We start from the raw sequence: 226,079 nt of genomic DNA on the forward strand, positions 1-226,079 counted from the left end.
ACTTATTGATTATTTGTCAATTTAATCATAAACCTTTTAACGAATTGCTAATTTAGTCCTTCCGGCTAATTTTGGCCGGAAATCGTTGACGTGGCGGTCTAGTCTGCACGGCCGTCCTACGTGGCGCTGACATGGATAATTTTCTATTTTAAAAAAAATCGAATTTTTTTATTTATTTTTATTGATTATTTTACTTTTATTCTTTTCTTTTCTTTTCTTTCTTTTCTCTTTTTTTTTCCGTTCTTCTTCTTCTTCATTGAGCTCACCGGTCGAGGGCTGACGGAGGTGGCCGGCCATTGGGTGAGGGCCTGCAACCCACGTCTGTCACGCCCCGTACCCTACGAAGCGCTAACATCCCTACCTTGGTCGATTGCAGTGCGACGTCCCAGGAAGCGTCGCCGACCCAACGCCCAACAGAGAACAAGCACAAACGGAAGTAATTAAAAACAACCCTGACAATTATAAAATACGAGCCAAGGATAACCAACAAGCAACCAACGCGGGAACATACTTGCACTTTACATTGCTATAGAAAACTTCTTTACAGACATCTATACACAACTGGGAAAAGATATAAGTCCTCGCCTACACGATCTACAAGCCACGGGGTCAAAAAGGGAAGTGGCTAGGGAGGTCAGACTAACTCAAAGAGAGGGCTACAGTCAAAAAGTTACCAGCCCTCACTACTAGCTATGGCTCCGGATACCTAGGGTTCCCACTCGTGGTCGGAAGATCCAGTAGTTTCGTCCGACGGCTCCTCGAAGGATTCTCCGAAGACTCGGACGGTTCGAATCCATATCTTCGACTTGGGCTCGCTCATCTTCGTAGTCCGGCTCCAACTCTGGATCTAGGTAGCGACCTAACTCGTCGTCTACTCCCAGCTCTTCGTCAGATCCTACCTCGGCGACTTCTCCGTCTTCGCTTGAGTCTTGATCCATCGGCTCGGGTTCCGGCTGCTCTTCGGCATCTCGGTCCTGATCTTCAGCTATCACCTGTGGCTCATGTGGCTCCTCATCCATAGGCTCGTCAACGCCATCTACATCGTAAACATCCTGAGGATTGATCACTTCGCCATTCGCATATATGGGTTCCATCAATCCATTTTGACCGATTGGCGCATCAAACGTTCTCAGGGGTTGCCCTAGGTTTCCGTCTGCATCTCGCAAGCACCAGGCTATGTACTCCTGGGTCTGATGAAAGTACTCTCCCACGTGTACAAATACCACGGATCTATATCTCACATAGGATTCCCCATTTCCTGCGGGGTATGTACTGGTATACTGGTGTATCTGTACAGGTATTCCAAAAAGCGGCGGGTTCGGCATCCTTACGGCTGGGGGTCTGAAAAGTTTCGGTTTACACAACCGTGAGACGAATCTCAGTGAGTTCAACCCCTAAACCTAGGCTAGGCTAGCATGCAATCTCCTGACCGGAAAATAAATAAGTGAAACCATAGTGCAACAACAATCAAATAATCCTCCGACCCTGCAGGTTAGGCAGTTCAATATATAATAATCACGGCACGTACGTGGCACACATTATCACACGTACGCCAATCACATGCTCATGCACCGAGGTTCACACACTCGCATGCCAGTCCATGCATGTTCATGCATGCAAATGTCGTCGACATGTCACGTGTATTTCCCGGCCCACTGGCCCATACTGGCACACTGGCAATCGCCCAATTTATTATTTATTACGACTCGAGTCATCAATTTTTCACGGCCCGGTGCGTCTAGCCTGCTTCAAAGTGCATGAGGCGCAAGAACCGATCTCGGCCCAGTGTCTCTAGCTCGCTTCAAAGTGCATGAGGCGCAACACCGATCTCCTTGCGAACCAGAGCCTGCTTCAAAGTGCATGAGGATGGTCGCCTTCCGGACGTACCGGGCATCGTCCTGCTTCAAAGTGCATGAGGACGGTATCGACCCGAAGGTCATGACCCAAAGGTCCTTAGGTGATCACACAACTCATTATTATCTGAACCCAGCGTATAACGCTTCAGGGTATTTTAGGTGATCACATGCTCATGGCAGACACGCATTCTCGCGCAATTTCATCACATGCCTCACTCTTGGCATACGCAATGCGTGTCCATGTTATGCAATGCAATGCACCACGAGCACCAATATAATTCAGACACCCAATGTCACAACACGTGCTTAATTGGCCCAATTAATACCGTGTGGCCTAACGTGCGATTCACAAATCAGTAAATCATTGTAAACCAAACAATGGCCAATCGCACTCCATAAAATCAGCCACACCACATACGACATAGCGATGCGAAATCAACCACAATTAAGCACAATTGACGTACAATCAGTCAACCCGGACATACCCGGTAATTTTCCAACGGGCTCCTAAATTGGTCATTTAATCCAATTAATCTCCCCAAATAATTCTCATTAATCCACTAAATTTCCAAATGATAATTTTTACCAATCCGTCCTCAACCCACCGAAATACACACCGATACTATCTAAGCCACCCAAATTGTACCGATAATACCTAAACCAGTCCAGAAAAACGCACTAACGGTCTAATCCGGGTTTAGGAATTTTACTCACTTAATTTCGGACCACGGCGACGGGGAACGGCGGCCGATCACTGATGAACAGTGAAACCGGCGGCGGAATTCCCGGGTGGGGAGGGCGCGCATCGTTCACGCGGCACCGTTCACGCGATCGTTCACAGGGGGTACTGCTCACGGCATACTGTTCACTGTGGGGTACTGTACGGAACTGTACGGATGGGACAGAACGGTGGTCGGCGAGACGGCGGTGACGACCGCGCGGCCATACGGACGCGCCGTACGGCCGGCGACGAACGGCGACGTACCGAATAGCTGGACGGCTGGGTGGCGACGGAACGGCGATCGGAGCTCCGGCGAAGATCCGGCGAGGCTCGGACGCGGCGGCGGTGCTTTACCGGGAGAGAAAAAGAGAGAAAAATAGAGGGAAAGGGAGAGAGAAAGGGCTGGACAGAGGCGAGGCTCGGGCTGGGGGGCTGTGGTGGTCGACGGCGGGGCACGGCGGTCGGCGGCAGCGCTCCGGTGGCCGGCGGTGGCTCCGGCGAAGCTCGGCCGGGAGAGAAAATGAGAGAAAAAAATTAAAGAGAGAGCTGTTCTGGTGGGGGCTGGCCGAGAATGAGGGAGAGAGGAGAGAGAGAGGGTCTTAACCAGTCAAACTTTAGGGGCTAGGGGCGACACGTGTCGCCGATCCGCGCGATTTGACAAAAACGCCCCTAATCTAACGGTTTCTGTTCGACCTTATCCAAAAAGGGAGGGGCAAAAAGGTCAATGGCCCCCAATAATGCAGCTGATAACCTCTGATAGTTATCCCAAAATTATCCCAAAAATTCGGACCAAAATTTAGCCCAGGGGCAAAACCGTCATTTTTTCGGTCCCGGGGCGAAATTCCAATTTTCACACATACGCGTTCCATATGTGCGTGGCCAATATAATATGGCGTCGAAATCGCGAAATTCACTTTTTAAGCCCTCGGAAATCGACTGCAAAGTTTCGGGAATAAAATAATATTATTTTTCCAATTTTTGTCGAAATTCCAGTTTTTGTCCAAAACGACTCCTGGTATGCGTGGCCACCCAAAAATGGCGTCGACCTCGAAAAATAACCTAATTTGGCCTCGAAAAGCAACGCTGGCGTCCCGAGGGGCAAAATCGTAATTTTTCACCCCCGGACCGAAATTCCAATTTTTACTCATACTAACTCCAAACGTGTGTGGCCAGCGTAATATGACGTCAAATTCCCAAAAATAGTCTCTTAAGCCTTTGAAAATCGACATCGTAATCCGGGCCCAATTCCGTGAACAATACTCGCTAAACTTTCAATTTCAGGGTCTCTCACTAACGGGCGGCTGTTTAGAGGTTACGCGTATCGACCTAGGGCTATCCGTATCGTAATGGTCCCGATCATTGAGAGAATGAGAAATTATTACTAGTTCCAGAGGTCACGATCGTTCGGTTTAAGTTCAGGACTGGTTGGCCACGTGTACTTTCGGTCTTGCAGAATCACCTGCGTCCCTATTGTACATCGTAGGCCTTGGCCAAACCCAATCTATTACCCTTTCTTACAATCGGCCCAGTTTGGCCCAAAATATTCCCTCAACGTCTCTCGTGATCGGTGTCCGTTTCACGATAGGGTCCCCGGTCCACGTACCGGTTTCTAGTTAGCCATACCCCATTGGTTAGTATCCCAAGAGTGATCAGCTTTGGGCGAGACTTACTAAAATGAAATGCGAAATAATATCAGTATTATTGATCTCGGAATTGCATCGAAATTCGGGCTGTTACAACGTCGGCCGTGGGCAAGGGCCGCGAAGCCCTTGCCGGCCGTGGGCAAGGGCGTCACAGCCCTCGCCAGATCTGGGTGAGGGCTCGCGAGCCCTCATTGCGGCCGGTGAGGGCATCACGAGCCCTCGCCCGCCCTCACTGTGGTCGGCGACGGCCTGGGCGAGGGCCGCGAAGCCCTCGCTGCGATCGGCGAGGGCGTCGAGAGCCCTCGCCCCCAGGCTGGCGAGCTCAACGAATAAGAAGAAGAAGAATAACGGAAAAAAAAAAAAAAAGAAAAAAAGTAAAATAATCAATAAAAAATTCAATTTTAAAAAAATAGAAAATTATCCACGTCAGCGCCACGTAGGATGGCCGCGCCAATTGGACTGTTATGTCAGCGATTTCCAGCCAAAATTAGCTGGAATGACTAAATTGGCAAATAGTCAACAGGTTTAGGACTAAATTGGCACGATTGAAAGGTTTAGGACTGAATTGGCAACTTTTAAAAAGGTTTAGGATTGAATTGGTAAAATTGAAAGGTTTAGGACTGAATTGGCCGCCGTACAATAGGTTTAGGACTTTTTGGACAATTTTATCCGCTTCTATGAATTTACCAAATCTTTTTTTAGATTGCAAATTATCGATTTTTGTACCAATTTATCAATTTTTACTTGCATAGCTTACCAATTTATGATACTACATGCATGACGTTCGTCTAAATTATATGAGTAGAAAATCCATCTTACGGATTTAGGATGAACCCTTGCCAGCGTGCTTACGCATGCCTGGCGCAGTGGGAACTTCCCTAGCTTGATTGCTACTGGCTTGCTTCCTTGATCGACGGACTCCTTCAAATGCCTTATTGACCAATGAATAGAACTTACAATTTTTTATTTGGTCAAGTAAATGACGTGTTGGTTTTTCTTGCCAAAGAAGCATGCAGCATACTTTTCAGCTGAGGAAATACAAAGAAGAATACTGAAGTGTGAAATGAAAAACTAGTATAAGATCTACCAAAACAACCTTTCCCGATCGATGAGGAGGGTCAAATAGTAAAAGAGAATCGGTAAATAGATACTAAATAGACAAGGGATGTTGTCTCCACAGGCCTCAGGATTTTTAAATTCAACTGCTCCGCGCGATGACATCGAGACAGAGAAAGCACTGAAAATGCAGAAGGCTTGTCGATTTAAGTAATGTTTAGATAGGTGATGGAGTCACAAACATTTCCACAGCTCCCCCACATATCACTGCGTTTTCTGCTCTTCATGATCACAGTCAGACAAACAAAGAACCTTCTCAGATGGCTTTGGAAAATAAACTTCAGCGAATCTCGGTCGATTTATTTTGTTACGACATATGTGAACAATGGATAGAATCAATCACAACACGAGATTCACACAGGATTAATGTAATTTCTCGTTTCTTTCTCTTTTACTTAATCAAAGTGTGGTTTTTTCGCTTGTACTTTTAACATGCAATGGATGCCGTTCAATGTGTCAATCAATTGCCTATAAATGACATTGATCAAATGTTTCTGTCATACAAGACATTTTTTTACTGGCATATAGTAGATGAAATTGTACTTTATAGATGGATGCAAGCTGGTGAGCAAACGGTATTCACAAAAGGTCAACCTCTTCTATATCGGTACAAGTGGGTAGAGATATTCGTTTCCTGTCCGTATCTCCATTCTTTTTCGCATCCAGCCAAATAATTAACTTTTCATGTAAATAAGGGTAGTCGTTGAATTGATAATTAAATATGTTAACGATTGAGATTCGGTGAGATACCAATATGTGTAGATACAACTAACCCTTAAGGAAAGCTTACAAAAATTTATGTGGGCACAGCTTAAAAACAACCGTTAAAGCATATGGGAAATTGACTATCCAATTATATATGTTATTTGACCATGTTTATGCTCGCTTAGCCTCTTAAAAATCTAAGGATTAAACTCTTAAGGTGATCCTTCCTCAATATTGGCCATTACCTTAAAACAATTTTTCTCACGGAAAAGATAGGCCTCACACATGAAAACAAGATGCTCAAACTGAGGGTTAATATCACAAATTGGAGAAATTGTCGATATTTGAACTTTATTGATCTATGATTTGACATATATTAGGCATGTACTTCTCTTAGAAATTGAAGTCACAAAAATAAAATGCGTACACGGCTCTTAAGTTTGAAGGAATGTGAGTTGCGAAAAGCTGTACTTTGACCCGGTTAGAAGTCAACTTCGATTTCCCAACCCCACGAATAATTACTATCGTTTCATGTGCAGACCACGAGAAATTGTCAGAAGACCTTCGACAAACAATCCACCAACTCCATTTAGACAAGATTATCACATCCTTTGGAGGGTTATCATCATCATCGGTGCCTAATCCCTCATATTATATTCTCGTCTGAATTTGTCTATCTCGATTATCTTGTCTGTTTTTTATCTTTCTGAACCTAGAATCGCCATGCACTTTTGTTGACACCTATTTTTGATTTGCCCAAAATTAATTACACAAAATTTAGGAGTTAATTTTCTTTAATTCCTAAAACAAAAAATATTTCTATTTAAATGCATTGCATATAGAATTTAGACACATTTGTATTAATAGGGTCTGTTAGAGTAAATTTTAAAAAAAAAAATTGAGTCGGGTCGGGCTGACCCGGCCCGTTTCTCTTTTCCCCCTGCACGGGCCCCCGGCCCGCTCCCGTTCCTTTTCTTTTCTTTCTTTTTCTCCCCCACGCGGGCCCAGCCCACTTCCTTTTCTTTTTTTCTCTCCTGGTGGATCGGCCCGGCCCGCCCACCCCTTCCTTTCTTCTTCCCCCTCGTCGGTCGCTCTCTCGCCCCTGTTCTCCCCTGCTCGAGACGTCACGCCGACGCACGGCGGCACCGCTCCTCGGCGTCGCTATCCGGCCAGAGCAGGGCCGGGTGAGCACGCCGACGGGACTGGCATTAATTGCCAGTCCCGTCCTCCCCGTTGTCCCGGCTTCCCTTATCCCCTCCGCCCTCTCTTCTCCCTGTTCTTCTCTGCGCCTCACTGAACTGACCCCCCTGCTCTGCACCGGCCTAAATGGCCGCGAAAGTCGCGCGCCAGAGTAGGCCGGTGCAGGCCGTCGTCATTGCAGACGTAACGGAGCAGGGGGGCACCGTCGTCGCCTGCTATAAATAGCCAGAGAGAGAGAGAGAGGCCGGTCGGCCGTTTGACGAAAGAAACAGAGCAGAGAGAAGCCGAGAGAGACTGAGCAAGACAGAGAGACTGAGAGCTCTTTCGACGACCGCCGAGCTCGTACCAAGACCATAAAAGACCAGAGAAAGAGAGGAGAGAGGTCGGCCGACGATTTTAAAAAAACAGAGCGAGAGGCCGAGAGAGAGAAAAAGAGCACCGAGAGAAAACAGGGAGAGAGAGAGAGAGAGCGAACCGAGAGCTCGCCAGAGCAGGAAGGAGAACCAGCAACGTCACCGTCGCCTACGGAGCAGCCGGAGACCCCCCAGAACGCGCCGTCGACCGGTGAGTCTCTCCCGGCTGAGAACCGCCTCTGTTTTCCTCTGTTTTCCGGCGTGGTTGGGCCGGGACTCGCGCCGGCCGTTTAGTGCGAATCCCGGCCCATACCGATGTCGGTCCCAGTCCCCACTCGCCGTCGGAAGTGAGCCACAGTCGCTGGAGCCGATCGAGTCGCCGGAGGAGGTCAAAATGCCTCTATTATTGTCATGCCCGCCAACCGTTTGTCAAAATGTCTCACAAAGCCCGGTTTGTGTTTGAGCTTCGTCGGAGAGTAGGGGGCCGAACGGTGACTCAACCGACTCAGGTAAGTGTTGAGGAGATCATCAAGGACCAGAGGGAGCCCGAATCGTGGTCTGGGTACGTCGGCCAAGTTCCGATCGGCGTCCGGTTTGACGAATTCCGATCGAGGCTTGGCCGGCGATTATTCAGGCCGGTTCTCCGGCGACCGGGCATCAAACACTCCTCAGCTCGATGAACTGAGGAGAATGATGCCACTGGCCGGACGAAACATCCGGCGATCGCCGGATTTTCGTCCGGTCAGTGGCCTCCGGCGTTTGAGGCTTGGACACCGGCTGAACCGGTCCGGTTCTGTTCAAAAACCGGTTCAAGGCCGGTTCATCGATTCGGGTCAGTCAAACCCGACCCGAATCCAATTATCCGACCTGAATTAATCAATTGGGGTCGGTTTCGTGGATCGGGGTCGGTTCCGATCGGACCTGAATCCGATCACCTGACCCGGATCCGGAGATCTGACCCGGTCAACGTTTTGGATCGGATCCGTTGACTCGGGTCGGATCCGACCCGACCCGACCCGGATCCGCCGACCCGACCCGGTTACAATATTATATTGTTTTCTTTATTTATTTTACTTTTATTTTTTTTTGAAAAAAAAATTTAAATTAAAAAAATTTAATTTTTTTTAATTTTTTTTTCTTTTCTGTGTTATTATTTTTTTTTCCAAAAAAAAAAATCAAATTTTTTTTTAAAAAAAAATTTTATGATTATGTGATATATTTGTCATGGTATTATTATGAAAGTTTTTGTCTTATTTAAATTAGACAAGCCTAGGATTGCGCGGTAGTATTTTGCATGTTATTTTTATTATCGCAGTATTATTATGCATGTTTTTAATACAATCGCATGAGTTGTGTTTTGAATGTCATCTAACTTAATTAAGGTTAGAACCTTAGGCTGCATGAATTGTTGTGTTCTTGACTGCTGATCGTTTCTGATTATGCACTCGCTTGATCACCTCACATGTTAGGAGAAAGGTCCTAAAATCAATCTAAATTGCCTGACAAATGTTTTCATGAAATGAACAGGGTAAAAAGGTACCGAAAGGGCATTAGTTATCCAACTAGTGTAACCAAGTCCCCGAATTCAGTTAATCTCTGGTTCGCAGGAATAGGGTGATTCTCCCATCACCCTATTTGGGTTTCTAATCGGCCCACCCCAGATCGATTAGTGGCGACTCCTTGGTATAAACCACTTGCATGTTAAATACTTAAACCCTAAGTCGCGATATGGTATGGGCTTGGGAGGGCCCGAGTTAAGTCCTAAACCTAGACTTAGCACGTACTAGGCGAGCCCCCCTTCTTTTTGCATGTTCGATAAAAAAGGGAGCTCGGGAGTTCGATCGCGACAGACTGGCGACTCCGCTGGGGACTTGCATTTTTAAAGTGAACTTAGGCCAAAAATTTTATCCTATTCAAAAATGATTTTTGTTTGGCAGCAAGAACTCCAGGTACGATACTGACATTAAGGTGTTATTTGTTCTTGCAGGTTCGAATTGATTGTTTATAATTTGTTGTGCATGCTTTAATAATTTAGCACTACACCGTTGCACACACAACCACGCTGCCGGACCTGGGCCGCAATAGGGCATTTTAGGATGGTGTTAAGAAAGATACGACCTCGAACGCGAGCCCGCGATGTAGAGGTTGCCTTCTTTTCCCCGAAATTTATTTCTAAAAATCGTAAAGAAGTATCTTTAGCCGCTATTCGCGTGACTATAAGATATTCCTTTCGATTTGGCCGAGGTTAAAAGGACTTGACACCAACGCGAGACTGCGACGGTCAGGCACCCTTTTAACTTCATTTTGCTGAGCCAGTCTAGATAGAAATCGAACCTCACTCCTCATGTGTATGTCGTTGTGATTGCCATGGTTCAAGGAAAGGTATATATTCTGTCCCTTCTCATTTTATTATTCAGCCTACTTATTTATTTGATTTGTTAATGTTAGGCCACCCGTTGATTGCATTCTACATACGATGGGAGGAGCTGATATCCAATCCGTCCCTGCTCCTAAGAAAGAGTTTCTGGCATGGTGGGACCAGGGAGACGAGGGATACGCTTATTGCGGAGCTTATCCGTGAAAATAAGCGACTCCGAGAGACTGTAGCTTCCCCATCGTTTATAGAATGAGCATCCGGGAATGGCCCCATTTTTGTTAAAAGCCCTGTCTTTTATATTTCCCTATATTTATGTTTAGGGGTTTTGGTTATCTCCTGTAAAAATGTTTATGGGTTGTACAAATGTTAATATAACTCGGGCCGTTTTTTATGCTTTAAATAAAATTTTTTGCCCCTTAATGACACCATCGCGACCTTCGGCCCAATGGTATCCGGGGATGTAGCGTCACGGTCCGAGGCGACCGGGGTTCGAACTCCGGGGACGCCGCCTGTAATGTTGATATTAATAAAAACCCTTTTTTCTCATTTTTTTCTTTGCAAATAAAGAAATTATGCAAAAATAATATGACTAAGTCATAGAATGATTCTTTATTGGGCATTATACTCATTCATATGCGCGTTTTCGCAGGTAGTTACAAAAAATGGCTGAAGAAAACGTCCGCCTCAATAACATGGAAGATGAGATGAAAATGGTCCTCAATGCGATCCAAAATCTCACAAAGCAGGTGGAATCCATTCATGGCAAGCTCACACCTACGCCTGCAGCAGTTGAGGTGGTGTTATCACCACCATCTACCGGAAAAGACAAAGCCTCCGCCAGCGACAATAAAATGCCCCCGCTAGAGGACGATCCGCTTCCCCTTGCTGTCAGGAAGCCTGAATTCGAAGCTGTACCAATGACAGAACAGGACAAACGCCTTGCAAAGGTCGAGGAGATGCTGAAACAGCTACAAGGCCCGCAGAATGCTGTACCACTTGACCTGTCTATATACAAATGGGTCAAAATACCATAAAAGTTCAAGATGCCGGATTTCGAGAAGTATGATGGTACCTCGTGCCCTAGACACCATTTGCACATGTATCATGTGCGGATGACCCAGTACGTTGATAATGAACCTCTCATGATTCAGACCTTTCAAGCGAGTTTGACAGGGCCAGCCTTGACATGGTATATGTAAAAAGATGTGGATGCTTTTAAGTCTTGGGATGATGCCGCTAATGCATTCCTCAAGCAATATCAATTCAACCTCGACGTCACCTTTACTCGTGACGATCTGGAACGCACTGAAAAGAAGAAGAGTGAGTCCTTCAAGGAGTATGCCACCAGATGGAGAAACTTGGCCGCTCAGGTTACCCCACAACTCATTGATCATGAACAAGTGAAGTTGTTCATAAAGTCGCTTCCGTATGAATACAGACACCGCCTGGTTGGTGTCACTGCTGAATCCCTTAATCGTCTTGTTCCTGTGGGTGAACGAATTGAAGTGGGACTGCGTGATGGATGGCTCACAGACCCCGCTTCCACAAGTAAGAGGCTCAACACGCAAAAGGAGAAGGAGCCCCTGACGGATGGGAACATTGCATATACCCAGACTGTTCATCCTTCCCGGATGGTCCAAATGAATAGTGAGCAGCAGCCGACTTCAAGTCGCCAGCTTCCGAAGCAATATAAGAAAAGGCAATTCACTCCGTTGCCGGATCCCCTTCTCAAATCCCGGCCATACTCCGGAAGAAAAACCCGCTTTCTACCGAGCCAAAACGTCCCAACTCAGAAAGCTTTTCGAATTATGATCCGTCCAAAAAATGTGACTATTACATGGGCGAGATAGGACATTTAACGGACGACTGCTATACCCTCAAACACAGAATCCAAAACTTGCTTGACACCAAAGTATTTTCGTTCCAGACATCCAAGCCAAATGTCCAAAACAACCCCCTACCCGAACATGAAAACAGAATCAATGCCATATCCGCTTTTGACGCTGATCTAGGGTATCGCAGAGGAAACCCGCAGGCCAACAAGAGCCACGTGAAAGGACGATCCGGTGAGGGGTTTAAGCATCCTACCGAATGTTCAAGTCAGCCGAGCTCCTCGATGCCTCCCGTAAATGTTGCTGTTGACCGACATCGGAACCCAGACGAGCTACCGATTGAGAAAGATTGTGGACGAGAAGAAACGCTGGATAGTGTGGTCACCCTATTTGACGACATCTTTATAGGGGCCATACACGAAGACTCGACCTCAGAAGCCAGTCCAAACCCGTCTGATTTGCTTGCACGTTTGCAATATCAGTTAGACGAGCTATAGGATTTGCTTACGTCCTTAATGGATACCATTGGCCAAATCTCGGATGTGTCACTACCGTTTCCCGATCAGAAGCAAGTGACCCAAGTAAATCGTCCCAAAGAAAACCCGCTGTCGGGAGCCCTTCCCGACATGACTTGGCGAGACGTCCAACTCTTACAGTGGCAGGGCAATGTACGACGATACTCGCCGGTTCCCAAATCCATGGATGTGATATTCCCTATCCTTTTGCAGAAGGGGCTGATCACAAGGAGGCCAAAACACCCTACTCCTGAGTACTTCATTAACTATGATCCCTCCAGCTCTTGTGACTTTCACTCAGGAGAGGTCGGGCACTCGCTGGATGATTGCGACGCTCTGAAGAATAGAATTCAAGACCTACTGGACGCTAGGGCATTCACTTTTCGTGCCCCATGGTTGTGTCATGGTGAAGACGACCTCTTGGTGGTACCTAGCCTTCGTGACGCTACCCCTGAGTTTGCTGATAAGGTACACAAGGGGAAGGCAATTATGGATACCCTGGGCCAGCCCAGTGGTAAGTTCGACTATTACGTTGACTACCAGATGCCATCAAGTTTTTATGAAGACCAGCAGAATAGCATTCCTAGTGGATGAAACGACATGGAAAAGCTGACACCAGTGAAGAGAAGAGCCGATGAGCTAGATTCCTGGAACGATGATTTCGAAGATTTCTTCGTCGGCGCAATAGACGAAGGACCGGCGGGGGGGAATGGGCGCAAGCCCGCTTGAGTAGAATTCCTCTTCTGCATTCTGCATGAATCCCTAGAAAGGGGGCTATCCTTGTATTTTGTTTTTTGTCATCATTTCTGCTGGAAGAAATGTCTTTTTGAACTCCTCCTCTTTTGAGGTTGCAAATCCATGTATTGTAAATAAATAATGTTTTGAGGGCCTGAGGAAGTATCCCAAACCGGCCCGTTGATGATATCCAGCCATGTAAAGAAAAGTGTTCTGAGGCCCGGGCTTCCTCATGCTTCCTCGTTTCTAAACTTTTGAAAATAAAACAAACGTTTTATCATTTTTCAAAAGGGCCGAAAAAAGAACGGTGATGGAAAAGCGTGCATGCTTTTAGCCCTGTTTGTTTTTCTAACTCGCTCACTTCGTGTCTCAGAGCATACTTCTTTTTGATTTGTTATTACGAAGGGGACATTTGAAAATGACACAAGCTGAAGAGCACACCAGACCTTGATGATGCTAGCGGACCAACTCATCTGATAGGGGCAGTCCGAGCGAAGATCATCCAACCTTCAATGAAACATGGGGCAAATCTCACTACTACCAGTGGGTGATATCAACCCCAGAAAGTCAAAGAGAATGCTGACCATTCCTTGACCCCATGATGAGCGAAACATCATTTCGTACAAAAGTCGGGGGCAGATCAAGAAAAGATTATCCTTGTTGAAAGAAAAAGGTATGTCTTATTCCTAAACAAATTTTCGAAATGACATTCCATCCCTTTTCTTTTGCAGATAATGACCCTGGGGAACATGTTAGACCCTGACGTGCTAGCGAGCCGGATAGAGCACCAATGTCGGGACCTATCGAATGAAGCATGACGAAGGAGTGCTTAATTGGGAGAGCAGACTATGGGGCATGCAATCCCCCAGTCCATCAAAAAGGGTGTATTTCGTTCCTAAAGTTCATCCACTTTAGCATAGAAATGACACATTCTTTCCTATTATGTAGGACAAATTTGAGTAAAGATCTGTGCAGCAAGCTGGAAAAGACTTCGCACATGACAAAATGGCGTCAAGGCCGATCCTGACAATCATGAAAGTTTCGATGTTAGTCATGCCCACATCAGTCAAAGACCTTTAGAGCAGAGATTAACTTTGCTGCGAAGATCCCCATGCAAGCAATTGTATGTGCCGGTGCAGTCAGGAATCAGAGCATTTACAAGAAACTCCTCAACATGCCGGGACCGCATTGACACAGCATGCGCTGACAATAGAACCCTCTGTTTGGAAGCACCCCTAACTATAGAGGATTTCATTCGAGCTTCGAGACCAAGAGTATGGAGAAGCGATCGAGACGAGAAAAAGCTGAACAAAGTAAAGAGGAGAAAAGACTCGCTTAGCTTTGAAGGCAAAATGGAAGAAGGGTAATTTGTATCGTTCTCAATTTACCCCCAATCCTCTCATTTCTAACATAAGCTTCTGATTTTTGTCAGAAGGGAATTATCGACATCTGAGAGAACTCAAGGAGCTGTCAATCTAATCTCAAATGAAGGGAATTAGGAAGAGTAATGTTGTATCGTTCCCAATTCCTGTTTTTCAAAGAACTGTTCATTAACATGGTCTTTCTTATTATCTTGCAGGTTTGCTTCACTGTTACGACACAGGTAAGTATTTCTTTTCCTTAAAAGCTTTAAGAGTTGAAAGAATCAAAAGAAAGATGAAACATGTTAAAGCAGATGAATGCTTAACCCTCCTCCAAGTGCATCACATGTCTTTTGGAAAGAATTTCTCATGGTAATTTTACCTGTTTAATTCACCAATTCCTTATGAAAATCTTGACAATTAGACGAATGGTGTCGAACTGCTCCGATGTATTGAACGAGGTGTCTCAGGATGATGAGAGGCAATCCTTAATCTATACACATTCTCACATACCAAACTCTTGCAAGATGAGCGAAAAGGTTTCACTTCTACAAGGTAAAGGGGTTTCTCGCATAAGGTACGATAGTCAAAATGACGAGAGGCAGTTCATTTCTCTGCCCCATACACTACCATTAATCCTTTGCTTGACCATTTTTTAGCCCATACACTGGGAGGTTCCTTTCAAATTACCCCTGTCAAGAACCACCCCACATTTGGGTAGCTTGAGGTAAACTAGCATCACAGGGAGGATTCAAATTCAGAGGGAGCAAGAAGAGCGTCCCTCCCTTTCGATTACCGCCCCCTTGGCTTCGACCTCGTCATCGTCATTTTCACGGATCCTGTGGTCCTCGACAGAGTCCTCCAAGACAAGCACACCATCGATGGCAGGACGGTCAAGGCTAAGAAGGCTTTGTCAAGAGAGAAGCAGCAAACTAAAGCCTGTTCAAAATGCCAACATCTTATTGATAACAGTGATGTTTTCACCAAGGAACTGAGCAAGACAAGAAGGATGAGGAGTTTGTAATATCTAAAATTTTCTATGATCATCAGCTGCAACAGCTCGCACAAGGTGAAAAGATGAATAGAAATTTTCTTGCTCTCATTTGCATTAATCTTTGAGTGTTTTTATTGCAGATGAACTCTCACAATAATTTAAGTGCCCTAGGATGACGAAGAGCGGTTCTTCTTCTATCCCATACACTCATATCCTTTGCTAGCCCAATTGAGCCGGCGATTTCATTTCGTACCAACCCAGTTGGTGATCATCCCCTACACCGGGCCAAGGCAAAAGTCACCACAGCTTGAACATCAGGGTCCAAAGTACCGAATCAAGATGAAGACCCCAAGAGCAAAACAATATTGTTCTGTTCAAACTTGTTTAGGCTAGTCCTGACAACACCAAAAAGAACAAAAAAAATGTTGAAAACTAGGGGCATGAAAAAGCAAAGTGTGCCTGGTAAAAGCAATGCCAATGCCCATGAATAAAAAAACAAAGAAAAAGAAAAAGGAGAAGAAGAAAAACGATGAAAAGACAACCCCAAAGGGTTAAACTTGAGTTCTTCTTCGATACAAATTCCTACTTTAGGAACTCTGTCTTGACAAAAATCGTCGCATGATAGATGAAGACGAACCTATTCTTGAGAAAGCAATTGGAGCAGAGATAGAATGGTATCCAGGAAAATGCTTGACGCAGAAGCTCCTCAAGAAAAAGTTGTCAAAGAAGCTAAAACACGGGATTACCCAGGGAGTTTTCCAAAAGAGTCCCGACGGTGGAGAAGAAGGCTGGTGACAACGCTAAGATGATCACCAATTTTCACCTTTACACACATTTTTTAGCCTAACGATCCTTTCGTTTCTCAACCTGTGAACTGAGCCCACGTTACATCCCTCATGAAGTCTCTTCTGATTAGGGCACTTGATTTAACGTGGAATTTCAAATGTTTATAAACAACGCTCAAGGAAGTGCGAGCAAGACTATTTCTATCTCGTTTTGCAAGGTTCTTGACTTGTAAACCCGGAGATAATTGCAGAATATTTTCTTTCATGGCCTTGACTCAGACGGTCTCCTTCGTTAAGCCATTGACCAAGCCTACATTACGACCCTGAAGAAGACCTCTCAGATTGGCAGTGTCGTACCGCTTGCGAGAAAACTCAGACCCTTGTGGATGTGATAATGGTCAGATCGAGTGTTTTCGATGTTCCCACATTAATGGACGGGACAAACAACCCTTTTCAATGAGAGTGAGTGAAAAGTCCTTTCTGACTGAACATTCCTCGTTCAGCATCTCGAGAAGACCACCTTGCGAGCGAATATTGTCTTGATTGATCATTACCCTCGGTGGATGTTTGGTGATGCAAACATAGCAAAATCATCATGCATGAACTTTTAAATGCGCATTCTGGAATAGCTTAGCTTGTTTATCCTTGATGAATGCATGCATGTTTGCGCTAACCCTCTTTGACAGGAAAAATATCCTCAAAGACTCAAAGAACATATGACCTTTGGAGCGTCTCCAAAGATGTCACAAACAATTTCTTCCGTTCCCCAAGTGGAATTGACACAGCATGCTTTTGCAGCCCAGAGTTCTAATCCCCAGTGATAGAACACGAAAATTCGGGCGCTGGAGAAGCCCTCATTATCATCACAAAAGAGATGCCCTGAAAAAGGTTGGGTATTCAGCAAATGATACATCAAACCTCCGGGTAAGAAATCCCAAGTATTTCATCAGATTTCTTTTCAAACTACCCAGAAGGTGAACAGGGTGTTTCTTTGAAAAAGAAAAGCATCTTGACTAGCTGGTCAAGATATTTCATACGATATTCAAGAATAGCCTCAGTTGTCTATTTCTCCGATGAATACGTATGTCTTTGCACAAAAAAACTTGTCTGACAGGAGACACGCCCTTAAGAGGCAGGAACGTGCCCAGGTAAGTACATTTTACCCATGCCTGATTCCAAAAATCTATGTACCTACGATTGTTATGGTACCCTCTGAACATCGGATTGACCCCGTTGTTCACCCTCTGAACATCGGAGTGACCCCGTTGTTCACCAACTGAACATCAGAGTAACCCCGTTGTTCACCAATTGAACATCGGATTGACCCCGTTGTTTACCCTCTGAACATCAGATTGACCCCGTTGTTCACCAATTGAACATCGAATCGACCCCGTTGTTCACCCTCTGAACATTGGATTAACCCCGTTGTTCACCAATTGAATATTGGATTGACCCCTTTGTTCACTCTCTGAACATCGGATTGACCCCTTTGTTCACCCTCTCAACATCGGATTGACCCCGTTGTTCACCCTCTGAACATCGGATTGACCCCGTTGTTCACTCTCCTGAGCATGGGACTGACCCCCATGTTCACATCAAATCCTCGGGCGAGGACCCCCAGGTGCTCATCGTTTGAGCTTTTTCAAGACCTGCTGGCGAGGACCCACCAGGCAAACCATCAAATCCTTGGGCGAGGACCCCCAGGTACTTTGTCAAAGCAATCCCCAGTCAAGGCGACCGAAGAAAGGTTCGGGTCCTAGACAAACCATTTCCCCCAGTCAAGGCAACCGAAGAAAGGTTCGGGTCCTAGACAAACAAAATCCAGTCAAGGCGACCGAAGAAAGGTTCGGGTCCTAGACAAAAGCAATCCCAGTCAAGGCGACCGAAGAAAAGTTCGGGTCCTAGACAAAACCAATCCCCGTCAAGGCGACCGAAGAAAGGTTCGGGTCCTAGACAAACCATTTCCCCGGTCAAGGCGACCGAAGAACGGTTCGGGTCCTAGACAAGCAAAATCCAGTCAAGGCGACCGAAGAAAGGTTCGGGTCCTAGACAAAACCAATCCCCGTCAAGGCGACCGAAGAAAGGTTCGGGTCCTAGACAAATCATTTTCCCCCGTCAAGGCGACCGAAGATAGGTTCGGGTCCTCGACACACAATATCAACTATCTGGAATTACTCTACCCTTCGGCAAGGTAAGTAACCCCAGGTATGTTTTTATTTGCTTTAGCATGCATCATCTTATATCACATCATAAAAATGGGACTCCAGTCTCGCCAAAAATAGCATTCATTGAGCATGCATGGGCCAAATTTAGGTGTCATTTTATCTTTGAGCGTAACCTCTGCGAGCTCAATCTCTGTGAGCTCACCTTCAAAGAGAGGCAGCTGTTGACACCTATTTTTGATTTGCCCAAAATTAATTACACAAAATTTAGGAGTTAATTTTCTTTAATTCCTAAAACAAAAAATATTTCTATTTAAATGCATTGCATATAGAATTTAGACACATTTGTATTAATAGGGTCTGTTAGAGTAAAATTAAAAAAAAAAAAAAAAGAAATCGAGTCGGGCCGGGCCGACCCGGCCCGTTTCTCTTTTCCCCCGCGCGGGCCCCCGGCCCGCTCCCTTTCCTTTTCTTTTCTTTCTTTTTCTCCCCCACGCGGGCCCAGCCCACTTCCTTTTCTTTTTTTTCTCTCCCCGCGCGGACTGGGCCTGGCCCGGCCCAGCCCCTTCCTTTCTTCTTCCACCTCGCCGGTCGCTCTCTCGCCCCTGTTCTCCCCTGCTCGAGACGTCACGCCCACGCACGGCGGCACCGCTCCTCGACGTCGCTATCCGGCCAGAGCAGGGCTGGGTGAGCACGCCGACGAGACTAGCATTAATTGCCAGTCCCGTCCTCCCCGTTGTCCCGGCTCCCCTTATCCCCTCCGCCCTCTCTTCTCCCTGTTCTTCTATGCGCCTCACTGAACTGACCCCCCCTGCTATGCACCGGCCTAAATGGCCGCGAAAGTCGCGCGCCAGAGTAGGCCGGTGCAGGCCGTCGTCATTGCAGACGTAACGGAGCAGGGAGGCACCGTCGTCGCCGGCTATAAATAGCCAGAGAGAGAGAGAGAGGCCGGTCGGCCGTTTGACGAAAGAAACAGAGCAGAGAGAAGCCGAGAGAGAAAGAGAGAGACTGAGCAAGACAGAGAGACTGAGAGCTCTTCCGGCGACCGCCGAGCTCGTACCGAGACCATAAAAGACCAGAGAAAGAGAGGAGAGAGGTTGGCTGGCGGTTTTAAAAAAATAGAGCGAGAGGCCGAGAGAGAGAAAAAGAGCACCGAGAGAAAACAGGGAGAGAGAGGGCGAACCGAGAGCTCGCCAGAGCAAGAAGGAGAACCAGCAGCGTCACCGTCGCCTACGGAGCAGCCGGAGACCCCCCAGAACGCGCCATCGACCGGTGAGTCTCTCCCGGCCGAGAACCGCCTCTGTTTTCCCCTGTTTTCCAGCGTGGTTGGGCCGGGACTCGCGCCGGCCGTTTCGTGCGAATCCCGGCCCATACCGATGTCGGTCCCGGTCCCCACTCGCCGTCGGAAGTGAGCCACAGTCGCCGGAGCCGACCGAGTCGCCGGAGGAGGTCAAAATGCCTCTATTATTGTCATGCCCGCCAACCGTTTGTCAAAATGTCTCACAAAGCCCGGTTTGTGTTTGAGCTTCGTCGGAGAGTAGGGGGCCGAACGGTGACTCAACCGACTCAGGTAAGTGTTGAGGAGATCATCAAAGACCAGAGGGAGCCCGAATTGTGGTCTGGGTACGTCGGCCAAGTTCCGATCGGCGTCCGATTTGACGAATTCCGATCGGGGCTTGGCCGGCGATTATTCAGGCCGGTTCTCCGGCGACCGGGCATCAAACACTCCTCAGCTCGATGAGCTGAGGAGAATGATGCCACTGGCCGGACGAAACATCCGGCGAATCGCCGGATTTTCGTCCGGTCAGTGGCCTCCGGCGTTTGAGGCTTGGACACCGGCTGAACCGGTCCGATTCTGTTCAAAAATCGGTTCAAGGCCGGTTCATCGATTCAGGTCAATCAGACCCGACCCGGATCCAATTATCCGACCCGAATTAATCAATTGGGGTCGGTTTCGTGGATCCGGGTCGGTTCCGATCGGACCCGAATCCGATCACCTGACCCGGATCCGGAGATCCGACCCGGTCAACGTTTTAGATCGGATCCGTTGACTCGGGTCGGATCCGACCCGACCCGGATCCGCCGACCCGACCTGGTTACAATATTATATTGTTTTCTTTATTTATTTTATTTTTATTTTTTTTGAAAAAAAAATTTTAATTAAAAAAATTTAATTTTTTAAAATTTTTTTTTCTTTTCTGTGTTATTATTTTTTTTTTCCGAAAAAAAAAATCAAAATTTTTTTTAAAAAAAAAGTTTTATGATTATGTGATATATTTGTCATGGTATTATTATGAAAGTTTTTGTCTTGTTTAAATTAGACAAGCCTAGGATTGCGCGGTAGTATTTTGCATGTTATTTTTATTATCGCTGTATTATTATGCATGTTTTTAATACAATCGCATGAGTTGTGTTTTGAATGTCATCTGACTTAGTTAAGGTTAGAACCTTAGGCTGCATGAATTGTTGTGTTCTTGACTGCTGATCGTTTCTGATTATGCACTCGCTTGATCACCTCACATGTTAGGAAAAAGGTCCTAAAATCAATCTAAATTGCCTGACAAATGTTTTCATGAAATGAACAGGGTAAAAAGGTACCGAAAGGGCATTAGTTATCCAACTAATGTAACCAAGTCCCCGAATTCAGTTGATCTCTGGTTCGCAGGAATAGGGTGATTCTCCCATCACCCTATTTGGGTTTCTAATCGGCCCACCCCAAATCGATTAGTGACGACTCCTTGGTATAAACCACTTGCATATTAAATACTTAAACCCTAAGTCGCGATATGGTATGGGCTTGGGAGGGCCCGAGTTAAGTCCTAAACCTAGACTTAGCACATACCAGGCGAGCCCCCCTTCTTTTTGCATGTTCGATAAAAAAGGGAGCTTGGGAGTTCGGTCGCGACAACTTTTAACGAGTCTACGTGTCAGATCACTTGCTGCACCGCTTGTCACCTCGAGAACCGCTCTCTATATAATCCCACTCGTATCGAGTCCTTTCTTCATCACACCCACAACGCAGTTCGTTAATAGCATGCAAAAAATGGCCTCGCCTTCTTCACTTTCAAAGGCTGTTTTGACTTTGGCTTGCGTTGTGCTCCTTATTGGCGGCACGAGTGCTCAACTTTCGATTTCCTATTACGCAGAAAGTTGCCCCAAACTCTTCCCGACGGTGAAGTCGATCGTGCAAGAAGCGATTGCCGAAGAGGCCCGTATGGGCGCCTCGCTCCTCCGCTTGTTCTTCCACGATTGCTTCGTCAACGTAACTTCTCTTTCTCATCCACTTTAACTTGTCATCATTCTTCCCCAATACTTAAGACCAACCCATACTCATGGTTTATTTACCAGGGTTGCGACGGATCGAACCTCTTGGACGACAAGCCTACTTTCACCGGAGAGAAGAACGCAATCCCAAACAAAAATTCCTTGCGAGGGTTCGATGTGGTGGACAAGATTAAGTCCGCCGTGGAGGAAGTGTGCCCCGGCATCGTCTCGTGTGCTGATCTGCTGGCGATTATCTCCAGAGACTCCGTTGAGATAGTAAGTCATCGGAACTCGACTAGCGATGGAACAGTAGAGATGAAAGCTTCTGATTGTTTTGCATGAGTAATAACTTGTTGCGAATGAATTGGGACAGCTGGGAGGGCCAGGGTGGGATGTGAAGCTGGGAAGGAGAGATGCGACAACTACGAGCCAGGCAGCAGCTAACAATAACCTTGCTCCTCCAACTGATAACCTCAACGCTCTCATTTCCAACTTCCAGAATCACGGCCTTTGTCTAAAGGACCTCGTCGCTCTATACGGTGAACTCTCTCTCTCTCTCTCTCTCTCTCTCTCTCTCTCTCTCTCTCTCTCTCTCTCTCTCTCTCTCTCTCTCTCTATACCATATGATATGTAGCTTAGCTTGCATTTTATGATTTTTGCTGAGGCGTGCTTTGCGGCAGTTGTTAAGCAATCTTCACTGTATTGAATTTTAAAACCCTTGAAAAGCATACAAACTCTTTGTAATATTGATTCCATGTTTCACAAGGAAAACCGGCACATACAAAAAAACACAGCATTTCTTTATTTGCAAAAATCCAGCAAGATATGATTTTTTTTACAAGCAAGTACCACGCAAACTAAATCGATTAGGTATAATCAATCAAGTTTCAAGAATTCATGAGATCCACACTAAATCCTACTAAAGAACAGAAGTTTTCATGCAAATTCTGCATTTTAATTGGTTTTTCCCCCCTCATCTCCCATAGACCGAGTCTATACAATATTCTCGATATTTTTATAAGATCCAAATTGCTCGATTGAATTCTTATTTGTGTGTCCCCTTAAATACTCAGGAGCGCACACAGTTGGGCAAGCGAGATGCATTAACTTCCGGGCCAGGATCTACAACGAGAGCAACATCGACAGCTCATTTGCCCACGTGATGCAGAGCAACTGCCCAAGCGTCACCGGCAACGGCGACAACAACACGGACGGGCTCGACTATCAGAGCGCTACATCGTTCGACAACACCTACTTCCTCAACCTCATGAAGAAAAGAGGCCTCCTCCACTCCGACCAACAGCTCTTCAACGGCGCCGGGTACACCGACTCCCTCATCAGGACTTACGCCAAAAGCCAAGACACCTTCTTCAAGGACTTTGCGGCCGCCATGATCAATATGGGCGACATGAAGCCCCTCACCGGATCCAACGGTCAGATCAGGAAGAACTGTAGGAGGGTTAATAATTATTGATAAAATTAGGGGCCATTTATACTCCTTAATATGGAATTTATGTAATGTAAATTCTCTTTGATCGAGTTCTATTTAGCTGGTATTCATTTTGTCGTTTGCATTTGAAGTTTTTGCTATTGTGTGAGTGTCGAGATGGAATTGTAAGAGTCGAATATTGTAATAACAGTCCTGTCGAGATTCCGTCAACTGTTTTGAGTTTGGATATTCTGAGTTTCCATGCTCTTGAGCAATTCTGACTTAAAGGTTGTTGCGAAAAGCAAGCAATCGAAGAATGAAATAACAAAAAAAGGAAATAAATTGAACACCAAATTTACATGGTTTGATTAATGTGACTTACGTGGATGAGGAGAGCAGCCAAGAATTTCACTATTGATTAAGCGACATTGTTGTAAAATTAACGCGGAAAAAATCGAATTTTGTGATTTAAGTCAATGCGAAATCACCACAAAAATGAACGAGGACTAATAAAGAACACCAAAGATTTAAGTGGTCGGTTCGAGTGTCGATACTTACTCCACGAGGAGAGCCGTGGCAAATAATCCCCTATAATTGGATAATCGAAGTCAAAATCACTCACACACTCAAATGTTTTCCACACCTGGATTACACCCAAGCCCAAAATGTTTACAAATATTTAACTCAATTGGATATAAAACTCTGGACACAAATCTCCCGATGTTGTGCAGCCTAAAAGAAAGAGCTTTGTTGACATCTAAATTTTAATTATTACACCTAGTCATTTATCGCATGAAAAATTAGGAATCGAATTCGATCCCTAATTTTCAAAGCAAACACGAGTATTTCCATGAGTATTTAGAGTTTACTTTCCGCTACTAAAGACAGACGGTGCACTTTTTACTAATAAAAGCGAACAGAATTGAGAATGGATTACCACAAGTATTTCGCCACGCGGATTCCATTCAAAATACCTCCTAATGGCTTCCTAATGCGGATGGGGATTTTTGACCGCGAGTTGTGTGTACAAAGTGAAGTGCTAAGACAATCAAAGCATACATTGTATTGAGAGCAAACACCGCCTCTATATAATCTCCACATATATTCCATACATCTTAACATCACCTCCAAACCAAGGGGTTGACATTCACTTCACCCCTTATAACTCCCAACCTACAAAAACACTTAATACATTGTTACTGAACTAACCTCGTTTTTCACTCGACTTTGACATGTGTAATCAAGGTAAACCAAGTTAGTAATCAACCAACCAATTTTTATGGCCTAAGTCCACTAATGTTTATAACCAAGTCCCCAACGGAATTAGGGGTGAGCAACACGGACCGACCGAACTGGGAACCGACCAGTCCAACAACCGCCCAGACCAGACCAGACTGGTCAGTTTTGGCGATTCCCGAGAGTGCCAATCTGATTCCCGGTTCCATAAAATTGAAACTAGACCTATTTATTTTTTAAATTTTTTTATTTCTTAAAGAAAAGCAGTGTTTGGTTGTTTGTATGTGTAGCCCCCACCTCCCAAATTGACGAAAATTTGGAAAATCCTTAATAATCTTCATCATCTTCTTCTTGCATCTGTGCCTACGACTTTCAAAGCAGCTCCTCCACAAATTTTCTCCTCCGCCTTCTTCATTTCGTCCCTCCGCCATTTTATTTCGATTGCACATCGGCCTCGCAAGGTGAACTGTCAAAACGAACCCTCCCAAGCTCCCTATTTTCTCGATCATCATCATCACCTATCGAGCTCTTGATTTGCCGAAACTGCACCGTCAAGTCAATTTCCCCGCTTCCTGCGATTTTCGATGGTGGATTGCGATGCTAATTTTGATTCTCCGCCAAGCAGGAATCGTCTCTGTTCAATCCGTCGTTCACCATGCACGCGGAGCTCGCGAAGAAGCCCTGCAGCAATAAGCCCTCTTTCGAGATCATATCGTTCATGCCCACCAACAATTAGGCGAGTCCAGCGATTCCACTAGCAATATTTTAATATTGACCTCGTATGCCCTCGCCTCTGGCCGATAGGTCCGGCAACCGACTGGAGGAAGAAGGAAGGGAAGAAGAAAAAGAAAAAAGAAACAAAAAGAAAAAAGAAGGGAAAATAAATAAATAAATCGAAAAATATTAAAATATTATTTAAAAGATTTTGCATCGACACTGCCGCGCCATGTAAGACAACTGCCAAAATTGGTCAAAATAGACTGAATTAGCACAAGTGCAAAAGGTCTAGGATTCAATTATCAAAAAAATTGTTTAGGGCTAAATTGGCACAATTTAAATAGGATTGAGATTTGTTTGGTAATTGTCACCTTTAAAATCTCGCTCACGTCCAACCCTCCAACACACACTTCGAAAAATTTCAAACTTCTTCCCTACCCCCCCCCCAGAGAGTATTTTTCGGGGGCTCTAGGAGGCCTTCTCTATCTCCATTTGGGACGTACGACCTATGGTTGGAAATATCTTCAAGTGTACTTTTGCTCTCAAGTTGAAGGTTTTGGCTAGCTTTGGCTGGAAGTTTGTGAAAATCGCGTTTTCTCTCAATGGGTCCGTCTGAAATTTCTGAGTTGAAGTTGTTTTTTTCAGTAGTTTTTGGGGGTAGCGGAGACCTCTGCCAAGTGCCTCTTGTCTCCAACCTTTAATGCCTTTAAAGAACGTGCTTCAGAGAGCTTAAGCCAGCTTTTAGTCGTTACTTGCCCACACACCAAGGATGCCAACTGAGTTGCTTCACCAACTCTTTAACTTGTACCGCTGCTGTGCTAGCCAATTTAGTTGAGAATTTCGCGCCCCTTCATCAGCTTATCCATAGCCAATTTTAGTCAATTTGCACACCTGGTGATTTTTCTTCCACCTCAACCAGATATAATGCTGATTGGGCAGCCGAGTAGGATGTGGTGGGGCCACAAATTTGCTTGCTCAGCAGCTTCAAATTGTTACCAAATCGTGGATTGGAGGTCTGGCAGCTGGTTTGAGTGCCTTAATCCATCACTTAGCTCGATTTTGCAAGAAAGTCTGTCAAAGTTGGCCATCTTCTTACCCGAAATGACCAATTTGATTCAATTTGGTCCTTTTGGCTTTATTTGATCAATGCGACCTGGCCTAATCTCAATTTCAACCTTAATTAGGGGTCAAAATGATAAAAATTATTATTCACGGGTTTGAGCAATTTTTGTAAAATTTGCAAATTGGTCGCCCAACTTATGAGAATTACATTTTGGCCCACACTGGCTGGTTCAATTGCAATCCGACCCCCAGGGCTTGGCTAGTCACATTCATATCCTCGGCCCCAACTCTCTCTTTTTTGGAAAGTAGAAATCAAGAAAAATAATTATATTTAAAAACTATATTAAATGCCTAGGTAATCTATATGCGAGAATTTGACATGAAATATTTTTATGGAAAACTAAGTTCTAGTTTTTTCGAAAATACGTAGAAACGATCTTTGTGCAAAAATTTAGGTGACAACATGGTGGCACCACCACTGGAGTAGAACCGCAATGCACCTAGAGATCGTCGGGAGGACTGGAACCTTTGTGGAGATTCGCCTGAATTGTAGTGCTCATCAGAGGAGTCACGGGCACGAGAGTGGCGCGCGATTTGGCACGGTAGAGTCTTAGTCGAAGCTACTGAGCTTTGCCGAGGCTGCTGCGGTAGTGCAGGCGGAGGAGCGGCAACAAGCGCAGCGGCGCGTCGAACTTCGAACACTCGTTGTTTCTTTTTCTCTAAACGTTGCACCCCTTTTACGATCGCCTCCCCTCCTTTTCGTGAGTTGCCCGGTTCTCTATCTATAGAGACGGAGGTTTTCATCAACAAAAACTTATTCCCAATATAATAGCAGATTTTGCTCTACCGATGCTGATCATCCGAAGAAAGGGGAATCGTCTAATCCATGCAGAATTTCAAACGGAAATGGCTCCGCTTTCAAATTCAAAATTCAATTTTTTTTATTTATTTTTTTTTAAATTCCTAACCCAAATCCACCGAATTCCGCTCACACTTTGAATTTTTGTTAAGCCTCATCTGTCCCCTTCACGGCCAGGTTATTTTTTTATTTTTTTAAGAAAAATTTGAAATGGGATAAGTTTAGTCCTAAATGCAATGTTATAGAGTGCATAATGCCTAATGTAATTTTAATATGTGTGTGTCTATATATATTATAAGGGATCGAGGTCGATCTCTAAATTTTTTATACGATATATAACTAAATGGGTTGCCAATTAGGTTTCAACGATCAAGTCATAGTGTTCATCATCCATACCAGCTTCCCCAACGCCCCAACAAGTGCTCACTCTACAAACACTAATTGAGCCCCAACAAAGCTTGAGCTTTGCCAAAAGAAGGAGCTTAGTCATCATGTCTGCCGGATTCTTTGCTGTCACGATCTTCTTCACAACAACCTTACCCTTCGCTAAGACATCTTGAATGAAATTGTACCTAGTATCAATATGCTTCGCTCGCTCGTAATAAACCGGACTAGCATATCGCATCTTGGTTGTCATGGTATATATCAACAATATATATCGTTTCTCTTGTGTTTTCGCGTTGATTTAATTGCAAGATCCCGTTAGCGTTTTTGCATTAATTTTACAACACATGATATTAGAGCCAATGATAGATTGGTGGAGCCCTAATTTGTTCCGGTGCTTGGTGAACATCTCAAAAAAGGAATCTAGTGACCAAAATGATTTCCGAGTGATAGGTGTTATGGTGTAGCAACATGGGCCCAGGAATGAAGAAGCGCTTTGGAGATTCAAGTTGAGATAAATTAATGCAGAAGGATACCTGAAGTAAGGAAAAGCAAAACCTAACACACATGAAGGGGAAATTGTTTATATCTACGGGTGATTTGTGTAAGAGAGTTTCCATATTAGAAAATTGGTGTGGTGCGAAACAATTAATATATCCTAATTGACCCATAACTCATTAACTTAAGCTTTTTAGTGAAAATGGATTCGACTGGATATATTAAGAGGCTTGGACTTGGGCTACCTCTTGGCGATCTCTCCGAGTGAAGGTATTGGACTTTTATTGCGCGCTCCCAACAGACATAACGGATATTACAATCACACTCGAGTCACTCAAATACTATTTGTATTTAGCCCTCATAATTCCTAACGAAATAATCTATCAATCTCACAAAGGAATTACAATAAATCTTAACACAAGAATTTAACAGCTTCAAACTCGTGATGTAATTTACAAGCATAAGCTCCTCTTAGATTTCTCTTCACAAATAAGGCCCACTTCTTATATAGACAAGAATGTGAATCCAAAACAGGAAACCTTTTCAAACTAGATAACCACTCAAATATTATACACATTAAAGTTAAGAAACTTCTTTTTTGAGTGCAAACTCAAGACATATTTTCAACAATGCTCCATTACTTATTACACACATCTTTGTACGAAAAATTATAGCTGCTAGTATGGTTGCAATAGTAATATGAACTTCTCTATCATTTAGCCAGCTGAGAAAACTAGGAAGTTATTGCCTTCCTTTCTGAGCCGAACATTGATTTGCACTATGTCCATTGTTATGAATGTAGGTGGACTATTAGCTACATCAGTAACAGCCATCTCTATCTTAGGTACATAGTCTTGTATCCACTTTTATAATCTTTGGAATTAATGTTGCTCGAATTAGGAACTTATTTTTGGGCCCCATCTTACGTTGCTAGAGCATCTTGTTGCTGTAGAGAATAAAGATTCGCCTATAACAAGTAAAATCTACATCCACTAATTGCAGAGGGTAGATGGCTTTCGAGGGGTTCTCCAAATTGAATTCGAGGTGGTAAAAAAAGAGCCGCAAGTTTCCTCAAGTTTAGAAGTAAATTTCTGCCTCCGATTTACCTATCCCATGAATAATCTCTTCTTATGTGTAGTTGATGCGACATTATTGTGGAGGTCTCATTAAATTACTAGGTCCCCTCACAGAGACGGCTATCGAAGTATCTACCAACTCCATATAATTGTGGCCTCATTTGGCCATACTTCACCAAAAGTTTTGCTTAAACGATCTACCATCCAAATTCCTTTCTCAATGATCTATCTCTTAATTCATTCATTTATTAAAAGAAGGAAATGGGCATGCACTATCATGAATCTAGAGTACTCAAATGTCCTGAAGATCATCTCTTCCTCGCTATAAAATCCCAAGCCCACCAAGCTCACCTCGCACCCGGTTCATCAGTTTGGTATCTCTTCAAGTGTTACCGAATGGCTTCTTCTACCACTAGTGCTTCATTTTCAATGGCCGTTTTGACTTCGGCTTGCGTTTGGGTCTTGATCGGTGCAAGCGCGAGTGCGCAACTTTCCTTCGACTATTACACCAGATCTTGCCCCGTCCTCTTCCCCACGGTGAGGCTAACCGTGGGAGCAGCTATAGCGAGGGAGGCTCAGATGGGTGCCTCACTGCTTCGCTTGTTCTTCCACGATTGCTTCGTCAATGTAAATTTTCAATCCCTTCCAGACTTTGTTGCGTTTCAGAATCTTTCGACATGCATTATTCTAACTCTGCACTCGTCGTTCTCGTATGTGTGATACATCGTGCGTGCATGCATCATGCAGTATGGTTTATAACCAGTTCACTTGGTGTAACTCTTTTCATGATCCAGTGCTGTGCAGTATGGTCATTATGAATCAAATAGCATAAGGCAATGTTTGTTGGTACCATCTCATATCTCTATGCAACCATTTAGCTAGCCGGCTTCAATAGGTAAATTCGCTTGTTATACGTGAACCCCACCTTCTAAGGCACTCCGGATTTAAGTTGGCTAAATGGTTGTTCATCGTTCAAAGTGGCAAGAGCTCAACGTCTAGTACATTGTCCCAAGATCATAAGGAACTAAATATGAAAGCCTGAGCTACAATAAGTCATAATGTAACGCCCTTCAGCAAACAGACTGCACACCTATAGCTGACAGAATACATATTACTGTTAAAACGCATTTGATGTTGCGCTGTATCATGGCTGCGACGGATCAATTCTTACGGACGATACACCTACTTTCACCGGAGAGAAAAATGCTGCTCCGAACGTCCATTCAGTGCAAGGGTTCGAAGTGGTCGACCAAGTTAAGTCTGCCGTGGAGGGTGTGTGCCCAGGCATCATCTCATGCGCCGATTTGTTGGCAATTATCGCGCGAGACTCCGTCGTGATAGTCAATTGTCTGAACTCAACTAGCAGTTAGTATGGCATTAGTAGAGGTTTGCGATGTTCTAAATTAGTTCCCTTGGATTATCATGAAAGCTTGGAGGGCCGTGGTGGCCAGTGAAGCTGGGAAGAAGAGATGCAAGAAGTGCAAGCCAAGCTGCTGCTAATGAGAGCATCCCCCCACCAACTTCGGACCTCAAGAAATTAATCTCCTCCTTCCAAAATGTCGGTCTCAATATCAGGGACCTTGTGGCTTTCGCTGGTAATTTTAGTGTAATTAATCTTGCATGATTGATGCATAAGAGTACGATTAAGATCTACTTTCTCGAATCGGAAACATAAGATTAAGAGCTCGTTCGATGCAATACGTGTTTTTTGCGCCATTTCAAGGAGCCCACACGGTTGGACTATCGAGATGCACAAACTTCAGGGACTGGGTCTACAACCTTGTCCAGAGACGAGGCCTTCTTCACTCGGACCAACAGCTCTTCAACGGCGGGCCCGCCGACTCGCTCGTGAAGCTCTACAGCAGAAGCCCGGTCGCCTTCGACAAGGACTTCGTGGTCTCCATCACAAGGATGGGCGACGTCAAGTCCCTCACCGGATCCAATGGTGAGATTCGGAGGAACTGTAGGAGGGTCAATTGAGGCCCTTTGATTTGGAGAGAGGCCCAATGTCTTGCCTGATGAAGACTCTTTCTCTTCTTGCTGTTTTTTTTTTTTTTGCTTTTTCTCTCTCTTTTTTGGGGCTTTTTGGTTGGTGTGGTGCCTGCATTTGAAGCTGCTTTCTTGTGGTAGTAATTACATTCTTGATGCAATTTCAAATTTGACAATCACTTCTAGGGCTCAACAAATCTGCATAAATACCATTGATCTCATGACACGCGTATAAATTTCAAGACATGCCGAGTGCTCGTGAGTGAAGAAAAGGCCCAATGTTGAAATCATGACCAAGTAAGCCCATTATTATGAAGAAAAGGCCAGTTGACCCAATGAATTGGCCCAGTCTGCCTTTGCATCTCATCTGGTATAGTAGCACAATCTTTTCTTGTCAATAAATATTTGAGCAACAATTTGATTTAGGCATTTAAACTTACATCAAAGCGAACAACAAACCAAGTCAAAAACTAGCCAATAAGGCAATTTACATCAACGAAGCCCTTTCTCTCAAATTGAACGATCATAATTACACCTTGAAATCCACTATCGTAACTTTCCAAATATCGCTCGACGTTCATAATTTCATATGATACTATCATCGTGCCATGATATGGTTGAAATTGAGACGTCTTTTTGTCATATTCTTTGGAGAGGAAGCTAGGGTTTTAGTGATGACGCTAGGAAGTGTCCATCAGTGTGTAAAAACTCGAACATCATGCTGATGTGCTCCATATGTAAGCATTGAAATCAATCAAGCTAAGGCAATAAATTACATGGATTTCTAAACAAGGACGGCCTGCAGAGATGGACGGATGGATGCTACCCCAGATGGCCTAGGGAGTAAGATTGTATAACAACACGCAGGCCCTTAGCTTATATATTGCCTCGACCTCGAGTTAACACTTATCATTTGATAGGAAAATAGATAAATACTTATGGAATCTCCTACGTGTAAACCCTTAATTGAGGAGCCAATCTGGGGTCCTCATCTAAACAATCTGGGTTAGCAATTTAAGCGCCGCATGAAAATCCCAAACCCTAATTCTATTTTATTTTTTTTAACATATAGTATGAGGTGACATAATGATCTATCAGAGATTCTCTGAAGTTGTCAACCCACATAATGCCAGCAGTCAAGAACTTTACTATATTCTCCAAAGGTTTTCCTCAGGTCACTTCTGCTTTGTATCATTGTTTAATGTCGTCTCTCAGCAAGAGGAAGCCTTCAAGCATGTCCATCATTCCCCAGAAGAATTTTTAATATGCAAATGGATGCTCTCCGAAGTAACTTGGAAAGATGGAGACCTTTCTCTCTGCTCATCAGCGACATCATACACTGAATTTTAATAATAGTTAGCAGAAAGAAAAATAAATGTTTCTTCAAAACCATGATCTTATGCCATTTGGGAGGTAAAGATAGAAGGAAAGGGTGACACAAATTAAGGAAAGTTATTTTAGATGGGTCATTGTAACCTTCACTTGCGGTGTTAATATCTAATCGTGTATGCATTCGAGAACGAATTGTTCCATAAATAGATTTTGAACCGCACATAGATAACTAAATTCGATGGCATTATTTGCGGAGATAGATTTTTCACTGGCGATGGTCATGAAAATGTTCCACATCTTAAGTTTTATAACCAGTCCATCTACAAAATGCACTTTTTACTCGAGTGACAGTACTCTAGCGACATGTTTAGATTGAGAAAATTACGCATCATCCACAAGTGCACATGGATCATAATCAAATGTTTTGTGAATTAAACTAATTTCCATCGTTAATGTATGATATGATATTTTATAAACATCATAATCTATATATATATATATATAGAGAGAGAGAGAGAGAGAGAGAGAGAGAGAGAGAGAGAGAGAGAGAGAGAGAGAGTGTGTGTGTGTGTGTTACAAATGTGTGGAATTCAAGGAGGGTTGTACCCGGACTAGAAGATGCCACTAACTCAAGCAACCACGACTTAAGACCAAATACCATCACATCTCATTTGGATTCGAGAAACTTTGGCACGATGGAGACCATATGTGATATTCAATACGCTAGTCATATTAATAATTGATTTGAATGACTCCATGTAATGAACCGAACGAGAAAGAAATGGTGAAGAAAATCAAAAAGAAAAAAATAAGGAAAATATGATACCACACGGATCTTTAATTGCTTCACTCCTTCCCGCTAAGCTGGTTGATGTCCACACGCCAAGGAAACCACACCCATCATCATCAGAACACAATGTGTATATCATCCACCTTTTAGCTGGCACGACCATTGACTATTCAACCGTAGATCCATCACATGTAGTACTATATATGTGTAGGTGACTTAAAGTGTTTATGAATCAAGTGTAGGCAATATTTCCCCCCTTCCTAGCTAGAAATATCCAGATTTTCATTGTTCTTTTTGGTTAATACGATGATAGTAGGTAGTCTTGAGTTTTTATTCGTGCTAAATTGTGTGCTGTGTACACATGAATGGTTCATGCTATTTGTGTCCTTTCGTACATATCTATATGGTTTGCCGGTCATTTAATTTGATTTGTCTAAACAACTAGACTTTTTTTAAGTTGTCGCATTAAGAATTTCACGTCTAAAGAATATGAAAGATCAACTAAGACAGTTTTTATGTTGGCCATGTTAAACCATCATGTGACTTAATTGGTAGACTTCAAAAAGTAGAGTATCGAAAAACTCTATATATTCAAGCGTGCGTGTCAACATTCAAATTTTCATGAAGCGTATACTTCAGAATGAGACATAAACATGAATATCTACACTATTCATCGACCTTGAATTGTGTCAGATTTATTCACCACAGCTCCTCTACCAAACTCACTTGGGTGGAGCTAAACCTAAAGAAAAATTAAATCACTGTGAATTGTCATTTAGCAAACCTATGAACAGTGACCTCATATCAGTCTTTGACATAAACAAGGCCCCTATACTAGGTTCTTGATAGAGAGAGTTAGTGAAATAGTCAAATTAAGAATTTAGAATGAAATGGAAAAATGACCCCACTTCCTAAAGTAACATATGTTTGCCAACTTTTTTATTTGAGGGAAAAAATTGGAAAAAACTTTGGGAACAAATTCACTATCTAGCTCATCTAATACTTAAACCAATAATAGTATTCCACTAAGTCATCAAAACATGATTTGGAGTAAAAGAGATGATCTGTAAATAAAAAAAATGGTCAAGGAAAGGGGAAGGGCAGATTAAATAAAGTGAAAACATAGCTATAAGAATCTCTGTATCAGAAAAGTAAGAAAGATCAAGGCAACATATGTGAAAGAAGAAAAATTAGGAAGGAGATGGTTAATTTACCCAGCTAACGCACAGTTGTGTGAAAGCAATTAGTAAGTTGACAAAGTGCAAAAAATTAGATGGCCTAAGTTTCAGAAGCTGCCTTGAATCACAATACCTTTTGTCTCCCTCAACTTGAAGTAATGTTCAGAGTCACTTCCGTGGGGCACAGAAGAGCACGTTGCAAAGACTGCATGTGGTCAACTACTACCACACGTGCAACGTCTAGACATTTGAGCCAAAACTCTTGCTCTCTCCTCTAGAGGATCTAACTACTAAACTAGGATTTTGATCCAAAAAAAAAACTACTAAACTGGGTTACGCCATTTCTTTTTCTCTTTTCTCAACTTTTTATCTTCAGCTCTTTTTTACACATTTCTTTTAGCTTCTTTAACCAGAAGAACACGCAGATGTGGAAGATGCTTGACAAATATTCATGGTGCAGTGAGAACTGAAATTTTTTCATATGCAAAGCAACACATAAGAGGATTCTCAGTATATAAGATAAGAAAGTGAGAAATGACATATATGTTTAGAAGCAAATTACATACATGGCTAGAGATGGACCAGCAAACCAAGTATATAATAAACCTTAACTCGAAACACAGTGATAACTCTATGGATGTCTTGAATCGTGAAGAAGACTAAAGTTGCCTATCCCAACCAAATCAGCTAACAATATAATCATGCTCTCGATTTTATTCCAAATAATTCGTGGGAAAGAAAAATAAAATCAGATCTTTCAGTAACAAGTTTAGAAGTTTTAACCAAAATAAGAGACATTCTCGCTGGAAATACCGCCATAGTCAGTTGTGCCACTTGGCTGTGTAAACAAGGAAGGAGGCGAGGAGGCAGGCGGGAGAGGAGGCGGCAGTGAAGGAGGAGCAGGATGCGGCGGCGGAGTGGGAGGCGGCGCGGCAATCGAGACCGTGCCCGGTGAAAGCAAAGTCACGTGAGAAGTGGGATTGATGATGCCTGCTTCTCTATACTTGTACTTGAGGATTTCAGCCCTCACCGCGTTTAGCTCAGCTTGCAAGGACTGAATTTGCTGTTGTAAAGCCGAAATCGCACCCATGCACCCGTAAACTGGGTCTCGCAGCCTCACATTCGCTTCGTAGACAAGACTGTTCGCAGCGTCAGCTCTTTGGCTCTCGGGTACCTCCTAAATATACATAAGCGAAAAGATTATTAGACTTCAATCTATAAAAAGGAACAAGAAGGCACACACACATGAGATGCTTCAATTAATCACAAATTAGCAATTAGGGTTTCATAAATACCGTGAGCATCTTGGAGACATTGCTGGCGCCGAAGACTTTATGAACAGAAGCGAATTTCTGGGGTTCATGGGGAGAGAAATAAGGAGAGAAAGGACATTCTTGAGCACACCTCCTTCTCAAGAGCTTGCAGGCTGCACAGGGAGTGATGGTGTTTAGGGTTCCTGGAGGACCCAGCATGTGTCTCCTTCCCATAATCTGATGATGAGAAGCATCTCCGTCTCTTTTGATCTTCTTGCCTATCTCATCAAATCTCTCCCTACTAAAATCAAAACAACCCAGTGAAAGATCGTTCCAAAGAGGAAGTAGCACTTGCTAGTCCTTACACATTATAAAACATGTGCCGTAGTGTAAATGCTTATTGAATTGACGCTACTATATTATTGATTGACCCAAGAAAAAAGAGTGCTGCTTTTCCTGACAAGAAGCTGATTAGGGTTCTTAAACAAGCTCCTAAAAGCCTCATAGATGCCAAGAAATATGTTTTAGTCACACGTCTTGACATGATTGCTAGAGAGAGAGTTGTGAAGTCATACCTTTCTCTGGACATTCAGGCATGCTCTCTCTGGGTATGGAGGTGGAGTTTTTGAGAGAGAGAGACAGAGAGAGAGAAAAGGAAGGAAGAAGAAAGTAATATAAAGAGGGGAAGCGAAAAAAGAGAGAACTTTAAAGGCAAGATAGAGCAGGGAAGGTGGTCCAGTGCTTAAAATGGAAAGAGGCAAAAGGAATAAGAGTAGGAGGCTGAAACAAGAAGGGGGTTTTTAACGAGTTTGGTGATCTGGTTGACCTCACCTTGCTCTTCTGGTTGAAAATACTGTACGTTGAGTTTCAGAAACTGCGGTGGTTGCAGAGCTGTGAGCAAAAACTCAAATCTCTGCTGCGATGAGATTGGAGAGAGATCACAGCAGAGAAAGGGCATCAATGGAGAGAGAGAGAGAAAGAGAGAGAAAGAGAAAGAGAGAGAGATGTATAAATGCCAGCTCTTTCACTGAATTGCTCACGTGTGAATCCTTAAATGTTTTTGACTTTTTAGAATCAGCCGGCTGTTGGGCTTTGTATTGCTTCCATTTCTTGCATTTGCTTTTTGCTTCTTGCATGTGGTCTTGCTTCTTCTCTTTGCACAGAGACTATATTTAAACCTTCTGCGACGTAGCTAAAATACAACAGCAATATTAAAGTTGGGTTTCTCTAAATTGAGAATTTTGAAATAAGTGTTTTTGTCTTCAAACAAGGAAAATTCGCGAGCAATTCGGTCCACTTAAGTAATTTTGAGATGCCTCGTAGTAACTAATCTTTAGTAAAATTCTACACTAACTACAGCACCGTATTTATGAATCTCTATTTTATATACTGCCTACATAAAATTTATTTTACACAAATTGTTCTCGATGTATGTCTATGTGCATCGTGCAATCTACCTTTAAAAGTGAGATTGATTATTTTCAATACAAATGCATATATTGCATCCATCTTATAGCGTCCATTCGAAATCTAAAACACATATGCTGTATTTTGCGACAATCGTGTCATATATAGTTATGATAAGGCAGAAGCTGACCTAATCACACACATGCTTTTGTTATGAATAAAGAAGTGATCATCTCTTTGGAGGTTAATCCTAAGAAATGTGTACGCCTCTTTAGACAAAAGACTTGCTAGAAACAGAGGTGAAAAATTAACTCGATATGCATTACATAATGGGAAAAATCAGTCAAGACCTACCACAAAAAAAATGTCTTTTTACTGCACATTAGACTTCACTTTTTTCCTAAAATGAGATTGATTTCTTTTGATCGAGTAAAATTTTTAGTCCAAACAATGATGACCTTGGTTAAGTGGTGAGACAGAAGAAAAATGAGGAAGTACAAATAAATAAAAAAAGGACAAAAAAGAATTATTAGTATCTCCCTTGACGTTATTGTACGCTTTAAGCCCTGATCATACAAAAAAGCTGTACTTTCCAGGGGGGGAAGAGGCCCAGGGCACGTTAGTTTCTTGTCAAAATCAGGAACCCACCACTCTTTCATTGAAATGACCATATCTGGGGATCAAGTCCCGAAAACGAAATTTATTTCTACATCACCGTGTAGAAACCGCAATCGTGTTTATATTTTGAAAGGTCGGCTCAGTTTATTTGTAGACACCATCTATTCTATCTATTAGACCATCAGTCAGAGAAACCAAACATATGGAGAGAGAGAGAGAGAGAGATCATTAATAAAATATTACCTTTACAAGCACTCATTCCTTTGCTCTAACGTCAGTAAATAGACAGCTTAGTAAGTGTCATTAGCTTTGGTAATTACTTCTCTTTAACTGTAATCTAACTGTTACAGTTGATCGGTTTCATTGCCACTTGATCTTGTTCTGACTTCTGAGCAAGAGCTCGCAATTCTGAGAAGTCCGCAGAAAAAGATTGGACACCTTTCAAGATAAGGGTGAGTTTTCTTTTCTTGTTAAGTAACACCACACACCACAGCCTCATAAAGGAATGCCTCATAGGTAAATGTGACAGTACTTGAGACATCTCACCTACAATATTATCATATGAGGAAAGCTCTGAGGTAAGGGGAATGGCTGTCGGTGTCGCTTTAACAGTGTTTAAGCCAGCTTAATTAGGTTTTCTGCTTACATGTATAGATTGGGTGTTGTCTTTAACAGATTAACTGTTCAGAGCTTAGAGGAACACCAAATTTCTTCTGGATTGTGTGCTGGTAACAATATGCACCAGCAGGTTCAACATGGTGCAGACTATTTTGCATCAAACCTAGATAATTTTTGCATAACCATTCAGCCCTAAATATGATGGAATGTGAATTAGAGAGTACTATATTATAATGATCACGTCAAGTATTGAATTGATGGAATGCATGAATACCGTCCACTCCTCAAATCTCTATCTGATCACGTAGAATCTAACCAACCTGAATTTCAAACAAACCCTACAATTAATTTGGCGAACATGTGTTCTTGCACGCCCATTGTGTGGTCCAACTGCAATAAGCATAAGACCGCGATGAAGTTTGACATTGATTCATTATACTAGATCAAACCAATCGTACTTCAACACTCTACAAAACCCACACTATATGCCCAGCTCAAAAAGTCCAGTTTTTTAAGTGCGATTAGTTCTATCGACCACATCACTTATAAAATAAGTGATCTGTAGATGAAATTTTCTAATACGATAGCATATTTGTCAAGCGCATTCAGAAAATTGAGAGCTATGACATGGAAATAGTTATCTTTCAAGAGTGTGTCATATATCTTTATCAAACTATCATTAAGGATTGTTCATGATCGCTAACATCCTTAAAGTAAACATAACCACACTAAGACGATCTTTAAACAAGATGAGTATCGAATCATCCGCGATGCCGACAAAACAGGATAGAGATGGGGAATTGTCTTGGCAGGGATATGTGAAGGATGTTTATATCAAGAGTGGGTGGTGAAAGGGAGGGAAAAGGGAAAGAAAAAGGAGGGAACTGGGTTTGATGACATTAAATTATGAGTTAAATTTTTCTTCATCTTTCTTCCTTTTTTTTTTCTTTTTTTGCTTAGATTGCAAGAAATTGCCCACCACCTGTTCTTGTTTGACCCGTATTTTAAGCCTAACAAGTCGCCCCATTGTTCTCTCATCTCCAACCAAAGATTTCTTACCATTTCTTGATCTCTCTCTCTGTCTCTCTCTCCCTCTCTCTGTCACACACGCATACACACGCACCACCATCAGTCCTTTGCACCCGAACCCAGAACCCAAAAAGAAACGGAAACGACAACTGTAAAGAGGCATCGCATGGCAGTCAATAGCTTGACCTCCCCCATGATTTTCAATTCAACACTTTCTCAATCTAACCAGAAGGGTCATGGTCACCCGATGAGATCGCCAGTCTTGGATCCACAAGTCATGTCTCCCCCTCCTCTCGCCCTCTTTTTCAACTTTATAATACCAAACAAACATTCGTTTCAAACCCCTCTCCTAATTTTGGTCAACACATATACATGGGGAGAGCAAGGCACACATCTATGAATAAGAAAGCATGTGTTGCCACACACCCCCCCCCCTCGTTCATGAACTTGGCCGTGCGGTGTAGCTATCATCGACACCATGTGGTTACTTAAACCATCTCTTCTTTCAGAATCACATGTTCGTGTTTTTGTTTTTTTTGGTCAACAAGAAAAAGGAATCAGGTTTTCTGTTGAAGGCTGAATGTCAATGGTTAGATGGTGGTCGAGTCAGGAATTCCTATCTAATAACATCTCCACCCATGACTTTTTCTTCTTTAAGAATATTACTGCCACACGTTACTAGGTTATTATTATACCGTCTCTGATGAGGCCATCTCGTAACTTTTTCTTCTTGTCTATATATAAATATGTAAATTATTACTCGTTTATGCTGCTCACTCTTGTCTTCAGAAAAATTACTAAAAAAGTCATAAATTTTTTGCATTTATGCCGATTCAATCCATCTGGCCAATTTTGATCGAAAATCACTGATATAAACATCAGCTGTCTTTCATGGCGCAACCAGGCACTAACATGGACAATTTTTAATATTATTTTTTATTCTTTTTCTTTTTATCTTTTCTTTCTCTTCCTTTTTTTTTTCTTTCCTTCTTCCTCTAGCTAGTCACTAGGCCTGGCGACCGGCTAGAAGCAAGGATCGGCGAGGTCGACTAGCAAGGACGAGCCTTGCCCGCCCATGATGAGGCTCGACCTCATCGTCACTAGGCGAGAGCGAGCTTGCCCTACCACTGGCGAGGCTAACCTCACCCAACGATGGCAAGATCGAGGCTCACCCTCACCGGTCACTGGCGAGGTCGTCAATGAATTAATCAAAAGCACAAAAAAAAATTTCCCAACCTTTCCAACAGTATCTGTGATGCAATCAATGCAGGGCTCGGGAAATGCAGTCATGTTGTCCCAATGAGTTTATCGCTCACAGGCACCTAAAACAAATCAACAATCGGAAATGATTTCAGAAAATGCCAGGAATGATCGCATCAACTGCATTTCACTCACACAGCATCTCCAAGATGCAGATACGAGAACGAAGATGGTGGATTAGGGTTTCTATGAGTGAGATGAAATCACTCATGGGCTCGTCGGGGACGATGTGCTTGCCGACGGGGAGGCGCATGCCGGAGCGGAGGTGGTGAGAGGAAGAGACAGAGCACGCGACGACGCCATTGCCACCCATGATCCTCAAAGCTATGTGGCTCAATCTCACAGCCACTTTCTTGCACTTTCTCTCACTTTCTCAACCTCGCTAGTGGCTAAGCGAATCTCGCCCTCGCCAGCTAGAGGAAGAAAGAAAGGAAAAAAAAAATAGAAAGAGAATGAAAGAAAGAAAATAAAAGAAAAAAATATTATTAAAAATTGTCAATGTCAGCGCCAGCTGGCCCACGTAGGTCTATGTCAACGATTTTAGGCCAAACTTGGCCGGATAGACTGAATTAGCACAACGCAAAAGGTTTAGAACTCAATTGGCAAAAAAAAAATTTAGACTAAATTGGCACAATTGTAATACGTTTCAAACTTTTTTGGTAATTCTTCTTTTATTTATCTCTATTGAATTAGTTGTGTTAGATTGAGAATTCAGCGATGCGGTTAATAACAAATAATCGAAAGTACGATGCTATACTCATGTTAGAAAACTAAACCTTAGTAGAAATTTAGTATTATCATAAGAAAGTTCTCCACAGCATGTTTCCAATCAAATTGAAAGTGCTATAGTTGATGAAATCGTCCGACATGGTCGTCCTCTATGACGACCATTGCCGTGTTCAGTTAATGACCGTAACTAGCTTACTGTAACCTATAAAAATTGCTGTAATAATACTTAACAGAAAATATGACCTCAATAGATTTTTCTCATCATGCAATCCTTACAATTGAAGAGTTCAGATATAAACAAATGTAGCTACCAAGATCGAAGCAAACCCTACTCGCGGAGCTATTGGACTAATTAAACTTCTAAAATACTGCAGGTTAAAAGTACAAAAAAAAAATACATCGAAGAATACAAGTTGCCTTTGCTGTCTTTCTATTGGGCTTTCAGGCCTTAAGTGGGCCCGGCCGTCTCCTTAATTGGGTCGTCTAATTTCGGAAAATCGTGAATATTCTTTGGGCCTAGGCCCTAAGCTTTCTTGATTCAACCTCTAACAAAGTCAATATGACCAATCAAAACATTGCGCTCCATTCATATTCGATATGTACGGGTACGCTATTGCCCCAGTGGTGGACCATACAAAATCCAATATTATAATGCTATTAAATTTTTCCTAGAGGATACAGTTTAGATCCGCGTGTTTATAAAAATGATACCTACCTTAAAATTTGTTCGAAAATCTAGCATACGAAGTAAATTTCTCGGTCTAATGAGTTCGACCAACAACAAGGAGCAAAATGTTTGATGCGCGTCTAGTATTATGAACAAGAGAAATTAGACCTATCTTACATCAACTTAAGCACACAAAAGTTAGGATTGATTCATGAAGCCCAGGACCACGGAACTATTAGAACTAGATTATGGAAAGAAAATGAAATGAAAGTGATTTGGACTTCCAAATCGATCACTGGGAAACCGTCGGTGATTTGCCGACCGCAACTAGTTACAAAGGCCGTTATATAGATATTCTTGTCTAAAAGCCTAAAAGGTCATAAGCAAAACTTTGTGTCTATTGTTGATCGCACAGCATTCATAAACAAAATCGAAAAGGGTCTGAAAAGGTTTGTAGATATTCTTGTCTCGATATATGAATTTTATTATTATGTTGCCCATATGAGCAAAATGATTGTATAAGTTTACATAATTTAATCCCTTCGAGGTTCGCCTTCCAAGAATGGCGTCCATCTGATATTTGGTAGCCACTCCCGCCATTGCGGTTGACTGAAGATTTGCTCATTCAATCATCAACAATTTATACAATATCTTCTCCAACGAATGACTTGTATGCACAATATACAAATTAGCAACATTGTCCTTGTATGTTCGAACAAAAAAACAAAACATTGTCCTTGTATGTCTTGAATGGTATCCATAATCATAATTTTGGGGTTCCGTTTGTTTAGCATAAAATATTTTCCAGAACATTTTTCTCATTTTCAGATATTTGGATCGCTTAGAAAAATGAGTCAACAGAAAACCTTTGCTTAAATTCAGAACAATGAAATCCTCTTTAAAAAATCGAAAAACATTTTTCAAAATATGACTAGTAGCAACACTTGAACCACAAACTCTGTACTTTGGCACAAAAACTTTAATGCTCATTTTCGGGTCCTCAGAGTCCAAGACCGGGTCCCCGGTACCTAGGCCCAGGTCTATCAAGGCCGGCCCCACAACCCTAGTGCTTGTGCACGGGTCCTTGCCACCTGTGCCTGGTTCTATCGAGGCTGGGCCCGGGCCTTAGGTGCCAATGCTCGGTTCCTCGGTGCCCGAGCCTAGGTCCATCAAGGCCAGCCTTGAGGCCCTAGTTTCGGTGCCCGATGCCCCACCTGAGCCCCGATCCACAAAAGTAGAATGCGGGACCCCATTACTTGTGCCCAGATTCCCGACACTAAAACCTTGATCGATAAAAGGCAGTGCCCCAGTGCCCATGCCTGTGCCCAAGTCCATCGAGGCCAAGCCTAGGTCTACAGAGGCTGGGGCTAAGACCCTTGTGCCAGTGCCAGGATCCCCTGTGTCAAGCCTAGGTCCATCGACGTCAAGGCCCAAGACCTCGATGCCAGTACCCGGGTCCCCAACACCTACACCCTGGTCCATCGAGGTCGGGCCTGGACTCGAGCCACCAAGTTCTCACACTTGGCTTTTTGTGGACCCAAGCCTGGGTGTCGAGGATCCAAGCACCGGCACCGAGGCCTCTGCGGAACTAGGCTAAGGCGCCAAGAAGCCTTGCATGGGCATCGGGTTTTTGGTTCCGACTTTTGTGGATGCAGGACCAGTGCCTGTGCTCTTGCTTGGGACCTAGTGCCTGTTCCGGGTCCTTGGCGCCTAGGTCAGGGTCCATCAAGGCTGGACCTAGGATTCTAGTGCCCATGCCTAATTCCCCGAATATTCATGCGCAAGTCACTAGAGCCCAAATAATGCATGTGCATTTAGAAAATCAAATCAGATTTTACTTTCCAAAACGACGGAAATATTTGCCCGTTCTTTTTCAGATTTTAGCCAAGCACCGGAAAATGGTGCCATTTTCCTGGAAAATTACTTCTTGAAAAACATTTTCCAGAAATATAACTTTTTCATGAAATAAACGGAGCCTAGGTTCGCTTGTGCTTATATTATGTTGATACACAGATAACTATAACCTCTACCTCGCCTTTTATAAGTGATTGTCTTTTTTATGTTCGTTTTGATCGGGGACAAACCTTCTTTTCTGTTCAAGTGAGATGATTAGTCAATTTAAGATGGTTTTCCAGGATTGTCGAGCTGCGACGTAATTAAATGAGAGTATTCGCTAATTGATAGTTAAAGAAAAACATAAAATAATATATAATGTACATAAGTCAAAATCCTCAATTGACTCACTTTTTTTCCTTTTTTGCAATATCATGCCCTACAAATCAAAGAATGTGGATCTCAAGTTACCTTCACATGCAACGATTCTACAAATTTGTCATAGTATTAACTGCTCCCACACTCTTCCAAAATCTTTTTTTTTTTTTACAATATCATTTCATGGCATATTCTAAAGTTACGCTTGCTATTTCAATCGTTTTAAGTTTAGCAAAGATTACAATTCAAATCACTTTAAAAAAAGGGTCGGAGTCCAGAGATACACAAATTAGTGGGCTATATAAGTATCGCTTTCTATGTAAGTCTCGTGTGATTAGCATTATTCAATTTGAATATTGAAAACCAAAAAATATCATCCAACGCAATACTGCTAAGCAGTTCTTACATACTTATAGTTTACCACATTCGAGCTATAAATTCGGAAGTTTCCACTTGCCTCCTCCAAGATTAGCCGTTGACCCCGTTGCACTCAAAGCAATAAGATGCAAACTGCTTATTTTGTATTCAGCCTCTTGGCCACGACTTGTCTGTTTGGCCATGGGTGTGCAAACAAGTAGAGAAGTGCCCGACAAGATTGCTAACTATAGGGACTGCAACAACCTTACGTCGAATGGCAAATTTCCGTCTTTTCTTTTCCTTTTCTTTCTTTTATTTTTCTTCTTTTAGGATAAACGCTGAATGACAGAGTGTTTGAGATTGATGGGATCATATCAAGGGGATAATAAGGGCGTCGGTGCACTAGCTTCATCACCTTGCTCGTGGGGAAACTGTTTCTGAGTATAGATACAAATAAAATAAATTATTTTGGATTTAGCATGAAGTTCAGATTCCGATGGAAGTGGACCCAATTAATGCGCCCATGTTCTGAAAACCACCCCGAATATCGACCGAGTAAAGGAAAGGAAGAGAAGAAGATGAATATGGTAAAATAGACATGTTGGCACGGTATGTAGAAAGGACACAACGTATTCAATCACTTATTACAAAACACTGTCGATTGACATCGTACATATTTGCTGATTTGCAGCTGTCATGAAGAAGAAGAAGAGGAGGAGGAGGAGGCGAAGATTCATTGCAGAAAATGCAAAGAAAAGAAAGGGAACAAGACGTTCCATGAGTTCCAACGTCCATACCATCGTCAAATACCTAAGAAAATCCAAGAAGACAATGCACAAACTTGAACTCGCTCCAATGAACACCGATACAGGACGATATAAACAGCTTGCGACGACATACAGAAAATCCTACGACCTCAATAAGTACCTCTTTTTTGCCCTAAAATGGACATGAACCTCTTCTTCACGTTCCCCATCGAATAGCAGCCCCTAAACTTGTTTGAATACTTCCTCCTCTCCCCGAAGCTCAGCGTCGAGTCCGGAGATCCATAGCCATCTTCTTTCTCGTCACCAATGTCTTCATTGTCGTCGTACGACCCATAATGCATAGAAGATCCTGAACAAGAGAAGAACTGGCGATGGATACGGAACCTCGAAGTGGATGGGGAAGAATTATAAGACGACCCCGACGACGACGATGTCGACCCGGAAGAAACCGACGATGACGGCGATGCGCGATGGGATCTTTTCGGGGTGAGCCTTGAGAACACGGCGCTCATGGACACGTTCCGCTTGCGACGACGGCCCTGCGAGGAGGAGCCGGAGCAGGTGAGTGCAGGGGTGGAGCTGGAAGGAGGGGGCGTGAGGGGACGGAGGGAGGTGCCAGAGAAGGCGTGCTTCGGCGTCCCTGGCTGGGACTCCCACGTGAAGGGCACCGAGCGGGCGGCCCCGCCGTAGTAGAGGAGGCGGGAGGAGGTGTTCGTGGCGGAGCTTTCCCTAGACAAGAGCCTGGAGAAGAACTTGCCATCTTGCTTGATTTGGAAGGAGGTCTCTTGATGGTTCCTAGGGTTAGGGCTACGATTCATCGTTTTCTTGTTTTCCTTTTTGAGGGTGAAGAAGAGGCTCTTCTTCTCAGCTCTCTGGGGGTGGCTCTCAGGCTCTCTTGCAAGATCTGAAAGATTCAAGATCCGAAGAAGAAGCTGATCGTGAGAGAGAGAATGGAATAGAATAGGATAAATCTTGATGAGAGCGTGGTCGAGGGTCGTGGGAATTAAGTAATTTGCGCAATAATTTAAGCTGCTTCTCTCCCCTCAAAGGCTAATCTCATTAATCGCATCCCCTTTTTGTGTGGCAATTAAATAAGGCATTTTCATTGACTTTTGTACGTATTCACATGAGATTTTTTTTTCTCAAGTTGGAAAGTGACAAAGTTTAGTGTTGATGCAGTACATCCTTGCTCGATGAATATTTATTTGTGGACCGATTGATTATGTCATCACGAACGGTTAGAAAAAGACTATTTTGTAGTCTTGCTATGTGAATCGAGATATATAGATTGTTGTGGCCATTAGTGCTGAAGAATTCTTATGGAAGGCGAGCATAGAATCTGGACTACTGATGGGAGATGAATGATTGATGTGTAGCATTGAACCGTCGAATTTAATTTTCTAATGGAGGAAGGAAATAAAGCAGATAAATGAGAAGGCTATATATTATCTCTAGGTTGGGGCTACGTATATCTAGCATAATCACAAAAGTATGCAATCTCTCTTGGAAACTTCTACCTATTTAATATGGTAAAGGAAAAGCGATATATACCAAGCTTTAATTTGTCTCGTATTTTGAATTTTTTGATGATGTTATGACAAGGTAATTCCGCTATCGTAGCATGTTCGAGTAAAATTAAGATTCAAAAATAGATGGGTTCAACACTATCATACAAACCCTCCTCGTAATTATGTGGTTGCTCAAAAAAGCAAAATCAAAATTATGCAATAGTCCCATAGTAACTAGATACATTAGTGAACATGAAGGGTTTAATTTTTCCTCCTGATTAATAGAACTCGCGATGCGTACTAATCAACGTGCAGCCTCAAAATAGAATATAAGAAAGTGGGATAGTAGTCCAAATGAGATGAATAAAACTTTGAGAAGAATACTAGTCTTATAAGTTGCAAAATATTTTAAAAGATCGATATCCACTTTTTTTCTCATTTATTTTGATCATTTTATAAAAGAACATTTGTTTTGATTTGATTGAAGTATAGTTTATTCGTGCTATCAGTCTTAACATTTTCCCCTGCCCTTCCGGGTGGATCGACGTGATATGGACGATTACATTGGTCCCATGTCTTCCCCAGTGCATCGTCATCTCTGTCTGTGATGTCCTTTCTCAATGGTTTCCATACTAAGACAACAACTAAAACATCAACCATAAGAGTCCAAAGGAGTCGATACAAGGCTCAAATTTTAAAAATATTTTTTCAAAAATGTTTATTTATATCGCTCAAAAAATTGAATGAACGATTTTCATCGTTTACAAAAAAGTTTGGGTATAAATTATTGTTTGAAATAAAAATATTTTCCGTTGCGTAATTATTTCAAGTGATACGAGCAATCTTTCTTAAGAAAATATTGTCAAAATCATTCATTTTTTGCGAAACAAATGGAGCCTAAATGTGCAAGATTTCCAATTAAAACCAGGAAAAATTAAAATCACTCACTCACCAATAACAAAAAGATTTAACTCTCATGTTTCAAGTTCCACGTTCGACCAATCCTCTCATCTTATTGATAATCACATTCCACAGGGAAATTGTCCAATCAATTATGAACTTTTGTATGTATGCCAATTCAGTTATATAATCTTTTCAGTTTTGCCAATTCGATCCTAAATTTTTGCCCGGAATTCCAATGTAGTCCTGTTCAATTTTCGCCGGAAAATCGCTGGCACACCGGTGTGGCACGTAAGATGGCTAGCAATGACTAGACCGCTAAGTCAGAGATTTCCGGCGGAAATTGACCAAAATGGCTAAATTGAAATTTCGCGCGAAGATTTGGGACTAAATTGAGAAAATTAAAAAGTTTATGATTGAATTGACATCCGTACAATAAGTGTATGGCTGATTGGATAATTTTCTCAACTTTCCACTCACTCACTTTGGCTATTTGGTGGGGAATGAAAAGTTTAGTAACACAAAAATAATTCTAATTAATAATATGATCCCTTCTTTTAAATGTGAGCGTTGATGGAGGAATATCACTAGCAGCTCTCACTTTCCGAGCATTAATGCTGCAATGAGGATCTGCATTCAAGACAAATTCGTGACCCAACTTTTTCGTACACGAAGAATGGTCAATGAAGGGTCCAACTAATCAAATCAAATTGCACCAGTTCCTGGGGGCACAAATTGGTACCATGCGGTGGACCTAAGTTTTAAATGCTTTCTGACTCTTTTACGGCTGAATTATTTGTCCCTTTACTTTATTCCTCTCGCGTTAAATCACGCTAATAGGTTAATGCATGGTAGGTAGCCGCACGATTCTAGATCTCATTGGTGGTTGCATTCAATGCAGCTCCACGCTGAATTTCAGAAACAAAAAGATTGAGAGAGGGTCCTTCATAATTCTCTTCTTTTTTGATAAAACAGTCATTTTCTAGTTATATATATGTGTGTTATATAAATATAGTAGAGTCCCGTTGTTCAGTGTCGAAAAATAAGAAATTCTTTTGCATGATGATAAGTTCTCTGAGTTTTTTTTATAAGTGTCACGAAACTATTGACAAGAAAAGATGAACCCTCGCTTTTTTTTCAATTAATTTGTCGGTAACTTACCAATATTTTTACGAAATTATCATCTCTTTTTTTATAGCTCATAAATTGCCAACTTCCCAACTAAATTACCAACTTTTATCTGCGTAACTCAGCCAGCAAATTAAATCCCCGCCAAACAGGGTATATGATACTTAATTACCCATATAAGTTAATCACAATGTCTGTATTTGATCAGTAAGGTATTCCAATCAAAAGCTCAAAGTCATCAAATGATTCATTAGGATTGATTTTAGACTAAACATGATCATCGAACTCATCAAACACTTCCAAGATGCCTAACACGTTACTAAATGAAGATATAAGCAAAGTATGATAAATCATTTGGTGTTCAAGTCCTCGAGCATCGCAATACAGTCTACTCTAAAGTCTAAATCATTAATTAAAGCATGCACGTAAAGTACGTACGTTTCAATAATGCTTTAGCCAGGATATAAGCCAAGGCGTTGATTAAAGTCGTGGAGAGTGTTGAGCATTTAATGTTTGAGTAGGAAGCAATTTAGTGGCCGGGTCTGAGTGCGGATTAGACGGGGCAACATGACTGCAAATCACGTGCGAGCTCCTCAAATCTCGATATCTACTTCCCGTTAACTTAATTAATCACAATTATGGTACCTGATCCCATATTTACTTGCGCACGCTTGTACTTCCACAATTGTAAAAGCATTCCCGAGGAAAAATAATATTAGGAATGATGGGGAAGGCTCATCTATCTTTCTGCCCCGCTACTATTTGTTATGATCCCACGTAAGGGTGAGCAGTGGTTTAGGGTATATCCTGAGACTGGACCGGATCCAATTTTGGTTAGGCACGTGGTTCCAAATTTTTGGAACCGACTATCACCAGTCTAGTTCCCGATTCCGGGTGCAGAACTGGTGTTGACACATAAATTTTGGCGTATTATTTAGTCGTAATTTGTATAGAAAATTAGGGATTAATTTTTAACCCCTAAACAAAAATATTTAGGTTGCATAACATATAGTTTAAATTCATTTTAGATTAATTGCATTTTGCATCGGACCGGCAGTGACGAACGAGCTTAAATTTCATCGAATGGGACTCGGCTCGCTTGGAATGCAAGGTCCGGGAATTACAAGTCAAACGGGCTCGGTTGTTTTAATTTGAGTTTAATTCAGCCCATTATCCTTAATTAATTCAGCCCATTTAAATTAACTTAAAATCTAAGCCCAAGCCTAAGCCCATTAGGACTAGAGAGCCCATCTAATTGACCTAGATTAGTGTTATATATACATCATTAGGTCAGGATTTTAGGGAGGACACACAATTTCGGACACAGTTTTTCAGATCAGAATTTTCAGAGAGAAAAAGTGAGAGAAGAAAAAAAAAGAAGAAGAAGAAGAGAGAGAGAGCGCCGCTCCCCGCGCGGCCGCACGTCGTTGCCGGAGCCCCGCCGCACCATCTCACCGCGCCGCCGCTGCCTCGTGATTCTGTTCCCTGCGCGCCGCGCACGCCCGACGCGCATCATCTCCGTCTGCTGCGTCAACCGCCGCCGCTTGCCCCTGCTCACAGCCATACTTCTGGCTGTGAATCACTTCTGCCCCGAAGTCAACACTGCCATGCCCACGTTGACCACTCCAACGTCGGTCCACGGAAGTCTCACGTAGAATTCACGTCTACAAATTGGGGAGAAGGAGGAGAGTTGCACAGGGACTCTCTAAAGACAATGAGAATATACAAAAGAAGCAATGTGGCGGTATAGTCTTGAAGAGCAAACAGGAAGTGAAGATTGAGTAAAGCAAGTGAAGAGCAAACAAGACATTGTCTAAGATTCATCTTCTTGTTCTGCGACGTGGGGACACCAACATTGACGATGCTCCCTGCGGTAAACGAGTCTTGATCAGTGGAGGTTCTTTCACTCCTCCGGTGCTCATTCTTCACGTGTTCCGAGACTTTGCTGCGACGATCCCCACACGCAAGCCACCGAACACCCCCACCGAACTGAAAGTCCACACGATCCAGCAAGTTCGTGAACTGTACCACCGTGCCGGACGCCACCGTGAGCTGCCGCGCCGACGCCGCATCGCCCGTCGTCCGAGTCCGATCCCGATCCACAATTCGAATTTGGGAATTATCTGCAAATTAGGTAATTCAACATTATCCGATATTTTCAAAATATTTAATTTCCTAATATGGGTGTTTGAATATTTCGTGAATATCATGTGGATATTTAGATATCTTAGGATAATGTTCGATATATCCGCAATATTTTTAAATATTCAAAATTAGGAAAACTTCCTAATTTAGCAACGTATCTGGACGACTATCCGACCTTATCCCTAAGGTTCGATACGCGGCGATACGGAAAATTATTATCCTATCCATAACCACTTGGGTACGATAATGATTTTTATCCGCTTTCTAAATTTGAATAATCGGCTTTCCGTCGATATCTATAACCCTATAGATATGACCGATAGTTTGATTTTTGTGCCTAATCCGAGTTTGAAACAAATATGGCGGATCGCGTGGACGTTTTGAATGTGGTTGCTATCATTGTTTATTTAATTGCTTTCCTTTTTCAAATAAACAGAAAATTCAAAAAAATATTAATTAGATTTGAATTAGAGTTTTCACATGTCTAGGAATCCTAAATATATCTAGAAGATAGAGTAGTTATTTAATTTAAATTAGGACTTGAGATGATCTATTTCCTAGTTTAAATTAAGTAATATTCTAATCTCAATAGATTATTCAGGTTATTTTATTATTTCGAATTTTAACAAAAATCCTAAAAAGAAATCATGCTAGGGTAGATTAAGTCATCATAGTTTGCATGTTAATTTAGGCATTTTTATTATTCCGAATTTAAATTGAGAAAATACCAAAAATAATCATTCGTCCTGTCATTAGAAATAGGTCACGTCGTCGCACGACATATAGTTTGCATGCTAGGTTGCATTAATCGCATGTCATTTTCGCATGTCATTGCATATAGGCTAGATTTCATTTAAATAAGTGAAAATCCAAAAAAAAAGAAATTGAGTGAATTGCTTGTTAATTAGAAATCATATTAGGGTGTCAATGTGATTTTCTAGCTAACAATGCAGATGCTTACGTTGCTTCTAGGTAAGTAATTCTTCCAAACTTGCAATTTATTTAATGCTTTCTGGGTGTTAAATTGGTGGTTTGCGCACTCGCATGAACACCTCACATGTTAGTAACTAAGTTGAAATGGATCCAAACTGCCTGCCAAAACATTTTTGAAAAGAAAAGGTACCGAAAGGGCGTTAGACCAGATCTAGCGTAATCAAGTCCCCGGGCTTAGAATCTCTGGTTCGTAGGAATAAAACATACATCCCTATGTTTTATTTAGGTTTCTAATCAACCTACCATAAATTGAGTAGTGGCGACTCCGAGCATAAAAATTTTTGCATGTTAAAAACTTAAACTCTAAGTTGCGAATTGGTAGGGCTTGGGAGGGCCCGAGTTAGGCTTAGTCTTAACAATCCATTAGCCTGAGAGAAATTTTAGGTCGCGACAGCTTGGCGACTCCGCTGGGGATGTGAGTTAAAACTCTTAGTGGACTTAGGCCAGTTTTTCTTTTCAAAAAATATTTTTGTTTGGCAGCGAGGATCCCAGGTACGTCCCTAACATTTTAGGTGTTAAATGTTTTTGCAGAATGGGAGGTATAAGGGGAGGCGTGATTGTTAACCCTTGTTTTGCAGGGAAGTGTTTGGATGTATGGTTTATTTTATGCACGAAGCGCTGTTTGATATAACATGTTGTGCATGCCTTGCATTTACACTACACCGCACACACTACCCGCTGCCGGACCTGGGCGGCACAGGTTTAGGATGGTACTGAGACAGCGGACACCCCGACCACACCCGCGTGGTACGGGTCGCCCTCCTTGGTCCCGAAAGTTCTTTCACGGTGTCATTGAGTTCCCACCACGGTTGCACCCTTTGCAACCCGGGTCGGCTCCTTGACTAAGCCGGAGTAAGGGGAACCCCGGCCTAACCACAACCATGACTAGTTTAGCCCAGTAATCCTCGCGTCTCCATTTTGCAAGCCAGAGTCTAGATAGAAATCGAACCTCACATTTCATGCGCATGTCTATGTGATTGCCATGGTCCTATCGGGTAAAGTAAGTTTTCTGAACCTTTATTTCGCAATTTATTTATGTTCCGTATTTTCTTTGGTCGGTCCATGACATTAGGTCGGTCGTGAGTCTTGGTCTATACACTATGGGAGGGGCAGACATCCGGATTCTTGATGCTCCTAAGGACGAGCTCCGTGCCTGGTGGAATCTACTCAGTCCGACCAACCGCAAGCTAGTTGAGGGCCACATCGGGAGGCTGCTCCCCCTACTGGAGGTCAAAGTCCGTACTGGCCTCGTTCGAGCATTAGCGCACTTCTGGTGTCCCGAGACCTCTACCTTTATATTCGGTAAGCACGAGCTCACCCCGACATTGGAAGAATATAGCGTGCTCATTGGAAAACCATTGGAGTCGGAGTTAGTCACACCACCTTTGGGAATTGATTCTACTTTAATGTTGGCTGAATATTTGAATGTTGGAAAAGATGAATTGGGAAAAGTTTTAAAAGCAAATCGCGGCACATATCCTTTTTCATTCCTGAGTCAGTGTTTTGAAAAAGCCACATCTTTTCAAAAGGGCAAAATCTTTTTGTTAGCATTTTTCGGGTTCGTGATTTTTCCTCACTGTAAAAATGCATGTAGTCCGTCAATCGCATGGTTGGTCCAACAAGTCTGTCTTGAAAAGAATTTTGGCAACACCATTTTAGCCGAGACTTTCATTTCCCTCACTAAATTTAAGCAACATGTTGACAAAACGTTTCATGCCCCCCTCGAACTTTTGCAAATTTGGTTTTTGTCTCATATAAAAGGGTGTGGCGATTTACTCACAATATCCGAGCTTAGTGATTCTAGCCATCCCATTTTAAGCTATAAAGAAAAACAAGGAAATGCACCTGATTATCATTACTCCGAATGGATCATTTTCATGAAAAACGCTAGACCCCAAGGTTTCCATTGGCATGCTAATTGGTTCAAGGTCGAGGAAGCTCGGCTTACGTGTAATGGTGTTGGACCGGTGCCACTTTTGGGCTTCACTGGCGCAATCGAGTACTACCCTGCAGAGTGTCCCGACAGTACCAGATTCTCCAGGGACTCCCTCCGGCGTTACAACCGGAACTCCTCCGGGTCGACTTCGCTGATGATGATAAAGACCACGAAGGGACCGTAGCTCAGCTCAATAAGATGTGGAAGAAGTGCCGTGTGTTAAAGATAGCTCGGCCCGAAGGAGAACTAAAGGGAGAGCAGAAGTCCTATTTCGCGATGACCCAGTACATTCGACGGCACAGAATCCCGCAGGATTTGCTCCCGAAGATACCCAGGGTGCCTCTCAAGTCCGCCAATCGCTCAGAGAACAATCGCCTCAAAAGGAAGGCCGAAGAAGCTAAAGAAAAAGCATCCAAGATAGCTCGAGCTTATGAGCGATTGAAGAAGGAAGTCACCTCCCATATGTCTATAGATCAAGCTAAATAATAAGCTCGAAGTTCTTTTCTCATTTCAGTTTCAGTTTTTAAATTTGTTTAAAAATTGAGTCATTTGTCTTTATATTCAGTTCAATTTCAAGTCATTAATTGGTGTAAAAATTTTCACCATTTCAATAAAGGGGTCTTTTCAATTCAAAGCGTTTAGACCAATGTCATGGATCGGCGTATGATTTTGCTTGGCATTTATGTATGCCTGTTTCGTTCCGAAATTAGGTAACTACGGACCGATCACGATCGCCCATTCGTACACGGTCGAGAGCCAGAATGGCCGATCAAACCGACTTGCAAGAGCGTGTTGTTGGTATGGAAGACCAGATGAAGCAACTTGTCATCGCGATGCAACAAATGTCCGCTGAGATCAAAGCTCTTCGGTCGATCCCTGTTCCGGCATCCCTCGAAACATCAGTCCCAAAGCAGAAAGTTAGAAAAAGTGTCAATGTTCACGGAGATGACGATATTCCTGATTTAGAAGATGACCCCGTCTAGATTATCGTCAACAAAGACAAACCTGACGAACGAGTCAACAAGCTTGAAGAAAGAGTGAAGCAGCTGGAAGGTTCGCAGGATTCACCTTCGATCGATCTGTCCCTGTACTCACAGATCAAAATCCCAAAGAAGTTCAAAATGCCAGATTTTGACAAGTACAATGGCACCACATGTCCAAAAGCCCACCTGCAGCTCTATCACGTACAGATGACTTCGTATGTTGACAACGAACTCCTGATGATCCATGCCTTTCAAGCAAGTTTGACGGGTCCTGCTTTGAACTGTTATCTCATGAAGAAGATAAATGGCCTCAAAACTTGGAAAGAAGCCAGTAAAGCATTCTTAAAGCAGTACAGATTCGTAACGGACATCATTCCTACCCGTGATGATCTCGAACGTGCTCAAATGAAAAGACTCGAGTCCTTCAAAGACTATGCTATCGGATGGAGGAATTTAGCTGCTCAGTTGTCCCGTAACCCATAGACAAGTGAGTTGAAGAGGATGTTCGTAAAAACTCTCCCGTTCGAATACCGTAATCGGATGGTTGCCATTCTGGCTGACAACTTCAACCAACTCATCCCCATAGGCGAACAGATTGAGATAGGGCTGAAAGATGGATGGTTTGTCGAGCCATCCTCCTCGACCAGAAGATTTGGTGCGAGAAAAGAGAAAGAACCGGCAGCTAAAGTGAATGTGGCTTATAGCCAACCGAGCCGGCGGAATACTAACTCCGCCCCAGCAATCCAAGTAGCGGAAGCTCAGCAACAAAACTCGGGTCGTCAACCTTTTCAAAGGAGGAACAACAAGAGGCAATTCACCTCCCTCCCCGGATCGTTGTCTCAAGTATTGGCAGTACTTCAGAAGAAAGGCTTTCTTACTACTGAGCCAAAGCGGCCCAATCCTAAGCGGTTCTATAACTTCGACCCGTCAAAGAAATGTGATTATTACATGGGTGAGCTGGGACACTCAACCGATGATTGCTATGTCCTCAAGCACCGAATCCAGAACCTCCTGGACACGAGGGCTTTCTCATTCCAACCCGCTAAGCCGAATGTTCAGAATAACCCACTCCCCGATCACGCGGGCAATGTGAATGCCATTTTTAGCTTCGATGCTGGTCGAATTAAGAACGTCAAGGTGTATACTACGGACGTCTATGGCGAGTTGGTGAAAGCCGGTTATTACCCGAGTAACGAGACCCTTCCCCTGGCTGTCATGAAAGAAAGAATCTCAAGGATGGTAGAAGCTGGGATGATTGTTTATGCTGACCACACTGGCATTGTTTCCACTATTTCTGAAGTGGTTATTAATTGGGAAGAAGAGTTTGCTACATTGAACACCGGGAAGGACAAGTTCGACCCTTTGCTTGAAGACATGCCTCCGCTCGAAGACGCGTCCGATGATGAAGAGATCGTAGTAAGCACGCCTACAGCTGATGAAGGGATAGTGATCGAGATACCTCAACCACATGAGTACAGTGATAATAAGGCGGTCCCTTGGTCTTACAGCCTCGATGTCGACTTGGTTACCAGATCTGGGCGTACCTATAGCCAAGCTAATGCCCAACCTGCAAAACCTGTTACTGATGAAGAAGCCAAAGAGTTTCTAGCTGTGATTAAGGCTAGCGAATACAACATAGTTGAACAATTGCGCAAGATGCCCGCACAAATCTCTCTCCTTGAACTACTCCAGACATCTGTCAAGCATCAGAAGGCCCTAATGAAGGTGTTAAGTGAAGTCCACGTGCCAGAAACGATCGATCATGATAAATTGAAGGAATTTGTCGGTTCTATACTCCTCAAGGACCTCATAGCCTTTTCAGATGAAGAGTTTCCCTCTGGAAGGGAGGGGGCATACCAAGGCACTTTACATTTCTGTCAAATATAAGGCCTCGCATGTAGCCTGGGTACTCATTGATAACGGACCAGCCTTGAATATCTGTCCTTTGGCGACTTTACACCGCCTCAAGATAGACCCTTCTAGGATAAATTCTGCAAAGACCTCTCGTGCGAGCCTTTGATGGAACGAAGAAAGAAGTAATGGGAGAAATCCACCTTGACATACGAGATAGGACCAACGATGTTCAACATCCTATTTCAAGTTATGGACATTCCCACTGCATTTAATTTTCTGTTGGGTCGTCCATGGATTCATCTTGGGAGTGTGCCATCCGATCTACATCGGAGGGTGAAGTTCGTTGTGGAGAGAAAATTAGTCACAGTCCACGGTGAAGAGGAGCACCCAATCTACCACGCAACGGCTATCCCCTATGTTGAGCCGGATTGCAAAATAGAATCAAGCTATCAGTCGCTCGAGCTCGTATCAACCATACATGCATCAAGAGGATCATCACCACCCATTCCTGAGGTGTCAAATGCTGCAGTCATGGTTGGAAGAGTAATGGTGTCCCATGGCTTTATTCCGGGTGAAGGTCTTGGTAGGAATGGTCAAGGTATCCGCCAACCGGTGGAAGTCTCTCGAAGGCCCCACATTACTGGGTTGGGATACCAGGGGTCAAGCGGGCCAAATAATGGGGGATGTGGACATGAACGTGGACGCGGCCGAGGTCGAGGTCGAGGAGATGGATATAATAGACAGCGATCCGAAGAAGAGCCGAATGGAATTACCCACAACAATGGAGAGCTTGGGCATGGTAGGTTGCTTCCACATATCCGCACCACATTTCCGGGCCCTGCAAGAATGATGCATGAAGAGAAAGAGGTGATCGACACTTTGGGGCAACCGAGCGGCAAGTTCGATTTTTATGTGAAATACTCAGCGCCCCCGAGCTTCTATGTTAACCCCTGTGACATTGTCCCGGATGGATGGGGAGGTATGGATGATCCAACACCTCTAATGACAGAAGATCCTGATGATGCAATAGATGGAATCACTACCTTGTTCGATGATCTCTTCATTGGAACTATCGAAGAAGGACCGCTGGAGGGAATGGGCACTGGCCCGCAAGAGTAACACCTTTACTTTTTTTTCGCACACTCCCCTGCGTGGGAATTTTTACTGCTTTCTAGGACTTGCCTAATCTCGGGAGCTGCTTTTTAGGACTTTTCATTTCTAGGTCTCACCGTTGCAATTTCCATTCAATAAATGTAATTCATTTTGAAATAATCAATGAAATTACAAGTTATTTTCATTTTGAGGACATGTTGAGGTACATCAAACCAGCCCGGTGATGATATCCAACCAATAAAAGAAAAATACAGTCCAAGGACAATTCTGAGGCCTGGGCTTCTTCATGCTTCCTCGTGTTAAAACTTTTTTGAAAAGAATTTTAAAAAAAAAGTCAAAAAAAAAATACACTGTTTAGCCATGTTTGTCCTTCTGAACCCCCTACTTTATGTTTCAAGGGCAATCGTGTGACACGTGAGGGTATGAAAACGGTCCAATCTGATGAATCATGTGCAGCCGAGCTTGATCCCAATGACACCGACGAACTCGACGATTCCTCAGATATTCAGCGCGATCTAGAGCGGCATGAAAGGCCCAAAGTCCTCACATCAGACCAAACTATCACTATTAACCTGAGTGATTCTGGAGAACCCAGAAAAGTGCAGAGAGGGGCAAATCCCCCTGAGAGTGAGACGAAACGCCCCGATCCAGTTGCCGCATGAGTAGGTAAGTCTTTCAACAAAAAAGTGCGTCAAAGACACTTCGAGGTAAATGATCTAGTCCTAAGGAAGATACTGTCAGTTTTCCTGTTCCTGGGGGCAAATTTGCCCCAAACTACATTGGTCCATATGTGGTTAAAAAGGTACTTCCCGGAGGTGCCCTGATTATCGCAGAAATGGATGGTCGTGAGTTCTCCAATCCTGTTAATTCTGATGCTGTAAAGATGTATTATCCTTGATAAAACCTGACATTCTGCAGCAAAAGTTTCCAGTGTTTGGCTTTATACCTTTGAATTGCAAACATTTCACTGATGAATAAATGGTTTCAACCAATTTCAAGTTAAGATGTTTGCATTGGCTTTAATTTCTGCATGGTTATTTTGTCGATCAGTATCATTGACTTAAAAGGAGAAGTCTATTTGGACAATCTGATAACTCATGTGGAATGACTTGAATGTGTCGAATGAGGTACATCGGGATGACGGAAGGCAAGCCCTATCCTATACATAGTCCCATGCACTAATCCCCAGTGAGTTGAGCGGAAAAATTTCATGTCTGTAAGGTAAAGGGTTATCTCGCAAAAGGTACGGCAACCGAAATGACGAGAGGCGGTTCATTTCTCTATCCCAAACACTACAGGTTATCCATTGTTTTGCCACTTTGAGCCTAAACACTTTGAGAAATTCTTTCAAATTACCCCTGTCAAGAATTACCCTACATTGGGGCAAACTGGAGGTAAGTCAGAATTATAAGGTGAAAAATGAGTAGAAATTTTCTTGCTCTCACTTGCATCAATCTTCGAGTGTTGCTTTTTTCAGATGAATTTACACGAAATTCAAGTGCCTTAGGATGACGAAGAGCATTTCTTTCTCTATCCTATACACACTTTATCCTTTACTAAGCCCAATTGAACCTGCAAATTCGTTTCTTAAAACCAGTTGGTGATCATCCCCCACATTGGGGCAAGGTAAAAGTTGTCACCGCCGAGCAGCATATTCAGAATGTCAATCGAAGGCAATTACCCCTGGAAGTCTAATGTTGAATCATTCAGTCAGAGTATAGTTGGCCAACATATGCATTGTAAACAGCGTATGTCAAGTGTAAAAAAAAAAAAGAGTTCAGTGGGCAAGAAAGAGCAGTGTGCCTGGTAAAAGCAAGGCCAATGCCCAAGGATGAAAGATAAGTGTATCAAAATCATCCCCAGTGGGATAGTCATAGTCCTACAAATTTAAAGAAGTGGTGAATTCGAGGCCAATGGAGCATCTACCGAGAAGACAATCCCTGGCGGAAAAGAGGACCGGTGATAATGCCGAGATGATCACCAACTCTCACCCCAATTATACACATTTTGAGCCTAATGATCCATTCATTTCTCAACTCATGAGCCTAGCCTACGTTACGTCCCTTGTAAAGTCTCTTCAGATTAGGGCACTTGAACTAACGAAGGATTCAGATGTTTATAAGCTTAGCTCGAAGAAGTGCGAGCAAGTCCATTTCTATCTCGTTTTGCAGGGTTCTTGACTTGTAAACCCTGAGACGATTGCGGAGTATTGTTCTTTCAATAGCCTTGACTCAAAGAGTCCCCTTTTGCTAAGCCATTGACCAAGCCCATGTTACGGTCCTGACAAAGATCTCTCAGATTGGTAAAGTCGTACCGCTTGCGAGAATACTCGGACCCTTGTCCACATGATGAAGGTGAGATGGAGTGATTCTCATAAATCAGCCTTTTTCAATGAGAATGAGAGAAAGCCCTTTTAGATCGGAAGTCCCTCATTCGGCATTTTCAAGACACTCACTTGTAAGTTCGGATTGTCTTGTCATGATTGTTCCCCAGCGGAGTTTATAATACCGATTTGACAAAATCATCGTGCATGAAAATCAGTTGAAAATCATAGTGCATGTGTATATGTGCTCTTGACAGTGTGCGAATGCATATTACATGTTACTTAAGACCGTGTCTAACAGGAGACACACCTTCAGAGTTGGAGATATCGCCAGGTAAGTATATCTCTATCCCTAGGATGTCTATGACTATCTAGGTGTCCGTAACCTGTTCGAGCAATCGTCAGGACCCACATTTGATCATTTTTGTGATCTCTAGATGCCTTTGATGATGTTTAGGTGTCTATTGATCAAGCTTTTTCAGGTACCTCTAATGATATCCAGGTACTTTGTCAAGGAACCCTTGAATACTTGGGCTAGCCCCTTTGTTCACCAAATCACAGATTTTCATACAATCTCGAGAAGATTCCCCCGTTACTCACCTATGAGCAGGTATAGGTGAGGCGGCCAAATCTTTGCATATGAGCAGGTATATGTAAAGGTCGGAATTCTCCCCAAATCTCAGGTATTCCCCCGCTACTCGCCTATGAGCAGGTATAGGTGAAGTGGCCAAATCCTTGCATATGAGCAGGTATATGTAAAGGTCGGAATATTCTTTCAACCCCAGGTGTTCCCCCCGCTACTCGCTTATGAGCAGGTATAAGTGAGGCGGCCAAATCTTTGCATATGAGCAGGTATATGTAAAGGTCGGAATATCCTCTTGACTTCAAAAGTTCTCCCCGCAATTCACTTATGAGCAGGTATAAGTGAAGCGGCCAAATCTTTGCAAACACCTATGGAGATGTATAGGTAGTTGGTAAAGATCGGAACTGTTCTCACGAATCCAGATGATGATTGGATACGTCGAGCTTTCTTCGTGTGTTTTGACTTAACTGCAGATCACCGAAGTTCATCAACGTATATCAGGCAATACCTATGGGACTGAGCCCATACATTTGCCAAACAACATACAAAATCAGAGTCGTGCCCCGAATTGCATTATCTCGCTCCTGTCAGGTAAGTAATTCCAGGTATGTTTTCCACTCATGTTAGCATACATCATTTCTTAATGCATTTTAAAATGGGACTCATAATCCCGACAAAAACAACATTCATTGCATTTGCATGGTTGAAATTTAGGTATCATTTAGTCTTTGAATGTAACCTCTGCGAGCTCACCTTCAAAGAGGGGCAGCTGTTGACACATAAATTTTGGCGTATCATTTAATCGTAATTTGTATAGAAAATTAGGGATTAAATTTTTAACCCCTAAACAAAAATATTTAGGTTGCATAACATATAGTTTAAATTCATTTTAGATTAATTGCATTTTGCATCGGACCGGCGGTGACGAACGAGCTTAAATTTCATCGAATGGGACTCGGCTCGCTTGGAATGCAAGGGCCGGGAATTACAAGTCAAACGGGCTCGGTTGTTTTAATTTGAGTTTAATTCAGCCCATTATCCTTAATTAATTCAGCCCATTTAAATTAAATTAAAATCTAAGCCCAAGCCTAAACCCATTAGGACTAGAGAGCCCATCTAATTGACCTAGATTAGTGTTATATATACATCATTAGGTCAGGATTTTAGGGAGGACACACAATTTCGGACACAGTTTTTCAGATCAGAATTTTCAGAGAGAAAAAGTGAGAGAAGAAAAAAAAAGAAGAAGAAGAAGAGAGAGAGAGCGCCGCTCCCCGCGCGGCCGCACGTCGCCGCTCGGAGCCCCGCCGCACCATCTCACCGCGCCGCTGCTGCCTCGTGATTCTGTTCCCTGCGCCGCCGCACGCCCGACGTCGCATCATCTCCGTCTGCTGCGTCAACCGCCGCCGCTTGCCCCTGCTCACAGCCATACTTCTGGCTGTGAATCACTTCTGCCCCGAAGTCAACACTGCCATGCCCACGTTGACCACTCCAACGTCGGTCCACGGAAGTCTCACGTAGAATTCACGTCTACAAATTGGGGAGAAGGAGGAGAGTTGCACAGGGACTCTCTAAAGACAATGAGAATATACAAAAGAAGCAATGTGGCGGTGTAGTCTTGAAGAGCAAACAGGAAGTGAAGATTGAGTAAAGCAAGTGAAGAGCAAACAAGACATTGTCTAAGATTCATCTTCTTGTTCTGCGACGTGGGGACACCAACATTGACGATGCTCCCTGCGGTAAACGAGTCTTGATCAGTGGAGGTTCTTTCACTCCTCCGGTGCTCATTCTTCACGTGTTCCGAGACTTTGCTGCGACGATCCCCACACGCAAGCCACCGAACACCCCCACCGAACTGAAAGTCCACACGATCCAGCAAGTTCGTGAACTGTACCACCGTGCCGGACACCACCGTGAGCTGCCGCGCCGACGCCGCGTCGCCCGTCGTCCGAGTTCGATCCCGATCCACAATTCGAATTTGGGAATTATCTGCAAATTAGGTAATTCAACATTATCCGATATTTTCAGAATATTTAATTTCCTAATATGGGTGTTTGAATATTTCGTGAATATCATGTGGATATTTAGATATCTTAGGATAATGTTCGATATATCCGCAATATTTTTAAATATTCAAAATTAGGAAAACTTCCTAATTTAGCAACGTATCTGGACGACTATCCGACCTTATCCCTAAGGTTCGATACGCGGCGATACGGAAAATTATTATCCTATCCATAACCACTTGGGTACGATAATGATTTTTATCCGCTTTCTAAATTTGAATAATCGGCTTTCCGTCGATATCTATAACCCTATAGATATGACCGATAGTTTGATTTTTGTGCCTAATCCGAGTTTGAAACAAATATGGCGGATCGCGTGGACGTTTTGAATGTGGTTGCTATCATTGTTTATTTAATTGCTTTCCTTTTTCAAATAAACAGAAAATTCAAAAAAATATTAATTAGATTTGAATTAGAGTTTTCACATGTCTAGGAATCCTAAATATATCTAGAAGATAGAGTAGTTATTTAATTTAAATTAGGACTTGAGATGATCTATTTCCTAGTTTAAATTAAGTAATATTCTAATCTCAATAGATTATTCAGGTTATTTTATTATTTCGAATTTTAACAAAAATCCTAAAAAGAAATCATGCTAGGGTAGATTAAGTCATCATAGTTTGCATGTTAATTTAGGCATTTTTATTATTCCGAATTTAAATTGAGAAAATACCAAAAATAATCATTCGTCCTGTCATTAGAAATAGGTCACGTCGTCGCACGACATATAGTTTGCATGCTAGGTTGCATTAATCGCATGTCATTTTCGCATGTCATTGCATATAGGCTAGATTTCATTTAAATAAGTGAAAATCCAAAAAAAAAAAGAAATTGAGTGAATTGCTTGTTAATTAGAAATCATATTAGGGTGTCAATGTGATTTTCTAGCTAACAATGCAGATGCTTACGTTGCTTACAGGTAAGTAATTCTTCCAAACTTGCAATTTATTTAATGCTTTCTGGGTGTTAAATTGGTAGTTTGCGCACTCGCATGAACACCTCACATGTTAGTAACTAAGTTGAAATGGATCCAAACTGCCTGCCAAAACATTTTTGAAAAGAAAAGGTACCGAAAGGGCGTTAGACCAGATCTAGCGTAATCAAGTCCCCGAGCTTAGAATCTCTGGTTCGTAGGAATAAAACATATCTCCCTATGTTTTATTTAGGTTTCTAATCAACCTACCATAAATTGAGTAGTGGCGACTCCGAGTATAAAAACTTTTGCATGTTAAAAACTTAAAGGGTTAATACCACGAAAAATCCCAAACTGGTGCACTTGTGACAGATTTACCCCAAACTATTTTTTGACCATAAAAACCCCAAGTGGTACATACGTGACAATTTTACCCGAACTATTTTTTGACCACTAAAAACCCCAAACTGGTACACTTGTGACAATTTTACGAACTATTTTTGACTACCAAAATCCCCGGTACACATGTGACAATTTTACCCGAACTAATTTTTTAATATTATTTTTTTTATTTTTCGAATTTTTTTAGTTTTTCTTTTCTTTTCTTTTTCCTTTCCTTTTTTTTTTTTTTCCTTCGTCTTCATTGGACCAACAATGGATTGTTATATTGTAATTGATACCACAATAACGTGACACGTAACATAAATGCTACATTTTGACCCAAAAAAAAACATAAACGCTAAATGAAAGACTTTCTTTTATATGCATGAATTTTCATGACAACCACTTTTTTCTGCATTTAATTTAACAGATTAATTTACAAAATTAGTATATTTTATATATAAGATGAGAGATATTATATGTGCATGGCGATTCATAAATCAATATGATCACTTGAAATATATAATAAATAAAACATGAGACATTTAAATGTAGAAAAAAGTGGTTGGCATGAAAATTCATGCATATAAAAGAAAGTATTTCATTTAGCGTTTATATTTTTTTTTTGGATCAAAATGTAGCATTTATGTTACGTGTCACGTTATTGTGGTATCAATTACAATATAACAATCCATTGTTGGTCCAATGAAGATGAAGGAAAAAAAAAAAGAAAAGGAAAGGAAAAAGAAAAGAAAAGAAAAACTAAAAAAATTCGAAAAATAAAAAAATAATATTAAAAAATTAGTTCGGGGTAAAATTGTCACAGGTGTACCAGTTTGGGGTTTTTGGTGGTCAAAAAACTAGTTCGGGTAAAATTGTCACAGGTGTACCAGTTTGGGATTTTTAGTGGTCAAAAAAATAGTTCGGGGTAAAATTATCACAGATGTACCAGTTTGGGGTTTTTTATGGTCAAAAAAATAGTTTGGGGTAAATCTGTCACAAGTGTACTAGTTCAGGGTTTTTCGTAGTATTAACCCAAACTTAAACTCTAAGTTGCGAATTGGTAGGGCTTGGGAGGGCCCGAGTTAGGCTTAGTCTTAACAATCCATTAGCCTAAGAGAAATTTTAGGTCGCGACAACTGGATCGAACTAGAGAACTGGATCGAGAAACTCTTATTCCCTCATTTTAATTTTACCATGATGGAGCTAGCAATATCACATAGAAGATGGTGAATAGGTGATTTTAACTAATCCTGACAAATTTAAAGCGGAAATAAAGTAATCAAAATTAGAGTCTGAACAACAACAATAGAATGATGATATTGAATAATGCGTAAAGGTCAGAGTCTGAATATCAACGAAGAATCAATGCAATTTATCGTGCAAAAATAATTAGTAAGAATTTTGAAATGAGAGAACTTGCACATAGAATTTATAATAGTTCGGTTTAGATCAAGCATACGTTCACTCTCCCATACTGATAACTTATTGGCTGGATTTTGTTAGTAGATCAATAAGAGGTTACAAAGTATAAGTATTCACTTCTCAAGGGTGTGTGATTGATTTCTCTAGCTCACACTGTCACTCTTACACTTTCCCTTAAGGATAACAATTCAGCACTCAAAAGACAAGTATGAAGTTCTTTTGCTTTGGAATTTTTCATTCTAATCTCGTCTCTATTCTCCTCGTCACCTTATTCTCCTTTTATACTCCTCCACTTCCAATCTTTTCGTTGGACAGCTTTCAAAGGATTGTCTTCCAATCTACCCATAGGATAGAACTGTATGAAGAAGATTGAGTAGCCATTGAGGAACAAAATGAATCTTCATTGATTATGATCGCCCATACAACCAAAATCTCCATTTTTCATAAGTAGAGCTCTTCATTTTAGAACGTTATTTGTTTCGAGATTGATTGCCAATCAATCAGAAGTCTTACATATTATACCGTTGCAAAACAATCTTTAGAAATGGGAGTCAATCAAACCATTCTATGAAGGAAATCCGAGCCGGATTACTAGTTGTTGTGGGTCTTAAATTTGTGTATGAATAAGATTAAACAGAGTTCTAGAGTCTGAAGTTTCTCTTTAGTATAAATTTTGGGTAGGTTCTTCAAATTGATGAAACTAAGTTTATAGACTTAGAGTCTGAATACGTTTGAAGATATCCATGCATAGCTCTTTCGATATTCATCCGTTACTTGATGATGTTCATATAATAACTTTGATGACATCCACGAAGTAATAGTCCATAAATCACAATATCTGGATAGACTTAGAGTTGAGTCTGAAAGTTTCTTACTTCCCGTATCACCAAAACACTAAGGCATTTGTCGGACTTAACAACAAATAGATACTTTTGTCAACTTTAAAACTTGTTAAGAGGTTTTCTCAACATACCTTGCATCTTGCATTCTTGTTGTTGCCGTCTCTTTTTGGTTGTAATTGCTATTTGTCTGGATTGTAGATAAGGGGATGTTTTACTATAGTTTGTCATTTCAAAGAATAAAAAGAATGAAACCAAAAAGAAAGGAATTGGCTAGTTCCTAGGTATACCCCAAAACCAAACCGGACCAACAAGGTCGGTTTTTATGGTATATTGGGTGGATCCACCTTCCCAAAAATGGGAACAAGTCTCAAAATAGTATGTTCTAGGTTCCAAATTAAGAAACTACCCACTCTAAAATCGGTCACCCCTGGTCCCATGTCGAGTCAAATGACCCAAACGAAATACAAAACTTACGTACATGAAGATGGACTACAAACATATGAGTATTTATATACTAAATGAATGCTTAACGGCTTTTCTTTTTCTTTTTGGTCTAAGTAGCATGCTTAATTGACTTCATTATGAATAAAAATAATAAACTACGGTCCATTTGGCAGGGCTTCCAGCGGTGTAATCAGATGGAAGAGAAAGACACTAACCACGGAGGTCTTGTTGCATTAGCTTGAGAGGATTGATTCTATCGATCACATGAGACTTTTGCTACATGTTCGGAATACTCTTGTAACAGGAAAAATTATCTAAAAAGTCATAAATTTATTGCACTTATGCCGATTCAGTCATCAATCTCTTAATTTTGCTAATTGAGTCCTAAACATTTTCACATTTGGCCAATTGAGTTCATCCAACTAATTTTGGCCAAAAATCGCTGACGTAGACTAGCCGTCTTACATGGCACGGCCAGCACTGACGTAGATAATTTTTAATGATATTTTAATATTTTATTGAATATTTTCTTTTTCCTTTCTTTTCTTTGCAATAGGTTTATAACTTTTTGGACAATTTTTCTCACGTAGCAATCAGTTGACTCTCGACTCAATTCACATTGATCGAAAGATATAGTTCACGCAGACATTTTTCTATCCTAAATTAGTAGAGTGTGGACTTCGGAGTAGTCAATTTGGTTCGGATTTACATTAAGAAAAGTCAAACCCAAATTGTATTGCTTTTTCCCTCTTGATCATACGCTTTTTGGTGAATCCACCTCTATTGAATTCAGAGTATAATGGTCTACAAAGTAAAATGAGATTCGAAACCAACGAATATGGAGTCCTCAATTATGTAAGAAGAGGCAATACTATCCTATACAACATATAATAGTCTCTCCATTTTATGACCTAATAACGTGAAAAAAAAATAGGATATTTAAATACGTGTCACGTAGATAATGTGGAAAATAACATCAACTACATTACAGCAATCGAGACAAAGATCCTTTGTCTTAAAAATTTCAATTCGTGCTAGGTTTTGATATTCAATTGGATAGAGTTGATATAAGATGAGATGGACACACGTCAGAATTCGTAGTGAAAGAGATGGGAGATGGAATCGGAAAATTATCAAAAAAGTCTTAAACTTATTGCATTTCTACCAATTCAATCTTACACCTTTCAATCGTGTCAATTAAGTTCTAAACATTTTGACAATTTGCCAAATTAATCCTTCTGGCCAAATTGCTAACATGGACGTCAATTGTCTTATATGGTATGGCTAGCGTTGACATGGACAATTTTTACAATTTTTTTAAATTGATTTTTAATATTTTTTCATTTTTTTCTTTTTCTTTTTCCCCGCCATTCGCTGAGCCTTGGCGAGGGTCGGCAACTGGCCACAGGCAAGAGATGACCACAAGCGAGGGCGAGTTCGCTAGATCTTGACGGCTTGAGCCTCGCTAGCCTCGGGCGAGGCTCCACCTCGCTAGATCAAGCGAGGTCGAGATTCAGGCGAGGTCGAGTCTCGCCCAAAGCCGGAGAGATTAGCCCTTGTCAAATTCGGCGAGAATGGCCCTCGCCAGTGGCTAGTTGCTAGCTACCGCCAAGCCAGGCGACCAGATGAGGAAGAAGGAAAAAAATAAAAAATAAAATAAAAAAATACTAAAATGTTGACAAAAAAATTGCAAATATTGTCCACCTCAGCACCATAGGATAGTCGGCGCCCACGTCAACAATTTTCGGCCAAAATTAGCTGGAAAGACTAAAATGGCAAATCATCAAATGGTTTAGGACTCAATTAATAGGTTTAGGATTTTTTTGCTAATTTCTCCGGATGGAATCATACAGACAAGAACGAAAACAGAGGTCCTCATCCTGGACAACTATAGAAAGCTTTTGTTTTTAGTTGGCATCATTATGGATCCAATAGATTCTTGATATGTGAGCGACTCGTTATTATTAAATCGACTAATTATTTTCTTTGGCATTTTAAAGAGCAAAATGCAATTCAAGGAGTTTGTATTTTTTTAGTTGGCATCATTAAGGATCTAATGGATTCTCGATATGTAGGCAACTCGTTGTTCTTGAACTCACTAATCATTCTCTTTCGAATTTAAAAGCTCTAAAATGCAATTCAAAGTGTAAATTCCTCTCTCTCAACCAAGCTAAAATGTCCACCCTGGGCAAGGCATTATACTGTGCTCGTCTGGACCTCTTGCGGACCTTGGCATCCCCAGATGTTAAGCCACAAAGGGGTAGAGGTAACTCCCATGCCTCAAGAAAGATACTGGCTAGAGTTTACACTCCATAAGATAAATGACCTAAGCAAGTCACCAAAAGATTTCATCTTTATCCTCAGTTAGACCTCAAGGTCACCAGGATATAAAACTTACAAAGGGTATTTCTTGTCTTTGGGAAAGACAAAGATACAAGGGGAATTGGAGGTGAGGTATGCGGGTATCGACACGTTAAAATAAGGAACGCATCCATGGAGCCCGCCTCATAGGATGTGGACAATCCGCGGAGGCCCTCTTAAGAATGAAAGCTCCCTTCCTTTGACGATGTTATCTCTTAATCTAACACCAAGGATTCAAGGAAAGTTTATAGTTAAGTGTTAAGAGGTTAAAATGTCAATCGATGGACATGAGAGATTCGGACTCTGATTGAAAGCCCGGCCCATCATCATCGGGAAAACAAAAAGGCGATAAAGTTCAAGCCAAAAGCTCCGGAATTTCTTACCGCAATCACCGTTGAAACGAAAAAAGAGAGAAAAAGGAAAAGACTCGTCAACAACCTCCAACAACCAAAAGCAAAGAGAAGAAAGAACCCACGATCTCTGTCTCTCTCTCTGGCCCTCTCTCTCTCTCTCTCTCGCTCTGTCGCTGGCACATTTCAAGAAACCGATTCTTGGAACATTCTCTTCGTTGACTTCTTGACCGTCACCAACCAATCCGAAACCCCATTACCCACGACGCCCCTCCAAGCTCACCATCCTCGCAGACCCTTCAAATCATTCCCCCCGCAGGACCATGGTCACACCTCAGAGCTTTTAATAAATGAAACCCGAAAAAAGCTCCCTCCTTTTACTATCTTTCCTTTTGCTCTGTTCCTCTCTTTAATCAGTGCACTCGTCCCGTGTGGACCATCATCTCTTCTTTTGCCTCGTCGACGTTTTCACTCCCCCACTCTGATTTTCACCTTTTCCTTCTCACTCTCTCTCTCTCTCTCTGCCTGCAGCGCCAGCAGCGGCATAATCATGACGGTCCATTATTAATTCTTGGTAATTCAAAAGTTGCTCCGCCAGAAATCGCTTTTCTGGCTTCTTGTTTCCATGATGGGTCCTTTTTCTTCGGGTTCTTTAAAGGATCTTGATCCTGCGCGAGAAGATCCACCTCTGCTGCTTCGGCAATGGCGGAGAACCCAGATGGTGTTTCGGACAAGCGTTGCTCCAAGGAGTACTGCCCGAGCCCGGAAGGCGATTTCGGGCCCGGCGGCACCGAAATGTCGGGTGCGAAGAAGGTGAATTTGAGGGTCGAGATCGATACTTCGCCGCCGTTTGGGTCGGTGAAGGAGGCGGTGACCCATTTTGAAGGAAGTGGATCTTGGTTCTCGCTCCACGGCCTTGGCCTTGGACTCAGACATTCTTATGTAAGTTCGCTTTAAGCGTGCTGTTTTTGTGTGATGATTGATCAAATCTTTTGTTAAGTACGCATTTAGTCTGTAGAGTGCTTTGCTCAGTTCGGGTTTAATCAGTCGATTGTTGTTGTTGTTTCTTTTTTGTGGGAAGTGTTTGCTTTGTTTCGAATTGGCATTAATGCTAAAGAAGCTTCTCCGCTAAAGTTCCAAAAAAATATTGGGCAATTGTTTCATACGAAACATAACCAGTGAGTTGCAGGTCCTGTAGTTGCTGGATACTTCAATTTCATGCATGGTCTGGTCGGTCATCTTTCTTAGGGAGTTGATAAGCAATGAGAACTTAATGCATAGTGTGGACTCGTAAGTAAGTTGTGGTCTTTCCCTCTTACAGATTAGTTCCATTAACTTACGCTATTATGGACGTGGATAATGTGCTGTAGATGCATTATCGGAAGCGGTTTGTTGTTTCATTTAATCAGATTCGCAATGCACAATTGTTTACGAGCAATTTCTTATGCACATTTTGTTTTATTACTAAGCAGTAGCTTCATTGAGCAGAACTGGAATTCCTAAAATGACATATTAATCCACGCACGTTGATCATATTTATCTGTACTGGTCCATGCATATGGAGTTCGCAGGGAAAGCCAAGCCAAGCGAAGTGCACATCATGTCCCCATATATTGGATTTCTTCAATGATTGCCAATACCTCTGAGCATTTTGTTGGCTCTTAAGTGGGAGTGCTAGCTGTAGCCATACATTAGTTGCTTTTATGCTGATAGTGTGCCGCAAATGCTATCGGTGTTCTTACTACAAAACAAGATAATGACGAGACAACTTGAATTTAACGAGAAGATTTAGGACACAGACTGTAGTTTCCCCACTTATAGTTAAGGACCCTGAATAAGAGCTAACTAGTTACTTAATTTGCATGTGAAGAGCTATATGGATCACTCGCTCCCTGCATTCTCGTATGTGAGAATTTTTTGCTAATGATATGAGCCTAAAGGACAGACTCAGCACCAAGATGAATTCAGTTGTTTCAGTTTTCAACCCAAGAAACAGACTGCTATATAAGCAATATAGCTGAGGGAACCTCAGCATGTTGAGGCCTCTTATAAGCTAAAATCTGCTTTTGGATAAAAAATCCATGTTTCTTTTCCTGCTGCCTGCAAGAGACGAAGCCTCTAATCTTTCATTTTATCGACGCACGAACACCCTTAACATGAAAATCTATCATAAGTATATACACCAGTGAGTTGGAGGTCTCACCTTCTAGAGCTATTTGCATTAAAGACTTTTACATATTGGACTCACTTCTACCATTTAAAATCATTTTTAGGCATAATGGAGATCATGATTGAAGTGCTTATGCCTGAAGTTGGTTGCTTATTGTGAAATCGTTCGTCACGGTGCTGAGATGGTGTGTGCCTGACACTTTCAAATAAGTTTCTTTTTGTGTTAATTTTATAATTATCTTCTCATATTATTTTGAAATGACCAACACTGTGGATCTCCATTAAGTCGTAATAAAGAGTTGCATGATGACACTAAAAGGTTATCACCATGGAAGTGAGCAGTGATTTTTTGGATCCTCTTGATGCAGTATGCCTTTTGCTATCTCCATGTTCTGTATGAAAAAGAACCCATTACAAGCAAGAATATAATGTTGACAATGCACTCTTTTTTTTTTTCTTGTGAACATACATAATCCATTCAATTTTCACCTTATAGAAGGAAATCCAGTTCTCTTTGCCAACCCTGCCTACTGCACGTGCTTTGCCTACACACAGTTGTGCAGCGAAACGACGATACTGGATCTTTATGACTTTTCATTTTGTATTGCCTGTTCTTAGCTTCAGGGAGTTGGAGAAGTTGACTTAAAGAAAGTGGAAGAACAGACACTAGAATTGGAGAAGAATCTGATTGTGAAAGAACTGGAAACACTTGATGTATTAGAAGAACTGGGAACAACCAAAAGGATTGTGGAAGATTTGAAGTGGCAGCTCCAGCATGAAGCGCTGAAATCCATGACAGTCCCTGAACCGCAAGAACGGATGCCAACTCCTATAAGTGAGGATATGAATAAGGAAAATCATAAGTATATTCTGAGCAATTGCGAGCAAGCCATGGGAACTTCCAGCCTGTGCCCTTCTCCATCTCCTGATTTAATCCTGATGGAGTTGAATCAAGCGAAGTTGAATCTGGGCAAAACCATACACGAGCTTGGGCTGATTCAAACATCCGTTGAATGTCTCAATAAGAAAATAAAGAAAGAGAAAGCCTTGCTCGAGAAAACCCGCCAGAGGCTGACATCAAAGCCGGCAGGGGCATCGTCTTTGAAGGAAGAACCAGAACGGCAAAGGATGAAGCCGCTATTGGTGGACGATGCTGACCTCTTTGGGAACTACAAAAATGTCATGGAATTACTTCCAGATGGGAATTACAGGCCTGAGCAATATAGCGAGGTGGATGAAGCTAGAGACTTTGGAGTATCAAGAGCTGTTCCGTCAGTCCAGCAGATGAATGCTAGCAAGAAGACCGCTGAGATGAGATTAATTGCAGCCAGAAAGATGGAGGAAGCAGCTAGGGCTGCAGAGGCGGTTGCACTTGCCGAGATAAAGGCTTTATCAAACAATGAAGGGTCGTTTAACTTCCTCCTTCCTGAGCCAGACAATGCAATCTCGTTCTTGGAAAGGCCATCTCCTTTCAACTCTAAGACTCAGAACGGAGTGAAGGCACAAACGAAATATATGGGAGAGGCCCTGTCCCAAAATGATGGGGCCAATACTCCCAAGGTTGCTATTCTAAAGAAGTTAGAGGACGCAACAGAAGAAGTCAAATTCAGTCAGCAGGCCCTGGAAGAGGCTCTAAACAGAGTGGAGATTGCAAACAAAAAGCAACTCGCAGCTGGTGAGGCTCTGCGGAAATGGACACCAAAGCATGATCAGAGGGGAGCGGGACCTGCTAAGAGAGTGAATCTCTCCAATCCGTCTGATCATCCACGAAATTCACCGCTCGTAGACATGCGCAGGCCGGATCTTGCTGATGAGGAACCAAAACCTGTTTTGAGGCCCACAGTTTCGATGCGGGACGTTCTGAGCAGGAAGCAAGTGCTGCCAGAAGAATATGTGGCAAGAAGACAGAGCGAAGGCCAAAGGGTTGCTTTAAGTCAAATGCTTAATGAACTGAGAGAAGATCTAACATTCCCATCCAAGGCTGAAGGGAACCGTCAAAAGCAGTTCCTAGCGCAGCGCAAGAAGTTCGGTTTCATACATATCTCGCTGCCCTTGACAAAACATAACAAGAAAAATGTGCAACCTTCGGACTTACGTTGATGTCCTTAGTTGGTCCGTAGATTCTGCTCTGCTCTGTGTGTTCTAGTGTGTGGTTGTCCTCCTTTGCGACTCATGGTTTTTTGCTATGTTTGTTAGTGTTGATTGTGTGAATCCAGGGTCTTATTTCGTCATCCATATTCATGAATGAGTTGTGATGATTTTTCGTTGATGTGTTGGGCTGTCAGACAGGACTATATATAGTGTAATCTTAATATCAGATTCAGTATAGTGAAGATTTAAGCTTTATTAATTCGGTGTAGTGTTGTAGCTGCTTGAGAAGATGCCTAGTGCCAGTTTTAACTGATATAAAACTGTGGCTCTGTTTTTCCCAAAACAAAGGGTCATCTCATAATGTTTCCTGTGGCATCAATCCACAAAATGGATGAACCAGAGTCATTTTTTAACCGAAACTCACCATCAAAAAAAGCAAAAGGAGATAGAACAAATCCAAACAAATTGGTTAGGGTTAATATTACGAAAAATCCCAAATTGATGTACTTTCGATAAATTTACCTCAAACTAAAATTCAATCCGGTACACATGCGACAAATTTACTCCAAACTAATTTTTGGGTCACAAAAAATTCTAAAATGGTACACGAGTGACACATTTACTCTTATTTAGCTTTCGTCAAATTTACTGTGAAATTGTTACACCGAATAACACATGACAATAACTCAGTTGATTTAGCAAGTTCACGTGGAATTTCATAACTCTCTTTTTTTGTTTCTTCAATTAGCCATAATTTGAAAACAAATAGGGTTCATCCACTCTCTTCCTTAGAGCACTGTGATTCTTTGTCTTCCTCTTCATCGAGCATTGTCCTTCATTGTCCTCTTCGTCTTCGTATTTAGCATCGGAACTAATTTGAGCACAATTTTATTTGTGATAATCTTCTTGTCTTCGATTTGTTTTTTTGGGCTTGTTTGGCTAACTCATCCAAATCACCAAAGTGGCTGTTTAACGGCTTTCAATTGGAAGTGGTTCGAAGAGAAGCGCGTCATCTTCCAATTCTATCTACGACGTTCGTCGGAAGACGTTCTAGGGTTTTTCGTGCTCGGAGAAAAATAGAGAATAATCCCTATTTGTTTTCAAATCGGGCCAATTAAAATAAACAAACAGAAAGAGTTATGAATTTCCTTGTGTACTTTACCACATTAAATGAGTTATTACTATGTGTCATCCAGTTTAACAATTTTACATTAAAATTTGACAGAGACTAATTGAAGGGTAAATGTGTCATACGTGTACCGGTTTGAGATTTTTGGTGATCTAAAAATCAATTTAAGATAAATTTATTACAAGAGTATCGTTTTGGGTTTTTCGTTGTATTAATCCGTACGGTTATTTTTCCTCAAAACTCTTGATGTGCCATTTTCCTTGCAAAGCAAGCGCCACGCATCGAACGTTTGCTTCCCTGGCGCTGTCGTGTCCCATGCTGGTTAGCCAGGTGGAACTTCGCCAAAAGAAAGAAAGAGAGAACATGTCACCGCGCGAAAAGCTTTTCGCTCTTTCAAATTAACTTTTTGCGGTCCCGCGCAAGACTGTAGTTCGCGAGTTTCAATTCTTGGGGCATTTTCTTTGGACTTGCCCATTCGGCTCGCCTGGTTGGAGAACAGAGATTTTGTCCGTGGCCCACGGAATGATCTAAGTAATTAATTTGATCATTCTTTCGTTTGGATCATCAATTCGTCGAGACCCATTTGTTGGGATAAGCGCGAAGTGCCACCACTGATCGAAAAGAAAAGCCGAAGTTGGAAAGCTTTTTTGGAGAGGAGCACCAAGAAGCTCGAACTGAGCACGTCAATGGCGAGAACCAGGAAAAGGGTTCACGCGACTCGTCGTGGTGCTGATGGTAGCGCATTCGAGAAATGGTATGCGCAGAGCCCGAGTCATTTTGGACGTACATTGATTCTTTCTCTCTCTTTTTTCTTTGGGTGTTGTTTGAATGTTTGTGTGTTGATGCAGCGACAATTGTGGGGCGTCGGTGGCAATCGCTCTTGCCGACATGCATGAGTGCGAGGAACCCAAGAAGGAAGTGAAGAGATTCAGAGGGTTCTGTGGCATTCTAAAGAGTAACTATGTTGGGGAAGAGAGCACCGCCGATCAGCCCAGATCGGCATTTTGCTTCTTCATGTAATGTCTCGAGCCTCTGTTTGCTTTCATACTCTTGTGTTCTTAATACAATGTCTGTGCTCTTTCGTTTGGGCTATCAAATTTTATGCTTTGAGCGTCTTCTTACCTTGCCGAAGTTATTCAGAACGATGGGAGAGGGCATGGGCATTTATGATCTTGCCATTTGCTATATTTGCACGTGGATACCAGGCATATTTGCTTGCAATTTATTAGGGCCAGACACAGATGTTCCTCCATGATTGTCCTCTTTCGTCGAACGAATAAAGTCGTATTTATCAGGTGTGATGGTTCGTCAGGGAAAGCTTTCTTAGGAACAGAGAGGGTGTACATTCAATCGACATCGAAAGAGAGGGATTCGAAACATGGAAGAACATGTCCGTGGAGGTAGCTGCAAGCCTGCAAATGATACCTTCTTTTAGTCCTGTCAGTCTATCCGTGTGTCAATCAACTGGGTTCATGGTTTTAATTCAGGAGAGGCAACCATACATCATTCAGGAGCGAAAGGTAAACTCAGTTTACCAGGAAGCTTTGCTTCGAGAGATAAATGATGCATCTGAGGTAATGTATACTTCTTGATAGATTCTGTTCATCGCTACATCATTTGGCCTCCGCTTTGCTAGTCGACATTTTCTATCTTCCATGTGGTTTTGCACCTATCGGCGATAAGTCGTCATATTCAGTCGAAAGATTAAGCAGCTTAGTTCTCGGAGTAAATGGTATTGTGGAGGAAAAAGTACGGTGTAGTTCCGAGAAAGACTGCGCGATTTTGAGGCGACTTGATTTTCGCAAAGTTTAGTGAACTGTCATCTTACTTTACAACTCTGACAAATGCGAGGGAGTGTTATCACGACTGGTATGTCGTGCTTTTCAGTATCGGTGGACTTTCCTGATCCTGAAGATGATGAGACATTGTGACTGTTTTCTCTAGAATCTCCACCTCGATGATTGATATATACTTTTGAGGCTACTACGAGCTCCAAAATGCTGCTTGAATGTTCTGCAGATGGACGATGAGGCGGACTCTGCTATGGTTGGGAAGTTCGATCTGGTTCGTGAATTTTCTTATGCTCACTTAAGCACAGAACTCATCTTCTTTCCCAAGCATATGCCTTTACAACATCCTTTTCGTAATCAGTCACAGTTCTATGAAGACTTTGAAGACGACGACGACGACGACTCTGGTAGCTTCGAAGCACTCCCTAGCTTCACCACCTATGAATGGTAATTCTTCACTATATTCACTGGCATGAAGCCAACACATGTGAATCTCCGGACTTCCCGTTCGCGTACTGCTTTTACCTACATTCTCTTTAATCAGCTACTAATTTCGCGAAACTCTCTTTGACAGCAGGCGAATGGTCCGCTCGTGGGTCGTTAAGAAACCCGAATCTGAAGATTGACAGCTGCTTCGAAGGTTATCGATCTGGTCGACTTACTAATGACGGTGTTCTTAAATGAGGATACTGCAGAATTTTGGCGAACTCACCGTGTTCAGTGAAGGCGAGTCATTTTGGCTATTGTAAAGAAACATAGTTGTCCATAGTGTTATCAGTCAGGAAGTTTTTCCACTCAAACATGGACTCGCTGATCTAACCCATGAATGATCAAACTCAGTGCTAAATCGGTGCTCCATTTCCTACTGTCAAAGTTTGCAGATAAATGCATCTTAGTGGGAAGGGTTCATTGTGTTTCCAGTTCGGGTTACAAGCCCGAATTGAATCGTAACAACACCCAATGTTTTCAGCTATTACCTGAACTGAAATGGAGCCCGACGCGAAAAATTCCAAAATTTTCGGTTCGGATAGGACCGGTTCGTTTCGGACCGGCCGTTTTTTGACACCCCCACATATTACCAAAAAGAGGACACGTTCATGCATCTTCCCAACTAGTCCATGAAAATTAATCTGCGTAATCATCGGTCAAATGATTCGCATGACAGGATGAGTCTTAGCCCAATGACATGGATATTCAATTACGTGCTCATTTTCCTTCTTTCCTTTGTCCATCACGTTACGTGTCAAAAAAAAAAGAAAACAAAAAGAAGAAGCAGCATTTTAATGCACCGATCGAGGATGTATAACGCTTTAATCACGATGCCCACGTGACATGCATCCCCCCGTTCGATTTTGCGTGCAATGTCAAAGAAATTAACGTTTCATAATTAACACGTGTCCTCACCTAATGTAATTATCGCTATAATCTAATCACGTGCTCTTGTGGCGCACCATCTAGGGGTGTGCAACCGGACCGAGTTTACCCGGGAACCGGACCGGCCCACCCGAAAAATAGGTCCGGGAACCGGTTCTTGTTTGAACCGGTCCGGGAACCAGTTCTATATTTTTGGAACCGGTCCGGTTTCCGAGTCTAGGTGAAAACCCACCCGGACCGGTTTTTAGAACCGGTTTGAAGTTACAGTAAAAACCCTAAATCAGACTCTCAATTCTCAGCCTCACTTCTCAGTCTCGAGTCTTGACTCTCTTCTTGCCCTTTTTAGTAAAAACCCACCCGCAAGAGCTCGTCGCCGCGGCTTGGCTCATCGCCGCGGCTACTCGCCGCTCGTCGCCCACGGGGTGCTCGCCGCTCGTCGCCCGCGGGGTGCTCGCCGCTCGTCGCCGCGGCTTGGCTCGTCGCCGCAGCTGCTCGCCGCTCGTCACCACGGGGTGCTCGCAGCTCGTCGCCGCGGGGTGCTCGCCGCTCGTCGCCCGCGGGGGGCTCGCCGCTCGTCGCCGCAGTTTATAGTCTTATGCTTGCAAACGGGTTTATAGTCTTATGCTTGCAATTTCGCAATGCTGTTGCTCAATACACCCGGTGAGAGCTGAGTTCAAGAAAAGTTCTAATTTTTTGCACAAAGCAAGTCCCTTTTTCATGTTAATGAAAAGTAGGAAGGATCGGTGATGTGGTCAAGTTCAAACCTCAGGGACCCGCATTCTCCTTTCCTTATGATGAAGACTTGAAATCTTTTACCTTTAAACTGAAAGATGACATCTTTTAGCGTTTGCCGGTGGCATAAAGTCAACGTTTGTAGATAGGCAACACCTGCGTTTTACATTTTCTTCACAGTAGACATGTATGCTTTATGGGAGTAGCTGTTGGAGGATGCAGTCTGAAAGTTGGAGTCAACTTTTCAGATTTCCTACTTATTGTTTGAGCCATTGTTCTTTCATCCTGATTATCTATTTTGTTTTACTCTTGCTATGATGTGAGAAAAGTTAAGATAGATAAGAAAAGATTATTGAAGCTGGAGTTTTGATTATGGGTATTTGCTTAGCTTGATTGCCTATTTAGCGCGACATCAAACATAACTTCTGCAAACAGTACAAGTTGTGTTGTGAGCAAATTACCAGGTCAAGTTTCAAATGGTTGACTTAATTTTTGAAGATCTTTGGAATAACTGATTCTTCTCATGCAATCGTCTTAGTGGTCAGCTAAATGAGATGTAATTAGGTCGCTCTGTGCCACTTGGTTTTGGACATCCGCATGATTTTGGAAATAAAATAGAGTTAATCATTTTTCTTGTGCCCATTTACTGTTTTTCATTTGCTGCTATGATTAAACAAGGGTAATAGTGAAGTCATTCAAACTTGATACTGGTCATCGTTAATAAATTTAGACTTTAAGCTTGGATGGAATTGTAATATGAAGCAGATTATGTTATGGTTAATGTGGATGTCCATATAGCCGTAGAGTTCTTAGCACATGTCAATCTCAGCGAGCGGATCTTCTCTTTTTTAACTTTGTCACGATGCTGATGAAAGTGAGGAGCCCACGCAGTCCACTAGTGCAATTGCTCATGGTGAGGACTTTTTTGTTCTGATGACATCATTATTATATCTTTTGATAGTTTTTCGAAATTTTGAGCTTGGTTATACCATGCCCATGGTGGTTGATTGGTGTATATAATTTTTCTGAATAGTTATTTTTGTTGAGAGGGTGGAATAATTATTGGCACTAATGCTTATATTGCATCACTGAAGTGGCTTACTGCCAAATTTTGTGCGCTTGTGTACTTAGAGCGTCTTATGCTTTTACCTAATCTTTAACACTGTCGATTTGATGCTGGAGGACAAGTGTGATATACTTTGGGACCTCTTTGTGGATTGTTTATTTTGCTTCGAATTTCTGTAACCAAGAAAAGAAAAAAAAACAGGTTACTAGGTAGACTCTGAAACCGAACCGGAAAAACAGGGTAGGTTCCAAAACAGGTTCTAGGGAAAATAGGGTAGGTTCCAGGTCTGGACCCTACCCACCCTAGAACCGATCACCCCTAGCTAGTCATGGCCACGGTTCAGGAACCGGCGGTTCCGGTTCATGACCACGTATGAACTGGAACCGGAACCGCAAGGGGGCGGTTCCGATTCCGGTTCCGATTCGAAACCGGCGGTTCCGGGCCGGTTTCGGTTCCGGCCGGTTCCTTATTTAAAAATTAATAAAATAATTATAAAATAAAAATTGCAGGCCTGGTCCTCTGTCGATCGTCGCTCGGGCTTCGCGGCCTTGGCCACGGTGGCGAAGGCGGCGTTCAAGGCTGCGAGGAGATGAAGCGGGAGACGGGGGTGGCGGCGAGGGGGAGAAGGAGGGGGCCGGGAGGGGGACGGGGACGGGGATGGGGATGGGGACAGGGAGGAGGAGCGGGGGCTCCTCCTCCTCCGGGGTCGGGAGGAGGGGAGGAGGAGGGGGCGTCGGCGTCGGTAGCTGCGGCCATGGGGGGGCGGCGGCGGCGGGGGTTAGATCTGGGGAGACGGGGGGCGGGCGGAGGAGAAAAGGGGAGGAGGCGCAGGGTAGCGAGGGGGAAGGAGGAGGCGGCGTCGGCGTCGGCGTCGGCGTCGGCGGCTGCGGCCATGGGTGGGGGCGACGGCGGCGGGGGTTAGATCTGGGAAAACAGGGGCGAGCCGCGAGCGGAGGAGAAGAAGAAGAAGAAGAAGAAGAAGAAGAAGGAGAAGGAGAAGAAGAAGATGCAGAGCAACAGAGCACGTGAGAGAGAGAGAGGGGGGACTAAAAAGTCTAAAATGATTTTCTCACCACACACGACAGCAGCAAATTTTTTTTTTTTTTGAACCGGGCCCGGAACCGCCGGTTCTGGGCCAGTTCCAAAATTATTGGAACTGGAACCGGGCCCGTAGGTCACGGGCCGGTTCGGAACCGCGGGCCCGGTCAACGGGCCGGTCCCGGGTTTGACCGGGCCGGTTCCGGGCCAAAACCGGCCCGTGGCCGTGACTACCCCTAGCGCCATCGTTACACAAGATATCGGAAGAAGGAAAAGCTTTTTCCCTTTTTTTTCCTCACGTCACGTGTTTATCCACATGTACGGTCCGTGACCCGGCATGACGTGGCGAGCTCCTCCTATATTTTTCTTTTTCCTTTTCCTTCTCGCGCGGCGAAAAAATAATCGAAACTATTTTCTCGTGAAAAGCTCGAAGCATCGCGGAGCACAGAGAGAGCGCGTCATCGTCTTCTTCGATGAAATCCTGAGCTCCATCGTCTCTGCGAGAATCGCTCCGATGGAGTCCTCCTGCAATTTCGCGAGCTCCTCTTCCCTGCTGCTCCCTCCGAAGCCGATCTCGAAGCTATCGCAACACAAGTCCCCCTTCGAGCTCAATTTCTCCGTGCGTTCGCCTCGCCCCCTTTCTTCTGGCGTCCCGTCGAGTCCGGTTCTCACTTTTCCCGTCTATTGGCGATTCGTTTATTAGCTTCCTTCTTGCTTTTTTGTTGTGGCAGAAATGGAAGCCGAAGGGGGGCCGGTGCCGGCATCGCTCGGTGGTTCGAAGCGCCTGCGGCGGCGGCGGCGGCGGCGGCTACGGCGGCGGCTCCGAAGATAGCGCCTCCGTTAATGGCTTCGCGGTTGCGCCTAACAGGCTCTTCATGCAGGAGGTAAGCTAGTCCGTTGCTTTGAATTTGAGGCCTTTTTTTAGGTTAATTTTTGGGGTGCATCTGTTCCTAAGTTACGGGATTTTTAATAGAGAAGCTGAGCTCGTTCTAGTTATCTGCAAAGAGAGAAAGAAACTGAGTTCGTTCTGTGCTGTGCTTGTAGTTATGGTATATTCTTCTCCTAATTATGAGGAAGAAATAGAAAAAAAGATTCTGAGCTCCTTCTGTGTTGTGCTTATGATACTGCTGTATTTCTTTGTTTGGGAAAATTCACATAAATGGGTCGTCGTCTTATGTGCTTGTATTAGCTTGTAATGAATTGAAAGTTAACTCGAACAATCTTCTGTTGTTCTTTTTCTGATGCTCGCGGGCTTGTTTTGCATATTTGTTTGGCCAAAATTGTTGGATTTTTGGGGGCCTAGAGCAATTTTATTGGTCAGCACAAAGTTGGTGGATTGTTTGGGTGCCTAGAGCACTGTTCTTGATTTTTTCGGTGTGTAGGCGCAAGTACGCCGGTAAGTGTGTTTTGATTTGTTTGTTTGATTTTGTGGTTATCAGGCAATCGGAGCGGAGTATGGGGAGGGTTTTGAGACGTTTAGAACGGATGGCCCTCTGAAGATGGATGTGGTAGCATTCTCTTGCTTATTTTGTCAACCTGTGTCTCTATTTTGTGACTGTTTTGGGTTTTGATGAGCTTTCTCTATGTTTCATGGGCTGCCTTCCTGTGGTAGGATTTTCTAAATGACAGACTACAAGAAGGGTTTCTTCAACGTATACGATATGCGATGAAACCAGATGAAGCTTACGGGCTTATTTTCTCCTGGGACAATGTGGTGGTAACGCTTTTTGACTCCAGCCTTGTACATCTATTATATTTTTAAGATGCTGAATTGATTTGCTTTGGGGTGTGATTGGTCAGAATCAGATATGTGGAGCTTTTCGGTTCACCATTGATTTCTGAATGAATGCTTTCTGGTAACTTGCAAACTGATTAATTTTCTATTGCCAATTCTTCTTTATGATAAAAAGTCCCAAAAGTGAAGGTAAACAAATGGACTCCATATATCAAACACTAAAAACTGACGATTTCATACAGTTGCGTACCTTAGGTGATTAATATCTCAGTAGTTAAAGTTGTAAGTTATAACTTTCTCCAATACTTATTCAAGTTCTTATGTATTGCACTCCAATATCAGGTAGATACCCAGTCTCTGAAGTTGAAAGCATGGAAGCAGCTGGCCATCGAAGAGGGTATGTGTTACTTTCCCACCAGTATGCCCTAAAAACTGTCAGTAGAATAACTTGAGTGTAGGCATGAAGTATCTCTTGGTCATAAATTTGGAATACCATTGGTTAATCATGAGGACTTATCTTCGTGCCTGAAATGGAAGTTCTTAACAAGTTTAAGCAGCAAAGTTTGGGGTTCATGCTCTAACTTCATGGTTCTTCTCTTTCCTTATATGTATATCGAGAAATATGCTTAAGTAAGGCTTTTGGATTGATTCTGTTAGATTGTCAACCTGTCAATGAGAACTTTCACTACTCCTAGAATCACAGGATTGGTAGTGATAGGATTTAATGCAAAATCTGAGTGAGAAATTTTTGTGGTATCTTTTACTTCTACAAGCCATCGACAGAAATCAAAATCTTTGATTGATGATCAAAATGAAAAACAATTATTCTAGAACACAGGATGCTGCTTTTAAGAATCTTATGAAGCAGGTGAAATGAAAATTTCAAAACGTAGTTCATTGGTTTTCGTTTTTCAGGCAAGGAATTACCTGAGGACATCCGATTACAAAAGCTCATGCTTCATGCAGGTGCTGATCACGTTCTACATAAGGTTTGCAATCACGGTCTCTTTTGGTATTCTTTATCTTCTTGTTGCCTTGGATGAGATGCATCTTTGCCCTCTACTTATCTACATTAGTATGGGAATGAAGAAGGGGAAAAGAGATTCGATATATCTTACGTGCTTGTGCTTGAAGAAATTGCTGAACTGTGCTCTTTTCTCCTTGTACACCTTTGTAGCAAAATGGGGCACCTATTCATCTAGCTAAAATAGGTTGAAACTTTAAAGGGTCAGTGTTGCAATAGTCTGTTGAATTTTTTTATCATACGAGACTAGTGATTGAACATTTTCAAATATATCAGCTCCCCTTACAAATGGGATGCCCATTTGGATTTGAAATTTTTTACCCTTTAGTTACCGGAATCTTTGATTCAAATCATGATTACCTTTGACAACTCCTGTGCAAAGTCCTTTTTTGCCTTTGAAGCTGTTGTTTCTAGAGGATTTTTATGTTTCATATTCCAAGATGGCGGTTCGTAACAAGTGTTGACAAATTCTCAGGTTTTGCTGTGGGATGAAGAAAGTGAGGAAGATAGATTAAAGTCGAGGCTTGCCCAGTTATATTATGATAATCTTCTTGAAGTGAGAGCAAGTTATTGATTTTATTGACACATTTGTCTCCATGACCATGAGTTAATCGCGATATGATTGACATGTTTTGGCATCCAGCTAAGAGAACCTATGGAGGGACTTAAAGAATGGATGGATGCAGTCCATACGGCTCGCGTCCCTTGTGCTATTGTTTCTAGTCTGGATCGGAAAACTATGATTGAGGCACTCGACCGCATGAAGCTAGCCAAGTATTTTCAGGTAGGCAATGGCCTTGTAGCATTTGTTTCTTTTGATGGCGCCATTAAGTGTGATAATCACGAACTTGAGCTTTAACAGCAAATTTGTCATTTTTCTCGTGAGCTCCAAAGGCTGTGTGACATTCTATGGCTTTCGCTAGTTTCATTATTATCTGTCCACTTAAAGCCCCAGTACAGGAGCACTGTAGAAAAGGTCCCAAAAAAAAAAAAAATGCAGAAAGAGCAGCATTCTCAATACAAAGCAGGAAAACTCAATACTGAATTTATCATTCTTACAGCAGTTATTCTCTCTATCATCTACAGGCAGTAGTTACAGAAGAAGATGGCATGGAGTCGATAGCTCATAGATTTCTTTCAGCTGCTTTGAAGGTGCGTTAAGACATCCCCAGTCTACTTTTACAGCATTTGGTTGATTCTAGGTATGGAACTCACGGTATTTTTTGCTTTGGGTGAGCTGTTATGAGATTGTTACATTACTCATGAGAATTGTTAGAAAGCCAACTCAAAAATTTAAATTAATAGAATGAGGGAGAGTACACGAATATAAGGTCCCACCCCTTTGAGGTGCAAGCCAGATAAGGAGCTGTGCAAATGGGGAGCCGCACATGCAATGTAAATTGTTGAGGAATCTGATTCCGAAACGTAATCTAAATGTTTAAACCGACAGGTGGAAGGAGACTACATGAATGTAAGGCCCATCGAAACACTATAAACAAACAGTATGGGATATTTTAACAAATATGATGGACTTCTTAAGGGGTTTCGGTGGAACTTTAGGAAGTCGATCTTCTTATAATCCATTCTATTTGTTGCAGCTGGACCGCAAACCATCAAAGTGTATAGTATTCGAAGGTGACCCCAGAGGCGTAACTGCTGCTCACAACTGTACGATGATGGCCATTGCCTTAATAGGTGCTCACCCAGCGTATGTATCCATTCGATTTCATAGCCATTTCTCCGCCTCCTCCATTTCTCTTCCTGCTTCTATCTTTGGATTGGAAAGAGCATAAACATAAGACAATGAGTTTCGGAAGTTGATCGCTGTGAGGCTGTGCAGGTATGATTTGGAGCAGGCAGATCTTGCTGTCGCCAGCTTCAATGAGCTTTCAGTGATTAACCTCCGCAGATTATTCGCCAACAAGGGATCCACTTTCATGGACTTACAAAAGCAGTTTGCAGAGAGAGAACATCCCAAAAGGAAACTCACTGTGGAGGATCCAATTTTTTGATTCGTTTGTCTAGATATCATTCTGTAATTAAGCAAACCATCCTCTATGTACCCATTTCTACGTTAAATTTTCTTTATATTTTCTTTGTCAGATGGAAAAAATATGTCAGTCTTTACTCTTTCTGGCTCGTGTATCTCAAAGTTCAGCTAACAGTTACAGCGCATTTGCTTCTGTAACAATATAGGGAATAGGGATTGTCATCAGTCTATCTAGATCAAAATTGGGTTACGATTCCTCTTTGTTGATTCGAACTCAACCATAGACGTGACGAGCATACTTGATATCATAGTGCTGGTGCGGTTGACTTTCTTCAGATCGAGGATTTCATATTCGCTGATAATCCTCTAGTAAGCCGCATTAAGAGATAAGTTCGATTGTCTTCTGGAGAGGCAGATATAGACGAAAGCTTGAAAATGAGCACAAGGTTGTCCTGTTTTGCTTTACAAAATCAATTGGTAAATCAATGTGACTAGGCACTGAAAAGTTCAAGTGGCCCGTGTCTTCCTTGACAAAAATGATACGGGAGTAGTTTACTTACCCATGTGGGTTTTTCATCGACAGAAAAAAAAGATGAGAAGGTAAACGGTGCTGGCAATCCCCTCTGAGCGTTACTATAAGGATGTTATATCCGCTATAGAAGGTTCAATTAAAATGATAATTATTCTGCACCATCTTCGGTCTGCAGAGGGCTGAGATTGGCGAGCCCGACTTCATAGCTTCAACAAGAAAATGCGGCTTTAGTTGATAAACTTAAAAGGATGCTATTTTCCTCAGATGATTTCATCATGTGGAGACGCGTTCGATGCTCATTGTGAGCGAGCCTATAAATGACTCATGTTGCGTTGCCTAGTTGGACATATCTCGTGTGGAGAGATTTCCTAATTGCTAAATCTTGATAAGGTTGTGGCAACGGGCTTGCCAGCTATAAACCTTTGGGAGTAGCAAGTGTAGGATCTTAACAGCAAGAGGGAATCGCGAGCACTGATTGCCTCTCCCCGTACCGTATTTTCAAGCTAAACAACTTATCATTATTTTACACATATTTAAATGTCTATAATTGAAAGTTATTTATTTTTTCTCATGTGACAATCGAAGAAACTAACATGATTAGGAGGACCATGTAAAGTATCTCTCTTTCGTTTCACATACTAAGCATTCGAAACTCGGATTATTAAGAACTTGCCATAAAAATCTATGGATGCTGCAGAAACAATGGATCATGCCTGATTAGTATTTAACAGATATTTTGGCAATTTAACTCATAGGTCCTCGGGGTTAACTTCATCTCTATAAGGGATAATGACACAGACAGTCTCTGAACTTTAGTTCAATGTGCAATGTGGTTCATGAGCTTTTAATTTGTTCGATATAGTCCATAAACTTTAGCTTAATATTCAATGTGGTCCCTGAACTTTTACTTTGTACAATGTGGTATCTAGACTTTTGGTATATATTCAATATAGTCTTTGAACCATATGAAAATGTTCAATATAATCCTTCAATTAATTCAAGTTTAGGTACTACATTGAACATTTTCATATAGTTCATGGGCTAAATTAAACATGTACCGAAAGTTCAGAAACCACATTGAACATTAAGCTAAAGTTTAGAAACTACATTACATAAATTAAAAGTTCATTGACTATATTACGGATTAGGCCAAAATTTATGGACTATTCGTGCCATTTCTTTCTTTTTTTTCGAACAAAAAAAAAACTCTTGCAGTTTTTCGAGGCGAGGAAGCTAGTGGGACCAACCCCGAGATGTTCGAAAGCTGACATGGCAAGAACGAGGATGCTTGCTGGATCTGTCGAAATTACGCTTCTGGATATGGAGCCCCCCCTTCCCCTTATCTTATCGTCCTCAAATCCCTCCATTCCATTTACGATGAAGCTGATGATGATGATGGTGGTGATGGCGATGGCGGCAATGAACTGCGCACTCGGGTCCTGCTGATTCTTGTACGCGGTCAACCAACATGTCTTGCTTCCATTGCTACAGCTCCTCGACAATGGCTTCTTCGTCACCTGTCTACACCACCCAAACAAGATCCTCGCCCTCTTCCTTCGTTCTCGTCCCCAATTCAAGACCCAAGAGCAGAGTCGCCTGCGCTCTCGGAGGTAACACCCATTTGATTTCCTTCTCTCTCTCCGTAATTGCACTGTGATTCAGATGGAACTCTTCTTTTGGTTTGATGGCTGAAACCTATGTATGAGAAATATACAGAAGAAGCGAAATTTCAAGTCTTTTTGTCTGTCCCGAGAGCCCCAGCTCTGATCTTGGTGACTGAAATCTAAAACCTCCATTTGGGTTACCGGGCAGCTGATAAATATTGATTTTTGGCAATGTAATGTCAATGCCATAAGTGGTACGCTTTCAAGAAAGTCAATGGATGCCTATTCGGATAATTCAGCTGCTTGTTGTACTTTTTTCTCGGGTATTCTCTTCGAAATGTAAATTGTATCCGTTTAATCTGAGGGATTTTGCATTTCGTGGCACCTGCGGATGTAATTTGACATGAACGGGATTTATGGATTGCATTTTAGTACACCGGTAGGTTCTTCTAGGGTGGGATAGATATGCTAGATGCCTGATCATTTTATTGATTCTTGGAAATAGTTATGTCTGATGCACAATGATACGAAATTACTTGCAGGGATTGTGGCAGAACCAATGGCAGCTACATGCGTTTCCGAGCCGTTATTGCTTAATGCTGTTCGTGGAAAAGAGGTAGAAAGACCTCCGGTTTGGCTCATGAGACAAGCGGGGAGGTACATGAAGGCAGGTCTATCTTTACTCGAATCTCTGTTTCTGCAGCAGTTTTGTTTTTTGCAGTCTACTGATTCTGTCTCCGTTTGTGACTTTCGGGGGTTGCTCGAGTTCCCATTTCTTGGTATTTCCTGTCTTTACTTAGTGAAATTTGCTTGAGCAGCGTCTGGCAGTAGCAACCTAAATTTTATGCAAACTCCTGACCAGGAAATGCTGATAAATTCTCGAGGGAAAATGAGATAATCATAAACTCGTTTGTGTGCTTCGACCGAGTGAAAATTATGATCAACTCTGCTGAGAGTTGTAATGTACTTCCACATCTCTTTCTCCTGCTCAGACTTGCATTACCGGTTGTGTTATCGAGAGCACTTTACTCTGAAATGGTTTTCTCTGTCACTGTTGCCAATTCTCTTGTATTGCTGGTTCTCTTGTATGCATCGGATATTTGCTTCTACCGATTCTATATTCTTTCCCAGTGTCTAACTTGTTTCACTTTGCTGAAAATTACTTGTTACAGAGTTACCAAAATATCTGTGAGAGGTATCCCTCCTTTCGTGAAAGATCTGAGAATGTTGACCTTGTAGTGGAAATATCCTTGCAGCCATGGAATGTCTTTAAGCCTGACGGGGTAAGTATCTCCGAAGAATGTTTCCCTACATTTTCTGCATAGAATTTGTCGGGTCGTAAGTGTGTGCGCTACGTTTCTCCTCTGGTGAGAATATCCTTCTTAAATACTGTTCTGCTGTTAAGCTTAGATGAGCTCTATCAGAAAGGGATACTTTCATGCTTGGCCATGCTAGTAAAATTTAAGCCAAATATTTGTAATTTGGTCAATATAACCTTGAAAATGAGATGCAACCACATTGAACTGTAAATTACAATATTTTCAGTGAATCACAACCGTTCAACTCAAAAGGAAAAGTTGTGACGCGCTTAAGTTGACTGCTTAGTTTAATGCAAAGCTAACTTTCAGCTTTACAATTGACTAGATTTTTTCTGTGAAAGAGTGCAGTGTTCATAACTAGAATCTATACCGTCTTGTGATGTGTCATTTCTCTATCTTCCTATACTTACATACTGATATATATTCATTCGTGTAGGTTATTTTGTTCTCGGACATTCTCACCCCTCTTACAGGGATGAATATACCATTTGACATTGTCAAAGGTAAGGGTCCTATCATCTTCAATCCGGTACAGACAATTGCTGATGTCGATCAAGTAAGAGAATTTACTCCTGAAGATTCAGTGCCGTATGTGAGAGAAGCATTGAAGATTTTGCGAAAAGAGGTCTCTGTCTGCATTTCTTAGAATTTATCCGCATCTTTGTGATCTATCTTTGTGCTTGTTTACCTATTTGAAACTTGTCACTGCATTGCGGTGCTATGCATTTGATATAGTTGCCCCATGTTTTATGCATGAGACCAAATTGTTTGACAATAATGCAAGAGTTAGTTTTAAAAAGGTCAATCTTTAACAAAGACTTTGCTATGCTTGCCATGAATACTTAGTCATACTATTTACTACCAAAATGATCGCAGTAACCAAGGAGATATTCCAAACTTCGTACACATATATCGATGGGAAAAAGGCTTCAGCGAAAAACCAGTAGAATTATTGGTGTTGGCTGTTAAGTTCGCTTCAACTGTTTCATTCACGATACCACTTCTCTTCATGATAACTTCTATGTGCATGACACAACCAAAATACAGACTATAATATAACAAAATATATGTGTTAGACTTAACTGATTTTGAGGAAACCAATCCGCATTGGAATTGTTGGGCTATGGTAACCAAGTGTATGATTTGCAGGTGGACAATGAAGCAGCTGTCTTGGGTTTTGTCGGTGCTCCTTTTACTTTAGCATCTTATGTAATAGAAGGTGGTTCATCAAAGAACTTCACAAAGATAAAGAAATTAGCTTTCTCGCAACCCAAGGTAGTCATGGGATATTTCTTTTACCTTTATAATTTACTTGAGCTCAGTGCTTTGCGAGACGGCTGCATTTGCAATTCCACCACACTCAGTTTAATGAGATTTTTGGCACTAGTGATCAGATTGACAGAATTTTGTGTCAGGTACTACATGCATTACTTGAGAAATTTGCAACCTCCATGGAGAAGTACATCAAGTTCCAAGCTGACAGTGGAGCTCAGGCTGTTCAGATCTTTGATTCATGGGCCACAGAGCTCAGTCCCGTAGATTTTGAGGAGTTCAGCTTGCCTTACTTGAAGCAAATTGTGGATTCTGTGAAGCAAAGCCATCCAAATCTCCCTCTAATTCTTTATGCTAGTGGATCTGGCGGCTTGCTCGAGAGGCTAGCCTTGACAGGCGTTGACGTTGTCAGCTTGGATTGGACAGTCGACATGGCAGAAGGTAGGAGGCGACTGGGAGCTGACGTGGCCGTCCAGGGAAACGTGGACCCGGGGGTCCTCTTTGGATCAAAGGAGTTCATTACCAAGCGGATACATGATACTGTGAGGAAAGCTGGTAAAGGGAAACATATCTTGAATCTTGGTCATGGCATTAAAGTAGGTACACCGGAGGAAAATGTTGCTCACTTTTTTGAAGTTGCGAAAGATATTCGATATTAGCAGCCAATGTGAGATAGCAACCCTTCTTACTGATCATGGTGCTGTTCTGCTCTTCATTTTCAATCTTCTTTGTTTCTTTGGATGTAGTCTGTAATCTCTAGCTGTCCATTTGGGGAAGTGATAATCATATCGAGGACAAATGCAATTTGTACAATTCTTTTTGGGGGAGAAAGTAGATGAATCGCATAAGTAAGATCCCATCTACCACGAAAATTTATGTTTGCAAGCAATTGATTTAACGCTTTAGTTTTGAGAGAGCTTTCCAAAGACGTTCAAGTCTGTTGAATAGTTGTATGAAGATTGCCTTCTTGCCTTCTTGTATGAAAATATGTTTTGCCTTAGATTTCCTCCTGAAAGTGAGTGTGCATACTTACAGTCCAAAAATCTCCTATGTTGTGTCTTTCTGGATTAGTACAGTCCAAAAGCTCTCCTCTATATACATATATAAACTCGCCTGCCATAGATTTGAGAACACGTGTACTAACGTGTTAACCACTGGCCGTTTCTTTAACTCTCTGTTGAGAATGTTTCCTAGTATGTATTAGTCCGTACGAGAAACTGCTCAAGTTGATTAGTCTATTACAGAGGGTATTTCTTACACAACATATACCATCCCAACCTCAAGGAGAGACGCTGGAGGCACTTTCAGTGCCACATCTTGTCCCCTACAATTTCTCCTCAGAAAATTGTAGCCAAAATTGATGGCCAATCTTTTCAGAACAGATGATCCTTGTTTTGCTCGAACGTGCGACTGTCCAAGTATGAATGCAGTCCCTGATTGCTGAGCTGCTAACAGATCACCCAGTTCTTCTCGCATCTGCTTCTCTATCTCGGTCCTTGAATCGGACTCGGATACATCATCAAGGGCAAATCTCACGTTCTTTTTCACAACAACCACGGGCTCCATTTCTATGACATCAGCTGAACTTTCTATGCTTGGAATGCCAAGAGATACACTTGCAGGCCCCGGGCTTTCTCCAAGGTCGTAAGCTGGGGCTCCAGTGATCGAAACTTTCCCTATCACTGCCCATCTACACTCGCTTGACACAGATCCACTGGAACTGGGACAATCATCCTTGACGCAAGAACCGATTGTGTTTCTCTCAGTCCAGTCCAAGTGTATGAACTCAGCAAGTCTGTCGACTAGCTCAGCTTCAAAAGAATCCACGTCCTGGTGGACATCTCGGTAGCCATACCGAACGATGCATCGGTAGGAACGGTGTGATGAAGGCCCCACACGGCCCACAAGATACCGCTCGGCAGGTGGCACATGAGGCACAGGCACTGACTTTAGACACACAAAGACGAGAATGCGGTGGAATGCCGGGAGGTTGGTGACAAAGCGGGAGAAGTTAGCGGGAATTCCTGAGATGAGATCAGTGAAAACTACGCCTATTCCGGGGACTCGAGCGATTCCCAAGCTTGGACCCAAGGCTAGAAGCCACTCTAGTGAAACCTTGTTGTGGAGGTCAAACTCATACTTTTTAATGGAGGCATAATGCCAAACAAACATTATGGTCATGAGGAAGAGCGCTAGGAGGATGGGAAGCCATGCGCCCTCGGCAAACTTGGTCAGTGATGCTGAGAAGTAGAGCAGCTCGATTGAGCCGAAAAAGAGTAGAAAGCAGAGAGACAAAATGGGAGGTTTGTGCCAACAGAGAATTATGACCAGGGATGTGAGGCATGTGGTTACCAGCATTACTGTCATTACTGCCAGACCTGCATCGTGGAGAAAGTAGTTCAACCAAATTTAGACCAACGAGTTAGCTCGTGTCAGGTTTAGTTTTGCCAGGGCCTAAACAATTTGATGAAGCGATTTTCAGTAGGGATGGAGGCATACAAGCCATGATTTACCTGAAGCATTTCCCATGTGTTTTATGTCTCTGAATCCAATGGTCACAGCAATGCAGAGGATCATGAGCATCCAGTTGATCTCAGGGATATAAATCTGCCCATGGATCTTGTCCGATGTGTGGACGACTTTGACCCTCGGAAAACAACCGAGCGATTGACTTTGGTTTATTATGGAGAACGTCCCACTGATGATCGCTTGGCTTCCCACCACAGAGGCAAGAATGGCTAATACAAGAACAGGCCATCTCACACTTTCTGCAGATAAAATTGTGTCATTTAATCTATACATCTTTTAACAGTAGAATGGATGGTCTATATAGGTCAATTCAATGAGCATTCATGCCACTTTCTTAACAGAATCATGACTAGTTCAAAAGAAAGTGAAAATTATGTTTGTTCAAATCAAGTATCTGTATACAAACTCTAGTTCAGAAGAAGAGGGAGGGCTATACCTGGAACTGAGTGGTAGAAACTGATTTGGTTTCGGATGTGATGATGCTTGGAGAGGTAAGCAGCCTGACCCATGTACGCCAATATGAGAGCTGGATAAACTAGAAAGGTGAAAGCAATCTGCAACCAGAATAAACATGAACTGTGACTCCATTGGCAAATTGAACATTTCCCAAGCAAAAGATTGATGCGGACTGATAGTAGCTGAGGAGAACCTGAATTGCTGTGTATGAGAAGTGGCCAAGATCAGCAAACATAGCTTCAGATCCTGCATAAATTGAACCAATTTCTGTCATCTGATGGTTATAAACATGAAGTGAATTGAGCTTTTTAGTCCCTAGATACTAGATAACTAGGAGTTCAATGTCAGCAACAGGGAACATCAAATCATACTGTCAGAAGATCGACAACCGAGGGTACCAATGCATGAAATAAATTAAAGGATCGAAATCGTTTCATTACCACTAGAAACACATGTTCTATCTGGCCCAAAAAAATATACCTGTTATGCACAGTAAGACTCCTCCCAGAGACATCCACCCGCCCATCCTGGTCTTCCTCAAGAACTTGAACATATAATAAGGAGAAAGCGCCTGATAGACGTGTGGGTTCCAGTGCAGAATGTTGTACAAGCCAAGGGCACTAATGCACAGCAACCAGGTCAATACGACAGGTGCAAATAAGAATCCAATTCGATGCGTGCCATAGTGTTGAAGAGCAAATAGACAGACCAGTATGAAACAAGTAATGGGAACGACAGCATCTGCAATAAAGGGAATTGAATTACAAAATTTAGACAGAAAAATGTAGCCAATAAATCCTCTTTCTAAGGCGTGCAACATCAGCTGACGATGAAAAGAGGAGAGAGAATGGAACGATTAAGAATTATCTGCAGATGCTTGCTCCGCTAATAGAATTTTTTGTGAGGGAAGTTTTCTCCGATCAGAATCCAGAATATGAAAACTGTAGAAGACCTTACCATGGAATCAGTGAGAAACAACTTCCGAGGTAAATGGTCACACAATTGCCTTTCCATGAAAAGAGGTTTCATTGATTTTAAGCGGGGAACACATGTAGACGTAGCCAAGAGCATGCATCGTCGAAACAATGCCGGGGGTGTTCATATCATAAAAACTACAAGTATACTTATACAAATTTCCCGAAAGATGTAAGTTCTGTTTAATTAATGTTTGAGGAAGATGTTGTATTCTGATGCTTGCACATGTTATATAGCTTGTAATATGCATATATATTTGATTATGGCATAGCATAAGTTTAAATTTTCTTTGGCCTCCTATTAGAGACGAAAATTCATTAAGAATCTTCTGGACTGAGGATTAAGACAGATGGCTAAACAGAGGAGAGAATATGAGCAGTTTGGTCCCCAACTTGGGAATGGTCCCTACTGTTCATACCAGATAGCCCTTTTTCCCCACACCATCTAGGATAGAGCAACATGATCCAGTCATTACTTTCAAGAATCAGAGATACAAACTCTACTGCTTACCAAAAAAAAAAAAAACTCTACTGCTTATAATATATTATCCACGAAAGCCATGGAGAGATGCGATGAAAATACATTGACTCAAATTAGATGACTTGACCCCAATCAAACACTCAATTTTCAGCAACTGACATCGAGCCGGCTTTTGCTCATTACAAACAATTAATCAGACAAACTCGGTAAAGAAAAAGCAAGCTGATAATGCCTTACACTGATGGTGCTCCTTGGACATGGATAACTCAAGGCCAGAAACAGCAGAGAAGACTACACCGAAAAACAAAAAGGTAAGAAAAGAGAAAAGGATTCAAGTCTTGTTTATGTGTCAAGCAAGAATTTTTTTCAACAGAAAAAAGAAAAGCTTACCGGAGATGGCCGGAGTGAGTAGCCCGTCTCCGATGACCATACAAGTTCCAAGGAGGACCAAGATCAACAAAGCCGTGTGTAAGCGTTTGTGCCTCTCTAGCAAAGTTTTAAATTTCGAGGTGTTCTTATTCTCCGGAGGATGCTCTAGTTTATAAGTGGAGAGCTCTTCATCAGCAACCTGTCTGTTTGGCAGAAGGCTCACCTTGACATGTCTACATATCAATGAATACAGTGCAAAAGTACCACCTGGAAGACATACCGTTGCCGACACAACATATAAGAAATCCAGAAAGATTAGCTGATCGAGAATTATTGCAATGTCCTAAGTGCTTACCCTCGCCATTATCGTCGGCTCGAAGAACTATGAACACATACTTGAACAAGGGAACTAAAGTGAGCGTCCAGAAGACGAATGAAAGAACGCCGTATATCTCTTCATTGGTTTCCGAGTGTTGAATGTCTTCTGCAAACGTGCTCTCATAAACATACAATGGGGATATGCTCAGGTCACCATACACCACACCAAGGCTTTGATAAGCTAATAGCATTATTGTCTTCCAGGACTCCTGAATTTCACTCAGAAAGCAGCGATATCAGAACTCTCCAACCAATATTCATGATAAACTAAAGAGCTGTTATTGTACTTTGTAAGTTTTACTGAATCAACATGGCATTACAGCAGTCGAAATTAATAGTCGACCTCCCATGTCATTTGCAAGAAAAAAGTAAACTGACCAACCTTAGAAGATTTCCAGCATCTCCCACAATCAAGATCCATGCTTTTCAAGCTCAAGCTCTTCAATCTTCAGTATGCAATGCTTTGTGGGGACTGAGACACTTAGCAGCAGATCTGCACTAGATCTTCCTGGAGGATGATGCACTCATCCAGAATAAGAGCTTCTCAGAGTAAGACTCTGTGGATGAAATTGAGAAGCCATTCATCTCTCACCCATCTTTCTTCTCACAGCTGGAGGCCAAAAATGCATAAGCAGATCAAATTCGTTCACCTATCAAGAAGCCCACACGAAGCTCATAAAGAATGCAAATAAAAACCAAGCCACCCACCAGTCACTGAACACTGTTAAACTCAAAAACAAATAAAAATAAACAAAAGAATCGAAACTCAACTGCCTTAGAAACACTCCAGTGCAAGTCTCATAAATGCAATAGGGCCCTCATTCAAATCCTGTTTCAGTACTTGTCGAAATTCTTGCTCTTATCTCTCAAGGCTCATAGAAACCGACGTGACACATCTAGACCCATCCACATAAGTGACCATTTGAGGGACAAGAAAGGCGAAGGTGAGAAGAAAAACGGGAGGAAGCTTCGAATTTTGACAGTCCAATGTAATCTTTCTTTTCTTTTTCTTTTCTCTTTTGCCCTTTCTGCAGAGTTAAAATGCTCACGGGCAGAACAGGACGATTTGGATGAAACTGAAGGAATGAGACTAGAAACGCAGTACCATCATGTGATCTGATTTTGAACAACAGTTCCATTTTTAAGAAGTATAATCAATCACCGCCAACCAGCGGCCAGGCACGCAAATAAAGCTGAATTTAGGGGGACAAACTAAAGACCGCCCACTTTCAGACTCCGTGCACGTATTACTTTTGCTTATTTGGTTTCATTATTATTTTACTGACCTTTCGTATATTCTTGCTGACCAATTATCAAGATCTTCCTCTTTTTTATATGCAAGAATGATCTTTCAAATCTCACCAACCGAGAGGCCTTTTTCAATTCATTTTCGCTTGCCAAAAACGGGTTAAATGACTGATGACTGGTGGTTTTTGGTGGTGGTGGTAGGTCAATTACACTTGCTCAAGAGCAGAGCAAACATAGCCAAAAAAAAAAAAAGAAGAAGACGAAAGTGGAGTGCAAATTTTGATTTCAGGCAATGCAAAAGATCGAGATCACAGCTTTGAGGACATAGCAAGACTAGTATTCGAAGAAAATCAGACCCAGTACGGATCGAAGCTCCTAAAGCAAAGAATTGAGAAGAACTATTTGAAAATTTTCAACTTGTGGGTACTGTTATATGGACAGAACCATGTGATTTGGAATGCAATACAGAAAGCCCGTGACCGCAGAACATGATGCTTCTGCCAAAAGTTGTAGGCAGCAGTTTTCTTTCAAGTCCTTTGGACGTGGACATTGCTTCTGTTTCTTGCCACCTTGTCCTTTCTCCATTATCGATATGTTGTCTTTTCATCGCCTCATCTTCCATCACATGGCCTTGATCTCCAAGATAGCGACATTCATTCTGATCCCACTAAGGAAAAGCCAAATTTGCCAACTTTTTGCAGGAATCCCAATACCATGATGAGCCAAAAAGACTAAATGAAGAAGGATTTCAAGTTCCATCCATCTTATAGTAAGTCAACAAGTGATGTTGAGGTGTCAAATACTAGCTGTGCCATTTTTCAGCCGCTCAAGAGTTAGCTCCGCACCGCGGTGACGACTTTCGCCGAGTTCATCAAGCTAGTATACTCGAACCAATTCCACAATCTTATGCATAGTGCATACTACTAACCTCTTGAATTTAATAGTATATGCTCTCTTTTTTAACAATGGGACCGTGAGAACGACGACTCAGGAGGATGTCGTGCCGACAAGCGTCTTGTTCCTTCTACTTCCATTTGTGCAAGATATACAAAGCGAGGGCTAGGCATTTTATTGAGATCCAAAAGATTCTAAGAGCTGGTCGCATATTTTTACGCGACATGTGTCAGCCTGTGCTCTCTTCTCAAAGAGACAGACAGAAATTGAGTCATTATACTATAATAGTGCCCCCCTAAAAAATCGAGCAAAAAGAAAAAGGGAGACTTTGCTGGATGAACTTCAAGATGAAAAGAATGAATGAGAAGCCCACGAGACACGCATATCATATGTTATTAACTTGTGGGTGGTACACCTCTCTCTTTGAAAAAAGAAAAGCTGAGAATCTGTAGCGCAGAGAGAACGTGGGGAAGATGCTGATTTGGATTCGAGCGGAGGAGGGATTCAGACAGAGTGATGGAGTTTGATATAGCAAGATGTCCGAGCAAGCCTTTTAGCCCTTTCTTTAGTCATATTAGATGATAGATTCTGGTTAAGCGGATGCAGATGAATAAAGGAATGATCAAGAGAGGCACTTAGGTGCAGTGTAGCTTTCTGATTCGAGCATCCATTTCCTGTCAACCATACATGTCATCATCTTCTCCCTCTTGAAAGGGGGAATATGGGGTTTGACCTCTATTGATAGATGACCAATAAACTTTGAGCTGCATCCTTTCTACATCAAATAATCATTTTGTGGACCGGAATTTGATATGCTTAGCATATTACTCTGCATCTTACTGCTGGATCATTGCAAACAACCGAGCACACGGTAATCAAGCATGGGCTTTTTAATATTTGATCCGATAAGAAAGCCTGATTTTTCGCTTTTTTACAATCAAAGGATGCAGGTGATCCAAACAGATCCATATACCTGTCAACCAACCGAGGTGTATGTGTTAGCCTATCCCGAACCACCGACTGAGATTGGGAGAGCGCCGTGACAGGGAATCGAACCTTGCACCCGATATATCAATGTTAGAGCAACTTTTGTACCGCTCACAATAGCTTTTTATATATGAAAATGCCTTTTGTCCAAAATGCCTCTGTACATGGAAATTAGCCCCCATCAAATGAGGGCTAAAATGGACACAGATTAGGTGGGCCTTTTATATTGGGCCCGATCCAATTAAGTCGCGGCCCATGATTTTGGGAAGTCTGTCTAAGACCTTCGTATGTTGGGTGAACTACGAGAACCGGCTGAGTGGTGTGAGTGACAGTGTGACGTCAGTGAATATGAGTCCCTCCATTGATGAAAATTGGAATAGGGTTTCCAAATTCAAGCATTATTTCCTCTTGTTTGTAAAGTTTGGGATACCTATGAAATTTACATAGAAACAAGAAATTGCTAATGTACGCGGTGTTTAATGTGGTTACGCCGCGGTGGTAACATAAATTCAAGTATCTATTATTTGAATGTTGGTAAGGTATGAACTGATTTTTAGCGCCCAATTGAATCACTCTTCTCGATTGCTTGTTTTATCCATTTACAAAATTCTTTACTCCTATATAAAGGAAGGTTTCGATGTACACACGTAGCAACATGTGTCGATAGAATGAACAATCTTTCAGGGACTTTTTGATCCTTCGAATACATACTCCAATGGGGTAAAAATGGTTTTCCATTTGGAAGGGGGGCAATATGGTATTGATATTTCTAACCACTCTCTTCTCGGACAACATCCGAAAAAATAAAAATTGGCCAAGAAATCCTTTTTGATTTATAGAAGTTTTAAAATTTCGGTTGTCTATTTTTTTAAAATTTTAGATTGCATCTTTGACATTTTATATTTCAACTAACCCAACTTCTCTTCTCTTTACTCCTAAAACCACATTCTTCTCGAGGCCAATCATTACTCTTTCCTAACTTACTAAATCCTCCATTTAATCATAATTTGCAATTTTACTGTGGCACGGTTATTTCACTTTCTTGATCTTGCTTTCTCACCCAAAATTAGAGCAAAATTTTCCTTCCTAGTTAAGATTCAACTTTGCTTGCAAGAACCACATATGACCTCACCCTCAATATGTCCATCCTTCCATATTACGTAAGGACTTTGTTCCATCATTTCATGCAAATGTAAACGTGACATCATCGTAGCGTAAGATCCGTTCATCATTCACTAAGAAATCGATATTTAAATCTTATAAATCAAATTACACTGAAGTAATAAGAACATGGCATTTTGTTTAAGAGGGCTCTTTTCACTATGGCAATAAACAGAACGTACTCGTTCTATTTTACTAATAAGAGAATAAATTAACCTATAAAAATAAACAAATAGAATGAATGGGGGACCAGTCAATGGTAATAAGTTTCATCTTGTTTGGTAGTGATTAAGAACAGCAAGGAAATGAGGGGCCATGTTCTCCTTTTAGTCCGGGTTTGAATCCCAATTACTCCACCTTCTCCGAGAAAACTTCATTCATTCGCGAAATGTTCGGCCTCAACGAGACTCCAGCTTCGAGTATACATTAACATCGGGGAACGGCTGCAGCGGAAATCGCTAACATAGACGTCAGTCATCCTACGTGGTGCGATCAGTGCTAATATGGATAATTTTTAATATGTTTTCTAATTTATATGTTCTCTCTCGTTCTTTTTTTTTCCTTCCCTTTTTTCCTCTAGGTGGCTAGAGGCGAGGGCTTGTGAGGCTCGACCTCGTCGAATCTAGCAAGTTCGAGCCTCGTCCTCGCCAGTGGCCGGCCGTGTCATATAGGACGACCGGCATCTATGTCAGCAATTTCTAGCCAATGAACTAAAATGGCACAATGCAAAATGTTTATGGCTCAATTAACAAAAAAGAAAGGCTTTGAACCGAATTGATATAATAATTGCAACAAGTCTAAGACTTTTTTGGTAATTTCCCCTGAGATTAAAGGGTTGATCGTCATTGCAGCTTCCTCGACCATAAATGTTCATTCGCGACGTGATTTGAATTTGTGATTTTAAGGAAAACAAAGAAAAAACAAAGAAAAAAATGAGTGAATTTTCTTGCGATCGCTAATATCCCGGGCGAGTGGACATGTTGTTGAGGCATGAATGGTGGTGGGTTGTGTGGACTTGTGGTGGCTTGACCTGGCTCAGTGGACGAGTCCAAGGTGTGGGGGGCCCCCCCAATCTGTCCCACTCCCAACGGCATAAGAGTCAAATTTCTCGACGTCTTACGTTTCCCTTTCTTCGTTCCCCTCCCGCCCTCCTAAGTCCTTCCCCCAAGCGCGTCCTCTTCTTTTCCACCTTCTTGACCAATTTACATTTTTTTCTCGAAATAATTTTGAAAAACAATGCAATTAAAAGTTTTAAGTCAAGTAATAAGTGGTAAGTTCTTCAAAAGGTCGGTTATGTTTTACGACTTTCGATGCTTTGTAATGATTCGTGGAAACGTACTTTACTCATCCCCCGTTTCTTGCAAATACATGTTTATAAAATGCCTTTATATTAATAGGGATTTGTTTTAACTAGACCCATCAGAATAGATCATAGGTCCATTTCTTAATCAATATTTGATGGGATTGTTTTTTATATGGGTTAGTTATATTCAGTAACGGATCATAAATGGGTTTAGTATGGTAATGCCCAAAATAATATGGGCGTTGAATGGGTTTACAATTTACTTAGACCCAATCTATCTCTACGACTCTCTCTCCACTCTCTCGTTCTCACTCGATCTCGCACTTATTCACTAAATGCTCTCATCTTAGTTTGGGTACGAGTTTTTCTATATTACATTAACAATATGGGTCGGACACGCCTAACTAAATTTGTATTGCATAGAAATTGGTCAAAATGGATTAAATGTGTCAATTCGAATCGAACCATTTTCGACCTGATCCGATCCACTCGTTTGACGAGTTTAATTTTAACAACATTTAACAAAATAATGACTTGAAACTATACATATATATGTGCGTGTGTAAGTGAATCGCTCTGCAAATGCTCAAAGGATGATTGGTTATCTTGAAGCCAAAATAAAACTGTCGAAGGCATCAATTTTGAAGTACCTGCCAAAATCAAGAGATGAATAACGGGCTGTTTGGTAACCTGTCAAACAGTACCCGATTCTATTCTTCTGTTTCTCAAAACAAAAAAATAACATAAATTTATTCGGTAAATTTTTTGTTCCAGGGCACAAATTTGTTCTCAGAATCAAGAATAAAAAAAAAGTTGATTATTGATTCTGGGAACAAGAATCAGAAATGGAAAAGATTTTTTTTTCTTCTTCTTCTTGGTTGGTCTTCTTTATTTTTCCTGGCATGTGGCCAATCGTCAACGACCGGCCACAGGCCACCAACAACCGGCCACAAGCTAGGGCTGGCAAGGGCAAGGGTTGGACCCTCGCCACCATCGTGAGGGTGGCGGCGAGGGTCCAGCCCTCGCTCTCGCTGGCCCTAGCCTGTGGCCGGTCGCTGACAACCTGGCCATGGGCGAAGGAAGGGGAAGAAGAAAAAAAGAAAAGAAAAAAAAAGAGAAAAAAAAGAAAGAAATATTAAAAAATTTAAAATATTATTAATAAAAAGAAATTTTGTGCGGTTACCAAATGAATTTATGTTCTTTTTCTATTCCAGGAATATAAATTTTGGGCAGTTACCAAACGCGTTCAAATGTTTAAAAATCATTTTCGGGAGTGGAATAAAAACAATTATTTTTTAGCAGAAATTACTTTCAGGAACAAAATGGTTACCAAGCGCACTCTAAAAATATGAAATGTAATTCTTTTTTTATTGGTTCAGGGCACGGACGCGGGGATTCACACACACAATAATAATAAAACAAACTTGAGGCTTTAATGCATAATAAGAACTCGAATATCAAAATTAAAAGTTAAAAAAAAAAAAGTCTTTGAAATAAATTAGACCAAACGCAGCATTAAATATCGACGAAATCACACGCACATCTCTATCGGTCCCTGGTCCTACACGCAAGTTGCTTAGCTCACCGCGCCACCGGCAAGAGGGCGTGAGCTTCCCCGCAGGTGTCAACCGTTGTCTTCTTCCATCTTCCCGAGCTCGAATAGAACTGTTTCTCCACTCTCTTCTCCTTTAAAGAAAGACCAAAACCTTCATCCTCACAGCAATCCCTCCCCCATCTTCAGATCTCTCTCTTTCTCTCTCTCTCTCTCTCTCTCTCTCTCTCTCTCAGATTCTGCTCCTTCGTGTATATGCGAACACAGAGCTTTACAATGGCGGCCTCATGCAAATCCCACGTCCTTCTCATGATCATACTCGCCGTGTGGCAAGCTCTTTCCCTCGCATCCGCCGCCAGGCCTTTGAACCGCGTCGTTCCGCTGCCGACTCCATCCGATCACGAGCCGGCCCCTGCCTTGAATCTCGCTCTTCCCGGCCACGACGACGCGGTCGGTGTCGCCGTGATCCCTGCCCTCCGCGTGACTGAGCTCAGCGCAATCGTCTCTGGTGAGGAGGCGGGTTCGAGGCCGAGCTCCGGTTCGACGGCTTCGAGTCGTTCGAGAAGAAGAGGACGGTCGAGAACATTCGGACCCTTGTTCTTGAATTTCCTTCCTAAAGGGTCTGCAACGCCTTCCGGACCCAGCAAAGGAACCAACAGTCTCAACAACTAGCGCTCTTCTGTCACCAAAAACCACCCCTCGATAAATTGATATTTCTTCTCTCTTTTTGTCTTTCTTGCTTTCCATTTGAGCTGTACATAATGACCCGAGCAGAGACAGATGGTTTTGCTGATAGAGAGGTTGACTTTTGTGTCTTGATCGATGCAGCTTATTCAGACGATTATCAGTTTTTAGTGCAGTGTTCTTCTCAGTACTGATTCTTTCCTTGTTCCTTCTATGATCCTGTTCTTCTCTCCCTCTGGAGAGTAGACATGACAACTTTAGTTCTGGAAGACTAACGAGGCAATGGTGTGTTGTTTTCTTGCGAGGACTTCTGCTTCTGCATGTCACTGTTTTCAGACATTTCCGGTTTCGCAGTTAATGTCCTTGCAATTACTCCGACATGTTAAGAAGGCAAATCGACCCGGCATATCCGGAGGATGGTCTTATTTTCCTACTGGAGGGCCCTTTTCTTTTCTTGGATCTATATCTGAAAATGATCGAGAAGTTATTGCATGGTCTATATATGTCATGTAGATTAATATAGATTGAACCACGTAGGACTTAATTACATGATCAATCGTCTGTATGGACTTGGTCTAAATGATCAATGGATCACTATGAAATCTATAGACACGTTCATACTGAGTTAGAAGTAATTTGAAAATTTAATGTCCCCGATGGAAATTACCAATTGCAGTCGCTCTTAAGTCCAAGATTCAGATTGCGAGTTATATGGTTTTGCTTAATCGGTCAATTTGAATAAAAACGCGTACATTGATGACAGTTTGGATAATTCCAAAAACAGAAACTTTTTTCAATTGTCTCGTCTGTTAAAGGGCTCTCCGAAGTCCAAAATTCAGGTCAGCAAGTTTTACGGTTTTGCTAAGTCGATCTATTGAAGAAGAAAAAAAACACATACGTTGATGACAATTTGGATAACGCTGAAACCACGAACTTTTTAACTGTCGTATCTGATAAATGAGGTTAGCGCAATAGCTCTCAAGTTTAGAGCTTATGTCGTAAAATTAGCAATTCAAACGAGTAATAGTAAGATAACCGAAGCATATTCAATCAGCAATAACAAGACAAACGTAGGGGCTAATGACATGAAATATTTTGATATATGATACATTATGCAGTATGCGTGATGAAGTGATCTTGGTTATTATTCTACAAGCGAGTATATTCTAAACACAATCTAGACCGTCAGGAGACTCACATGAATTCCACTATCATGAACGGTCCAGATTTAATTTAATATACATGCTACGCTCATATAATAATTCCGCATGCATTATCCTATGGCAATGTACATTAAGTAGCTCTCCCGATTCTCTTCGATTAGTCAGTCAGTCAAGTTGTAGAAAAATCACCTTCGTTGACTCTATGGCGGGCTCAGATCTTTTTTTCTCCCCAAGTGGCGTGCCGGTCCAGAACGAGAGAGACATGATTGGTAGCATCTGTTCTGGCCTTCAATGTTTTCTAGCTCGTGAAGGTTGAGAAATCCATCCCATTCCATCTTATCTCAGCCGCCGGACTCTTGACTTTTGAGTCTTGACTTGAGCGTGAGATCAACTTCTCCTGTACACACAAGCAACAAGCTTGAGAGAGTCTTTATTTTGGAAAAAAACTTCGTGACAGAGGAAAATGCTTTTAAAAAATTCATTTTCCCAACTTTAAGTATGTGTAATTTCTTTGACCATTCTATTGCCCGATCATTTTAGGCAAACCAAACACGTGAAAGTTTAGAATAATAATTTGCGAAAAAAAATTTCGATCAGACAAACTAATTTTAAATCTAACTACCAATGTAAGCATCTCGGCAATAGCAAATAATTTTGAACGGAGGTAGGTCGTTTAGGGTGCGAATGATAATCATTCTCTTCCTTAACCCTATTTATGGCTAGAAATAGAAAAATTCATTTCTATTCCCTGGACAAGTTTATGAACTAAAAGCAGTGTTTAATAACGATACAACATTTTTGTTCCCGGAATAAAAATTCGTTCAATAGGTTATTCATAAATTTCTATTCCCGGCGGCTAGCGAGCGTTGGCGGCTGGTGGCGAGCAAAGGCGAGCAGCGGGAGGGGGCAGGCGGTGATTGGCGGACAATCGGTGGGAGGCGGTTGACACGGTGGGGGCCGAGAGCGGGCAACGAGGGCGAGCAATAAAGATAGTTATTCCTTTTGTTTCAGAACTCGAAAAGTAAAAAAAAAATCTACTTTTCACTTCAGTTTCAAACCTATTTCTAGGTTAAAAATTTGTTTCGGAAACAAAAAAATGAAATTGTATTACCAAACGAAATTTTATTCCAAACTTATTACCGGGACTAGAAAAATAGAAAAATAGAGAAATAGGACGGTTATCATTTGCATCTTTAAAAAGATTCAATAAGGCCTTATTGCTTCCGTATTTTAACAAACTTTTCGCCTAATTCTCTTTCTGCGTCGATAAAATCCAAGTTCCAATACTAGTAATAATGCCTTCAATCTGCTCGGCACATTGCACATCTAATCGCCAAACCTACATTGAACATTCATGTGGTTATTCCTTCTAGACGGTAATTGCACTTCTCATTTGAGGAAAATGATACAAATGGTCCATAAACTTTATCTCAATGTTCAATATAGCCCATGAACTTTTAATCTGTTCAATGTAATCCATGAACTTTTAATGTATGTTCAATTTAGTTCCTGAACTATATGATTTAATGATGTCCTTCAATTAATTCAAGTTCATGGGCAACATTTAATGTTGTCATATAGTTCAAGAACTAAATTGAACATATAATAAAAATTTAAAAATCACATTAAATAAATTAAAAATTTATGAATCATACTGTATATTGGATAAAATTCAAGGACCGATTCTGTCATCATCCCTATCGTCTTCACGAAGTTTGGAAAAGTGAGAAGTAGAAATGGGAAGCAGAGGTAGTAATCAAAAGCAAAAATCGAGATATAATTAATGATTAACCACAAATCTCGCACGTGTTTATGGTAGGTTCTGGAGAATGGGTCACCTTTTCTGCTTTCGGTGTTTATCCTTGAGTTTGGATTATGCTTTGTTGTCTTTGTCCCATTGGTGAGGGGGCCCGTTCTTAACCTTGTCGACCTGGCGTACCCATCATAGCCCTAATCTCAACAATTAATAAATTGTTTCTTTCCCAAAAAGTAAATATTATAAAAATATTTTCCTAAAAATAATCGTTTATAGCACTTATAAAAATAAATAAACAAAAATTATTATACGTATTGATATCAATAATGAAAATATTTTTTATTTACTATTATTAAAATGATAATTTCAAAAAAATAAATTTTCAATTATTCATTTTTTGTAAAATAAACCGAGCCTTGGTTGGCATAATTCCCTCCCCTTTTTGTATCATCCTTCTCGAACTGAGTGCAAATTGCAAATCCTAGTCCTCCTAAATGCCCTCGTTATGTCACTCAAATGGACTTTCCTTGCATAGGCAGAAATTCTTTCGATCTCACCGTCAATCACTTTCAACAGTAATGGCCATTGCTATCAAACCTATTATCCCTCTTTTCTATAATAAAAAAAAAGAAAAAGGGTGAATGCTTACTGGTTACACCACCGTAAAAAAGAATAAAAGTAAAGAAGTGCAAGATCGAATCATTTGACAAAAGTGAGGCTCCACCGCTAATGGCTTACCTAACCTTTGGAATTTAGTCCAAGCACCTCATTTTTCTTAAGGGTAAAAAACCCACCAGTCAAAAGATAAAAAGATAGCGTGTGGCCAAAAGATACATAAAGAAATAGAAAAAGAAAAAGAAACAATAGCTTGCACTAAATTCAGAAATTTCACTAATACCCCCATAAAGTATTTATGTAATTTGGTTGAACCACAATTATCGGGCTTAATTCCCCACTATATATATGTATGTATTTTCGCGAAATGAACTATCTTTGTCCCTTTTGATAAAATTTATGATGTTTCACCTCGAATACTTTTGACATTCTTCATACTAATCTTACATTTCTTTTGTTCAATACAAAACTTAATTATGTGTGTACTCTCTAATAATACCAAATATCTTGCGATATCCTTCGGATGCTAGTTTCCAAATCTAAAACAAATCTTGAATTTATCATGCGTTGTATCCCGAGAGGTTTCACCATATCTCGAGTAAACCTCAATTTTATGACGTTTTATTACGAGAGGTTTTACCGACCTGTTAAATTCATTCCAATCAACCAAAAAAGACGAAGAACTTATCATAAATGAGTATGCTAATAGTAAACTCCAAATCCAAAGCATGTCGATACAAGAGATACGTGCACCGTTGCATAATATGTGAAAATTGTGTTTTTTTAATAAATAAATAAATAAATAATACAGCGTCCTACTAATTTCAGGGGCATGTTTGCAAATCTCCGAAATTACAATCAAGGAGATTAAATTAATAATTGGGACTGCAACCGTGCCCTCGGATTAACTTGATCCCGGCCATTTAAGACAAATGGCAAGAAAACACCGGATTTGCTGACGTGTCAACTAGGAAAAACCGGATAAAGAGATGCCTTGCAAACAAAACTTTGCTTTTATCGTCTTCTTTACACGGCACTTGCTCTGCTTATATAAGTCAAGCGATCGTCGTTTACGAAAACAGTAAAAAAAGCTTTCAGGAGCTCGAGCACAGAGCATCAATGGCGATGAGCGGCGTCCTCTCCGTACACCTCCTCCTGGCGATCTCTCTGTCGGCGATCTCCGTCGCGGCCGGCGGGAGGCTCCTGCCTCCGCTGCGGGACTTCGAGGAAGCGGGGTTCGGCGGGTCGTTTCGCCGGATTTACGATACCTCCAAGTATGGGATTTTCCAGCTCAACAATGGCTTGGCTCGGACTCCTCAGATGGGGCAAGTCTCTTTCACCCTTTGGTCTTTTCTATCCTAAGATCCATCGATCGGGTGTTCTGCAAGATTCATTGATATGTGCACGTATTTTGTTTTTTGGGCCAGTGTAAGATTCGTCGATATCGATGGAAGGATACGTAAAGTAATTGAAATTTATGTATTCGCTAGCGCAGAAGAAAAGATATCGTAACTTCCATCGAAAATAAGCTGAGATGGGTCGGCTTTATTTACAGAGTAGGAGGACTCTGTATTCTGAGAATGGCTGTTCTCTGTTTAGATTGTTTGCTGATGAGTGGAAATTGTTGCGCTTTGGCAGATGGAACAGCTGGAATTTTTTCGGCTGCGACATCAATGAAACGGTCATCAAGGAAACAGGTATTCCTCGCCGTTCTCGTGTGCGATCATCGAAGAATTACATGTGATGATTGGCAGTTTTACCAAGAAAGAACAAGGAAAAAACATTTTTGAGGAATAGAGGTTTGTGAAATATTTCGAGTATATTTGAGAAAAGGCAGGAATTGGATTTACATATTTGATGGACTTAGAAGTGACTAGTTTATCTGAATTTCTCGAGCTTACTTGCCGAATGAGTCAACCGCCAGATTGAGAATAGAAGTAGGAACATATGATCTGGCGAAGTGCATACAGAGATATACCTTTAAGTCAGGGGGATAGGCACATATTATTCATGAGGATCGTATTCGCAATGTTCTGGTCGATGGGCATAATAGTTATGGTGTCATTCGAGTGACGACTGTGGAATGGACTGACTAGTTTGCATATATTAGATTGTTAAGAGAGGTGAAGTTCTCATTTAACTCACTCTCCTGTCAATTGGGTACTGATCATTGTTTCTCCCATGTGCAGCTGACGCACTTGTTTCAACTGGACTGGCTACTTTAGGTTATGTGTACGTCAATATCGGTATGCTTCTACGATGTTTTAAATCTCAGAATAGCATTTCACATTACTGGTTTATGTACTTATTTATTCAAATGGACTGCAGATGACTGCTGGTCTACTCCCAAACGAAATGCTAAGGTCAGTTTTAGTTCCTTTGGTTTTGCTCAGTTCCCAATACCATCTTAAGTTTTCAGAGTGCGGAACCTTACTTTTACAATCTTTAGATTTTGAAGTGAGCATGACACAATTAGTTAACAGGCTCAACTTTTCTCCTTTCTAATTCTTTCTGTCATCTTTTGGTGAGTTGCTTTTAATGGGAACATTAACATTATGTCTCAGTCGCACACTTTTCCGCTAGACATCTGTGGTATTTTGAGCAATTATTATCATGCCATTCATCTTGGGGAGACAGATTTTATAATGTTCTAGTAAGCCATACAGTTCTTGCACTGTTGCTTCTCTCTTCTTGATTTTGCTTTAATGGCTGTGCAGGGCGAACTGGTACCTGATCCGAAAACCTTTCCCTCAGGAATTAAAGCCCTCGCAGACTACGTCCACAGGAAAGGCCTCAAGCTTGGTATATATTCTGATGCTGGGTAGGATGTTCATCCTCTGAAAGCTGTACCACTAATAACATTCTTTCTATACTTTGACTGCATACTAACTCCATTGGTTCCTTGCCCACTTGACCATCTCTTTCAGATTATTTACATGTCAAGTTCGACCGGGATCACTTTACCATGAAGAAAATGATGCAAAACAGTTCGCTTCTTGGGTGAGTCCTTTATTTCTTCAAGGGAAGTTACTAGTGTTTTCCCACGAGTCACTAAGTTGGTATGCTAGCATTGATAAGAATATTTGTTCCTCTTTGGTGCTTCTCATGGCATACGAACAGTTGGTTTTAGCTTGACCCAAAACAGCTGAAACCCTATTGATCGTTCATTCATGTTAAACGTTTCAACATTAACGTGCTGCAATCTCATAACGACATAGTCTAGGCAATTATCCATTGTAATGTTATCCAGTAGATGAAGTGTTTATGTAGTGCTCTCAGAATTTTTATTCCATCACTAAGATTAGTCTGGTAATTCTCCGTTTGTAGTTGCAGAAGCCTTTCTCCTGGCTAGACTTTCCTCTAATAGTTTCATCTGTTGGTGTCTCAGGGTGTCGATTATTTGAAATACGACAACTGCTATAATCTGGGCATCAATCCAAAAGACAGGTCTTGCTCTCTCTGAATTTTGTTTAAGCTGTGAAGAGACTTATTTAGACATTTAATCTGACCTCGATTGGTTCCATTATAGGTATCCACCAATGCTCAAGGCGCTAAATGCAACGGGACGTCAAATTCTGTACTCTATGTGTGAATGGTAGTTCACCTTTTCTTGATCATCTCTGTCGATTTCCAATACTCATCTGTTTGCTGAGACTCGAGAATGATGCTTAATCTTCTGGTTTTGTGGGCAGGGGGGTTGATGATCCTGCCTTGTGGGCAGGCAAGATTGGGAATAGTTGGCGTACCACTGATGATATTAACGATACATGGGCAAGGTAACCTTCTTTTCTTTATTGGTCAATTGAACACAATACTATGCTACTAGAGAAAGAGAGCAAAGCAAATATCTCTCTCTGCAAAATCCTGGATCTTACAGTCTTCAAGTGCATAGCAGGAATCCTTCTCCCTCTAGACCTTATCCTGGAAGGTGTTTATTTAATACGACCCTCATCCTCACTACAACCGTTGCAGCATATGTAAAATTCATCTATGCAATGAAGTTCACGCCTTAGGTTAACCAGAAAACTTTACCAGTAGAAGTTACATTTGTTGGTGGGACATTCAGTTTGCCATTAGTACGAGTGCAATCGTGAGCATGCCTTGTCTCAACGGTGAGTTTGGGTTTGGATGGACAGCAGCGTAACCTGACTTGGACAGGAGCCATGACATAAGGAGCGCTCTATGTGGCATGACCTGCCTCTAATTCGATTATTTTTTCTTTTGGTGACTTGTAGCATCGGAAGCATTGGCTAGCTTCATTTATTTGCATCTGAATCAAATCAGTTTGAATGCAAGTATTGATCCGCATAGAGCATAAAACATCTATATTTACATCTCCCGTAGTTTATCTGACTCAGATCTCCTTCGTTTTGCTTCAGCATGACTACAATTGCAGATCTGAATGACAAGTGGGCAGCCTATGCAGGACCTGGAGGATGGAACGGTAGCAATCAAACTCATGCATTGTTTCTATTGGTGCATTAGTGCTTCTTACACTTCTGACACTCAACTTTATGTCTCTGACAGATCCAGACATGTTGGAAGTTGGGAACGGAGGCATGACTTACCAAGAATATCGTGCACATTTCAGCATCTGGGCTTTGATGAAGGTTTGCCTCTCAGTTTGAATAGCTCGTTACTCTTTAGCAATTTCTCTCTCTCTCTCTCTCTCTCTTCTTGTTTAAAAGATAGTAGTTACATTTTGCTAATATATTCAAAAAGTAGTTCCAATGACAAGGATTCTGAGAGCTATGGGACGTAGCTTCTTATATGTTTTTAAAGTTTTAGAAGTTTTAGCCATGAAAGTACATCACATTGGCTCAAAATTAAATGCAACTTAAAATGTGAGGACATATAATTGCCACTCCATGTTTGCTGTCCCCTGCAAACCATTCGGTACGGTTCCTTACTGCATCATCTGCTTGAATTATGCCTCAGCAGTTCTGAGCTTGGCAAAAAGTCTCCACTGGTTTTTTTTGGGTTCCTTTTTAATTCTTTTACTCACCTATTCCCACTTCTTTGCCCTGCCAGATTTGAGTTGGAAATTCACAGCTCATGTTTATGATCTCTATCCAACATCAATCATTAAAGCCAAGCAGAGATACCATTGGTTCTTGTCGAAAGGATAGGGGGGAAATGTTGGCTGTACCTTTAAGCTTTGTGACATTTGACATTTAGAGTTATTAGCATACATCCTGAAATCACATTGATACTCCTTACTAACCTGCTTAATCATGCAGGCTCCTCTTTTAGTTGGTTGTGATGTTAGAAATATGAATGCGGAAACATTCCAGCTAGTGAGCAATGAGGAGGTCATTGCTGTCAACCAAGGTAATCCCTGACATGGATGGACGTATAGTATTTGCTTTTACATGTTTGTTGGTAGTCGAAATCTTTGTTGATTACATTCTTTGATGCACTAAATATGCAAGCTTTTCTGTCTGTTCAGATTCCCTTGGGGTTCAGGGAAGGAAGGTTAATGTCTCAGGATCTGATGGTTGCTCTCAGGTTTATACCTCGCTGCAGCATCGTATACTTTACCTAGTCTTTTTGTGCTAATCATTACTCTTGAGCTTTATTATACTGCCTCCGAGGTTATTGCTTTAACCTCTGGTGTTCACCTACCTGCAAGGGTTTTAGGCTCCTGATGGGGCCAATTTTCACGACATACTTACAATTCATCTTTTATCTCATTTTCATATAAAACCTGGAAATAAAAAAACCAATCTTCTGCAGTTAAAGCAACAAATTTGTGAAGTCACTTAGCTTGTGGTGCGTGCTGAGCAAACGAGTTTATTAACTGGTTGAAGTTTAAGTGAAAAAGATCAAGTACGGTGGTACTTGATCAAAACTCGTTTGCTTTCATGTCTTATTATGATTTTAACAATGGTACTTTTTTTTTTGGTCGAAATTAACAATGGTACTGGCAGTTGCTTGGTTATGACAAAGTATGTGTTGAAAAGTAAACGTGTTTAGAGTGTATAACGTTTATGCTTTTAAATCAGAGAACCTGATTCTTTACTGTTTTCAGAACCTGGTATATTAATTTGGCATGGTTCTCTCTCACATCGTTGGAGTTTAAGAGATTGTTTAGTCACATCAAATATTAAAATATTCTGCTAATTTGGGTAGTTGTGGATGCTTTCCAGGTTTGGGCTGGACCATTGTCACGGCGACGCCTGGTTGTTGCTCTCTGGAATCGATGCTCAGAAGCTGTGAATATAACAGCCGCGTGGGAAGCACTGGGGCTCGACTCCAGCACAAGCGTGTCTGTAAGAGACTTGTGGCAGGTAAGAATGTAAGATTAAGAATTCGTAATGCACTTTCACACCAATAAAGTCGGCACGCTACCATCTTACGACTGTTTTTTATGTTACATGCAACATCAATCTAACTTTATGAAGCTATGAAGCTATAGTTGAATATTCTGCGAGTTTCGACGATGCATATACAATAGAGTACCTGAGATGAAGGTTGAAAATGATCGGATTCTCTTGGCGAGCAACATATTCTGATGTCAGAGTCCACAGAACAAATTCATATAGCTAACCTCTGTTGGATATAGTCCCTGATTGTTGTCCTTCCTTCTTGCAGCACAAGGATGTCGCAGAAGATGTCACGTCCTCATTTGCTGCACAGGTAGATGCGCATGACTGTCATATGTATGTATTCACGCCTCAGACGGGGTCTCGCGCCGAGATATAGCTCCAACGCGACATCTCGCCGCTCGCTCCTTCCACTGGAATGCTTGCCTTTTACGCAACTGGTTGGATCCCCTGGAGATATCGAAGTTGTCGCATACATTTCTCGAGGCATGGCCTTCAACGTCCAGGAATTGTATGACTGCTGCTTTATCTTTCCGTGGGTGTAATGTATATAGTTATATGAGATGGACTGTACGAGGGCGTGCGGTAGAACTGGAGAATAAAGCACCATATTCTGTGTCGCTGGCAATGGATTGCGACCGTAGTGTCGAGGAATATATGCGTGAAAATGGCTGATCTATCGTGATCGTAGTTCATATAATATCCAAATAATTATCGCGTAATAAATAAAGACGGGTGAGCATTGTAATATAATCTGTTTTTAATGAAGGTTCTATTTTTTTATAAGAAATTATTTATACACCGTCAAAAAATTGGATTATATAAAAACACGAATTGGGTTTGAGACCAACAAATACCTGCCATGTTAATCGGGGTAGTCAGAGGCTTACCTTGGATCATTGGTGGTGGTTGTTCAGGATATCTCACCAAAGTATGGAAAGCCGAAGTCTCTGAAAGAGCCGCCCTGCTTGTCCACTTGTACTTGGCGAGTTGATAGGATTACGTTTTTTATTTTACTCATTTATTTTAGCGTGTCAGTGTCAGCATGCCCGGTCCTTTAATTGGGAAGTGAAGTTTTTCTTCCCTCTCTTCAGGGAATACCCTTGAGTTTAATGTCCTAGAGTTCAATCCGCGTCGATCAGTAGGCAAGGGCCGTAGTTTAAGATAGGGGTGTGCAAAATGGACCACTCGGATCAAGAGCTGCTCAGACCATATCGGATTGGCTAGTTTGGTTCGGTTCCCGGTTCCTAAAAGTGGAACCTGTGTTCGGGCGGTCTCGTTTCCTCGGTTCCAATGGGGAACCGGACTGCATCGACTAATATATATATTTTTATTTTTTATTTCTTCAAAAAAATTAATAAAATGTGAATTAAACCCACATACAATGCTCTTCCTTTATTATCTCACCACAATGACTTTTCACTTGTCATTGCTTCCGTCGATATGTTGAGATTTGTCGATCTCTCTCTCTGTTGTGGTGGGAGAAAAATAAAAAATTGACCGGTTCCATTGGACCAGTCCAGTTCACGATCCTAGGACCAACCAGCCGGTCCCCGGTTCTCAAAATTGGGAACCGGTCTTCCTGGTTTCACCTTGGAACCGAACCGGACCGGAAATCAATCATCCATAATTTAAGGACATATTTAGGTCCTATTATAAGAAATTATTTATAAACCGTGAAAAAATTCGATTATATAAAAGGACAGAATTGAGTTCGAGACCAACAAATTCCCGCCATGTTAATCCTATCCTGTCCTCCTCCTCCTCCTCTCTCCAATCTCTCTCCAAACCCTAGAATCGCATCCCCTGCCTCCCGCCGTCTCTCGCCGTCGAGCTCCGTCCTCCTCCCCCGGCACTGCGCCTCCCACTCCCAGCGCCCGGCCACCGAGCGCGGCCACGAGTTCGAGACCGGCGGCACCTTCTACCGCCGCGAGAGCGCCGTCGGTCGCGACCTCGGCGTCCTCGCGGCCGCCCTGCACCGGCGGTCCGGCCCCCAGCTGCGCGTCCTCGACGCCATGTGCGGCTGCGGGATCCGATCCCTCCGGTACCTCCTCGAGGCCGGGGCCGATTTCGTGCTGGCGAACGACGCGAACGACGATAACAGGGGCGTGGTCGCGAGGAACTTGGCGAGGGTGAGCGGGGAGGGGAGGTGGGCGGTCTCCAGCAACGAAGCGAATCGGGTCATGACGGAGTGTTACCTTAAGAGGGATTTCTACGACTTGGTGGATGTGGACTCCTTTGGGAGCGAATCGTCGTACTTGAGGTCGGCGATGAACTGTTTGAAGCTGGGAGGGTTGCTCTATGTCACGTCGACGGATGGTTACACCTCCGGTGGTCATAGGCCTCATCAGTGAGTTCCTTCTCTGGTTTTTCTTCGATTCTCTCTTTCGTTCGTGATCATGATTGCTGAAGAATGGGAATCAATTTTCTCCTCTTTGTATGTGCGAAATGACTTCAGTTTCCTCGTTTCAATAACCTGATGAAAGGAAAAAAGTGTCTTTTAAGATGTAGTACTACTGCTGACTAGTGCTAGTTCTTTTGGGCAAAACCGCTTGATTTAGTCATTTAGTCTTCTTTCTCGAGTTTTGATACCATGTCTCCTTGCATTGAATGCTTTGCGTTGCCCGTTATATTTGATTGCATCAGAAGTCTTGGTTTTTTTAAAGTTGGTTAGACTTTACTTAGCCGATGGTCTTTCATAGATACGTTTTTGTGCACCCAGTGAGACGTACTTGTTGCTGATTCTTTCTCTAGTTCGTTAGCTGCATATGGAGCATATGTGCGCCCTTTGCCATATTCAAATGAGGTTGGTTTGCGGATGCTTATAGGTGGTGCAGTGCGTGAAGCTTCTGTTTTGGGATATCGTGTTACTCCATTATTTTCTTATTATTCATACCATGGACCTGTCTTCCGCATTATGCTACGGCTAATCAGAGGAAAACTTCTTAGTAATAGGTAAGTTTATTTTAGACTGCTCAGTTGTTTTTCCCATAAGATGAAGCTTTCTTTCCGGGTTGCTATTTATTGTCACTGTTATCTTTTTGCACTGCAGGCATTATGAATTTATCAGTTACTGCACCAAGTGTGGACATTCCCAGTCATATTCGTGGGATGAACTTAGTAAATTAAGCTGCACCTGCAATAAGGTGAAGCCGTTGTTTTATTCTTTTTAACAAGATTCTGTTGGTATGGTCATTCATGTTGCTACAGTTAAGGAATGGCTATGTGGGCTAAAACAGCATCACGCTTTTCATCTGGATAGAATTGTGTGAAACTCATTTCCACATAAACCATTTTTTATTGATGCCATAATTGAAGCCCCATTATGCGAATGTTTATTGTTCCTTAAGTGCGGTAGTGATTAGCAGTTTCTGAGTAGAAGTCCCACAGCTAACCACACTGTTCTCTATGAGAAAGGGGAGGTGAGGGGTTCAAACCTTAACTTGGGTGTGTTTCGGGGTAGGGACATTCTTCAGTTTACCCAACCAAAGAAAAGAAAAGAACGAAAATGTCCCCCAGCCTAAGGAAGCTACTCCTTCATCTCAACTGTCTTATACAAATGTTACTACTCTGGTTCAAAAAGCGGATTACATCAGATTGCACCAAATCTCTTTTTTTTCAATGCTTGTGGTTAAGACAGCTTGAGTTATCGTCCATCTCGTGACCAGTTTCTATCCAGTTTCTTGTCTTGTAAGTACATTTTCTATTTTTACCTCTCGATTATTTCTCATATTAGGACTTTTCCTTGGAAGTGTGACTATCTCTGTCTGTAGGGGGAACTGCCAATTGTGTTTTTGGGGCCATCAACAGTGCTTTTGGCCATTCCTATGCGCTGAACATGAAATATAACTTATCGTTGTGCTCTATTTTCTTCAATGGTATATTCTGGTTAACATCTTCATTCTCTGTCGGTTTTGGACTAACTCTGTGTGGATGTGTGATATCTGTGTGCACACGTGCCCGCGCGTTTACATGATAAGTTTGGATGTAACATTAGGATTATGGTATCTTAAATTGCATACAGCATGTCTTGCTCGGCGATTATTTGGGATTTGTTAAGACCTATTATTTGCAAAAATTAGTTAGAAAAAATACCAACCAGTGTATAAACAAATTGAGTTGGGACTTGTTAAGACCTATTATTTGCAAAATTAGTCAGAAAAAATACCGACCAGTATATGAACAAATCGACTTGGTAATAAGTATAAGCTGACTGAAATGGGTTAAATATATGAGCTTAGTTTAATGCTGCGTGGTAGTGGCCAACATGGTTAAATGACTATTGCAACCATATTGAAATGCCCATGCCTACATATTTGCCTCCTCAGTGGAGTTGAGGAACAATTCACTTTTGTATGCATTTGGGATGTCAAACAAATATCCTGTACTTCTTTTCAGGAGGGAGGGTCGCTTGTTGTGTCTGGGCCTCTCTGGACTGGACCTCTGCACAGCGTCTCCTACCTCACAGAAATGTCAAATATGGCCAAGCAATTGGGATGGATGGGCAATGGCGTGGGAACGGACCTTCAAAAACTTTTGCAGCTGATGGTGGACGAGAGTGACCCTAGACTACCATTTGGTTACATCAAATTGGATGAGGTCTCTTTCATTATGTTCTTCACATATCATTTTTTATTCCTTTGGTCTGTGGTAGATGTTTGAATCATCAAATATTAGAATGCAAGGTGCCTCGGAGATAACTATATGCTCTTGGGAATATCTTAGGTTGCCAGCCGTGCCAAAATCAACTCCCCTCCACTTAGGACCATGATGAGTGCCTTGCAGAAGGTAACTTTGATCCTCTTGAACATAGCATTTAAGTCTTGCATGTTACCTATCAGGTAAATTTCCCGTCAATTATATGTAAGGTTATTTAGAGGAAAGGGCTTCTTGCTTCTATGAGCAACGAAAATGGTTAGTAGTAAATTTACAAAAGCAAGGCAAGGCAGTTTTGTGATTCAGAATATTCTCGTTCCATATGCACACTTTTCTGGAGAAGATACTGCTGTGAATGAAGAGTCTTTTTTTTCTTTCTTTAATTTCTCTATTGGGAATTCATTGAGCTGTATCCTTGAGCGGGGCATTCTTTATTTGCTGGATTTAAAATGTAGCTGGAAGTAGGGCAATATTTGGTAGCTTCTCATTCTTTCCCATATGAATGAAAACTCTCTGGGCTTTTTGTTTGGTTTCAGAGGGGATATGCAGTTAGTAGGTCACACATTGCAACCAATGCCATTAAGACAGACTGTCCTATGGCTACATGCATTAGAATTGCCAAGGAGGTTTAGCACTGTTAACCAATCATGGTGCAAAGTTGCAGTGCCAGCGATGCTTAAGAGTGCACCCATTTCGGATGCATCAGTGGAGAAGCAACCTGTACTTCAGGGTAAAGCGAATTTTTTATATGAAAGCTGAAATATGCATTACGTGTTTGGCAAGTGAGATTTTTTTATGAATGCAGATCGAACTTGGGCTGTGGAAAGCAGACCCTCAAATGCATACGAGCAGTCCCTGATTTAGCAGCTGGTAAACATTAATTTGGAGCCATCACACGAGAAACCCTGCCCAAAATTTAGTGATCACATGAGCCATCTCGTGTCTTTCGTAGTACCAACTTAGAGAAATTTAGCTGTTGCGGAGCAATGATAATTTTCCATGCCCGATCTTTGCATATGGGGCTACTGTTTCGTTCTAGTAATTGACTAGAAATGTGTTTGGACTGCTTCAATGATAATTTCCATGCCCGATCCTTGCATATGGGGCTACTGTTTTGTTCGAGTAATTGACTAGAAACGTGTTTGTGGACTGCTTCAATGATAATTTCCATGCCCGATCCTTGCATATGGGGCTACTGTTTTGTTCGAGTAATTGACTAGAAATGTGTTTGGACTGCTTCAATGATAATTTTCCATGCCCGATCCTTCCATATCAGCCTTTTCTATTCTACCATCACTTAATTGAGAAGTGCATACGAGCAATCCAACGTTTGCGGTTTTGATGGAGGAATCTTGAATTGACGAGTAAATAGTATAACTTAGGTGAAGAGCCTAGCAGATTGATATCTATTACAATTCAGCCTCAATACTGGTAGAAGTAGCATGTGTACAAAACCTATGTGGGTGCAGCTAAACGGTGGGTGATCTTTGTGTGGCTCCGGCGCCAGTGCTGCTGCATGGCTGCAGTGAAAATGCCGCAACCCGGATTGGGTTGATAGCCTGTTGTTTGGGAATTTAGGGCCTTGACCAATGAAACCAGAAGTAGGCCATGACCCCAAGATATTGGTCCACGGAGAGCCAATAGCTGGCCCATGAGCTTGACCTTTACTGGGCCTTTAGAGGCCCTGGACCTATCTATTCGGCAGTAGATCTTAATAGGTAAAGGCCCACGTAGAACGCCCATGGGATGGTTATTTGGGTCCCATCCTAAATGGGCCAGAAAGGCACATCATTTAAGGTTATTTTGAGGCCCATTTGTCGGTTGATTTAGGTTTAAATTGGGCCCATTAAGGCCAAAATTGGGCCCATCCATGATGGGTCGAAAGGGAACACCATTCAAGTCCATAACCAGGCTATTTTAGGCCAAAGGGATCCATGAAGTCCAAAACGGGCCCATCTTATCGAGCGAAAAGGTATTATTTAAGCCCAGGCCGAGGCCCGTTTTAGGCCCATGGACCAATAACTTTTGGGCCCAAATTGGCCCAACATAGGCCAAACAGGGCCTATTCATATTGAGAAGATAAGGTTTTTTTCTCATGGGCCGGAATAGGGCCGCGAAGTCCAAAACAGGGCCCTTTTATGGGTCGCAAAGGTACATTGTGTAAGCCCACGTTGAGGCCCATGGGCCGATTATTTTAATTTAGGCCCAAACAGGGACCATCCTTAATGGGCCAAAAAGGCCATTAGTTAAGTCCAGTTAAAGACCCATTTAAGGCCCATGGGTCGAATTTGGCCTAAATTGGGTCAATGTGGACCCAATCAGGGGAAATCCTTAATGTCTACGATACCTTACTTGCGCGATTGCGACAGTGAGCGAGCTTGAGCGTGGGAGAAAGAGATGGAGTGGATTTGTACCGAGATGAGAGAAGTAATCTGGCTAAAGTTCGTGAGGCGTGAAGACATGGAACAGATTAAACCATTTTTAGAAGGGCATTATTTATGTCGAAAGTCAAAGCCACACGTTTGGCTCCACGAATAAATCTAATAATTTCCCTAGTTGTAATGACCAGATTTCACATCCCTTGTGATGCCTGAGAGGGGTCCCTTATCCAATCAACGTCGCCCTGTCAACTACTACTTCGAGAGAGCGTCGAATGCCGTGAGACGGCCCATGAGCCCGGGGCAATCTCCGGGGCATGTCGACTACTACTCCGAGAGAGCGTCGAACGCCGTGAGACGGCCCATGAGCCCGGGGCAATCTCCTGCCTTCACGTGTCGCTGACCCAGCGCACTGCAAGAACCCAAGACATGATCCTACGGAGACAGCTTTGTCTAATGGGCCGAACAGTTTAGGGGAAGGGGCAACATCTAGTTGACTCCTTGTCATACGCATTATTGTATAGGGTTACACTTACGGGACTCTTGCCACCCGGACAGGGGTCCGGAGATCCCGCACCCTGCCGATGTGGCCTCGCCGGCTCATCATCAGAGAGCAGTAGAACAAGCCGGTCTAAGATTTGTCACGACACGCTAGAACCCGTGGTATCGTGAAAGACAATTTAAGAACGTGATCACTGGATCAATGGTGCTTGGCGATTGCTGTCGAGGATGGTTACCACAACATCCCTTGCACTATGTTGCGTTCTTCTCGCCTTCGGGCCTGTTTGGTTCGGCTTGGGGGGAATGCCTTTGGCAAAATGCAAAGGCCTTTGAGCTAAAAGGGTTTTTCAAAATGCAAGTAGTGTTTGGTAATGTGTATTTAAAATCACAGTTGAAAGCAACTTTGGTCAAAATACAGTTTGATAATAATTATTTGTAAAAGACTTTTGTTGATATTTAAAAAAAAAAAAAAAAAACTGGCCAACCGACCACCACCGCCACCGGCCAGATCTGGTCGCTAGCAAGCATCGCCTGACCTCAGGCGAGGCAGCCTGAAGTCGCGTGACCTCAGGCGAGTCGGCCAATGGTCCGAGGACTCCAGGCGGCGTCGCACGACCTTAGCGACCACCGCTTAGGGTCACGCGACCTCAGGCGGTGGTCGCCTGGGGGTCACGTGACCCCCAAGCAACTGCCGCCTGGGGGTCGCGCGACCCAAGCGACGCCTGAGGTCCGGCAACCCTAGGCGATGGTCGCCGGGGTCGCGCAACCCCTAGGCGGCAGTCGCCGAGGCGCTAGCTCTCAGGCGGCGGTGGCCGGCCGCCGGACCAGTTGCTTGGAAGATGATGAACAGTGCTCGATTGCATTCTGAAAATGCAACTTCCCAAGGCTCCTCATAGACTCCATTCAGCAAAAAGCCATTGGAAAGCTTTGCATATTGTCAAAGCTTATCAAAAAATTTGCCGAACAACTTTACATTTGCTTAAGGGACTTTAGAGCCCCAAAGCAGCTTTGAAATGCTGATCATTTTTATCTTTACGTGCTTGTTGTGGCAACACCCAAAAAAGGAACAAAAAGAAAGAGCCCACTTAAAGCCCAGTCACTTAACTTTTGGAAAGACATGTATTGGCCCAGCCCAGCCAAAAACTAACTCGTTTAATCTTATCTGTAAGGCCTCGGCAACGCAATCGCCCAGACCGACTATATGGCCCCTGTTTGACTTCATCGGATGGTAATCGAGCACCGAATGGCGACGATTTTATGAATGTGACGCGGGCTTACCCGATTCAAGGCTGGCCATGCATGCCCCCAATTCAGATGCATCTCAAATTCCCTTGTAGGGCAAAGGTATAGTCGCCTACACTATGTATTTTAGACTAATTCCCTGGTCTAGATGCTCACATTGATTAAAAAAGGTATCTAGAATCCGAACAAGGACTTGGAAGAAGAGGAATATAATCCTCATGCAGTACAGACGGGTAGCCCCAATCCAACATCAAAACTTTCAAACAAAGAAAAAAGAATTTGTCCTAAAAAGTCATGCAAGCAATCAAGAGCACATGGCATTCTGCAAGAGTAGGTTCGGTTTTTGCCTCAGGCCCGAGGGGGAGGGGCGCCTCCAACACGAGGTGCCTGACCAGGCTGACCAGGTTTTGGCGCATCGTCCTGCGTAAGACAATCTCATTATGAAAAAACCCAGCATACCAGAGGCATTACTATAGGCAAACACAACAAAACACCAAATCAGTCCAATAGGCCTATTATATTTGCCAAAAAAAAAAAATCAAGCAAGAAAGAGAAAATTATCGAGCAAACAAATTTTCATTTACATTTTTGGCCAAAAAGACTGTTGGTGTACAGAAAATCATGTACAATTGAAGAATTGATGGAGATGTCAAGTTATCAAAACAGAAACGTACTATAATATCATCTTGCCATAAAGGCCTATTATCTACCAAGCTTAAAACTAAAGAACACTCCATAGGATAAATATTACCAAAGACAACTTTTATATAGCAGCATAAGCACCGGAGAAGATCGTCAATAATCAAGAGTATTGATAAATGGCGCGTATAAACCAATCAAATGCTGTAAAACCTTCCTTCAGACACAAAATACATTGTCCCCAATATATAATACATATGGAATAGGTATTTCCAAGGAAAAAGCTATGGGCTAGGCAAACAATAAGATAATAGAATTTGGATTTCATGACCCTTGGAGACTAGTTTTTAGAAAAAATAAAAGAATCATTTGAACGATAAACAAAAGGTCCATGTTGAAATATTTCATGTTTTGATGAAGAAGGGCAAGAGAAAAATCTATTAGCACCTCATAGATTATTCAAGGACAAGATCATATCCTCCTACCAGCCAACAGACTAAGCTCTGTTCGGTGTTGTTCCAATTTTATCGGACGTCTCCGAAGAGACTAGTCTAAACTATCAGTCAACAGACTAGACTAAACAACAGAAAGGCAAAAATAAAAGCTAGCAGTACTTGCAAGGTACAGGAAAGAAACAATGCAAGAGATGAAGGCGAAGCGAATGACATTCAAACTAAAACTAGGAAAACAGCACGAGATACACAATGCATCAGAAAAAGAAAAGATCAATGCGAATAGCAGTAAACAGTATTGGAGAGCATACACGACGTCTGATGAAGCGCTGCGGAGGCTGACGGTTTCTCCTATTCGTGCGAGATCGAACCCTCACAACATGGGAGTGGATGGCACACGACACACAATACTGCATCTTCGCATACAGCTTCGGAAGAGTATAATCTACAAGAGAATGCCGCATTTCGTTTAGAGAAAACCATGCATAAAAAAGGCAAATCCCAACAGAATTTCAATAAGAAGTAGCAAGAGGAGCAAGCGATTACTGTCATAGACACAAGCTTCTTGGACATCCCTGACAGCAGCTTGCTCGACAATGTTCCTCACGAGAAACCTCTTGATTGCCTTATCCTAGATTCACAACAAATCCACAACACAAGTGAATAACAAACAAAATCGAGAAACAAACACATCCTTCATACCTCATTATCTAAACCACCTACGGATCTAAGCGAAACCATCCAAAACGATAGTACGAGAAACACCGGATACAAATTCCGCAAACAGAAACACAATCGAACTATGACCGAGCTATATCCAGCTCACAGGATTCAGCTATGAACTTATACGAAATCGCACGGATTCAGCTACTCGAATAAACAAAAACTAGCGAGCGAATGGATAGTTCATGTTATCCGATGCAGAAAGCAGAAGCAGCAGCAGCAGCGGAGACAGATCGAACGCATCGCAGTCGATGGAGCGTCGATTACCTTAGGGCAGCACTTGCCGCAGTTGGAGCAGCGGATGAACTTGACGTGGCCGCGGCCGTGCTTGTTGCGGCCTCCGTTCCTGCGCTTGAAAGTCTGCGTTCACACAGAGAGAGAGAGGGAATCGTCAGCAAAAAGCGCGCACGGCGAATGCAGACGCCTCTCCGAGATGTAGGAGACGGCGACGGACTCTGCGAATCGTACCATTTCGCGAGCTGCGGCCGCCTGGACGGAGGATCTCGAAGCTCTGGCTTCGCCGGCTCGTTCTCCCTAGGGTTTGGGGTTTGTTTATCTCAGCGGAGCGTTTGTGCCGAGGGGAGCCCTTTCGCTTTTATATGCACGCGAGTGCAAAACCCTAACGCCGTTGCGAATTGTCAGATTTGCCCTCCGTGGAAAGAAAGAAGGGAAAAACCGAAAAAGAGAGAGAAAACCGAAGCTAGTAAAAATTCTGGAATAAAAAGAAAGAGGGAAAAACCCTAAAGGTGCGCATGGAATGCATTCCGGAATAAAAATTCTGTTCCGGAATGCATTCTGGAACAGAATGGCGTTTGTTAAAAAATTTCCGGAATACATTCTGGAGCAATTTTTGCATTCTAGAATAAAAATGCGTTTGTTAAAAATACTTGATTTCAGAATGCATTTTTTATTCCGGAATGAGTTTTTGGCAAGAAAAAGAGAAGCTACTTTTTGTATTTTCTTGATTCCGGAACGCATTCTCCCTATTTTCTCACAATTTTTTTTTTCAGAAAATGCATAAAAATTGAAAAATTCTAGAAAAATTCATAAAAATTTCCATAAAATAAAAAAAAGTCAGATTTCGGGAAAATATGAAATTTGGTGAATTTTTTTTAAAAAATCAAAAATCAAAAATTTCAAAACTTCACAGAATAGCTTAAAACACACGGTAGCACCACTTTGAGTGAAATTTAAATTTTTGAGGTGCCAAAAAAATCAAAAATTTCAAAACTTCACAAAATGGCTTAAAATACGTGCACCTACTTTGAGTGAAATTTAAATTTTTTGAGGTGCCAAAAAAAAATAAAAATAATAATAAAATAAAAATTTTCAAAACTTCACAAAATAGCTTAAAATACATTTGGCCACATACTTTGAGTGAAATTTAAATTTTTTGAGGTGCCCAAAAAAATAAATAAAAAATAAAAAATTTCAAAACTTCACAGAATGGCTTAGAATATCTGTAGCCACCCACTTTGAGTAAAATTTAAATTTTTTGAGGTGCCCAAAAATATAAAAAAAAATATAAAAATTCACAAAATGGCTTAGAATACATGTGGCCACTCACTTTGAGTGAAATTTAAATTTTTTTAGGTGCCCAAAAAAAATTTTAAAAAAATCAAAAATTTCAAAACTTTATAAAATGGCTTATAATACATGTGGCCACCCACTTTGAGTAAAATTTAAATTTTTTTAGGTGCAAAAAAAATCAACAAATCAAAACAGATTTCTGTTCCAGAAATCAATTTCTAGAGCAGAATTAGTCATGTTTTACCAAACAGATTTCTCCTCCATAAATCAATTTCTGGCAAGAATTTAATTTCTGGAGCAAAATGGTTACCATTCGCACCCTAATTCCCCCCAAAAAATGAAGTAAAATGTAGAATAGAGAGAATAAGGGAAAATATATATGCTCACAATTGGAGATTTTTGGCGATATTAACATAATAATTGGCCTTTAACCAAATCCCCCATTGAAATATCTCATAATTATCCGTTTCGAATGCTTTTTCTTTTGGGGTAATGACACAAATGATCTTTAAACTTTGACCGAATGTGCAATATGGTCTATGAACTTTAAATTTGTTCAATGTAGTCCCTGAACTTTAACTCAATTTGCAATATCGTCTCTAAATTTTTAATTGTTCATGTGGTTCTTGAACTTTTGATACGTGTTAACCATTTTTATACAGTCGAGGAACTAAATAAAACATGTACCGAAAGTCCATAGATCATATTGAGCAAATTAAAAGTTCGGAGACGACATTGCACATTAAGTTGAAGTTCAGGGACCACATTGAACAAATTTAAAGTTCAGAAACCATATTGCACATTCGACTAAAATTCAAAGGCTATTTGTGTCATTTACCCTTTTATTTTTTAAACTTTTAAATTGACTTTTTATTCAATGCAAAATACACAAAAACTTCCTAAAACATCCAAACATGGATATACAAATTCACATGTAATTTTCCATTATTTTCCGAAAGTTATATGATATTTCAGATTTGTCGTAATAATTGACAATTCCATTTCTTTTTGGGGGAAATTAACGGATAGTCTGGAGTTTGTTTTTCACCAACAAGTAAGACGTTATGCAATTGCCCTACTGAAGACATATGGAAGAGCCAAAATGATGCAATCCGCATTGGAGATCAGCTCACTCGACCAAGAAGAATAGCTCGCATTCAAGCTCATCGAAAGTTGCCGATTCGATGAACCCGCATTCAAGAGCCTCTTGTCGAAAGTTGCCAATTCGATGAATTTGCATCGAAGAACACAAAACGCTTGAGGAGACACCTTGGGATAACCATGAAGATGCTGGAAAATGCTTCGCTCTTAATAGCTTCTAGTTTCTATGATCTTTAATGTTTTCTAGTTTCGATGATTTTTAATATTTTCTAGTTTCTATGTTCTTTAATGCTTTCTAGTTTCTAGGTTTGGACTTTAGTATTTTCCCATGCGTTTGCTTTTCTTTCTTTGGCTAAAAGGCCATCAAATTTCTGTAAATGGTAGACGAATTTGATTAATGAAAATTTTGCATCAAGCAATTATCTTGAACTTTGAAGAGTTCATACCCCCTTGAAAACCTAAAAGAGTTTTCATTCCGTCCTTGAAGAGTCGGAGGTTTTCAAATATGCATCCTTAAAGAGTTGCAGTAATCGATCTAGAAGAATCGGTGCCCTATCCACACTTCCTTGGAGGCTCGGAAGAGCAACCAACGAAGTTCTATCTTTTCCTCTGTTCTGTCCATTTACATCCATCCACTTTGACCCCGATTCCGTCCTTCCTACAGTGCTTATTTGAGAAAACTCAAAACAGAGAAATTGTTAATCCAGAAGTCTTTGTTCATTTGGCTTTAGAATCAGGTCATTCCGATCTGTATAGACGAAGTTGCATCCATTTTCCAGAGTTTGCGCAGGACTGTAATTACTGTTCGTCCTGTTCCACGTGTGCAAGTCACTCTCCCGATCCTAACGTTCGAGTAGCCTACACCAAGCTGCATCACAAAACTTCTTCATAATTCATGAGACCTGATGAACACAAAGGTTTACGGTCACCCATTTTAAGAACAGGGCAGAAATACAAGGTTCCAAAACAGAGAAACCGTGAGAATTCACATCAGTTCAACTTATTCCATGGTCAAGGATACATATTTGCAAATGAAAACATCTTCCGGGACCCAACATTGCGTCATACTATTTTTTTTTGGCCGAATCGACGGGACAACTCAGTGAGCTCCCTCCCAGATTTCCATCAACGATTTTGGGAATGGAAGAAGAGTTCAAGGGCATTCTTTCTCATACACTTCACTGGCATATTTCCAGTTAATGACTTTCCATATGTTCTTCAGGTAATCTGGTCTCACATTCTTGTACTGCAGAAAGAAACAAAGGAGGCATCAAGAATGTCTAAATAATGCCACTGGTCGAATCGAGTACGAGTACCATAAAAGAGTAGACCCCCAAGAAAAAGTGAACAAGTACTGGCACGAACGAGTACCATAAAAGAGGAGATCCCCAAGAAAAAGTGAACTAGTACCGGCACGAACAAGCATCAGAGATACAATTGCAATAACTGAATTTGCCATTTCCAACACAATAGGGTCCGAAAAGTTCCATATGACTACAGGTGACATGTAATTACAATGTTTCATCTCGCCACTATAACTGCTATTAAGCATGCTTTCACCCACTTCTCATTCCTTGTATATCAGGTCACATACTAAGACCCGGCTGTCCAATAAGCTGAAAACCTTCAACACACCACCACACCCCCACCCCCCTCCCTCCCTCCCTCCTCTTCCCCTTTCCCTCTCCATGTCCTTAACATATAACTCCATCAGAAATACGTGTAGATATTTCACTTGCTACAGTCATTAGTCATAAACAACTTAGTGAATCCCTCATACGGTCATGCACACGTAACTATCCAAAAAAATTCGCAACTTCAGCTTTCTCATGCTCAATAAATGCTTACAACATATCACAAGTCACAATAAAGTTCGATATTTCATGGAAGTATGAAGAGTAGCAGGATAATTAAACAGACTACAATGTCCAAACAAATGAAAGAGTTCCATGGTAATGATATGTGTCAAATCCAGAGCACCTAGAAGTGAAGACATACCTGCAAATAATATGCATGCTCCCACACATCTATGCCAATCAAAGGAATTAAACTTGGTCCCTTGGTCACCAACGGATCCTGTTAAAACATAGCAAATTGTTTAACCCATTGTTATCAATAGAACAGATTTCACTCAAAACAGCACCCCCAGGGGGGCCTACCTGCATACACTGTTATATACACAAGATGGAGTACTAATCCAGTAATTCATCTACATCAAGACTTGGGTGTCTAGACCGCCACAATTTCATAACAGAATCCAAGTGATTTCCCTTTAAAAAAAAATTTCATATTTTCTCCCTCCTAGTAAGCCAACAAGTTGCTTGAGGGATCATATTCAACTTCCTCTCAACTTGTTATTAGACGTTTGCAATCATAGCAGTATTAGATAAATCGTAGCGAGTAAGTGAATGCCTGCAAATCTAACAAAGTTGAGCATCTTAGTGGGCAATTGTGTGACTATAATGTCATGTTACAGAGTTCAGGAAGGAAAACAAATCATCATTCTCCATGGAAATCTAGTAGTAGAAGAATAGAAGTTCATGTTAATTAAAGATTCAACCTATTATAGCGCATTCCCTGTTTTAACAGTATTAAGAACATGGCTTGCACAGAAATCAAATAATTGTCTACAAGCCTGTAATGTTGTTACAGAGGCCATTGCTCCTTAGTCTGCAAAAGGCATACATTCATAGTGAACCTCATCTTCCAAGACCTCAGTGATGAGAAAACAACCACAGATATCTGGGACCCACACAAATCTTACAATGCTAGGGAGAATGAAGATGAATCCATAAAAATCAAGTAGCTTCCAATAAAGTTAACGAAACATTTGGGAATTAAAAAGTGATGGAGATAACCTGATTGGATGTGGTTTCAACCACCAACTTCTTCAGCTCTTTGTCCACACCAAGCCACTGCATAGTTAAGAAAGTGCCAAAGAAGTGAATTAGCTTGGCAAACGGGACATCAATTGGATTAGTAAGTACTAAAAGAACATGCAAAGCAAATAAAGCAGGATTTACAACTACAAAATGAGAACTTTACCACCCATCCAGAGCCCTGTAAAGCAGCACCTTCTGCATTCATTTTCTGAACGAGCGCGTCTAAAGATTGAAAATGATCGTCGATGGCCCAACCGAGGGACCCTTTTGGTGGCTCACCACCTCCTTCCTACATTACCCAACATATGAGGTCAGAGAGTCATAAAGCAACCGCATGGATCAAAATTTGTCAAACATGCATTTACCTGAATTGGAGCAAGATTTTTCCAGAATATTGAGTGATTAACATGACCTGAACATAGGTTACATCCACAAAATCGTAAGAGGAGTAAAATCAAACGGATAATAACGGGCTAAGCAGCAAAAGCTAATCTTTAAAAGTTTAATATGCACATAGAGAGTAAAAAGAAAATTTAAGATTGTTGGATGATTTATAAAACAAGAAGAGGTAACAGAAGGGCCGGTGTGGCCATCAGTGCTCTTAAAAGAAACAAAAAATTTCTGCAAATTGTTTTCAAACAATAAACCTAAGCGAAGCATGTTTCAAATGTGATGAAGTTCTGTAAGAAAGTTCAATCACAGGCGTGGTTCAACATGCCATTGCAAAACTGCGTGAACTACCACCACAATGCCTATGAAGCTTACTTAAAAATGAATTGATAATATCTGATACAACATTTCACACTTGTTCATCACATGCTGTAAATTATTCATATGAAACAAAACAAAACTCAGAAACCCTAATTCCACCTCTTTTCCCCTTTCATTTAGTTGGTAGCAACTGCAATAAGAATATGATAACAAATGAAACCTACCGATACAGTGACTAATCCAAGCAACTGTCTTCAGGATGGAAAGACAACCCTCAACAAAATTTTCCTTCTAGTTAGTAGGCACGACACAATCTGAATGTGGTCACATTTGAATGCCACCCATCCTCACTAGTGCCATATAGATCCAAAACTTGTCACTCTGTACATTCTATAGTACTATGGTTTATCAGGAGCACCAACGCACCATTCACATCAATATGGAAAAAGCTATCGACAACCAATCAGACATTGGCGAGCTATGGCAGACAAATACTAAAAAACCAGGAACTTTGGCTCTAGAGGGCAGCTAACCCATCAAGGACTTGACACGAGCCACAACTGCAGACAGTAGATTTATCTCACTGAGTGCTGGCAAAGCCAGATTAGTCACTTTATATACACTACAAGTTTCCTCACAACGAATAGCTGATCTTTGACATGTACCGCTTACTATATTCAATTGTCCATGAGTTGAATTCTCGACCACCTTTCATTCTCAATTTCATTGAATCACAAGAAGCTTTGATCACAAATAACGCCTTCCTTCAGTCCATTAACCTTAAATAGAACAAAGTGGAAAGCATTTTTCCTTGTTCATATGTTTCGCTGACAAATAAGACTATAAGCTAATTGCGTTCCGTTACCGTGACTGCAACCTTAACAGCTCTGCCTAGCCCTCATCATTGCTCCAGTAAACCCTTTGAATCACCAAGGATTGTTGACTCCAAATGAGAAGTGAAGCACCTCCTCAACAAATTTGCCTCTGAAAATTCATTAAGGTCCTTTTTCTATGCAACGGCAGGCAACATATAAGAACAATCTGAACACTCGTCGTCGAGTCCGTGTTAGACAAGAGAATGCTCGATCGAATTTCACGCTCACTTCCACATCGTGTCGAAGTTCCACTCTTAGAGAAAGCAAACAACAAAAACTAAATCCCAGACGGAACAGGGCAAAACAGAAGAGAACCGAACCTCCGCCATTGAACTTGATGGCGCTCTGCAGCTTGACGACGGCCGGCGCGTCGCCCTTGCCCATGGCGTCGTGGAGCTGCTCGAGCGCCTTGTTGTAGTTGGTGACGTAGGCCTGGTGGTGCTTCTGGTGGTGCAGCTGCATGATCTCGCCGCTGATGGCCGGCTGGAGCGCGCCGTAGTCGTAGGGGAGGTCGGGGAGGGAGGAGGTCTGGAGGCCGCGGAAGCTCGCCGCGGCGGCGGCGCCGCCGAGGCGCGGGGCGGAGGCTAGGGTTTTTCTGGTCAGCAGCGCGCGGAGAGCCATCGGAGCTTCCTCTTTCTGTGGAGAGCTGATCTTCAGGAGCGAGAATGAAATGAGGGGGGCAGCAGCGGCAGACTCGGAGAGGGTTGGGCCGCGGCAGCGAGTCAACCCGTGGCCACTCAGCGAGTTGACTCAGCGAGTATGACACGTGTCACCTAAGACAAGACAAAATGTGAAATGGGTTTTGTGGTTTTGTTTACGAGAGATTCGAGTATATACTTGTTGAGCAATCCGTTGAGAAGAACTTGTAGTTTGTGTAGGCAGATTAGTACATGTGAAGTCAATGTTTTGAAGCTTTGATTATTGCGAATTTAAGTTCACGAGAGACCCTTATTAACACGACTAACGTGAAATTTGATTTCATAAATGAGAGAGCTATCCAGCTGTCATGCACTACCATCTTCTATAGAAGAGTATTCATGTTGAAAAAAAAAACGGTTACCTAGCTGGAACCAAGGTGGTATATCGAATTAATGATATACCATCGATGTTATTAGTTACGAAATGGGTTTTATCTCTATCCATTAAGGGGAGATTAGAATTACTAACTTATCCAATATCACGCGTTGGAGGAGTAGGGTTTGCTCGAGAAATAGTGTACTTTTTACCAACCTGAGACCATAATATAGACTTGGTGGTGCGCAGAACAAAGGAACTCATCTTGGCGGCTCAGGAAGAACCATGTATTTTGTCCATCAGATTAACAATCAAGAATCCACAAAATAAGAAGAAACAATCTTAACCCATTTCCTCGAGCGGGATATTTCGGCGTGTGTGACGCTCTCACGTTAACTTGGATAATCCAATTTGAAGAGACTTTAAGACGGGGTGTGATATAAGCTAAATTAAAAGATCTAAGAAGCGAAAGGATTCGTACTAGAAAAGTTCGTCATCGAGAGGTGCACGAAATTGGTGATTCTCTTGACGCCAAGATTATATATTGGTTGTCCAGAGGCGGTGGTCAGACTTTGCGAGACAGAGCGGAGAGATAGGCTTGAGGTGATTAGAGCGAAATTTGAAATAAAAAGACAGAAAGAGAGAGCAGGGAGAAGATGCAAAAAGGAGAGAGAGGACATGCCGACAAGCCTGCAGGGTTTTCATCTTTTCGTCTTTTAATTTTCATGTCACTTGAACATGTGTCACATTTTTTATATATCCAAATAGGATTATATATATACCACGTATGTCAATAACATGGTGATTTGAAGCCACCGAATATTTTTCCGTTCAGTCAGGACACTTCACTTGTTTCGAGAGTCGAGCCTGCACCGACTCCTTCATTTCACCATTTTCTCCGCACAAATCTTTTGGCGTAATTCTGGGCTAAAGAAAGGAAGAGCAGGAGCAGGATGGCCATAGTAAATGAAGATTTCCATCTTTACCCAGAAACAACAATCAAATCAATCATCAATCCCAAGTAGATATTATAAAAAAAAGTTGTCCAAGTCCAAAAACCAACTTGGGGGAATTACAATCAGCAGACCCTCACAATGATGTCCATGGATCTTTCTTTACTCAGTCCCCAAAGGGCAACCGAGAATGCCACTCTGTTCTTTTCTTGATTTTGATCCCTGGTCTCTACAAGTACAAACTCACAAGCACTTCTTCTATATATCTATTATGTATACATATATCATGTGATATATATAATTAAATGCCTAGCGGGTGCTCGAAAGCCACCTCAGCAATAGACGGCCCAAATTGGCCCAAAACATTCAATTTCCTTTCTCCTAACCCTGCTCCGTTCCACCCAACTTCCCATTTTGGATACCAAGGTTCTTGGTTTTTCAGAATTGGCCCCCTTCAAAAGTCTGGCCGAATTGCCAGTTGGAGGGCACGACGTTGTTGCTGGTGATGGTCTTGCCGTCGCTGGTGGTGACTTGGAAGGAGAGGGACTGGCCGTCGAGGTAGGAATTGCTCTGCCAGTTCTGGCCCCAGTTCCTGGACATGGTTTGCCACCCGGTCTTCGAGCCCTTGATCGACACCGAGCGCACGTCTCCCGCTCCGGCCACGTTCGAGATCAGCACCAGATTGAAGTAGGAGTGGCCGTTGATCGTGAACCTTACGCCTCCTTTCTTCGCACATGGGACCCTGCAGCATCAACGCCCATGACCATACGTATAAGTCAGCATATTTTCAACTTCTGAATGTTTTGCGATTGGTTGATTGATTTCGAAGGGTAGGGAAGTGCTCGGTTCGAGTTGCGTTACCGTCTGAAGGAAATGGGGACGATCCCGGCTCGGTACTGGGCGATCTGGAGGAATGCGGGCTCGGCCATATCGAAGTGCTGGAGCGGGGGGTTGCACCAGCCACCGTTGTTGTTGGCGAGGGCATTGTTCGGGGGGCAGAAGTTGGTGGCGGTGACGGTGATGGTCCCGGGGAGGCACCACTGCGGGTCGTCGTTGCACTTCATCTCGTAGCAGGACCCGCAGCTCAGGCCGTCGTTGAACAGAGCGGTGCTGAGGGCCGCAGTGTTGGTCCCGTAGCCTTGGCTATACAAGTTGCCATACCCACAAGCACCGCCTGCATAAACAGAAGAAAAAATGAATTTACTACAGTGGACTAAGATGCAACTATCATCACACTTTGATGAAAGTTTTCCCATGCACAAGTCGATTTAGGAGGAGGCGCGGGTGCAATCGTAAATTCATCATAACCACCCTTAGGACAAGACAATTTATCTTCCTTGATTAGTTGATTTAAATAGCGAAGATAAGTGAGGGGCGGGTGAACTTGTAAAACAGACGTACCCATCGTGCCGGACGCATCACCACCCCCGTAGAAGGTGGCGTGAGCGTTTTGCCACCCGCCATAGTCAGCATAAGCGACTCGGAGGCACAAACCGATGACCACTGATGCGAGGAGGGAGAATGCCGAGGGCGTCGCGACCGCCATTGCCTCTCTTCGCTACTTCAAACTAGAATTGCAAAGAGGGAGGGAAAGAGAGGGATTAGAGGGGTCTTTGTTGCTCGGAGGCTTGGTGGGTGTGCTCTGTTACACAAAGCTCTCTTCCTTTATATAGGACTTTGACGTGGGGTGCGCGACTGTTTGCAGAATCGATAATTAAATAAAAAGAACATGGATTGCCCCAAAATTCCAAAGAAAGAGAAAAGGAAAAACATGCAAGTAAACCAAACGAAGAAGGAGGAGGAGAAGAGACAAATGGGGGGTCGTTTTTAAGGTGGTTTACAGAGGTTGGAAGAGCACATGCAAATGTTCCAAACTGCCGAACCCTAACCGGACCCACCTGCACATGCGCTCCTCCCCCTTCGACCGTTTCCATTCCTTCGTCATCCTCCTCTTCTGCCCCTTCTTCTTCTTTCTCTTTGTATTTTCCTTTTGAATATTCTCGCGACATTCACGTTAAGATGGCTCCTGCTCCTCCTGCGTGTTGTCGTGAAGTCAAATCGTTTTGTTTATTGACCTTCGTTGAGTCTTTGGGTTTTTTGGTCTGGGACTTGCTGCAAATGAGCAGCGATTTGAGGCGTCCATTTGGGGCGGTTTGTCTTCTCTTGAAGTCCAACTTTTGGGCTATGTGCGGAGCAGACAAATGGCGACAGCAAGAAATTATGTGCATGGCACAACCCATGCTCCAAGGTAGATCGAGGAAAAACTTCATCCTGTGCATTGACATTGGAGCATGTAGAAACTCGGCTCGATGGTAAAGATTAAACGAGTCCTGGCGCGGCTATTGGCAATCGGTATGTTCTTGAGAATTCCGTATCTAGCGAACGAAATTTGAGACGGCGCTAGCTAGTCGATGGATCGCCAATAGGAAAGACAATGCTTGTCCTTTTGTTTTTTTCCGAAAGGGTTCGTGAATCACTAACGCTGATCAGGCTTGATAGATTGCCATTTGAGAAATTAACGATTTTCTTTCTTAGATCCAAATACCCAGTGGGTTACCATCCTTTCTGGTGCGTAAAACAGAAAGTTCTGTGCAAATCTACCGGGACTCGGTTTCACATTTGGGGGAGACTCGAGACTCCGAATGCTACAAAGTCCAATGCTCACAACGGCTAAAGTCAAATTGAGCCTACCAACGTACGTACCGGGAAGTGGGAACCAGGTAAATTGGTAATCAAACGACCCTGCTCTAGATTTTGTCGTGTTACTTTTCGAAGAATTCGTTGATTCGATGTATGAACAGCTACGGTAATGTCCTTCCTATTGCGAGTCAAAAGTGAAGAAAATGAGAAAATCCCAAGTCAAATTCATTGAAATTCCCACACCCCCTTTTCTTTCTTTTCTTTTTTCTGCCCTGGGTTCCATTTGTGTGAAAAAATTCAAAACATGGCAAGATCAAGATCAGCTTGATGTGCCCACCATAACTGTTAGTGGAACCAACCCCCAACGTCGACATCGATATAAAAAATATTCAAAAATCTCTCGTTCACCAACCATATTTCGGAATTAAAGATGAGACACACACACACCCCACAAAGACAAAAAAAAAAAAGAGCAAAAAAGAAGAAGAAGAAGGGACAAGAGCCTCGGACACTGTTGATCGCGACGTCAAGAACCGATCCATAATTTTATTCTGATAAAATCTTGCTTTCGTCGAGCTCATTTGATGATCGTTCTTGATGTCTTAATGACCAACCCCATGCGTAGAGAACAAACCCTAATTAACCTCCAAATCCACGCAAAATCCGTTCGCGTCACGGCATGTAATTTAAAAAGAATCGCAAGAGGGATACGTGGCTGATTTCGAGAGCACACCCAATAATAGATTTTAATTCTGATTTTAAAAGGAGATTAGTAGTCATGATTGGCTTCGTGCGGGTGCTCTCATCTTACAAGACCCGAGGCTAAACATTTCTTGGAATTATTTAGTCAACTTTCTTGTTCTTGTTCTGGGCGTCTTGTGCATAAAATAGATGATCCGAGGGTCCACTCGAAAACAAAAGGAGATTTGGGTGATGGTCCTACCACGTTCATGAGCACATGCACGTCCCGGTCTTTGCGGTTCCTCAATTTTCATGCATCGTTTTCATATATACGTATAAGAGGCTCTCCACTTTTCGGCCTGACAAGTACAAATGAGAAAGATACACGTATAAACTAGTTAAGAATACGCTAAGAAATCGACTTGATGCAATAATAAATATCAGAATCAACGGCTGAAACCGCTTTGGGCTAAGCTCTTCTTTGGTTTGTTCTGTAGTCATTTGTCTTTTCTTATTGTATAGACTTGTACGTTCTTTAGTTCGTATAAGATCGTAGAAATGGGTTTCCACTAAATACAGGGGAAATCAAAAGCTTTATACTCTCCAAAATTATTTTTCTTTTTTCTTTTATTTGCCCTTTTGTTTGGTCTTCCAAGAAACGTTTAACTTTAATTATTTTCCAAGGAGGGTGTCTTTCTTCAAGTGAATTTGACGTTTTGAGCTGAATGTCTTTCTATGCTTTTGATTAGTCCATGCACGTCTTATAGATTTGTGCCGACCAACGTGATCAGGATGCACCGAACCGAAATGGCATCCTAAGTCAGAAGTGGTGGCTCTACGTTAACCTCTCCATGTTTCTTTTTTCCTTCCTTTTTTGCACTCGGGACAAGGAAATGCTCGCGGTAAATAGTTACTTAGCTTATAGAATTCTTCACTCGTGAAAAAGCCCAGCTTTGACTCTTGCCTTCAGAAAGAACTTGGGGAGAATATAAGGTTATAGGAAGGCTGAAAGTTGTAAATAGAATCGTTTGATTTGTATAAATGTGTCAAGGATTACAAGTATGGGAGAAAGAAAGGGAGAGAAGTGCGCTATTTCTCTCGGATCGTGAAACAGAGCGACATTTGCGAGCACCCTGTTCATGCGAACTTAACGGCATGCGAGCTATCAGATCGTTGTAGGCGTCTTGTGAGGCCCACCGGATGTCATGATTCGCATGCATTTGGCTCGCATGAGTCCCGAGTTGCACTCACTTATTATTGTTGTCGATCACTGGAAATTAAGTTGGGGGATGGGGTATCATGCAAAAATGTGCATTGCAGGATGATGTGACTTGAAAGTAACAAGAAGAATTTTCCCTTGCAAGATGATAAATGATGCGATATCTGAAGAGGGCATATTCCATCCGAACCCACATGGGAGCTTTTTGGTAGTAGTCGTGACCAACAGCCATCAGCTGTCGGCTCGTTGATGGGGGCAGATACCATCCTCTCTGAAAGTAAGCGCGGTTGTCTCGGCCCTTTTTGTTCCTGGCTCCCGTTTTTCCTCGCCAAAAACGAACAAAAGTCCAAGATGTCATACCTAAATAGCCAAAAAGAACCTTATCCGTGACGGCAAAAGGTGTTTCAGACCAGAGACCAGATCCACAAAAGGGCATGTGGGTTCTATCCGAATCGTTGCTCGGTCTTCAACTGGCGGGTGTAAAAGTGTGAAAGCGCCCTCCGGACTTTGCCTGGCGGTAGCCCCACATCTCGTTCGCAGAAGGAGCAGACACCCAACATGGGAGTGGACCCTCACCTCTGGAACAGGGCCTCATTGGTGAGGTCACTCTCTCAAGTCTGCAGCTTTTTGGTGGATAACATGGCTATGTACCATCAGCTTGAAACAGCCTCGCATGAGTTCTTGAACTGAGGTGAGCATGCACCGGGGTAATTATCAAATCAGTCCTAAACCTATTGTACGGCGGCCAATTCAGTCCTAAACCTTTTAATTTTGCCAATTCAGTCATAAACCTTTCTAATTCTTGCCAATTCAGTCCTTCCGGCCAATTTTGACCGGCCAGCGCCGGCCGTCCAGTCAACGCTGACGTGGCAATTTTTTTATTTTTTTTTTCAATTTTTTAATCTTTTTTTTCAATTTTTTTTAGTCGAGATTGAAAATTGCCCGACACCTTTGGTTTTGTTCGGTGACTCGGATAATCGAATTTTTCTATTCGACAAATTTCCACGAATACACATAAGTTATCTCGCTCACGTATGTATCGAATAGGGAATGCATACATAAGATTGCACGCTCAACTCTCGTGAATTGAGCCTATGAAATCATTTCCTTATTGAAATTCATTGGGAGAAATCAAGGGCCATGACTAGAAATGTGACTAATCATAAGAACGCGACTGGGGGGTGGTCTGAAACATCAAATCACTGAGCCAGAAAATTAAGAGAAGAAAATAAAAGAATAATGCAATCGCATAGCACCAAAACGATGCTTTATAAGATATTCAAAGAAAAGGGAAAGAAATTAAAGAAATGAGAGAGGGGTCAATGGCGACGAGACACTAAAAATGGCAAAAACATCATCTCTGTTGCGGAAGCCAAGCGATCGAACAATAAAATTGACAGAATAAGAAAATAAATCGGACACCAGATTTACGTGGTTCGGTCATAGTGACCTACGTCCACGGGGAGAAGCAGAACGGAATTTTACTATAGATCAAGCGATACAACGGAGATTACAACCACACTCGAGTCACTCAAACATCTCGGTGTTTCCCAAGCCCCAATTACACCCAATAACTCACACAGTGTTTAGCCCCACAATTCCTCACGAAATAATCTCTCAATCTCGCGGAAGAATTATACACAAATCTTATCACAAGATTTACGCTTGAACACTAATTCTTCTTGGATGTAATTCACGAATGAGAATCTATGGAAACACCCACCGCCAAGCACTCACGAATGTCTTCACGTCAACCACGGCGCTTCGAGACTTCTTTATCAACAATGGCGCATCAAGACTTGTTCTTCTTGCGGCCAAGTTCAAGAATATATATATGTATGCCCAAGAAGTAAACGTACAGTGGCCGACTCAAGCTTGGAAAGGGATTCCATGCGGTCAACAAGTCCAAGTTTGGACTTTCCTATTTCGTCTTTCTTTGCCAGACTGTGACTCCCACTAAAATTAGGAAAGAATAAAATATTCATTCTATTTTCCTTTTCTTTTGTTTGCTGGCAACTCTTGCATATTAGGAAAGCAAATTTCCAATATTTCCTTTTGCTCGATTTCGGACGTCCGCAAATTATCAATTCGGAATATTTAAATTTTCGCTTCGGACTTAAACTCGAGACATATATTCAACAATCTCCACCACCACGCCTCTCCTCCTTCCAAATGGTTGGCCTGTAAGTGGTCTTTTTGCGAGCCAAATCCGGAATCAAGAACCAACCCTCTGCTCTTTGAATCTCTCTCTTGTCCCGAACGCAACCCTTCAAGAAATATTTCAAGAAAACACAAAGAAAAGAGAAGAGAGAGAGAGAAGAAGAAGAAAAGAAAACAAATTTCTCGGAAGAACAGAGGAAAAGCCAGACATACGTAGGTGGGTCATGGTACAATCCGAACTTTTGCTTTGCCGTCGTCACTCCGACATTTTCATCGTTTTGTTGTTCAAATCTCACAGCTTCGTTCCAGAAGGGCAATAAAACAGATATCTTCTTTTTTCTTTCGCGTCTTGTCCTCTTTCCCTTCCCCTGCCCGCGACGTCGATCTTGTTCAAGATTGCCGTCCCCCTGTTCCGAGCTCGTTCTTGAAATGGTTTCTCGGTCTTGAATAGCGACGACAGGGGAGAGAGAGCTTGATCTTGATCTGGGTGCCGATGGGTGGGGGCGACGGGGAAGAAAGAACGTGAAACGGAGAGTGCCTTTCCTCTCTCTTGCTGGATAGACAAGAGAAATGAGCAAAGAATATGTTGGCATTGTCAAGGCCTGGGAATTAACGGTGCGCAAATCACAAGCTGCTGCTGCTAACAAAAGAAGGGCAAACAGCATTTTTGCCGTGATGTCCGCGGCGCACGTCGACGAGGAGGAGGAGGAGGACGGCGACAATGCCGGCTCCGGCGAGGTCTATCATGCCGAGAAACTCCTCTCCAACGGCGACTTCTACACTGGCCAGTGGGCCGATAACCTCCCCCACGGTCACGGGAAGTACCTATGGACTGACGGGTGTATGTATGTTGGCGAGTGGCACAAAGGCAACACCAATGGGAAAGGGAAATTTTGTTGGCCTAGTGGAGCCACTTATGAGGGTGATTTCAAGAATGGGTATATGGATGGTAAAGGGACTTACACAGGTCCCTCAGGGGATACTTATAGAGGTTCTTGGACCATGAACTTGAAACATGGACAAGGGACCAAGAGTTATGCCAATGGGGATGGTTATGAAGGAGAATGGCACCGCGGGTTGCAGCATGGTCATGGGAGGTACCGATGGATGAATGGTAACCATTTTGTTGGACAATGGAAAAATGGGGTGATCAGTGGAACTGGCACGATGATTTGGAGTAATGGAAACCGGTATGATGGGTTATGGGAAGACGGTTTGCCTAGAGGAAATGGGACTTGTAGATGGGCAGATGGGAGTTTCTACGTGGGCGTTTGGAGTAAAGACCCGAAGGAGCAGAGTGGAACGTACTATCCGTCCGGCTCAACGGCGGGTAATGTTGATTTCGATCCACAAAAGGTTTTTGCAGTGGATTTAAACGATTGTAAAGTATCAACTGGTGAAAAGGTGCCGGTTTTGCCTTCACAGAAGATGCTAAACTGTCCTGTTGTTGAGGGGGTTTTCAAGCCCTCAAAGGGCAATGATGGAAAGTCAAGGCGTCGGCGAGGTCGGCCTCGCCGCTGCTGGGCGAGGCGAGGCCCAGCAGCGGCGAGGCCGACCTCGCCGTCGCCTGGGTCGCGATGGCGAGGTCGAGCCTCGCCCAGATCGCCGTCGCGAACCAGGCGACGGCGAGGTCGGCCTCGCCTCAGCAGCAGCGAGGCCGGCGAGGTCGACCTCGCCGGCCCTCCCCTTTGGCCGGCCGCCGGTCGCCGGACCGGCCAGAGAAAGAAATCAGAAAAAAAAAAGATTAAAAAAGATTAAAAAAATTGAAAAAAAATAATAAAAAATTGCCACGTCAGCGTTGGCCGGACGGCCGGCGCCGGCCGGCCAAAATTGGTCGTAAGGACTGAATTGGCAAGAATTAGAAAGGTTTAGGACTGAATTGACAAAATTAAAAGGTTTAGGACTGAATTGGCCGCCGTACAATAGGTTTATGACTGATTTGACAATTTTCCCAGCATGCACCTGAAGCGGTAAAGGATCCAAAACAAAAGCCCTTCTTCTTCTCATGTGCATTAAATGTTGTGGGGGGTGTTGGAGAAAATGGGCGATTCTTGATCTTTCTATAAGGTGACAAGCGAGGCATGTTTTGGAGAGCTTACGTTGTTCGGGTTTGATATAACCGGTTAAACCATGGGTGTTCACGAGGTCGAGAGGGTCACCCTTCGGCAAGCATAAGGCTGTTTTAGCAATCTCTGCAGATATGAAGCCAAGTGCTCCAACACGACTTCTTGCATTTGAGTAGGTGTTGCAGGTTAATATGATTGACAAACAAGGTTTCTTGTAACTAGAATATTAGGTTTAGGTTTCATTTTCCATAAAAGGATCGACAAATTTTTGTTGAATGGACAAGAAAAATAATGGCATTAAAGTAGCAAAACACATAGAAGACTTTTGAAAAGACTTTTTGGAAAGACCATGTCAAAAGATTCAGGGAGAACGCATCACCGTGATAAATTTGCATATTTGGGCTTTAACTAGCACTTAATTATAGTTTTAAGTCTAATTTTTATGTATATGATTCTATTCTTTTCGATTGCACAGCCCTATTTTCATTCAATTTGCTCAACATCGTCTTTCGATCATTTGGTGTTACTTTCTCTTCCGAGATTTTGACATGGCATTCCCCTGCATAGTGCATATGTGGCCATTCATGTATTTTTTGGGGTATATTACTTAAAAACTCCACCAAATTTTGTGGGGTAGTATACATTTGCCTCTAAACTTTCGACTGTCATACACTACATTTTCGCTATAGCCACTAATCCTCTATTATATTTTTCGTCAGCATGTACCAAAGCAAATATTTTCAAGATGTAAAGGTGTACTTTCATCTCATCTTTTGAAGGAAATATCTCTCCTACCCTTTTATTTCTTAAAAAAATTTGAAAAGGTTGTTTGCATCTTAATTCTAGAAGAGGTTGCTTGAAGCTGCTAGTGACTTTCTTCTCATATGCACTTGATGCTGAACATTGAAGCAACTATAACTTATTCTAGATCCATGCTCTGTTTGATAGTAGATGCAATAAGGAAAATGAAGAGAGAGAAGAATGAATGCAATGCAATTTCAAAACCATCATTTGTATAAGAATGCAAAAGCAGCCTGACTACAAGATGAACTGATTTGCTGCTACGCAAGTTCCATCGATGTCTAACAGGCAGTGCAATGATCACAAACTAAAACTTTTGAATGTTCCCAATTATACAGGACAGAGAGAGCTAGTGTTAGAACAGCGTAAGAAAAGTCATTGATACCAGTAAAGGGATGTTCTGCAGTGAAATGAGTAAATATAGCAACCCAACATATCGAATGTTGGAAGTATTGGCATATCTACATAAAGGGATTGGGGAAGAATTTGTGTATGACACTTGAAGAGCGAAAAGAAAGGTAAGAGACAGTCAATTGGAAGCTCTTAAGCGGTGAAGAAGATCACTGTTGCATTGCCTCGGAGAAAAGAGAGAGAGGAGACAGCAAGTACAATTAAAATTAAACATGGAGCCTTTCTTTTCCACCCAACAGATATAATTAAAAAAAAAAAAATACTTGAGTCATAAGTTAGTACACGGAGGGAAGACACCAATAACCTAGCTTTTGAACAAAGTTTCTTCCTTTGACCAAAAAAAAAAAAAACAAAGTTTCTTCCGAAAGCATCATCAGTTCCTAAACATAAATCTAGGCTGAAAATAGACAAGTCACAAAAAATTACAGCAATGGAACAGATGAAGCTACATGAAACCAAAAACTCCAATCAAATCGAAAGAATTGGATAACAACAAACAATACCTTCGGGCAGTCAACAAGTTAGTCTATTAACAATCCAACAAAAGTGGGGTAGTCATTAGTGGGTTGGCAGAGATTGCATTAAAATGTGCTGCTGCTTGCACTGGCTGAAATGGAGGGGGCTTCGGATTTTACTATTTGAGAGCCTTTGTTATTTATATCCAATCCTTGGAATCGACCGAGAGAATCTTGCTGCATCATTTCAGAAAAGGCATTAGAATGGGCTGCAGCAACAAGAGGTTGATGAGCCATATTCGGCTGAAACATATGGAACTGCGACATCTGCAAGTTCTGGGGATCCATGTGGCCAGATTGTGGCTGGTGTGGGAAGTAGGAAGGTTTGGCGTATGGAATATGGTGCAGCCCCAGATTGTAGGCATCTGATGGGGTGATTGCTTCTCCGGTAGCAACTTTGAGCCTCTCTACTTCCTTCTTAAGTGCTTCATTCAGAGCTAACAAACAATCAGGACACAAAGATTAGCTAAAAATCAATTGATACAAACACACACCCAAATGAAAAATGATGTGAGGTTACACATGTTTGAGTGGCTTAACTGATGAACTGGTAGACCAGAAAAGTGGTTCCCAATGACATAGTACCCTAATGTGACATTACGGTTACCCAAATACATCCATAGTTTGGGGAACACTCCAAATGAAATGTTATGCTTTCCAGAATGGCTCCCAAAGATAGGTTCTTTGTGACAATTAAGACGGGAGAGGGCTTGATAATGAATACTCATATACCATGAACTGAAGATTATGAAACTTCACTCATTCTTTTTTTCTTTGTGGGCTAAATGAATACGGGAAAGTACTTAATGTACTTCCACTAGCCCAAACAAATAAGGGGAGCTGAGCTTGTTGTGGTATCCAGTGTTTGTTCTCTATATACATAGATTAAGACATACCATCACGTAGCTGAGCTTGTTGTTCCATAGCCTGTAACCGCAGCTTAAGCTCCGTATTTTCAGCCGTCAGACCTGTTGTATCTCTCTGAAGTAAAACAAAAGTAAATGCCAGTGTCACAGACTAACAGTATGAACTAGGTATAAATGAAAAGAAACAAAAATGCTCATGCTATTCTTAATGAAAACAAAACAAGCATGTACCAGCGAATGTTGAACGCAAAATTGTTATAAAGAAAGAACACGGAACTACTAAATTCTCCGAACCAAAAGTTCGTATTGGACCACAACACGGAATCTAAAGCGGTAGTGCATACCGAAATGCTTAATGTTTGATTGCGGACCTTGTCCAGTTCTTTCCTTCAAAGCAAAAAATCAAAAGATGAAAATCTTATTTTGTCATCAACTTGGCGGTGGGATCAGAAAGAAAAAAATAAGGTGAGGACTGCATTTTCTTGAGATTATTAGATAATCTTGGATCGTAAGTAGTGGCATGATCTAATTTTTTATTAGGCATAGATTAACATCTCCAAATGTCTTTCTCCTTGCTATTCAGAAGTTGCAGAACTAAAAGGCTCATCAAATATGTATCATGCTAGAAACTTACAAAGTTAGTTAAAACCGAGCTCTTGGTAAGTGAAGAGGCCATGTGACAAGCTATTAAGTAATAAAGTGGCAAGAATACGATGAAATAAGAAGACAGATATAAAGTCCGCAAAGAATCAACACTAATATCTTAGGAAGACATAACACAAGTGCTTCAGTTATAGAGGAGCGAAGTTCACTGATAAGGGCCCTCAGCAATTAAAAGAACGGAAACAGAAGAAAAGAACAGCAAAATTATATCCCAGCCAGGATTGGTAGCCTATAAAACACAATCTACTCGTGAGCTGCTAATGTGGGTAAAGACTCATCCAGAACTGGTTCTGGCCTTGGAATTGGGAACCTAATCTGTCTTAGGTCAAGTCCAAGTTCCCGGAACCGGGAATCGGACCAACCGGGCCGCTTCATTGGTCGAACCGACCGGATAGCACACCCATACATCATATATAAGAAAAGGAAGTGGAGAATGCAATTCGTAAAAACATATGCAAAGGCAACTTTAATTTTTGTTACATTGGATGGGTGGGATGAACAGGATCCCCACAGCCTTGGTGATTGTAAATGTTGGAACAATTCTAGCACACAAGATAACATCCAAATTCTCTCTCCGCTTTTTGGATTCTACAATTCCAAGATTCGGAATATGGCTTCTATGTTCATGTTTCAAAGCTCTCATTAGGTGGTCAAGATAGCAAACTCCAATTAGAGTGGGACCTCCACTAACTGCTCATGCTATGAAGGATCATTCATACCAAGAAGATCAAACGGACAGGTAAGTCCGAAACTCTTCGAATGAAGCATGCTTTCCCATAAGTACAGATTAGGTTTTTTGCTTTGTTCTATGTTCATGTTTCAAAGCTCTCATTAGGTGGTCAAGATAGCAAGCTCCAATTAGAGTGGGACCTACACTAACTGCTCATGCTATGAAGGATCATTCATACCAAGAAGATCAAATGGACAGGTATGTCCGAAGCTCTTCGAATGAAAACGACGTCGCAGAAGTGGAGTTTGGGTTTTTTGTTTTGTTCTCTGTTCATGTTTCAAAGCTCTCATTAGGTGGAAAAAATAGCAAGCTCCAATTAGAGTGGGACCTACACTAACTGCTGGTGGTATGAAGGATCATTCATACCAAGAAGATCAAATGGACAGGTAAGTCTGAAGCTCTTCGAACGAAGCATGCTTTCCCATACGTGCATGTGCTATTACTGTCCATACCTGGAAAAGTGTGAGCTGAGCAGAGAGTGTAGTTGCTTCTGTTTGAAGGGTCTGCACTTTTCTCTCAAGTTCTGAAATATATCGGGCTTTTCTCTCTTTTGATCGCGCAGCAGACTGCCGGTTCGCAAGAATCCTGTATGAAGAATAAATTGTGAGGTACGAAGATAGGAAGAGCCAAGGCCATCACTTGTACGTTTGCAAAAGCAATTTAGAAGTGTCCATTTATCGAAGCACGTATAGAGAGATGCAGCCAATAAAAGCCCTCAAATCAGTCATTAGAAACTGAGATGAGCAAAAGCATGAATCTAGCGAGGAGAAAATAATTAATTAATAAATGAAGCAACTTTTAGGCAGATTATACAAGAATACGATGATACCCAACTAATTCGTCAAGAGCTCAAAGAAATCTCCAAACATTTTGATAAGGAATAGAAAGTTGGTCAAACACAAAAATGGAAGTGGCAGCGATTTACAATCCATCTCTAGCTCTCTCAATTGGAAGAAATCCGATGGATGGAACTTATTGATCACAGCTTCATGCATAAATAAACTGTTCGCATGTTGAAACCCCTTCAAGGACAATAAAGTCAGAAATGCTAAGTTTACAAAGTCTTATTTGGTATACGACCGTTGCATGGGCAGGCACAGACAATTTCATGTGGAAGATGGTCTTTTGGGATGAAGCTAGTCTTGATACAATGTCAAAGTCAGTTACAAGGTCAACATATGAAGGTAGCAGTGATGATGCTTAACTGGTAATTCCACCAAGTGACCCAAAGCTTTGTGTCTCATCTGGTCACGCCCCTAAAGGGAGAATGTTATGTTGACAATGAAGTAGAGCTTGATTAATAAATCACATAATATTCATTGGCTAACTGATTTCCAACCTAAAAATGAAGCCGACATGTACTCGCTTCCAATTCTCAAGACCACTCAAGGGGAGCGTGACCATGCGTGCAAAGTCATGACAGCTACTACCTACATGAAGACCACACATGCACATTCCTCGTGCCCCTGGTTCAAGAATGCAATGCTCACGAGCCCTTCGCAGAGCAGCATCTCGAGGCCTGTGAATTACAATCTCTCTTTTGCAAAATGCAAAAGCAACGGCACAGTCACCTCGTGAAACTCCCCTAGTTTTTACACCTTGCAAGTTGCAACTTGAGCACGAACTGATATTAGCACATCCGTGGCAGCCAACGCCATGTCGAAATCAAAATGTAAAACCTCTCCAGAGCACATCCCGAATATGCCCTCGAATATCAATTGACTCACGCATCACTCCATTGCCAAAACATCTCACGATCGAGATCACCAAGCAACCTAACAACTCTTGGAAGCACAACCTCAAACGTGTAATACGCTGAATCTTAGCCTAGATGGAAGCAACCCAACAAATAACTCTGTCTAGCGAACGTCCATTTGCATAGACCAAATCACAACACTTAGCCACGAGAACTAACAGGAAAAAAAAACCAGACCGGCACACTACATTTCGCACTAAGCAACACCAGCTAGCAAATCAATAGCTAAATCTCGCACATCAAATGCAGACACAACGCGTGACCAGAAAAAAAAAAAAAAAAAAAAAAAAAGAAAAGAACCTCTTAGCTCTCTTGGGATCAATCGTCCACAGCTCCGCCAGCTTATCAGGAGCCATGGCCTTCTTCGCCTCTATACTCTCCAGAATCGAAGAACTGTCCATCGAGTTGCTGTACCGGTGCCTCGGCCTCGCGCTCTTCTCCCCCGCGTCGCCTCCGCCGCCCGCGTCGTCGGGCTTCGGATCGGACGGCGGCCCCTGCCCGTCGTCGAGCTTGGATCCGAACTTCTCGATGTCCATGTAGGTGCTGAGCAGATCATCCTCCGATCCGAAGTCCTCGAAGCTGCCGGAAGGACCGTTGTCGAACGGATCGGGCCCCAGATCCAGGTCCTCCGGGATCCGGAAATTGACCTCGGAGTGGGCCCGCCGGTGGTGACCGCCGCGGGGCGGGGCGGCGGCGGCGAGGTGGGGGGCGCGGGGGTTCTGGGGGGAGGGAATGTGGGGGCTGTGGTTAGGGTTCGGGGGCGGATCTTGCATCTCCATGGCTGGTTCTTCGGGCGCGAGCTTCCTCTCTGGGCGTGGAGGTGGTGGTTTTTCGGTTTTCGTTCGTTATTGGAGATGGTGATCGGGAGTGTCTTAATCTGTTTGGTTTTTTTAGTTTTTTTATTTATTTATTTTTTTGTCTTGGTAGAGGTTTTTGTGAGGTTGCGGAGAAGCATGAAAACGACGTCGTAGTAGTGGAGTGTTCGGCTTTTTTTTTTTGTTTTGGTTACAATGGGATAAGCACAAAAAGAGTCATAAATCTATTGTATTGGTACCAATTTAATACTAAACATTTCAAAATGACCAATTTAGTCATAAACTTTCTCACATTGGTAAGTCCATCTAGTCAATTTAGATCGGAAATCGCTGATGTGGATGCCGGCTGTCTTACGTGGCACGACCGGCACTTATATTGATATATAATAATAAATTATTTTCTTTTCTTATTTTTTTCTTTCTTTTTTTCCTTCATTTTGGCCGGCGAGGGTTTGTGAGGACCTTCGTGGCCTAGCCAGCCATAGGCAAAGGCGCGAAGGCCCTTACCTAGGGCCTTCGCAGCGGTGTGCAAGCCCTCACCAAGAGGGCGAGAGCCGCCTCGCCAGCCAAAATGAAGGAAAAAAAAGGAAGAAATATAAAAACAAAAAAATTATTAAAATATTATTTAAAAAATATCCATATTAACGTCAGCCTAGCTACGTAAGTTGGCCGGCGTCCACGTTAGCAATTTTCTACATAAATTCGCTGCAATGGACCGAATGAGTACCAATGCGAAAAGATTTGAAACTAAATTGGTTCAATTGAAAGATTTAGGATTGAATTAATACAATAAATTTATGACTTTTTTTTGTACTTTTTCCTTATTATGATTAGCTCCCTTTATTGCACGTAAAATTAGTTAATTTCAAGTAATATCTTCTATACTATGATCTTTTTATTGCTCAAAAAAATGAAACGCAAAATTTTTTAATCATCAACAACAATTTTGAACCAAATACTTTGATCAGTACAGTTGACTATTGAGTTTCTTAAAATAAGAAAAATCTATTAAACTATGGCCCCGTTTGTTTCGCGGAAAATAAATGATTTGAAAAATATTTTCCTGAAAATGATCACTTATATTACTCGAAAGATATTTTCATTATTGATTTTCGTGAACGATGAAAATATTTTTCATTCATTCATTCATTTTCATAAACAATATAAGCAATCGTTCTTACAGAAAATATTTCCCAAATCATTTTTATTCCGCGAAACAAAAACGAAACCTGTATATCAATTGAACACGCGAATGTTAAGTAAAATATGTTTCTTAAGGTAATAAATGTATGTATGTGGTATTTTTTTTTTTTTTTTTTGCTTATAGGTTACCCAAACTGCTTTTAATTGTGCAATGTCGTTAGATATCTACCAAAGGTTTCCCGATTTTAAAGAGAAGAGAGGGCCAATCCAAGCTCAATGGCACGACGTGCGCGTGCACCGTCAATCCACGTCTGTCCCGACACGACCAGTAACCGTCGCCGCCCGTCTCCGAAAGACAGTTAAGCAAACTTCTCTTTTGCCATGAATTGCAATTGGTGCTTCTTAGATTTTCCACGAAAACGGGGATGATGTTCGTCACGCACAAAAGACCAGCTTTCCGTTGGAGCGCTTGACCACGAAGGCACGTCACGTCACCTTGGAAAAAGCATGGCTTTTAAGAATTAAGGTAGAACCTGCATTGCACACGCGTGTGTATCGGTGTGTATGGTCGGATTTTTTCTGGTTTCCTCTTACATTTGGATGTGTAGCCAACCAAAACCTTCGACGCTTTCATGATGCGCTCCTGAAGTTCTTCGAAAGCTGCTGCTGCTGCCGTTCTTGTTTGCTCTAGGCACTCTCTGTAGGGATCCAACGCCCGACATGGCGAGGGCCGATCAGGAGTTGTTCTCCACCGAAATCACGAACCGGGCCGTCGAGGGCTCGGGCCCTTACGCCGGTTCCGTGGACTTCTCCGTGAGGGTTAGGAGAGCACTGCCGGATTTTCTCAGCTCCGTTGACTTGAAGTATGTGAAACTGGGATACCATTACCTTATCAGCAGCAGCGGCTTTTATTATGTAGCAGCTCCTGTTATGTGTGGCATTCTGGGCGTAGAGATTGGAAAGGCGATAGCATGGAAGGATCCGAGTCCCGAAAGTAGCTTGTTCGACATGGTTTCGGTCGGGGTTCTGTTGGGACTAGTCTTATATGTATATCTCAGTCTCATACCCCGTTCGACCTACCTGGTCGATTTCGCTTGTTTTCGTCCCCCGGATGAGTTCAAGGTACGCATTTTATTCCTGCCGTTCATCGATCTAATTCTCCATTAACATTGATTCGGCAATGATTAGGTACTCGATTGAATGTACTGTTACTGTGCAGATATCGAAAGAAGAATTCATAGAGCTCGCCAGAAAATCAGGTAAGTACAGCGACGGAGCAATCGTTTTTCAGGAGGGGGTTCTGAAGAGATCAGGCATTGGAGACGAGACATACTTGCCAAGAGCGGTGTTTCGTCCTGAGCATAAAATAACACTCAAGGATGGGCGAGAAGAGGCTTCCATGGTGATTTTTGGTGTCGTGAGTGAACTGCTCAAAGCTACCAAAGTGCGACTGCAGGACATTGGTGTCCTTGTCGTGAATTGTGGGTTCCTAAGTACAACTCCGTCGCTCTCCGCCATGCTCATCAACCATTACAAGCTTGGGCATGACATCCACAGCTTTAACCTGGGTGGGATGGGCTGTGCTGCAGGAGTCATAGCGGTGGATCTGGCTAGGGACCTTCTGGCTGCCCGTCCTGGCAGCTACGCACTTGTGGTCAGTACCGAAGCAGTGAGCTACACCTGGTACGACGGCAATGACTTTGACATGCTCCTTCCGAATTGCTTCTTTCGGATGGGTGCTGCTGCCATCTTGCTTTCGAGCCGCCACCTCGACAGGTGGCGCTCCAAGTATGAACTCAAGCAGGTCTTCACTACTTCTCCATTAGTATTCACAAATGGATTGTTTAAGAGCTGATCTTTTTCTCTTGCAACAAAAAGGAGTTCTTTATTCAGTTTTTCACTTGTTTGCAGCTTGTTCGTACTCATAAAGGCGCGGAAGAAAGGAGCTTCGGGTGCACACATATGAAGGAAGATGCCCAAGGTACCCGAGGACTTTCCGTGAGCAAGGACGTGATTGGAATAGGAGGGAACGCGCTCAAGGACAACATCACTACCCTCGGCCCCCTCGTGCTCCCAGTTTCCGAACAGCTTCACTTCTTCAACAACTTCCTCTTCAAAAAGGAGACGTCCAAGCCTTATCTTCCCAATTATAAGCTCGCCTTCGAGCATGTCTGCATCCTGGCGACCAGCAAGAAGGTCCTCGACGAGATACAGAAGAACCTCGACCTCACCGATGAATACATGGAAGCATCGCGGAGGACGTTGGAGCGGTTCGGCAACACCTCGAGCAGCAGCGTTTGGTATGAACTGGCTTACCTGGAAGCGACCTCCAGGATAAGGAAAGGCGACCGGGTTTGGCAGATAGCCTTTGGCTCTGGATTCAAGTGTAATAGCGTTGTTTGGAAGGCTCTCAAGAGCATGAGGCAGCACCCCCATAACCCTTGGATTGACCCTCTTTGTGCAGAGGCTCAAATCTAAACAGTGGGATTAACAATAAGACGCCTCCGAAGATACACATAACGACCCTTCTATACTATTAACAAACCGAGGTTGTTGTTGTCGCTCCTTCGCGGAATAAACTGATTTGGGCATGAGATTCCTAATTGATATGTTAATGAATTGTTTCCTTGCTATAATGGCATACAAACTTGTTGATAAATACCTCAGCACATGAGGAGGATACAATCAATTCTCAGAATTCGAAGTGTGATGTCTACAAAGCAAATCAAGGCAGGTACTTAACCTTGTATGATTTGCGTGAACGGCCTGGTAGGCCCACGATCGAGTGTCCTGCAAAGAGAAGCTTGTGGGAATCCTTCTACAGATCCATTGATTCCCTAACACATGCAAAATGTCATCATGAAATGGTGCAATCCGTTCACCGATAATGGATCTGTAGAATTTCCAAGCTTCCACAGTGGAGAAATATGAGCTGAACTGGCCTAAAGGAATTATAGGCCGAGGCAAAAACAGGGGAAGCAAAGACGGCACGATTCAAACTCGAAATCTCACTTCAATTTTTCAGCAGGAGCATCGTCACTTATTACATAAACCCATTGCCAATACAAACACAGCAAATCTCTCTCTCTCTCTCTCATTTGGACAACTTCTCAGAGAGGGTGTTGGCAAGACTGGTGATGGTGGTCGGAGACACTCCGCTTGTCCCTCCCAAGTACCACTTCTTGATCATCTTGGTCACGTTCCCATTCTCCAGCACCATCTTTGAGTCCTCCTTCCCTTCGGTGCTGAAGGCAATCTGTTCATAAGCACGCGTGCACCACAAAAGCGCTTATCAGTCAGCCAAGCACGAATGGTTATGGAGATAGGCTAATGAGTCAATTTCATCAGTGTGTACCTCAGCAGTATTGGAAGTTGCTGGGAAGTGGAATGTGATGACCGATTTAGTCTTGCAGTACTTGGACTGGAAGAACTCGACTACTTTCTCGAGGGCCGCTTCCTCCTCCTCCTCGTACAGGTCTTCAGCCGCGAGCCTGTCCCTGACAGAACTCTCCAAAAGCCCCCCGTACTGAGAGCCTTTGATCTCTTTGATCACTACGATTCTGAAGAATTTCTCCACAGGGGCTGCATAGTTTGATGGTCAACAAATCAGCGAGAAATGTGAACAATAGTCAAGTTCATGTAACTTGGGCTTTGCTTCGGCAGGAAGCAATCACAACATCAATGACCAAATTCTCATGCGGGGTTCTGCAGCCCATAAGTCAATTATGAGAGCATCTGTGAACCATATAAAGCTAAACGGTACGAATTTCATCCACATTACCAGAAGCGACAGCCTCGAAGAAGTCGTCATCTTCAGCCAATACATTTCCTGGCTTTCCCTTCCATTGCTTTAGATGTCCGACAATTTCAGGATCCAAGTACACTCCAATAGCGGTGAACTTGATTTGGAGGAAATGTATCTCAACATCCGTGAGTCCTGTCATAGCACAAAGATCCAATGATTGGTGAAAAACGAGATTTAGCCCTTGGTACTCGGAACAATGGGATAATAATATTAGTCAAACTACGGCAGGAAGTACTGTTCAAGCTTTAAGATGAAATAGTTGTTCGGCAGATTTGTTTTATTTTTTTTCGATGAGCAAGATTTTATTGATGACACAGGCGAGCGACTTGTTACAAGCTCAAGCTATTACAAGTCTAATGTGTCCCCAGTTATTACACAAACCCTTTCTGCCTACCCAGTGCAATCTGTCTAGCAACAACAGGGAAATGAACAAGTCTACCCAGTACAGACCTCTTGATTCTTGAAACAAGAAGATCAACAGGAACAGCATTAGAAGCACGTACACAGGCATTCTTAGCATTCCATATGATGTAAACAAAAGCCCACCATGACAATTTAAAAATCTGCTGGGGCAAAGCTTCCCTTTTCAGGGTGCTATGGCCAAATCAACCCCAACATTCCTATCACCAGGCACTAATCCGATGCAGCTGAAGCAACCTTATTGAGAACATACATCTTGAAAATGACAGAATATTGCTTATAGGCCTCACTACGTGATTTCTCTCACCATCAAGCGATGTGGATGTCTGCTTCTAGCTTACTGTAGACACTATAATATAACTTGGACAAGATCAAGTGAGTTTAGGGGTCCATATCATGTATAATATACAATGGATATTACCGATTATCATCCAATCTCAATTCCAAGATTGAACTTCAAAAGAGCAGGTCACTTTGTTCATTGCAACATACGATCACCCTACTAAATAGCCTTGGATTCGTTTGCTCCGTGGCGAAAATGGAGTCATTGCATTAGATCACTAGATTACTCGTCAGCACTCTTCCATCTCTTCTTTAATTCCTTAAATATTTCACATCAGCCTCAAAACATAACAAAAGTGCTATCCAGGAAAATTCAGAGACAAACATAGGAAGAGCAAGGACAACAGCTAACAATAATCTGAATCTACTGCGGGAATGATACTTCAATCACCAGCAGTAAAATAACAGTGAATTCATTGTGGAGACAATACAAAAAGAAAATAGAAAAAATGACAAAAAACGAAGAAGAAGAAGAAGAGAAAGAAAAGCTCACCATGACCCATCAGTGATAGAGGCTTGGTAGTGGTGATCTGCGAAGGAAAAGGGAACTCATCCACCATAACCATTTCAGACCCCACTGCGCACAGAGACAGAACAACAATCTAGTCAGCCACCCAGAAACTTAAATCAAGAAAGAGAACAATAAAGAAGAGACCTCTGATATGAATTAAGACACTAGGAGCACTTGCAAGAACCGAGAACTTGCAGGATTCAAAAATGAAAAAGCTTGAAGCTGAGCCCTCGCATGAACCAGGAACAAGGTGCACTTACTGGGAGATTCGCAGGCCTTTTCCCAGGAAGAAAAGCTGTGGCAGAGCCTGAAGAGGATGAAGCAGAGAGAAAATGGAAAATATCTGCTCGGACTCGAAGAAGACTGGAGTGTTTGAAATTAGCACAAGACTTTGCAAGCATTTATCTTGGTGTTAGCTGTGTAGCTACCACTCACGCCCCTCCCTCTCTCCATCGTCCCCATCATCGTGCCATCGCAATTGGTGGTAGGTGGTGGAAGCTGTTAGCTTGTGATTTCACCTCATTTTCAGTCCTACTTACTGAACTTCACGAGGCTTTTGTATCGACATTTTTTAATCTGGTATTGAATCTTGTGACATCTGATGACCCCTGTCTAGTTAAAGTGGGTGAATACAATGTTGCAATGGCACGTCAAGATTCCCTTATTAAAATTATCTTTCAATGACCGAGATCTTTGGCGTAGGTTCGGTGCAGTTAGTTTAGTTGCAAAATGAATTGAATGTCAAAGTGTCAACAAGTCGGTCGACGATTGTCTTTCTTCTTGAATCGGGTAAGACCCTAATTAAAATCTCGATGAAGGGTCTATATACCGGTTTATCCGTTTTGGTATCTAATAAGATAGGCAATCGAATACGTGCCGTCCGTCTAACGCACCCGAATTATTATTTCTTTTTCATTAGGCAAACACCCGATGTGGTAAAAGCGAGTATTTTTTCCGAGCATTATAACAAGAAATTGCATCGACTCGAGCTTAGCTACGAAATCAAGTTTTCGCTTCATGTGAATCATCGAGTTGATTTGGAAAATGATTTTCAGATTTTTTATTACATGGGCTTAGGCATGCTCACACGAAATCAATCGGGAAGTTGGATTGACACAAATTGCTAGCTATCAAGCCATGAGGAGATTAACTCAGGGTTGGCCTAAGGGTAATCAGTTCTAGAGTGAGTAGTTTCTAAAACCGGAACCCGAAACTTATCATGCTAGATCAATTTTCAATTTTTGAAACTTGAAACCTATCATGTTTGTTCGGAAACCGACCTAGAATCCATCCTTTGTTTTTTTCCGATCAGGTTCCAATGTCTACTCAATAAGCCCGTTTTTCTTTTGTTTCTTTTTTTTTTTGTTTCAATACGAATATCAGCAACAAAATTGGTCAAAGTAAAAAATGAACGAAAGTAAGTGAGGAGAAGGGTGAGTCGATCGAGAGAGGGAGAGAGAGAAAGAGAGTCATGAAGTGTCTGGTTGAGACTACAGAGAACAGAGATAGAGAAAAAGATACCAAGAGAAAAATTAGAATATTTAAGTTTTATGAAACCGATTCCAAATTTGATCCGGTTGGTCTAGGTTCCCATGTGATTCTTCACTAGGAACCGGGAACCAGATCCGTCCCAACAGGAACCTGCAACCGGATAGATCTTCAAGGCGGTCCGATCCCGCTCCCAAATAAAATCGGTACGGCTGCGCAGCCCTTGTCGGACTAATTCCTTTGCTTCTACATATCATAAATGTTGCGAATGCATGCCGCGTTTGTACCTTAGACAGTATTAATCCATAAAGACAACCTAGTAATAGATAGCACGTTGAAAGTTCAATATATTCTATTTCCTTTTCCTTTTGTGGGGGCATGTAAAGATATTGATTAAAGAAAAATTAATGGGTGGGAGAGGAGGGGCTATTGCAATTTGTTCAGCTACCCACGACACGAGGCCACGTGCGTGCAATTCTCTAACCACCACGCATTCCACCTAACCTCGTCGTTCCCCCCTCTTGACGTGTCGTTAGCGCAGTCCTAGGGAACCACGTAAAGAGCGCACGCCCAACGTGGAATCGGAACGTCCTACCTATTGATCGACCACTGGTATTGGTGGTACTTTAGAACTTTGTTGATGAATCATCGATACGAAGAATGGAAGTTAATCATTACAAACAAAATGAATTGATCGCGCGCACGAGAGGGGTGGTTTTGATTTCACGGATGTTCGCATCACGACCTGTACCGATCCAATTCGATAAGGATGGAGAACGATCGCCCGGGCGAGAGGGTCGAGACGAGAAACGACTCCTAACGGGCTTTTAAAATGACAAAGGGAACATGAATGAATCAAATTATATATTGAACAAAGAGGAGAGTGTTTGTTTGGTTTTATATGTGGAACTGAAATAAACTCACAATAAACCTAGAGTGAGTTGATCCAAACGTGGCACCGGGCTTACTTTTCTTTCCATTAGTAAATGTAGTATTTTCTTCCTCAAAGCCTACAAGAAAGGCGGTCACCACGGTATGTGCTACCTTTTGCAGCTAAAACTCTCCTGTTTCAAGTTGGTTTTTTTCTCTTGGATTAAACCACAAAAAACTCTCAAACTAGTACACCTGTGACAATTTTACTCTAAAATAATTTTTTGATCACAAAAAACCCTAAACTGGTATATACCTAGGGGTGTGCAAAAGAGCCGGGACCCGTCCGGAACCAGTAGTTCCCCAAGGGAACCGGTCCGGTTCCCGATTCCAATTTTTTGGAACCGGTACTGTTTGGGCCGGTTCCCGGTTCCCGGCGTGGAACCACCAACCCGCCCACCCGGACCGGACCGGTAATATAATAATAATATATTTTTATTTTTTAAATTTTTAATTAAAAAAATCTGACCAAAAAAAATATATAAAAAAAAGAAGAAAATTTGTTATCATGTCTGAAGCTCTTGTGTAGTTGGGATACTTTGGTCATTTTTCCCAATAATTAATGGGTACCCACTTGATTTATGGATGACGTGGTTAATATAATCGATCATAGTGTGGGAATTGTATGAAAAGTTATGTTGTTTTCCTTTTGTTATGTTGATCCGATGTTGGTCCACAAATTTTTTTTTTTATTTGTCTAGGAAAACTTGTTGAGACCGGTTCCATGGACCCGCCCGAGAACCGGACTGCCGGTGCGGTCCGGTTCTCGGGCGGGTCTATGGAACCGACGGGCGGTTCTCAGTTCCAATTTTTGGAACCGATCCTGTAGCGGGCGGTCCACGGTTTCGGGATGGAAACCGCTCACCCGGACCATGCACACCCCTATATATACCTATGACAAATTTTTCCCTCTTATTTGGGTTTCGGTTAAAGGATTGTAGAGACCTGGAAAGTGAAAATGGGCCACGTCCGAGGTCATCGCTTGGGCTCGGGCCCGACCGCAGCACTCGACCCGGCCTTTTCTCGTCCTATTGGGCCTGATGGGTCGGGCTTGGTCCGAGCCCACTAATGTTTTGGGCTGCAACAGCGCTCCTTCACGTCGTGCCAGATGGGCCCCGGTTCACGACAGCATCTGAGCATGTTCTTACTTCCCGGCTTTTGTGCCCATCCACTAAGAATCTCGCGCCAGACAGATTCCACGAACAATTAATTAAATGCAAGTTAGTACAACCCAAATTCTCTAAAGTTCATCTTTCTTTTGGAATTAACGGACTTTTAGTTTTTACTTAGAATATCTCATGTCACCCGGTACATCCAATCCATGCCAAGAATCCAATTTGTACCAACATTTCATATGGAAGACCACAGGTTTCGACATGCTTTAAATGCAGGGTCGGAAAAATGAGTAATTTACGCTTTAGTAGCTACGGTTCCGTTCAACCATAAATGCTTAGCGGGAATCCTCGTACATGGTAAATAACCAAATTCCATTTGAAGTGAAATTTTGAGAAGAAATCAATGCAATTTAAGAGAAATCAATAAAAGGACATCAATTCAAACTCCGGATTTTCAAATTGGTATGTCTATCTCATGCCTATAAAAGAAATCTCGTCGCCTCTCTCTCTTTTTTCTGCGAAAGTTCACCCGTAATTTATAGCGATTGTATTGAATATACAAGGCACAAAGTTGTATCGATGACAATTTTCTGTTTTTTGGAATTCCGAACGAAAATTTATCTCAAAAGAACAGTACAAACCGAAATTTAGGACCCCAAAAAGCACGAAAATCAAAAGGAGTAATGAAATTTTGAATCGACAAAAAGAAAGGGAGGAGAAAGTCATCTGAGGCATTTTGGTTTTGCGATGGGTGAGAAAAGAAGGGATGGCGTCAATCTAACTCCAAAGTCGCGGCCTTTGCAAGACGGACGTTACGAAGAGGCGGCTGAACAACTCTCTCTCACTCTCTCTCTCTCTCTCTCTTCAGGATCGACCCAATCGATAGATATCTCAACACAGGACAAAGACCCAGAAGTCTTCTCCGCGTGAATTTTGATGGGTTGTCATGGTTTTCCGTCCTAAGTTCTTGTTCTTCCTTTCCTCTGATCTCCCCAGATCAAGAGATCCCCCAGGATGTCGAAAAATCGAGTCTTTCTGATGATCCTTCTCTTGGTCTGGATCCCCTGTGGCCAATCTTGGGCGTCCCTCGTTCGGGAACGTGGGAGACCCTCTCGACTTCTGCTGGAGGAGGAGACCAAAGCCAACGAGGTACGCCCCCGTTGTTGTTTCTCCCTTTGCCGCATCGGCTGTCTTGTGGGTTTTCGTCCTCTCGGGTGTTTTGATTCGATCGGTGGTGGGTTCTTGGTTGCAGAGTTCTCCCGCACCCAGTCCGGGTTTGAGTTCGGGCTCGAAGAAACCGGACGCCGGAAGCTCCACGGATCCGACTGTTGCTTCCGGCGGTGAGGGCAAGTGCTCGATTCCAGATGAGACGTGCCAAGCTGGCGAGAATCTGACTGCTTGCCTGCAACATCCTGAAAACGGTAAAAATTCTGTTTTTCTCAGTTTTATTGTCTGTTTTAATGGAGGTATGATTGGTTAGAGGTTTTGTGGTTCCTTGGAATATTAAAAAATTGGACAGCAGGATTGGTTAATGGGGGTTCATAGCCACCACCTTCTCGAGACTAGATGAATTGGTTTCTATGCTGTTTTCCTTTGCTTCGTTTTATCAAGATGGAATAGCAGCCTTCATTTTGTATACTCGATATGTTTGAATACCCTTATGTCAACTCATTGGCATTGCTGTGGTTATCTTGTGGTTTTAGGATCGTAGGCTAAGTGAATAAACCTTCCCGTTGAGTACAGACCCACTCGAGTTCACACGTGTTTGAGTTTTTTTCATTTTTCTTTTGCTGAGAAGCACACTTCACTGATTCAAGTGAGACTGTGAGAACAAGTGTGTCCATAATGCAATACTTACTGGTGAGCTGGCAGCTAGGCACTAGTGTGAGAGGTTCCTGTGTCATTGTCAGTTGAAATGTTATAGCATATCGATACTAGTTTACTCATTCTGCCAGAGTTGGGGTGAGAATCGGATTTTTTGCATATGGCAAGTGCTGCTCATCACTGTTGGGGTTGGCACTCTTCCTTCGCAAGATTTGGCTTATCTTGCAAGTTCTTTATTCACCCATTTAATTGACTTCTATTTATGCTTCATTAGCAAACTTGAATGGCACTCTTCATTTGCAAGATCTGGCTACCCTTAGAGGTTCTTATTCACCCATCCAATTGCTTTCTATTTATGCTTCATTAGCGAACTTGACAAGAGGATTTATTGAGGTTGGCTAATCTTTCTAATTTTAGGTAATCGCATGAATTATACCTTAGGAGTCTCTCTTGAGGGGTAGAATAGAGAAGTGATGACTATGAGTCCTACATCTCATGCCTTTTTTTCAGAAGGCTCGAATATGTGAGCTGCCTACTGGGGTAGGTGATATTTATGGAGGAATTTTGTGTTGGAATGAGGTGTGATGATACAATTGAAAATAGTGATCAGGAATCTCCAGGGGTGGTCGTGAAATAATGATTCCTTATAGGAACATGAGGATGAGAAGGTTTAGATGCCATCCTGTACAGTGACAACAGAAGTACAGATCTTTTGGTCAACAGAGGATTCTGCCACCATTTGATATCAGGATTGGGTACAAGCATGAGATAATACAGTGTTGAATGAACTTTTTGTATTGCCGATTTTTAGGGATGACCAGAGAACACGTGGATATGGATAGAAAGTAGACATTCAGCGTTTATTCAGGAACTTCGTATTGAGATATTAAAAACCATGGGGCATGCTTAATTGCTTTTCCTAGACTTCCATTTTAGTTATGTTATATACTTCAAAAAGTCTTAGGAACCTGTCGGAAACTACAAGCAAAAAGCTATGCATCCTTCTCTGGTTCTTCATAAGCAGCTCCATGAGGATGCTGAAGACTGAAGAGGAAGTGAGAAAAATGATAAGAAGCAGGTTGTGTATGCTGAAGGGAGAGACACTCACCTTAATAAGATGGAGGAGAAATCTGTATTAGGACCATTGTAGATGACAGGCTAGAGGCTCTACAGTTGATGATAGAAGCATCCTTTAAAATCATGTGCCTGGAATCAATTTACATGGTCTTTTTTCGTCTCTCTCTCTCTCTCTCTGTGTTTGAAGAGTTTTACTCCATGCATCATAGAAAACTCAATATATTAAATATGCTGTCTGTTCATTGATGAAAGAAGTGAGAGTTCTGTCATATGCGATCACTTTGGTTATTATGCTAACTAAGTGTACATTTCGGAGGCTCTAAAAATTTGGGAAAGCGTAGGCGGAGAACCTCAAATAGAAGATTATTGAAAAAACAAGTAATAACTTGAAATCTTTGATTAGCATCTAAAGAATCTTACATGTAAGAGTAGCTGCGGAAAAAGATTTAAACAATAATAGTTTCAAGAATGAAGAATATCCTCGCTTAAATAGCATACTCTTTGATCTCCTTGAAATATGGCACTGAAAGACAGGTTTCATTTTGAATTGTGTGAATGTTGGTCTCCACACTCTTAAGTCCCATACTGTTTTTATAGCTAAAAATGCGGTAGACTGTTTCATCTCCTTGAAGTACAGTCAATGATGATGTAAGACTATACTGGAGGTAGGAAATACTGGCCATTGCTCAATGTAAGAATTAAGGCCCCCAGACTATGAAAGATGAAAAATGGTAAGACCTGTCGAGGAATGAAGTTTAATCTTCTTATTCGTCTAGAGAGTACCAACTAATAACTGGGTATTTTAGTTTTTAGTGTTTTAATAACTCGATACTACCAGTTGTATCAGTATGACCGGCTAGACTTATGAATAATATTTTTGAAGAAGCCTCACTAGACTATGGCCAAAAAAAGAATTATGAAACGTTCATAGATCTTCATGGTGACTCCATTTTGCTGGTGAACCTGCAAATTCAATGCCATGAACCTGTGAAATGCAGTAGGTTAAACATGCGTCATACGCCTCAGAGAAGGCAAAGTTATGTTTCTGTCCATCTTACAGTAGTTTGGGATCTGCATAATCTATCCGTGCACCTCCAGTGAGAAAAAAATGCGCCTGTCGCCTTATCCAACTTTTGATGGCAGTCTATGTTTTACTGTTTTCCATTGCTCTTTACTCTTCATCCTTATTAGAAAGGTAAGAGGGTGCAGTTTTTATGGGGCCCACGTCCTCGATGGGTTGAGAATGTGTTAGGTTCATATAAATGCACGACTGAATTATCATTACTTTTTCCTTTGGAATGAAAGAACTGTTGTCTTTTCTTCTAGCTTCCAAGGGGACATTTGTTCTTGTCCAGTATGATGCAGAGGATCCTCTCAAAGTGGAGATTCTTTGCTTACCTGCAAAAAGCAGCAGGGAGGTTCAACTAAGAAAACAGCAACATGAAGTGGTGAGCCCGCACCTAATTATTGTTTCCGAACTTGTTATATTTGTCGTGAAGTAAAGGAGGATCTCCATATTAAACTTCTGAGAGACAAGCAGATAATGAGAATTGTTAAATCAGTTTTAGCTAGAGTCAAACCATATAATTCGGACCTAAATTTGAGAGCTCAAAGGTCGCAAGTTTAATTAGAGTAAGGTGGGCTTGAGCTCGACTTTATCGCCTCTCATAGCACTGGTGTTTTTCAGGTCAATTTCACAGATGATGTGGGAGTATGTTCGTCCTTAATGTTAAAAGCTGGAGATGTGACTTGCAGCATTCTTGTGGGAGTACCAGTGTCTGCAGGAAACTTTTTTCAACAATTCCCTTATGCCACCCGGGTCGCCCCCATTCATGGACTCTACCTTTTATTGGGATTGGTCATTACAATCGGAGGGGTGTGGGCATGCTGCAAGTTCGGGAAACCAGAAAGACGGGTCGATGGGATTCCATATCAAGAGCTTGAAATGGGCCAAGCAGATTCAACTTCGGCCAATGTTGTGGAAGCAGCAGAAGGTTGGGATGAAAGTTGGGATGATGATTGGGGTGATGAGATTAGGGAAGTTAAATCACCTAGCCAAGGGCCAGAGGGTAATGCAGCTGCTAAGGCAAATGGATTCCCATCTCGGTCTTCTAATAGAATTGGCTGGGAAGACAACTGGAATGATTAGGAACTGGATTGAACCTATGGTCCCTTTATATTTCTTGGAATTGGTGGAAAAATTGAGAACCTCAAGAACAGAGGAAGAGATTATACATGTAGAAAATTAGGTATAGCATTGTGAAGAGGTAGGAAATGTGCTGCCTTTTCTGTTTTGGGCTTTCCAGTACTTGTGAATTTTTACTTTTTTCACAATTTTGGCCCTTAATGTTTACTTCTTGAGAAATCATTCGGGGGTAAGTTTTGGTTTGTAATTTTTTTTTTTGCCTTTTCTCCTGTAAGTAACTGTCGACAGAAATCTAAGTTACTTGAAGATCTACATGTTATTAGTTTCTGTTCCGTCTGTGTTTCGTAAACAATTATCCAGTTGGAACATGTGGTGGTTACTGTTGTATGTGGAGATTACTGCTTCAGTTTCTTGCATTAGGAGACACATGCTTTAACTTTCAGATACTTGAAGAGGTCACTGTTACGAAGTACTTTAAGTTAAAAAAGGCACTCCAGAGATCATTATTTACTTAAATCAATCTATACCATGCTAAGTACATTGTAATCCAAAGAAGAAAAGTAATAATGCTGAGTAGGTAGGTGCTATTGCTGTAGCAGCAACACTCCCGAATGCTCAACAGTAAATACCCAAATAATGAATATTGAAAGGGACATTATAAAAGCTTAGTTTTCCCAATCTTTACGTGCTCAACAAAAGCTGAAACGATATTATTGTCTCACAACAGGAGCAAAGGAAAGACCAAAAGAACGGGTTCTGTCTGCAGATAACTATAAAGAACTTTCTTTTGAGAAAAGGATGAGGCCAGACTCTACCCACTTCAAAAAATATTTTTTTATATTATTACAAAACACAAGGATCATCGATCCATGACAAGGAAAAGAAGGTATTCTAAGTGGGACATCCCAGTGGACTGCGCAGGGTGACTGGAATGCTACAAAAAAGTAGGTAGCTTCTTCTGTCAATTCCAGTGACCAAAGAAAATTTAAATATATCGCCTGTAATATTATTTAAAAAATAACGAAGCTATTTTAGGAGCCATGTGCTGTTCATGATGAGATTGACACAGCCAAATCCATTAGGTAACATTGGGCCCAACAGCATTTATCTTTATTTATAGGCTCGAAGCTAGGGCCACCTCATTTCTTGCAGTCAATGCACATGCTCGTGGAAATATAATTTCGTGTCCTTCTGACTCTTCATTAAACTTGGCCACACAGCTTAGGAAAGAGCACTTGAAGAGGAAAATACAGGGAAAATATGGCAATGGAGAATGGACCAGTGTCAATTTGTGAAACAGGATAACAGGGAAAGCAAGAATTATTATATCAGAAACTGATAATTTTGAAGATCTAACTTATTGAAGGACTTTTACCTAGCTACAAGAAACTCGTGGACTCTTCAAATTTCTCGAGCACCTCTGGGTTGGAAGCAAGATGTGTCCTAAATAAGCAGATTATTAATATTAAGCTAAGCAGCAATAATTGTGCAGGATGGACAAGCAAAGTTTCTCTCTATGATTTAAGATTGATTTCTTTTGCATATCATAACAGCTAATGCATAATTGAAATCTTGGTGAGGCACATCATATCCACTACTCCAAATGAGTCAGATCCAAGCCAAAAGCTTCACTCGGTCTGCAATATGACCATCGCCTTTGCTAACCTAAATTCCAGATGTATATTAGAAATTATAGTGGTGCTCAACCCAAAAACAAGGGACAAAAAGGAGAGAAAAATGCATTTGGTGGTGTGACTAGGTTTCTATTCTATTCCGACAGCTATATGCATGAGACTGTGTGAGATTCTGTCCCCTCGCACTTTTCACTTTTATCATTTGTTTCTCTCTGGGTCATTAACCCATGCTTATTTTCCACAACCTTTCTCTGCTGTCGATGAGTCCTCAGTGGCCCATTTTCACTTTCCCACTATTTTATTCACCACTTACATTTCCTATACTTTGTTTACTTCGAAGTGGGTGCAAGAATCTTGAGACTACAAAATAGGCTCAGTTTTGACTTGTACAAACACGAATTTAATGCCTCCATCATTGATACAAGATTCTATTTTACAGCACAATGCGTACTATATTATTAGAAGCCAAGACATGCGTCTTTGGTCCATCGGACGGGCAGGCTCAGCACTAAAACCTAATTCAACTTCTTGCATTATTAATGTCTTGTTCGGTTTTCTGCTTACATTTTTGGCTTAGCAAATATAAGCTTCTATTGCAAGATATCCACCCATACATTCACCAGGGTTGGCAATGTAAACTTTGTATTTCTGATGGAGTCAAACAAAAGGCTCAGTTACCATTTAGCTCATTCATTACAAGAAGCAAAATCACCAGACAAAGATGAACACCCCGATAGATCAGTAACTTAAGAAACAATATCCATAGAGGGGATCCCAAATACGACCCCGGTGAAGAGGAATCCGGTACCGTAATTCAACATTGAGAAGAAACTAAAACCTTAATCAAGAACAAACATACAGCAATAGAAAAAGACATCAGAAGTCCCAAGAATCTAATTTTCTTCTCCCAATTAGACAAACAGTCCCGGATTCCGCTTCGCCGGCAAAGTAAATGTTCTCGCAATATTCTTTTTTTTGAAGTATCAGTTAAACTCATGAGGATTCATCTTGCCCTTCTGAAGGGCATCTGATCAGCTCCAATATGTTAACTACCTCTGCCATGTCCGGACGGTTTGATGGAACTTGCGACGTGCATATCAAACCCAGTTTCATCACCGGGATTGCCTCTTCCGACGGGAAGTTCCCTTGTAGCCTTCCATCAACACATTCCTCAACCCTACCTTCTTCGAGTGCCCCTCTCACCATATCACAAAGAACCACCACATCATCTTCCATGTACTCAACAGGCCTTTTTCCCGTGACAATTTCGAGAGCTAAAACCCCAAAACCATAAACATCACACTTCTCCGTTATTTTCACAGTTCTACAAGCAAACTCCGGTGCCATGTAACCAAGTGCACTCTGAATCTTGCTGCTTAAGACATAACGGTCCAGCATTGGCAAAAGTCTTGCTAGCCCAAAATCTGCCACCTTCGGCTCACCGGAACTCTCTATCAGAATGTTGCTCGATTTTATGTTATAGTGAATGATGTTCATTTGGTGCAAATGAGCCAAGCCTCTTGCCGTCCCGAGTATAATACTGAAGCGCTCATTCCATGAGAGTAAGTTCCCACCTGATCCTTCATGGAGATGTTTGTACAAATTCCCACCAGATACAAATTCGGATATCAGGAGTTGCAAAGATGGAGTCCAGTAGTAACCTTCAAGCGCCACGAGGTTAGAGTGCCTGATCTTTCCGAGCTTCTTCACTTCTCTTTCGAACTCGTCTTGCGATTTCACCAAGCTCGAGACAGTGAGCTTCTTAATGGCAACGGCTCGCCCATCTCGAAGCACGGTTCTATAGACAGCTCCAAACCCACCACGTCCAAGTTCACAATCCTTGCTGAGAAGGGCATGCGTCCCCGTGCTGAAGTCAGGGTCACCGGAGAACATGACAAGCTTCCCGGAATTGGCATCGGTAGTGGGCGACTGGCTGAAGTCATCCCCAGCAGATAATACGAGGGCCGCAGCAGATCGGGAGGTGGAAGCTCGGACACGAAGATTAAGGACAGTGATGGCAATAACACCAATAACAATCACTGCAGCAGCACCGATAGCAATGAGCGCGGATATACTGAGGATTATTCGTTTGTGACCTGGAGTTGGAGGTAAGGAATCAGAAGAGGAGTCGGAGGATGAGTTTGGGTTGAGGACAATGGGCTTTGGAAGGACAGCAGGGCATGACTTGTTCACAGCTGAACCACAAAGAGCCGGGTTACCAGACACAGAGAATGGTGATATTGTGTTGAAAAAGCCACCAAGAGGCAGTTCCCCTTGAAAATGGTTATTAGAAATGTTAAACAAGAGGAGGTGGGGGAGATTGGCTAGTTGCTTGGGTAGGGTTCCTGTAAAATTGTTAAATGACAGGTCCACCATCCGTAAGTCCACAAGTTTTGACAAGGAGGCAGGTATCAGACCATCTAGGTTGTTCCGTGATAGGATCCTGCACCATTTCAAACATAACTTACGATAATTCACCCGCATATTTCTAATAATCAAATCATAGGTAGATTTTCTGTTCGCGCTTGCGTCTATAGAAGCACAATGGTATTTTGCATTGAAAGCAATTAAAATCACGTATGCCAAGATTTAACAAAAGAAATGCACTGATCAAGAGAAGCTACAGTTACACCTTGCATATGGCCAAACACATGCAAGCGATGTAGTGGACACTATCAAGCTCACAATTACTCAGAACAAAGAAATCCCTAGTAACCGAAATAACTCTTATTCTCAAGTGGAAGGGTGGTCTAAGAGACTGATACTCTATAGTAGTCCAAAACTAATTACCTGAATTCGTTCATATGATTTTAATTTGGAGAATCAATTAAAGGAAAAGAAAGTCTGCATCTTTTAATGACAAAAGCTACAAAAAAATTGCTGGTCTCAGCCACCCATATCAGATTTAGTACATACAGAAATGAGAGTAAAGAGGCAGAGACAAAGGACAACTTACAGAGTCGTTAGAGCAGAACACTTCCCAATTGAATCCGGAACAATCCCCACGAGGTTATTCCTTCCAAGCCTCAGTTCTTTCAAAGAAGTGGCGTCACCAATTTCAGAAGGAATACCGCCGTTCAGCTCATTCGCAGTCAAATCAAGAACATCCAATGCCTTGAGTTTTCCGATGGTCAATGGAATAGAACCTATGAGGGAGTTATTTGACAAATTCAAGGACTGCAAGCCAGTGAGATCCCCAATGTCAGATGATATTTCACCTGAGAATGAATTAGAGGACAAGTCCAAGATTTGGAGCTTTTGGAGTGAGCCCTCTGCCGATGAAGAAACTGGACTCGCATATTTCGCAGTGACTTCTTTATGTAACAGTGAACTTTTCAACGACTTTGGCCCCAAAATCCAACTTGGAATACGTCCCGAATATGCATTGTTGCTTAAATCCAAAGATTGAAGATTCTCGCAACTGGACAGAGCCTCGGGAAGTGTCCCTGTAAATCCATTTCTTGAAAAATTTGCCACTTGCAGGGACTGCAAATTCCCCAATGAAATCGGAAGCTCCCCAGAAAGCCCATTACCGGAAAGATCCAATCTTTCAAGAGCTTCAATTTTTCCAATCCAATCTCCAACACCCCCTGTCAACAAATTCCCATGTAAATCCAGATAAGTACACAATGTAAGCTTCTGCAGTGTCTCCGGCATGCTCCCAGAAAGAGCATTTTCACTCAAATCAATCGACCTCAAAAGCAAACAGCTGCCTAAGCCATCTGGAATCAAACCAGAGAACCGATTCTTTCTCAAGCTGATACCTCTGAGATTGTTCATACCTGCAATGCCCTCCGGAATCCCACCCTCCAACAGGTTATCAGACAAATCCAGAGATCTAAGCCCACTCAAGGACCAAATATTGTCAGGCAAAACACCAGAAAGCATATTGGAAGAGAGATCAATCGATGCGAGCATTGAACAAGAACCTAAAGTTTCTGGTATCTTGCCAGAGAACTTATTGCTTGCCAAAGAAACTGACCTCAAAGACCCGCATTGCCCGAAAAATTCATTAGGAATAGTCCCTGAGAGACTGTTCTCACTCAAATCAAGGACTCTCAAGTTATCAAGCCTAGCGATGCTGGAGCTTATGCTGCCGGTAAGATTGTTCTTGGCCAACGATAATTTCCTCAGGAACTGCAACTGCAAAAGCCCACGGCCTAAGTGACCCGACAAAGAAAACCCATCAAGATTGAGCTCGACGACCCGATTGGATCTGGGGTTGCATTTGCAACCGACCCAATTGCAAGGGTTGTCATCATCTTCATCCCAAGATGCAAGCTTTCCTTTTGGATCTTGGACGTCAGCTTTGAAGACGATCAGCCCCAAAACGTCGTCATTCAGAGAAGGGTTCACTGATGCCACCAAAACCAGTTCTAAAGACAACACCAGTGAGCATAAAATTAGCAACATTCTCGTCATTTTCGGCACTTCCTGTTCTCGACTTGTGGCGATGAGAAAAACGCGAGAGCAACTACAGACCCCCCATCCCAAAGTTCGAGAACAAGCAAAATAAAAAGAAGCAAGCTGAAGCTCCCTCAGGTGCGGTTGCGAGTCAAGAAAGCGAGGTACCAAACTTTCGCCCCTCGCTAACCAAAGGAATTCAACAAAAGAAAAGAGATGACTACGGAAACGACAATGTAGAAGGAGGACGAGACGCTTGCATTAGCTGAGGGGAGGGGAAGGAAAGAAAAGGCTAAACTTTTTCAGGCGCTCAAAAGCTCGGAGCCGAAAACAGCAGAACTCTTCAGAGCAGAGAGCGAGGAGCTGCTCCGGAACGGTAGTTTCGCGCTTTCAGGCCAAAGGGTCGAAGAAAACACGAAGCGCCGAGTTTGAAACGACCGATACTGGGGTCACCTAACGCAGAGCGCATCGTCTCGTAAGACATTGTACGAGCAGAGACTCAACAAGACTCGCCCGAAGGCAACGAAGGATCCTTCGCCGGCGGCGGAGCTAGCTAGGGTTCCGGCGATGATCTTCCGGGCAAATGCGGTGATGCAGAGACAGAGGCACTGGGTAGTCTCAGCTCAGAGAGAGAGAGAGAGAGAGAGAGAGAGAGAGGCTCTTCTCTTTCTTGGTTGTCTGAAAGCGCTTTGTCCGGAGACGGTTCTCTCTCTCTCTCTTGCTTTTTAACGGCATAAAGATAAAGAAAGGGGGAGGGAAAAAACGAGAGCTTAGGGGCAGCAGGGGGGAGGACCAATTCCGCCAGGCGGGGCCCCCGCCCCGGGACACGTGTCGCCACGCGGGAGGGCTGCTGGCCTCCCACGTGGCGAGCCGGCGGTCGCTGTCGGGGTGCGAAGCTGTGTTGACGTGGACGCGGAGGTGGCGTCGTTTCTCTCGCGCCGCGCTGCGCTCGGACCGCGGGACCCCCGCGCAGCTTTTAGTTTTTTCTTCCTTTTTTTTTTGCAAAATGGCCCCCGAGGTCGCGCGTAATTGCGATCGGGGGGACACCGGACCGGGCCGCCTCGAAAGTTCCTCTTTTGGGGGGCGCGGACCATATTTCTCTTTTGACGCTTCTGATGTTGGCTTGCCCTTGAACGGATTATCGAGGAAAAGGTTAAAAGCATGGTACGTTGTGCGGGAAAATTAGACCCGCGCGTGACTTTCGTTTTCAATCCCATTGCTCTGCGAATCATCTTTTTATCTTCGGTCGTATTCTTGAAATTGAAGGTGACGACAAAAGGACTGCACGCACCGTTCAAAAAGCAATTTCTTTTGTACAAGATGACCGGGCAATTGTCTAAAGAGTCCCGTGCCTATTACACGGCGGTCAATTTAGTGCTGAATTTCGACCAAAAAAAAAATAAAAAATTTAGTGCTGAATTTTTCATTTGGTCAATTTAAATTTGAACCGCTTAACGATTCGCTAATGCAGTCCGTCCAAGGGATTTCGGCGGGAAATTGTTGGTGTGAACGTCGGCCGTCCTATATGACATGTCTGGCGCAATTTTTGCACTTTTTCTGAATATTTTCTTCTTCTTTTTTGTTTCCTTTTTGGTTTTTTTTTTTTTCTTATTTCTCTCCGCTAGCCATTGGGGCCTCGGCAATGGCCACCCGAGGTCGGAACACCCTCGTTGGCCACACGCGAGGGTTGCCCTTACCAAGGGTCCGGCAAGAAAGGAAAAAAAGGACAGAGAAAAAAAATATTTTTAGAAACTTCTTTTAAAAAATTGCAAAATTCGTCCACAATAGTGATTTTCTGCCAAAATTGATCAAATTGAATTAGTCAATCGTCAAAAGGTTTAGGACTAAATTTGCTAAATGAAAATATTTAGAACCGAATTGACCGCCGCACAATTGATTTAGAACTTCCTAGACAAATTTTCCCAAAATAACACGTGAAAATAATTTTGTGGTGGGAGAACCACACATTTTATTATATTTAATCAATTATTCAACAAGTGCCCCTGAGACACTCGTTAACAAGACTTCTTTCATATTTCGTTGAAGTTTGTATCATGGTGATAAATTTATTGAGCTACTTGTTAGAATTTGCCGGCAGAAGCGACTTGTCCATGTGATTAGGTATTACACGATCTAATTCAAAACAATAGGATTTTTAATGACTTAACAGGGTACGGTGCCGGCCAAAGCAAAAGATGACTAAGGTATAATGCAAGTGTACTTTAACAACTCTGATTAAACATAATTTGTCCGATAAGCTTCGAGGGTAATTGTAAAATTTTTATAATAAAAGGTACAAGTGAATAGATTCGACGGAATACCTACGAATCTTATAAATCGGTTGAGTCTATGCTTTTCAACACCTTACAAAACTCATTAAATAATCGAGCTCGTGTTTTTTTATCTATGCCAATGGCATTAACCCGGAGTAAGAATTTTCTCCGATTTCTTCAATTTATAGCGAGTTTTCTTCTTCTTTTATTTCTCTTTTGGTTGCGGGTGTATGAGAATTGATCTTAATTGTGGGTTTTTACCCAGGATAAAAGTTCTGATATACTGCCGCACCATTTAACAGAAGCATATCCAGCAATGGAACTATGTCAGCATTGATTATCCCCAACTTGTCTTAAAAGTTTCCTTTTGTGTTAAGATAGGAATTCCGAGCCAAAGCACTCACTTTGACTACAGAAGCATCAGGCAGGAGACGGATGTATCAAGCAAGAATCGAGATTTGAAGCTTTCACATCGTTCTTGGACGTGAGAAATTCTATATTTCATTAGATATAAGTACGAAAATATAGGCAGAAAAAACACAAACTTTCTAGAGTTACAGGAATAGGGGGAGCACAGGCAGCTAACTTGGGATGAAAGTGAAAGGGCAATGAAGGCCATAAAGGCTAGGTGGGTGGGTGGGTGGGGTGGTGCAATAATAAAGCAAAAGGTCTGACGAAGACTTGGGAGAGAGAAAGGAAGAAAGAGAGGGAGGTGTCCAGAACAGCAGTGAGAGAGACACCTCCATCTTTCACTTTCTGCTTCTGGATCTCTGTTCCAAAAACACACTTGTTAAAATCACTAAGACTGATAATTAAAGCATATCAGTACACTCTAAGAATTAGAATTTACCTGCTTCAGATAGAACTGCATGTCTATCCAAAATACAATCGATGGCCCTTTAACAAAGTACCCATTGGGAGACTTCTCCAGCACGTTCCTTCTCTTGGCCCTTGCTTCTTGAATTCCTACTGAATTGAACCTCACAAAAATTTGAAAAACCAAAAAGGAAAGCAAAAAGTAAGAAGAGGAGAAGGTGGAGGAGGATGATGGGCTCATTTGGTTCGGCTTTTAAAATGCTCATTTGGGGAATGTAAATACCTTTAGGTGAAAGGCACTTAAAAAAATACAAATGGCGTTTGGTAAAAAATTATTTTAAAGCCACATGCAATTGTATTTGATTATTTCTTTTTACAAATGGGCTTTGGGAGCTTTTTTTTTTATTATTTTTAAAAGTATCCTTCGCCGGCTCCGGCGAAGAGCTACGGCCACCGGCAAGCCAGATCTGGCGTCGGCGGCCGTCGCCTAGGGTCGCGCGAACCCGGGCGGCGACGGCCTGGGTCGAGCGACCCCAGGCGATCGTCGCTCGAGCTAGGCCGTCGTCGCCCGGGATCGCACGACCTCAGGCGACGGCCACCTGGGGTCGGGCGACCGTCCCAGCGCTGTCGCCTGGGTCGCGCGACCCCGGGCGGCGACGGCCTGGGTGGTCGCCCGACCCCAGGTGGTAGTCGCCGGGGTTGTGCGACCTCGCCGGCCCCTTGTCGGCGGCGCTGCCCCCTCGCCGACCGCCCTAACCGGCCACGCTTTGCTGAAGAAGATTTTTTTTTTTTTTTTTTTTTTGGGAACAGTCGGCATTCCAAACGCTACCAAATGAGCATTTGGAACTCCAATGCTGAACCGTTTGGTTCAGCATTTTGGGAATGCTCATTTAAGGCCAAATGAGCATTCCCAATGCTGAACCAAACGGGCCGATGTCCATTTGATTCAGCATTCCAAAAGAGCTTGAAAGCCTCCTTGGGGAAATGTTAAGGTGTTTGGCAAGTATTCCCAATGGTTTTATGCCGAAAACCAGCATTAGGAATGCTTAAAGCTGGACCGGACCAACTTTAGGCTTTCAGTATTTGGCAAATACCGAACCTAATTTTTTTCTTCCCAAACTACCCTCACTTATTCTTTAATATTCTGATTTTGCCCCTTGATGTTATTGTTCATCTTCTGTGCAAAAGGGCAGCCGACGATACCGGATCTGGACGGTGAGGGGCCGGTGAGGTTGCTCGACCCAGGTGACGGCCGCTTGGGTCGAGCGACCCTCGCCGGGGGTCGCCCGACCTCGGGCGACGGCCGCCGGTGCCAAATATGGCTCGACGGCGGTCACCCAATCTTGAGTGATGGTCATCAGAGCCAGATCTAGCTCGCCGGCAGCCATAGCCCTTCGCTAGCTCCGGCGAAAGGTAACCTTTTTTTTTAATAAAAAAAGATTTCAAAGCCTTTTGCAAAAAAAATAATCAAATATTATTTGAGACAAAATAGCTTCATAAATTTATTTTTATTAAATTCATTTATTTTTAACTAAAAGTACGTGTATTCCCTCGAGACTCGTTTTTATAAAGTTAAACCAAATGGCCCGGACCCGGAGTCCCTTTCCCTTCGTGGGTTCTCGGATGCTCCCAAAATTTCAAATTGAATGCAACCTGGCCTCTGTAACTTCACATTAAATGCAATGGCAGACAGGGGAGTTAAATCCTAGGGTACCCTCTGTCTGCCGTGCCTTGGTAATTAATGGGGCTAAGAATCTTTTCTGCTGTTCACTTGTGGTCAAAGAAGAAATTCTTGCGGTATTGCTTTACTAGTTGAGACCACGAATTGAGGACCACAAAAAGAAATAGAGTAAATTCGGTAGCACAATCGAGGACGGGATAATTATTTTACAAAAAAATCGTAAATTTAAAATATAAATATCAATTCAATCTCAAATATTTTTAACTTGACTAGTTTAATCCTAAACCTATCGCTAATTTATCAATTTTGGGCGATAATCACTGATGTGAATGTCGGATGTTCTACGTGATATGGCCGATGCTTTTTTTTTTTATAAATAATTCTACTTTTATTTTTTTTTCTTTTTTCTTTTCTTTTCTTTCTTTTTTTTTTCTTCCTTCGTCAACCTTTGGCAAGGTTGACGCTTGCCGGCCTCTATCGAGGTCGGCCCTTGCTTGTGGCCGGTTGTCGGCATTCGCTGTTAGTGATTCCCTGAGGCCTACCTATCCGCGGTGGAAAAAGGAAAACAAAGAAAAAAGAAATAAAGAAAAATGAAAATGAAAATTTTTGTAAAAAAACTAGAAATATTATTTAAAAAATGCGAAAAATGATTTACGTCAGTGTCGGTAATGTCACGTAGGACAATTGGCATCCATATCAGTGATTGCCGGCCAAGATTGGTAAGGAGGACTACATTGACAAGTCTTCAAAAAATTTAGCACTAAATTTACCAAATTGAAAAGTTTAGGACTAGCATATGTACAGTAGGTTTAGTACTTTGTTTGTAATTTTCTTATTGAGGGCTTTACATTGTTAGGGGAAGGTAAGGTGTATATATATATGCGCGCGTATGTATGTATAAATTTTTGAAAACAAAAATCACTAAGGATGGGAATATTTTATCAGCTATATTCATTTATGGCAAATTGAGCTTATTCATGAGAAAGCTTGTTCTTCCACAATAACTTTTCTCATTTCAAGGGTAAAACAAACTCATCGTTCATTCATTAAGCTTCCACATCATTTGATGAGCTACATTCGTTTTAGCTGAATACATCGATTCATAGTCAACGTTATGCTTATATTAGAAACCTTAACGTTTCAAACAAAAGTTGCTCCAAGAAATAATCAACCGTTCGCTCTGATCAGGGATTTTTATACAGCAAACCACACTTCTTGCTATCATTTAGAACAATTCTAGTAGACTATGTCCCGAGAAAATAACGTGCATTGTTTTCAAGTCAATGTAGCATTAATTAATTGTTTCGTTTGGCGGGAAAAGATCGATACGAGAAAAATGATCCATAGTGAAAATTGACAGTAAATCGTTTGGTAGTAAAATTTACCGGCTTTCACGTGAAAACCTTTGTTTTGTTCCCGGGTTAGAAGTGGTGATGAAATCGTTAATCAATACAAATAATCTTGTGGCTAAATGTGATAGCAACTTGTGCATGAGCAGGACACAACACTAGCTGATACTAGATATTCCCCCACCATCGTTTTGTAGACTTGTTGGTTCTTCACTTTTTGCTTTTCCTGTTTCTGTTTTTCTCTTATCCTCATTGCTTTGCTTTGCTCGGTGTTGACTTTTGATTTGATTTGCTGTTATTGATTTTCAAATGTACGTAGACAGATGGGGTAAATTTCTCGCCTTGATGATGCGAAACTTAGCTACCTTTCAACTCCATACCCTTTTCTAGTTTTCTCTTTGCCTTTCTTTATTTCGAATGTTGTAGATTTTGTCAAGTCTTGCGTGGTCCTTTTGTGGTGGGTCTGGCCCGATATTGTATGCTGTACTGCATTTCGGAGGGATGGTTCAGGTGAGGCCCGTGAGCTTCAGAGTCAAAGCAACATGTCGTGCTTGTCTTCTTGTGTTATTCTAAGAATCTCTCTCTCTCTCTCTCTCTCTCTCTCTCTCTCACTAGTCTCGGGGCGAATTTATCTACATTCTTTCGCACATTTTTGGTAGGAATGAAGAGGATGATGATGACGACTGTTGCTGGAGAAGGGAGATGCTGATGTCTTTGTCTTGCGAGTTTGGTGGTGCACATACATCTTCGTAGGTTCTCTCTTTCTTGACTTAGAACTCACTCGATCAGGGAGATAAAAGAAATCAAGAATGAATGAAAGCAGTGACGATAAGTAGTCTCCCCTCTCTCTCTCTCTCTCTCTCTCTCTCTCTCTCTTTCTCTTCCCACCATCAACGGAAGCTGTTCAACTTTGCATGATCAGCTACCCATCTGCGTGTACCCCAGAATTCCACATTCTCTCCGGATGTCATCAATCTGATTTTAATGATAATTAATCAAGGAACAGTAACAAAAAAAGGGGAAAAAAAAGGAAATGGGATCTCATGCAGAGAGATTTCTCGTGTTCCCATGCAGCGCAAGCGTGAAGGAACCGGAAGAGACAACAAGACGACAAGCGGATGCTGCTTCTTTTGTTTTAGTCTCGTTTGTACTTTAGCTTCTGTTTCTAATGGCGCTCCCTCCGTGTCGAACTTCCCCCTTTTCTTGATGCTTTTCTTCTTTGTCAAACGAAGGCCATCATCTTCCACGTCGCAGCAGCTGGCAACCATATTTGACCATAGACAAGACAAACTTATAAACGTCAATTTCAACGGCCCATATACAACCAGTGGAAAATAAAATTCACCCAGTTCGCATTAGGACTTAGATAGTAAGTTCGTAATTTCACGAGACATTCTCAGTCACGTCATTCGTAAATCTTGATATCCCATGTGAAACGATAAAGCAGTACGTTCACAAATTGACTTCATCCATCATTCATTTGGATCTGATGCAGCAAGACCATGTTCTTCTTGGGCCTACCCAGAAAGCGCGATGCTGCGAAGCTTGGAGGACGAATTCTGGGTTTGAATTGGGCTCAGGCCCAAAATCAATACACGAGAGCCCATTTAGAAAGGCCCAAGTCCAGAGCAAGACGGATGGCTCAAAGATGGTATTAAATTGCCCATAATTGCCACAACCATCCACCTTCAGAACACCCCCACGAGACCAGAATCTTATGAAGATCGCATAGCATTAAATGCAATGAATTTAGTGTCGCCTCACATCCATTAATGCACGTTCGGCTTGTCGTCCTGTATGTTTTGGTACAGATTCGCGCCTTCTCAGACTATCCATCAATGGCTTATTGGTACCGTGTGGAGATTCTTGGTGTGTGCAACCGATCTGCAAAATCATCTTTGCCTTTTTCTTGAAAGGTAAATAATCACCTTTTCGCTGCATAAGCGATCTTGGTAAAATCAAACCGAAGATGATGCCGCGCTTTTTTAAGCAGATGGGTACTACTTAAGCTACCTCGGATACACGATGCTACAAATTCTTCAAAGAAGCTAATTCAAATCAGAGACGCGCCAATCCAGTTGGATGAGGCGTTTACGAAATAAACACATGTGAATTGTATCAATTTTAGCAATTAATAGGATTTGTGCCCGGTAAAGCGAAAGCACGAGATGTTTGGCATGAGATTCTTATCGGAGGGGGATATTTGACTGTTCCGGTTTTCAATTTGCTCAATTCCCAATATGACCAAGTTTGACCGAATCAAGAGTGTGGAATCGATCCGAGAAATAGAAATTCGGACGAAAGATGGCATGGCATCGCTAAAATCCATTTCTTACACCAACTCACACGAGAACAGAGCAGAAGATCTCTTTCCATTTCCCAAAATACATGTCGTATTCTAGAGAGAAAGAAGCCATCTTGAAGTTAGAGAAGATCTCCGTATCCGATTCCTCGAGTCACGTCAAAGATCTTTCGGGCCAAAAAGACAGTTCGGAGCTGCTGAACCAAACCTCGGATTTGTAATATAGCAGTTCGATGGTGCTCGAGCCCCGATGCTACTCAGCGCATCGTATCCGCATCAGCATATGAGCTTCGGCAGGAGGAGAGAGATCTGCGCGGTTAGCAAAAATTCCAGTAGGCGACTGATGAATCCTACACGTAACGAAGTGTTGGTTTTCGTAGCACCATAACGTATGGAATTTCGCAACTGGTTCACTGTTCCACACGGAAAACATGCCGAGCCACCGTGATCTTCCTTTTCTTGCTGTTCTTAACATGCTTCAGCCAAATGATATCGTGCGCAGAATCGTTTCTTTAATTTCTAAAATGAAGGGTGTGCGTAGTTGTGGTGGTTCCGTGACAAGAGAATAACTTTTGATTTGGAGAAAAGAAAATGAAAGAAGGTGGGTGGTCCTAAAAACCACACACACAGCAGCGGCTGCAGCCAGCAGCAGCAGCCGCAGCAGAGCATCAGCTCAAGTGAGGATCTTTGCCCAGACAGCAAGCACAAATGCCACGCTGATTCTGATTCTCTCTCTCTCTAGATCTCTAGAGAGAGACAGAGAGAGAGAGAGAGAGAGAGTGAGGACATGATATGGTGAGGATGGAAGAAAGAGAGAGGACTGAATCAAATCAAGATACAGCCCCCAAAAGGATCACGATATATCGGTGACTTCCTTCATTCATCTTCATTCATATCAAACCCTCTCTCTCTGTCTCTCCCTGTTTATAAATACCGAGGAGTAACTAATGACAGTATCCTCATACAAATCCTGTGAGCAATGTTCTTGTGTGCTGTTCACGTCCCCTCCTCCTTCCCCACTCATCATTTATTGCCATTCTTGGTCAGAGGAAAACCTTCATTGGATCTCTTGCATTTATTGTTCCCCGCAAACCCCACTCCTTTAATACCTCCCCTCATTCCTTCTTAATCTTTCATCTTCTCCCCTGTTTTTTGTGTTTCCCTTTGAAACTTCTTCTCTGTCTTCTTCGTCTTCTTCAATGGCGGACTATGGAGACGAACCCCACGTCTTGGCCGTGGACGACAACCTCGTCGACCGTAAGATGATCGAGGCCTTGCTCAAGAACTCATCCTGCAAAGGTACTGCCTTTTTCAGTCGTTTTATAAAATGCATTTTCTTTGACTTATCCTCGTTTCATCAGATACTGTTCTAGTATAAGAAAAAAATGCCGCTTCTTTTCCAGTCTTGCATTTTATGGGGACTTGCATTTCTTCATATCCCCTCACGCATCATTATCTATGATTTCATGAATGGATTTCACAACTTTTCTTGAATCTGTAATGGCTGTCCTTATTTTGAGAATGGTCTTCTTTAGCAGTAACACCTCCTTTGTTAAACTTGCAAAATCAGAGAAATGGTCATTTTTTATAGTCTGGAGATTGGCCTCTGTTCGCTGGAGTTTAGCACCTAAGTTTCAATAATGGACAACAGGCTTGATAAGAATATGCGGTCAGTTCCAACATTCGAAGTATTCAGCTACAAAATTAATAACTAACTTGTCAAAGATAAAGAATATGGAGTCAGTAAATTTCGCGTAAATTAATAGAATCCCTCTTATTAAGAACATCTGCAAAAACTTCGTCAAACTTTTTTAATTCTTTAAATATCAAGTGAGATGTTTTACTTTTATTGACTTTTCTGCATTGTTTTGGTTTTATATCACAAGGGGTGGATATCTTAATTGAATTTGAAGGACCCTCACTTTTGAAAATCCCACGGTACGCAGTTAATGAGTTGAAAGTGACAATATTTAAAAGGTTTATCCTTGCGAAGGGCATGAACGTGAAAAATCCAACGTACAACAGAACAGAACAATTATGTGATAGTCCTTGCTAAAGCTTTGTTCATGCAACCCAAAACTTCCAAGAGCATTGATGATTGACGAGTACTTTTACAGCTCCTCCACCTACCCAGATTTTATTCGAGACAGAGAATCTTTACTTACTTCATAACATGCAAGTACATTGTAAAACTGAAACCATAGAATTCAAAAGATCCCATTTATTAGTAGGTCCTAGGGGGTGATCTTCTTTATTCTTTTACCGTCGGCTCTTCGCATTTACTGCCGCTGTAAGTATTCAACCTAGACTAACAAATGCACTCACTTCCTTGGAAGATTGACACTTTGACAGGACATTGAAGTCTGAAAGATAATACTTGTAGCTTAACCTCTTTGAATTTGGTATCCACGAATAGCTCATATCGTGCATGGCTTTTGGCATCTCCTTTTCACAGTGACAATGTACATAACCCTATGGGCCGATATATTAGAAATATAAGGAATTCTGTATCCTGTAGATAAATCGTATGATGATAACTGATAAGTTGATTATGTAAGGTTATGACAATATGGCGAGCAGCCACAGTGAATCTGATGGCTTTGAAAAGTGGCAGTGCAAGTGCATTTAGATAGACTTAAACTTAAGATTCAATTGATCTTTGATCCTTGGCCAATGTATGTTAGTTAAGCCATTGTGCATGCTGAAGAAGCTACCTTGGTTGCTAATGGTTTATGAATTGGTGCAGTGACAACTGCAGAAAATGGGATGAGAGCCTTGGAATATCTGGGTATAAGAGATGATCAGCCTGGCGAATCTTCAGCCTCTGCAACTGTAAGTAGCTCGTTTTGTTGGTCATGAAAGAAAAACAGTGCCGCTAAGGAGGCGGAAATAATTATGCGAGTTACTGGTGCACGTAGTTGTGCAGAATAACGAAAGGAAATTTAACAGTATTATCAATATGTTTGTCATCTGATAGTTCTTGATTATGATCTGCTGCAGACTTCAAAGGTCAATCTGATAATTACAGATTATTGCATGCCAGGAATGACAGGGTTTGAGTTGCTGAAAAAAGTCAAGGTATATTCGCTCACTCATCAGATTAGGATAAAGATTGTTTTTAAGTAAATTTCACTTAAATTTCTTATTCATGTTCTGTTCGATATCATAGTAGGTTGACTAACTAACATTTATAAATTCTACCTAGCAGGGATCTTCTATCTTGAAGGAAGTTCCTGTTGTGATCGTGTCGTCTGAGAATGTTCCAACTCGGATTAACAAGTGTTTGGCCGAAGGAGCTCAGATGTTCATGCTCAAGCCTCTCAAAGCGTCAGATGTAAAGAAACTCAGGTGTCATCTAATGAATTGCAGAACCTAGACATACGGGGGAAATTTCTTTGACCTTGTTTTGTGAGTAAGATTAGGGAAGAGAAAAATCTAACCCAAACCAAGATGTAAGCTCCTTGCATACCAAACAGACCTTACGGAGTCAAATTTGATGCACCTGGTGTGTTTTGATCTTGTACTTCTCTGGAAAGTCATCCTCTATGTTAGATAGTTCCTTTTGAATGATAGTTTTTGTCAGGATTTTAAGGAGAAGCGGTGTATTGTGTAAATTTTTGGGAAATTAAATTCACTTTTGTCCTTCAATCTGTTTTGTTTGGAGAAAGAATTGGAAATTAAATTTCTGAAAATAGTCAAATTAAGCCAAAATAAAAAAAGTAGAAGTAATAAAAATATTCGTTCTTCAACAATAAAAGCAGAGGATGATGAATTTGACACAATCTGTCCAAAAAACTTTTTCCCTTTTGTCTTCTTTTGTGATTGAGAGGGGACGACAGACTTACAAATAAAGAACCAAGAAACATCAGAAGTTCCATCCCAAGTCTAGGAGAATTGGAAAAGATCATCAGTAAAAGTGCCTGTGATGGCGATGGTGATGGTGCCTTCTCTCATCCCATCCAAAGCACTGAATCATTGGATAACAAGTGACAAATAGACATCTCCCAAATCCCCTAGCCACAGAGGAAACAGCAAGACAAGGGCAACAACAACATGCCCTGGCTTTGCCTTTGCCACCACCTTGTGGGCTCTTCTTGCTGGAGCCATGCTTGCGGTGGTGGTGATTCTTGCCCTTCCTTTTCGTCACCATATTACCTGCAAGAAAGCAAGACCCAGAAAGAACCAATCAATACCTGAACAACCCAGATGCTCAAAATCGAATCTTGAACTCATTCACAGAGAGAGAGAGAGAGAGAGAGAGAGAGAGAGAGAGCGGCTTCCAGATGATTGACAGGACTCTACCTTGTATTTTTCTGGGAATGAAGTTTTTTCAGCTGAAAACACAATGGCATCAAGCTCATAAAAGGAGAAAATTGTCGAAAATCGAATACAATGAGTTTTGGTGGGTGTCGATGGATGATGGATGGAAGAAAGAATAATCTATCAAAGGGACGGACATTTTCTGATGGATGAAGCAACAGTGAGAGCAAAGTTTGGCCTTTTGGCCCTCTGGAACAACCAGTACACCTCGACAGCGCGTGGCCATTATATAATGTATAGTATTTTTTTTGTCAACTTTACTTGTTAAGCTCGTGATCCAAACTAAGATAACAGTTGAAAGAGCAAGGGATGTGATATTATTCGACTTCCCAGAGAAATGGAGAAAGTCTTAAGGATAAAATATTACCTTTTCAAGTCATTCTCAAGCTGCATATTGCCTAAGCCCGGCAAAACCAATTGACATCCTCTTTTTGCTTTTGCCAACACCGACAGTAATGTTAAAAATCATCACACGTTGCCGGAAATTCGAGGTCCTCTTTTTTTGGTTCAATAGATCTCGCAAGTCAATTTACTTATCACTCCGATCCCACACTTCATAAATTTAACATGTAAGTACTCTACAAATTCTAAATTCTTGGCCCATCTTATTGTATATTACTGTCCTCCTCGTCTCCCAATAAATTCGCTCACATCTCGATCTAACTATGCGGCCTTGATCTCCCATTAGGCCAATAGGACCGAGCATTTCGGTAGTGGGGGCACGTACTAATTTGCTTTGTCGAGCAACATATGACAGTCTTTGTAAATAATAGGGTTAATACCATAAAAAACCTCAAACTGGTACACCTATGACAATTTTACCTCGAATTAATTTTTTGATCACCAAAAACCCCAAACTGATACACTTGTGATAATTTTATCTCGAACTAATTTTTTGACCTCCAAAAACTCTAAACTGATATACTTGTGACAATTTTATCCCGAACTAATTTTTTAACCACTAAAAACCCCAAACTGGTACATGTGTGACAAATTTACCCTCCGTTAGTGTCCGTTAAATTGGATTAATATCAGGAAAAATCACAAATTGGTAAACTTGTGACAAACAGAGGGTAAAATCCCAAACTGGTACATCCGTCAACTTCTACGTGTCATCAAATTTAGCAATTTGACAGTAAAATTTAACGGAAACTAACGGAGGATGAATTTGTCACAAGTATACCAGTGTGAGGTGTTTGGTGGTCAAAAAAATAGTTCGGGGTAAAATTATCATAGGTGTATCAATTTAAAATTTTTGGTGATAAAAAAATTAGTTCGGGATAAAATTATCACATGTATATCATCAGTTTAGGGCTTTTCATGGTATTAACTATAGCTGTGCAATCTCGACTGCCCGAGATATTTGTGAATAAACCAAACGAAAGCGGGAACTTCGTCTCACCACCACACCAAGCAAGGCAAGCGCCAGTATTGGATAAACCTAAAAGGTGCACTGCGAGGATCGATCCTCGTATCTCTCTCTCTCTCTCTGCGTGTGTGCAATGCATGGCGGCGTTACTGGAGCCAGCCTTCTTGAACGGCTTGTACGCAACCTCGAACCCGTCTGCATCCTTCAGAGTCCGGCGCACGCCCCTGAAACGGCACTCGAGACCCATCATCATACTCCAACCTCGCCCTCCCCCTCATCCCATCTCCACTTCCACCTCCTGTTCTTGCTCTTCCGGGAGCACTTCGCCGCCACTGTCACCGGCGGAAGACGACGGCGGCCCTCAATCCTCGGCTTCTGAGACTAATGCTCCGGCCGACCGCGCGAGAGATAGGAGAAAAGCGGTCCGAGTCGCGTGGGAGAAGTTGGTCCGGTGGTCCAGGTCCTGGCGGTCCAAGGCCAAGACCGATGTTCTTGAACGTACAGACAAGGTTATTTTCTGCAGCAAGATCTCACTTACGGTAACTGGTGGGGCATTTGGAGTGTTGGGTTTGTCTTGGTTAATCGAATCTTGATTTTTGTCTGCGGTTTCTCAATTTTCCTGTGTGGAGGTATTGCGTTTTTGTTTTCAATTGTTCACTTCTAAGAAGTTTCTGAATTGGAATGGATGTTGGTTCTTTCTTTTACTTGGTCACTGTACAGACGTGGAATTGGACTGTACTGTGCTCCTTTCACAAATGAGCAATGGCGTTCTTGAACTCTCTGGGATTGTCTTTTAGTTCTTTTGTGCTTTTTTTCAATTTCCTGGATATGTTGCTGCTTGGGGATTATCACCATACTTCGCCGCCCTTTAAAATATCTCCTTTCAATTTGGAATCTGATTATGGTACTCCTTTTTACTTCCCGCTTGGAGATCTCTGGTTTCAAGCAGGATTCTCTTACCAGGCCTCTGAATTCAAAATGAATCAGCTTAAGTTGGACTCATACTTCCATTCTTGATTGAGCTCAAAATCTATTCAAAAGTGGCACTTGTCTGTTGATTTGTTCTACTCATTTTCAAGTCTGTGGAAGAAGAGTTCATTGCATATCAATGTAAACGCACCTAGTTTGTTATAAACATGTGAAGATGACAGTTGAATTCCTTTACCATTTCTGAATGTTATCATCATCTGTTGGCTTTTAGGTTGTGGTGCTTGGAGGTGGGTCCTTTGGTACTGCAATGGCTGCCCATATTGCGAGCAGAAAGGCTCAAATGGAAGTTCAGATGCTTGTAAGGGATCCGGTTGTTTGCCGTTCTATCAATGACAATCATTGTAATCAGTAAGTTTTCTGCTGCTTTGGTGCCCATAACTTCCACGGTGCATAATTTCTTTCTTTGTTCACTCTGCTTCACTGATGTTATTTATGTCCAGCAAGTATTTTCCAGATCACAAGCTCCCAAAAAATGTAGTTGCTACTACTGATGCGCAAACGGCTTTGCTTAAGGCGGACTATTGCCTTCATGCAGTACCTGTGCAGGTACTTTCGTTTAATCTGACTATTACTCATCCATGCTAGTTCGTAAGCTGTTCTTACCGACATGGTGTCTCATCTGTGCAATTTTCTGTGAAGAAGCTTAGGTGGCAATCTCCAATTTTTGCAATTGAATTACCTATTAAAGTTAACAGATCAATTCTTGTTTTTTGCATAAGCAGTTCAGCTCAGCTTTCCTTGAGGGCATTGCAAGTTATGTGGATCCAGCCTTGCCGTTTATATCCCTGAGCAAAGGGTTGGAACTCAACACATTGAGGATGATGTCTCAAATTATTCCTCAAGCATTGAGAAATCCCCGACAACCTTTCATTGCACTGTCGGGACCTTCTTTTGCTTTGGAATTGATGAATAAATTACCAACAGGTATTTGTATTTGCTGGATTGTCATAATCACCAATATCAGTGAGCATAATGCTGCCTGTGAGATTTTGACCTTTTCTAGTTGTTTGCAGCAATGGTGGTGGCAACTAAGGACAAAAAACTAGCAAATGCGGCTCAGCAGCTCCTTGCTTCTAGTTACCTTAGAATTAATACATCAAGGTATGCAGTCTCTGCTCGTCATAGGGTCAGTAAAGTACGACTCTGAGGCTTATTTTTTTTCTTTGATTTTATTGTACTTATCCAAATTGTGCTTATTCGTTTTGCATAGCAGAATGAAGTCCGTGATCCTTGTCTTCTATTTTTCATGTCCTTTGTTTGTTGGCTGTCGATCTATTCAGTTTTGTGAATGTTTATACTGCCATTGACCTCTCTTGTCACCCGACCACTTGATATACAATATGCTTGGCTAAAGGAACTATGGTTTCTGTGCATGTGAACTGATGAGTTCAGTTTGTAACCTCTGATGGCTCCCAGTGATGTTACAGGGGTGGAAATCGCAGGTGCTTTGAAGAATGTTCTAGCAATAGCAGCAGGAATTGTGGACGGGATGCATCTTGGTAATAATTCAATGGCAGCTCTAGTTGCCCAAGGTTGTTCTGAGATAAGATGGTTGGCGACGAAGGTTATCTTTACAAATCATTTTTCTAATGCAGATTTCTGTGCATTTGTGCTATTTGTCATGCTTAATAGCAGTAGCTCTAGAAACTTGAAAATCATAAACTAGAAGTTCCATTAGACAGTGTCGGCCACTCGGAGTGCTGCATTTTAGCTTGGTAGAACTTATATAAGGCAACCTATTGAGATATTTTGCGATGCCCATGATACATATAGTTAATGATTCATGTGGAATATAAATATGTTTTTGTTTATTAGTGTAAAAAGTATGCTCATAGCAGAGACATCGCTTTCACTGGCTCTTGATGGATGATGTTTAGATATTATTATTCAGTGCACTGAACTTTAGATGATCAATTAGGAGGGTAGGAACAAGAAATCTGACTGCTTAATTCTTTTAAAAGTAGTCCCATGTACTGGAACCGCTCATTTTCTATTCAACTGTTCAAACCCCATACTCTCTCTCTACACACACACACCCCTACCTGTTAGAAGGGCTCATGTTATTTGTGGCAAATACACCTAATCTTTTCATTGTCATCCTTGTTTCTGGTTTTGGGTGGTTGTCTCTCACTGATCTTCCTCTATTTAATTCACTCAGATGGGTGCAAAGCCAGCCACCATTACTGGTCTGTCGGGAACTGGGGATATAATGCTGACATGCTTTGTGAATCTTTCAAGAAATAGAACGGTTGGAGTGCGTCTAGGATCGGGTGAGAAGCTTGACGATATACTTGGCTCTATGAATCAGGTGCTTGACAAACTTTCTAAGACAATGATATTTTATTGGTGATTTCTCCTGTAATGAGATTGATTATCAGGATTTTCCTTATAACTTCTTTCTCTCTGTGTGAGTACTGTGATTTTCACCACTTTTGCTTTTATTGTTTGTATGCGCAGGTGGCTGAAGGCGTCTCAACAGCCGGAGCTGTGATTGCCTTGGCCCAGAAATACAATGTTAAAATGCCTGTTTTGACGGCAGTTGCTCGTATTATTGACAACGAGCTAACCCCAAAGAAAGCTGTATACGAGCTTATGAATCTTCCGCAGGTGTTTTCTCGAAATCAGTACACAAATGATTTAATTACATAAATGGCCTGCTTGTGACATTTTGTCTGAATTTGGTGACTCTGCGACTGTTCTGGTCCGATAATATTCATGCAAATACTATGTAGGCCTGTCTTTGACGTTAACGATCCAAATTGTGATTCTTATAGGTCGAAGAAGTATAAAGGTGTCCGCGCTCTCAAGTTAATGAAATGGCTCCAGGAAGATACAATACCTTGCTTGCTCCTCGAAATTTTCGGCATAGGATTCTTTTTTTGCCAATTCGTCGGTATAGGATGTCACCACAGACTTGAAATTCTTTTTGCTTCTAAATTCTGATAGGTAAATTCTTTTGCTAATTGTGGATCACATGACAATTTTTCAAGCTAAATACATGTATAGGAGGACAAATGCTGACAATACAGCGATATTCAGTTACTCCTTTGCACATTAAGATTCTAGGTTTTTTTATTTGCTCAATTGCGAGGCCATAGTTTTCCCAACTGTTAGCATTATTGGAACCACATAACTCCTGGAGAAGTATGAATTTGTCAATTATGCAGGCAAGTATTAAAACTCCTGTTATATTAAGAATGCTCAGTATGCTTTGGTTCTACACATATCTGCTCAACTCAATCTCCTGCATTCAACCGCGCGTTTGCTTCTACGTTCATGACTTTTGACTGTTGTTTTTCCTTTTTGGCCATAAAGTTGACTGGTTCAAAACATTATTCTGATATAGTGCATGGTTTAACAACCTATGTGAATACCATTCATAATAACTTTTTAAACAGAAATCACTGTTGATATGGCCAACAATACGTGCACAGTTAGGTAGATAGGTACAAGTCTGTTTTTCGGCTTTGAACTGTTGAACTTGGCCAATGGTCAGAATTCTTCTATGTAGTTGTGTTGAAATAATTGCAGATTATTTAGTATCTGTCTTACCGACTCAACTAATAATTTCCATCTATCGGCATTCTAGTGTCCGGAACTTGCATTCGAAATCAGGAAGTAAAATCAACCAGAAGTTCTTGATCAAAGAATAAGTTGATAACGAGAGATCAAATTCAGCGGTCATGGCCCGTTGAGTGGGGTTAAAAGCCGTACACAAGGCGTTCAACCTTGGCTGAATATCTTCCCCATGGACCTTTGAGAATAGCTACTGGAAGCTTACTACAAATTCTCTATTTGAATTCAAACTCATCAGTCTGAAACATAAAATAGTCAAAGGGGAGTATATTGGGGATTAAATAACCACGCCGATACAAGAAGCACGTTAAGCAAATTATTCGATTTATTGACTTCAAACATGCGTAAAGAGGCAATGAACAAGATCCTTGTTACTCCTCACTCATCTATTGATCTAATCTTCATGGAAGTCTTAAGTTAACCCAATGAACTAGTTTGTCACTAGCTGTTTAATAATTCATTAGTCGGATCTTCTCCTTCGTTAATTCAAGTACAAAGTGATAAATCATAATAGACACTAACGTCGGAATGGAAATTAAGGTATACGGGTCAAATGGGAATATTAAAGAAATTATTCACAACAGCAATTAGTAATAACTTAGATCTAAAAGCCTTCAAATTTCTCATGAAACAGGGAATAAAAAAAAAGTGAGAGGAAGCAAAGGGAGTTTCATGAATCACACTTCCATCTTCCAAATATTTATGAGTCAACCTTCGGTCAAGGTTAAAAAGCAAATGTGGCCTATTTGACAAAGTCATCTTTCCCAGGTTTCCTTTCTTCTTCCTCTACCGTGTCCAACAATCAATTCTTGTCACTTTCTGAATAATTTCCAACACATACTAAAAATTTGTGAGCAGCCACACTAGAAAAAACCCAGCAAAAATATAATCAGCAATATAGAAATCAACACCTATCAGTTTATATGTCCTCTAGTGCATGCAGTTTGTAATAATGTCCAAATGCTTTTTTTCTGCTGACCAATAGAGCAAGACGATCCCCAGAGTCCAATAAAATTATGGAAGATGAAACCAAGTTTTTAATTCTTCAAGGGTGCAAGTTGGCCAGAGACCTTGAATCCAACCTACCAACTGTGGCAAACCAGCCCCAGATAAGAGTATCCGAGACCTGCGAAGTGATCATAAGAATTTTCACATCAGCTTTGGAGAAACTGATGAACAACATGAACAGTGAGGAATCAACTGAAGGTTACCAAAGTTGCTTTCCCAGGTTATTGCCAGACAATAACTGGGGAAGTGGAAAGAAAGTGGGATCAGATCATCAGGTGAGAGCCAAATTGCTTCTTAAAGCTGAGATGGGTCAAGGAAGTAGCGATGGTGAAGGCTGTGCAACATTTAGAGGCCTCGGAGGTGGAATACTGTCCATGGAGGTTTCATCAGATCTCAACAGAACAGCTTCATCCTCACAAAGATCTCGAAGGAGGTAACATGTGTTAAATTAAGCAAATTCAAGTGGAGATGTGCTTGTTAAATGTGATCGCTTTTCTTCTAAGTCGCATTGCCTAAACCATCTATCTTCACCCTTTTATCAATACCAGGCTGAGGAAACAAATCAACTATCGAACATTATGCTTGGCATATCACGCCTTCTTCTTCTTCTTATCATTACCATTAGGACTGTTCGGATTATTACTGGCGCAGCTTTCACATATGACAGTTCCTTCTTCGGCTGTGAAATCAGAATGGACAGATCTAGGTCTGGCAATTTACATATGGGTCATGTAGATAATTGCTGGCCCTAGCGGTTCTGTCTGTGTTTTGAATCTCTTAGTCCGGACCACATGCGTTGCATTCATCATCCTATTCGCCTGTATCCAGTCGTTTGTTTTTAGGAGAAAAAAAGAAATAAGGATATTCCTAATATACCTACTCCAAAAGCTGTATATAAAGATTTGTATGATGATTAGATAATGTCTGTGATATATATATATATAACTTCATCAACCCTGTGCTTGTGTGACGGGGGAGATCGGTTAAGCATGAAGAGTTTCCACTGCTTTGCATGTAAAACTTGCATGGCTTTATTATGCACACATAGCTAAAATACAAAGTGTAGTTTCCTTGAAACTACATGGATGACTCTCTCACACTGAGCTGAACAAAGATTGATTAATCAGCAGTTCAATAATAAACTATCCAAGTGGCCTAGTGAAGAAGAATATTCCCCAGGTACTTCCCAAAAATGCAGACCCACCAAAGGTCCAAAAGAAGCATATCTCCCAGATTTTACAAGAGTATCATATAAACGTCCTTTGAGCAGATAGTGTCTATCAGATGGCCTTAGGGTTCAATGTAAAATCTTCACATCCGATACGCACCGAATAGTTAATCTTGGATGGCCTAAAGTTAAATTAGACTTTCAGCTGTGTTGAGTTTCAGATCAGGCTTATGTTTTTATTTCACTTTACCAACCAGATTGATTAATATGTGGGTTTATAGTCATCAATTCTTGCAATAATTTGTTAATTGTATGAATGTTACAAGTAGTGATATTAATCATATGTGTACATGATAAATGATTCCGTGAAAACTTATCCAGTGTTTATTTTAGGAGGGATGAAGGTGAGAAACGGGTAATGAGAGTCGCAGCTCCTCAGATGGGCAACACCGACATTCCTCCGGACGACGGGCACACTTGGAGAAAATATGGTCAGAAAGCAATTCTCGGATCAACCAATCCAAGGTAAGTTAGGTCCTTTCGTTCCTCGCGAGATGAAAGTACGCCTCTAATTTTTGTATAAATACCCAAATGATGTTCGATATGCGGCAATCTCCAATTATATCAACAAAGCGGTCCTCCACAAGATATAACCTTTTTGGTTACACAATCACGAGCTAAGGTTTTAACAACTTCATGTCGAGTTTTGACTTACATAGTTCATGATCGGCGAACATAAATTTGTTTGTCCAGAGAAGCGAGCCGGATAGTAATCACTCCTATTAGATGATTTCATGTTTGGTGCTTCATATGATAGAGGTTTAATTGGCTGATGCTCATATGCATGTATTTTCTTTGAAGATTCTTGCCAAGGTCGAAGTAGTATATCTGAATTTCTGTTCTTTTAAAACCAGTTTGGTGCCAAATCAATTTTATTTCGTAATCGCCAAGCTATGTGAAGTTAATTAAGTAGGGAAACAACTTGCATGTCTGTTGCGTACCTTACTGGTGGATCGTACGTTTTCGAGCTAAAAAATTTGCTTCTTCAGGAGTTATTATCGTTGCACCCACCAAAAATTATACCAGTGCCCCGCAAAGAAGCAAGTGCAGCGACTCGATGACGATCCTCGCTTATTCGAAGTGATCTACCACCACGATCACACGTGCCATATGTCCCCGACTGCACCGTTGTTTCCGCCGCAGCCACCATCAGCAAATGTCATTCCGATGGATTTGGATCTATGCAGGTTTAGCGGATCAAGCAGCACCATCCCGGTGGTCGGAGGCAGCGGCTCAGGCACTTCGGCTGCTCGACACAATAAAGAAGTCGTCGAGTACCCAGTAGCAGATATGGCAACTGCGATGTTTAATCCCGGGACCAACAATCCAAGCACCATAGACATGATTTTCCGCAACTCCAAGGAAGGAAAATAAGATTTAATTGGGTTTGTCTGAATGAAAGCTAACACTTCAAAACCCAATTGCAGGAGGAGGATAAGCAAAACATGGTTTGATTAATAGTCTTCATCTTTGGTAGTCTTTGTAAAGAAATTATTCATTTGCAATTACTGTCTGAATAAGTCAGATACTGACTGTCTAGACTTACGTATAGTCCGTTGTACTCTAATGCCGGCACCACTTAATGTTTATTGTGAAATTAATGTTCATGTATACCTTATTAGGTCGCTCTATAAGCATATGACAGAATCTTTACTTTACTTTCTCCTTTGCTCGAGTGTAAATAAGCACTTGGGAGTATGTCATATGATGTAGGATCCTATTGTATTCAACTATTTATAGATAAATGATAAATTGTATGAGCTCTAGCCCCAGGCATGATTTAGAATGTGTGTGTACGTGATTAGATGAGTCGCACCATATGTATCCATATGCTAATCGTACAGTGAAACTCTCGTACTCCAAAAATAATTATCTAATGTGTGAACATAATTAGATTTGATCAATGAATAGGCTTGGACATGCAGCAGTTGAATACTTGACTTTTGAAATTTCTTCATAGAATAATTAGGTCTAGACGAGCCCATGACACATGTAGCAAGCATGAGTCCAAGAGAGAAATTGCTTGTTCAGTCGCGCTCAAATTGTGCTTCGAGCTTTTTTGGCTCGGGCGACCTCGTCCCTATTGACCACAGGGCTTTGATCAGTCTAACTAGAACCGTCCATGTTATCAAAATCATGCGATTTTGAAATGGTAGCTAATGAGAGGATGATACTGGGACGCGTTTATATTCCTAAATGACATCTGAAAAGAACAAAAATTGAGAGATAGGAGAGGATTTTGCAGAGATCAAGTCCTACCATACATTGGGTAGTTGTACGTAGGAATCCTTTAAAAGATTATAAGCCACAAGTTCCTGGAAATTCCTAACAGCTTTTTCTTGTCGTTCCGTTGTTTATTCTACCACCGGCATGGCGTGTTTATGTGTCATCTTCTGTGTAAGATCCAGGCACCTCTTCCTTAGGGACGAGGTAATTTCATGGAAGATCTGCATCAACTTCATAGAAGATACTCGAGTCAGCTTCTTGTCTCCTTCTCTTTCTCTTTCTCGATTGGATGCTCGAGTCCTTTCAATTTCGAGTGTCCCTGTCAGATTGAGACACTACAGACTCACTCTCAATCTTTTAGAGTCACAACACAAAAACAAATTCCCAATCTTTTCAAAAATTTGTCTCAAAACAACAACATTTTTATCCTCTAGACACACATTGGGCTCATTTGATTCGGTTTTGAAAAAATATCTTTGGCAAAATGCAAAGACCTTTAAGTTAAAAGGATTTTTCGAAATGCACGTAGTGTTTGGTAATGTATATTTTAAAATCACATTTGAAAGTAACTTTGGCCTAAATACCGTTTGATAAAAATTATATTTTGTAAAAAAATTTTGCTGATATTTAAAAAAAAAAAAAAGCAATCTCGGTGGAGCTCACCCACCGATCACCACCTTCGGCCAGATCTGGTCACCGGCCAACCGCCGACGGCCAAATCTGGGCGTCGGTCACCGCCGCCTGACCTCAAGCGACGTTGCCTGGGTTGTGCGACCACCACTTGCGGTCGCCGGACCTCGGGTGACTCCCTGGGTCGCGCGACCTAGACCAACGCTACCCAGGCGACGCTAAAGGTCCGGCGACCCCAGGCGGCGATCGCCGGGGTCGCACAACCTCGACAACTACCACCTGGGGTCGCGCGACCTCAGGTGGCGGTCCCCGGCAACCACCGCCCGAGGTCTGCGACCTCAGGCGGAGCCTTGGGTCGCACAATTGGCCTGGGTCTCACGACTCAGGCGACGCCCAAGGTCTGGCGACCCCAGGCGACGATCGCCGGGGTTGCACTAGCCCTCAGGCGGCGGTCGCCGGCTGCCAACCGCTGGACCCAAAGCTTGAAGAAGATAAATAGTAGTCGCTTGATGAATCGTGAAGTTGTATCCCAAAAATGCAACTTTTCCAAGGCTCCTCCATTCAACCAAAGGCCTTGGAGAGCTTTGGAGATGCAAATGTATCTTCTCAAAGCTTGTCAAAAAATTTGCCAAACAATTTTGCATTTGTTCAAAGGACTTTAGAGCCCCAAAGCAGCATTCAAATGCTAAACCAAACAGGGCCATTATTTCTCAATCACGAGCTAGATGAACTTTACATAGTCCTTTTTGAATTATGTTCCGTGATGCAACGAGCAGCGTTCTAAAACGAGACCTCACGTTTCTTAAGACGTAGCATCACAACTGTACTATCGTTTGAACAAATTCTTTTAATTTCGTCGCTAGCGTGCCAAATTTCTAAATCCGATCAGCACTGCTCCAACGTAAAGCGATTAGAAAGGATAAAAAAATCTATGGCGGATGACGTAGGCTTTCTTTTTCTATATGGGGACACGGCACGGGGTCACTCTCGCTACCGACCATGTGTGAACACTCGCAATGTGAACTGGCTGACCGTCTCACTCTTCTCGGCGACCCAACTTACATGCCGAGAAATTTCCATCGAAACGATGAGTAGACCTCCAAGTCAACACATTCATTTCGTGGATCCGATCTTTCGCAGCCGTATAATCCATGGCTATTTCGGCCCGACTTCCAAGCAGCCGAACGCGACAAGACCTCTGCTTTTGTACTACTACCATCCAATTCCAGTATTCATTTTTCGGTGAAAACTGATCTTGATCTTCAATTTTTGTTCTGTTTTACAGATACGGACGCGCGAAACTATCTTGGTATTATTAAAATCTCGAAAAATAACTCTGTTCTTTTCATTTGACGGAAAAGCATATACTTTGTTATTCCCTGATTTCCATAAGCACGCTATTGCCATGTACTACAGCAATTCAGTAGAGGCCTATAAGAGAAAAGGACTAAACAACAAGAAGTTAACCGCGACATCGAGCAGAATTTATCAAATATGTTACCGTTGTTTGGTCTGAGACTACCGTGGAAATGAAACAATGAGATGAGAACATCACCGAATTTGATTGGACATTCATTGGCATTATGAAAGTACACAAACGTTCATTTGCAATTGTAATAAGGGTACACGAGGGGACAAATCTCATCACTTGGTGTCCCAAAAGGGGCACAAAAGACGAGTCTCAACACAGTCTTAAGTCTCTCACAAGTGCAGAGTGAAAATTTTTCATACCTAAACTGGTTTATCCTCCAGACAGCTCGAGGAGAATTTGGAACAAAATGGTACAAACAAGAGTATACAAGCAATGCTGACTCGCGTTCCCTAGTGCTAGGAAAACTGCATGTTCTCGTAAAATTGAAACTCTCCATCAAAACCGAGTCGTCCCAGCTGGTCCATGTCCAGAAAACTGTGCGGATTACCATCCCCACAAGACAGGTACATGGCGGTCGGGTCAGATGATTCGAAACCCATCAGTTCCAGAGGCAAAATTGAATCGAAGGATGAAAGGTTATCCGTCAAGTCGCTCGAGGTTGTTGTGGACCTTGTGGTGTCTTCCTTAACTAGTGCTAGCTCCTCTTCTTTCTTGATGCTGTTTTTAGCTGAGCAGAAGGCAAAACTTTGCTGAGAATAAATCAGAGGCTTTGTGTCCGAATTGTTGCAGGAGGGAGTGTAAGAGGATTCCCAAGGATCAGAATCTGTGATCATCTGTGGGGCCCTCGTGATCTCTTTGCATGTGTGACTGCCAATGTATGTGATTTGGTACAATTTGGGGTTGTCCTCCATTTTCTGGACTTGCTTGGTAGCTCTGCAACCCTGGTCATGCTTGTGTGTGCACCTGAAGTAGCACCTGACAATAACATCACAGTTCAAGAGGAATGAGATGGATGATTCCCCAACCTTAAACCTTAATCTCTGAGATTTTGCAGGTGTTTGATATTTTTTTGGCGGTGACCCACTCCTTATTATTCTCTAGTTGCCCTCTAGGAAGCAACTGTTTAGTTAGTTTAACTAGCTTGATCCAAGAAATGAGGTTCCAACCCAGAAAGGTAAGCTTTGTGATGGTAAGAAAACTTGGTTGTTAATGCTAGATGCATATTTCAAGATCGTTGACCTTCTCACTTCAACCCCTAAAGGAAAGTTTTGGAATTGAGGTGAAATGAGAAGCAAATGACAAACCTTGGGTATTTGGAATTAAGAATGTCCTTTTGGCCGTACTTTCTCCAAGCATGACCATCATCCTTGGTGGAAGACTTTGTTGTGCGTGTTTCAGACTCCTTTCTGCACTCAATCAAGAACCAAACCATCAGATAAATCCAGGAACGCAAAGCTAATTGACCAATTAGATGCTCGATTAAGTTATCTAACTAGAGCCACTAAATGATTACATTGACCGTACGGTATCATGTACAAAAAGGGCTCGTTTTTAGGAGAAATTGGGCCGATTGCAGGTAAATGGAAATCATTAACCCCTGCAACAGTAAGAAGAAGAAACAGAGGACTTCATATCTCGAGCGGCGAGTGAAAGAAAGAAGTCAGGAGGTACCTTCTCTTATAGCAACCTCTGCCGTCTTTCAAGCCCGGCCTCTTCCTACTCTCGCCGGAATGTTCAGACCCCTGATCGTCATAACCGGAGCCAAAGCCACCCATTTGGGGCGACATATCCTCGCGAACCTCACTCTCTTCACAAGAACTCAACGCAGAGAGACTCTCGGTGAAAGATCTCAAGATCTTCACGACAAGTTCGTCGGCCGAGACAGACCCATTACTCCCAGAGGGTTTACAGAGGAGGGTCTTGAGCCGGAAGGCCAATTCACGGCCCTCGACGAGCTCTGCGATCGCTCTGCTCTTGCTACTGCTAGTCGATGATCTCTCGAGCAAAAAAGTTTCCATTTTTATCTGCAAAAATGGCAGTTTCTGTCCGCTCGTGGGAATCGCTGGCGGTTTTTCTTTGGGGTAAGTGATGGGTGCCGGGGGTTCTTATTCGCTTGTTTGATCGAAGGAGAGAGGAAAGGGGAGAGCAAATCACTGGAAGATGTGAGGAAAGTCGAAAGAAGGGAGGCATGATTTTGAAAGCGAGAGACGAGCAGGGCAGACGAAAACAAAGACGGGAAATTGCTGATGTGGCATTGATGACGTCGTGTCTTAAGGTAAGGATGATGTCAGCGGCTGCTTTGTTTAGTTCCACTTGGCAGCCTCAGCCGACGTTACTGTGGAAGATGGGGGGGGGGGGGGGGGGGGGGACCAAAAGGGGATGAAATGCCGACAAAATTACGAGTTAATGATGCAAGCAGCATTTGTTTTAAGGCAAGCTAGTTGTCGATTAGGGAGATGGTTTTCAAGTGATTAACAATCTTTTAATAATACCATTTTTCTCTCTCGAATACCCCTTTGGCACAACGATTCTGATTGCTGCATTGCACGCACGACAACCGATCAATCACGATCGTCTATCGACAAAGATGCTCCGGCATGATCAATGGCAACAAGCGGCTCGCACGAATCAAGTGCTCCACTTGATGCGCAACCATCCTTTTCCTTTGTGTGACGATCGTACTGTTGAAAAGGCATAAAGTTTTCCCCATAATTTTTGTATCCCGATGTACGGCGAAATCTCTAGGCTGTCATTTGATTATGACTTATGAGCAACCAATGAATATGTGATCTGACATGGATAACGATAAACCTAACTTTTAGAAATTCGTGCGTAAGTTTTAAAAAATGAGCGAGTCACATCCTCTTTTTTTTTATGTCCGCGGAACAGTCTTTTAACGATTTATTAACTACATTAATCCTTATGGATCTTTCTAAAGTATTCTTACTCATGTTTCTGCTGCTGTGATTTTTGGCCACACTTCACTTTCTGTACCCTCCTGTTGATAGCTGTCTGCGGTGTAATCTGTGATTGGTGTAGTGAGCAATTGCACTGCAAATGCATACCAAAGATAAATAAGTAAAAAACTGAGAAATGGAAACGGATAAGGAAAGAGGAAATTCAATGTCCAGCCATGTTAGGCTATCTGATATTGCCCGTTTCCTGCTGTCAAGTTTCCAGGAAATGTCGCCATTCTTGGAGATAAGGTGGGACTGCCCAAATTGTTGACCAAAAATGCTTCTTCTTTTATTGGCATGACTGTTCTTCTTAAAGTAGGTTCAATCCTTTTTTTCTTCTTTACTGGTAATTCAATGGTTCTGCTCTACAAGGCGCCAAAAGAAAAGTGTTTGATGGATTTTTTGTCAAATGGAAAAAAATGAAACAATAGCTGGGTCTTGTAAAAGAGCAACTAGATATTCTTAATTCATTTTTGTACTTTATAGGACTTACACTTGGTCTGCTTTTGACAAGGGGAAGAAAAGGAAACAGGGGAAAATTAAGCTGAAAAATCGAGGGGATTCCATAGATTTTGTGTTTGGGAACTACGAGGACAGAGCTGTGTACACCAAGTGTGCGCAGAAGAGCATGCAAAATTTCGTTGTTTCCTCTCTTTTAGGGTTCGTTTCTGCAGATGTTTTGCCGTCTCTTCATTTCTTTTATCGCCTTCGTCTCGTTTCTTCAATCATGGGCACTTGCCCCTTTGGTGTGTCCCCAAGGAGTTCTTGAAGTGTTTTGGTTGACAATTGCCAATAGGTTTGACATTTTCAAGCATTGATCTTGCTGGATGTTCTCAGATTACCAGCTCATAATCGAGGTGGCACTTGGGTTTTGCTCGCTAATCATCAATTTTCCTCTTTTTTTAATTTTCAGCTTTAGATCTTTGTTTTCAGCAAGTGACAGAAAAAGATGTTCTCGTGAACATGAATCCGCACTATGATGATCTTGGTTTGACTTTTGAGTAGCGTTTTTGCGAATTTGATATGTCGAATGATGTCGCTGTCACAAATGGTATTTGGGAATCCAAAGCAAGTCGGTCATGTTTTAACAAAAAAAAAAGAAAAGAAAACAGATTAAAAATCTATCGCCTCCTTTTGTAAATCGATTCTTGTGTACCGTACCGCAATTGGTATTGCAGCATTCCCAACGTCATTTGAAGTATTTTTAGACTTTTCCGGTACGAAAAGTAGAAAAGTTTCAAAACAGCTATCCACGAATAACCCATCAAAATGAATATTTTGTCGACATTATTCAACGGAAGCAAAACCTATTACTACCAATACGTTGTAACGATAACGTTAATTGAGATCGAGATAGCTCTCTAACCAACCTCGTAATAAAACGCGATAATTTTTTTTTTAAAATTGTGAAGATGTGGCATTCTTTTCCTTCTTCTTGGCACTAAATTCCAAACTCCATTCGTGCCCACCTCCAAACCGGGCATACGAGACACGCACAAACTTTGACTTTCCCCTTGTAGCACCAACCATCACATGTAGATCGGTGGGTGGTGGTAGCGTAAGAGGCTAATCAATTATAATTTTCCGTATTAATCATATCTTAGCGCAACTTGATAACTTGATTAAGATCGAAAAATTATAATAATTCGAGTTATCGTGCGAGAGGAGTCCAAGAAAGGGTTTTTCTAAATATTGGAGAGAGAATGCTGCCGCTGCCCCCATGTTCCCCATCCTCACGCCAAGTTAGAGCAATAACAATGATTAAGCGGGTTAATCCTAATCTAATTCCGGCGCTTTCCTCTTAATCTAGTTGTGGCTCGTGCGGTTCGATTTGGGCCTTGCCGGGCTCTTCCGACGGCCCAGGAGGACGGCCGATGGGCCCAGCTTCGATGGTTCTTGGGCCAATACACGGCCCATGGGCCTGTCGAGCCCGCGAGGCCCGCCGCCGCCGCCCACCCGCCTCCTGCGAAACAGGGAGCGCCCACAGGAAGAAGATGAACTCGCGAAGAAGACGAAGAGCGCCATGCCGCAGCAGGCCGAGCAATAACAATGGCTGCGCCTGCGCTCAAGCACAGAATTCCTCCATTGCGCTTCCTGGGTTTGCTCTCGTCCCTTCCCTTGAGTCCCAGACTCGTCCGCTTCGCTTCGCCGGAGCTCGCCCGGAGCAGCCCCTCCTCCTCCTGTCGCCTCCGTCTTCCTCGGCTCAAGAGCCCGAGGATCCCCGCTCGCCGTCGCGGTCCCGGCTCCTGCTCCGCGAGAGGCGGCATGGGTCTCCCCAAATGCTTCTCCGGGTCGGCCGCCGACCCCGTTCCGGGCGACCCGGGGGCCTGGCCCGACCCGCCGGCCCTCGTGGTGGTCTCGTTCTACAAGTTCGCGGATTTCCCCGATCACGCCGAGCTGCGGCGGCCTTTGAAGGATCTCTGCGAGCAACTGGTTGGTACAAGTAGTTTGTGCTCTCGTTTTAATCCGCTTATCCTTCTCGTTTTCGCTCTTGGTTTTCCTGTGAGCTTTTGAAGTTTCCTAAAGAAAACTTCGTGCTTGTGCCGAGGTTGCTTTGCTGAGGTCTCTAGCTGCGTGCCATTTTCAGTCAGTCGATGTTGATATCTTAACTTATGCAAGTGGGGGTTGGTGCATTGGCCTCTTGCGGTTGCAAGTACGAACTATATACGTAGTTGGTGTTTTAGCTGAATGCGTGTATGCTGCACTGAAATGTTTACGCGAGCTTGACAGTAAGGTTGTCAAACGGCTCTTGACGGATCAATGCCGTGTTAATGGGCAAGACGGTTCAAATATTTAATTATCACTAGCAGCATGGTTTGTAGGATTCTAGAGTTAGAGTGGCTTTCTGGTTTAAGCATCCAGCAATGGGGATTTCTTGGGGAAAATGTGGTTGACTGCATCCGAAGATTGGAAGTTTTCACAAAATGCCTGATTTCGGTAATCACTGCCTCTTTATTTACTGGCTACGCTTTTGGAACAATCTCTTAGAAGTTGAAGTTGATAGATTAGGCGTGTTTTATTATGTAACGCTCCAACACTCCTTCTCACTTGTGGCATTATTGGCCCCAGCCCAATCATGGGAATATCTATTATAGTAGGAAGCACTAAGGGTATGATTTCTTCTTTAAATTTTATGGAACACGGGAAGGTCTGCTTCAATACCAATTCAAATTCATCCGGAAGCTTAACCTCAGCAGCGGCCTTATGGTCCGTTTTGGTGGATATATCCGTAGCCTGTTCTTTAACTAGTCATCTCTTTCTCTTTTCTATTGTCTGTCTTTTTTTCATTCATTTACAATCTGGAGCTAGCCTATTGTTCTTTCAGCGTGTCTCAGGTGGTATTATCCTTGCACCAGAGGGGATCAATGGGAGCATATGCGGAACCCGCGAATCAGTGGAAAGAGTTCTTGGATTCATCCAGAGCGATGAACGTTTAAATGGGCTTAGACAAATAGAATCTCCCGTGAGTCCCGAAGATGAAGCTCTCCACCATGGACATAGTAGCAGCTCTCCTCTTGCAGCTGGGGAAGATGCCCCCTTCCGTTGGGATCACGTGAGAGTCAAATTAAAAAGAGAGGTGAGGGGAGTCTTCATATTGAATTAGACACATCTCATTGTACATGCCTTTTGAGTTCATGTGATTTGGTACCTTCTGTACAAGTTGATGATTCTGTGTTCCCTTGTGTTTAACCAGATTGTTTCTCTTGGAATGCCTAGTGTCTCACCTATCGAGAGGGTTGGGAAGTATGTAAATCCAAGGGATTGGAACGCGCTGATTAGTGATCCAGATACAGTGAGTAGCTGACATGTTAATGTCTTTATTTCGGACGTTTCATGTTTCCTCTTTTGCAAAGTTATACTTTGATTGTCTTTTGGTGCTTTCAATTTGCCTAACAAATCTTGCATCTTTTTTGCTACCTCTCATCCAAAGTGGGAACATTACTTGTCGAGTCTGTTAGCCATTCTTCTTCACCGTCCAGTTGGGGGAACCCATCTTTGATTGACTACTTTATATCGAACGAGGTTTCCTCAATTTCAAAAAATGTGCACCTAGACTCATTGAATCTTCAACATGTGTTCATATCCTCTACAAATATTTACTTGATTGCTAAAAGATTTCATTCTGTCCTTATTAGTTGAATTATCTACATCAGATGCGACATGATATCAGATAGAGTCACACATCAAGTGTTTAAATTTCAAGTTGGAGCTTTTGGCATCTTGAGATTCAGGCCTCAAAACCTGTCACTGGGCATAAATAAGCATTGAGAATGCATTTTGGCCAGTCACCTAGATTATTATTTTCTTGAATTGCTTTTAGGTAGTGATCGATGTGCGGAATAACTATGAGACGAGAATTGGGAAGTTCAAAGGAGCAGTTGACCCACGCACCACTGCTTTCCGAGAGTTTCCAGCTTGGGTGGATAATCAGTTCCAACCTCCTGAAATGGATGGGGAGCATTTGAAATTGGCTGAAGAACATGGTTCTAATGCAAATACTGATCAACAATCAGATGTTCCAGAAGAAAAAATGCCTCGGGTGGCAATGTATTGCACAGGAGGAATTCGATGTGAGAAAGCTTCAAGTTTCCTCCTGAGTAAGGGTTTCAAAGAGGTCTGTATGCATGAACTTTGAGTTTCATATCCAAAACATGCTCTATTAGATGCTCCACATAAATAGATCAGCAAAATTTTCCAATGCAGCACCTTCTTTTTTTTAGTTCCTGGCCAAGGTTAGGAGTCCCCTGCTTTCAATTTCATTTTTCTTGAGGGCCTGATAGGTTCCAATTGGCTGTCTTTTATGCCCTGTGATTACAGTGAAGAACTCCCTTTGGTCTGTATATTTGCAGGTCTATCATCTGAAAGGTGGAATACTGAAATATCTTGAGGAGGTTCCAAAGACCGAGAGCCTCTGGGAAGGCGAGTGTTTTGTGTTTGACAAGAGAGTTTCGGTTGAACATGGTTTGGCGCAGGGAACTTTCAATCTTTGCTACGGGTGCAAAAAACCAGTGAGTGATGCTGATATGGAATCACCAGAGTGGGAGTATGGTGTTTCTTGTCCGTACTGTTGCTCTTCCAAATCGGAAGAAGAGAAGGAAAGGGCGAGAGCTCGGCAAAGGCAATTCGAGACGTGGGGCGTCATAGGAGGTCCTCACAAGGGTCGACGGCCAATCACAAACTCAGATAACAATAACAGCACCATTAACAGACATTCAAGTTCAGTTTAGCTTTCTGAGAGGGTTTGAGAATCTGGGACTGAAATCGAAAGGGAACTTTCGAAAGAAGCTTTTTTGGGCGAGAACATTCCAACAGCAGTAGTTTTTTGGGGCTTCTTATTTTCGCGAAGCTGGAAACTACAGTGAGAGCTCAATGGAGAGAGTAATCTTTTCACAGGGCATCTCCGGTTTGGACAATGGTTGCCAACTGACGTTGGACATGTTATTTTTGATTGATGACTGACATCTTGATTGTATTAGGAGAGTCATATACATTTTCTGGTCTGGGACAGATGTAGTAGCTAATCAAAGTGATGTAAGCATTATATGTATCTTATTGGAGAAAGAACTACTTCTCAGCGTCTTTCTTTAGTCAATCTGGTGCTGGTGTCGGTCGTGCCGTCGTAAGTATGAAACTATGCATGCAAATGCAAGATGGAACCTCCGAGGGAAGTTTGAGGATTTTGGATGCTCCTCCTTTTGTTTCCTAAAAATAGGGATGGGCACGGATGATCCGTGCTCCGGGAGGCACCATTACATTGGTCGGTACAACTCAACTCGTCGACCCATATATCGGCTCACATGGGTCGGCCAGTGAACCCACATTGTTGATTTTAAGCATCTCTAATTCTCAGAATCTCAGACGAGCGGTGTGGATATGAATTCCTCCTAGTTCAAGACTCTTTAGTATTCTCTTGTGATCTCTACAAGTTACCCTTTTTGTTCTCCACAAGCTACATCTAAAACTCACATCCGACTACTGCATAGATTAGTGCACGAACTCGCAAGGACCCTAATGATAACTACCTTAATATTGGCCCCGGTCCTCGGCCGGGATAGACACGACACATCGATGCTCAAGCCTTTGCAAGGCTCGGCCAGCGACATAGGTCGAGCCAGGCATGTGTTGCTCGAGTGTGGCACGATGCCGTCACGGGCCAGGCCGGCTTGGCGCCGCTCATCGAAATTTTCTTATAAAATAGGGTTGCGGATTTGGTAAATTGGAACGAGTTATTGGGCTAAATTGCTTCGTCCAAGTACTTATTTACAAAATCAAGAATCAACCCTATTTCTCAAATGGGTTTATTTAGGAGTATCTAATCTTTTCGGGCCTGACCAAAAAAAAAAAGAAATCTTTTCGGGCCGAGTCAACGTAAACTCAAGTTATTTGACCCTGAACTTAAAACCCAATTCCTTTTCTCCTTCCCTACCGTCAGTTCGCAGCTCAGCCTCAGCTCGCTCCTCAACCTCGCCGTCCACGGCGGAGCCAAAGCTCCGGTCTTTAGCCTTTTGAATCGTTCCGCGCCGTGAGAAATTCCATAGAAACCTCGAACTGGTTCTTCAGGTATTCGCGGGTTTCCCTTTTTTTTCGTGCCGCGATTTGCGTTTCCCTGTTGTTGTAGTAGCAGAAGCGGCGGATGCTTACATCGTTTCCTTGCCCATGCTTTGTGATTAGGAGGAATTCGTTCTTCGAGTTGCGGAGATGAAAGGAGGTCGGAAGAATCTGCAGTGGGCTGCGGAGGAACGAGAGATTACTCTGCAAGATGGGCAAAGTATCGTGCAAGCTGTTTCCCACCGGGGTTCCAATCTCGTCGAGGTGGTCATCATCCTCGCTAGTAGCTAATGCCCTTTTGCTTTCTCTCTCGATGCCCACCTATGTTTATACTCATGAATATGTCGTTTCACGTGTTGGTCTTGGTAATGCAATTAGCCTTCGTGGCTGTGAGTAACTGGATTATGTGGAAACGGTGTTTTCCTGTGAAAAGTTTTGGTGATAATCAGTTTGTTGAACAACTACTTGGTGAAGGGAGGATACGTCGAATGGCTTTTTATTCGGGTGGATGTCTTTTGCTCGAAAAAGGCTTTTTCATACAATTCTTCGACGATGGTGGTTAGCCGCCGCACGGGCGGCACCAACAGTCATTTGATTAAAGTCGAGGCAGATCGTAGGAACCAACTTACAATGTATTAAAACAGAAGTTGTTTTCGAGAGTTCGACCGCACATCATCTACTGCATGTGAAAGTGTAGCTTTCTCATGTGAGTGCTTTTAAGTTTTGGTTTCTCCAGTGTTGTCTGTTGAGTTTATGGGTTTCACATGTAAGAGTACATGTACCAATTTCTCTCATGCTTTTTTTATCTGGCTTTTTTTCTTTGTCGTTCTGTCCTTTAATCCCTTTCTTTTTCTTTTCCTCTCATTTATGTCCGAATTACTGATTATGCTGTTTCATTTCGTCTCTTAAGGTGATGGATGCGCAAGGCAACAAACTTCTGGCGCTAATCCCAGCTAAAATCCAAAAGAAATATTGGATTGGACGAGGTCTGTTCTCGAGAACAAATTTCAACTATGTCCTACAGCTGTAGTTGAGATTGGGAGGATGTGAATAAGCAAACTTTTCTCAATGCCACTTCTGCTAAATTTATAATCACGGTTTATGATCACGTCACTACACTTTTAGGACTGATATGATATCATACATCCGAAATGCACTTTCTTGTCCTTTATATTTACTTCTTTCAGCTACTTGATTATGTCTTTGCTGTCGTAGCTGTAGAGCCTTGATGGTTCTACTATTTCAGTATGTTATCTCTCTCTCACACACATACACAAATCTATTTGTGCTAAATTTTGGTTGTAATAGCATATCGGAAAATATTTGATCTGAAAACTTGAGCTACGTGAAGAAGAGAACAAATATGTACGTAGATAACTCGAAGTGTGTCCTGGTCACTAGTTTTATGAGATGTGAACATTGCATCCATGATTTTAGACTGATATGCTCTTGCGCATCTAATTTTCCCAACATCCTTTGCAAGTTGGAAGAAGTACATTCTGTTGATTTGATCTGGTTGCTTAATTAAGAAGCCTTTTGGTTTATGTGGCAGGGACATTTGTTGTGGTTGATGACAGTGGCAAGGAAAAGGCACTTGAATCAGGTAGCAAAGTGGGATGTATTGTTTCTCGAGTTCTGTTCTATGAGCAAGTGCGTGAGCTAAAGAAGTCTCCAGATTGGTGAGTTTTTTCCCTTTGCCTTTGGATTTGCAGTTGATTCTGGCTCTTATCCCCTCTCCCCCAACCTTATACTTCCATCTGTGAGATCCAAGCCTTCACCTATGTCTTTTTAGAACTCAAGACAACTTCAATACTTCAAATGACTGAAAGGTTACAGAAGAGCTCTTAAATTGTTATTCTGAATCCAGACCAGCTTTGGCAGTTTGTCCCTCATTTGCTTTTGATGGACAATGTCTTTGTTCCTGATGTTTGTATTTACATCGCATGATGCAGGCCTGAAGCTTTCAAATCCTCTATGGACTCATCGAGTGAGAAGGCGCTTGCAGTTAACAACTCTAGCAAACAAACGAATGATCCCAACTCAAACAATGGTGATAACGATAATGATGACGAAGAAGAGGAGGAGGAGGAGGAGGATGGACTCCCACCATTAGAGCCAAATACTAATAGGTTAGGACCGCCAGAGTTGCAGCACAAAGATTCAGATTCTGATTCGGGTTCCGATTCAGATTCGGCTTCTTGACATATTTACCTCAGCCCACGTGGGCGCACTGCCAGGACGGAAGTCATTTCCGTTACGTCGTGACATGGACGAAACATTTGATATTTTGCTGGTGGAGCTGTCCAGGATTCTCAAAATTCTGCAGACACAATTAGATACCGCAGTTGAGGGTTCTCTCCTTGTGGAGCTTGTAATGGGGCCTTTGGCAGCCATTAATCTTGTTTATGTTGGGCATAATTCAGCCATTTATATACAGTTAAAATGCAAATACTGCATTCCTGGCTGCTCAAGATGATAATCTTGTGGCCCGTATCATTGTCCAAATGTCTGTCCATTATTGTACAATCGTGATAAAAGTTCAGTAATCCCATAATTGACAATTACGGGTGCGATTCTCAAAACGTGAGGGACCATTCGGACTTTCTAGCAAAGCATTGGGATAGGCAAAATTGACGGCTGACTTTGATAAATTCTACGGCAGCGACGAGAGGACAAGTAGTCCCTCAACCGTCAATTAACTACTTGGACATCAAGCTACGAGCTTGGCAGTTGGGACGCCACGTGGCATCGTCGCTTTCGCTCTGTTGAAGTGCACTAGAGATTTTTTCGATTTCCCTCGCCGCAAATCGCTAAGCCACTGAGACAGACAGAGAGAAATTTCTTTGTCATTCTTTCTGAAAATTAAAAAAGATTTCTTTTTACTTCTTCTTTTTCGAGTGATGCAATGATTTTCCCGTTGCTCGACAAACAATTCCCACATTTTTTGCCCCCCTCCCAAAGAAAAATTCGTTCAGACGGGAGACGTCGCCGTATTCTAGTACCAGTCCGAGACGAAAACAAGACAACAGAGACGCGAGCGCACACAAATTCTCGTATTCATAGACGTTGTATTTGTCCGTAGCCTGTGGGAATTACAGACCGCGGAAGAGCAGTGACAAGAAATGGCGGTCTCGGCGGTCAGGGGCGTCGCGTGTGGGCGTTTGCCTCACTTTCAGTTTCATCATTCTCGGGTTCAGTTTCTGTAGAATTACTGCTCAATTTTTAGTCTCAAGATTGGATTTTTATTTGTTTTTACCTTTTCTGAGTTCTTGAATCGTCAGTTGCAGAGTTCGAGCTTACCTCTGCGTTCAAAGAGGCTGCCGAATGATCGGTCAAAGGGGTTCACTCTCTTTGCTCAATACTCCCAAGCGCAGGATCTTTTCTCTTCACGCCTTCAGGGTACTTGATTTCTTCTTCTTTAAAAATCTCCGAAGATTCTTGGTTCGCTATGTTTTAATTTTTTGGGGGGTTGCTGTTGGTTATTTAGTGGGCTTGGGTTTCACTCTGTGAGTGAGTGGATGAGGGTTACCTGAGCACACAGAAGGTGGTTGAATTTGTGGTGAACTAAGTTAAATTCTTGGACGAAATGGATTTCTCTATTAGAAGAGAATTTTACTGGCGCATGGGGAGTTGATTTGTGGATTTAGTGGATTTCTTTGGTAGTAATTTAGTTGTTACTGAATCTTGCATAGTGCCGAGTGGTACATAGACCTGGAATTTTGTTGATGCCAGTGGTTTGGTTAGTGTTCAGGCTTGGTTTCATGGTGTTATGGTCTGCTAGATCGATCTTTTTATGGGTCTTGCCATGATGGTGAACTTGCTGGTCCTTTTGTGTTTTGGTTTTCACATGAGCATAAGTTCATTTTTTGGTTTTGCTATCAGACAGCATTCAAAACTTGCCCAAGTTGGTGGCAGACATTGTCCAGACATCTATCAATACTGGTCCACGTGGAGCCTTGAGGCTTGCACAAGGTATTCAAGCAGTGATTGGAGTCGGCAGCGAGTGGCTAGCAGATGTATCCAAGGTGGGAGCTTTTTAATTTTATTATCGTGATGCATGCTTCGCTTGCACATTTCATCCTAGCTCGACTCTACATGACTCCCCCTGTGGTTGTTTCTAGAGACAATAGTCCAAAGTCATGAATGTTTGACATGAGATCGAGTAGGATTCTTCTTTTGTATTTCCACGCATGTGGACTTATAAAGAGTAATCGAGCAGTGGATACAGGAGCAACTGTAAATATTCTTGCAGGGAAGAATGGCTTTCTAAAAAATCTTGATGAAGTAATCTCCTGTCCTGTCATGATTGCCGTGGACCTAAATCCATCAGCCTTTTTCCCTTACAGAAGTCATAGTCCATAATGCTTTACATTTTCAAGGAAGCATTATTCAAATTTCAAATTGAAGTAGTGATTACTAGTCTGTGAGAATTAAATTTTGCTGCAGAAAGGCATTATTAAATTGGAGTTATAGATAAGTTGAATCATCCTAAGGCTTTAAGTTGAGGATAGAGAGAACTTGTATAGTTCTGCATGGGGGTGGCCTTTAGTGTCTCTAGCGTTTCTGGTAGCTGCAAGGTCACAACTGTAGTTGCATGCCTGTACTTACTCAATAAAATGTCTCTCTCATGTCTTATACTTATTTGTGGGCTGCATCTTCTACACATCATTCTTCATGATAAGAACCTTTTCTTTAGTGTAGTTTCTCGTCCATATTCTAGAAAAAAAAAAGTGAGTTTAATTTGGTGGGTAGAGTTTATTCGCAGTGATGCTTTTAACTTATTCTCACAGAAGTTGTAAACATCTTATTTTGTAGTCCACAAATTCTTCGGCTGGATTGCCCGCTGAGTCGCAGATTGGGTTACTTTCCCCTATTTATTTGAGGAAATTGTTTGAACGCATGGGAGCAACTTATATTAAATTGGGTCAGGTTAGCTCCGATACCTAAAGTGGTGTGTATGCAAAGTGTATATTTGACATGGGGGCAAACATGTTCTTTATGCCAATTCATTCTCATTTCTGGTTATTTTAGCGTTTATTTGAAAGATTTTTTCAATAACCTTAACGGTTCTCCATTATTTTTATAGTTCGTTGCATCTGCTCCCACATTGTTCCCTCAAGAATATGTTGAGGAATTTCAGAAGTGTTTCGACAGTGCTCCTGCAGTTCCTTTTCAGGATATCCAAGCCATCTTGCGTGAAGAACTTGGGAGACCAATTGATAGTGTTTATGAATATGTTGATCCAACACCACTTGCCTCAGCCTCAATAGCACAGGTTTTACACACCTCTTCATGCAGGACTACAGTCTCTTAATTTACACCCTATCTCCTTTGCACTAAAATTTGCATCATATGGCTAATCATGTATGTGGTTGGAAATGATCCAATGGTTGTTACATGTAGGTTCACAGTGCAAAGCTCAAAGGCTCTAGGGAGGACGTAGTTATAAAGGTTTTGAAGCCGGGAATAGAGGATATACTGGTGGCTGACATGAACTTTGTGTATGTTGTGGCACGCATACTGGAGTTTCTAAACCCGGAACTCAGCCGTACATCGCTGGTATTACTTAGACTTACTTTTGAGATTTTGTAACTTAGGACTTCAATACTGTCTATGATATACACTAGCTGCACATTGCCTGATTTTTGTTCTCAGATATTCTGCTGCATTTTTGGCTCGATAACTGTATCTTCATTCAGTAGGTGGGTGTTGTCAAAGACATTCGTGAATCAATGCTAGAAGAAGTAGACTTCTATAAGGAGGCTGCAAACATTGAAAGCTTCAGGAAATATTTGGAAGTAATGGGGCTCACTAGACAGGCTACAGCACCGAAAGTTTATGAATATTGCAGCAGCAAACGGGTTTTGACTATGGAGAGGCTATATGGTGTTCCGCTTACTGATCTTGATTCCATCAGTTCCCTCGTTCCTAGTCCAGAAAATAGTCTTATAACTGCCCTTAATGTGTGGTGCGACTATTGTCTACAAACTCACGTGTGCCTGTTGTCACTTCTTTTCTTGACACACAAAATGCTATGTGAGGTTTGATTTTGTATTTTGTTGCGTTACCGTGTAGGTTTGGGAGTCTGCTTGCCTGTGAGACCTTCCATGCAGATGTGCATGCAGGCAATCTTTGGTTGTTGCGGGATGGTCGTATTGGGTTTCTTGATTTTGGTACGCATCTTCTTGTTTGTTTCTGCTGATGTTTTCATCTTCATTCCTTTGGCAACAAAGTCTCTGAAAACATTTTTCGTGAGTCGGTGGTTCTGTCGTGTGCACCGTGTAATGAAACTCCAGCAGCTTTTAGTCTGGCAGTCTGGTTGATAATGCCAAGTTGTTGCATGGAAGAATGTCATCTACTTTGTCTAAGTTGGCCACCTAGTGTTCCACCTTTTACACATAATCGTCTTTTGCTTCATTGCACTTGGTTGTTCTTTCCCTCTTACTTATCCAAATGAGAGATGTTGACCTGTTCAGATAGCTGTGTAGTTGCCTTGCTTGCTGCATGTCTACCAGCTAAAAATCATGTACATGGTTCGTCAGGTGAATTTGCTGTGAGAGCAGTTTTGCATCAATGCTAGCAACTTACATTGTGAAAAGTCCTATTTGCAGGACATTCATTGTGAAGTATGATGTCAGAAGCAAAATACTCGTGCAATACTGTAGTAACGTTGCCCATTGCCATGAGTTGAAGTGACTCTTCCGGGTTTCCCCGTTATTTATTAAAGAATGAAGTAAAGTATAGATATTTTCGACCAAAAAATAAAAGTAAGGTATATAGAGAATACCTGCCTGTTTGACTAAATCTAAGTTTATTATTCTTTTGCCCACATTCTTTTCTCAGGCGTGTCTCTGAAGTACACCACGAGTATAAGCTGGATTTTAGTCTTGGACATTGACATATGATTCGATATGTGCTGTATCGATATGTATTATCCTGATACTGTGCGGGCATGATTTCAAATAAGACAGGACTAACATTTCCAATTATTTTATTGTTGTCCATTAGAGCAAGGTGAAGGCAAATAATGTATGCTTGAGAAGATATCACACAGATACAGGGTCTTGTCATGTTTACTGTTCTGAAAAAGGTTAATGGTTGTCTCTGTAACTCTTATTTGAGGCAGCAATTGACCATAAGAGAACTATAGTGGTGCCTATCTGTCTCTGTGACTTCGAGTGGGTGATGCCTAGTTGTGTAATTTTTTTCTTTTTTTGGTTATCAAATTCCTATTAAATTGGCAGGAATTGTTGGACGCATATCTCCAAAGACCTGGGCCGCTATGGAAGTGTTTCTGACATCAATAGCTACTGAAGAATATGAGTCGATGGCATCTGCTTTGATTGAAATGGGAGCCACAAACAAAGACATTGACTTACAGGCATTCTCTAAGGACTTGGAAAAGATATTTTCATCAATTCAGGCAAGAGATTAAAGTTCACAGATTTGCTCCTGTTGTGTACTTATAAATTTCGAAAGCGGAGAACTATTGTTCCTTAGGACCATTTTAAATAAGAAACTCAAAGAGGTTTCTCTCGTCGCATATGTTTGCATTGATGTTATACCCTGTCATCAACTGTTATAGACTGCAGTTTTTTGTCAAAAGCCATTTCAGATTATCAACTGCGCAAGAAAGTTATAGTTGCGTATTTCATCAGACTACGTTTTCTGGTTCTTTTGGAAGATGAACTTATTTAGTTTATCCATTGCAGGAGTTAGACACAGAAATCGTCATCGCAACAGCGCGGGAAAGATCTACGAATGCCACCGCTGTCTCAGCAAATCTGGTAGTGGATGAGAGGCAGATGAATGCACTCTTTCTTGATGTGGTAATGGTTTTATTTCAAGTGTCACTGAAAAAGATTCATAAATAGGTGTAGACATCATCGTAATTGGCAGCAATTAGTTACTGGACATGCTGCTAAATCTTAACCGTTAAATGGGAACAGGTTAATGGTTCTTGATAAGTGTACTTGGGGGCCTATTTTTTGATCTTATATGATGGTACTCGAATAAAGCAACCAAACTGATAAAAAATTTCTGTGGCACAGGTGCGGGTTAGCGAATCATACGGGCTAAGATTTCCTCGGGAATTTGCACTGCTCCTGAAGCAGCTTCTTTATTTCGACCGTTATACACGTTTGTTGGCACCTAACCTCAACATGCTGCAAGACCAGAGGATATCCATCGTCTCAAATCGCAGAAGCAACTACAGAGACCGTTTTAATTAATTCCGGGTGCTACATTAAATGACATGAGAAAGCTTTGTTTTCCTGTTTCGTCCATACTATATTCAGTGTAAAGTTAGTAAACCAGATTTTTCACTTCACGCTCCAAGCAATACTCCGAAAAGCTAGACTTCTGTGCTATTCTGTCTACAGCTGTGTGCTCCTCATGTATATTGTTCTTGTACATGCAAACTTTACCCTTTTTGTATTTCTACACTCAAATTATTGCTGACATTGTAACGATTTGATGTGTTAGAATAACTGGGATTTATTTCCCGAAACGAACGGGTAGACACTTTTCGGTAGGTGTGGTCGGTGGTCTGTGCAAGGGTCTCGGGAACCTTGCCTACCCACCAAAGAGGGTGGCTGTAGGGCTGCGATGACGGGCTCGTCGATGGTGGCATCTCAGCAATTCAAGACATAGAGAGGGGCATTTGTCTGCCTTCCAAATTCTCCATAGTGTAGAAGGCATTTTTAATATCCAAAAGTCCTGTACAGAGAAGATTGTGGTCTCGGTGCATTTAACAGCAGCTCCAATTCTCACTCTCTCCACAAGTCCACCACTCACTCCCATGGCGGCAAGGCCTATCCTCCGCCGCCGCCACAATCCCCAAACCCATCAAAATTCTCAGAAGCTCCAACCTCCTCCTCCCACAACCCACCTGCCTCTCCTCCTACCCTCTTCAAGAGTGAGGGAGAGAGAGAATGCACGATACCGTTATTCAATTGACTTCTCATTATACTCTATCACAGAAGGCTTCTCTGTGGGTGGCACATGCACGAGGTCTGTCCTCATATTGCAAGCAATTCAATGACTTGCAAAAGAGAAGTTCGTTCAAATTTCTCTCACTCCTCTGGCCGCAAGAAATTTATCCAAGTTTTGGATGGTAAAATCGAGAGAACGCAGTCTCCCCGTCGGCCGGGAGAGACGGACCATTCGAGCTCGACCACGTATTCACAATAATCAACACCCACCACCGTTTCCGGTCTTTGTTTCAAAAGGGTCTCGTTTCCGGTCTTTTGTTTCTCATGCGTGGTGAGTCCGTGCCAGTAGTTACACGACTTCGACAGAACGAAAGTGTCGTGTCTACGAAGAAAGTGTTGGAACCACAAACGATATTGGACTTTGGAGGTTCGGAGTAACGAGAGCGCGCGCCCACACAAATTTAGGGACAAAATTCTCGTTAAAAGGCCCAATGAACATTTCACTTAGCGTTCCTCCTTTCAACGGTTTAATCAAATGCTTAATGGACTGTGGGATGTCCTCAGTTGGGACTAATTATGATTTTATTTATAAAAAAGGCATTTTTTGAAAGATCGTTTCAGTACCTTCACGCGAGGATATTGAATAAGGAAAAACTCGAGTTTTGGTCTACAGTTTTCACCGGACGCATCCGCCAAAGTGTCGGGCAATTTTCGCCATTGATGTGAGAATAACATTAAACAGGTCGATTCCGCAATTGTAGAATTATGCAATGCAGAATGTGTCCGGCCAAGCGTGCAACTTTTTAGGTGGACCCAATGTGAGATGCGCTGCGAATCCATGTATCTCTTGAAGTCGATGAATGCGACCGCCCTATTCTCGCCATGCGCAAGGATTTATTTTATTTTTTTTCGTATTTCCCAATTAGAGTGTTTTGCCAAATACGTCCATTGTTATTATTTAGGCAGTGAAAAGTACTTCCTACGAGTTAGAGAAAATCTTAGCCAAAAGGAAATATGCTCAGAAAGGGAAATCCATCAACTACAGGCCAATCCCTCTGAAAGAAATACAAAGAATGGAGAAGACCAAGCTCTCAGATACATAGTCATGAATATAAAATTTGTATTCGTATTCGTATTTCTATCACTTCTTTAAATCACACAAGACTGCCCAAACACATCGGCATCTGCATTCCTGAGAATAGGAATGCTTCAACCTTAAAGAAATGAGTCCTGCGAGTAACTCAACTATGGAGAAGTCCCATTGAACGCCACGTTACAGACCAATGTGATGTGCGACGTCCAGTAAATTTGCAATAACCATGGATCCTAACCTTATAATCAGAAGGACAAAGATCATGTGGCAACCTCAGCAAGCACATTATTATTTGCATCTCTCACATTCTCACATGAACACGACTTGGAGGGATAACATAACAGGTGACAAACTCCCAATGTTTTCTAAAAAGTCTATCAACGCCTGCCAAAAAGCTGCATTTCAAGAACCGATAAATAAAGGCTCTTCATTCCTTTAGTTAGGATTTACTCAGGAAGGAAGTGCTCGCCCCACTGGCTGACGGCCTTGATCTAGTCATCAACTGACTAATTGAAGAATAGCCCATTAGCCGATGGAGTGCTGAACTGGTTTTGCCAGGAACTTCCTCAGTCTCTGAGGACATTGCACACTTACTCTCTGCAGAAGTTCCAAAAGAAGAAACATGAGTACAAATCTTTCCATAGTGCCCTTTAACTTGTGAGAGGACACGTGATGGTGCTGATGAAGTAGGATTACCTTCTTCAGAACATCCACTGTTGTGGTAAGCACCATAATTAGCGGAGCAAGAAACGTGCACAACCTCAGGGCAACCTGAAAGGCCTCTGGAGGGAGCATCCATTGCACGTGGTGTATACCGAATTAGGTGTGTTCCTTTCTGAATCGAGAACTCCAACACCATCGAACAAGAACCACACCTCAGCCGATGACATCTTCTTCTTGAAAGGACAAAATCCACAGGTACCAGCAGCAGCACCGAGCAATGGTAACAAATTATAAATGGGGCCCCACCTGTGATAGGCCGGAAGTGTCTCTTGGAAGATTGGCGTTCCTTTCTAAAATGCTTAAACTTGATTTCATGATCAAACGAGGGGACTGTGTAGTGCCGGGAGCTCAGGGGAGAGGAGGCATATTGATTATACATGCTGCGGCTTGAGTGAACTCTACAGACTCCTTTAGCATGATTGGCGAGTGGAGGCAAGTGTACAGAGTAATGCCTGTCATGCGGGAAGCGATGGGTAGAGGAGTAATCAGATTTTCCACTATTTTCCATGGCTTCCGACGAGAAATGTTTCCCTGAATAACTAAACTGCTGGGACACTTTCTCATTTCTCATTCCATGGAGATTGTATGTTCTCTTTAGTTTATCCTCCAGTTCAAGAACCATCCTCAACAGATCCATCTCGTCCCGAGAAGGGAACTCAGGCTTCTCTGGTAAACGACAGCTTGAGCTACGAACCAGATATTTGTGCACCTTGTTCAGGGGAGCCTCATAGTCATATGTTTCCTGGGGATCCCATTGGAAGTTTGGTGCTCCGCTAGGCTCTAATCCCTCTAATTCTGATCTAGTTCGGTATAGAGCAGGAAGACCTTGTCTTGCATGTCTAATTGTTTCACCTCGATCCCGCCTGCTAACTCTAATCGCGTCAGTCCCTCCATCTAAATTATAATAAAACGACTTAGAACTCCTTAGGGGATGCTTTGTTCCAAAATTACGGTACATCTTGTGATTCTCCAGGAAATTCTGCCTAGCGACCTGTTCTTCAGAAACGGGAAAGTTTGCTTCTTTCCTTAGGGGATGCTTCGTTCTAAAATTAGGTTCCGTCTTGTGATTCTTCTGGAACTTCTGCCTAGCGACCTGTTCTTCAGAAATGGCAAAATTCGCTTCTTTTGTACGATGAACATACCCACCAGCACGTTGATTCTCAACATGAGTAGAAGATTGGTAAACATGATCATTCAATCCTTTGGCTGATGTGGAGATAGGTACTTCTCGAGGTTCACCTCTCAGCGTTGAGCTTGGGTGACCGTAGTCTCCACTTGCAGGGATTGGAGAATCCCTCAGATTTACAATGTCATGTGAAACGCTCTTAGCAGGTTGCTCTGGCAGCTTATCGGATATTGAGCTCTCTTCACTTACATCTATATTTGGTCTCGGAGTCTCAACGAGCAAAGTCTGTCCATTATCAAGAGAAGCAAGCTCAGTCGAAGACCGAACATCCCTTGATCCTCCATTTCCTTCTTCATTGCACTCACCGGATACATCTTGCCTGCTTTGGTCACTTTTAGCTCCGTTGGACGAGAATGACTCATGAGGCTGGTCAGGTTCAGCATTGCCATTGTCAGACATGCGACAGCTGTCCACATTGCTCCGATCAGGCGAACAGAGTGTCCAGGAAGGAAGAACTGTTCCATGCCCTGACTCTTTTGAACCGTCACCCACTGAAGTCAATTCAGGTTTATTCTTCTGAGCATCAGCTGCCTCGAGGAGTTCCGATACTGCACTCCCAGCTTCATTTCTGCAATTTTTTGCTGCTTGCGTGGAAAAACAATTAGATTTAAAATGCTAAACCAGATATATATACTGCTATCACCCAAAGTAAAAGGAAAAAATTGCAAGAGTGGATCCCATATCAAGAGTGAAAGTTGCAAGTGACCAAAAACCTAAATCCCTGAGGCAATGATGTTATTGAACATCTACAAAGTTGATGACATTTCTTTGATTTAAAATGAAATATCTGGAAGAGATTCTGAAGAAAATTATCAAACACACAGCCATCAAAGTTATCAGGTAATTTACCTCGAAGGACAGCGCTGCATCCACCACATTGGTACACAGAAATATTTGCCGGCTCTGGAAGAAGCTGCCAGCATTTTGGGCACTTGACTATCCGAACTTTACGAGTCGTTCCGGTGGTCATGTTTCTCCCGACAAACTGGCTAGATAGATTAACCTAAATATTGATACTTTCCTAGCACGATGTAAAGTCAAAGAAGAGAAAAGTGAGATTCTGCTAAGATTGGCATCATGCTGTTAACCCTTAACTAGACAACAGATGCTTGTGGCCATAAAAGGGGGAATTGAAGTTTTATGACACAAAAAGCAAGATGTTCCCATAACTAGAACAAGAAAAGAAAGTACATCAAGTTCATGGATTCATGATGTGCAGAGCTATTCCTAGATATGCATACGAGCTGTTGGGCAATAACAGTTAAGCTGATGTATGGTGCCCTTGAGATTCGGAAGGATCAAGACAACGATCATTGTTAGACACAATTCCACTCTCGTACCATGGCAAAAGTACGTCTAGCTCACAGTTTGTTTCTTCTGAAAACTACTGCTAAAATTTTTCTGGAACCAAACAAGAACCCATGAAATTGCCAGGATTAATTTACAGAAGACATCATGTTAGAGGATTATTCACATCAAGGATTGAACTCCAATCTGTATCATTCCTATCACCATTGTCACAAAAATCTATCAAAAACTTGATATGAATCTGATGTGGCATGTCACAGAACACATTGACATTATCATGTCACTGTTAGAAGTTATGCTTGCGTGAGTTGAATCACTCAACAGCAGGCTTGGCATAATAGAATTCTTACCCCTTCTACATGGAGTCATCTGGCTCTGCAATTACGTTATGCATTTCCCAACAACAAATTTGGCTATTGCAATGTGCCAAAATGACCACATTCCGGCCAATGATTCAGCTATTTTTCTTCTCTTCCCCAAAATCCAACACTTAAAAGAGTATTGCTAGAATTGATAAAGGATGCCGACAAAAAGGCCCAGGAAAATAAGAACAGAACAGAGATGACTTGAAACAAACATTATACAATTGCAATTTACAGCTTCTGACATGATGCATAACTGCGTAAAGAGAGATTTGTGACCAAAAAGTTGACTAATACCGACAATTCGAGCCACAGCAATATCAAAGCAGAGAAGAAACTTTCTAACAATCTGCTTATCAAACAGGAAAATCAAGGCAGAAATCAAACTCTTGCTGTATAGAACTGCGGATGTTCATGTCCTAATACAAGCCAACACAAATATAATGAAATGCATACATATCAATCCATTACCTTGGAACCTCATTTTAAAATAAACACTCGGGGAAAAAGGAAAACGGAAGAAATGGGCACTCCAGACAGTTATTCAGTTTTCAAAGCAACCAAATTGATAGAAAGTTGCTGCCCAGATCAAACTGACCATACGAAAAGCAAGAATCATCTACAATTATGACAGAACATTTATCAGGATTGAAGAGAACAACAACAAAATAAAGAAGAAAATATCATGTCAACCCATGACTCCGAGGCAAATATTAAATAAGATCGACTTAATGCACAAATCTAGATGAAGTTAGAAGACCCAACCAACCTTGGATGAAACACCACAAACTCCGAAAGAAAAGAAGTACATCAGACAGAAATGTTATTCTGCCACATAGAAAAATGAACCAAGAAAAATCCTGATGATACCCGAATTGGAAAAAAATATATTAACTTTCCATTAGCAGGTCTGAGGGATGGGAAGTTAAAACAGAGCCGCTGATATTTATGTAACACTCCACGCATTTTTATCTTTGTTTTTCTTCTTTTTTTGGGGGGGTGAAGAACGACTAACCTTGGGAAGATGATAAAGGAAGTATCTTCTTTCTTTGCTTGTTTTGCTTTGCTCGGCGTTCATTATGACATTCTTCTCTCCTTTTCTTTTGCTGATGCTTCGTCCTCGTTCTTGCTTTCAATGGAATAAAGAGTGCCCAGTCTTCGTAGTTCTCGAGCTTTTTCAGTCAACCCCAGAAGGAAAGCTCTCTCTCTCTCTCTCTCTCTCTCTCTCTCTCTCTCTAGAAAGAGGATATCACTGTAAGGAGGTGAGGCCTGCCGGGTTGTATGTCAGGGACGTTAAAGCGAGCAATCGACTATTTAAAGCCAAATTGGGGTGACGGCTGACGAGTCACTTACTGCTTACCTTTGACTGGTCTCTCGCTGTTCATCTTCCTCTTGCTCATCCTCTAGAAAGCTTTTCTTGCTGGCAATCAATAGTCCGTCATCGACTTGATGAACCACCTTGACGTAGTAAGCTGCAATCACAGGACAGGATTCTCGTGAGCTCGTATCCTTTCTTACGAATCTTCAGTCTGTGGATCTCACATCTTTTCGCTCTTTTTAATGAATCTTTAAGCTTGTTGACTGGTTCTTGCTTATGTGACGCTTCATTACCGTGAACGGCGGGCCTTAGACTAACTGGTGAAAAGAAATTCAATAGTTAATGTGCAGAAATCCATATGATATGTGGCAATGTGCTTCAGGGTAAAAATATAGGTATAAACAAGAAATTTGCAGCTAGCCATTCACCTGCATCTCTCTGTGTCTTTGAGCAAAAAACATAACATGGGCTTATACTCGAAAATAAGCAAATTATTCGGAAGGCTATGTGCCAAGTGCTGAAGAATCGAATTGCCCCACACCGAGGAAACAGGTACCGGTCAAAAGATGCTCAAGATTTTAGCACCCCCAACTGGGCTAAACTCAAATCTGAAATCAAGAAAAAGCACATAAGGACCTTATTCAAACAAATGTTCTTAAATTCAAACACCAATTGACTACCCTAACCGCCTGAGATACCCTTTCTCAAACCAGCTTATCGTAATCATAATTTCAAAGGAAGACATTCAAGGAACACCCAGTCAAAGATGATTAAAACTGCCCACTGGGTCCAGGAAATGTCCGAATGAGACCAACTACCGTCGAATTTGCAGATAGCTTCCTGTGAAGTTTCTTTGAAGTGAGACCGTGTGAAGAGCAAGACTTTGACTTTGCTCCTTCTGGAGTGAGTAAACAAGATTTTGCACAAGCTATCGAGTGCTTTAGACCATCACCCTTTGAAGTCAAATTCAGCAAATATGTACAGGAAATTTTTACGTAAACCACACTTCACGGAGAAAACTTATGAGTAACCAATTTTTTTTCATTTTTTTCTAAACTATGCTTTGCACTGATTGGACATGAGTGAGTCCCCCATCCACACGCATTCTAGTGCTTCTTTCGTTTGGTGCTCAAACCAATCAAAGCCGACACAACCTTATTTTATACCGTCCAAAGTCCAAGAATTTTGACTCTGGCTCCTAGCCGTGTGGAAGACTCAAATTGAAAGCTCAGGATTCATATTGTAAATAACACGGTCCATGTTTCTGCGTGTTAGACTACATAGAGAGTTTTTGCACGCAAAGAAGTCATAGTTCGGTATCAGATTGAACGTCCTTTAAGGGTGAAATGGGACAATAGTGCAACGAAATCACACAAGGGAAACGAAGGACGCCAAGCCCCAAGATGGACTCGGACAGACGGCACGTAAAACCATATCCTCTTGAGGAAATGAGAGAATCATTCAATTTGCATATTGGTGCCAGGTTGTCCTCCAATGTTAAACAAATGCTGTAGATAGTGTATAATTCACGTCTCCTTATGTACTCAGTGTGCTGGAGGGACACTAACATACGACAGCATTAGCATGGGCTCATGCGATACTTTTGCAATGATCACTCGTGAATACATCCCCCGCGTGTTGCATCCCCCCAATGCTCAACTTAACTAGGACTTTGAGGTCTCTCGAAATAAAGCTGCAAATTTCATTAGGTGACCCATCTTTGGCAGCCCAACTACTAAAAAACCCAGCCCACAAATTACCTACTGGACTGCATATGACCAAAACCAGAGCATTAGCACCTTTCCACAGAGAAAGAGGACTTCAAGTTCAAACTATAGACTGTCACCAACAGAATACAACGTACATAGATCATACCAGGAACCTTGTAATTTCACAGGAAATAAAAAATTAATTAAGGCATATGCGAAGCAAATCAACTTATATGGCTCGAACCGCATGTCGTTTGTGTCCAAGAAAAGCTTGACGAAGTTCCTGATATCCACTCCTGTAATGCTCCAATGAAAAGCAAAGCTGCCGAATGGCCTCCCTTTTCTTCTCAGCTCCGTCTGATATCACTACTTTCTGACTATCCACCTCATTCTCTAGCTGCTCCACTCTCGATCGCAATTCCCCCACAAGCTTCTGTGCGCGTGCAGAACCAGCAATTAGTTCGTGGTGTTCCTTTTGCAAATTGCACATATGCTTCTCCATTTGCTGCATCTGATCATTCTTAGCGCTTGCCTCAGCTAACAGGTTTTGAATCTGAGCATCCAACCCATCTTTCTCGGCCACCAGCATGTCATATTTCAGTTTGAGTTTGTCAAGGTCTTTGTTCAACTCTTCCACTTGGCTATCTTTACTAGCAAGTGATTCCTTCAAGTGATGGATATCAACTTGCATATCGTTCTTTTCAGTATCATGCCGTTCTTTCATTGCATTCATTTCATTTTCCCGGAGCCTTAAGTTCTCTTCCAACAATTTGCACCTACTTTCCCACTCCTTCAATCCCGCCTCAAATGTTTGTTGCCTTTCTTTGCAAGTAGCCATTTGTAGCAGCAGTTGTTCTTTCTCAGTGAACAACTTTTGCTGCGACTCAGATAGTGCAGCTCTTAAATCCATGATCACAAGATCACGATCAGAAACATCGGATTTGTACCCAGAAACCAATTCCTGCAGTTTCAACACCTGCCTTCTCTCTGAGTCAAACTTGGCAGTTAGCAATGCTGTATCTTCATTTGATTTCTGAATCTTTTCTTGAGCTACTTCAAGCTCTTTCATCAACATTTCAGCCCTTTGGCTGGAGTCTGAAATATGATTTTGAAGTTCAGTAATCTGGTTCTCCAGTTGCGAAGCTCTAGCATATAAATCTTCAATGCTGGCATCTCTGGCTCTGATCTCGTCGTGGGCAGCTTGAAGTTCAACCTGCAAATCACCAGAAACTGTTTGGCCCTTCTCCAGGGCGCTATTCAATCTGGCTATTTCATTTTCTGACTGCTGGAGCTTTTGGTTCAAAAGCCTTAGCTCTTCCTCATTACGGATGTTTCTAGCAACCAGTTCCTTGTAGCTAGCGTGTTCTTTTATCTTCCTTATAATATCCGTACTGAGCTCACTGTTCTCCTGTTGCTGTCCAATGCCATTCATTTGTGTAACCTTGCTGTTGTAGGTACTCTCAGAGCAGTTGATAGATTCTGATTCAGAGTCCGAGGAAAATGAAGATGACTCATAGCGTTCCTTTGAAATGTCAATGCTGCTGTGACCAGAGCTAAAAGATGCACCTGTACCAGCTGTCAGTTGCGGAGAGCCCTGTCCTAATCCGGATCTCAGAGGTTCTGGATTTTGCCTTTCCAACTCCAACTGATCACAGTGTTCGGCTAATGCATGATACATTTTGTAAAATTCCTCAACTAGAGCAATCAGCTGGGGCCTTCTCGGATCATATATGTCAACGCCATTTGCCGAACCACTGCCTTCATCTATGAGCTTCATAATTTCTTTGAAATTGCGGTTCATATCTGTGAGCCACAAGATTTTTCCATACTGTTACGATGCATACTGCAGCCAACAAAATCATGCAAGATGATATTTGTTCAAATATTGACGTTTCTACCATGTTTTGGCGAAGCTGAACTTCACAAATCAAATAACAGTCCTTAGCACTCTTATATCTTTTAGGATTTGATTTGTATGAGGATTTAAAGTTCCCTTTTCAGTTTAACTAGGGTATTATGCTTCCCCATTGTATTATGTTTCTCGTTTAGAGATATCCTATTCAAACTAGGAGTAGAACTTTAGAGAGTCTAAAAGTATCACTTTAATCTTCTTCTTTTTCTGTCGATAGAGTTGATGATAATCTGAATTTTGCAAGTATTTGCTTTGGGATTGTGCAATGCAATTGTTCTCTTAGGTGTGCTGCTTAGGAAGCTATAGAGGTGAAGCCTAAAGATTTACTTTGTTGTGGGACTCGTTATCCCACATCAATGCAATTCACTTTCAATAATCAAAAGAACAAAAAAATCTTCACTGCTTTGAAGAAACGAAGGGAGGTACCTCAATTATTAGTAAACGAGGAGCTACAATAATGAGTAAACGATGCTCAATTAAACATAAATCCCTTCTTTGATGGAAAAGGAAGGTATCTGATAATTAAGGATCTACAATAATGAGTAAACGAGGAGCTACAAGATCTCGGACGCTTACACTGAAGATTTTCCGAAAGCCATGTGGCCTTCATAGAACTAAAGTGGGTATCCAACCAACTTGATTGCAGCTTATCTGAGTCTGTTCTCTCCATATCAACCTGGTGACATCAAATAGTACAGCCATGCCATATGAGAACATTAACAATATTTCGAGGACATGAAATCTCAGGCGTTTCTCCTTTAATGGATTTACCTTTACTGAAAGACTAAAACAGAAACAATTGACAAAAAATCAAGATATAAGAGAGATCATTTAACAGGAATAACACCTAGCCATCCTCAACATCAATAGACAAATAATATGAAGATATCCCCAAACCAAGTAATCTAAAGAAATAAAGCAGAAAAGAATGATCGCTCAGATTGAAGTGATTTAGAACAAGAAATTACTCCGGTAATCAGCTAGTGGGATTATATTTTATTTTTTTACCTTTGCCACTTTGATAATCAGAAACTAACGATAACTGTGCAGATGATGAACACCACTACATAGGTTTTAAGTTTCGTGGTTTATATAGCTTGTTTAATGTGGCATTCACAGATTTAATCTGCTGTTATCTGACATGGCTTCGGTACTATGTTAGTAGATAATCACTTGATTAGCTTATGCAAAAAGCATAGCTCTTACTGGATATGCACACTAAACTATCGTCATGAATAACTAACATATAGACACCATATTTAAGTGTTGAAAAAAATAAATAAGAACCAAAGAAAAGGATAGCTGTAGTAATATTTCCACCGCCTTCACATCGCCAAATCTTTAGATGCCACAAAAGTAAACTTTTCATACTAGGAAAGATATACGATCGCTGGAAACTGCAAGAAGTATGAAAAGGGAAGAACCACCATCTAAATTGGTAATGCAGTAATTGAAATAGTGTGGGGATGGGCCCAATGGCAACTAATTTTAGAAATTTCCTATGAATTCGTTCACGCAATACGACCTTAATTCATTCATAACCAATCTTGATGAATCTTATGGGCTTTTGTCGGGACTGTTGCGGCGGAGGTTGGCCAAACAACTCCTTTTCCTCTATGACAAAAGAGACCTCTATATGAGCCATGCTTGAGCTGGCAAATTAGAAGTAGACATTCCACATGCACAACATGCCCGCAGGAAATTTAGAAAGAGTCAAACCGTGGCTAAAACACATAACAGATCCATCTCCACCCAACCCTCGCGTTCTTGATGCAAGACATCCATGTATAAGAAAATACGTAATACACTACAGTTAGCAGTAACCTCGAAGCATATCTACCGAGTCCTGAAACACTATCTCCCAAAGCGGTTCTGTTTTTTCAGCGCCGCTCAGTTGTCCCAGCTAAAGACGAGTTGAATTGTGTTGGATCCGATAATGGGTTTATGCGGAACGCGAAAAATACTACAGAAGAAACTTGCTTGGACAGCCCAAAGCAGCTTTTCTTGAGAAAAAAATCATCGACGACCAGAAGCAGGGTCTCAAAAACTTGTTCATTTTTGTTCCGACGCGGTGATGCTCCCCGAGTAAGGACACCCATTTCAATTATCCTCTCCAGAAAAAGGGCAAAGGGGCAAAGCACGCGTGCACGAAACAAGCCCACCAACACCGGCACTTCGCTCAGCCAACTCCTCCGCGCCGCACCCACGAGTAACGAATGAAGGAGCAAGGAGGGACAACCACCAACGACCTCAGCTCTTAAAAACAAGAAAGAAACCACACCCGCCTTGCAGCAGACCGAAATCGGGAAGGCGGGTCGAGGCAAAAGAGACACGATTCGAGCAAGCAAGCAACCAAACCCAACAAATGCAGCGCCTCTAACGTCTACAGATCTACGCGTGGGAAGCCGCAAGCAGGGAGCGCAAGCGACAATTTTGAGGAGAGCCCAAGTTCACTTACCTTCTGGAGAACCGGAACCGAAGGCGGAATCGAACTGATGGAACGAACACAGAGCGAGCGAGCAAGAGAGAGAGAGCGGGGATGGTGACAAGGAGAAAGAGGCGAGGGAGGGAAAAAGGCCCGCCTTTTTGGGTCCGAATTATTTCTCCGCCCGTTTCCCCAAAATGCCCCGCCACCCACCTCCTTTTCCCTCTCAAATTTCCAAACTTTTCCCCCCCACCAAAAGAAAAAAGAATTTCGAATTTCCAGATATATTTGACCAAAAAAAACATATATATATATATAGCTACTAGTCTTGAGTGAGGACTCCCGTTTGACTGACACGTGTATCGAATCGCCCGTGGTTTTTTCTTTTCGTTTATTTATTTTTCTATTTAATTCTTTGGATTCTATTTCTATCTGAGCGAACTGTTTAGTTGTTTTTTTACTCTTTTTCATTCTTTTTGTGGATTTACTAACGCTCGCATTAATTGCTTTCTCTTTCGATATAACAAAGAAAGTCTATGAATTGAAAAAGAAGAGAAAGCAAAGAGCATGCAATCGTGCACGGTGCAGCACCATCTCGAATTAAGTTCGCATGTACTGATAACCTTCATTTCTCTTTTGGAATTTGATCGATCGACGCTGTAATCACTCGACTATTGCCCGTTTCTTTGCTGAAATCACGTAGAGGGCGAGACGCATCGTTGGCTATTTTGACATACGCAACATTTTGGACGTGTTCGTGACTCCGTACCGATTAAATTGTAATGGTGTCGTGACCCTATTTTAATCTTGTGGCGTTCGGCTTGCTCATTTGATCCTCGCTGAAAGCTTACTTTGCTTAGGGGGGAAAAAAGGACATGGGACAGCTCATTTGGAGCACCAATCTTCACATGCTTATTGCCGCCCTTACCACGTTCCCAAGTCCCCCTTCATTTCCTCGAAATCCATAATTTAGGCCGAAGTAAAGAAGGAAAACATACGGCTCTAAACGCACCGATCATTCTTTTGGAAGGAACGAGAATCAGACACTTTAGAAATCAAAAAATTTCTTATAAAGTATGCTCGGTCAATCTTTTGAGGGTTATTTCAACAACGCCGATTTAAATTTCGTCGCCAAGATCGATGCTAACCCCGCTATTCTTGGCTTCCAAATCAACTCGAGCTCATTAAGGTGATGTGTAGTATCATTAGTCATGTCTAAAAACACTAGGCACTTTCAGACCCCACCAATCCACAGAAAGTCCTAGACACAAAACAACCCCACATCACAGATTAGCCAATCCAACATTAATGGTCCACCAAATTGAATAATTTTTAAAGGCTTAGGATACATGAATCTTATGCCTTTTTTGTGGCAGGTGGAACTTCATTTTCCAATAGCAATAATTTCCCCGTCCACTAATATCCACAAATATTTGGATGCATGGAGACTCTGCAACTTGCAAGGATGACACGACCCCCCAAAATTGTGCAGGATGCATTTGTTCTAGGCTTAGCATCAAGCAGAAAGAGGTCGAAAGTTCCTCCTTGGATTCTATATTCATATACTCAAC

At 42.1% G+C, this 226,079-nt stretch overlaps 28 protein-coding genes and 1 long non-coding RNA gene across 48 annotated transcripts; 16 read left to right on the forward strand and 13 right to left on the reverse strand.

Moving 5' to 3' along the window:
• The first annotated feature begins 21,378 nt into the window (after positions 1 to 21,378).
• On the forward strand, positions 21,379 to 23,093 carry LOC130137345 (peroxidase P7-like). The gene is made up of 4 exons (XM_056308147.1): positions 21,379 to 21,617; positions 21,704 to 21,895; positions 21,993 to 22,158; positions 22,693 to 23,093. Exons 1-4 carry the CDS (start codon positions 21,390 to 21,392, stop codon positions 23,091 to 23,093), a joined length of 987 nt encoding a protein of 328 aa, XP_056164122.1. The 5' UTR covers positions 21,379 to 21,389.
• Positions 23,094 to 29,091: 5,998 nt separating this feature from the next.
• Positions 29,092 to 31,045, forward strand: LOC130137441 (peroxidase 4-like). 2 transcript variants are annotated; one of them, XM_056308743.1, is made up of 3 exons: positions 29,092 to 29,507; positions 30,310 to 30,475; positions 30,604 to 31,045. In XM_056308743.1, the coding sequence occupies exons 1-3, from the start codon at positions 29,142 to 29,144 to the stop codon at positions 30,858 to 30,860; spliced, it is 789 nt and encodes a 262-aa protein (XP_056164718.1). In that variant the 5' UTR covers positions 29,092 to 29,141; the 3' UTR covers positions 30,861 to 31,045. The 2 variants fall into 2 exon arrangements, 1 of the variants encoding a protein (XP_056164718.1); XR_008815879.1 differs by lacking the exons at positions 30,310 to 30,475; positions 30,604 to 31,045 and adding an exon at positions 29,675 to 30,295.
• Positions 31,046 to 34,684: 3,639 nt separating this feature from the next.
• Positions 34,685 to 36,550, reverse strand: LOC115666921 (LOB domain-containing protein 15). Of its 2 annotated transcripts, none has more exons than XM_030588562.2 (3): positions 35,998 to 36,550; positions 35,465 to 35,720; positions 34,685 to 35,346 (listed from the first exon to the last, which is right to left on the reverse strand). In XM_030588562.2, exons 1-3 carry the CDS (start codon positions 36,009 to 36,011, stop codon positions 34,948 to 34,950), a joined length of 669 nt encoding a protein of 222 aa, XP_030444422.1. In that variant the 5' UTR covers positions 36,012 to 36,550; the 3' UTR covers positions 34,685 to 34,947. The 2 variants fall into 2 exon arrangements, with proteins under 2 accessions (XP_030444422.1, XP_030444421.1); XM_030588561.2 differs by having other exon boundaries at positions 35,465 to 35,723.
• Positions 36,551 to 45,028: 8,478 nt separating this feature from the next.
• On the reverse strand, positions 45,029 to 46,123 carry LOC115684931 (uncharacterized serine-rich protein C215.13). Its single transcript, XM_030609887.2, has one exon. It carries the CDS (start codon positions 45,901 to 45,903, stop codon positions 45,235 to 45,237), a length of 669 nt encoding a protein of 222 aa, XP_030465747.1. The 5' UTR covers positions 45,904 to 46,123; the 3' UTR covers positions 45,029 to 45,234.
• A 23,334-nt stretch (positions 46,124 to 69,457) lies between these two features.
• On the forward strand, positions 69,458 to 73,852 carry LOC115684865 (WEB family protein At2g40480). Of its 3 annotated transcripts, none has more exons than XM_056308515.1 (2): positions 69,458 to 70,275; positions 72,127 to 73,852. In XM_056308515.1, the coding sequence occupies exons 1-2, from the start codon at positions 70,036 to 70,038 to the stop codon at positions 73,600 to 73,602; spliced, it is 1,716 nt and encodes a 571-aa protein (XP_056164490.1). In that variant the 5' UTR covers positions 69,458 to 70,035; the 3' UTR covers positions 73,603 to 73,852. The 3 variants fall into 3 exon arrangements, with proteins under 3 accessions (XP_056164490.1, XP_056164489.1, XP_056164491.1); XM_056308514.1 differs by having other exon boundaries at positions 69,460 to 70,275; positions 72,121 to 73,852; XM_056308516.1 differs by lacking the exon at positions 69,458 to 70,275 and adding an exon at positions 70,367 to 71,869.
• Positions 73,853 to 75,218: 1,366 nt separating this feature from the next.
• Positions 75,219 to 77,374, forward strand: LOC115684869 (uncharacterized). 2 transcript variants are annotated; one of them, XM_056308845.1, is made up of 7 exons: positions 75,219 to 75,476; positions 75,571 to 75,738; positions 76,035 to 76,122; positions 76,210 to 76,296; positions 76,742 to 76,786; positions 76,880 to 76,959; positions 77,090 to 77,374. In XM_056308845.1, the coding sequence occupies exons 1-7, from the start codon at positions 75,409 to 75,411 to the stop codon at positions 77,136 to 77,138; spliced, it is 585 nt and encodes a 194-aa protein (XP_056164820.1). In that variant the 5' UTR covers positions 75,219 to 75,408; the 3' UTR covers positions 77,139 to 77,374. The 2 variants fall into 2 exon arrangements, with proteins under 2 accessions (XP_056164820.1, XP_030465663.1); XM_030609803.2 differs by having other exon boundaries at positions 76,742 to 76,959.
• Positions 77,375 to 81,115: 3,741 nt separating this feature from the next.
• LOC115684868 (5-amino-6-(5-phospho-D-ribitylamino)uracil phosphatase, chloroplastic) lies at positions 81,116 to 85,583 on the forward strand. Its single transcript, XM_030609802.2, has 11 exons — positions 81,116 to 81,341; positions 81,454 to 81,606; positions 82,162 to 82,230; positions 82,335 to 82,439; positions 82,800 to 82,854; positions 83,373 to 83,446; positions 83,957 to 84,037; positions 84,125 to 84,265; positions 84,568 to 84,633; positions 85,080 to 85,189; positions 85,322 to 85,583. The coding sequence occupies exons 1-11, from the start codon at positions 81,237 to 81,239 to the stop codon at positions 85,491 to 85,493; spliced, it is 1,131 nt and encodes a 376-aa protein (XP_030465662.1). The 5' UTR covers positions 81,116 to 81,236; the 3' UTR covers positions 85,494 to 85,583.
• Positions 85,584 to 87,317: 1,734 nt separating this feature from the next.
• Positions 87,318 to 91,050, forward strand: LOC115684867 (uroporphyrinogen decarboxylase). Its single transcript, XM_030609801.2, has 6 exons — positions 87,318 to 87,613; positions 88,150 to 88,274; positions 88,780 to 88,890; positions 89,363 to 89,551; positions 90,076 to 90,201; positions 90,342 to 91,050. The coding sequence occupies exons 1-6, from the start codon at positions 87,472 to 87,474 to the stop codon at positions 90,855 to 90,857; spliced, it is 1,209 nt and encodes a 402-aa protein (XP_030465661.1). The 5' UTR covers positions 87,318 to 87,471; the 3' UTR covers positions 90,858 to 91,050.
• A 150-nt stretch (positions 91,051 to 91,200) lies between these two features.
• Positions 91,201 to 96,463, reverse strand: LOC115684864 (potassium transporter 2-like). Of its 4 annotated transcripts, none has more exons than XM_056306545.1 (10): positions 96,157 to 96,462; positions 95,768 to 95,995; positions 95,363 to 95,594; positions 95,029 to 95,274; positions 94,876 to 94,929; positions 93,664 to 93,924; positions 93,377 to 93,429; positions 93,164 to 93,281; positions 92,712 to 92,966; positions 91,201 to 92,576 (listed from the first exon to the last, which is right to left on the reverse strand). In XM_056306545.1, the coding sequence occupies exons 2-10, from the start codon at positions 95,804 to 95,806 to the stop codon at positions 91,453 to 91,455; spliced, it is 2,382 nt and encodes a 793-aa protein (XP_056162520.1). In that variant the 5' UTR covers positions 95,807 to 95,995; positions 96,157 to 96,462; the 3' UTR covers positions 91,201 to 91,452. The 4 variants fall into 4 exon arrangements, with proteins under 4 accessions (XP_056162520.1, XP_030465657.1, XP_056162522.1 ...); XM_030609797.2 differs by having other exon boundaries at positions 95,768 to 96,035; XM_056306547.1 differs by lacking the exon at positions 94,876 to 94,929 and having other exon boundaries at positions 95,768 to 96,035; positions 96,157 to 96,463.
• Positions 96,464 to 107,816: 11,353 nt separating this feature from the next.
• LOC115684899 (alpha-galactosidase 3-like) lies at positions 107,817 to 113,751 on the forward strand. Its single transcript, XM_030609842.2, has 15 exons — positions 107,817 to 108,073; positions 108,387 to 108,445; positions 108,938 to 108,994; positions 109,077 to 109,111; positions 109,466 to 109,569; positions 109,676 to 109,748; positions 110,137 to 110,195; positions 110,278 to 110,343; positions 110,441 to 110,524; positions 111,128 to 111,192; positions 111,276 to 111,358; positions 111,989 to 112,079; positions 112,198 to 112,256; positions 112,898 to 113,038; positions 113,343 to 113,751. Exons 1-15 carry the CDS (start codon positions 107,868 to 107,870, stop codon positions 113,451 to 113,453), a joined length of 1,293 nt encoding a protein of 430 aa, XP_030465702.1. The 5' UTR covers positions 107,817 to 107,867; the 3' UTR covers positions 113,454 to 113,751.
• Positions 113,752 to 114,778: 1,027 nt separating this feature from the next.
• Positions 114,779 to 118,856, forward strand: LOC115684957 (tRNA (guanine(26)-N(2))-dimethyltransferase). 3 transcript variants are annotated; one of them, XM_056309039.1, is made up of 7 exons: positions 114,780 to 115,424; positions 115,829 to 116,029; positions 116,127 to 116,220; positions 117,473 to 117,673; positions 117,800 to 117,862; positions 118,267 to 118,460; positions 118,536 to 118,856. In XM_056309039.1, the coding sequence occupies exons 1-6, from the start codon at positions 114,811 to 114,813 to the stop codon at positions 118,360 to 118,362; spliced, it is 1,269 nt and encodes a 422-aa protein (XP_056165014.1). In that variant the 5' UTR covers positions 114,780 to 114,810; the 3' UTR covers positions 118,363 to 118,460; positions 118,536 to 118,856. The 3 variants fall into 3 exon arrangements, with proteins under 3 accessions (XP_056165015.1, XP_056165014.1, XP_056165016.1); XM_056309040.1 differs by lacking the exon at positions 117,800 to 117,862 and having other exon boundaries at positions 114,779 to 115,424; XM_056309041.1 differs by lacking the exon at positions 115,829 to 116,029.
• A 3,188-nt stretch (positions 118,857 to 122,044) lies between these two features.
• On the reverse strand, positions 122,045 to 124,269 carry LOC115684946 (40S ribosomal protein S26-3-like). Its single transcript, XM_030609911.2, has 5 exons — positions 124,134 to 124,269; positions 123,933 to 124,025; positions 123,489 to 123,573; positions 123,254 to 123,387; positions 122,045 to 122,271 (listed from the first exon to the last, which is right to left on the reverse strand). The coding sequence occupies exons 1-5, from the start codon at positions 124,134 to 124,136 to the stop codon at positions 122,200 to 122,202; spliced, it is 387 nt and encodes a 128-aa protein (XP_030465771.1). The 5' UTR covers positions 124,137 to 124,269; the 3' UTR covers positions 122,045 to 122,199.
• Positions 124,270 to 127,165: 2,896 nt separating this feature from the next.
• Positions 127,166 to 131,464, reverse strand: LOC115684826 (superoxide dismutase [Mn], mitochondrial-like). The gene is made up of 6 exons (XM_030609707.2): positions 131,085 to 131,464; positions 129,544 to 129,590; positions 129,342 to 129,467; positions 129,155 to 129,211; positions 128,295 to 128,372; positions 127,166 to 127,542 (listed from the first exon to the last, which is right to left on the reverse strand). The coding sequence occupies exons 1-6, from the start codon at positions 131,383 to 131,385 to the stop codon at positions 127,450 to 127,452; spliced, it is 702 nt and encodes a 233-aa protein (XP_030465567.1). The 5' UTR covers positions 131,386 to 131,464; the 3' UTR covers positions 127,166 to 127,449.
• A 1,637-nt stretch (positions 131,465 to 133,101) lies between these two features.
• On the reverse strand, positions 133,102 to 134,361 carry LOC115684825 (expansin-A2-like). The gene is made up of 3 exons (XM_030609706.2): positions 134,133 to 134,361; positions 133,593 to 133,905; positions 133,102 to 133,473 (listed from the first exon to the last, which is right to left on the reverse strand). The coding sequence occupies exons 1-3, from the start codon at positions 134,275 to 134,277 to the stop codon at positions 133,170 to 133,172; spliced, it is 762 nt and encodes a 253-aa protein (XP_030465566.1). The 5' UTR covers positions 134,278 to 134,361; the 3' UTR covers positions 133,102 to 133,169.
• An 8,794-nt stretch (positions 134,362 to 143,155) lies between these two features.
• Positions 143,156 to 148,103, reverse strand: LOC115684828 (transcription factor RF2b). Its single transcript, XM_030609709.2, has 4 exons — positions 147,540 to 148,103; positions 145,936 to 146,068; positions 144,121 to 144,205; positions 143,156 to 143,661 (listed from the first exon to the last, which is right to left on the reverse strand). Exons 1-4 carry the CDS (start codon positions 148,016 to 148,018, stop codon positions 143,291 to 143,293), a joined length of 1,068 nt encoding a protein of 355 aa, XP_030465569.1. The 5' UTR covers positions 148,019 to 148,103; the 3' UTR covers positions 143,156 to 143,290.
• Positions 148,104 to 149,917: 1,814 nt separating this feature from the next.
• On the forward strand, positions 149,918 to 151,717 carry LOC115684806 (3-ketoacyl-CoA synthase 10-like). The gene is made up of 3 exons (XM_030609689.2): positions 149,918 to 150,319; positions 150,417 to 151,001; positions 151,109 to 151,717. Exons 1-3 carry the CDS (start codon positions 149,918 to 149,920, stop codon positions 151,673 to 151,675), a joined length of 1,554 nt encoding a protein of 517 aa, XP_030465549.2. The 3' UTR covers positions 151,676 to 151,717.
• A 558-nt stretch (positions 151,718 to 152,275) lies between these two features.
• LOC115684894 (chalcone isomerase-like protein 2) lies at positions 152,276 to 154,696 on the reverse strand. The gene is made up of 5 exons (XM_030609836.2): positions 154,536 to 154,696; positions 154,258 to 154,341; positions 152,979 to 153,134; positions 152,553 to 152,779; positions 152,276 to 152,453 (listed from the first exon to the last, which is right to left on the reverse strand). Coding segments are annotated over exons 1-5 (630 nt in total). The 5' UTR covers positions 154,537 to 154,696; the 3' UTR covers positions 152,276 to 152,291.
• Positions 154,697 to 158,591: 3,895 nt separating this feature from the next.
• LOC115684892 (uncharacterized) lies at positions 158,592 to 163,187 on the forward strand. The gene is made up of 4 exons (XM_030609835.2): positions 158,592 to 158,957; positions 159,061 to 159,229; positions 162,036 to 162,157; positions 162,397 to 163,187. Exons 1-4 carry the CDS (start codon positions 158,823 to 158,825, stop codon positions 162,856 to 162,858), a joined length of 888 nt encoding a protein of 295 aa, XP_030465695.1. The 5' UTR covers positions 158,592 to 158,822; the 3' UTR covers positions 162,859 to 163,187.
• A 2,038-nt stretch (positions 163,188 to 165,225) lies between these two features.
• LOC115684890 (probable LRR receptor-like serine/threonine-protein kinase IRK) lies at positions 165,226 to 169,596 on the reverse strand. The gene is made up of 2 exons (XM_030609832.2): positions 167,446 to 169,596; positions 165,226 to 166,932 (listed from the first exon to the last, which is right to left on the reverse strand). Exons 1-2 carry the CDS (start codon positions 168,909 to 168,911, stop codon positions 165,483 to 165,485), a joined length of 2,916 nt encoding a protein of 971 aa, XP_030465692.1. The 5' UTR covers positions 168,912 to 169,596; the 3' UTR covers positions 165,226 to 165,482.
• A 7,772-nt stretch (positions 169,597 to 177,368) lies between these two features.
• Positions 177,369 to 180,956, forward strand: LOC115684895 (two-component response regulator ARR17). The gene is made up of 4 exons (XM_030609837.2): positions 177,369 to 178,613; positions 180,061 to 180,146; positions 180,315 to 180,392; positions 180,523 to 180,956. The coding sequence occupies exons 1-4, from the start codon at positions 178,514 to 178,516 to the stop codon at positions 180,688 to 180,690; spliced, it is 432 nt and encodes a 143-aa protein (XP_030465697.1). The 5' UTR covers positions 177,369 to 178,513; the 3' UTR covers positions 180,691 to 180,956.
• An 84-nt stretch (positions 180,957 to 181,040) lies between these two features.
• On the reverse strand, positions 181,041 to 181,878 carry LOC115684896 (uncharacterized). The gene is made up of 2 exons (XR_004006181.2): positions 181,617 to 181,878; positions 181,041 to 181,469 (listed from the first exon to the last, which is right to left on the reverse strand). It is a non-coding gene; the product is annotated as an uncharacterized LOC115684896 (long non-coding RNA).
• A 1,178-nt stretch (positions 181,879 to 183,056) lies between these two features.
• On the forward strand, positions 183,057 to 187,191 carry LOC115684891 (glycerol-3-phosphate dehydrogenase [NAD(+)] 2, chloroplastic). 2 transcript variants are annotated; one of them, XM_030609833.2, is made up of 9 exons: positions 183,057 to 183,512; positions 184,205 to 184,341; positions 184,434 to 184,539; positions 184,716 to 184,917; positions 185,007 to 185,094; positions 185,410 to 185,557; positions 186,152 to 186,301; positions 186,451 to 186,600; positions 186,768 to 187,191. In XM_030609833.2, the coding sequence occupies exons 1-9, from the start codon at positions 183,141 to 183,143 to the stop codon at positions 186,780 to 186,782; spliced, it is 1,368 nt and encodes a 455-aa protein (XP_030465693.1). In that variant the 5' UTR covers positions 183,057 to 183,140; the 3' UTR covers positions 186,783 to 187,191. The 2 variants fall into 2 exon arrangements, with proteins under 2 accessions (XP_030465693.1, XP_056164188.1); XM_056308213.1 differs by lacking the exon at positions 183,057 to 183,512 and adding an exon at positions 183,911 to 184,113.
• A 943-nt stretch (positions 187,192 to 188,134) lies between these two features.
• LOC115684944 (WRKY transcription factor 55-like) lies at positions 188,135 to 191,559 on the forward strand. Of its 2 annotated transcripts, none has more exons than XM_030609909.2 (3): positions 188,135 to 189,010; positions 190,127 to 190,270; positions 190,795 to 191,559. In XM_030609909.2, exons 1-3 carry the CDS (start codon positions 188,586 to 188,588, stop codon positions 191,177 to 191,179), a joined length of 954 nt encoding a protein of 317 aa, XP_030465769.1. In that variant the 5' UTR covers positions 188,135 to 188,585; the 3' UTR covers positions 191,180 to 191,559. The 2 variants fall into 2 exon arrangements, with proteins under 2 accessions (XP_030465769.1, XP_030465770.1); XM_030609910.2 differs by having other exon boundaries at positions 188,148 to 189,010; positions 190,139 to 190,270.
• Positions 191,560 to 194,236: 2,677 nt separating this feature from the next.
• LOC115684943 (probable WRKY transcription factor 70) lies at positions 194,237 to 196,165 on the reverse strand. The gene is made up of 3 exons (XM_030609908.2): positions 195,705 to 196,165; positions 195,338 to 195,439; positions 194,237 to 195,008 (listed from the first exon to the last, which is right to left on the reverse strand). The coding sequence occupies exons 1-3, from the start codon at positions 196,049 to 196,051 to the stop codon at positions 194,489 to 194,491; spliced, it is 969 nt and encodes a 322-aa protein (XP_030465768.1). The 5' UTR covers positions 196,052 to 196,165; the 3' UTR covers positions 194,237 to 194,488.
• A 2,796-nt stretch (positions 196,166 to 198,961) lies between these two features.
• Positions 198,962 to 202,541, forward strand: LOC115684949 (rhodanese-like domain-containing protein 7). Of its 2 annotated transcripts, none has more exons than XM_056308843.1 (5): positions 198,962 to 199,423; positions 200,326 to 200,567; positions 200,685 to 200,783; positions 201,312 to 201,605; positions 201,841 to 202,541. In XM_056308843.1, exons 1-5 carry the CDS (start codon positions 198,985 to 198,987, stop codon positions 202,216 to 202,218), a joined length of 1,452 nt encoding a protein of 483 aa, XP_056164818.1. In that variant the 5' UTR covers positions 198,962 to 198,984; the 3' UTR covers positions 202,219 to 202,541. The 2 variants fall into 2 exon arrangements, with proteins under 2 accessions (XP_056164818.1, XP_030465775.1); XM_030609915.2 differs by having other exon boundaries at positions 198,985 to 199,423; positions 200,316 to 200,567.
• An 825-nt stretch (positions 202,542 to 203,366) lies between these two features.
• Positions 203,367 to 206,044, forward strand: LOC115684941 (uncharacterized). Of its 3 annotated transcripts, none has more exons than XM_030609905.2 (5): positions 203,367 to 203,551; positions 203,663 to 203,803; positions 204,450 to 204,525; positions 205,092 to 205,218; positions 205,492 to 206,044. In XM_030609905.2, the coding sequence occupies exons 2-5, from the start codon at positions 203,690 to 203,692 to the stop codon at positions 205,739 to 205,741; spliced, it is 567 nt and encodes a 188-aa protein (XP_030465765.1). In that variant the 5' UTR covers positions 203,367 to 203,551; positions 203,663 to 203,689; the 3' UTR covers positions 205,742 to 206,044. The 3 variants fall into 3 exon arrangements, with proteins under 3 accessions (XP_030465765.1, XP_056164366.1, XP_030465767.1); XM_056308391.1 differs by having other exon boundaries at positions 203,367 to 203,550; positions 203,687 to 203,803; XM_030609907.2 differs by having other exon boundaries at positions 203,370 to 203,551; positions 203,666 to 203,803.
• Positions 206,045 to 206,434: 390 nt separating this feature from the next.
• Positions 206,435 to 212,005, forward strand: LOC115684940 (uncharacterized aarF domain-containing protein kinase At5g05200, chloroplastic). Of its 2 annotated transcripts, none has more exons than XM_030609902.2 (11): positions 206,435 to 206,730; positions 206,821 to 206,938; positions 207,422 to 207,564; positions 208,355 to 208,468; positions 208,626 to 208,814; positions 208,943 to 209,098; positions 209,242 to 209,507; positions 209,615 to 209,712; positions 210,784 to 210,962; positions 211,252 to 211,368; positions 211,591 to 212,005. In XM_030609902.2, exons 1-11 carry the CDS (start codon positions 206,662 to 206,664, stop codon positions 211,768 to 211,770), a joined length of 1,629 nt encoding a protein of 542 aa, XP_030465762.1. In that variant the 5' UTR covers positions 206,435 to 206,661; the 3' UTR covers positions 211,771 to 212,005. The 2 variants fall into 2 exon arrangements, with proteins under 2 accessions (XP_030465762.1, XP_030465764.1); XM_030609904.2 differs by having other exon boundaries at positions 206,437 to 206,730; positions 206,827 to 206,938.
• Positions 212,006 to 213,572: 1,567 nt separating this feature from the next.
• On the reverse strand, positions 213,573 to 219,285 carry LOC115684937 (protein ENHANCED DISEASE RESISTANCE 4-like). Of its 4 annotated transcripts, none has more exons than XM_056308963.1 (6): positions 218,891 to 219,285; positions 218,687 to 218,779; positions 218,160 to 218,616; positions 216,324 to 216,495; positions 214,262 to 216,055; positions 213,573 to 214,162 (listed from the first exon to the last, which is right to left on the reverse strand). In XM_056308963.1, exons 4-6 carry the CDS (start codon positions 216,442 to 216,444, stop codon positions 214,005 to 214,007), a joined length of 2,073 nt encoding a protein of 690 aa, XP_056164938.1. In that variant the 5' UTR covers positions 216,445 to 216,495; positions 218,160 to 218,616; positions 218,687 to 218,779; positions 218,891 to 219,285; the 3' UTR covers positions 213,573 to 214,004. The 4 variants fall into 4 exon arrangements, with proteins under 4 accessions (XP_056164938.1, XP_056164939.1, XP_056164941.1 ...); XM_056308964.1 differs by having other exon boundaries at positions 218,160 to 218,413; positions 218,505 to 218,779; XM_056308966.1 differs by lacking the exons at positions 218,160 to 218,616; positions 218,687 to 218,779; positions 218,891 to 219,285 and adding an exon at positions 217,914 to 218,132.
• Positions 219,286 to 220,140: 855 nt separating this feature from the next.
• Positions 220,141 to 224,620, reverse strand: LOC115684939 (protein NETWORKED 4B-like). The gene is made up of 3 exons (XM_030609901.2): positions 224,542 to 224,620; positions 222,660 to 222,759; positions 220,141 to 221,974 (listed from the first exon to the last, which is right to left on the reverse strand). The coding sequence occupies exons 2-3, from the start codon at positions 222,751 to 222,753 to the stop codon at positions 220,401 to 220,403; spliced, it is 1,668 nt and encodes a 555-aa protein (XP_030465761.1). The 5' UTR covers positions 222,754 to 222,759; positions 224,542 to 224,620; the 3' UTR covers positions 220,141 to 220,400.
• Positions 224,621 to 226,079: the final 1,459 nt, after the last annotated feature.

The sequence above is a fragment of the Syzygium oleosum genome, unplaced genomic scaffold (assembly GCF_021117445.2).
Source record: "Syzygium oleosum isolate NSW1041296 unplaced genomic scaffold, Sole_v2.1 Sole_v2.02, whole genome shotgun sequence".
NCBI lineage: Eukaryota > Viridiplantae > Streptophyta > Magnoliopsida > Myrtales > Myrtaceae > Syzygium > Syzygium oleosum.

Coding starts and splice junctions, on each gene's coding strand:
- LOC115684946 (XM_030609911.2), bottom strand. Junction 123,574..123,932: donor GCGGCAAGTGCTGCCCTAAG/GTAATCGACGCT, acceptor TTGTGAATCTAG/GATAAGGCAATCAAGAGGTT. Junction 122,272..123,253: donor AGCGCTTCATCAGACGTCGT/GTATGCTCTCCA, acceptor TGTCTTACGCAG/GACGATGCGCCAAAACCTGG.
- LOC115684949 (XM_056308843.1), top strand. CDS start 198,985: ATGAACTCGCGAAGAAGACGAAGAGCGCCATGCCGCAGCAGGCCGAGC. Junction 200,568..200,684: donor GAGTCAAATTAAAAAGAGAG/GTGAGGGGAGTC, acceptor GTGTTTAACCAG/ATTGTTTCTCTTGGAATGCC. Junction 201,606..201,840: donor TGAGTAAGGGTTTCAAAGAG/GTCTGTATGCAT, acceptor GTATATTTGCAG/GTCTATCATCTGAAAGGTGG.
- LOC115684891 (XM_030609833.2), top strand. CDS start 183,141: ATGGCGGCGTTACTGGAGCCAGCCTTCTTGAACGGCTTGTACGCAACC. Junction 184,342..184,433: donor AATGACAATCATTGTAATCA/GTAAGTTTTCTG, acceptor ATTTATGTCCAG/CAAGTATTTTCCAGATCACA. Junction 185,095..185,409: donor CTTAGAATTAATACATCAAG/GTATGCAGTCTC, acceptor GATGGCTCCCAG/TGATGTTACAGGGGTGGAAA.
- LOC115684894 (XM_030609836.2), bottom strand. Junction 153,135..154,257: donor TCTATCACTGATGGGTCATG/GTGAGCTTTTCT, acceptor GTGCTATGACAG/GACTCACGGATGTTGAGATA. Junction 152,454..152,552: donor CAACTTCCAATACTGCTGAG/GTACACACTGAT, acceptor GCTTATGAACAG/ATTGCCTTCAGCACCGAAGG.
- LOC115684931 (XM_030609887.2), bottom strand. CDS start 45,903: ATGAATCGTAGCCCTAACCCTAGGAACCATCAAGAGACCTCCTTCCAA.
- LOC115684826 (XM_030609707.2), bottom strand. CDS start 131,385: ATGGCTCTCCGCGCGCTGCTGACCAGAAAAACCCTAGCCTCCGCCCCG. Junction 129,212..129,341: donor TACAGGGCTCTGGATGGGTG/GTAAAGTTCTCA, acceptor TTAACTATGCAG/TGGCTTGGTGTGGACAAAGA. Junction 128,373..129,154: donor TTGAAACCACATCCAATCAG/GTTATCTCCATC, acceptor ATGTTTTAACAG/GATCCGTTGGTGACCAAGGG.
- LOC115684825 (XM_030609706.2), bottom strand. CDS start 134,277: ATGGCGGTCGCGACGCCCTCGGCATTCTCCCTCCTCGCATCAGTGGTC. Junction 133,906..134,132: donor TGATGCGTCCGGCACGATGG/GTACGTCTGTTT, acceptor CTGTTTATGCAG/GCGGTGCTTGTGGGTATGGC. Junction 133,474..133,592: donor GTCCCCATTTCCTTCAGACG/GTAACGCAACTC, acceptor TTGATGCTGCAG/GGTCCCATGTGCGAAGAAAG.
- LOC115666921 (XM_030588561.2), bottom strand. Junction 35,347..35,464: donor ATGTCTCCAAGATGCTCACG/GTATTTATGAAA, acceptor ATGTATATTTAG/GAGGTACCCGAGAGCCAAAG.
- LOC115684864 (XM_056306545.1), bottom strand. CDS start 95,806: ATGGATCTTGATTGTGGGAGATGCTGGAAATCTTCTAAG. Junction 94,930..95,028: donor ACTCACTCCGGCCATCTCCG/GTAAGCTTTTCT, acceptor TTTTCGGTGTAG/TCTTCTCTGCTGTTTCTGGC. Junction 93,925..94,875: donor GTCCAAGGAGCACCATCAGT/GTAAGGCATTAT, acceptor CCTTTATTGCAG/ATGCTGTCGTTCCCATTACT.
- LOC115684868 (XM_030609802.2), top strand. CDS start 81,237: ATGGAGTCCTCCTGCAATTTCGCGAGCTCCTCTTCCCTGCTGCTCCCT. Junction 81,342..81,453: donor CCTTCGAGCTCAATTTCTCC/GTGCGTTCGCCT, acceptor TTGTTGTGGCAG/AAATGGAAGCCGAAGGGGGG. Junction 83,447..83,956: donor CTGATCACGTTCTACATAAG/GTTTGCAATCAC, acceptor ACAAATTCTCAG/GTTTTGCTGTGGGATGAAGA.
- LOC115684944 (XM_030609909.2), top strand. CDS start 188,586: ATGGAAGATGAAACCAAGTTTTTAATTCTTCAAGGGTGCAAGTTGGCC. Junction 189,011..190,126: donor TCACAAAGATCTCGAAGGAG/GTAACATGTGTT, acceptor AAACTTATCCAG/TGTTTATTTTAGGAGGGATG. Junction 190,271..190,794: donor CTCGGATCAACCAATCCAAG/GTAAGTTAGGTC, acceptor TTGCTTCTTCAG/GAGTTATTATCGTTGCACCC.
- LOC115684869 (XM_030609803.2), top strand. CDS start 75,409: ATGGCGAGAACCAGGAAAAGGGTTCACGCGACTCGTCGTGGTGCTGAT. Junction 76,123..76,209: donor GGAAGAACATGTCCGTGGAG/GTAGCTGCAAGC, acceptor GTTTTAATTCAG/GAGAGGCAACCATACATCAT. Junction 76,297..76,741: donor AGATAAATGATGCATCTGAG/GTAATGTATACT, acceptor AATGTTCTGCAG/ATGGACGATGAGGCGGACTC.
- LOC115684895 (XM_030609837.2), top strand. CDS start 178,514: ATGGCGGACTATGGAGACGAACCCCACGTCTTGGCCGTGGACGACAAC. Junction 180,147..180,314: donor AATCTTCAGCCTCTGCAACT/GTAAGTAGCTCG, acceptor GATCTGCTGCAG/ACTTCAAAGGTCAATCTGAT. Junction 180,393..180,522: donor AGTTGCTGAAAAAAGTCAAG/GTATATTCGCTC, acceptor TCTACCTAGCAG/GGATCTTCTATCTTGAAGGA.
- LOC115684890 (XM_030609832.2), bottom strand. CDS start 168,911: ATGACGAGAATGTTGCTAATTTTATGCTCACTGGTGTTGTCTTTAGAA. Junction 166,933..167,445: donor TGTTCTGCTCTAACGACTCT/GTAAGTTGTCCT, acceptor GAAATGGTGCAG/GATCCTATCACGGAACAACC.
- LOC115684940 (XM_030609902.2), top strand. CDS start 206,662: ATGGCGGTCTCGGCGGTCAGGGGCGTCGCGTGTGGGCGTTTGCCTCAC. Junction 206,731..206,820: donor TTCAGTTTCATCATTCTCGG/GTTCAGTTTCTG, acceptor TTGAATCGTCAG/TTGCAGAGTTCGAGCTTACC. Junction 211,369..211,590: donor ATGCACTCTTTCTTGATGTG/GTAATGGTTTTA, acceptor TCTGTGGCACAG/GTGCGGGTTAGCGAATCATA.
- LOC115684957 (XM_056309039.1), top strand. CDS start 114,811: ATGTTAATCCTATCCTGTCCTCCTCCTCCTCCTCTCTCCAATCTCTCT. Junction 116,030..116,126: donor GGAAAACTTCTTAGTAATAG/GTAAGTTTATTT, acceptor TTTGCACTGCAG/GCATTATGAATTTATCAGTT. Junction 117,863..118,266: donor TGATGAGTGCCTTGCAGAAG/GTAACTTTGATC, acceptor GTTTGGTTTCAG/AGGGGATATGCAGTTAGTAG.
- LOC115684941 (XM_030609905.2), top strand. CDS start 203,690: ATGAAAGGAGGTCGGAAGAATCTGCAGTGGGCTGCGGAGGAACGAGAG. Junction 203,804..204,449: donor GGGGTTCCAATCTCGTCGAG/GTGGTCATCATC, acceptor TCGTCTCTTAAG/GTGATGGATGCGCAAGGCAA. Junction 205,219..205,491: donor CTAAAGAAGTCTCCAGATTG/GTGAGTTTTTTC, acceptor CGCATGATGCAG/GCCTGAAGCTTTCAAATCCT.
- LOC115684939 (XM_030609901.2), bottom strand. CDS start 222,753: ATGGAGAGAACAGACTCAGATAAGCTGCAATCAAGTTGGTTGGATACC. Junction 221,975..222,659: donor GCTTTCGGAAAATCTTCAGT/GTAAGCGTCCGA, acceptor TGTGGCTCACAG/ATATGAACCGCAATTTCAAA.
- LOC115684899 (XM_030609842.2), top strand. CDS start 107,868: ATGGCGATGAGCGGCGTCCTCTCCGTACACCTCCTCCTGGCGATCTCT. Junction 108,995..109,076: donor TTATGTGTACGTCAATATCG/GTATGCTTCTAC, acceptor AATGGACTGCAG/ATGACTGCTGGTCTACTCCC. Junction 109,749..110,136: donor CAAAACAGTTCGCTTCTTGG/GTGAGTCCTTTA, acceptor TTGGTGTCTCAG/GGTGTCGATTATTTGAAATA.
- LOC115684806 (XM_030609689.2), top strand. CDS start 149,918: ATGGCGAGGGCCGATCAGGAGTTGTTCTCCACCGAAATCACGAACCGG. Junction 150,320..150,416: donor GTCCCCCGGATGAGTTCAAG/GTACGCATTTTA, acceptor GTTACTGTGCAG/ATATCGAAAGAAGAATTCAT. Junction 151,002..151,108: donor CCAAGTATGAACTCAAGCAG/GTCTTCACTACT, acceptor ACTTGTTTGCAG/CTTGTTCGTACTCATAAAGG.
- LOC115684892 (XM_030609835.2), top strand. CDS start 158,823: ATGTCGAAAAATCGAGTCTTTCTGATGATCCTTCTCTTGGTCTGGATC. Junction 158,958..159,060: donor AGGAGACCAAAGCCAACGAG/GTACGCCCCCGT, acceptor TCTTGGTTGCAG/AGTTCTCCCGCACCCAGTCC. Junction 159,230..162,035: donor CCTGCAACATCCTGAAAACG/GTAAAAATTCTG, acceptor CTTTTCTTCTAG/CTTCCAAGGGGACATTTGTT.
- LOC115684937 (XM_056308963.1), bottom strand. CDS start 216,444: ATGACCACCGGAACGACTCGTAAAGTTCGGATAGTCAAGTGCCCAAAA. Junction 216,056..216,323: donor ATGCAGCGCTGTCCTTCGAG/GTAAATTACCTG, acceptor CCACGCAAGCAG/CAAAAAATTGCAGAAATGAA. Junction 214,163..214,261: donor CAGTGGATGTTCTGAAGAAG/GTAATCCTACTT, acceptor GAACTTCTGCAG/AGAGTAAGTGTGCAATGTCC.
- LOC130137441 (XM_056308743.1), top strand. CDS start 29,142: ATGGGCATGCACTATCATGAATCTAGAGTACTCAAATGTCCTGAAGAT. Junction 29,508..30,309: donor TCCACGATTGCTTCGTCAAT/GTAAATTTTCAA, acceptor TTATCATGAAAG/CTTGGAGGGCCGTGGTGGCC. Junction 30,476..30,603: donor GGACCTTGTGGCTTTCGCTG/GTAATTTTAGTG, acceptor CGCCATTTCAAG/GAGCCCACACGGTTGGACTA.
- LOC130137345 (XM_056308147.1), top strand. CDS start 21,390: ATGCAAAAAATGGCCTCGCCTTCTTCACTTTCAAAGGCTGTTTTGACT. Junction 21,618..21,703: donor TCCACGATTGCTTCGTCAAC/GTAACTTCTCTT, acceptor TTTATTTACCAG/GGTTGCGACGGATCGAACCT. Junction 22,159..22,692: donor GGACCTCGTCGCTCTATACG/GTGAACTCTCTC, acceptor TTAAATACTCAG/GAGCGCACACAGTTGGGCAA.
- LOC115684865 (XM_056308514.1), top strand. CDS start 70,036: ATGGCGGAGAACCCAGATGGTGTTTCGGACAAGCGTTGCTCCAAGGAG. Junction 70,276..72,120: donor TTGGACTCAGACATTCTTAT/GTAAGTTCGCTT, acceptor GCCTGTTCTTAG/CTTCAGGGAGTTGGAGAAGT.
- LOC115684828 (XM_030609709.2), bottom strand. CDS start 148,018: ATGGAGATGCAAGATCCGCCCCCGAACCCTAACCACAGCCCCCACATT. Junction 146,069..147,539: donor GATCCCAAGAGAGCTAAGAG/GTTCTTTTCTTT, acceptor TTCTTCATACAG/GATTCTTGCGAACCGGCAGT. Junction 144,206..145,935: donor CTCAGCTCACACTTTTCCAG/GTATGGACAGTA, acceptor GTTTTACTTCAG/AGAGATACAACAGGTCTGAC.
- LOC115684867 (XM_030609801.2), top strand. CDS start 87,472: ATGTCTTGCTTCCATTGCTACAGCTCCTCGACAATGGCTTCTTCGTCA. Junction 88,891..89,362: donor ATGTCTTTAAGCCTGACGGG/GTAAGTATCTCC, acceptor TCATTCGTGTAG/GTTATTTTGTTCTCGGACAT. Junction 89,552..90,075: donor TGAAGATTTTGCGAAAAGAG/GTCTCTGTCTGC, acceptor TATGATTTGCAG/GTGGACAATGAAGCAGCTGT.
- LOC115684943 (XM_030609908.2), bottom strand. CDS start 196,051: ATGGAAACTTTTTTGCTCGAGAGATCATCGACTAGCAGTAGCAAGAGC. Junction 195,440..195,704: donor AGAGGTTGCTATAAGAGAAG/GTACCTCCTGAC, acceptor GATTGAGTGCAG/AAAGGAGTCTGAAACACGCA. Junction 195,009..195,337: donor CTTAATTCCAAATACCCAAG/GTTTGTCATTTG, acceptor TGTTATTGTCAG/GTGCTACTTCAGGTGCACAC.